Genomic DNA, 288,358 nt, shown 5'->3' on the forward strand with positions numbered 1-288,358 from the left:
TATGACCAGACAGCATGCCAGCCCCTGCAGCACGCTAGGATTAAAAATTGTCAACTTTAATTATTAAAACTATTGGATAGGTAATGAAAATAGGAGTGCCCCTCTAGTCTTCTTCTTGCATTCCTGACAAAACCTTTTTACTTGGGGCGTGGACACCTGGCCAGAAGAAACTACGGAGTATGGACTGTGATGTTTTTTCAACTCCACAATGCCCTGCAAGAAGGTGTGCATGCACAAACAGAACCTGGTCCCTGAAAGCCGTGGGGACCAGCAATTGTGGTTCGTCGCCTTCCTTACCCACCTGATACAGAAACCCCTTTTTCTCAACAAAACAAGGGTACACCCTATTTGGCAGCAGAAGGGCTTCCTTGGCGCTTTTCAAGGCGTTGCTGAGTCTACTGTCATTAAGCTGGGCTGTCCTAAAATGGGCATCTATAGCACAGGGTTCGGAGGTCAGGAGACTGTTCTGGGGAGGTGCAAAGCCTGAACTGCGTCTCAGTGTCCCATACATCAAATCAGGAAACCAGGGGTTGTCTATACCTATGATTAGTGGTTCAGGGAGCTGGGGCAAGACCCAGACATCAGCGGTGACATCTAGGCCCTGTTGGTGCTGGAGTCTAATGCGGACTAGGGGCTAGTCCTTAACGTCTCCTTGTACACATCTAATGCAAACGTGTTTCCCTGGCAGGAAAGAAGAGGGGGGGCACAAACTCACGTCGTATTACTGAGTGTTTACAGCCAGAGTCTAAGAGGGCGGTTATGGGATGGTTGTTCACAACAACACTCACGTAATACACCAGACCGGTTTCCTGTGCGTAGAGGATGGGCTGAGGTAGGTAGCTTACATCCATTGGCTCTTCTACCACTTTTCTTTTCGCCTCCTACAAAACCTAGCGATGTGGCCCCACTCCGCACACTCGGAACATTGAGGACCAGCAGAGGGAACAGTATCAGCACGTCCTGCGGCTCAAACAAGGTTTTGGCGGTTTTCTTTTCGATTTTTCCTACTTGGATAAACCTTGGGTTCTTCTCGGATTCTTTGAGAGTCCCTCTATTCTGGGCCCTAACGTAAGAGGTGCCCATTTCAACCGCATGCTCCAGTGTCAGGCCTGCATGCTGGTGTAGCCACCTTTGTGTCCCATATGGGAGTGCCTCCAGATATTGTTCGAGATAGATTTTCTCCACTATCTCCTCTCGAGTAGAGTCTAGAGGTTTAAGCCACCGGTCTGCAGTATCCTTGATTTTGTAGAAGAGAGTCTTTGGTGTATCCTCAGTCACTCCTCTCTCTTGCCTAAAGCGAAGGTGGTGTGCTTCATCATCGACCCCAAGACGGCAGAGTATGAATTGTTTTACAAGACCATAGGCAGCGGTGCCATCCTGATTTGCTATTTGATAAGCTGCCTGGGCTTCTCCAGTGAGGAGGGGTGCTAAGTAAAAGGGCCAACGGTCCCCTGGCCAGGCGCTAGCCCTGGCAGCCCGTTCACAATCTAAAAAAAGATATAGGATCATCACCAGGAACGTATTTCTGTAAGGGAATGACATTTCCCGGTAGGGCAGGTGCCCTTCCTTGTCCCAAGACCTGTAAAATCTGGGTTTGTCCTTCCGCCAGATTCGTGACGTTGTCTGCTTGGGTTTGAATGGCCGAGGTAAACCCAGCCCGGTCCACTCTCGGCCTGGCCGGCGTTCTTTTCCATGGCCCACTCCAGCTTATTCTGGGCCTCTCGCATCTGGGCGTTAACCTGCTCCATCTTTTGTCAGATGGGTTATGCCCGCATTCTCCACCACTTTTGTCATGCCTTAAGCGGGGGGGGGGGGCGGGCGTGGGGGGGTTGGGATCCTCAAGGAAACACAGGCACTCAAGTAGTTCGAGGAGGAAGGCTTTATTGCCAATGGTCCGTTCAAACAAAAGAAACAAAACACAATGTCAGTGTAAGGTCCAGTTGAAGAGTATTCCTCTTGTATTCACCAGTCCCAGAACAGTAAGTAGGAGGGCTCCAACGTCGAGGCTCTGGATGGAGTTCCTGGCTGGTTCCAAAAGACGAGGAAGTCCCCAAAACACAAAAGAAATAAAGGGTCAGTGGACGGTCTATGGAGAACCAAACTGAGGGGAGGGGAAGACAGAAGTGAGGGGAGCACCATTCCTGCTATACGGGTGGAAACCAGAGAGGCGAAGAAAGCAGCGGTGACCACCCACCTTACTACAGTTCCCTCCCGGTGCTTTAACGAGTCCCAGGACACGCTCATGTACCTGTTCCAGCCACCCTCCTCCTGGAGTGGCGGCTTGTGGCACGGTGTCGGACCCTGCCGAAGCTTCCTGTTGGTGTCTGGCGGCCTCCGGTGCACGTCTGGGCAGTCGTTTTCTAGCGGGCTGATGATCCGGTGATTCCTCCCTTCCCGCCACATCCCTCGGCACGTCCGCGGAACTCCAGGTTGTTCGGGAGTCCTCCCTCTTTAATGCGTCCTTGTTTCCAGATAGGGTCCACAGGGCTGGCATCATGCATCCGGACTCCTCCTCCTGACGGCTTTGTGGCATGTTAAAGGGACTGGCCTCGTCCCGCACCTGCATTGTCATGACATCATCGTAAACAAAGGGCTCCCAGTCCCGCTCCCCAGGCTCCTCCTGACACGATGTTTGATTCTCTAAGAGTATGGCAGAAAGAAGCAAAGCAGCGGCGTACGAGAGCGGAGAAAGAGGCCCGGAAGAGGCAGACGCAAACTATAACACAGAAAGCAGTAGCCTATGAAAGGGAAAATATAGAGAATGGCATAGAATGCGGAGATACAAAGTTTCGATTAGACAGATAAATGTCATGTTACTAGAGAGGAAGGTGATGATTTTGTTGAAGAGCTATTGGATTATCGCCCTCCTCCACCTTATGCCGCTGAACGGATATACCCAACAGTCACGACAGCTCAGTCCTCGGCCCCTAGTGTTCGTTTCTAGCCCCGGCCCCACTCGCTTCTCCTCTTATCATGCCAGCCACAGGGGCGGGTGTTGTTAGCTCCCCCACCCTGTCTATTGGCTCTGTATCGACCGCTACTCCGCCTTTCACCCCTACAACCCGGTCTCCCTACACGATGGTACCTGTCTCTGCATCTGCTCTTTCCCCTGTGAGTGGCACACCCCAAACACTGTTGAATGTCAAAACGCCTGCGCATGGGATACATGAAGCGAATTGGGCAGCAGCGCAAGACCGCATGGCGAAAGTGTTGGTGCGTTCTGCTGTGGGTGATGAGGAAAAGCAAATGGTGGCGAATCAAGCGGCTCATTTGGCTCGGAACTCGATCTATAGTGTGGAGGATGTGTGGAGTGTGATGAAAGATTATGAGCCGTTCATTCAGCAGAATGCTCTTAAGCACATGTCGGCCATGCTAATAGGACTGCGGGAACAGTGCTTTCAGGGTGTTGCACCGCAAATCTATGACATACGGGACAGGGTATATGCTGCCGGTATGGCTCGCAATGAGGTTTTTAGCAATGCAATGACACTGGTGGGTTACCGAGGCAGATTGCTCCAAAAGGTTCCGACGATAGGGACACAGCATCCCATGAGGGAGGTCCATCCCATTTACCATCCTGAAATACCAGAATTGCGCGACTCGACAGATACTGTAATTAGACCACAAGTTGACGCTCCGTTTCAGGAACAGTGGATCTATACTCCTTGGAAGAGGAGTGAAGTCCTATCCCTAAAGAGTCAGCTGCCAGACCCTCGGAAAAACCCTACTGGATATTCTAAAGAATTGACGGAGGCGGCCTCCGCCACAGTGATTACGTTAGCTACTATAGAGTTATTTTTCGGCCTGTTGGTACCGGTAGATATATAGAAGCAGGTTTATACACAGGATCATGCACTAGAGTTGGGTGGCACGTGGGATGAGATCAGGGCTTGGGATAAGGAGCATAAGCCCGGCGACAAGCTGAAAGCGGAGCTCCTAGCTCTGCTGGGGCGTATCTTAACTTGCATGCACTCACTTATCCCGCCAAAGAGAGTGGACTGGAATAAGTTGACTGCGTGTCGTCAGAAGAAGGATTAAAGTGTGTCGGATTTCTTTACTAGATTTGAAGGGGTGTTTTTAGATTTTAGTAGTCAGGACCTGTCACAGGAGGGTGGTGTTCATTTGTTGTTAACAAATTTGTCACTAACTTGCTTCGAGATTGCAACTAGGTTGGAGGCTTCCGAAAGCATTTGGATGACCTCATCCCAGTCAGTGATATGGAGTATGGCACAGTACTACGAACATAGAGAGAGTGAGGACAAAAAAACGGTAGAGATAAAGTCAAAGGATTTGAAGTCGAGGGTATTGATGCAGCAAGTTGCGAGGGGAAGTGGAAGAGGTTCGGCCCCAAGGCCAGCCCGGTCTAACAGGGGTGCTGCTTCAAGTGCGCCCCTCGGGCACAATTAATGTGCATACTGTAGGCAGGAGGGACATTGGCAGAACGAGTGTCCAGAGTTGTTGCAGAAAGGTGAGGCCCCAAGAAGTCGGGGTTTGAGGACGTGGATGAGGAGGGGGAGGCCGAGGGGGGACGCAGTCAGAGGATACATCGCACAATAGGCAGAGCGGGAACAATTTTGACAACCCCCAAAGCCAACAGTACTACCACGATGACTATGACATGGATGAGGTGACTGGGTTGTCTCACAGCTAGGACAGCCAGGGACAGGTCAAGGGACCAGTTCCGGTGCCTATAGATCAGCACGGACCCCAAGTCACTGCTGATTTACAGGGTACGACAGAATTTGTTTTAGTTGATACAGGGGCTATGAATAGCTCTGTTTCCTGTTCACCGGTCCTGGGTGCAGCTCTATTAAGAAAGGGGACCCCTGAAGACAATGAAAGGCAGGTAACGCAGGGGAGAGTAAGTCAAATGCACACTAAGAAAAAAGCACCTGCCTAAATTATAAAACAATTGGCCTAATACATAGGTCCCTTGATATTATATCACTGACTGGAGCTGAGCCAAATCGTTATTCAAGCCATATAACCACAACCTTGGTTAGCAAAAAAACATATTTCTTTTTATTAACCTAGAATTACAAAAAGTTTTGTGAACAAAGACAATACATAATTACAAAAGAGAGAACAGACAATATTTTTCAGTGTCCCACACATCACTACATTCATACAAGCATACATTCATTCCTACAACAACCACAATATCACACATCGGTCATGGAGGTAGGACTGCCCAATGATGTTAAGCTGAAGGTTCGTTCGTGCGTCATCCTGCTGGCAAATAGGAGTAACATGGGAGGAGGCACGCAGAGAGTTCAAACGCCGACGCGCGTTTCGGTGTCAGGACCAGAACAGGGCCCCACCTTCATCAGGGCGAAGACCGGTCGATAGCGGGGGGGGGGGGGACACAAAACACACCTAAAATTAATCAAGAAACATATATGACATGAATATAGATATGGATACAATTATATACATGAAATCATCTACGGTTTAGGCATTCAAAGGATCAGCTCCAGTAGTGAACAATAAGATATAGGTTAAAGGGATAAAAGGCAAATTTAATGCCAAATACGTGTGCAAACAAGAGGAACTCAGGAAGAATACTCATCGAAAGAATAGCCGCGCCCGTGTTTGAAAATAAAGAAAGTTATTTCTCTTTATATAGATGAAAGTTCAGTGATTGATAGCGCCCAAAACATATCGCCCGTGTTCTGGGCCTGACACTGAAACGCGCCTAGGCGTTTGAACTCTCTGCGTGCCTCCTCCCATGTTACTCCTATTTGCCAGCAGGATGACGCACGAACAAACCTTCAGCTTAACATCATTTGGCAGTCCTACCTCCATGACCGATGTGTGATATTGTGGTTGTTGTTGGAATGAATGTATGCTTGTATGAATGTAGTGATGTGTGGATCACTGAAAAATATTGTCTATGTCCTCTCTTTTGTAATTATGTATTGTCTTTGCTCGCAAAACTTTTTGTAATTCTATGTTAAGAAAAAGAAATATGTTTTTTTGCTAACCAAGGTTGTGGTTTTATGGCTTGAATATCGATTTGGCTCAGCTCCAGCCAGTGATATAATATCAAGGGACCTATGTGTTAGGCCAATTGTTCTATAATTTAGGCAGGTGCTTTTTTCTTAGTGTGCATTTGGCCCCGGGTGCAGCTCTTTCTGGCCAAAATAATGTTTTGGTGGGTTTCTCAGGTGTGCCAGTTGTTAGCCCTATTTATAAACCCCTTGCCCTCACTATTGGCCCCTTTACGGTTGACTCACCATTTTTACTAAAGTCAAATTGTGGCGAGAATTTGTTGGGATTGGATTTGTTAAAAAGATTGCATGTGGCAATTTTTTGTCCTCCGGACGGTGTTTACATGACTATCGGACCGCAAGTGGCCCGCGCCAAACAATGCCTTGCAAAAGATGCTTCCCTCCCCGCAGAGTTTCATGACATGCCACGTACTCTGTGGGCTACAGGAGACACGGATGTGGAGTTACTCCAGATCCCACCAGTCTCTAAACAGATTAAGGACAATGCTGTGTTGCCACGAATTCCCCAGTACAAGATATCCCAGGCAGGAGAAAAGGCCCTATTGCAAATAATACAGGATTTGATTAAGTCTGGTGTGGTTGAGGAGACATTGTATGTAATATTCCTATCCTCCCTATCCTTAAAAAGGCACCTCTGGATTCTTCTGATGCCCACCCTGATGTTTACCCCTTTGTAATTGACTTTAGAGCAGTGAACAAAATAGTGATTCCCCAATACCCTGTGGTTCCAGATATTACCGCGATTTTGACAGTGATTCCTTAGTCGGCAAAATTCTTTGCCGTGATCGATCTAAAGAACGCTTTCTTCAGCATTCCGATCCATACAGATAGTAGACATTTGTTTGGATTCTCAATAGCTGGCAGAAGCTTTAGATTCTGCCGTGCTCCACAAGGCTATACTGAAAGTCCTAGTATCTACAGCCAAGCTTTGAAAGCTCAATTGGACACTTTGACACTTCGTCCTCCTCCCCCCCCCCCCACCCCCCCGGTAATGTGCTCTTGCAGTACGTTGACAACCTCCTTGTGGCTTCTGACACTGAAGATGGTTGTAAAGAGGCCACAGTTAAATTATTGTAACATTTGGCACACCATGGCCACAAGGTGTCACTTTCAAAATTTCAATATTGTCGACAGGAGATCACCTATTTAGGTCCCCTACTGTCGAAGGAGGGTCGCAAACTAACACCTGAATGCATAGCTGCTAATATGCCTGTTCCCAAGACCCAACGCGAGGTATGCGCGTTTATTGAGATAACTTTGTATTTTCGGCACTGGATCCCCAATTACTCCTTACTAACAAAACCCCTTTACCTGACCACCAAGGATGTGCATGAAACCTTGCCTTGGACACCTGCATGCCAGCAAGCTTTTGAGCAATTAAAGGTTGCGCTTTGCTCCGCTCCTGTGCTTTGTACTCCAGATTACCAGAAGCCTTTTGTGAACTATGTACACGAGGCGGATGGTTGTGCGCTTTCTGTCCTAACACAGGGTCTTGGTGGTAAGCAGAGATCCTGCTCTTATTTCTCGGCTATTCTCGATATCTTAGCAAGAGCCCTACCGAGCTGCCGCGGCTGCGGCAGTTTCTATTTGACAATCGGCAGGACTCGTCCTTGATACTGATCTTACAGTAATGGTACCCCATGCTGTGCACAAGCTTTTGAACAAGACAGAGGCAGAACCTCACTAGTGCGCGTCTCACTGGATATGAGCTAAGTGTTTGCTCTGCACATTACCTTCAAACGATGTGCTACTCTGAACCCAGCCACGTTACTACCCCTCCCTTTGGAAGAAAAGGACAATGATGTCCATGATTGTTTATTTCAGACGGAGGAAGAAACTAAAGGACGGGTAGACCCGACTGATGTTTCCTTATCTGACCCCCAAGGGGAACTATATGTCGATGGCTCTTGTTTCAAACTACCAAATGGCACTACCACCGCATCTTATGCAATCACAACGACACACACTGTAGTTGAGACATCCCATATCAATCGGCCCAAGCTGCAGACCTGGTTGCCCTCCTTAGGGCTTGCAAGTTGAGTGAGGGACTGACTGTCAATGTCTACACCGACAGCCAGTACGCCGTTGGGGTGACCCATAACTTTGGGCGCCTCTGGGCAGAGCGCGGGTTCTTAACTTCACATGGACTGCAAATCCAGAACGACCCATAGATATTGATCACTGTCCGCATTGACACTCCCCGATAAGTTAGCTATAATAAAATGCAGCGCTCACAAAGCCATCACTGATATTGGGAGGGGAAAAGCGTTTGCAGACCAGACAGCTAAGGAGACGGTTAGATCAAAGATGAAAAAGATGTTTGTGGCAGGTCCCGCTAGGTGGGTCCCAGACAATGGAATGATCAAGGACACATTGGAAAATGTCAGGGAAATTGAGGGTAAGGCGACCCTAGATGAATTGGCAATGTGGGAGGAGAGGACAGGGTGTCTGGACGAGGATAGGTGTTGGACTGACATGTCGGTGAAACAGAGATGGTTGCTCCCAAATGCATACGTGCTCCCTGTTGTGACCATGGCCCACGGTCCCGCACATATTCGTGCCAAAGGAATAAGAAAGTTGTTCGGACCCAGTATGGCAGAACGATAATCTCTCCAAGGTAGCCACACACCTAGTAAAACACTGCATTGTTTGAAGCATAATCCTGGGAAAGGCACTCCTACACCTGCCGTTAACTTTGCGCCGCCTTCCTTCCCTTTTGAGGTTCTCCAGATGGATTTCATCGAAATGGAACGGGTGAATAACTTGAAGCATGTGCTGGTAGTGATTTGTGCATTCAGTAAATGGATTGAGGCTTACCCCAGTAAAGATAATACAGCTATGGCAACGGCGAAGGCAGTCTTAAAAGAGTACTTCCTACGCTATGGATTGCCACACGTGATTTGGAGCGACAACGGAAGTCACTTCAATTCAAAAGTCATTGAATTGGAGTGCAAGGGCTTGCATATTAAGCAGATGTTTCATGCAGCGAACCACCCCCAGTCAGTAGGCCTGGTTGAGAAGTACAATGGTACTCTCAAACTGAAAATATCAAAGATTCAAGAAAGCACAGGATTGCGATGGCCAGATGCGTTACCCTTGGCTTTATTATCTACCACAGCGAAAGCGCATTCTAGAACAGGGTTGTCCCCGTACAAAGTTGTCTTCGGCCGCCCCGCTAATGTCTGGGGCATTCCAAGACCCAAGTGCTTTTCCGAAATAGAGCATCCCCTGCGTGTAGATTATTTATATGAATTGTCTAAAGATCTTTGTTCTCTTCACCAACAGATTCACGCCATGCTGCAACCAGTTCCAGAGGGGCCCGGTCATCAAATACAGCACAGAGATTTTGTGCTTATCAAGAACTTTCAGCAGAGAAACTGCTTGGTGCCGAGGTGAAAGCGGCCCCTCCTCGTCCTTCTCGCCATTCGCACAGCCGTGAAGCTTGAAGGCAGAAAACATTGGGTTCATAGCTCGCATGTTAAACGGATACCTCTACTGCTTCCGTATGACTGTTGGGTCCTCGAAGGCATCGCTGATCAGGAAAGAGAGCGGGTGCCACGCTTTGTTCCCTTCTCTGACGCCCGATTGAGGTGGGCGCAGATGGACGAGGAAAGTGACGCAGCCTTGAGGCGATCCCACCAGAGATGAGGGCCGTCTCGGATAACCCAGTTTCCAATATACCAGGATCTGAGTCTCGATACCCACCTGACCCTGAGTTTCAGCCCCTTTTTGTTGATGAAAAAGTGCCTGGAATAACACGGTACAACCTGCGGCCCTGAAAGAAGGACGGAGCACCAGCCGAACAGTCCATGAGTTAGGGAAGTAGTTTAGCTTAGGGCGCAGGTGCTGTGTCTAAGGTGCCTGAATTAGACTAGAGTGAGCTACACTGGTGCACTGCCCTGGACACAGGACAGGATAGTTGAGGGTACTTGCCCAGGAGGGAGGGTGCCCTATCCTGCAGGAAGAGGATTTGTTTTTCTGCAAGGGCTGCGATCGCGCAGCTCCTTCGTGGCAGTGCTTCATAGCACTGTAGTGGAAGAACAATAGGAGCCTACCAGCGAGGCTCTAAACGGATGCTGGGTGATTTCCGCCCCCCTGGTACTGTTGTTGCAATGGTGGCTCCAAGTTGTGATTTTCTTTCCTTGTGATACATATAAGTGGCCCTTGAAGTTTTATAAATGTATCCCTATGGTCATCCTATCCATGATGAGGAGAAGCCCTTTGCGGCTCCGCGTCCCACTTCAGATGGGCCTGTTGGGTCCTCTTGGTCCACTAAGACTAAAATACTGTTTTTTGTAATAATTTAGCTTTGCCTGCTTTTCGTATTTGGGGTGCTGTTTTTCCTAGAAGACAAATATCCTGTGCATGCTTGGATAAGTACTATGCCAGCCCCTTCTGAACATATTGTTGGTACCTTAGCGCCTCAAAGAACACCGGAAGTCCTATAAGGACAATGTTTTTATTCAGACGTTGCACCAAACGCATGCTGCTTATAATACGATGAAGTTGTGTGGGGTTTGTTACCTTCTGTCACTCATTGAAGTGAGAACTTGTTGCCTATGCCCTTATCCTATGTTAGTAGCTGTGAGGGGTGGTTCACCTTACTTAGAATGATCCGCTCATTCTCTCAGGTTGACTCTTCGGAACAAAGGCATCAGTTCCCGTTCCTTGACAATAAATGTGTATTCCCAGCATAGGTCCCCACTGGTGTTTCCCCTGGAAATGGGCGGTTTGATAGAGTATTCTTGAGTTCTTGCCTCAGGGCGGCAGATCGAGGTAGAAAGGCAAACAGAACAGAGATAGGTTTTTGCAGTTCAATGTATCAGAATATTACCAATCCTTCCAAGCCCGCAATGTCACCGAACATAAGCCCGTACCCCTGGTGGTGGTAGACGTACTGGCTCCTTTGAGTTCAAGGGGCGGAAGACAGAGGTGGGGGACAGTAGATGCAACACCACTTCCATATTGAAGATGCCCAAAAGTTCGCCCTTGATCCCGCCACCTAATGTTCATTTTTTTTGTGGTGCTCGTGGTTATGTGTGGCTCCCTGAGGGATGGTCCGGGCAGTGCTACCTTTCCTACCTCCTTCCCCCGGTCTATATAGCCCCTTCCAACTACCACAAAACTCATCGCCTACAGCATAGGGGTATCCTAGCCTCACGATTTAAGAGGATGATTAGTACAGATGATATAGACCAGACTGACACGACCTTGCAACAGTTTACTAACGCAATGAAAGGCATTCTACCATTCTGGGGCTCTATGGCCAATAGCCTCAATATTAGACGACTCACCCGGGTGGTGGAGGTGGTTATCAATATGATGGCAGGAATACTGACCAACATTACAGTAGAGCTTCAGGCTACGAGACTCGTTGCTCTTCAAAACCGGATGGTTTTAGACGTCATTCTCGCAGATAGGGGTGGAGCTTGTTGCGTCATCGGTAGCAGTTGCTGCATGTACATTCCTTATCACGCCTCCAATGTATATTCTGCCATACAGAAGCTCCAGAAGCTTGCATCTGATATTCACCAAGATAACGGGTCATGGTCCTAGACAGGGTGGTTCTGGGGTCTGCTCACTTCCTGGGGTTGGGAGATACTACTGGTTTTAATAGCAACCACAGGGGTCATCTTCACGTTACCTATGTATTAATTGCCTTCCAGCCTGTTGTGCCTATTGTGTGAGCAAGCTCAACCCTGCCCCTAAATTGTCAGGATGTGCTCATAAGGTCTCCACTATGATGATGCAGGATATCCAGGACCTGATGCTCATCGACGAGGGCATATTCGAATACTAAGTGGATTTTGATGCTTGTGTGCTACTATATTCTTCCCTGTAACTTGAGCAACTATGCAATTTCCGCTCCCCAATTGTAAAGACCCTACCGGATAGCCCAATGAACCATTTAGCCACCCCTGCTAAAAGGAGGGTCTGTTAGGTTTAAAAATCCCATCCCTGTAATGCACTTGTTTCATGTTATATTAGGTTAGCCGTGTGTGGCTAAATATATGCCATTTGTATTCACGTTGTACAACTCACTGAGTTATGCCCGTAAAGTGCAAAGCTACAGTTAGCGAGTGTGACTCCATTTTGTATTTCGTAATCCTCATTAGACTGCTTCGGCTGTGCCCGAACTAGGCCTCATTATTCAGTATTGCTTGCCTCAGCAGAACACTGTACTTCGTTATTATTTTCTCTCTATGTTCAAGGCGGCTTCCTATCTCACTAATGAATAGGCCACTCTGCCCTCGCATACCTATCCGAGTGTTTAGTTTCTGCTCCCACATTGGGAGACGCTGATACCCAGCGCCGTAGCCTTGAATCGCAGATAACATGTACCCATCTGGCAGGTGGTAGCTCATCCTACTGTGCATCTTTTTTCATGTTCGGCCCAGGCTGGTAGTTTTCCATTGTGGGCGTGGTTGGAGGTTTCTCGGGAGGAATGATTACTCACTGCGGACTGTTGGGGGGTCAGTCCCTCGGCAGACATCTTAGGGTGCAGGTCATGATGGACTCCTCTGCAGAGTATTGCTAATAAAATGTAAGTTTGTACTCTCTACTGTCTGACCGACTCTTCATTCTTGAAAAAGGCATAGCAGGTGGTTGTGAGTAACCCAGGTGGCCCCTAAGGGCCACTTCCTTCAACCCGCAAACACAAACGTGAGGAATTAGCGATGAGCGGGGTGGATTGGAATATGAAATTAGGTGTCTAAAGTCTAGAGTAGACAGAAAGCCGCCTTTCTGCAAAAGAGGTAGAACTTGTTGAAATCTTATGTTTAAATTATTTGACTGTATGTAAAGATTGAGTCCTCTGATCTAATATTGGTCTGAGAGAACCATCTTTTTGGGGTATTAGGAAGTAAAAAGAGTACACACCCGACCCGTGATGTTGTGGTGGTACGGGCTCCATAGCCCCTTTTAGGAGAGACTGTACCTCTTGTTTGAGGAGGTATAGGTGATCTGGTGAAAGTTTGTGTGACTTTAGGGGAATGTTCAGAGGAGTGTTGTTGAACTCCAGGCAGTAACCAGAACGGATAATTCGTAGTACCCACTTGTCTGTTATTGACTGCCAGATTGGTAAGAAATCTGCAAGTCTTCCCACGACAGGTGTTGAGTGGTTGGAGGGAAGTGTAGGCCAGTCACTGTTTTGTATTGGAGGGGGCGGTGTGTGTGTGTTTGAACCTCTACCCCTGCCTTTGCCATTGTTGCCTCTGTAACCCCATCTGAAGTAACCCTTAGAGGCAGAGGGTTGGGTATTGCCCTTGGAGGTGGAGGTGGTCTCCGAGGAGGTATTTTTGGAGCGTCCGCGGTAGAAAAAGCACCGAAAGGAACCACAGGCTTGTGTTGACTGAAGGGCTCCCATGGATTTGGCTACTTCAGTGTCTTTCTTCATATTTTCCAGTGAAGAATCTACCACTGGGCCAAAGAGGTGTTCCTTGAACCCAGATATGCAGAGCCAGGCGTGTCTCCTTAAAAAGACGCTGGTGTTTACAGCTATAGCAGCAGTGTCTGCAGCATCTAGGGAGCACCTGAATGCATTGTTTGAATTAGGTTGTCCCTCAAACACCAGGTCTTGTGCTTTAGATCTATGTTCTTGTGGCAGAAATTGGATCAATTTCTCCATCTCGTCCCAGTGTGCACGGTTGTATTGTGCTTGCAACGCCAGTGTTAGATATGCGCCAGAAGTTTGCTGCCTGAGAGGCCACCCTTTTCCCTGAAGCATCAATAAGCTTGGATTCTTTATCTGGGGGTGGAGCATCTCCTGCAGTTTGGGAGTTGGCTCTTTTTCATGCGTTGGGCACAACCAGAGTCCAATGGTAATTGTCCACTTACATATACTGGGTCAGATGGTGCTGGCTTGTATTTCTGATCTACTCTAGGGTTAAGAATACGAGCCCTGACAGGGTCATTGAAGATGTCATCTAAATGCTTGATCATCCCTTTTAAGCATGGGTAGTGTGTGTGATGACTTGTGTGCTGCTAAGTGTTTCAAAGAGGAATTCTTTGTGCAGCTGCACCCCATGGCAGCTCTACCCAGTAATTCAATATAGCCTGCACTGTCGTCCGGTGGAGAGGGCTTGGCAAGGTACAAGTCGGATAATTGCCTGTGGGCGAATTAGTGTTGTAGTCCTTCCATGGGTCAGTATGTAGTGGCTGATAATCTTCATCCCTATCGCCATCATCCTGGTTGTCAGGTGTATGTGATGGTGAATGCTCTGCTGAAATTAGTTGAAAATGAGGGGAAGGAGGTGATGGAGGAGGGGGAAGGGTTAGCTCCAACATTTCTCTTCTTCAAAGGAATTTGATATTCCTCTTCAGTATCAACCTTTCTTTTTTAAGTCACTTTAGTGGTGATATGTTCAGTCTTTGGATGAACGTACAACACCTTCTGTTTCGGGTCCGGTTTGTCAATCGGATCGTTGAAAGTGTTTTGGCGATTTCGGCACATCTGACTGTTTCGGCGCAGAATCTTTCGGTGTTGGAGTCTTAGGCGTTGGTGTCTTCGAATCCGAAGTGTGTTTCGGTGCCGAATGGTGTGGGTCAGAGCCGGACTTTTGTTTCCAATCCGAAGGTTTCAACTCGGAGCTCGATTTGGAGAGAGGCTTTTTGGAGCCGGAAGGCTTTTTTGTAGATCTCGTTGGTGGGGCGTCAGAAGCGTGGTCTCGCTGCCGACCAGGGCTCGAGCGCACGGGTTGGACCGTAGCCTTCTTTTTGTGTTGATGTGGATCTTGGGACGGGAAGGGTCTGTACTCAGAGTACGTTGTCCATGCGGGATGTCTTCATCTTGGTCGGAGCTGTGCTCTGAGATGGAGATCGGCTCCTGCTCCTCCTCGGTTCCTATGTCCAGAATGGAGCTTGTGTGCTGGCTCTGCACGTCGCGACGTCGAGCCAGACGGTCGCAAAGGGTTTTCTTGGAGCAAAGCTTGGCACGCGTCGCAGTCCTGTTTTCTGTGTTCCGGAGACAAACACAGGTTGCACACTTTGTGTGAGTCGGTGCGCGGGTATTACGTGTGACACCGAGGGCATAACTTGAAGGAAGTTCATTCCATCGACTGCGGGTTGGACCAACGCGGGAAGGCCCAGCGGCCTTCCACAAGCTTGCCTGATCATACCTTCCCACCACAACTCCCCCACTCTATACCAAACATAGAAGTTACAACACCACTGCCCACCACAAAAAAGCGATACACATACCTCAAAGTGCACATTTCTCTAACCAAACGACCTCCCTTCAAACTCCACAAGCAAAATTAACCCCTGATCTAGCTGCATCAAAATTCCATATCCTCCTTGTTAGACCCGTCAGCCTTAGGGTGTCTTACCCCCCACTTTTTGCCTTCCTCCTCCATTTTTGCTGATCTCATTTGTGCTGGCCTTAGGACTCTGTGCACTTTATCATTGTTAACCAGTGCTAAAGTGCATTGGCTCACTCCTTAAAACATGGTTACACTGGCTTACCCTCAAATGGCATATTTAATATACTTTATAAGTCCACAGTTAAGTGTTATAACATGTACTGTTGGGTTTAAGCAAAATGCCTTCGCAAACCCACAGCTCATGCTGTTCTCTTCCAGATATTTTTGCAAAGGAGGAAGTGCCCGACATATTACCCACCAACAATGGAGTTCAGTTCACCTCACAAATCTTTTGTTACTTTATGGTTCAATCTAGGGTTGAACACTTCAGAGCACCATTATCTACAAGGCAAACCAATGGGATAGTTGGATGCTTCAACAAACTGCTGGTCGAGTGTCTGCGGGGGGCCTACCTGTCTGGAAAAGAGGTTTGTGATGCTGTGAGATGCATGTTGTGGCGTTATCACACAACAAATGTATCAGCATGGTTATCCCAATTGGATGGTGGATGCATGTACCTCACTCAGACAAATGTACTCTTAAACTCATTTCAGATTTGCGTCTAACCAAACTAGACAGGTTATGGAATTTTAAGTTTATTGGCCACCGTCACAATAAGTAAGATGATATGAAGTTCAGCTTCTGAAGCAGACCAGAGGCCTCTGATCTCAACCACTCAAGATGTCCTCCCAAACTCAGAGGCGATGCATTCATCTACATATTTGGTGGCGTAAGAAGCACGGTTTGCCAATGACACAATCACGGTGCAGCAGCCAACCCTGCAGATAGTTGTCGAGGCAGGGGAATACTGGTATCGACAACCCCTGAAGGTGTGCTGCGACCACAGCCATCACTTTCATAAACACCCGAGGGACACTAGTGAGGCCAAAAGGGACCACTTACACCTGAAAATGCTCCTGGACCACTGTGAACAGGACGCAGCATCTGTAGGCCTGCAGGACAAGTATACAGACATAAGCATTCTGCAGATCTAACTCTACCATTCAGTCTCCAGGATCTAGGCAGACAGGACCAGAGCTAACAATAGCATCATGAATTTGTTCTTCCACAGGAAGGCATTGAGAGCGCAAAGATCTAAAATAGGACAAAGGCTTCAGTAGTTCTTCAGCACAAGCAAATAGTGGGAGTAACAGCCGGATTCTACATCTGAGGTCAGAACCCACTCTAGGACTTCTACAGCCTGCTCCAAGACAGACATTTGATCCTCCGTCAACTGTCATTAAAGTGATGGAAGGTGCTTCCGGCAGAAACGGGAGGTCATAAGCCCTTTAGACAATTTGGAGAAATCACTTGTCTGATGCAATGGCTCCCAACCTTGGAGGAATTGCGGGATTCTGCCCCCAACAAGCTGGCTGTGTGCTAGGAAGTACAGAATACAGAGGTTTTGATGCTGAAGCAGCTGGAGGGGTGGAGACTGAGTCATGCGTTGCCCCCAATGCCCTTGATGATGGTTTTTAACCCATGGCCTCGGACAAAAAGGGCTGGAGAACTGTTGGTCTGGATATGGTTGACTGTATTGGAAACCCCTACCATAGTCTGGAAAGGGATGACATTGTTGGTAGAAGTCTCTGGGTGGTGCTGTTAGGCCTAGGGAAAGTGCTGTGGCTTGATTTCTTTGAAACGCTCAAAGGCGATGTCCACTTTCTCGCCAAAAGGCGTGAGTCATTAAATGGCATTTCTATCTTGGATGCTTGGACATCTCGGAAGAAGCAAATAGATCTCACCCAGGCGTGGTGCAGAAGTGCCACACTTGTGTTAGTCACCCAACCCGAGTAGTCAGTTGTGTCCAAGCCAGAGCGAATAACAAATTTAGCTGTTTTGCCACAACAATGGGTCGCTTGAGTCAGCAACGCCCAAGATAGGCCAAAACTGCTGGTATAACTTGGCCCACCATGTCCCATAGGGGATGGGAGTAGCTGTTAGGGCTCAAGCGTCCTGTGCTGTGCTTAAACTACCTGTCCCAGAATGCTCAGCAAGTGAGGTGGGTTGTGTGCTGTCCCATACTGCCCTAGGACTGTTCATGTGATTGGGAGGGTCTTAAGCCTTCCGCTACTGTGCCTCAGTGCTTGGCTTTACTTCAGTGAAACCTGCCCTGTGCCTTGGTTTTGGATTACTTCTGGTATGACCTTCCTTGCATTTTTGGATATCTGATCCGTTCTACCCTGCTGCCTTGGATAACTCCTAACGCCTTAATTTTGTGTCATACTTTTAGGCGCGAGTTCGCGCTGCGATTGTTGGCAGGGTTTTTTTTATTCTGCCGGCGGACTCCGCTGCTGCCTTTCAATCTTCAGCGCGAGGACGCGCTGCAACCTTAATCAAAGGCTTCATTTTTTTTGTGGCCCCAGACGAACAAACGTTAGGCTGTTACTCAACGCAAGGACGCGTTGAATTTCTTCCCGCTGCCGCCTCCCTATATTTTTATCCCGTTTCTTGACATGCTTTGACCAACGCGAGGACGTGTTGATTAACGGCTCGCTGCCGCCCCTCGTTTACCTGACGCCAGTAATCCATTTTGTTTGCAATGCGAGGACGCGTTGGTTTTCTGCCATTCTGCTGAGGTCAGTGTGGAATGCGACCTTCCCCCAAAACTACATAAGAGCTGGTTCTCGGAGACTTTAAGGAAACAAACTAGAGTTTATTTTTTCCTCTTGAAGAAACAAGCAGACGAATGCTCGATCGTTATACTTTTGGTTGATTAAGCTGGATTAAGCAACTTCTACCCCCACCAGTCTTTTTATTTATTTTACAACAGACTTGTTTCTGAAAACGTTCAGGGATCATCATCAGAGCCTGCCTCCAGTATTGAAACAAGTAAGTGTGGAATAGTACACCACCTAACTGGTATTCGCTTGAGTCTGGAGGGTGCTGTGTATGTTCTAGACATAGGTTATACAAGTGATTTGACCGGTTTGTTTCTGGTCCTTTTTATATAGAGATTCTGCGTCTAATTGAACTGGACCAACTCCTTTTGACAGCATTGGAACTTTTCTGATGATCCTCCTTGGTCTCTTCATTTTTTGAAGATATTTGCATTTCTCTAGTGTGTTCTGTTGTGACACTGGGGAGGCTGTATTTTTGAGAAAAGGAGAGGCTTCCTCTTCGCTCCTGGGGAACGGGTAATTCTGCCTGGGAAGCCAGTCTACGCCCAACAGTAGCGGTCTAAAAGTCAGATGCCATTTATTTATCAAAGGGGAAGGCTTGTGGAGAAAAAGATCTGCTTGCCAAACGACTCTAATTTCTTAGACACACTATCAGGTGGGGAAGGCGATGGGATTTTTCTTACTAGTGGATGCTTGCTGCACCAATAGTGCTGACAAAGATTGTGAAAACTGAGCTCTGTCGGCTGGTAAGGATGTGCTCCAGTGGGATTAGGGTGCGATCTCAGTCGAGGGGGATTCTGTTTGGCGTCTGAAAGCATAAGGGCCTACGAATCATCCTCCAGCATCTGCATCAATGTGAAGGGAATAGTGCAGTTGGTGGCACTGGAACACAAGTCAGCGCTGAACCTGAATGGTGTTCGAGGGGCATAGGCAGCAAGGGCGGACTCGCCGGCAGACGTCTAAATGGAGTCCCCTGTGGATCCCTGGGGACAAAATGCACGCCAGAGGGAACAAGTAAAGAGCATAAAATTTGTAGATGGTCTCCCTAAAGGACTCACTTTGCTGCATTGTCGTCTACAGACCTTGACATTCGGGGTATATAATGGGACTAGGCTCAGGATCAGTTCCAATGGTGATCAGGAGCAAAATTAGTTGGCAAGTTACACACTTGCGTCTTGTATGGAATTTGCAAGTGACAAGAAGGGGACCAATTATCGCTTGAATTTCTTATGATGCTTATTGGACTTACCCAAAGACTTTGGCTAGAATGACGATCTGCTGTGGGAACAACTTTGAGAGTGAGATCGTTCTTTCCACTTTGACCAATCATAGCGTGGAGTCTTCTTATATTTTAGGACACAGTTTTGTCTTGTGGTCCTGTATGGCCTTCGGATTCATCTGAGAGTAGTCTTCACAGGCCCTGAGATGCTGCATCAACTACCAGGCACCACAGACCTACTTTGTGAGGGTCTGTCACAGACATCTGTTTGTGACCCCCCCCTATACGACTTGAACCCTATCATCTTGGTAGGTGATATTTTTCCTTGCACACTGGAAAATGTTAGTAAAAAACGTTTTGAAGAGACTTTAAAGGAGTAGCTCTGGATCAGCCTCTGAAGACGTAGAAAGACAGGAAAAGACGTCAGGGCACATACGTGGGACTTCTATGCAGATCTGCTTGTCACTTCCGGGTCTGAACAACATTAGTTGGGAGCCACCCAATGACATCTACTAGTGCACAGGAGTACTGCTTTGAAGTTTCTGGATCCGGTCTGACACCAGGGAAATATGTACAAAGTATGGAATTTACGATTAGAAGTATCCATCCGAAGAGTTGCTAAAATTAAGCGCAAAGTTCCAGCATTTAACATGCATCAGACACAGTAAAGCAGTAATAAAAAAACTTTGAAATGTAAATAACAAAAGGAAGGAAACTTACTGTAGTGCACCTATAATTTGAAGTACTGACAGGTGTGCAGAACACCATGGGGATCTTAATAATCTAGTAAATATTTTCAGAATACAACCTTACTGATCAATGTGCAGGAGCGCAAACAGCTAAAAGACATCTCATGTACTAGAAGACTACAATTAATTACATAGAACAAGTTGGAACAAAATGTCACTTGTGTGCCTCCTTCACATGCACACCATTCTGCAGAAAAATGAAGGTCTGCGCATCCCCACTTCTCTGCTTTACATGAACAAGAAATCGACTGAAATCACTTGGAGGTTTAGTTTCCTTGCTGAAGTTGGTGTAAAGAAAAACATACCCAAAAAAAGGCACTACCCCATCTGGCTATAGGTGTTTCACTTCCCTCTGCTTGTGGGGGTTTCATTGGGTGACAAACCTCCCTCTGCTTGGCTTTGTCATAAGACACCACTGTAAGAGTGTTTTTTTTTTAAGTTTGAGTTTAAGGAAACGGAAAAGAAGAAACAGCAATATGATAAAATGGCAAAAAACATTAAGCAATAAAGAATAAAAGTAGAAGGATAATAATGAAACATTGCATGTATATTACATTGGAGAAGAAAAACGAAAATGCATTATAAATAGAAGAGGGGAAGGAAGCATAAGGGAATAATAAGTGGTATGGAAAAAGAGCAAAATGAGATAACAGCAAGTTATATAATACTAAGTAACATTGTAAGCATAACAATGAAAAAAGAAATGGGAAAAACATAACAGAATATTTAATAGTGAATAACAATAAAACCATGTAAATTGGGAAGGCAAAGGGAGAAATGAGGGTGGTTTCGGCACATCATCTGATCCTGTGTTGGAAGCAGCATTCAAAGAGGCAGTTAGGGATAGGGGAGTTGTTAAAGGAAGCCATAAAAGGTCTCGTTTGATAGCCAGGGAAATGGGAGAAACAAAATTGGTATCCAGGCGGTGATGGAAACAAACAGCGTTCCACCAAGAAAGGAAAGTAACCTTATCAGCTTGTTTCCAATTAGAGGTTATTAAGTGAAATGCAATAGCTAACAATAAATCTAGAAGTTTAAAACGTAATGAAGTTTGAGGCCAAAGGGGAGAGAGAGTACCCAAGAAAATGTGAGGGAAAGAGAAGGGAATGTGAACATTGAAAGATTTCTGAACTTAAAACCAAACTAGTTTCCAAAATTGAGAAATGTGAGGACAGTCAAATAACATATGTTTAAGGTCAGCAGTAGGGCAGGGACAGGACCAACATGTAGAGGGTGTGTCTGGGGAAAAAGCCGTTAAAAGCATCAGGGAAAATAAAGTACGGTGATAGAGAAAGAAAAGAGTTTGAGTGGTGTTAGCTGCTCTAGAAGTCTTATGAATCTTTGACCATAATTTGCCCAAGAAAGGAATTGACCAAACTTGTGAAAAATCTTTTTCCCATGCCAATTCAACCTTGGTCTTGAGCCTGGTCATGGAAAATTGAAAAGATTTATATAAAATAGAGGCCGTTGGAGAAGCATCCGATCTAGAGGATACATTTTTGTAGAGGATAGGAAAATCACTGGTAGAAGGCAAAGATTGAAGAAATTGTGTGAGAGAAGGTAGAAGATTATATTGAGATCGAGAGGAAGAAGGTAAAGAAAATTAAGATTGAAGGGCAGAAAAGGGAAGAGGTCGATTATCTGTTACAAGTTGGGCAATCCAACTTAGACCACGCGAATGCCAGGATTTCCAATAAATGGAACGATTGCGGATCTGAAGAAATTTGTTTGCTATATTAGAAGTAAAAGTCAGCACCTCCCGAAAATTAAAGGGAGCAATAAAAGTATTTTCCATTTGTAACCAAAGAGGAGGATGAAGGGGAAGGTCAGAAGAGATCCAGCAAGCAGCTTGCTTTAAAGAAAAGGCCCGATGAGAAGTTTTGAAATCAGGGAAACGAAGGCACCCATGAGGTTTATCTTTTTTCAAAGAAGACAGAGCTATGCAAGAACGTTTGCCTTTCCATAAGAATTTAATAAGAATAGAATCAATTCTTTTGAAGCGATACTCAGGAATGCGAATGGGAATCATGGAAACGGTAAATAATATAAGAGGTGAGAGCATCATTTTGATAGAGTCTAAACGACCCCACCAGGAGAGAAAACGGGGGTGCCAGCGTGTAATAGTATCATTCAGCTTTTTAAAAATATAGTCAAAGTTTAATTTGAGGGTATCTGAGAGTAAAGGAGCGAACCATAAACCCAGATATTTCATTTTAAGAGGTTGCCAAGAGAAACCAGAATGAGTAAAAAAGTGTTGTTGACATAAAGGATTTAAAGGCAAGATTTCACATTTCACATTTGCATTAAGGCGATATCCAGAAACTTTGGAAAAGGGGGAGACATGTTGTAGAAAGGGATGGAGGGAGGATTGGGGGTTAGAACAGTATAAAAGAATGTCATCAGCATAAACCGACAGTTTAACCTGATGGGATCCAAAATTAAAGCCAGTGATGTTATTGTCTTGCCGAATTTTGGTTACAAAGGGTTTTAGGGCGAGAACAAATAGTAAAGGGGATAGGGGGCAACCTTGTCGGACACCTCTGTGTAATGAAAAATAATCAGAGGTCCTACCATTAACAAAAATAGAAGCACGAGGATTAGAATATAAGAGAAATGAGATGAATACATTTGGGGGGAAAACCAGCCCAATATAATGCATGAAACAAAGTCCCAACTAATTCTATCAAAAGCTTTTTCAGTGTCTAAAGAAATTGCAGCCAAGGGGAAATCTAAAGAGGAAGCTTTACTTAAAACATTAAAAAAGACACAGGAATTATCTGAAGAAAACCGATCTTTAATAAAACCGGATAGTTCCGGACCAGTAAGATCAGGTAAAAGTGGGTCCAAACGGAGAGCCAGAATTTTTGCAAAAATGTTATAGTCAGTTCTGACCAAAGAAATTGGCAGATGGTTCTTGCAAAGTAGGGGATCTTTATCTTCTTTAGGAATAAGACAAATCAAAGCTTCCTGAAAGGTGCCTCGCGAAGAGCCATCATCCAAAAAAGATCGAAATAAAAGTAAAAGATATGGAACAAGAAGAGATGCGAAGTTTTGATAGAATTCAATGGTAAAACCATCCGGACCAGGCGCTTTCCCCCAGTGTAAAGTTGCAACCGCGTGAGAAATTTCTGCTAGGGAAATGTCAGATTCCAAAGGGCAAAAGTCAAGAGGAGCGGAAGAAGGAGGAGGGAGAGATTGAAAATAAGAAGAAAGATCAGATGAATCAAGGAGGGTGTCGGGGGTATAGAGGAATTTATAAAAAGTAACACATTCATTTAAAATATCTTAGTCCTTGAATAGAGAGAAACCAGTAGAGCTTTGCAGAGAATCTATTTTAGTGCGTTCTTTCCGGACTTCAGCTCTGAATGAATGCCACACCATAACAAAGGAGGAATCAGGGAGATGATTAATAGTAAAAAATTCAGTAGCAAAACAAGTGAATTGTTGACAAAAAGTGGGGTCAAGGAAAAGGGAGTTATTAAATCGCCATCTGCCTGGGTGAGGAGAAAAAGGGATAAGGTCAATATCAACAAGGACAGGAGCATGATCAGAGATTAGGATGGAACCAATTTCGGAATGAATGGCATGTTGAGCAAGGGATTTAATGAGGAAAAGATTATGAATGCGGGACTGTGAAGGATGAGTGGATGAATAAAAATGATACTCTTGGAGGTCAGGGTGACAGTCTCCAAATGTCAACTAAAGCGGTATGACGAATAGTGGCGGTGAATTGTTATCATAGGAGATTAACTTTTCAGTAATAGAGAGCCAAAAAACCTCATCAATTGCCGTAGGAGCATAAACATTAAAAATAACTAATGGAATCTTTTCAATAGAAAGTTTAACAATTGACCAGCGACCTTCTGCATCACATTCTGTATGAACAATGGAAACATTCAACTTTTTATGGCATAAAACAAGAACAGTTTTTGTTACCCATAGCAGGAGAGTAAAAAACATGTCCCACCCAAGAGCGCTTCAATTTTTGAGCTTCAGTTTCAGAAATATGAGACTCTTGAATTAAGGCAATATCTGTTTTTAATTGGGCCAGGTGAGAGAGTACCTGTTGCCTTTTGATAGGATTGTTTAATCCTTTAACGTTACAGGTAGTAACCCGAAATGTGAAGAGATGAAATAACAAAATGAACAAGTAAGATGTTTACAAGGAGAAAAGGGAATAGAATACAAGAATATAGAAAAGAGAGGAAAAGAGGTAAGGGAATTAAGTTAGAAAAAGGAATGAGACAAGGAAAGGTTCCAAATAGGAACCCGAAATGTGAAAAGACAAAATAACAGTATGAACAAATAAGATACTTATAAGAAGAAAAGTGAATATTGGTAAAAGAAGATAGAGAAGAAGGAAGGAAAAACAGTAAGAAAGCTAAGTTAGGAAATGGATCGGAGAAAAGAAAGAAAAAAGAAGAAAAAGGATGTTGAGAATTGTGGAGGCGGGTAAGTCCAAGTGTTTAGGCAAAAAGGATTGAAAAAAAGTTGTTGGGTTAGATCCATCAATAAGTTCAGGAAGACCATAAAGTCTGAGGTTGTTTCTGCGATTTTCCAAATCCTGTTTGTCTCTTAAGAAAAAATATATCTGACTCTAGGGAGGAGATGCGAGAACAAGAAGCCTGGAGGGAATCAGTTGTTTGTTCTACGATGAGTACCCTCGAGTCTAGGGAAGACCATTTTAAATGAAGAAATTGTAGAGTTTTGGTAATTTCCTCCATAAAAGGTGTAAGGGCTCTGATTTCTTCTAGAATTAAGTCCATAGAAACAGAAGAAGAGGAAGCCCCTGGAGAAGGGGGGTTCTTTTTCGGACGTTTGGTAGAGGTTGTTGGTAATTTACTTGAGGGGTGCATTTTAGGAATGGTACCAGAGGAGGAATCAAGTTTCTGAGATGAAGATTCTTCCATGTCGATAAAGTTAGAGTCTGAATATGCAGCAGGTTTAGTATAGGTGGATAATTTAAGGTTCCGCACTCTCCCCATAAAAAGAAATGCGATGAAGTTCGATAGAAGGAAACCAAACTCGTGAGGAGAGAAAAAGATATAGTGGAGACGAGATACAGAACTATTAAGAAAAAATAAATGCCAGAGTTGTGAGAGACATAAAAAACCTCCTTCAAAATAAGGTAAAAAGGAGCGTAAGAGGTGAGAAAGCGCAGTATCCAAAACACCATTGGCAGCAAAAACAGGTGTGCAACAGTTATGAATCCAAGAACAGGAATGCTGTGGAAAAACACAAAATGGTGGCTGCTATGGAAGAGTCAGTGGTAGAGAGAAATAGCAGCATCAATAAGGCAAAATTGGTGCTGGAAAAACGGTTCTCTCATAATGCAGAGAGAGATATAACAACAACCACCATAGGGGCTCAGGAGGCAACAACAAGCTGAAGTGAAAGCAGTGTGAGGCACGGAGACGCGCCGTCAGGAAAAACAAAATGGCAGCAGTTTCTTGAAGTGCCGGGTCGCTACCAGTTTAGTGCCGAAAACGCATGAAAATGAAGCGGAAATGCTGTCCGCAAGCTCACCACATCCTGAGCAGGTGAAATCTGTTCCCCAAGGTTCGGAGACAAGCTGGGTCCTCCGGAATGCGAAAATGCCGGGAGTTTGTGTGGAGGAGCTCCGCAGCTACGCGGCCATACTGAATAGGCGCGCAATCCACGCCCCTAGGAGTGTTTTTAACAATTAGAAATTAATGAGTAATTTAGATGCATTTAAATTACCATAATTAGGTCGCAGTTAACAAGGCAAGGCATCAGCCAGTTTGCATTGACACCCATTCATATTTTCAGACAGAAATGTGCACCTTTATTTTATGTGAAGGAGCCTTGCCATGTGCATCTCTGTGTGATTTTTCATTTCAGAAAAATAAGTGAAAAAAAGCTCTCTCCACAATGTCGGTCTGTTGATAAAATACAATTGTATAATTTGCCTCCCCCCAAATAAACCATGCTCTGAACGGGTTTGTTACGTTACATAAATGCGCTTACATTTCATTTGCAATTAAACCATATTATTATGCAGAAAAAAAGGTGTTGCTAGATGCAACTTATTTTATGTATCTTGTGTCTTCGAAGTCCTTGATTAAATCAGATGCATCTTTGTTAATCTAGCCATGTTATGTCATTTCACATCATGAAGAGTGCATGGCATTTCTGCCTAAAACCATATATAAAAGATGGTGGTATTAGGATATGTGCCAGACATTCTCTGAGCAGACCCTATCTTAGTCTATTGATCTATTCGGAGACGCTCTTTGCCTTTAAAACTGTGCAGACTCTGCACTGGTCTGTCGGTTGAGCTATACTTAGTGCGTTTTGTGCATTTCTTGGAGGCAGACTATGCCAGTCAACTTACTGACCTATACTTTAGTTCTGGTTGTTTGCTAACTTTGAAGAGAGACTTTATGTTGATTGTCTTGAATTATCCGGTTTTGATTTGTTCTAAATGCTGATTTCCCATTGATTTGACTAACACATTTTTGCTTTCTTTAATGATCCATATTTTGAATAAACCTCTATGGTATTGACTTGAATTCTTATCTTGTGATGGTTTTATTAATTGGCGCAGGGACTTAGTCTTATGAAGACATAGTCCCGATCCAACGCATCAACCATTTATTGGTTTTAAATGGAGAGTCAATACCACTTTGACAGCATGTTGGGCACACGCTGTCAACTCCTCAGATCGGCTAGCATTTAAGAGGAAGAACAGCAAAAATCACAGAGTAAGGCTACAAGAAGCACTGGGCAGTCACAGAAACCTAGTGCCAAAAAAAAAGTGGCTGCAACTCGGGCAATAGCAGGCCTGGCCACCTACTGAATAGTACACAGAGTAGAACGCAAACAGGGGAGCATGCAACAACAGGTTCTTCACTGTGCACGTCAGCGCTTGTCACCAATGTTGGGGAGGGACACAGGAGGCAGTCCTAAAATGAAGCGTTTTTTTCCAGCCCACGGAGACAGGAGAAGGTGTTACTAACTTCTTCCTCAGTACAAAACTATCAAATGAAAAAGATAACATTCAGCATAAACCCATGCAACACTGCAATTGGAACCCTGTTGGAGACAAAGGCTCGCAAGAGACAGCAGTCAACACTTTTTAGCTGTAGTTCACAAAATACATACAATACTATTTTATATTCATAAACATGGCAGTTGTTTCTATTTAACTGCAATTATTAATAAAGCTTGGAAGTGGACCATAAGTCTTACCAAATCCCCAAGACCCCATCACAAAGGCAACAAGTAACGACTCATAATGGGTACAGGTTTGACGACTGGGGAGAGAGCTAAATAGGTTGAATATCATCCACATAATCCGCATTATGGAACCGATAGGGAGAGAAATGTGATCAGTGTAAATAGTGAATACAAAGTGAAATCAGGTATGGGAAGTTCATTAATAGACTAGTGTAGATATAGGCATAGTGCTGCAGGAGGTCTGGCAGACAATGGAATGGATACATGTGCCAGGGTGCTTTAATTTTTGCAGTTAAATACCCTGTTCTTCCTTTTGTGAGCGATCTACTATGGCTAGGCAGCTCCAGCTTGGTACCCACCCCATCAGCCTCAGTAATACTGCTGTGCAGCAGTTGCTGTTCAGCATGGGTCTACATCAAAGAATGCTAGGGGGCATCTAGTCTGTTGTAGGCAACAGTCACTGATCTACCATTACTGTTACATGAAAATAAATGCTTCTATTTGTTACACCAAGTCGCGTAAAGTCAGTAGCAGGTTCTGCTGCAAGCATTGCTCATCTCATAATAACAGACAAAGCTGCCAAGGTGGCATTTTTTTTTTAATAGATAAAATTACAAAAAGTGGTCAATAAAGGAAAATTACTTTAATAGATCTGTTTTAGACATGTAACATAATAATGCACATCCATCTTAAATACTATCACAAAGTAGGGTGAAGATAGGAATTTAGGCTTCATAATTGGAGAACTCAGAATGCCTGCCAAACAATCTATACCGTTTAAAAATAAATACGGTCCATGCCAAACCTAGGGAATAAAATTGGCAGTTGTGAAAAAAATAAAATAAAAAATAAAAACGGCCATTTCCGCTCACTACAGTCACTCTAAAAGTTGTATACTGTTATTGTTCTGAGGTCATCAACTTGAACTCATGGATTATTGGGCTGGTCAGCTTTGGCACTGTTTCAAGACAAAAGGAATTTAGATTAATACACACATTTTCACAAACGCAGATATGGTCACTAAATGGCTAATAAATACATATATCTGTATAAATAGCTTTTTGATCATATAAAAAAAAACTTATAAACTAAACAGATTAGTAACATGACTCTAGATCAAAAGGACAAAGTGGCATGTCACAAAATTCAACATCATTTGCAATCTTTGAAAGATACATCAAAGTTAAATTTTTAACAGAAACTACGAGTATGTTTACCAAGGTCCAGAACATATCCTGAAAAACTTCCACATTAGTTAATAAAAAATTGATATCAATACTTGTGTTGATCTTTAGCAAAAACTATAACCTCTTCATTTGGAAGGGGACTCCAAGTCGGAGGACGCCTGGTTTCCCACGCCAGGAAGCGCCAGCAACCAACAGCATAAGGAGGCATCACCTCCAGCTCTTATAGTGCATTGCACACTCCTGCAGCATAGGACGCGTGCAGGCAAAGCAGGAGCCAAGGGCTGGCCTGTCCTGCACCTGTTGGCCCCAGGAAGAGGCAGGCCATGGTCATTCCCCTTGACCCTGTGCCGAAGTGCTCCTTGGGCCTTTTGGCTGCCTTTCATTCCACCCAGGTAGTTTTTATGCATCCCATCCCCACATGAATACCTACTAGAGCTCAGCTGGGGTGGTGTCTGCATCTATGCAGTTAAGGTCTCGGATTCTGGACTGGAGGGGCAATTGTGGAGTCCCCCACCTTTTGTTAATGGACTTCTATATGTTTAATCTGTCCTTTGCAGAGGGCGGTAGCTCATTTGTTTATGTCTCTGCCTACCTCTGCTTTATTCGCAACTAGGGGGGCAGCGGTGAGGGTCTACTAGCCCTCTCCCAAGACTTGTTGTAGTTGATGTCAGTTGGTTCCTCGGCCTAAACACTCCAAAGAGACATTAAAAGGAGACATGTTTTCTTGGCTGGCCTTTTACAGCTTTGCTTCTCTGTTTATCATTGCTCTTCTCCATTCAATATTGGTGAATTGAGGCGTTTTCCCTAATTAGAGCTGTGGTTACCACTTGTCTCCTGCTGTTACTTCGTATTGTCCCCCACCATGGTGAAAAGGAAGGCGCCTGGCGCTTTACTTGCCCCTGCTCCCCCATTAATGTGTACTTCGATAGATTGGATGTTGGAAAGGGCATTGCGGGTCATAAGCACGAAAACTGTACATGAAGAGATTGTCTCTAAATTCTGGTAATAGCTCTGTGCATGTGGATGATGTACCCCTGGATACGGTGTCTAGCCCTCTTGGGCCCTTGCACGAATGATGAACTGGGGCACATAGGAAAGGCTGTCAACTCCCAAACTGAAGGGAACAAGGCAATCATCAAGTGTAAAAAACCCAAGAGGGATCAGCGTTGTGGTATATCTGATGTAGCCACCCAGACAGGTCTTCTGTTGGCTGATGCATCAGTGCTGGCTCAATGGGATTCTGTATCTCATTCAGCTGAGTCTTTAGTGAAGCCTTTATTTGATTCTGGGTGGAAAGAATTATCCTCTTTTGTTTATCTCACCAAAATTAAGGCACTGTTACAGACTGAGCTCTTCTATATTTGCACATGGTCGCTGCTCCCTGGCCAGCCCGACGCAGCAGCCTCCCAAGAAGAGGACCCTACGCTCCTGAAGGTCAGAGCTGTCTCCCCACCAAGTGAGAGGACACCAGGATTAACCAGAGCTGCACAGGACCAATACTAAGGGTACCGGACCTCTTGCAGCAAATAGAGCAAGTGAAAGTCCAATTCAGGCTCCTACCATACTGAGCAGCCATCAAGGGACGTCAGTACCGCAGAGACCCATTTCCAGAGACTCCCAGCTTTCCTGATTTTGAACCCTCAACTGGTTAAGACCAACAACCGTAAGGCCCTAGAACACACGGAGCCCAGCCGACCTTTCCACTCTGCACCGGAGCACCCCAGCCGTGTACCAACGAACTGCCTGTGTCCTCATGTCCCCAGGACCCTTGTGACCCGAGCCCCCTCAGACCCCCAGAAACTGATTGCAAATAGCTATATGCAACATATACCTTTTCTCCCTTAGGGTAGCATTGCTGCGCGGAGATGCATTTAAGTGAACTATTTACTAACCTTTAAAAATTCATATTGAAAAAAGTACGCACTTGATAAAGTTCTTCGTATCAAAATGTATATAAAAATACGAGTTAATTTTCTAAATTAGTCTTGGATTTATTCTCAAGTGTGTGTCTCGATGATTGCCTCTGTAAGTACAACAAATGCTTAGCACTACCCTAGCCTAAACTGCTCGCCCACACTACCACAAAAGAGAGCATTTAGTGTTATAATTATTTCCTCTAAACCAATAAGGGTTGACTCTTTACACAGTGCATCTTGTTTTGGTCCACTATATAAAGAGCCAGCTTCCTACATGCAGGACATGGAAAAACTGCCAACACTAATTACCTCCGGGTCTCTGCAAGTGGTGAAGTATAATGCAGATTGCAAACTTTTCCAAATCAAGACCCTAACCACATGGCAGTTGTCTAGCAACAGATTCAGCCAGCTCCATCTTCTTCATATAGAGTGCTCCCGACTTCCAAACCTAACAGGCCAGTGAACATTTAGATCTCATAGACATCTACTTAGTCGTTCAGTCATGCGAGTGGTGAAAGTCACCTTAGCTTCCAGTGTTAGAGGTAATTTAAGGGGCGAGAACCAAGACACCTCAAGTGAGGCATCATTCTAGCGCCAGTGAGAACATGTGGTGCAGTGATCAAGCCCAAAGGAAGCACCTTTACTTCTAATGCACCAATCCTACCATGAAATGAAAGCCAGTTGCATGTGACTGTAGGTTTGTAATTTAATTTTTAATGAATGTATACAAAGTTTTCCTAAAGGGCTGTACATATTTGCTAAAGTCAGTGCATCAGAAAATAATTACACAAAAGTAGGTTGGTCAATATCAATGGTTGGACCCAAGAGAGAGCAACAAGATGAAAGAAAATCAAATATTTAGGAACAGAGAAAAGGGGGAAAACATTATCTATAAGAACACAGCAAATGGATCTCAGCAATCAAACAGGTATACCTTTCCTCATATAGCAGTTAGAAGTGAGAAAGACCAGAGACAAGATTTAGCACAGTTATGGAGAGAAACTGAGATCGGAAACTGGATTGCATATTTAAAGGAATGAGAAGAAAGAGGGACAGTTATAGTAGCAATAGAAATAAGAAGCAAGTCATGAGCATACTTAAAAATAGCAGAAATTAACTGAAAGAGGAGCCAGACACAGAATGTTAGCTAGCACAGAAATTAAAGAAATGAAAACTGAAAGAGGTTGGTAGAGGCCTATGATGGAACAAACAGCCATATTGGAAAAAGACTCCAAACACGACTAAAGGTGGCGGCGAAGTTGTCATACTGACATAAGGCAAGTGAAATAAGATCTTTCTTTGAGGCTTGAAAGAGGGCAGTTTTTGTGAATAAAGCAAACAAAAAATAAAAAATTACACCAAGATTACAAACAGAAGAGGATAATAAAGAGTATGAGAAAATAAAACGAATTCAAGGGAAGGTAATCACTGAGGGAGGGAGCAGGAAATAGAAGAGTTTAAATCATGTTGGAATTAAAATGAAGACAATGAGAAGCTGAGTAGCTGTAGCACAGATACACAGTCCTGGATAGAATTGTATAACTGTTCCGAGTAGTTAGGACCTGGTGATGCTCCCATGCTTTGATGGGTCTCCATCAATCACCTGCCACCACCTACGTCTCGAAGTGTTCACAACCTAGTTGTTCTATTTCACGCTAATCTGCCAATAAATACACAAGTGCACAACAATAAGCGTTTATAAATCCTCTAAAGAATCCTGTGCTTATTGCTTTCTCCATATCGCCAGAGCTTGCAAGAGAAAATCTATGCTGCCTACCTCATCCTTAAAACGAGCATGCTAAACAATTCCCCTACACCAATATTTATTTGCTGGCTCCCGACCAAAAGTTTTTATCGACTTAGAGCCTCCTACCTTAACAACCAGACGCCTAGAGTCAACTATGATAATGGACTCTTAGTTCATCATTTTTAAACATTTTGCAGGCACAGCACTCTATGTTCAAGGCTTCTTCCCATCGAAGACAAGTCCTTTATGTCACACTGTAGACAACTTTCTAAAATACAGCAAGTCCCTGAAGCTGCTAATGTTCTGAAATGATTATGAACTGCAACACATCTGGCATTATTGATTCCCTTCATTCAGTGACCAGCCTATTGCCAAATTGCATTGCAAACTAGCCAACCTCTGGACTTTACTAGTACTATACAAAAACAATAAACACAATCTGTAAAAGATCACAAGAAAACTGCAGCAAAGTGCCCTTTTTTGTATGGTCACCCCACCCCCCCCACACACACACACACACACAAACTTCTTGCCCCAATGCTGATGGTTAGGACTCTGAAAGTGCATTGGAACCGGCTGCCCAGACCCCAGTGTCAGTGCTCTCGCCCTAAAACTGATGTGTGAATTGGTAACCCCAATTGGCAAAGGACTTTAAGCCCCCCTATAAGTCCCTAGTCCATAGTATATGGAACCAGTGGTACCCAGGACAGGGGTGTTCAAGCGCTCACCAGGGCCTGAAGCACTCTTAGTGCCACCCTGAATGACCCAAGTAAACTACTGACAGCAGGCCTGCCATTGCAGATTGCAGGAGCAGAATACATTGCTCGAACTCTTTGTCCTCACCATGTCAGGCAAAGTCAATGAACTATTTGAATTATATGCCAATCAACCGTAAGGAAGGCCTCCAGAGCCCAGTGGATGCAGGGTGCATTATATTAAAGATGTGCACATGTAAGAGCAAGCTTATATGCCCCTATTGTAGCCTTTATCATTAAAAGGACACTATGAGATATAAACGGTCCATAGGATAACATGGGCTGGCACCCGGGCAAACTGGAGGTTGGCAGCTCCATTATTGCACCGTCTAAATACGCTGTGGTTGGTATCCAACATCGTGCCTCATCACCCCGACACGAATCTTGTGTCGCGGACTATGTGTCATGCACCCAGGTGGCTAACTTAGAGGTTGACCAACTGGGTGCCTCAGCCTTTCCTGTGCTCTGGCTGCCAGTTACACACTTGCTGATGCCAAGACAGGAATCTGTCCCCCCTACCAGGAGGTGTGAACTCTCAGAGGAGTCGGACACAATACCCTGGATGGGGAGGTGATCAGACCTCCCTCCCTGACAGGATAGCTAGTGAAGTGGCACACCAAGGTGGTGAGCTTCAAAGGCTCTACCACCCATTATATGCAACCAGGCTGCCTGCCAAAGGAGGAAGCAGCCCTCCCCCTGGGGTGGCGCGGCGAGCAACAAAACAACAGATTAAACCCAGATTGGTTACTGGTGGGTGAATGTTTGATTTGTTCAGCATTCCGTCCATAATCGGTTCTTTTTGCATCCGCCGCCCTAAGTGGGAAAGGCATGCCCAGATGTGGGTCCTGTGCTCACTGTGCCACTGGATTAAAGCTAGCCTGGCTGATATGGGGTGATAACCCGAAACCGGTCCTAGGATGCTTTTTGCTGGTCCAGGGAGGATCTGGCTTGGAAGTTCAGGCTCGAATGTTCCCATGGGGAGCACGGTCAAGACTGATTTGCATATGGCTGTGTCAAAACTGGGGTTGCGTTGAGAACAAAAAAACGATGGATTAAACCCAGATCTGTGACTGGGGTGAATTATTGTTTGTTCAGCATTACGTCCATCATCTGTTCTATTTGCTTTTCTCACCCTGCCCCTAGGCACACTTGCACCCGGACAGGTTGGAAAATTAGTGATTCAGGAGGTGTACACCCCTAGGATAGTCATGACCTCTAGGATGGGCTACCTAGTCTGTACAGCCAAGGAAGACTGCCATTTTTAAAAGTGGTAGAATAGTAGGTTCAGAGTAGAAAAAGTAACCTAAATGTGGCTACCTTAGGGGTGGATTAGCCGCTGTGGCTAGTAGCCCATTGACCACTTGCACCCACACCCCTAACACTGCTAAAACTAAGATTTAAGGGCTACCCCAGACACCAGAACCTCGGTTCTGAACCAATTTGCATCAAAGAGGACAAAGAAAAGACCCAGACATTTGTTTCATTACTGAAACCTGGCTACATGAGCATTCTGAACCTGATTTACATGTGGCCCTTCCCCCTGAATATAAAAGTCTTCGAGTCGATAGAAAGGAAAAAAGAGGGGGTGGCCTACTTATCATTTACAAGGGAGCGTTTACCATAAGCATCCTGGATTCGGTATCTTGTAGCACCATTGAAATCTGCTCCTTTAAAATTGTTGGTCTTTCTAATGGCTCCTGGAGAGGAGCTCTGGTCTACCGCCCCCCTGGCTTAAAGAGCAATTTTTCTGACCAGCTAGTCGAAATTATTGCCCCTCATGTTCTAGCCTCTGATAAATTCCTGCTTATTGGGGATTTTAACTATCATGCGGAATTACTGGCCAATCCAGATACTGATAAACTACTTTCAGATCTGAGCACTCTTGGACTAGGCCAGCGGGTAAATGGGCCCACTCACTGTGCGGGTCATACGCTCGATCTTTTGTTCACGAATGTATTGGACCTGAAGGTGGAAATTCCAATACCACTAATATGGACGGATCACCACCTTTTAAAATTTGCCATTCCCTCCGCACCGAAAAAGAAATTTCATCAGGGTAATGAGTCTATTCTTCGTAGACCTTGGCATAAAGTCACTGCTCCATTATTCAAAGATAACTTTAGTTATCATCCTCTAAACTACGATTCAAGTGTTGACGACGATGTATTGCAATTAAACAATGCTATCGGAACCACTATAGACTTAATCGCCCCGCTTCAGAACATTAGGCCTAAGACTAGAAACTCTCCTTGGTTCACTGATTCACTTAAGGCCACTAAACATTTGTGCCGTATTGCAGAAAAATTGTGGAGGAAAACTAGAAATCTCGCTAATCGCGATAACTATAAAAAGATGCATAATAGTTATATGCTCGATATCAAGCTAGCCAAGAAATCCTATTTGGTTACTAGAATAAATATGGCAGAGAACTCCTCTAAGGAGCTATACCATATTCTCAAAGAATTTACAACTCCTACAAATGCATCGGCAGTACCCGTCTCTCAAACATGGACGGACTCCCTCGCTGACTTTTTTGAGGCCAAAATCATGAATATCCATAGTACTTTTCCCTCGGTCTCTGCACACATAGACACAGACCCGGTAGTACTCTCACAGTCCCCTCTGATTCCAGACGACTATCTACAGAATTTTAAGGAATGTGACCTCAAGTCGGTCACTGATGCCATCACAAAGATTAAATCTGGCTCCCCTGATGACCCTTTCCCTCCTAAAATATTCCCTTCGCTAGCCCCTACAATTCTAACCAGGCTAGTTGAAATCTTCAATAAGTCGCTAGCAAAAGCCGATTTTCCACGGTGTTGGAAAAAAGCCAGAATCAGGCCTATTCTAAAAAAAACTTCAGCGGACCCAGATATATTCCTGAATTATCGGCCAATCTCCCGGCTACCATATTTTGGAAAAATTTTGGAGTCTTTAGTAAATAAGCAGCTCGTAAATCATCTCGAGAGCCATGAGCTTCTAGATTCCTCTCAATCCGGTTTCCGTGCGGCACACAGCACAGAGACAGCACTGATTGAGATCTCGGATAATATTAGATTAGCCTTGGATAAGCAGCAGTCAGCTATCCTTATTCTGCTTGACTTGTCGGCGGCCTTCGATACCGTCTCCCATCACATACTTGAACGCCGTCTCTGGGAGATGGGAGTCAGGGAGTCGGCCCTAAACTGGTTCAGCTGCTATCTGAGAGATCGTAAAACCGTGGTTCAGGTGGGCAACATCACAGCTAGTGAACGAACAGTAAAGATGGGTGTTCCTCAGGGCTCCATATTAAGCCCCACCCTTTTTAACCTCTATATGACTCCATTGGCCGCTGTGATTAGACAATATGGCTTCGATGTCATATCTTACGCAGATGATACTCAGATTCTAATCACCCTGGGCCCCGACCCAGATGAAACCAAGCAGCGTTTTAAAGACTGTCTGATCCAGGTGGACGAATGGATGTCATCAAACCATCTCCAATTAAATGGAACCAAAACAGAGATCATGCTGTTCGGTAATGCAGCTGACCATTGGACGCATGAGTGGTGGCCACCCAAGCTCGGTCCTTGCCCTGCATATAAGAACATGGTCCGAAACTTAGGCTTTCATATTGACAATAATTTGTCTATGAGTGGCCACGTAAAGCATGTGATTAGCACATGCTATGGTGTTATGCGGAGCCTGCGTAAAGTGTTTAGGTGGCTTCCTTTAGAGGCCCGCAGACCTCTAATACAAGGTCTCATCATGAACAGAGTTGATTATGGCAATTCGCTTCTGCATGCCATTAATTCAGATCTTTTGGCTAAACTCCAAGTCCTTCAAAATACGGCCGCCAGGCTAGTCCTGGACTGCCCATACAGGACTGCGGCCCGCCTCTGCTTAAACTCCCTTCATTGGCTCCCAATAAAGAAACAAACCCTGTTTAAAATACTATGCTCAACTCATAAGCAAATGTATGGAAATGGCCCCACGTATTGGCAGCCAAAGCTCAGTTGGTATAAACCTTCCAGGGCCCTGCGATCCAGTGATGCTGCCCTGCTTATCCCCCGAAGGATTCATACAGCTAGGCAGGGAGGCCGTGCTTTCTCCTATCTGGCCCCCTTTTCATGGAACAAAATGCCTTACCATCTCCGTATCATGCCCAATCACGGTGATTTCCGTAAAAAGCTAAAGACCTGGTTTTTGCCAATTAATCTGTGGCCCTCTGTTTCTTTTCGGAGTGTCTGCAAGCGCCATGAGACTCTCTGAGTGATATGTGCGCGATATAAGTATCTCTGACTTGACTTGACTTGACGTGTCTGCAACAACAGGACTTGCACAAACCAAATGAGGGATACTCTGCACCTGTGTCAACACTCATGGAACAGCCTGACCGCGACTCATCCTAGGTCAAAGCTTGGTTCTCCCAAACAGGGGGACCCCTGTGAGAACCAGAAGGAACCTAAGATTCCCCTTGACTAGTGGCACTAGTCCCCTCAAACTGCCGGTAAAGACAACGTACCAGAACCGAAGAATTGCTGGCTATCTGGCTCTCCAAAGGATCGCTCAGAAGTATATGGTCTAGTACATTAAGGGAAAGGTAGTACTTACCTCAACAAAGTTTCAGGTGACTACTGTGTTCCCCAGGACCCTCGGACATCAAATGAACTTTGTGCTGTGCTTACCGCTGCCAAGGCTTGTTGGCTGCCAGCCCGGCAACCACTACTTTTACTCTACGCTGCACCTCGAGGGAAATATCAAACTGTCAGCAGTGGCTTTGTTGTCAACTGTTTCCCTACCAGCACCGTGTAAGTAGTAAAACCTACTCTCCCGCAGCTCTCGCATCAGCTCTAATGACCGGCAGAACAACAATGCACCTGGGCTTATCGAGCCAAGGAAAAACTGAACGGGCTGTCGTAGCTTAGTCCAGGGACCCACCTCACCATTTCCCCCTCTTGGGTTCCAGGCAACTATCTGCAAGGGAACGATTGTCATTGCCACTTTTTCCCCATTTACCGCAATGTACAAGTTATGCGGTAGTGAATTGCTGTGATTTACGCCGGTTATATGAAACTGATCACGTTCATTTTGTTGTCTAAATTAATTAAAAAATATGCTTTATTTTTATAAATTGGTGTATGATTGCTATCAAGTTGTGTCAATTACATATCATATACATTAGCTCTCTGAAATGCTTAACATATGTTCCTCTATTAAAGTGTGACTGTTCTTAGCCACTCTACCAGGCTCAGTTAAGTATTTAATACTGTAAATCCAAGGTCCATCTTTGGGGTATTGGAAGAGCATTGCATGGTGAAGCCTAACCAGCATCACCACATAATACTCCACTTTCATAAAGAAACACATCTTCTAAACAAATGCATACATGGAACAAAACTTCAAAACGAGAGCTAACTGAAGCAAGAACCTGTGAGAGGTAGGGAAGAACGTAAGTTGGATGAAAGTAAGCAAGCGGGAGGGGGTCGAGCATGAAATTATTCAGACTAAGTAGAAAAGCGGCCAGTTAACATAAGTCAATGAAAATACCCATACAATTCATGAGAAAAACTAAGCAAAGAGGCAGAAGGAGCAGGCTATGGGATGTATGTTAAGAAAGAAGAGGGTTAGTTGGATGAGCTGTGGCAATAGCCCACATAAGAAAAAGAAGCTCCAGTTTCGAGAAAGCAGAAGAGATAAAAAATGCGGAGGCAAAGAATAGTGGTTTAAAGATGAAATACGGAAAAGTGAATTTTGACAACTTTTTAATAAAAGAAAAATACCAAAGTCAAAGACAGAAGATTAGGTAAGAAATAAGGATTAAAATATAAGTCCTTGTAAAATTGCATGAGAGAATTAATTTCAGGTATGGATTTAGAATTTTCTGGAGGCTGCGATGGACAAGGGAGCACAATATAACTACCGGGTTCCCAACAGAGTTAGTGAGGGTCACTGCAGACTGTCAACTCAATCGGCTGGCGACTGTGTGCTGCAAAAAGTGTACTTTTAATATGTTTCGTCTTGGCATGATAGAGTAGCTTTATTTCTCAGGAATCCACAGGACCATAAATCGCTGCCTAAAATACATCACTGTGTGAAATCATTTATTCACATGAACAATTTTGCTAGAACTCATTTTGTGCCTTAGAGTCAATTGTCTCATATGCTCTAGAATTATGCTTTCATCCCGAAGAAAACTCTCCGATCGTCTCAACTTGGTCAAAACGTTGACTCTCAAGAGGTGATCTTGATAATACGGTGGACTTATGGTAATTGATGGATCATGTCCCTGGGCTGTAATTACTGTTGTCACTTATAAATAAAGTTTTTGCCATACTGGATGTCAAGATTGCTTTAAAAGCTTTACTTGTTTTTCTACATTGGTTTTGTAGCACTATCACTGCATCATTTTGCACCCCTTTTAACAATTTTAGCACCAGAAATATCAAATATATAGTATTATGTTTGCAATGATTGTCATGTGTATTACATGGTGACTGATTGTTCAGTGTCGGGCTCATTCTTCTATATATTTACGAAGGTTCATATGATGTGCTGTTTTATGTAAACTCTAAATCAGGCCCTAAATCTAAAAGTTAGCAATTATATTGATTAGGGATTTGGAGACAGAGAAAGGAATCACAACTTGAGCAGAAGTGAAGTATTAAGATCAATATAGTTCAAAGACTTCGGACCTGATTCGGAGTCTGGCAGGCCGATGGAACAGTATTACGATTTGGGCAGTTGGACTGCCATGGGGCCGCTGATACTGCCGGGAACCACCATTTCCAGACGGTCTTGCAGTGGTCAGAGGCTCTAATATGCTTGCGCAACATATTTGGAGTTTCCTCACCGCCCTGTTTTTCAGTCTGCTATGAACAGTGTGGCGGTGAAATATTTAAGGGGGGCCTATAAAACCCCTTGTTGCCTCTGGGCCTGGGTATGCATGCAGGGGAGACCATGGTGTGCCCCCCCCCCGTACGCATGCAGCCTCAGTTCCTGCACTGCATGGCCTTCACAGTCCATGTCGTGATGGAATGAGCTACGACGCTCGCACAGCTGTGCCTTTCTAAGGCTCTCCTATGAGCCTTAGAAAGGCACTGCCATGAGACTGCCACTGCAGGACCCCTCAACCTGTATACCAGTCAGAATAAGACGTGCGGTAGAACTACGTGTTTGGTGGTGTGGCAGCAGGAGTCTGGCGTGGCGGCCTGTTGCCACACCACCAAACTCGTAATCAGGCCCTTATTAAAGAGTCCTTGACATCACTTAGAGATTGTCCAGTAGTGCAAGACAATCAAGACAGTGAGTGAGATTTAGTAAAGGAATTAAAGCTAAATATAAAAGCGAAGAGGGGGATACCAGTGGGAAGAGTGGCAAAGAGCAGACTTTGAGGCACTGAATATGGTCCAAATGTTGTTGAAAGACGTTATCCAATGGAACTCTACACTGAACCCTTAGAAAACAAAATTACGAGGGCAAGATTAGTTAAGAAGTGCAGGGTATGTGTGTATCAGAGGGTAAGGGTTACAGAGGAAAGGGGTGAACAGTATTGAATATGCTACTTACCAGTATGCATCTGTTCTTGGCATGTAGGGCTGCTGACATTCATATATGTGCATAGATCGCCGCCTAGTGTTGGGTCCGGATGTTTGCACGTTGTTGTCCTGGAAGAGTCTTCGAAGTATCCTGAGATAGGTGACTCCTCCCCTGGACCATAGTGCGCATGGGCATCCTCTCCATCCTCAGATTGTTTTTCGCCATTGTGGCAGTGATGGAGTAGATACAGAAAGTGATGACCATGCTTACAGTAATTCTGAGAGCTGCAGCTGCTACAGGCGCCGGGGAGGAGGGCGGGCGATATGAATGTCAGCAGCCCTACATGCCAAGAACAGATGCATACTGGTAAGTAGCATATTCAGTTCGAGGCATGTGGGCTGCTGAATTCATATCTGTGCATAGAATACATATCAGTACCCTCTATTAGCGGCGGCCACCAGTGCCAGCTGCAGCGGTCTGAAAAAGAGTTTTGAGAACAGCCTGTCCTACAGCTGCCTGCTGTTTTGATTGCACATCTACACAATAGTGTTTGGTAAATGTATGTGTAGTGGACCAGGTGGCTGCTCGACATATATCATGCAAAGGAATGTTTCCCAGGAAAGCCATGGAGGCCCCTAACTTACGTGTTGAGTGGGCTCGTGGGGGAATCGTTAATGTGCGTTTAGCCTTTTGATAGCAAATTTGAATACATTTAACGATCCATCTGGCTATACCTGCTTTGGAGATGGCGTTACCTTTGTGGTGTGGGGCAAAGGCAACGAAAAGTTGTTTTGTTTTCCTGAAGACTTTAGTCCTGTCTAAATAGTACATGAGGGCTCTCTTTACATCCAGTGTATGGAGTGCTCTTTCTGCGACAGTTTGTGGGTTTTGAAAGAAAACAGGTAGTTCAATAGTTTGGGTCATGTGGAACTGCGAGATCACTTTGGGCATGAATTTTGGGTTGGTACGTAGTACAACCCGGTTTGCGTGAACCTGTATGAATGGCTCTTGAATGGTTAGTGCCTGGAGTTCACTAACTCTCCTCAAAGAAGTGATCGCTACTAGGAAAGCTACTTTCCAGGTGAGGAACTGAATCTCGCATGAGTGTAGAGGTTCGAAGGGTGGACCCATCAGGCGTGTGAGGACCAAGTTGAGGTTCCACATTGGAGCTGGTGGGTGGCTTGGAGGAATTACTCGTTTGAGTCCTTCCAAGAATGCTTTGATGGCAGGCACTCTGAATAGAGATAGGTGCTGCCTGGTCTGGAGATAGGCTGATATGGCGGTCAAATGGACACGTATTGAGGTGTATGCCAGATTGCATCGGTACAGGTGTAAGAGGTAACAAATTATGTTTTGGATGGATGCATCTAGCGGGTTAATGTCATTGTTATTGCAATAAATTACGAACCTTTTCCATTTGGCTGCATTGCAAGCTCTGGTAGTGGGTCTTCTAGCTTCCTTAATGATGTCCATACAGTCAGGTGGCAGACTGAGGTAGCCAAACTCTAGGACTTCAGGAGCCAGATTGCCAGGTTCAGCTGTTGCGGATCTGGGTGCTGAATCTCTCCATGGTTCTGCGTCAAATGCGCGGGTTTGATCCGCAGCCTTTGATGCGGCACCACGGAAAGCTCGAGAAAGGTGGTGTACCATGGTTGGCGTGCCCACGTTGGAGCAACCAGGACGAGTGTCAGTGAGTGTTGTCTGAGTTTGCGCGCCACCAGCGGTATCAATGGTGCTGGGGGAAAAGCGTACGCAAATCTGTCGGACCAGTTCATCCATATCGCATTGCCCTGCGACTGCGGATGTGGGAATCTGGCTGCAAAGCTTTGGCATTTTGCGTTTTCGCTTGTGGCGAATAGGTCTATGTCTGGATGACCCCACTGCTGGAAGTACGGTTGGAGTACTGATGGGTGTAACTCCCACTCGTGCATCTGGTGGCTGTGTCTGCTGAGCAGATCCGCCATCTGGTTGTCCTTGCCGGGGAGGTGTTCCGCCATGAGGAACATGTTCCTCTGAATGGCCCACTTCCACATGCTCTGAGCCAGATGAGACAACTGTGGAGAGTGTGTTCCTCCCTGCTTTTGTATGTAGTACATGGCGGTCATGTTGTCCGTCCGGATCAACACGACCTTGTTGCACAGATGTACTTTGAATGCCTTCATGGCTAGGAAGATTGCCATCAGTTCCAGAAGGTTGATGTGCATCTTCTTTTGTTGTGTTGTCCATAGTCCCTGCACTGTGTAATTGAGTACATGAGCTCCCCATCCCTTGAGAGACGCGTCCGTTGTCAGTATTATTTGTGGAACAGGCTCTTGGAACGGTCGGCCCTTGCAAAGGTTTTGTGGGTTCCACCAATGCAGAGAGTTGTATGCCCGACCGCTCACCAACACTAGGTCTTTCAGTTGCCCGTGAGCCTGATTCCATTGACGTGCTAAGCACTCCTGAAGCGGGGGCATATGTAATCTCGCGTGTGGGACTATGAAGATGCAGGAGGCCATCATGCCTATCAACTGCATGAACACTCGCGCAGGAAGGGAGTGTTGTGGTTTGAACTTGGAAATCAGCATTTGTATGCTGTTGATCCTCACTAAATTTGGCTGAGCTGTGGCTGCCAGAGTGTCTATGGTCGCACCTAGGTACTGTTGTACGTGTGCGGGTTGGAGATGTGATTTTGGGTAATTTAGTGAGAACCCCAGACTGTGAAGAAGGTGAATGGTGTGGGACATGTGGCTGGCACATTGCTGGGCTGACTTTGCCTGAACAAGCCAGTCGTCCAGGTAAGGGTAGACGTGAATGTGTTGCCTCCGTAGATGTGCAGCCACAGTAGCTAGGCACTTTGTGAAAACTCTGGGTGCTGTTGTCACACCGAAGGGGAGAACCTTGAATTGGTAGTGCTGCCCTTGAATAGTGAACCTGAGATATTTTCTGTGTGAGGGGTGAATGGGTATGTGGAAATATGCGTCTTTGAGATCGAGCATGGCTAGGAAGTCTCCCTGTTTGAGCAGCGGGAGGACTTGTTGAAGGGTGAGCATGTGGAAATGCTCTGACAGAATGTAGCGGTTGAGGGGTCTCAGGTCTAGTATAGGTCTGAGTGACCCGTCCTTTTTTGGTATTAAGAAGTACAGGGAGTATATCCCCATGCCTCGCTCGTGGACGGGTACGACCTCTATTGCGCCTTTTTCCAGCATACTTAGCACTTCCTGCTGTAAGAGCGCTAAGTGCTCTGAGGACATAGGACGGTGTTTTGGCGGTATTGTGGGTGGAGTGGAGGTTAATTCTAGGCAGAAACCGTGTTTGATAATATCTTTGACCCACCTGTCCGTGGTGATGGAGTTCCACGTGGACAGGAACCTTTGTAGCCTTCCCCCGACAGGTGTTATGTGGTCGGGAGGAAGGGAGAGGGCGTCACTGTTTGGTCTTGGGGGAGGACCTGGTATTGCCGTATCCGCGTCCTCTGCCCTTTGTGCTGGAGCCACGATACCCACCCCGGGTGTTTTTATCGTAGGTACTTTGTGTTTTGCCCTTGTTGTAGGTTTGCTGTGACCCCTGTCCTCTGCCTGCTCCTCTATTCCCGGGGCAACGAAAGGAGCCACTCCGAAAGGTCTGTGTTTGGAGACCCCCATGGACTTTGCAGTGTCTGTGTCCTTTTTTATTTTCTCTAGGGTGGCGTCAACTTCCTGCCCGAATAAGTAGTCGGGGTTGACCGGCTGATTGAGAATGTTATTTTGAACCTCAGGTTTGAATCCGGAGATTCGTAACCAGGCGTGTCGTCGTAGCAGGACGCTGGTGTTTATTGCTCTGGCAGCTGTATCTGCGACATCCAGTGCACACTTAATGGATGCGTTTGTGAGGAGTTGTCCCTCCCTGATGAGGATCTCTGCTCCCTCTTTGTATTGGTCAGGGAGATGTTGGAGTAGGGTTTCTAATGTGTCATAGTGTGCGCGATCGTAGCGAGCTAGGAGCGCCTGTGTATTGTCAATACGCCATATGTTAGCTGCCTGGGCTGCAACTCGTTTGCCAGAGGTCTCCAGCACCTTGGATTCTTTATCCGGGGGAGGAGCATCCCCAGTTGTTTGAGAGTGCGCCCGTTTGCGAGCATTTGCGACTACGATGGAATCTAGAGGCAACTGGCCTCTAATGTACGTAGGGTCCCCAGGCGCTGACCTATATTTTTTGTCGATCCTGGGGTTTATCACTCTTGCCCTGGTGGGTTCTTTGAAAATGTCCTTTGCTGGTTTGAGGACACCTTTTAGCATGGGTAGAGTTTTGATATTCCTTTCTGAGGATGCGAAAGTATCCATTAGAAAATCGTCCTCGATTGTGTCAGAGTGGAGTTGCACACCATGATTTTCCGCAGCACGTTCAATTAGGGCGTTGAATGCGGCAGTGTCCTCTGTGGGAGACGTTTTTGCGCCATAGAGCTGCGTGTCCTGTGTATCCATAGGTGCACCTGTGTCTACAGGGTCATCCCAAGCCTGGTCAGGGTCCTGTTGGCCCTCAGGGTCCATCTCTCTTGGGTAGGGGACGTCGTCACCCATATAGTCCTCCAAAACGTCTGTTTCGGAGTGTGTCGGGGAGAAGGACTGTGGATTTGGGTAGGAGGTATGGAGACGTTCGTAAAGAACTGGCTCCGAATCTGCTGGCAGCTTTTTCTTCAGCAGGATCCGGTAGGAGTCCAAAGCGTGTTCGGAAGATATTCTCCGCTTGCGGAGCATAATTCTGCCGGTGTCGGCATCGATGATGTGAGATGGTGACGTCTCCGTAGGAGAGCGTTCGGCAGGTGTGATCCTAGTTTGGGTGACACGAGTTCTTATTTCAAACATTTTTGGCGCCGTGGATGGCGGCAGGCCAAAAGTGATATGAGGTGTTGCTGGAGAAGCTTTTTGAGCTTTTTTCGGCTCTGGGCCCGACGTGTCCTGGAGGGCTGCCTTTTCTTTGATGCGTTGCAAGGACTCTGCAACTTGTCACACCTGGAGCAACGACGAATGTTTGGCGACGAGCGGTTCAGTAGAGGCAGGCGTGGGCTTCTTCGGGGCCACAGGGTCATCGAGTCGAGGAGAGGCGGTAGTCGTGGACGGCGTCGATGATTGGGCCTTAGGTGCTGCTTTCGAAGTGGTGTGCGACGCAGCGGCCATTTTGACCTTCGTGGCCGTAGCCGATTGTTTCGGTGCCTGGTGCCGAGGCGGTTTGTCGGTGCTGATGGCCTTTTTCCGTGTGTCGGCGCAGACGTCTGCTGCTGCGAGTTCGGCACCGAAGTCCCGTTTGGTGCTGTCGGTGCCGACGGGTTTTGCTGGCGTCGAAGGTGTAGTGGGCTTCGATCCGACCAGTACCACTTTCAGTTTCGGTTTCTGTGGAACCGACACGACTTTTGGTTTCAGTTTCGAGGAAGGGAAACCAGCCGGTTTGGGTCCCAATGGCTGTCGCTGAATGTCCGAGGCCGGGCCAGAGGGCGGGGCCGAAGAACTGCGAGATAGGTCTTGGGTAAGGCCCGAAGGCGATCCCTCGACCGGAGCCATAGATTGACGCACTGGGACATCCTCCGTCTGTACGGGTAGGCCTTGCTCGTCACCGGAGCCACTTTCTTCGCCCCCTAAGGCCTCATCGTAGTCTCCTACCTCGGTGTCTTCTTCATCTCTGTGAAAGAGTTGTTCTTCGATGTCTTCCGATCCGGAATCGTGTTCGGAAGCGGGGCTGGAGGGTAGGTTCTCCATGCCTTCCACATCTTCGTCCTCGGCGCTGAAGATGTTGGTTGGGGCCGGTGCCGCTTGCTGCGCTTCAAGTCTCGCCGCTCGTCGATTCCGAAGGGTCTTTTTGGATCGGAATCGGGCACAGGCCATACATGTTGATTCGTCGTGATCCGGTGAAAGGCATTTGTTGCACACCGGGTGGACGTCGATATGGGGATATTTCGCATTGCAAACAGGACACCGCTTGAATGGTGTCCTCGATTCCATCGTCGATGGTGTCGATGGTCGATGCGAAAAAGTTGTTTTAGAAGTTAATAAACTAACAAGTAACTGTCGATACCGATCGGGAACAGTACCGACGCGAACTAAAGGCCTTTTGGCCTGAAAAAAGTTTTTCCTAACTTGAGTCAAGATAAGCACATCCGAACCCAATGGCGGAAAAAAACAATCTGAGGATGGAGAGGATGCCCATGCGCACTATGGTCCAGGGGAGGAGTCACCTATCTCAGGATACTTCGAAGACTCTTCCAGGACAACAACGTGCAAACATCCGGACCCAACACTAGGCGGCGATCTATGCACAGATATGAATTCAGCAGCCCACGCCTCGAACAGAAGAATTTTCCAGGCATGCATGTGTAGTCGGACACCAATGAACAGACTGAGCATGCTCTACACACACACCAATCTCCAAACAAGTTCCTTCAACAAGGAAGGAGGGCGGGCTATATTAAATTTTTCTTTCCCACAATATTTTCTGTTTACAGCTATCTGTCATAGCCTGTCAACTAGCTTCAGGCTGAGGAATCATTAAACACTGCACCTTCTCCAAAGTCTATGCTAGCGCTTAGAATATTGCACCCAAAAACAGCACACCACTGTACAGGTGGATTGTTGCAGACCTTTTGCCGGATGTAAGACAAGGACTTGCTATGAAACTTTTTGGGTGGTGTCCTGTCAAAGCTTTACAATGCTCTCAAAGACCTGCTCCTGTGATGGGACGACCAGTTTTTGGGAAATATTTAAAGAATGTACGTTAGTACACCTATTTCAAGGGTGTTGAATTAAGGACTGATGTGTCTGGAATCATTCACAAAAGCCAACTGGATCTCATTGTGGGCACCATCTTTGCTTTATGATTCGCATTCTATGTACAGAGGTTGGACAATCAGAGAGAGCTTGGTCTGCGGTAAGATGTCACATACTTAAAGGTAGAGGAAGGAGCTTTGCAGAGGTAGAAGACTGAGCCAACAAAGTTAAAGAGAAAACTGTGGAGCTGCTAATTCTGGTGCAGTGTGAAGGATAATCACCTTAAAGAACTCTGCAATAAAAAGCAAGTCAGAAATGTCCACAGTAAGTACTGCAGTACTAGGTGTAAACCACAAAGGAGAAAGGGATAGGAAGTAGCTCTTCCTTCTCCCTCTCACTAATTGAGGCACTTAAAAGGAAAGAATAGAACACATGTTCCCTTTAATGCTCTGCAGAAAATGCTCTGGTACCTCTTAGAGGCGGAATGCATAGCAGTTTAAAATAATGCAGAGAAATGTTATTGAATGATATGACCCAATGGGCAACATTGACATTCTCAAAGATGCCATGTGATGGTAAAAGAGCTCAGTCCACTGCTGTTGCATGCGGAGAAGGCATGTTATGTTATGTTAATTTTATCTTATTAGGCGCTCAGCTACCCAAGGGCTCCCAGGCATTTTTTTACGCACAATTAAAAAATACAGTGTTCTGATTTTTTTCAAGTTGACAGTCATGGGGAAAACAGATGAAGTTTAGGATGGCTCTTACCCTTTGGTGTCTGTTTTTTCAACACTGCTGTCTTTCATTTTCTCTTCCTCTTTCACTTCTAGAAGACATTTAAATAGGTTTTTAAAGGTTCTCCAAATCAACCATAACTATTTGAATAAAAAGCATACAAAACGTTTAACAAAACCAAGCACATTTACAACCGTTTATTGGGATGAGACAATGCAAGTGTGTTTTAATATCATTTTACTGCCATTTGTTGAAATGTAAACAATCACATATCAGTAGCCAGTCAAATAAGAATAGAGAAAAGGCAATGTTGCTTATCTACCGCAGTGGTTGTTTCAGGTATACAATCTTCAATCTGGTTAGCGAATAACTCTAGATTCCGCAGTAATGCCCAAAAATATTTTATATTGCAATCTATCACTGAGGCCCAGCTGTTAATAAATATATATAAGAGTCATGTAAAGTGCAAACAAGCACCATGATATTTGCTTCACAAGCGCCCTAAAGCAAATATGTTTTACAGCAGTCTCTGATGGATGGAGTAGGTGGTCACATTTCTTACACATAAATAAGCATAGGTCAGGTGATGAGGTGTAGTGGATGTGGATGCAGCATAATTATGGTGTACTGGGTGTGCGTGTGCAAGAAATTCCTAGCAGAAAGGGTCTAGTTGGGGAGACTATGAAACAGGAAGAACACAAGGCTAAATTTGTGACCGGAGGGAGCAATCCAGATAGTTCAATAGATATTCTCGAGTCATGATTCTTATTTTTCCTTTAAGTTTGGTTTCTTTGGCACTTCCTTAACATGAACATAATAGCATGGCCAGAGATCAACTTCCTGCTATAAGTGTATAGGGGTGTCAGTCTTCAAAGTCATTCCAGCCCCCACCCTTTAAGGTTTTCTGTATTATACATTAGGCCTTCAGTTGTAGACTCTGCTCCACTGGAAGCCAATAGGCTTCTTACAAAGCAATGGTTAAGTGCTTGAGATTTAGGTAAGTTCTTGCTGCCTTGTTTACTAACATGAGCAACTTCTGGATTTGGACTCCTGAAAAGTCAATGCAAGTAGTACTGAAGTAATCCAGCCCTGTAAGAATCAGATATTGCGGACGTTCTACTAAGTGGTTACCATTTAGAAGATGAAGTACCTTGATAGCTTACGTTGTTCACCACACCAGTGACCTAGTGTATCAAGATAATATCAGAGCTAATCGAAGCACCCAAGTTCTTGGCCTTGGACACCGGGAAGGGGACATTATCTGAGATGTGACCAGGAGAACGGAAGTACATTGATATCCCTGCAACAGTACCTGAGCGTTTGTAGTGTTAGAAAAGTACCTGTAAGTTTTAAAACACATATGGAAGCAGTACTGCTCCACAACATCGCAAGCCCATTGACATCTTTTTACTGTGTGAGCTTAATAACAGACTCTAAAATCCGTCCCAATTAATCTAGCAAAGTTCAAGGTACGCATTCTTCAAGCCACCATCTGGGGTACAAAAAATCATTATATACAGCAACATACAGCTGAGATGTCCATGTAACATCTGAATAGGCAGTATGCCTTTTTCGTTAACGAATGGCATTGACTTTTAAAATTCTTTTAACACATAAGCAACAGCTCATTTATGTTAGTCTTCAGCAGTCAAAGTTTTATTGTTACCACTCACATTTTTGTTACACTCATCGTATACATCAAGGAGTTCTCAGTTCCATTTTAACTCCTTGGTAACACAGGGCTTCATCATTTACAAACAGAACAAACACAAAGAATAACAGCTAGGGAAAAGAATGAACACAGCATCGAGGACAGAGTTCCACATGACCTACTTGAACTGTACAGAATAAAGGCAGCCTCCCCCAAAAAAATGTTTCCTCATATGCTCATACTGGCCAAACCATCATTGGCGAAATCCAAAGTCAAGAACTTCCCTGGCTGAATAGAGCTAACTGTTCAAGAAAAGTAAAAAGCTGGTAAAGGTTTCCTTTGCAGTCACTTATGGTCATGTCTCTCAGGATGCATAAGTGGCTTCATTCAACCTATTGACACGGATGAGACCAATTTGCATTGCCTCTGGCTTACATTATGGCAGAAAACATAGTTAAAGGCACTTACATGATTAACCCCTTCCATGCTCATGACGGAACGGTTCCGTCATGAGCATCGGTTGAGCTGTGCTCATGACGGAACCGTTCCGTCATGGCCCCGCCCGCGCTCGAACCCTTCAGCACCGCGGAGGAATCCGCGCAGCGCTGAAGGGGTTAAAGTCGCATGCAATTTACTTAAGCAGCCAGCCATAGCTAGAGTAGGTACTCTATGAAGGGCTAGACCTAAGCCCCCTAGTAGGTGAAAACTCTTCATACTCTATGGGTTTAAACTCATTATACAACAAATATCCCATAAGCATAGTCCAAGGCATCACCAACAGGTCACCTTCAGCAGCGCTAGGGCTGTCGGGTGCAGAGGTGCAATACAGCATTGGGTGCCCCGTTAAAGTCAATGGGGACTCGTCCAGTCAAAAAGAGAGCGCAGGCTGGGACTGGGAGGCCAGTCCGATTGAATCAACAGGTGGTCTCAGATCTCGCGATGCTCAGGGATGTGGGGACATCTTTGGTTCTCTTCTCCTTGGGCCAGGGCGGCCGGGTGCAGAGGTGTCCTGAGGTATCGGGTTTCTCTCACCAGAGACAATCACAGTATAGGGGGCCTGCACATAGAGACTGCTGGCGACGCTGTGAAGTCCACAGTTTCAACACCCAAGACGGGCTTCGGATCTGGAGGGTTGGGAGACCATGCTGGCACCGTATACCAACTTCAACTTGGGTTAGGGGCACAGGTGCAGTGGTGCTTTCCAGAATTGGGTTGAGCAGCTCTGCTAGTCCACAATAGTTCCTGGGTCTTGGATGAAGGCTGGAAGTCCTCCCAGGCTTTTGGAGGCACAGGCAGCTGAAGGACGAGTCGTCTGTGGCGCAACTGTCACAGACAGCAGACAAATCGGCAGGGTTGGTGCCAAGTCAGTTGCTGGTTTTCTGTTCTTACTTTTGCAACTCTTCAGCATTCGACGCCTTATTTCAGGTCAGCAGGATCTGATTTCCTGGTGCTGGGGGCTCCCCTAAATACAAAATTTAGGGACATTAGGTGAGTGTAGGGTAGCTTACCCCTGGGGTCACTATGCACCCTGTATGACCACTTCCTAATTTTGCCCATCACAAAGATGGCAGGTTTTTAAGTTTCAGGTACACATCAAGTAGCCCACCTTAGGGGTAGAACTAGCCTGAGGGTGAACACACCTCTATGACTACAAATGTTCCCACCAGTCAAGGGGGGTGGCATCACTTCTGAGGGAAGACAGATTCGCATACCAAAAGCGGCCGGCCTCTCTGAAGTTCCCTGCCTTGGAATGCTAATTTACAGGTCATCCTGCCATAGAGAGTGTAAACCACCCTCTACCGGTGGAATCTTTGATCCTGACTTCCTGAGAGCATGGGCTCCACCCATGGGAGTCAGAATCACATCTGTGGTGGCAGACCCGTCAAGACCAGTCAGCCAGCACACTAGCAGTTGGTAGGTTTTCTGGAGGAACCTCTAAGGTGCCCTCTGGGTGCCTGTATTAATAAATTCAAAACTGGAATCAGTGTGGGTTTATTAATACACGATGTTTGATATCAAACATCTTTGGATTCATGAAGCCATCATGTAGCTGGGGAACTAATTTTACACCAGTGTCCAGCACATGCATTAAAAATGGCGTCCGTGGGGAGGAGCCTAGCGCGCAACCAAGATGGCCGCGTAGGTGCGAGGCTCCCGAGGACCTCCGCGACCTCCTGCATAAATCCTGACAGAATCCTGTCCCAGATGAGGGGACTGTATTTGTGAGCCCGAGCAGAGGTGACGCCCGTTTTCCGTTTTTAAATCGGACCTCGGACACCGGCAGGAGCATCGATTGAGGTTTGCGGCCTTCTCCACGCCGGCCCCCCGTATTGGAGTTGTGGGGCGATCCGGACACAAAGTGAACAACAGCGGCGGGCGAGGCTGGGTGGCTCGCGTGCCCCGCACTTTCACTTTCGCTTTTGCGCCCTCCTCGCTGCCAGGCGAGGTTGGGTTGCGGGGCGGTGTGCGGTGCTGTGGCCTCGTTGGGCTGCCCTGCCGGCCCGCCGGCTGCGAACCGTCCTGAGGGGCGGTGGTCGCCCCCCCCCCCCCGGAGCCCTTGAACGGGATTGTCTGCCCCCTTTCTGAGGAGATTGGCTCGATTTGGGGATTGCGACCATGGCCACAAAACAAGATGGCGACCGGGCCAAGGTGAAGTCGACCCGTCGTGGCACGGCCCAACAATCCAATAACATGGACCGCTACACCCTCCAGAAGGGATCTCCAGAGGTGCTGCGTAGGTCCCCCACGGGCCCGACTGATGCTCCTGTTCCGCCCACGGACCTGACCCTCCGGGACGTCATGGGCGCCATCGCCGAGATGAAGGCCTCGGTGGACCAGCGCTTTGACACTCTGGCGCAGAAGATCGACTCGGTCCTCGTGGACGTGGGCCTCGTGAGAGCCGATCTGTCTAAAACGAATGACCGGGTCGATTCTTTGGCCCACTCTACCTCGGGCCTCACAACTGACGTGGCGGCCCTCCAACAGGAGGTGCGCAGGCTTGGCCAGGCGAGCGCCCTGATGAATCGTCGACTGGAGGATTCCGAGGGTCGGGCCCGGAGAAACAACGTCCGTATTATCGGGGTGCCGGAGGGACGAGAGGCGGAGGCAGCGGATCTGTTCGTGGAGGACCTGGTCCTCACCCACCTACAGCCTCGGGGGCTGAGCAAATTCTTTGCAGTGGAGCGGGCCCATAGGGTCCCCGGGGGTAGGCCTAAGATCGGCGCCCCTCCGAGGCCTCTCGTCGCCCGGATCTTCAATTTTAGGGACAGAGACGCTATCCTGCAGACTTCTAGGCTCCAAGGGCCAGTCAGACTTGACAACATGGATATTAATTTCTATCCTGACTTTACCCCGGCGGTCCAAAAGCAGAGACTAAGCTTTCTGGGTGTCAAACGTCGCCTACGAGACCTGAATCTCAAATATTCGATGCTTTTTCCAGCTAAGCTGAGGGTGGAGGTAGATGGCCGCACGCACTTTTTTGATCGTCCCGAGGCGGCCGGGGACTGGCTGGACACTTTGCCCGGAGATCGGGGCCGGGGGGGCGGGGGGGGTGCGGTTGGTGGGGAGGGCCCGCCGGGTCAGGCCTAAGGGACTAATGGTAGGCCTTGCTCCGGGCTGTGTTATTGTCACCATTGTCACCATTGACTGTTAGGGTAAGTTCCCCTCCTGTGGAGGTCGTGCGGGGTCTCTTGGGGGATCTCCCTCCTCCTCTGGGGGACTAGTTAGTTTTCTTTCTATGGGGCGACAGGCACACTGCACTTTGGGGGGGCTGTTTGGGCTCATGCAGGGGTGCAGGGTGGGGGGAGTTCTGTTGGGATGGGTGGGTTGGGGTGGGGTGTGGTTCGTTTCTACCGCAAGGCAAACCCTTTATTGTACTGGTGTTTTTGAGTTGCTCTCGGGGGGACAAATGATGGCTTCTGTATGTGATGGGGGGTAGGGACCTGACTTTGTTGTCCTGGAACGTTAACGGGCTGGGGGATAGGATTAAGCGGGGTGTGGTCCTGCAATATCTGAAACGGATTTCGCCTGATGTGGTCTTTCTGCAGGAGACACACCTTATTGGTAACTCCTTTTGTGCCATGAATCGACGTGGTTATCGTTTGGTGGCCCACTCGGGCTTTACGTCAGGCTCACGAGGGGTGGGCATTATGGTCAAGACCTCGCTCCCGCTAGAAATAGACGAGGTGCGCCATGATGAGAGGGGACGCTACACTGTTTTGGTGGGGAGAATGGAGGGCAAAGTAGTCGTCTTTGTCTCAGTGTACGTCCCACCGGGGTTACAGTCCACCACCTTTGCGGACCTGGGACGCCTCCTTCTTGACCTTCCGGGCGGGCTTCTGGTGGTTGGGGGGGACTTCAACGCGGTGGTTTCTGGGACTATGGATCGTTATCCCCCTAGGGACCTCCCCCGGGCACAGGCGTGGCTGTCGGGCCTTTTGGACACACTGGGATTGGTGGACTGCTGGCGTTTAAAGCATCCCACTCAGCTGCAGTACACCTTCCATTCGGGTGCCCATGGTAGCCTTTCGCGGCTTGATCATATCCTTGTCCCTGCGGCCTGTGCCGGGAGGGTGGGGGAGGTGCGCCATTTGGCGAGGGGCATTTCAGATCACTCCCCGCTCCTGTTGCACTTTGGTGTCTTCCCGAGGGGGGAGGGCAGGGTAGCTCCAATCAACGCTTGGTACCTGCGCGACCCCACTATTCGCGCTGACTTGATTAAATCCTTGCAACGGTATTTTGAGGAGAATGTGGGGTCAGTCCTGTCGGCTATCTCCCTGTGGGAGGCTTTCAAGACAGTGCTGAGAGGGGAGGCCCTCTCCTTTATTTCCCATGCCCGGAGGCGCGCACAGGAGGAGGTGACCCGGATGGAGGCCGAAATTACTGAATTGGAGGGTGATTTGGGGAGTGGGGTGACTGACGCTGCGCTCCACGTTCTGCACCTTAAGCAGGCGGCCTATAGGGCCCTCGTCACGGAGGCGGCCAGGGGCCTCAGCAGAGAGCAACAGGGGCGATTGTATGATGTGGGTGATAAGGCGGGCAAGTTGATTGCGTGGCTGGATAAGAAGGAGAGAGCGAGTCGTGTGGTCCCGCTGATTGAGAGGACGGATGGTGTGCGTGTCATTGAGCCGGAAGGCATTGTTTCTTGCTTCGCGGATTATTTCCGCGAGGTATACTCCCCGGTTTCTCCCTGCTCGGAGGAGGATTCCCATGCCCTGCTGCGTGACATCGCGCTCCCCTCCCTTTCTGTGGAGGACAGGGAGTTGCTGGATGCCGCCCCCACCTCGGACGAAATCGCCCTCGCCATCCGCTCGGTCGCTTCTGGCAAGGCCATGGGCCCGAACGGCATTCCCATCGAGTTATACAAGCTGCGACCGGATGTACTGGCACCCCACCTCCGCGCAATGTTCCTTGCGGCCCACTCGCGGGGCTCCCTCCCGCCGGACCAGCGTCTGGCTACCATCGTGGTCATCCACAAGGAGGGGAGACCTCGAGATCGGGTCACATCCTATCGGCCTATCTCGCTCTTGAACGCGGAACCTAAAATCCTCGCCAAGGTGCTCGCCAACCGGCTGGTCGGCGTGGTGGGCGACCTGGTCCACCAAGACCAGTCCGGCTTTATCCCCCACCGCAATACGGCTCTTAATCTGCGACGCCTGCACGGCGTGCTAGCGCGTGTTCCGTTCGTGCGGGAGCCGGCCATCTTGGCGTCTTTGGACGCCACTATGGCGTTCGACACACTCGAGTGGCCGTACATCTGGGCGATGCTGGCGAAATTTGGCTTTGGGCCGGGTTTCATCAGCTGGGTCAAATTGTTGTACTCGGACCCACTTGCACAGGTGGTGGTGAATGGTCGAGTCTCGGCCCCATTCGGGCTGGGACGGGGCACGCGACAGGGTTGCCCCCTGTCGCCGCTCCTGTTCGCACTGGCCTTGGAACCCCTGGCAGAGTGGCTGCGGTGGCACCCTTCTATCCGAGGTCTCCGTTGGACCCCTGAGTATGAGGACCGAGTGTCTCTCTATGCAGACGACATCCTTTTGTACTTAGCCTCCCCGCGCAAATCACTGATTGTCCTGGTTGATGTTCTGCACTCTTTTGGCCGCAATTCAGGCCTTGTCATCAACTGGGCCAAATCCTGTGTCTATGTGCTTTCCGGGGAGGCTCCTGTCCTCCCGCGGGGCTGTCCGATCCAGATTGCCTCGGAGGGATTTCGATACTTGGGTGTCTACATTACGCTGGACCCGGTGGCCCGCTACGAGCGAAATTTGCTTCCCCCCCTCCAGCGCTTGAAGGAGGATGTCGCGCGCTGGAGGCGCTTGCCACTTTCGCCGCTCGGCCGGGCGGCGTTGTTCAAGATGATGTCACTGCCGCGCTTCCTGTACGCTCTCCAGAACACTATGGACTTGGTCCCAGCGCGCTACTTCCGTGAAGTGGAAGGTTTACAGCGCTGCCTGTTCTGGGATGGGAGGCCGCGTATAGCCTTGGCAAAGTTGACGCTCCCGTGGTACGACGGAGGGATTGCCCTCCCGGATATTAAACGGTATTACTGGGCCTCCCAGTTAGCTGCAATTAATCAGGGCCTCTATGGGCCCGCCCTAAACCCGGCATTTGAAATGGACAAGATGCTCCTACCCGGTGGCGACTACAATCGAGCGCTCTACGCTAGTGTGCCCGATTCCCGCTTGACGGGACCCACGCGTGTCATGGTGCGAGTATGGCACGCGGCTAATGCAGCTATGGGCTGGAAGGACCGTTTGACCCGGGCGTCACCGCTGTATGCGTCTGAGAGGTTGGGCTCTCTGTGGACCTCGAAGGGCTTTGAGCAGTGGGACACTATAGGCATCAGTACAGTGGGGGATCTCTGGACGAGGGGAGGATTTAAAACATTCGAGACGTTGCAGGCGGAGTTTCAGCTGCGGGCCAGTGAATACTTTCGGTACCTGCAGGTCCGTCACGCGCTGGGCTCCGTCTTCCCAGACGTGGCCTCCATCCCGGAGTCCTCCCCCCTGGAGGATCGAGTGCTAGATGGCCATGTTCCGGACAGCACGATCTCCCTCATTTACAAGAAATTGATAAATGATCGTTTGGGCTTACTGACTGGCCTCCGCGAGGCCTGGGTTGCCGATGGGCTGGAGTTGGACGACGAGGACTGGATTTCCGCGGTGGCCTCTCCGAAGGAGGTGGCCATCCCGGCTCGCCTTCGTTTCGTCCAGCTTAAGATACTCCACCGGGTGTACATGACGGGGCCAACGCTTCTGCGTATGGGCTATGCCGAGGACGGATTGTGTAAGCGTGGGTGTGGTGCTTCAGCGACCTTTTTGCACATTTTGTGGGAATGCCCGAGGGTGGAGCGATTCTGGCGTGGTGTGCATGAGGTCCTGCGAGCGGTTACGCATGTCGCGCTGTTGCCTGAAGCGAGGAGATGTTTGCTGAATGTGTGGGAACCGACCGATTACTCGGTTCCGCAGACGCGATGGGTGACTCTGGGCTATATGGTGGCTAAACGGGACGTTGCACAGCTGTGGGGATCCCAGAGGTCCCCGGCGGTGTCGGCCTGGAAAGAACACATGGATTGGTGCATGTTCCGAGAAAAGGTGGTGTATGTGGCGCGGGGTAAGCCTGGGGCATGGGTGAAGATATGGGGCCCCTGGAACGCCTACCGCGGGGATATCTGCGAGCCGCCGTTGTTGCCTCCCCCTTCACCAGCTCCATCCCCCTAGTTTGCTCCCTCCCTCAGTTCCGAGCACAGTATTCTCCCGGTCCCAGACCTGTTTCCCTTCCCCTCTCGGGGGTTTTCAGTGGATGGTTTGGGGTCCCCCATTTGAGGAGCACGTGCTGCCACTTTCGATCGTGGGTTGCCTTGCGGGTGTGTGTTTATTTATGTTGTTGTGTTGTATAAAATGAAACCGTATTGTGGGCTCAGAGCCATATGGCCCGCGTTGTGGATACCTCCTGCCTTAGTGTCTATGTAAAGCTAAGTGCCTCATTGTATGTATGTCATTTGTTATCGTCACTTTAGCGGCCGGCCAGAAGGTTGTAGGCCCCTACCTGTATATATTTGAGATTGCAATAAAGGGTTTCAAAAAAAAAAAAAAAAAAAAAAAAAAAAAAAGGCGTCCGTGGCCACTTGCACTGCCAGTAATTGAACTGCCCAGCACAGGGGCATGTCTGCTATATGTCAACACAAGTAGTATAGTGCACGCAGCCTTAGGGCTGTAAGGCCTGCTGTAGGGGTGGCTTATCTATATTGCATGTAGTGTCTGCAGGCATGGCACACAGGGATGTGTGCCTTGTCGTGTTCTCATTTTTGTCTGCACCAAGAAACGCAGCCTGCAATGGCAGTGTGCATGAGTAGTTGAGGGGTCCTTTAGGGTGGCATAATATATGCTGCAGCCCGTAGGGGCCCTATTTGGCACTAATACCCTAGGTACCTGGGGTACCCTTTACTAGGGGCTTACAGGTGTGCCAAAGAAATTGTCAATTTGGGGAACAATTGTACAGTTTTAAGGAAACTGATCTGGCATTGGGAACCTGGTTAGCAGAAACCCTGTGCACTTCTATCAAAATTGCATCGGATACCAGGCAAAAAGTGGGGGCAACCATGTCATAAAAGGGCACTTTCCTACAAGGACCCATCTGCTCTCCTGAAGCACTACTTCCATTTTAAAAGGCAGTCTGTCCATGTAAACATTACTGCTAATAATATGCATAAACACAAAGACGTTCATTACAAGCAGCCCGGAGCAGTGTATCCAGCATTAAATTACTTCAAGGATCTGTTTGATAAGCAAGATCAGACACTTGGCTCAAGATCTCCTTGACTGTTGCCAAGGTTCTAGGGATTTGCAGTCTTTTGAAACTCTATAAAACTCTGGCAAGAGGGACTGACTGGACAGATTTCGCTCTTTTCAATAGTCTCAGAAACATTTGAGAGAGAAATGAAAAGGTGAATTGGCCCGTGGGAACCGACCTGCAACTTTGAAAGTTTAATGTCAATATTCAGAATGATAACAGAGTTCAGGAAAGGAGAGCTGAAAGAGAGAAAAATCAGAATGGCAGTAAGTCATTTTCTCGATCCCAATTTCCAAGTCTTTCTTCTGCCCAGATGACCAAAAGTTCTGAAGAATCTGTAAGCAGAGTCTTCTTGTTCGGAGTTGGAAACTCCTTGGCCTTGGAGTCCCTTTCCTTTACACTCTTTTGAACACCTTGTTTTGAGGGGGGTTCAGAAGGTTGGCTGCCATCAGTCCCCTTGTGTTTGGACCCATGTGGCTGCTTTAGTTTTTGCTGTCCTTTGACTGTTGAGTGTTTTGATGTTGAGGAAGTCTTCGAGGACTTTAGTTCCAGATTTTCGGCCTTTTAGCTACCTTCTGCAGTTTCTCTGGTCTGATTCGTTCAGTTTTTCAACGTCGATCCGGTCTCTCTCATCATCCAACTATTCCTCCCCCTCTTGCCAATTTGGAGTCTTCAACTTTCCCATCTTCCTCGCCACCACTTCTATAAGGTGTAGATCATGGCGTAGTGTGCCCAGTATTATCTCTCTGTCACCTTTAGTGTCTTGGATGAAACTCTGCAGAGGCCACTTGGTTCTCAAGTGCTATGGTCTTTTGGGCAACACATCTGCAAAATTTGTGAGTGCCTTTCTGCACAAATTTGAGGTGACACTCTGGGCATAATTTGAAAAGTGTATTCTCCATCTACCATTGCTGCCTCACCTTCCTGCATTTTCCAGCCATGTGTTTCAGGTCTGACGAATCTTCCATTGATTCGGATATAGGCCTCTTTTGGCTTCCGCTCATTGCAAGTGGCCTCCGGTCGTATGCGGTTAGTATAAAAACCCTTTTAATCTGTGTTTTCCTTGACAATCTGTCGGATATTCATGACTCTCTCGGAGCTCTTCCATCTTGCTTTTGGACCCAACGGTGAAATAAAGAATCAGAAAATGGCAAATATGTGCAGGAACTTCAGGGGCGTACATCTCACATCACAGAGGGGATGGTTATACCAGCAACTGGTGGTCGACAATGACACTCACGAACAAAACAAAAAAAGTTTAAAAACGAAAAAGAAACTGACACAACCACTAGATGGCTCAATAATGAACAGCATGTGAATCTAGAAAAGATTCACAGAGGCAAGAATTTAATTTATTTTAGTTAGAAGCGCTTGCATCAAATGTATAATAACCTAAACTACAATAACTATCATTCTTCAAGCCAATCTTCATTAAAAGAACAGGAAATTCAAATATTCGTGGACTATAGACTTCTGAGTCTTATGTGGATATTGAATGGGCACAAGAACACAAGATCTCCTTATGAAATAAATACCAGCCACATAGTCCAAGTAGTTGACGTTGCCCAGTTTATTCCAGCCTACTCAAATTCATGTGGTGTTCTCCCTATGTCTTTCCTATGCTCAGGGTTATCATAATTAGCACAGCAGAAGACACCATCACAGGCCAATATTGGCTTCCACTTCTTTCGAGTCAATTTTGAGGGTTTTACACTGTTCTAATTAGGCACAACTTTCGAACTCCAATACTGGGGACCCTTTGAATAGCAATTTGGAGATTTAAGTTATTTGTATACTTATAATTTTTTGAGTAAGTTTTCTTTAGTTCACTATTTTGGTAATATATACCCATTGAGAATGATGACCCCATTCACGTTCCTCAAGTTCGTTTTTTGTTAAAGATAGGTCGTTTACTACTTCAATATGGCGCCACTCTCTCAATATTTAGTACTTCTTCTTTCTCAGTATATTTATACTTCTCCAACATGGTGCGGCCTCAGAACGCTAATAAGGTCCTCGCGGCATGATGAAGGAATACTCTCTGATCCGGTAAGTCCTTTTGAGTCCGATGTGGGCTTGCTGACAAGTGTAATTTTGTCAAGACTTTCTCTAATGTTTATACACGAGTGGATGTCTTGTATATAGTTCTTTCTCAGTCCTTTTGGTTTCTGACATTTATCGTTTTACTTGCACGAGTATTGTATTGTGCTACAAGAGATTTTGACAAGTGACCCGGACGTCATTATATGACTAACAATATAGGATATGTGCGGATTAAATCTTTCACCTTACAATAGTCGGTTAAGCGGTTTTTATTTGATTTCTTGTATTAACACATGGTAAATCTATGTACTGTGAGATCATTTTAAATCATGTTGGAATGTTATTAAAGGATTTTATAAATACTTTTCAGAATCCACATACTTAAGTGCAGCACACGTAGGAATACTTTGGGCAATCTGACCTACATTAGGTGAGCCCTCTGACCACTAATTTACTTTGTTGATCACTTCGGTCCTGTGGAGGGTCTATTTCTTTTCTATTCTGACTTCTCATTTCAACGTTTTTGATGGGTGTTATTTTGCTGTAGGTGCATCACCATTTGTTTGGTGTTTTATTTGTTGTACATTGAGAATGGTGTATATAATGGTTTCAATTGGTTATTCATGTCACATTTGGATTACTTATTTGGCTGCTATAACCTTTTGGAATCTAAGCTTTATTTCGCTTTCACTATATATCATTTTTAAAATAATTTTACACTTTGCATGGTGGTTTTATGGTATACTCACTATGGTGGTGGTTCAATATGCATCACATGTATTTAATATTGAACCATGTATTACTTATTGTACTAGAAATCTGCTCAACTGTAGTTCTGATAAAGTCTTTTGGTGTAATAACCCCCAGAGACAAAACACACGTTGGATAGTGTGTGGTGGAAATGACATTTATTGATTGCTGTTTATAATAACACAAGAAGACTGAATATAAAAGAATTAAATATTGATTGGTATTTGGAGTGCTTTAGATTGCTCTAAATTAAAAAAAACTACACACACACACACACATATATATATATATATATATATATATATATATATATATTTTTTTTTTTTTTATTCGATTCAAACAGGGTTATTCAAATAGGAAAATGGAAAAAGCAGGGGTGAAGGTTCAGCCTACTGAGGCAAATGAACTAGTGAACAAAATAAACAAGTTGCTTAACTTTAATACTTCCTTTTCTGATTACCTATACAGCACCAGATTGCTCTCCTTCGAATGTTCCCCAGGGGTCAGAATGGATACGGTAAAGCTTGAGCACAACATCTGTGTGCTGGTAGGTGGCACCTTTCGGCTCCGAGTCGGTGTCGCCCACATCGGAAGTGACATCGCGGTGCCCACATAGGTGCCACTCCGAGCGCTGACAAAAGTTTGTGCCAAAAATGCAGAGCTACATAAAAACAATGTTTCTGCTTTAACCAATGTGACTGGATCTTTTGGGATTAGAGCCCAGATCACGGGGGATGGCTGGATCAGTGAAGAATCTACAGTTAAAGTCTCTACCAAAAAAGGCATTGCAGAAGGTAAGTAACTTCTTTTTCTGATACAGACTTCTAATCGCAGATTCCTCACTTTAGAATAGATACTGCAGCAATATTCTCCTCCCCCCCAAGAGAAGAGTCTGAGAACTGACTTAGACCACAATGTCCTGGAGGACCAGTGATTTCTGTGTTTTTCTTCAACTGTAATTTTACTACTTTTTTTGGCTGTGTGGGGTGCTTTTTCTTCCATCTATTCTGCTGCTTTCAAAACCTACTTTTTTTTGGTGGCATGCGACGCTTTTCTTTTGACCTAGTTTTTAATGCTTTGACCCACTAGCTTTTTTGTTTTTTTTCCAATTTGAACAAACTCATTCTGCTACCAACAATAATTCCCTTTCCATTGTATTATTTGTGCTAGATATTCCTCTTCTTCTCCACTCAGTGGTTCGACAATAAAAACAGTTTTATATTGGTACTTCCAAACAAATGCAAATTGTCCCATACAAAATGTAAACCAGTACACAACTTTGTAGCCGATTAGATTATTTTCAACATTTACATCAGACAAGGATTACTCGACACTGCATGCAACATTGTCCTCTGTCAAAGTTCCTGGCACCAAAATCATTGTTGAATTAATTTCGGAGGACAATCTGAGGACACCATAAAGCTTCTTGGTTGAGAAACATTACTAGAATTCAATGTTTCACCAAGAATTTACACACATACATTGCACCCGTTTTCTTTTTTTTATTAAAGGACAAATACCTTTAATAAAGTTCTCAGATTCTACTGGCGGCATGAAAGCGACAGCCTTATATAAACCAAATATTATGGACTCCAGCCTTACCTGTTTTTTTGTCCTCTGGTTCCTTCTTTTCTTCTTCAAGTCTGGCTTTCTTGGCTCCCTTTTTATGATCTGCTACGTTTCTTCGTCCTCCTTCTCCTTCATCTTCTGAGTCTGAAAACTCTTCATCACAAGCTATCCGTTTATCGTAGGCTCGAACTAAAAACAGAAAGTAAGTTGTAGTATTATGTGATTGATCACTACTAGATACCATAAAATATAAGTTCTTCTATGGGGGGGGATGTGCGAGCTTATATCAACATTTACTGAGAACGCATTGCTCTGTGCCAAAACATCAAGAACTAAACATAGCCATGTTTCTGTGGTAGCTAGAATACCCACGGTCTTTCTACCAATTGTGCTATATATATAGATCTACACTATCAAAATAGATTTAAGTCGTGACACCTCAGGAATTAACGCCTTCATCATCAACTACCCACCTAACCTTTCAAAAAACGCTGCCAAAAATCACAAGCATCACTTACTAAGGTCTAGGCCCGAAACCTTAAAGTCGGACGTCTATTATTATGCAAACAATGGCAGAAGAGTTAATGACCTTATTTTCTACACCAGTAAAAGAGCATGTTGGCGAAAAGTCCTCAACTCCATGCTTTGAATATCATGTACCAGAAAAACACCTCATGGTCTCAAACGGACTACAGCGCCCTCACCCACGCTCAACGCCAATGCCTCCATCACCCTCTATAACAACGGGATAATCCTTATACAAGCTTCCAATGCCAATCTGAATAAGATAGCTATTATCTTCCAGTCACTCAAGCTCGCGGTTTTGGCGAAGCCCATAGACACCCACCCTTATCCTTCCAGCAATCTGGTCAGCACCAGTCCTCCCCCCACCGGAGACCCTCGCTCCATCTGAATCATTACTCGTTGCTTGATGATCACAGAGAGGTTCAGTCCCAGGTGGAGGTGCGCGACCCTTCTAGTCCCTCGACCCAGCAGGTGATAAACATCTCGGATCATCTAGGCGCTCAACCCGCTAGTCCGGTTCTTTCTGTTCCTCGCGGGGAGAGCCCATCCTGTTCTCACTGCCCCAGCAATTGAGGGACATCTCGAGTCCCCTCGGCGCTCAGCCAGCTAGTTCGACTCCTTCTGTTCCGCAGGTGGAGAGATCCCCATTCGACCTTGTATCTTTGTTCTCAACAATTGAACATTCTACCCTCATCCCTCTTACCTCGCCACACACCACGCTGGTGATTGGACAAATGCCTTACTCCGAACAGGATTTGTCATACCCACAGTCGCAATTGCTCCTGACCCTCAGAGATATGGTCATTCCACCCTCGTTAACGCTACATCTTTGATACCCAAGACTCATTGTACCTCGCTAGTTACACACGAGCAACTCCCTCCCCAGGAACAACTATTCTCCACCTTATCGCACACAGGCTTACATGGAGACCCCCCCTCCGCTTACTCACTCAACACATCCTATACCTCTTTCAGACTTAGGTGCGCGCCTTGATGATATACATCTCCAGCTGCACCTTCTCCCTGCCAACTACATGACCTGAAAGTCCTCTCAAAGGACTTTTTCCCCGTGATCAGTTCCATTCTCACCTCTGCGAATCTGCCTAGACCTTTCCCTAGCGATAGTGGACGATTGGGCCAGTTGTTAGCCCCTGCCGTCTCTCAAACCATTCCCTTAGCTAACGCGCCCTCCCAGCCCAGAAGATCTGAGACCTTGGTGCCCAATGATCTTAATGACCTTCACAACTCTTACTCGACAAGGTCCAACTCGACCCTGCCGAAGCAAATACAAACCATCCATCCTAACTTGCACAGAACCTCCTCATAATCTTAGATTCATCAATAAAGACAACCTCATGAGAGTGAAAGTCACCCAGACTCCTTCCTCCACAAGTCCACCTAATCTGAAATGTGTACTACTCAACAGCAGGTCAGCCAACGAACACGCCTCCGACATCTTTGACCTAATTCAACACAATGATCTAGACATTTTCATTCTTATTGAATCCTGGCTAAATCCAGCCTCCAGTCCTATTTTAGACCTCCTTGTTCCTCCTACTCAAAACATAATTAGGCTAGACAGAGCCAGGAAGCTTGGAGGTGGCCTAGCCTGCATTCATAGGAACACACTCTCGATTTCCCACATGGAGTCATCTTCGCCATCTTCCTGTGAATATCTCTGTCTCATCATCTCAAGTAACCACCGGCCGGTCTGCAAACTTCACACCTTTTATCACCCTCCGGGGAACAACCTACCCTTCATTGAACAACTAATGGGGATCATCTCGAGTAATGTCGACTCAGCCACGTCCCAAATCTTTCTTGGAGATTTCAATCTCCATTGGTCCAACCCTAATGACCAAGCGGTAACTTGCCTAAAAGACTTTCTGAATGATCATGAACTGACGCAGCATTGTGACCAACCTACTAACAACAAAGGTGAAACTTTAGACCTCATTATCTCGAAAGGGCAGTCCATCACACTGGAATCCATTACCCCTTGTGATTGGTCAGACCACCATTGCATTCTCTTCTATATTAACATGGAGGTATCGATGAGTAAGGCTCATCCAATGAAAGCTAAGATCTGGAAAAGGGATTTCAGCTGAATAAACCTAGATGAATTAGCTGCTCATTGTAAAACTGCCCTCTCCTCTCAAGCTGAATAGAGCGAGGTTATCCCACTCAACAATGCCTACAACTCGGCCATCTCTAACATCTTGGACGACATTGCACCACTTCAACTAAAAAACACTTCAACAAAAAAATCCAAACCATGGTACGACGACAATTTAAACATGGAACAACGCAACCTTAGGACAGCTGAATGAGCCTGGAGGTCAAATCCCTCCCTGAAACGACTAAAATTCCTTAGAGAGGCCAGGAGTATTTACAACAAGAAAATCAAGAGTGCTAAGGCAGATTACTTCAGACATCAATTGATCAAGCCGCGAATCGCCCCAAGAAACTCTTTGAATTGGTCAAACAACAATCAATTGTTTGTTCAAATAATTGTCTCCGATATCAGCCCACTGTCTGGCGATGAATTTTCAGCTTTGTTCATTGAGAAATCAAGACTCTTCTCCAGTGAACTTGCCTCCAAGAAGGCTCTACTGCCAGTTTCAGGGTCTGCACCACCTCTTGTCCTCTTAGAAAACCCCAATCACACAAGCCTGCTCATTAAGAACAATGCCTCATGGAGCACCTTTACTCCCTTCAGTGAAAAAGACATCAACAAGATTCTTTTGAACATCAATCCTTCCAACCACTTCAGTGACCCACTGCCCCCGACCCATCTTCAGAGAGATCAAGAACGTTCTCATTCCTACCTGGACAAGGATTGTAAACGCTTCTCTATCACAAGGCACGATTCCTGACTGTCTAAAGGCAGCGCAGGTATCACCCATGCTAAAAAAAAAAAACACTGCAGATAAATCTGACCTAAATAAGTTCCGTCCCATATCTAACATCCCCACTCTAGCCAAACTACTAGAAAAATGCATACAATCTCAACTTTGTGCTCACATGGAGAATTTCCAACTCCTTAACCAGTATCAATCAGGCTTTCGGAAGGGGCACAGCACAGAATCGGCACTCACGCACGTTTTGGACGATATCCTAAAAATGCTTGATCAAAATGACTCCTGCCTCCTGATCCTTCTTGATCTTTCCTCCGCATTCGACACGGTTAATCACGACAACCTCGGTTCGGCTCCACCACAGAACACAAAGAGTTAAGGTAAACCACTCCCTCTCCCAGTCCTCTCCTGTACTCATGGGTGTCCCCCAAGGGTCCGCCCTCTCCCCTATCCTCTTCAACCGGTTTTTGGAACCTCTTGCCAATTCTCTAAATGACATGAACATTCCCTTCCATATGTACGCGGACGACACACAACTTTACTTGAAAATCTCATCCCTGGGTAACATCATCTCACTCAACTCTACCCTAACGTCAACTCAAAATTGGTTAACTGAGAACCACCTCCTGCTCAACACCTCCAAAACTGAATTCCTCCTCTTCTCTCCTCCGAACCAGCCCCTCAAGCTTGACCTTTGGTTGACTCACCTCACTGCTTTCAATTGCATCCCTCTCATCATAGACTCCGCAAAATCTCTCATAATCACCTTGGACAAGCACCTGAATATGAAAAGTCTTATCAGCAACGTATGTAAGGGAGCTAATCATTTGATGAGGACTCTTAGAAATATCAAGCCCTTCCTTCCTCAAAATGGCTTCAAACATGCGGTCCAAGCACTGATCCTGCCAAGGCTAGATTATGGCAGCGCTACCCTTTGTTGCCTTCCCAAATACACCCTGGCTCCACTAAGGTCGGCACTGAACGTTGCGGCCAGACTAGTTACTGGTACCAAACGTAATGAGCACATTTCCCCAGTCCTAAAATCTCTTAAATGGTTGCCCTACGAAGCTCGAATTCAGTTAAAGATTGTCATCCTAGTGCACAAAGCACTGCACGCCAACACCCCAAGGTACCTAGCGCAAAAGCTTGAATTATCCTGTGGCGAGAGAGCCTCAAGAAGCGCTAACAATTTCCTCCTGAAACCACGTATCATGAACAAAAAGAGAACTGGTCGTCGAGCCTTCTCAGGGGCTGCCCCAAAGATCTGGAACTCTCTTTCTCCTGATTTGCGCAAAATCTCCTCAATAACTGCTTTCAAACTTGAAGCCAAAAGATTCCTAATGAGCAAATTCTTACCTTAATTTGGGTTAGGTGCATTTGCTCGTAACCACTGATCCCTCAAGTAGTTCACCAACATGAGTTGCATTGACCTTACCACCTTTTTTTTTTCTTTCCAACTTGTGTTTTCGGTTGTATGTTTTGCCACAGTAGCATTTTGTTATTTACCTGTTAGTTCTATTACTCGTTGTGTACCATTTGTTTGTGATTTTTGGGCCTACAACTGTTTAGGACTGTCGTTACTGGTTTATTATTTCCCCCTTTCATCCTTGTGTAAAGCACTCGGATACCTCTCAGGATCTTGTTTGCGCTATATAAAACTTTATAAAATACAAGTAAAATAAAATAATATATAGGCCTCCAGCAGCACTAATCAATACTGAAGATAGTGCGCAAGAAATAAGAAAGAAGACTGAACAGAGAAGCCCATGCAACACACGACCTGTCCACAAATAGCTTACTGCACACATTGTTTTGAACTCCCTATTCTGAACATTATCTGTGGGGATGATGTTGGGGGAGCGGACAAAAGGTGGTTTGTTTGGTTTTGTAGGCAGAATTACAAAGAGCACCACAGTAACTAAGGCATTTAGCTTGTACTGTTCTGCTGGCCAATTGGCTTAAAGTGCTTCTATGTGAAAGATTGTTAATATGCAGTAGTGGGGTAACAATCCATGTAATGTCATCAAAGCAGTACAGAGCCATATATCATAGAACATATGAACCCTCATTACAAGTAGCACATTCATTCTGATAGGCCCAGGAGCAGAGTGGAGAATTCCTAGACTTCAAGACCACGCATGCGTTAGATCAGTACTGTCCCATCTGATAAGAAGTTATTCCACCAGTTTAGTACCACCAGTTTAGAGTGGGCACACTTCCTGTGAAGGCACTCACTGCAGAGTGGAAGAGCTCAGCTGGTGAGGACTGCCTTTTCTATGAAGGTCAAGAAGAGATTATCCCGCATATTTTCTTCGTATGCCCTGCTTACGCCAGGTTTCGCTCCCTCTTGATTGCACCAGTGTGTAGGCAGTTGGGTATCCTAAACCATCAAGTAGCATTAAGAATATTCAGATCAGACCCACTTCCCCTGTAGGCTTGCGCAGTTGCAAAATATTGAGGCCTGATGTGGGCAAACAGGAGGGCTGCTATTGCAGTAAAGTGATTTTAAGGTTTTAAAATCTATTTAAATTATATATAGTAAACACTTTTTAACATGAATATCAATCGTACTTCTTGTATCATGAATTTATTTAATGTCAATATGGTGTTGTTTGTATGAGTTTATGTTATTAATTGATCACTTTTATGGCTTATGCCAAAATAAAGTTATTTTGATTAACTGATTGACTTGCAGTAGTACACTTCCATATCATGCAATAGAGAAGAAAGTTATCTTTCATAATTCTTTTAAATGCTAAGACTTGTGCCTCTGGTATCACCACTAAAGAAAAAGGCGTACCCCAATAATATGTCTGACATGAGAGTAAAATCCTGTTGCAACTGTAGAGTTAAAAGACAATTCAACTGAGTAAGCAGACGTTCACTTGGCAAAAATGCACAAATTAGCACATTTTCACTAGTGTTAATGCTGGAAAATTATGATGCAATATCTTTGATTTTTATTTTCTTATTGCAGTTTGAACAGCCTGAATCTATCCTTCAATATGCACAGTTCTGCCATATACATCTTTCTCAAGCCACCCTTGGAACAGCTCGCTCAGACATGGCTAAGTGATGATGCTGCCTTTAGCTCTATTCTACCCAGTTTGTGGAAATGGTTTAACAAACCCAAGCACATCAGTGAGTTTTCACCTGGTGCATGAAAGTCATCCACCTCAGCTTCTGTTGGGATGTGGGCTTCGGAAGCAGGGTGAGGGGTAACAAGTCCGCAAGAACATTGGCAAATGGGCAGTACAACACACTTAGATGACTACCTCCACCATTCAATAGGTTCAATAGATTTGAATAGGTGTATTTGTCCGAGGGGAAAGGTTCTTTAAGGTAAAAGGCAAGGCTGCTACTCCCCCAGATACATTTATGTGAGGTAGAAATCGAATCCAGTTTCTATCCTCAACAACCAGGCTACTTCAACATAAGCCTCCATAAGCGGACCGTGGAGTTGCAATGCCCCCAATGTCACTGTAGTGTCTCTATTTAAATGTTTAGCCATCTCTTACTGCTAGCGTTGTGCAATATTACACTGAGTCAAATGGCTCACACAAGCAAGCATGATTTGCACAATGTTGAAAGTATAAGCAGATATGGCAATTCCAATAGAAGTTACACATTATAATATGTTAGGGTTTTGTTACTTGTAAAGTGGGCTAACATCTTTTGGATTGCATCAAGGCATGGTAAGGGAAGTAGTCAAACACGTCTAATGGCACAACAGGCTAGTTCTTGTGGGAAATGGCAAGCCTTAGTTATGATATGAAGAGACTAAGTTGAAATATGAATTCAAATCCAGAGACATATTGCTACGCCAGAAAAAGATATTTCTGCCGGCAAATGTATTAAGAAGGACCTTACTGTAATGGCATCAGAAAGTGAGAGAGTTTTATCAAAGCATACTGGGTTTGGAGTCATCAGGGATTCAGAACTTTGCGGTCAGTAATCCTAGAGGGTGAAAGGGGGGGTGTTATGCAGAGTCTTAGTAAAGTCATCCTGCAGAGATCTCAAAATCTTCAAGATGAGATCCTTTTGATTAAAACACAGTATATAATGTGTTGTATCATTATGAAGATACTGGCGATCTGATCAGCAGCATGGAGGATTTGTTTACTGGCGATACTAAGATGAGAGAACAAGATTGATTATCAGACACTCACTGAATTAGGGTCAGGTACAGAACATTCAGTCTTAATGTTGTTAGCTGGAAGAATCCAGCCTTCACCACTGCCAGCATTTGCAGGAGTAGGGCAAGACTATATGATACTTTACAATATTTCCCAATACTGACTAGAGGAAATTTACTCAGAGAAACATCCTTATCTCAGAGGTTTACTGTGCCGGATTGACACCTATGAATAAGACTTTCAATGTACTCAAAGAAAGAATACACTTGCATTATTACAATTTTCTCCAGATGTTTCTTCTAATGTGACATTACCCAATCAGGGCTCGGAGACGTTAGCAGCATACCATAGATATCTTCAAGTTTGTAGTATCAACTTAAGAAATGTATTAAAACTTCCAAATGACAGCTGAGACAGGGGCTTAATCTTTTAACATTGTTGGTGCCAAACTTTAGGTATAGAGCATGAGATTGTACCTAATTTAACCAGTGAGTAAAATTGCAAGAAGGTCAACAAGGTGATAATGGGGCAAAAATGCATATAAGAATTGGAGATGCTTGGGTTTCTCAGGTCATAGGGAGACAGAGATTCTCTTGGACATTTGAGACCAAAGTTCTGGAATTTTAAGGTTTTATAAGAATTACAAGATTATTGTGCAAGTCTTGCAGTGGTGCCATGGTAGCACTTCTAGCAGTCTGATCTCTGTAAGTCATCTCTCATCCCAGAATTTCTTTGTGGTAGTGCAGCAGTGGTTTAGAAATTCTTTGGTTGCTTTTTTGTTTCGTTTCAAAAGAATTTATTCTTTCGTATGTACGCTGCTTTTGCTATTTGTTTATAGATGGTCTATTCTTTATGCACAAATAGTCACTTTGATGGGTTGTAGTCTGCTTATTGAGGCATACTACATTCAGCAAGCATTTTATTACTGAATGCTTAGTACTCTTCCATGATTCCATTAAGTTCGAAGGAACACTTGCCTATAAACATCTAAACACCTGATCTGACATTATGGTAAACTGACAGGATCCCTAAAGAGTGCAATAAATTTAATTTACTTTGTCAAAGTTTTGATCTTACTAGAAATTCGTTTCTCTGGATCTGCCGCCTCTTCGTCGCCACTGTCTTCTTGAATGGCATCCTCTGGAATCGCTTGCATCTGAACACCAGGAGCATGTGGTAGCATGCGCAAGTTCTCAAATAAACGCTGTCTACAAAAAAAAAAAAAAAAGGAATAGAACTCCCATCAGATGCAAAATATCGTCCACAGATCGTACAGAGTAATACATTCAATTGCAAGCTTTTTTAGACTTGAGCAGCTTATGGGAATAATAATTCTGCAAGTTAGCTGGCTCACACTGAAGAACTGGAGAGGATTATTTGTAGCAATGGCTTTCCAGAATTGGTCCCTTCCATGGATGAAACAATTCTGAAAACAATGTTACCATACTGTATTGTATTGCCATAAAAAGCGTATAAAGTAAAAATACTCAGCAACTTTAGGAAAATGAGAAGTCTTATTTCATTTTGTAGAAGAATAAAACTGTCTGGCATTCAATTTATTGGGAGTGATGCATAGGTTTCCACCAAACCACACCAACTTCCCCAGTAAGACGTGACAATTCAAAATTCCTAACCCCTGAAAATTAAAGCCAAAACAGGAGGTATATAGTAATTACATGAGCCTATGGGAAGGAGCCTGTCCTAGTACCCTCTCATTGGCAGCTCTTGCTACCAACCATATGCAGAATCCATAGGCAGAGCTTGCTACTAACCATATGCAGTGAGCTCACAGTAGTGTCCGATTGCTGAGTTTCCAAGGACAGCAGCAGTACCTTTCACAAGGATTGCTTAACTCACCCTAAGTCACACAGGACATAGACAAATGTCCTGGTATCTTTCAAAGAACATTAGAGTAGGATAATTTCTACTCCCTATGTCAGGTGTATGATGTGGACGGAGACTGGACATGCAGATAGCAAACGACCTAAGGGAGTTACTTGGAGTTTGGGGGACAGGGTACCCCACCATAAACATAATGGAGGATCTTGTGCGCCAAAGTGACCTTTCGTCCACTCTGAATGGTCATTGTCCCTGGTTGGAGGAGCCTCCACTGCCAGCAGTAAGCATACATTGCCGACCATTTGGTTGTTTGTGTATGTCCAAACCCATTATGGGAGTATGTGCTTGAAAAGCAAAAAGCTAGCGGAGTGGCTTCAAATGCTCACAAATCTCATCTCAGAAAGTAGACAGAAGTCTCTTGCTTCTACTTTCAGGACAAGATTTGTTTTGTTGCGGATATATGAATGGGATATGATGAGAGCAAAATATTTGTCCATGAAGTCATTCATAGTTACAGTAGAAATGGAGCACACACTTTTTGCTCTCATCATGTCGTATTGATATAGCCGCAACAAAACAACAAAAATCTAGTCTCAGAAAGTTAAAGGAAGAGCCTTCTATCTACTTTCTGAGACCAGATTTGGGAGCATTGTGCTTCTTTCTACTGTCACTATGGATGACTTTGTGGCCAATGTATTGAGCGGACATGTCCTATTTACATATTTGTAACAAAACAAATTAGATTAACTACATAATGACTATTAAAAGTCCTTGAGTATATAAATCTTTTGTGTGGTCGACATCAATATCAGAGATTGCTGGTAACATATTTTCAAAAGTCTAAAACCAGTAGGCCTTAAGAATTTCCGTGTGGGATGAAGCGCGTCAGCTGGAGATTGGCTTTAATGAATGTTTTACCTAGGTTTCCTTTGGATTGAAAACAACAATGAGAAATACAAATCAGACTATTTGGCAGACGTCTGGAAAGGAAAACGCTACTTACCAGTATGTATTTATTCTTGGCATGTAGAGCTGCAGAGTTGTATACTTTGCATAGATCGCCATCTGGTGTTGGGCTCGGATGTTTGCATGTTTTTGTCTTCGAAGAAGTCTTGTATTCACAAGGTTGGTGACTCCTCCTTCGGTCGACAGTGCGCATGGGCATCGGCTCCATCGTTAGATTGTTTTTGCCATGTAGGGTTAGATGGAGTAGTGAGAAATAGAAAGATGTCCATGCATTATGTATCTAAGTAAGATAATACTGAAACAGATAGAGGTATCTGGGGAGGCGGGTGGGCATGTACAACTCTGCAGCTCTACATACCAAGAACAGATGCATACTGGTAAGTAGCTTTTTCCGTTCGAGGCATATGAGCTGCAGATTGTACACTTTGCATAGACTATACAGCAGTTACCTCTTATCGGTGGCTACCTGTATCTGTTGCAGTAGTTTGAAATAGTGTTCTTAATACAGCCTGGCCCACAATAGCTTGTTGTTTTGCCTGCACATCTACACAATAATTTAAATGAAGGTGTGTGGTGTAGCCCAAGTTGCTGCTTTGCATATGTAATCTAGGGAAATGTTCCCTAAGAATGCCATAGAAGCCCCTAGTTTGCGTGTAGAGTGAGCTCTAGGGGGAATGGTTAAGGTGCGTTTGACTTTGATGTAGCATATTAGTATGCATTTTACAATCCACATTGCAATTCCTGTCTTGGATATAGGATTACCTTTATGAGGTGGGGAAAAAGCCACAAAAAGTGGTTTGGTCTTTCTAAAGGATTTTGTTCTTTCAAAGTAGTAAAGTATTGCTCTTTTAACATCTAAGGTGTGTAGAGCTCGTTCTGCCACCGAGTCTGGTTGAGGAAAAACATTGGGAGTTCAACAGACTGGTTGAGAAGGAAGGCAGATACTACTTCGGGTAAAAGTTTTGGGTTAGTCCCAAGAACCACTTTATTATGATGGTTTTGTAAAAATGGTTCTTGTATAGTTAATGCCTGGAGTACACTGACTTTTCTGAGAGATGTGATAGTAATTAGAAAAGCTACTTTCCAAGTGAGGAACTGTAGCTCACATTTGGGGAGAGGTTGGTAAGGACTACACTAAGGTTCCACACCAGAGAGGGCAGAGCTCTTGGTGGAATTATTCTTTTAAGGCCTTCCATAAAAGCTTTGATAGCTCTAAACAAGGACACGTGTTGTCTGTTTTGTAAGTAGGAGGCTATGCCGGCTAGATGTAACCTAATAGATGTATATGCTAGGTTACATTGTTGTAGATGCAAGAGGTAACAGATGATGTTCTGAATGGAAGCATCTAGTGGGTTGATCTTGTTGTGCGTGTAATAAATGACGAATCGCTTCCATTTTGCCGCATAGCATGCCCTTGTTGTAGGGCGTCTAGCTTCTTTGATAATATTCATACATTCTGGTGGGAGAATGAGATAGCCAAACTCTTAAGATTTCAGGTGCCAGATCGCCAGGTTGAGTTGATTGGGATCTGGGTGTCTTATCTCGCCATGGTTCTGATTAAAGCAGTTTGGACGAGAGGTGTAGTTTTTGATGTGGTACTACTGATCGTTCCAATAGAGTTGTGAACCAAGCTTGCCTTGCCCATGTTGGAGCAACTAGGATCATTGTGAGAGAATGTTGTTTGATTTTCCGAATCACTAACCGAATGAGTGGGAAAGGCGGAAAAGCGTAGGCAAATTTGCCTTACCAATTCATCCATATCGCATTGCCTTTGGACAATGGGTGTGGGTACCTGGATGCGAAGTATGGGCATTTTGCGTTTTGATGTGTGGCGAACTGATCTATTTCTGGGTGTCCCCACATGCGAAAGAATGGAAGAACTTCTTGAGGATTAAGTTCCCATTCGTGGATCTGCTGTGCTTGACGGCTGAGCAGATCTGCAATCGGATTTTGTACGACTGGGAGATGTTCTGCAATGAGGTATATCTTTTTTCGGAATGGCCCATATCCATATGCTCGGAGTTAGGTGTGAGAGCTGAAGGGAGTGTGTTCCTCCTTGCTTTTGTATGTCATGTTGTCCGTACGAATGAGGACAGTTTTGCCCAGAAGGTGTAGTTAAAAAGATTTCAACGACAGAAAGATTGTTAACAATTCCAGGTAGTTGAAGTTGTTTTTGTTGGGGGGGGGGGTTCAAATACCCTGAATGGTATGGGTTTGGAGAGGAGTTCCCCAGCCAGTGAGCGATGCGTCGGTTGTCAGCACTGTCTGCGGAACTGGCTCGAGGAATGACCACCCTTTGGAAAGGTTCTGTGTGCTCCACCATTGTAGGGAGCGATGTGTGCGGTCGTCCACCAACACCAGATCTGTTATCTGCCCTTGCGCCTGGTTCCACTGACGTGCCAAACACTCTTGTAATCGACACATTTGTAGTCTTGCATGAGGAACGAGAAAAATGCAAGAGGCCATCATCCCTATTAATTGCATGAACACTCATGCTGGTAGTGAGTGTTGTGGCTGAATTCTTTGGACTAGCGCTTGTATAGCACTTATCCTGACTGGGTTGGGGTATGCTAGGGCTGTGGAAATGTTTATTGTAGCTCCTAGGTATTGTTGTATTCTGGACGGTTGGAAGTGAGATTTGCCCAGATTTATGGTGAATACCAGACTGTGAAGCAGTTGTATTGCGCTGAGCGTGTGTTGAACACAGCTGTTGTGGGATTTTGCTTTTATGAGCCAGTCGTCCAAATAGGGGAAGACATGAATGTGTTGTCTTCTTAAATGGGCTGCAACCACTGCGAGGCACTTGGTGAAAACTCTGGGTGCCGTGGTGACCCCAAATGGTAGAACTTTGAATTGATAGTGTTGACCATCTACCACAAACCTGAGATATTTCCTGTGAGCTGAATGAATGGGAATGTGGAAGTAGGAGTCCTTTAGATCTAGAGTGGAGAGAAAGTCGCCTTGCTAAAGTAGTGGAAGCACTTGTTGTAAAGTGACCATGTGGAAGTGGTCCGATTGGATGTAGAAGTTGAATGGTCTGAGGTCCAGTATTGGCCTGAGAGAGCAGTCCTTTTTTGGAATTAGAAAATAAAGGGAATAGATCCCTGTGCCTTAATGAGGCACGGGAACTGGCTCTATTGCATGTTTTTGTAATAGTGCAAGAACCTCTTGTTTGAGAAGCGTCGGGTGTTCTGATGACATTGGACGCTGTTTGGGAGGAATGTTAGAGGGGTGGTAGAAGGGAGTTCCAGGCAATAACCATATTGGATAATTTGCCTTACCCACTTGTCTGTTGTGATGGAATTCTAGACGGGCAGGAACTGTGAGAGGCGTCCCCCAACAGGAGTGGGATGATCAGGGGGAAGGGCTGGGAAGTCACTGTTTGGTGTTAGGGGAGCTGCGGGTGTTATTACCCCTGCCTCTGCACTTGTTGTTACCCCTATAACCTACTCTAGAGTAACCTCTGGAAAAAGAGCCCTGGTTGGCACTTTTGTAGGATGAGGACGGGTGTTCTGGTGCATTTGTTTTAGAGCCTGCTCTATACAATGAGCGTCGAAAGGAGCCTCTATTAGAGGTTGACTGCAGGGCTCCCATTGACTTGGCAGTCTCTGTCCCCTTCTTTATTTTTCTAAAGATGTGTCCACTGCAGGGCCAAAGAGGTGCTCATGGTCAAAAGGCCGATTAAGGCACTTGTTTAAAGCCAGATATCCCGAGCCAGGCATGTCTGCGTAGTAAAACACTGGTATTTACTGCGCGGGACGCGGTGTCTGCTGCGTTGTGCGTGCATTTGATGGATGTGTTAGTGATCAGTTTGCCTTCCTGTATAAGGTCATTGGCTTTATCCTTATATTGTTGAGGTAAGTGTTGAATGAGCTTTTCTAGCTCATCATAGTGAGCCCTGTCAGGTCTTGCCAAGAGGGCTGGAGTGTTGGCTATTTTCCAGTAGTTGGGGTCTTTGAACACCTCAGGAGCATGTCTAAGAAGACCTTTTAGCATTGGCAAGACATGGGATGATTTTTGTGATTGGTCATAGGTTTCTAGAAGGAAATCCTCTTCTACAGGGTCTGGGTGTAGTTTGACACCATGGTATGTTGCGGCCCTATTTATTAATTGGGCGAAGCCCACATTGTCATCCGGTGGAGATTGTTTTGAGGGGTAAAAATTCGGATTATTATGTAAATCTGGATCGGTATTAAAAATCATGCCATGGGTCTGGATCCTGTGGGGACTCATCAGGCTCCTCAGTGTGTAATGGTATTATATTATCATCTTCTTGCCCATCCCCATGTGCATCGTCACTATCCTCCAGTTGTGGAGAATGTGCTGGAGAAATTAGCAGGTTAGGGTTAATTGGTGGAGGGTTGAAGGTGGTGGCGAAGTATTAGTGGCCATGTGTATTTTCTTTAGAGGAATCGGTGCATGTGATAAATGTTCTGGTTTCCTCTTTGTAGGTAGCAAAGTAACTATATGACCAGTCTTTGGATGAATTAAGATGGTGATTTGCTTCGGATCCGGGAGAAAAAGTTCCTTGGAATCAATAGTTTTCTGCGAGTGGAAGATTTGTCTTTGTAAACTGGTCTTGGCTGTTTAGCAACAGTGTTCGATATAGAAGCTTTACCTGGCTCCGAGACCTTTGGTGCGGAAGGTTTCGGCTCCGGAGGTTTTTGTTTGGGAGGCTTAGTTATGGAAGCCTTCTCTTTAGATGGTTTCGGCTCCAAGGTCTTCGGTGCCGAGGTCTTATCCAGCTGCTTCGGAGCCTAGGGTTTTTTCGGCAGTTTCAGTGCCGAATGTTTTTCCGGGGCCGGTGGAGGGGGGGCACGGTATCTCGGAAGACTTACCCTTTGGTGCTGAAGATGGTTTTTCGGCAACGGGTGGCTGGCTCGAGTCGGAGCCGGAAGGCTTTTGTTTTTCCCCTCGGAGCCGGGGAGCTCGAAGTCTTTGTTCGGTGTGGATCTGAGCCCAGAGGCGAAGGTGTCACCGGAGCCTTTGGTATGGGCTTGGGTGGGGAAGGGGTCTCGGTACTCACGTCCCTTTGAGTCGGGGTGACATCATCTTCGGTGTCGGAGTCATCTGCTTCGGAGTCCGGGACCTGTTCTTCCTGTTCTGGTTCCGGAAGGCTATCAGGACCTGGATAGAAGATATCCGGAACGGAACCTGTGCCTCGGGACATCTCGTGGCGTCGAGTTAGACGATATCGAATGGTCTTCTTGGACTTGAAGGATAGACAAGCCTCACAGTCGTCCTCTTGATGTTCTGGAGAGAGGCACAGATTACAATCGGGATGGAGGTCTGAGTGTGGGAATTTAGCACCACACTGGGGACATTTTTTAAAGGGAGTCCGTTACGTCGACGTCCGTCGTTATCGGCACGGGTAGGCCCAGCGGCCCGCATCTAAGTTCGCAGGCGTCAAAGTTTTATGAAAGCCGTCGTTGAGGATCCGCGTCGAAAGATACGCGATCGAGACAATACCCTTGGTTAGCTGTGATTGCGCGTCTAAAGGGGGTTTGATAACGACACCGGCCCGGAGCGCAGCAAGTCACATCCGAACCAAATGGCGGAAAAAAACGATGCCCATGTGCACTGCTGACCGAAGGAGGAGTCACCAACCTCGTGACTACGACACTTCTTCGAAAACAAAAACAACATGCAAACATTCGAGCCCAACACCAGATGGCGATCTATGCAAAGTGTACAATCTGCAGCTCAAATTCCTCGAACATATTATTCGTTTGATGGAGTTACGTTGGCTTAACAAGCACTGAAAGTGTACGAGTTTTGCTGAATGCACAAAACTGGGATAATGGCCCACTTCTAGAATGTGATAATGGATCATTTAACAAGTCTTGAGTGGGGCTTGGTAGACATCTCTCAGTACCAGAAAAGAACTTCTAAGGAAGTACTCCGGCATAGCCAAGAGTGATATCGCTATGTACAGCTGTATAAGTCACCGGTTATTTCTATAACATAAGTGTTGGAGCCGGCCTCGTGGCGTGGTCCTGTTCCCTCTCGCTCAGCCGCACGAGGTCCCTTGCACCTTGGGGCTCCTCCATCTTGGATTGCACGTCACTTCACGTGACCACCTCCGTGACCCTGCTCTACCTGGCCTCGGTCCCAGCGAGGCCCGACATCGAGGCGCCCACCCCTGGCCCGGGGGATACCACGTGAGCCCTTCCCACTCCCGGCGGAGGGCAGTATCGATGGGACCCCCAACCGTCCTTCCACACCTAGGTGCGACCGCCCCACAGCTCTCTGGGGCCTGGCGCCTCTCCTGCTGGGCGTCTGGCCGCACCCTACCCGGCCTCTCCGCCCTCCTGGGCGCAAGGGTCCGGACATCAAAGGGCTCAAGACCTATATCTGGGGCGAACCGACAACAAGAAGTCAGTTGTATCCTGGAGTCAAGAGCCCTGCTGATCGGATCGCGGCTGACCCTACGGAGAAAGACTCTTCCTGAAACTACCTGCTGAGCCCTGCTAACGACGTCGCGGCTCCATCGTGCTTACAAGACCTTCACGAACCTTTGGGGCCCTGCTGACGCCGTCGCGGCCCGACCTTGTTGCAACAGACCATCAGAGCCCAGCTGACCTCGTCGCGGCTCGACCGAAGCGGACCTACCACCGGAGCCCTGCTGACCGTGTCGCGGCTCGACCCAAGCGGAACTACCACCCGAGCCCTGCTGACGCCGTCGCGGCTCTCCACGTCCGAGCCGCTCTGAGTCCAGCATCCAAGGTCTGGTGCAGAGCCTCCCGTACCTGGTTGGTACTAAGACTGTCCCGCTACCCGCTCCCTTCCAAGACATTGAGACTCTTACTGGATCTTTCGATCCCACTGTACATATTGAACGTGCTCCTTTTTTTATATAAAGAACCAAGATAAGCAACTGATCCGGAGTCCTGTGTGGTGGTGTTACTGGGCCTAGTACGATTATAGGAGAAGGACCTCTCCTCGGAGGCTTCTCAGCGGCGCTCGGCTATAACTTGGCGGTAGGAAGGTGCCCGGAGTAGTCCCTCCGACTCCCCGGTGGTCCTCCCTCCAACATTTGGTGGCCAGCGACGGGATCCGAGCCAGACGCAATCGTACAAGCAAGTAACGCACCCACTACCTAACCAGACGGAAAAAGAAAAGGGAACCATGGACGGCCAAGAAGCAACTGTGGCCGCAACCTTCCAGCTGGAAAAGCTGAAAGAATACACCCACAAAGAACTAAAACAATTCTGCAAAGACAAAGGGATCCCAACCACAGGATTGGGCACCAAGGAAGAAATGCAGAAAGCCCTGAAAGCCTGGGCCGAAGCCGAGGCCACTCCACCCAACACCGAAGGGACCTCGGCCCGGGACGAAAACCTGCCGACCACAACCCCGACAGATGGGGGGCGAGGCATCCCCGAAGCCCGCCTATCCCAATAAGAAATGCGAGAACGGGAGAGGGTCCGGGCACACGAAATGGACCTCGCACGACTCCGGCTGGACGGCGAGCTCCAGCTGGCGGAGAAGAAAATAGCCCTGGAGCAACTACGGCTGCAAGAGGAAATCGAGGAAAAGAAACGGCATCGGGAACTCGAAGAGAGACGGCTAACCCTCGAGCACGAGAGGGGCCTCAAAGAACTCGAACTGAAATCCAAAACAGGGGAGACCAGCACCCCCGGGGCCCGGGACGCTCTGCCACTGACCGAGCCAAAGGTTCATATCCCCAAGGATGTCGTCAAAGAGTACTACAAGAACGACGACATCCAGCAGTGGTTCCGAGCCTACGAGGTAGCCATGACCTCCCATCGGGTACCCCGGAAGGATTGGGGTGCCGGCCTATGGGGGAGGTTCCTCAGCGAGGGCCGGGATACCCTGCTGCAACTCCCCGACGCAGTGATGACCTCCTACGATCACATGAAGGAAGCCCTACTCACCCGCTACGGACTATCAGCCGAGATGTACCGGCAGCGCTTCCGGGACTGCAAGAAGCTCCCCGGTACCACCTGGGTCGAGTACGTGGACTTCAGCCGGGCTTTTGAAGGGTGGATAAAAGGGAGCAAGGTCACCTCGTACAATGAACTGTTCGACCTCATTGTCTGGGAGCACCTCGCCAACAACTGCTTTGTAGAACTAAGGCAACACCTCCTGGACAGCAAGTTGACCGAGCCCCGGAAGCTCGCCGCCGAAGCAGACCGATGGGTCAACACAAGGGTTCCCTCGGAACCCTGTGGATGACTACCAACGGAGTACCACGGGACCTCCTCGCCAGCGGGGCGGAGGAGGGGGGTCCCACCGCAGCCGAGAATTCCTGGCCGAACCGCCCAGAAGCCCGCCACGAGGCCAAGCCGCCAACCACACGTCCCCGACCCTGGGCCGAAGGGGGACCCCCATCGCCTGACCGGGACCCCGACCACCAGTGACCTGCTTCGGCTGCCAGCAGACCGGCCACTATGCGAGCGACCCGGCCTGCCCCGTGAACCGACGAAACGGGACCACTGGGCCACCTCCCCGACAAATAGCCGCCGCTGCCCTGGGGGAAGGAGAAGAGGAGGAGGACAACCGCGAGGACGGGTCCCCCGAGTGGGAACCAGCTGCCATGTCGCTCGTCTGCCTGGGCTCCCGAGAAATGGTGCCCCGAGCGGCCATCCCAAGCAACACCCAGAAGTACCAGCAGTGGGTCACCATCAACGGACGACGGGCCGAAGCCCTCCGGGACACTGGGGCTAGCGTGACCGCTGTACGCTGCCACCTAGTGACCCCCGAACAAATCCTGCCACATGTCCTATGCCCTGTCCGGACCGCGGACAACACCGAAAGCATGTGCCGGATGGCCAGGATCCCCTTCGAGTGGGGAGGAGTGTCCGGCACCCTAAAAGTGACTGTCCGCGACGACGCCCCCGTGGACTGCCTCCTGGGGAATGACCTAGAGAGCTCCCCCTGGGCCCAGGTGGAACGCCAAGAGCATCTGGGGATGCTAGGGCTGCCTGAGTGGGCCTGCGCCACCACCCGGTCCATGACCGCCCAACCCGCCGCGGCCACCGACCAGCCTACGGGCCCAGAGCTATCACCCTCCTCCGGCACGGAGGAACCCGACGATGAGGCCGGGCCGTCTGAACTGTCTCCCGACGAGGCCGCCTCCCTCAGCGAGATCCCCGAGCTGGCCCAGTGGCGCCACGATGGGGGCCCCACCCGCGAACAATTCCAGCAGGAGCAGAAGGTCTGCCCATCCCTCGAGGGGGCCCGACAGCAAGCGGCCGCCCAGGCCTCGGGGGACCCCACGGGAACCCACTGGGTCTATTGGGACAATGACTTACTATACAGCGAGCAGAAAATCGCCGAGCTGGGAGCCGGCCGGGTGTTGGTGGTTCCCCTCCGGTTCCGGGAGTTCCTCCTGAACCTGGCGCATGACGTGCCCCTCGCCGGACACCTCGGGCGGGACAAGACTTACAGCCGTCTAGTGACCCATTTCTATTGGCCCCGAATGCGAAGAGACGTGGACCACCACTGCCGATCCTGCCAGACCTGCCAGGCTAGCGGGAAAACTGGGGGTCGAGTTAAAGCCCCCCTCCAACCATTTCCAGCCGTCCACACCCCGTTCGAACGAGTGGGGATCGACATCGTGGGGCCCCTCGACCCCCGAACCGCCCAAGGACACCGCTTCATCCTGGTACTGGTCGACCACGCCACCCGATACCCATCCCACTCCGCACTGTGACAGCTCCAGTGGTGGGCCGGGCCCTGATGGGCATCTTCTCCAGGGTGGGGTTCCCCCGAGAAGTGGTGAGCGACAGGGGTACGAACTTTATTTCAAAGTACATGAAATCCCTCTGGCAACAATGTGGGGTCACCTACAGATTCACTACCCCTTACCAACCCCAGGGGAACGGACTGGTCGAGCGGTTCAACAGGACCCTAAAAGGGATGATCCAGGGTCTGGAAGAGCCCCTGCGGAGGAGGTGGGATGTCCTGCTGCCCTGCCTCCTGTTCGCCTATCGAGAGGTACCGCAGAAATCCCTGGGCTTCAGCCCCTTCGAACTATTGTATGGGCACCCCGTCCAAGGGCCCCTCAGCCTGGTCAAGGAGGGCTGGGAGGCGCAAGTCCAAGATGCCCCTCCCGACGTCTACCGGTACCTCCTGACCCTGCGGAACCAGACTCGGAAGTTCCGGGCCCTGGCAGAAGCCAACCTTGAAGCCAGCCAAGAAGACATGAAGCGCACGCCTCGACCATCGAGTTCGAGCCAGGCCAGCAAGTCTGGGTCATGTCACCCGTGGACCCCTGCGCCCTGCAGGACAAGTGGACCGGGCCCTTCAAGGTGGTTGAGAGGAAGAGCCCCGTCACCTACCTAGTCGACATGGAGTCCCCGAGGAACCCCCTCCGGGTCCTGCACGCCAACCGGCTCAAGCCCCACTTTGCCCGAACTGAACTAAGCCTGCTGCTGGCTACTGATGATGGGGGCGAAAGCGACTCCGAGCCCCTGCCCGACCTCCTGGGGTCCTCGGGCCAAGACGGTTCCTTAGAGGGAGTCCACCTCTCCGACACGCTGACCCCAGAACAGCACCATGACTGCCGGAGGCTGCTGCAACCCTTCGCTGCCCTCTTCTCTCTCACGCCCGGGGTGACCCCCTGGTGCGTACACGACTTGGATACCGGGGACAGCCCCCCTGTGCGACATCGCGCCTACAGAGTACCTGACCGAGTCCGGGCCTGCATACAGACCGAGGTCGCCAAGATGCTCGCTCTCGGAGTCATTGAGCCCTCCGACAGCCCGTGGGCCAGCCCAGTGGTCTTGGTGCCGAAGGCCGCCGCCCCCGGTACTTCTCCGGAACTCCGATTTTGTGTAGACTACCGGGGCCTGAACGCAGTCACCAAGACCGACGCCCACCCCCTGCCCCGGGCAGACGAGCTGATCGATCGCTTAGGGGCCGCCCGCTACCTAAGCACCTTTGATCTCACCGCTGGGTACTGGCAGATCAAGCTCACTCCCGGCGCCCAGGAACGATCCGCCTTTTCCACCCCCGATGGGCACTACCACTTTCGGGTGATGCCCTTCGGTATGAAGAACGCCCCAGCGACCTTTCAGAGGCTGGTAAACAAGGTCCTGGCCGGGCTAGAAACCTTCAGCGCGGCCTACCTCGACGACATTGCAGTCTTCAGCGACCGTTGGGCCGCGCACTTGGGACACCTCGGCAAAGTCCTGGCCGTTCTCCAAAGGGCCGGGCTCACAATTAAGGCCAGTAAGTGCCAGATCGGTCAAGGATCTGTGACCTATCTGGGCCACCAGGTGGGGAGTGGCCAGGTAGCGCCCCTCCAGTTGAAGGTCGATGCCATCCAGGCGTGGGAGCCCCCCGCAACCCAGACCGCTGTCCGGGCCTTCTTAGGCCTCACAGGCTACTACCGGCGATTCATTAAGGATTATGGCAGCATTGTGGGCCCCCTTACAGAGCTCACTTCCAAGAAACAGCCCAAGGTGGTGCACTGGACGCCCCGCTGCCAGACCGCTTTTGAAGCCCTCAAGGCGGCCATGTGTGCTGCCCCGGTGCTACAGGCCCCTGACTACAGCAAGGAATTTGTGGTGCAGACCGACGCATCAGAGTACGGGGTCGGGGCGGTCCTCTCCCAGATGGACGCCGAGGGCCTCGACCGACCTGTAGCCTTTATCAGCCCCCGACTGCTGCCACGAGAACAGAGGTGGAGCACCATCGAGCGGGAGGCCTTCGCGGTGGTATGGGATCTCAAGAAGCTCCGGCCCTACCTTTTCGGCACCCACTTCAGGGTCCAGACTGACCACCGGCCCTTGCGGTGGCTCATGCAAATGCGGGGCGAGAACCCCAAACTGTTGCGATGGTCCATCTCGCTGCAAGGGATGGACTTCACCGTGGAACACCGGCCCGGCAACGACCACGCCAATGCTGACGGCCTGTCCCGATTCTTCCGCCTCGTCGAGGAGAATCCCCAAGGAGATGGGTGACTCTCCCTGCCTTCAGCTGGGGGGGGACGCGTGTTGGAGCCGGCCTCGTGGCGTGGTCCTGTTCCCTCTCGCTCAGCCGCACGAGGTCCCATGCACCACGGGGCTCCTCCATCTTGGATTGCACGTCACTTCACGTGACCACCTCCGTGACCCTGCTCTACCCGGCCTCGGTCCCAGCGAGGCCCAACATCGAGGCGCCCACCCCTGGCCCGGGGGATACCACGTGAGCCCTTCCCACTCCCGGCGGAGGGCAGTATCGATGGGACCCCCAACCGTCCTTCCACACCTAGGTGCGACCGCCCCACAGCTCTCTGGGGCCTGGCGCCTCTCCTGCTGGGCGTCTGGCCGCGCCCTACCCGGCCTCTCCGCCCTCCTGGGCGCAAGGGTCCGGACATTAAAGGGCTCAAGACCTATATCTGGGGCGAACCGACAACAAGAAGTCAGTTGTATCCTGGAGTCAAGAGCCCTGCTGATCGGATCGCGGCTGACCCTACGGAGAAAGACTCTTCCTGAAACTACCTGCTGAGCCCTGCTAACGACGTCGCGGCTCCATCGTGCTTACAAGACCTTCACGAACCTTTGGGGCCCTGCTGACGCCGTCGCGGCCCGACCTTGTTGCAACAGACCATCAGAGCCCAGCTGACCTCGTCGCGGCTCGACCGAAGCGGACCTACCACCGGAGCCCTGCTGACTGTGTCGCGGCTCGACCCAAGCGGAACTACCACCCGAGCCCTGCTGACGCCGTCGCGGCTCTCCACGTCCGAGCCGCTCTGAGTCCAGCATCCAAGGTCTGGTGCAGAGCCTCCCGTACCTGGTTGGTACTAAGACTGTCCCGCTACCCGCTCCCTTCCAAGACATTGAGACTCTTACTGGATCTTTCGATCCCACTGTACATATTGAACGTCCTCCTTTTTTTATATAAAGAACCAAGATAAGCAACTGATCCGGAGTCCTGTGTGGTGGTGTTACTGGGCCTAGTACGATTATAGGAGAAGGACCTCTCCTCGGAGGCTTCTCAGCGGCGCTCGGCTATAACTTGGCGGTAGGAAGGTGCCCGGAGTAGTCCCTCCGACTCCCCGGTGGTCCTCCCTCCAACAATAAGTATCTGCGATTCTCCTCAGTGCAGAAAACTTCAAAATTATGGTTGAAAAGAAGAGACTGCTCAGCATCAAAGGCATGGGTGTGTGAGTTTTGGCTACAGACTATTTGTAATTTCTGGGTTCGAACGTAACAAAGACTTAGTGTCACAGCAGCGCTTACAAAGTTTTAAAGGCAAAAGTGTTTTAGGACAAACATTTGTAAGCAACCCTGTATGTCTGAAAGATTCCCAAAAGGGGTATACTCGATCTGCAAGCATTAAGAGAATAAGTGAGAATATGCCGAGACAACACACCAGACATTTCTAGTTAGGTCAGCCTTAGGAAATATAATTTCCCACAAAGTGTCATAGCTGAGACAGAAGCTACATCTTTTAACATAGTTGGTGGCCAAAAATGAGCCTGTAGTCCTTGAATTAGGCTGTTAGTTGAAATTAATAAAGCAACTATACTGAAAACAAAATACATGTAGTATAAAACAATGGACAAGACAAAGCTAACACCCTAATCTCACGGTAATACACATCAGTCCTGCAGGAAGCACCAGGAGGTAGTGGGGGAAAAAATACGAGGCAAGATATAGCCCGATCAAAAAGGAAGCTGGCCTTCTATGCAACTTTAATTAAAACTGCAGATTCTCAGCTTTCACTTCTGCCAGCTTGTTGAACTACTCTCCAAGCCAGTGGAGTTGTTAGAAGAGTGGTAATGCACGAGGATGCAGAAACACACTTATACAGCTTCCTGATTACCAGCTCAGGTAACAAAAAAAAACTGACAATACATCAAAATACGTCTCGATCCTCCTGGCTTGGTAAGAGAAAAATATTGGACATAATTAACAGCCAAACATATGCACAAACTAAAAAGAAACATACTTTATCTTCTCCATGTATTCTGGCGTGTTCTGATTTGTCATATTCGAAGGGCTGATGTGGAGTTTAAAGTCTGGTCCAAAATATTCAAAGTAGTCATTATATGGCAATTCTAATTGACAAAAACAAGGGTGAATGAGAATCAATAATGAATTTGCATAATCTGCAGAACTTAGTAAACAGATGTTACTTTAAATGCTGGTTAAAATTTCACAACAATTCTAAACATTTGCCTTTTTTTGCAAATCACATTTTATGATTAATGTTCGAAGTAAATCAGACTGCACTTTAGGCAATAATGACACAAGAAGAAAAAAGATCTAAATAATAAAGAATGTATCTTTCATGCATGCATTAAAAACTGAGAATTTCAGTATGCATCACATCCATACACCGAAAGAAATTCAAAAATTGCAAAATAACCTGTGCTCAATTCTAAAGTAAGGACTTGATAAGTTATAGAGGGTTGGTAAATCACAGGTTTGGAGACTGCAATAACGCAAGTCACAATGTACTAAGGTACTAGAAAGACAGAATGACTGAGCTTGATGACTCATTCAGAATCACAAAAGGATGAAATGGTTGTCTACCCTTATCATTATGCTTTGGGTCTGCAGTTGAAGTCGCACACAATTGACAGGTTTTTAACACCTGGCCTTAAATGGTAACCAATTTGCTAATTGGACGCTGACTAAGAGGGTACACTACATGCTCCCAACTAGGTTATTTACTGAATGGCAACTTTTTTCTTTCTCCAAGCAACCGCTCACTCTTGAATGCTTAGAAAGCAGGGGAGTGTCATAAAAAGTCTCTTGCTTCATATACATTATTGAGGTGGGAGATTGTGACCTCCTGAGAATGTTTCTTTTGTGATAGGACAGATTAGTAAATAAGGCACCAATGTAAAATAAAGGGCCGATGCAAATCATTTTTGTGCAAAAACACCAATTAGTTTACGAAATGCCTTTCTTGCATTGGGCCTTACCAACAATATTTATCCACTTAAAGCAGTTCCCATCTACTTTATTTCATTGATCCTTATGATTGATACTGCTGTTTTAACAGCTCAACTCTATACTTCTGTATGCACAGTTCTGTCTGATCCGGGTTTCCCAATCCATGTTTGGACTATTTCCTTGTTGAAAGGTCTATCTCAGTGGTTCTTAACCTTTGACTTCTGTGAACCCACACATAATCATTACTGGGACCTGGGGAACCCAACTAAATCATTAGTAGAATCGACCGAGTCATTACTGGAAGCCATGGACCCTGGCCTAAGCAGCTTCGATGATTTGAAAGTCAAAACAATGCACACAGAATACAGAAACAAGTATTCATCAAACATATACAGAAATTATTAAATATTTGATTTAATTCACAAATATAAAAAAAAACATTTTAAATAGTAATGGGAAGGTTGGAGCTTTTCTAAATTCCACTCATCATCCATACTATATTCCATATGGTGCTCTTGCACTCTTGCCACAAACCAATCTGATACTAACTTAGCAGCTAGATCTAAGGTTTATACAAGTTAGAACAAGGAGAGTTTGCTGCAAGATAACTCAAGAGACTGAACTGTTTCAAGACGGGTTATAGCACATTTTTAAATTAATAAAATTTTGTGACGTACACATAAAAAATAGGTTAGTTGCAGGGAAAAATATACCAAACAAAATACACAGGGGATGAGGATTTGGAGGAAATGATATGGGTAAGCAGCTCAAACAAATGATATAACATTACTTCCAAAATGTAAAAATGAACCAGATAACATTTAAATGAGTTCAAGAGCTCCTAGCTACCCCAGTGCTTAGAAAAGCTTTTGTATATCTGTAACAAGTAATCATTCAACCTTGATTTTTAGGTCTCGCCTGACCCAGTGCATGCGCTGGTCTGGCGAGACATTTTGTGAGGGCTCCAAAAAGTGCTACCAGGCCAGCCTAGAGCTACAGTGCATGTGCGCGGGCGCGCGCGTCGCGCTTTACCGCGATTACATTACTTTCACTTTCGCGGCCGCTTTGATGTTTGATCGCGATCAATTTCGCGGCCGCAGGGCCGCTTTGATGTTCTCCGTGAGGCTTCAATAGATTGCAACAGTTAAAACAAGCATTGGCATAGCCAATAGGTCTCGCTTTTGGGACCTAATAAGTGTTTAGTTATGCAACTGTTTCATGGCTAAACACTTATAAGGTCCCAAAGGCGAGACCTATTGGCTATGCCAATGCTTGTTTCCTTTGCTTTCAGGTAGTTTAGGTTTTCTTGTACAAGCAGGTCTAGAAATGCTACCCTGTCAAGAGAAAACCTGGACTGAATGAGCTGCTTCCAAACAGACATATTGTATTTTGGGAGATTTTGCGAGCTCTGGATCATGCATCCTGTGGACAGGATGCGTAAATGTACAACATTTGAATTTGGGGTGAAGATCAACCAAACCCCAAATATAGCCAACGTAATGTAAAAGCTGGAAACAAATTCAACCCTCACCATTCGGAATTTCACAATCCAGCGCAACAGCAGTTTCATACGTCCAACATCGGGCCACGTTACGGATCGTATATCCACCACCTCCCAGCATAAGCATAGGCAAATTAAAAGTCTTCACAACTTCAACACATTTTGCATGACCTAGGGATGAAAAATAAACGAAGACCAGTTCAATAAGCTATCATCTAATAAACAGGTTAATAAAAATGTTACAACTGTGGAACGTTGTACAGGAATTTTCCTTGAATACTCTTATAAACACATTCACAATAAAAATATTAACGAGTAGCATGAACCAAAGAGTCACTCACCTGACATAGGTAATAATTAGTGATAATAATGGGGAGGTAGCCGGGGCCATAGTTGTATTCTATGTTTAACCAAGTATGAAGCCAGGGAAATAACGTGTTAATATTTTATTACATGAAAAAGACGAAATCATGATATCTATCTAGAAACCTCAGTCTTGATATCCATAGTGCAACAGCATTTCAATGGATTGACACTTATCATGGAAACCTAAAGTGTGGAGAGATGCCAGCAGCATGCTCTAAGCTAGTGCTATGCAAATATACCATCAGCATTTTCAGTTCTGTATAAACTGGCAAGAGTCAACTCTGGTCCACCACTGCTAAATGGAAAATGCCAAAAAGTTCTGTGCAGGTCTCATGCATCCTAAAAACAACAGGTCTGGATTGCACTTCGAAAAACTGCTACAGCGAAAACAAAAACGTCTGATTTCCGTACACTGTGCTTCTATGAGATAAATACTTTAATGTGTGATGACGAAGAAGACATTTGGTATGTAAAATAAATCGCTCTTGCATTGCAATTCAAGAACACCATCAGAAGCAAAATGATACTCCAAAAAGTCAACATCATAAGGTGAGAGAGAAGTACAACTCTAGGAAGAGACAAAGCCTGCTCTCTGTAGATTGTGTAAAGAATTTAACAGTAGGTCAAGCAGACTGCGCACAGTCCTGATGGGCAAAGGCAAGGCCAACAGGCCTAGCTTATTATAGCTATGTGTCCTTCGTTGTAATGGCGGCATGTTATTTTTAAAAGCTCTCAACGTGATGTATTTTATGATATAAAATACAAAATATACATCGAAAATAAATAATTTTGATAATTCATCATAAACTGATATTGCGATCATTATTGTATTTGCCTTGGAACTGTCTTGCCTGCACAAGTTACTAATCACCTAGCCCAGGTGCGTCTTTTCATGTTGTTGTTTCTTACCCGCCAGGGTCAGTGTATCCAGTTTACGGGGGGGCCCCAGCCCTTTTCCAGATATTTTTAAACGTTCTGACAGAAAAAAGCGCATCCAGGCAACAATGCAGAACATCCAAATGCATACTTGCACGCGCACACAAATTCAAACACATACAGGCATATGGAGACACGGAGAAGAGCGCAAGAGTGCTGAAGTGCCTGAGGTGGTCCCGCCTGCCAGAAGGCCGCATGATGGATAAAACACTCTGGCCACAACCCAAGCTGATGAGGAGAGCACACTAGGAACCATGCTGACCTATAGCTGGCTGCCCCAATCTAGCACAGAAGGGTGAAATTGTATAGATAATGCCGCCCCGCGTGACCTGTCGGGGATACTCTGACGCCCAGCGAGTGATAAGGGGGTCAAGAATGGCTTGGTGAGCTCAGCAGGGGCCTAATTCTCATAGGCTGCTACAGTGTGTGTGAATGCCAGTGATGGATTACTGACTGGAGGAGAGATCTGCTAATAAAGCCGGGTGGCACATGTGGCAATAGGTTTTTGAGAGCCATCTGTAGGGCTGCCCTCCTTCTAACGACCACAGTCCCAGAAGACCGAGCAGTGCCCCTGAAATTATTTTCACACTTAAACCACTGGGACCCCCATGCACCGGAACAGCCAGCAACAATGTAAGATGGGGTTCTACATTCCCCCAAATCGAAAACCACACACAGAGGTAGCCTGCTCGCATACTTCGACATCCCACAGAACAGGCCTCTACCTGCGGAAAACAATATGTTGCTGACCAAATCAAAGCTAATGGACAGTCTCCGAACCTTTAAACGTCCGTTCCACCTCTGTATGAAACATAAAGAGAGTCTAGTAGGTCTGGGTTCAGACATTTATAAAATTCTCCAGGAAATTCACCATATCTGGGGCTTATTGAAAGAGGTTAGAGATCACGTCTTTGGAGATTTCCCCTTCCAGCAGAGCCCTGCCATTGGCATGGAGGCATGACAATCTGAGAGTGGCAAAGAAGAGATCTGCCCCCTCAGGTGCTCTGCCAGTCTCTGAGCTGTACAGGGCCTCCAAAGCTATTTCTTGGAACTTGCCAAGCAGATCACCCGCTCCACTACGGATGGCCAGGATGAGTTTAAATTGAGAGGTTAGGAATCTGCCAGCTTTTTCCCTTTGTTCATAATGCTGCACATGCAGTTTATAGAGCACATATTCCACCTTGGATGTGTACAGGTTGTTGAATTCCACCCTTGCAGCTTCTAACAGCTGCCTGAGGATTGGTGTGGAACAGCTCATGTGAGCTTGTGATTTGGATGTAATATCCGTCTCTAAAAGGGCCTGTCATTTCCTCTGCCGTTTGTTATCAAGAGCTGTGTCGCACATAATCTAGCAACAAATAGTGGCCTTAGCCACCGCCCACAGAGTTTGTGCGGAGGTCACGGATTCCCAGTTCTCCTCGTAGTATGTGATTACATGGGATTTCAGGAGGTGTTTTTCATTGGGCAGTTTGTAATATGACGTGTAAAGGCACCAAGGTTTACGATCGGCTTTATCATGCCCCAGACTATAGCAAGACCAACCGGTGCATGGCCAGAGAGGGATTCCTCCAATATCGTGCAACACCCACTAAAGACGCTAACTGTTGAGAGGATACCAAATAGTTCAGCCTTGACTGTCACATGGACCGGGGACATGTGTGAGAATTTCTTGTCAGACGGGTGAAGCACACACCAGAAGTCAAGCAGTACCTGGTCATCCATGACATCTGGGAGAATTGCACTGTACTGTTTTCAGGACACGTCACCAAGGCTGGTGTGGTATGTATGGCGTATGGCACTAGGTTCCAGTTATCTCCTAGAATGATCCGTTTGGAGCCATTTCAGAACAGAGTTGGTTTAGTGTAAGAAAAACTAGGTATCAATCCAGTAGGGGCATAGTTTGAGCCAACGTCCAGGACCCTATCTCCTATACGTATTTATAGAGCGTATATCAGTCCAAGTCTGAAGCACCGTGCAAGGCAGTGTCTTTAGGAGTAGTGCCAGCTCACATTTTCTCAGCTGGCAGGGTTCCAATAGAATCCAGGATAGGTGATCTGCAACTGTGGATAACTGTGCCCATCCAATCTCGCTCAGTTTGCCAGCCTCAGGGGCAGAGAGGAGTATCTCCTGCAATAGGGCTATATCAGTGTGTTTGTAGGCCAAATAAGAGAGTATCTTCATCCCTTTCACATAGTTAACATTCAGGTATGTGATCCGAAGGGTGGCAATCGCCATTTTGAGGAGGGTCACAGTGCACCACAGGGCAAAAATAAATAAATCGCCAATCTATGTCCCCTAAGTAGTGGTAGCAAGTGGTCGGATAAGGGTGTCCAATATTAAACAGGTTTGGGGTGAGGGGAGAAGGTAGTCTGTATGTCTGTAACAGAAGAGAGTCCAAGACACTAAAGCGGGACCAGCAAGCAGGCGCTCGTGGCAGGTATTGAGACAAGTGGGAAGGACAGTAGGGAAGGGAGAGGAGACGGGGAGGGAACCCGGTAGGGATGGAAGGGTAAGGTGGGGGGGGGGGGGGGGGGGTGGAAGGGGAGAAGTGAAATCAATGGATTATATTGACAAAAACAAGTGCGGCGCAGGAGCACAGTATGTGTACTCGCAATCGGGTGGTGGGTACCCAAGCTTTTGTTGGGGTGGGGTGGAGGGGAACACGATACCTCCGTCACTTACACCACAATCAGTAGTTGGGCAAAGGACAACAGGATGCCAAAATAAACAGGAGTGGTGGGGTATGGGCAAGGAGGAGGCCCCATGCATATAAATAGTAATGCATTGGCACCTCACTGGTGTTCACTGTTAGTATTGTTTTAAGTAGTATCATTATTAGAACTATTGGGCCCTGGGGGTGGGATTAGTGGGGGAGTGCAGCAGAGAATGTGTCCCCCGGTCTGTGGGAGGAGGGTGAGGGTAGGGGACCCCGCAGAACAGTTGGCAAGATACATAACAAAATTCAATAAGCAACATTGGGCAGCAGAGCTACGATGCGACGACAAAAAACTGTTAACCATGGTAGAATATAGTATAAATACACACAGAACACTACAAAAGTCTTTTGATATCTTCTATTAGAGCAGGCCTGATTTTATTGCTGAAGACTCAATGATCCAGCATTGCTTGCACTTGCATGTTTTTTACATTGGAAGACAGCCGACGTGTTTAGTCTTAGACGACTTTTTCAAGGCTGCAAGTTCAATACGTACATAAATCAGTATACTGTTCAATGGTAGAGGTACCATCACTCTCTTCGGTCTACGCAGACCACTGGCTTATAATGGCCATTTACTACTAATTTGAGTTCTGGCAACGCATTTCAGCGATCCAGGTATGTGGCTCATAACAATGCCCCTTAACCTAAATATCACAAACATCATCACAGTTTTTACGTTACACTGTGTCCTGGTGGTATTATATGCATCGGGACACGCACTTGATGTCTGTTCTATCGAGTCTCCCGTCTTGACTATTTGTTTGACTGCCTCACTATATACTTTTCTCCACGTGATTTTTTTAGGAATAGTTTTCGTAATATGTGACTAGTTTTTATATTCCCTTCCGCAGTACTCCGTGTTGCAATTACTGGCTTACCTTGGTCCATTAAGTATTAGATGTTTTTGGGGTTCTGGCAATAACCTGTCAGTAGTTCAGATATGTGGCCTTTAACATATGTTGTCGAATTTACATTACCAATACGTGGCCAGACATTTACTATTTAGCGCACTCCCTATATTAATGCCAGTTTTTGTTTTCTTCCAAGGTTCCTTTTCACTGTGCCAGGCCCTCGTGGTCCCCTTTGACTGTACAGTTATTTTTCACTTTACTACGGTATTACACGGACATTGGTTGTTCATGTCTTGAATGAGACAATCTTAACCCCATTGGAAAAGGAAATTGAGAGGGCTCTGGCGCTATCATGCAACCAGTCTATTATTCTATGGGCGGGAGATTTTAACATTAGTCCATGTCCTTTTGCAATGAGCGATTTGTGTGGGATTAGAAGGAAAAGCGGAAATATGGAAGATGTTGACTACCTACACTTCACACATTGCGCCTATGGCACAGCGCTAAATAATATGATAGCAAAGTTTGATTTGGATATGCTAAGTTGCGCGAAAAAGAGAGAAAATTTTAACCGCCCAACTTTTACAGGGAGAAATGCTAATACTTACATTGATCACATTCTGCTTTCTAAGAACACCGCTTACTCTAACCTATGGGTTAATGAGCAAGCATTAAGTGATCACAATAGCATTTCTATAATATTACAGTGCTGGGGTAATAAACAAATAAACGGAAACAACTGTATTAACAATGTCAAAGCCGTAAGACCAAATGGTACGCGGATTAGATGGTCGAGGATTGTCCCACATAAAATACACGAGGAGGTGTTAAGAAAATGTAGCAAAGAGATAGACTACTGCCTTGGTGAGGAAGTTAATTCCAACATCATACTCAATAGCTTTCTAAGGATAAATGAAACAATAGAAATCCTGCTCACCAAGAAACCTAACGGGAAAAAAGAAATCAATTTAGGGTAGTTTGATAAAAGTTGTACCCGCGCCCTGCATGATTTAAAACAAGCTCTGAGTACCAAACCACGTAATTCCACTAGTATTAAAAACTGCCGTGTTATTTATAAAGTATCCCTTGCTAAGAGGAAAAGAGACCTTCAAGAAAAGGCCTGGAACAACCTTAATCTAGCGGCAGATATAAATAATAGTAAACTCTACTGGGAGACCATAAATAGCCCCTTCCTGAAGAATGACAGAGTGCCCGAAATAACCTCACATGTAGACTGCAACTCATGGACCGAACACTTTTTAAACATTATTAATCCTGGTAGGATAGTTTTAGATTCTTTAATGGATAATGACTGCACATGGCCAAGGTTACCTCTAGAAATAAGTCTTGACGAGGTATATGAGGGATTAACTAATAGTAAAGGAGGTAAAGCCCCCGGACCGGATGGGGTCCCGCTTGACTTGTATAAAACCGAATTACATCTGTGGGCCCCTATTCTGACTAGGCTTTTCAAAGCAACTGCGGAGGGACAGTTACCTATTTCATGGGGCCAGTCCTTAATTATCCCCCTCTTTAAAAAAGGCTCCAAATCTGAGGCAAGTAATTACCGCCTCATCTCCCTTTTGGACTCCTCAATCAAAATAATGAGTAGAATAATGTTAAAAAGATTAGAAACCTGGGCCATGGATAACACAATCTTATCAAAGGCACAATATGGTTTTAGAAAAGGTCTGGGGACATTGGAGCAGTGCGTAAACCTTGACCTCCTTATCAACAAATACACAATCGCTAAGGAGGGCAATCTGTTCCTCTGTTTCGCAGACCTGAGCAGCGCTTTCGATCTTGTAGATCATAAAATTCTATGGGAAATTGTTAGAACTTGGTGCCCCAAAGGAATGCGTATATTTTTTAGCACGGCTCTACTCAAGACTGTCATGTAAAGTTCGCTATGGACCATCGGGGGAATGTACACCGTTTTTCAAAGTTGCAAGAGGAATCCGACAGGGTTGTGTTTTAGCGCCTTTTTTATTTTCACTATTTATTAATCAAATTGATTCTATTTTAAGTCAGCTACCATCGGATGCCCTATTATAGACAGGAGTGCTACCCCAATCTTATTATATGCGGATGACTCTGTTCTTTTATCGCAAACACAGGTTGGATTACAACGCCTCATTGATAGATTTGTGTTATTCATCGAAAACAGAAAATTGTTAGTTAACAAAACCAAGACTTACGCGATGATCTGCGGCAAGAAAGTAAAACCGGTTAGCACATTCTATATTGATAAAGCCAAGATGCAAACGGTCAAACGGAGATGGAAATGGACAAATGAGGACGAGACTGTGAGAATGAAGATGAGTAGAAACACCAATAGTATATTTAGATTCTCCGCCAAATTGGGGCAAAGAAGGATAAAAGAAATGATGGCCATTTATAACGCCAGGTGTGTCTCATCGGCACTGTATGGGGCGGGAGTGTGGGGCCACCATTGCGTGAATCCATTACAGAGCGATGAAAATAAGTTTCTAAAAAAATTATTATGTGCCCCCCCCCCTCAGCATCAACTATGTTAATTCACGAGGAAGTTGGAATAGAATATGTTATGGATTTAGCTGCATTACGCCCATTATTACTCTGGCGCTCTATTTGGTCTAAAACTGAAACAATATTTACACAAACAATCATCAAAGACTGTCTGAGGCTTGACCATTCATCACGCATACCCTGGTTGAGCTATATTTATTATTGGTTTAATCTTTTATATGATTGTAATATCCGCTTGAATCCAGAAGCTGCAGCGTTGATATCAAAGAAAGACCTAAAACTGAGGTTTCTATCATATAAGAGAGCAGCCACAGAGAGGCAGTCTAGAAATCTAATAACTACAGTATTCTATTATGATTAAAACTTGATCAAAGGCTTTCGGACATATCTTACCATCGTAACACGTAATTCCCATCGATATGTTTTAACTCGTTTAAGGTTGGGGATTGTTCACCATCTAGTGTCATTTCCGCATATGAGAATTAGATCTAACTCCATGTGCCCGTGCGATAATATTTCAAAGCAAAGCTGCTGTCACTTTACTGTTTTGTAAATTTTATTACCATTTTAGGAAATTTTATCTTAAACCTATCTTTTTAAAATATAATGTTCGGTCCACCAAAACAGCAATGAAGTTAATATCATCTCTAGAAAGCCCAGTTATTTGTTTTTCCACTGCATCTTATGTGTTAAAATGTGTAACTATAAGGAAGTCAATAATTTGCCCTGTGTAGCTTTTATTAATTTGCGTATTTTGCACATTATCATGCACTGATAGTAACTTTTTTGTACTCCTAAACTGGAGTAGACTGTGGATGCATACTGCACTTTAATAATACCTTTTTGCACTTTGCATTCTTTGCACAGCCACTATACATTTGTCACTTTATGCGGAAATTGCACTTTGCCAAATAGTTCTAATGGAATATTTGTTTGGTATGGAAAGTGGTTGAATTTGCACATAATAATGTATTTTGCCCATTGCATAAGGCACTTTTTTTGCTATATAATCTAACCTTTTTGTTTTACTGTTTGTTCTGCTTATATGGTTGTATCTTACAAACCGAATAAAGCTTTTTGACTTGACTTGAGACACTGACTGGGAGCAGTATGCGGTTAAGAAGAGACACACAAGTAAGTTTCTTGTCTTTTATTTCTTTCAATGCTGAACCACCATCTCCTGCTGCCAGCCTGTCAGCTCTCCAGGTTACAACTGTACAAATGAGACACTATCATGGAGATAGAACTTGTCACAGGAAGTACACTGGTAACACTCTAACTACGTTTTCCACCTGGCCATCCATTTTTGGCCACCAATACTTTTCACGGAGACGTGACTTGGTGAGGTTTCTTCCTAGCTGCCCTTCGTGAGCCAGGTTTATGAGCTTTGACTTAAGGGCATCAGGTGGAACCACTCTTTCACCACGCATTAGTTGGCCCTGACAAAGGGTAAGCTCATGCCTGATGGACCAAAAGGGTAATAAGTCAGAGCCCATCTTCTTGTTGTCAGGCCAACCTTCAATGTTAAAACGTGTAACAGGAAGCAACAAGTCTTCCAACAAAGCATGTTTCCACTCACACTCTTGAATGGCAGGTTCCTTGACTCAACAAACATTAACAGTATCAGCGTCTGGTGTATCTGCACAACATTCAAAAGGTAGTCTTGATAGGCAATCTGCCACCTCGTTGGCAGAACCAGTGAGATATTCTACATGAAAATTGTACTCTTCTAACCCTTCGCTCCATCGTTTGAGTCTCGGAGTAAGTAGCTCACTTTCTGCACAAGAGAACACTTGAATCAAAGGATGGTGGTCCGACCTTACTAAGAAAGGAATGCCCCACAAGTAAAACTGAAAATGCTTTACCGGGGAGGAGCCAAGATGGCGATCGGGACGGCAGCGTAGGCTCCCGGCTCCGTGAACCTCCACATCCCGCACAGATATCCTGCATGAGATCCTTAGCCTGCGCTATATGCCCGTGTTGGTGGCTGAGAGCGGCAACCGATCGTGTGATTCTGAAGTTTCTGGCGGCGGTACCGCCGGAGAAATGTCCATTTGAAGTTTGCGGCCTGTGCAACCCTGGAACCGGGACCTCGGGTGGACAACAAGGCCGGGCGGCAGTTCAACAACAGCGGCCATTGGTGACTGGGTGGAGTCGGAGTACCGGAGCGGTGCGAATATTGGCCTGAATTTCGCTGTGGTCATTCCTACCACTGAGCGTAGCGGAACGAGTGCATGCCCGGGGTGGCAATTCCAGGATTCTCCGGTAATTGCCTGAGCCTTCGCCGGTGAGCTGCCCGGACGCTGTCCGTAACGCGTCCCTATTTCCGCGGGCTGCTCCCGGATTCTCGCGGGCGCTGGTCCGTGGTGGGGATGACTGTTACCTGTGGCCACACACTGTGTATATATTTTTGTCTGCCCCCGGAACCCTGTTTCCAGTGACATGGAACTTGATGCGCCTGTGCCTGAGTCCCGGTCCCAATCTGGGATGAACCTACCCGGCGGCCATCTTGCTAGGATGGAGTCTATCATCCTGTGCACTGGGTCTCCGCAAGATTGGGAGTGTGTGCCTAAGAGGAGCGTAGCGGAGCGGGCGCCGGGAGCTGGGCTGGGGTACGGTGACCTTCTCGAAGCTCTCGGTGCCCTTCATTCCACCCTGGTTCACGGCGCCTCGGTATTGGGGAGAAAGCTTGATAGTGTTGCTTCAGCGTCGGAACAGTTGCGGTCTGCCTGTCCCCAGACACACAGGGACTTGCCACACTCCACACAGGAGGACAGTGTCGTGGCCGCCCCTGTGAATAGGGGAAAGCTGGAAACTTCGGACAATGTGCCAACGTGTGATCGGCTGGCTGTGGGTCCGGTCTGTTCCGGAGGTTTTGGATTTGAGCGGGGGGTGGTGGCTTTGTCCCACGCGCAACCTCCGGTGACCCAGGCAACATTCCAGCAACAGTCGCCTGCCCTGGCTGATTCCGCCTTCCTGGACCTTGTGTGCAGTACAGATCCTGGGGCAGTACTGGGAAAGATGGTCCTCCATAACGTTGACTGTGTTGGTGTCCAGAGACGTTCATCCTACAGGTGTGTGTCGCTTCCTGGTCTTTTTTGGACGCTCCTCTTCCTCGTAACATTGGACATGGCACTGGGTCGATGGGTATGCATGGGTGGATTCGCAAAGAGTGGCCAAGGATAAGGCTGATCCTTCAGAGGTTGTCATCTAACAGGCGGGCGGGCACAGGGGTTGCGTGCTCTCACGACATAACTAATAGTGTAGTAGGTGCATAATGCTCCCCCTTTTTTCTTTGACATGATCGATTTTGTGTTTGTTTACTGTTTGCTTTGGGGAGGAACATATTGTGCGGGAGGGAGAAGCCGGGGGCATGTTTTGAAGGCCCTCCTCCAGTTTATTAATACTCTCTTTACTCCCCCGTCTGGTGGGGTTTCCTTTCTTACTCCATTTTCTCTGTTTCTTCTATATTTCGGGTCTGGTTCCGGGGCGACAGGCACACTGCTGGGGGGGGAGGCCGTACTCATCTGCAGAGGTGCAGGGTGGGGGGGGGGGGGGGAGGGGATTCTTTAGTTTTTTACTCTGTTTCTATGGCCTCCTTTTTCTTCTCTTATTCTTCTTTGTCTTCTTTTCTGGGGTCAGCACGGTAGATCTCCTTTGCTGCCAATCACTGCTTTTTATGTGTGCCTCAATTTCCGTGGTGATTTCTGGGTCTTCGGGCAGGGGACTGCAGGCGCAAATGGCCGTGATATTCCTCCACATCCTGAACCTCCGGTTTTAGCGCCATTGCCTGGATAGATTGCTGTTTATTGTTGGCGTTTACTATTCTGCCTGCCATTTTTTGCTGTTGGGAAATTGTTTGGCACCTGATCCTTCTATCCCTTATTATAAAATGAAAACCTTTTGTATCCTGGTCCCTATTTGGGCTGTTTAGTGGCCAAGAGTATGCTAGCATGGAGAATCTGCTCCCCGAGGTGCTGCCTGTGATTAAAATGTGCTTCTGTTACTCTGACTGCTTAGCGGCCGGCCCCGGGGGTTGTAGGCCCATACTTGTCTTTTGTTTGAAATGTCAATAAAGGTTTTTACAAAAAAAAAAAAAAAAAAAAAAGAAAATGCTTTACCGCCAACACAATGGCCAGCGCTTCCCTCTCAATGCATGAGTACTGTTGCTCAGGCTTCAACGCTCTAGAGGCGAACGCAACAACTCTTTCTTCACCACCATCAATCTGAGAGAGTACAGCCCCAAGACCACACAAGCTAGCATCTGTTAGGAAAGTTTTCTTCTTGGAGTCAAAGTGGCCAAAGGTTGGCATCTTCCCTATAGCTTGCTTAATAGCATTAAAGGCTGCAGCACACTCAGGTGACCAGACAAAATGTGTTCCTTTCCTAAGAAGAACTCTGATAGGTTCAACAGTGGAGGCAAAACCATGAATAAATTTGGAATAGAACTCAGCGAGGCCGAATAATGACCTCACTTGCTCTTTGTCAGTTGGAGCATCAACAATACTTTTCGCTAGGTCCAGTTTTGGTCGGATGCCCTCCCCAGATCTAATCTGTCCCAAATAAGTAGCAGAAGACACACTAATACTACACTTTAAACGATCCACAGTTAAACCTTTCTCAGCTAGTCTGTGTAGTGTGAGTCTCAAAACACCGTCATGTTCGGAATCATCCTTGCCATAGACTAAAATATCGTCCTGGAATAACATGATACTGGAGATATCTCCCAGGATCACTTTCATAATGTGCTGAAAACAGGCAGCTGCAGAGGCTAGCCCAAATGGCATTCTGATTAAACGGAAAGCCCCCAGTGGTGTCACAAAAGATGTAAGGTGTTTGGAGTCTGGATGAAGGGGGACCTGACGATAGGCCGAAGATGAGTCTAATACGCTGAAGACCTTCGCACCACCAAGCATATTAATCGACTCAGAAATATTAGGAAGTGGTTGGCGATCGACCCATATCCACCTGTTTAGACTTCTCAAGTCCACACACATCCTAATATTCTTTCCTCCATCCTTAGGGGCCAAAACCACTGGGTATAATTGAGGAAATTGAATTCTCCGAATGGTTGGCCCCAGAGTCACTAGCCTCTTAAGTTCACACCTCAGGGGTTCTAACATCATGTAAGGAACTTTTCTAACTTTGTGCACCACCGGTACAGCTTTTTGTTCAAGTACAATGCAATGTTCAATATCTATAAGCAGCACCAGGTTATCGGAAAAAACTTGAGGAAATTCCTAAAAAAACTTGTTAGAGGTAGTATTGTGATCAACAAACGATGTGCTCAGAAGGATAACAAGCATAAGGGTTGAGAATGATCCCCAAGTCTCTCTGATGTCTCCAACCAAGAAGGTTGTCACCAAGCTTGGCAAACATAGATCTTTCCAATCGTCTCCCTTCCTTTGAAGAGGATCCTCATGATGGCATATCCCATTACATCGATGTGTAAGCCACCATAACTGACTGGGTTGATATCTGGCGCAAAAAAGTTGCATCTCAGGGAAAGTCTTGTCCCAAAGTTCATTGCCCAGCATGGTAAATGGAGAACCAGAGTCTGCTAGAATCACAAACAACTTACGTTCAATCACCACTTCGCATTCCGGCATACTGATGAGGTCTGCATCCACCATGCCGTAACCCCTCACACTCAACATGGTGGTTCTAGGGGAGACATTTGTCTCAACATTCTCGCACACATTCTCCACTGTGTGTACCCTGCCACTAGACTTGTATGCCCTAGCATAGTGGCCCTTGATTCCACAGTCCAAATAATGCAGTTAATGGCCTCACTCCCAGCAATTTTCCTTGGCAAGTTTCAGACGGTCAACTCTGGCAAAATTTTCTGATGGATTAAATTCTGGAATTTGGTGACTAACACACTGATTCTAGATGAAATTCCAAAATTTGCAAAGGAAAACTTGTAATAAGAGATATTGACTGGAACCGGATGCAGTAAATACCTAACCCTTTAATCCCAACTCTTATTCCTTAAACTACATTTCAAATTAAAACATTGGATGACCACTTTGTATCGATGAAAGTTAGCATAATTGTCGAAAGGAGTGCAGATCCACTTTGTTAACCATCACGTCTATTCAGGATTTCCAACAGTGACATTAACAGCTACTTTCTGCAGTTTGTTGTCCATAAACGCTGCAGATGTGCAGCAAAATGAGAAACAGAGCAAATGAGAGTAAATGTTCCAGATATGATCTTGTACTTCATAGCAATAATCCTGCATATGTTGGGGATAAATATATTTCACTGCTGTACATAAGAAGCTATTTAATACAAATTATCTAATAAAAATGCATGAAACTATTAAATCAATCATTTTTTACACTGCTGAAATATGGCACATTTTATTTATGTGACTTTACCTTTAACAGTAAGATTAAAACATCCTAGACGGTCCCCAGACAGCGAGTCTGCTCCACACTGCAAAACCACAGCGCTGGGCTGGTACATCTCCATCACTTTGGAAATAATCTTTAATAAAAAATGATCATGCGTTAATATTTTTTTAAAAAGCAAATACGAAAATATTTCGGTGGAGATGCATTACTCACTGGCTTGAAAATCTGCCCATAAGACTCATCATCAATGCCATCCCTCATGGGAAAATTCACTGCATAATATTTGCCCTTTCCAGCACCAATGTCCTGTAAAGACAAAATAGAAGCATCAGAAAAAGAAAATTACAATTCATATCAAAGAAACTCACCATCTCTGTCAAATACACAAAAAAGAAACTCAAAACCACTATGAAATACACAAAATATACATATTTTACAAGAGATAGTTTGTGCCACATATCAGTGCAAGTATTTGAGCACAACTTGCTACAAAGACTTCTACTATGCAAGAAAGAAAGAAATCAGAAATGGCTTTCAAATTCGATTGCTACCTAAAAAGGCAGGTTGCATGCAAATCTGGATATCATCATCACTGCCCCTAGAGATTCAATTGTCACCTCTCAGATAATGATCAATAATCTCTTGTTACAAATTATACAGTGCAGCATGGTTCTGGTCAGGCAATTTGGGCCAGATTACTTTTAGACCAGAGGCACAAAACCTTATATTCCTTTACTTATGCTGGCACAGCTGACCTGAAAAAATTGAAGTAATGCCCTGAGATATCTCCAGTGATGCACAAGCCTAAGATAACTCTCCCATCACATACTTAGAACTATAGCTAATGTTTTCTTTAAAGAGCACCATCTCATTTGTTTTAAATGGCGATTGGAAGAATGGTAATTACTAAAATGACCAATATGGACGGTACTTCGATAACTGATCATCAATATAAACGTTTCCACCAGAATAATAGGAAGATACAAGTAAGTAAAGGACAATGTGATCTCAGCTGGTGGAATAAACAGTTGTCACCGAGCAGGATCCAAATCTGAGTAAATTAGATTTTCTTCCTGTACGTGCACTGCACCATTCATTTTTATAGCAGAAATTGCCAAAATGTATTTCCTACTGACGAGGCATGAACTCCATACCCTATACTATATAATAACTATGCACAAGCTTAGTTCGCACACTATTGGCATCACTCAATCCCGGTTATGCAACATATGGTGGTGGCGGTGGACAAATAGCGGACCCAATACCCTTAAAGACATTCCTTAACCAGATAACATCCAGAAACCCCAAGGACATCAACCCAGTTCCTTGCACAATAAACACTTGGGAATTCCTAGCCAAATACACTGGAGCGCCCTAATTATATTGCCCTTGCAGGTCACTGGGAAACAATCCAGCATTTCCTCGCACTATGGTGACAAGTAGAAACAAATTTGAGGCCTTCCCGCTAGAACCCACAGAGCTCTTACAACTGCCATACCTTATTGTTGCCACTAGTCCTGAGCAACTAGTAGCCAAAACAAAGAATATCGTTTAACAAGAAACCAGGTTTGGTGGATAGGAGAATCAAAATACACTGCTATCATACGAATTGTGGCAGTTCTGTTGTGCACAGATGAGACCAGTTTTCATAAATGGTCGACATCATGCTATACATTTTAAATTTCTTCATTGAGTGTATTACACCCTGTATAGTTTAAAACAACTGAAGCAGACTGTAGTCGCTGTGCTTGCTCGGATGCTTACTTATACACCTGCTGTGGAGCTGTCCACCGGTGGCAGTCTTTTGGGCATTGTTATTCTCTAATCTATCACTTATGATTGAGAAAGGGACCGTCACAGAACCTCTCCTGGTGCTTTTAGGTTAGGTCTAAAATGTCTTCAAGGCAGACAGCAGCTACAAGGCTATGGCCTTGTTATTGGCAAAGAGGCATGTTGCCATACATTGGGGCAGGTGGCCACTGACAAAAGTTATGCATTTGCTTAGAAACTTAATATATAATAGTGAGTTGAAAGGACTTTATGCCCAAATCCATCCCCCAGATCGCGCCTATATGATTAGTGGCATCCTCTGTAAAGTTCTCAATGACAAGGGGCAAGACATGCCCATAAACCTGCTTGACTATAGGGAACCGACTACTACAGCCGGGCTGTATACTTGAATAACTACAAAGCAGATGTATACTAACAGGAACCACTGAGACGATAATATGGCGTTCAGCGCCAGATGGCGGGCTGCTGTGGAGGACTTAATGAAAAAGAGGGAGCAACAAGTTCGGATTTGCATGTACGGTGTTACTGTACAATCCTAAACTGTGTATTTGTGCAACTGTGTTGTAGTATCTATCGCTGTCAACAAGCATCATATGTAATGCAGTTTTGTTCTGTAAAAGGTAAAAAAATAAAGAGTTAAAAAAAATCATTAGTAAGTAAAGTTTTATTAAGGTGATCCTTTGGTGTTAATTGCAACAATCGACAAAAACAGTTTAAGTTACATTTCACATTAAGCATAGCCGAAAACTTGGCTCAATGAATCGGATTAGCTTTTATGAAAGCAAAGGGGAAACTGTAGAACACGGGTACTCCTAGTACGGCCCGCGGGCCGGCGGCGGCCCAGCGTGGAGCTTCTGGGGCCCGGGCGATTTCTTTTAAAGACCATTAACTTGTAAATGAGGCTTTGTTGAATTTCACCTCTTCTTAGCGCCCCTGATGCAGGGGCGCTAAGAAGAGGTGAAATACAATAAAGCCTCATTAACAAGTGAATGGTTTTTAAAACACCTGTTAAGTACTTGGGTGCGGCGGGGGCTGTGTGTGTTCTCGGAAGCTGTCTCAGCGCGGGTGAGGTGTCAAAGGGTGAGGAGGGCAGCAGGGAGTGAGAGCAGCAGGTGAGGAAGACAGAGTGCGCAGGGAGGATAGATAGATAGATAGATAGATAGATAGATAGATAGATAGATAGATAGATAGATAGATAGATAGATAGATAGATAGATAGAATGCCGGGTCTGGTGGCTCAGTGGACGAAGGCGTCCGCTGCAGGGGCCTGTGTTCAACCTCATGGTCATAGGTTTTTTTTTGCTCTAGCACCGCCTCCTCCCCCACTGCCCCCGCCCCCACCGGTGCGGCCCTCAGCCACAAACCACACTGTAAATTTGGCCCCCGAGAGAAAGTTCGTGAGTACCCATGCTGTAGAAGGTCTTCACACTTGCACATTTTCAAAAAATGTCTGTTCAAGATTACAGTCAACTCTTCAATAAGAAGTAGAAGCACTTTCAATTTCTTAATGGGTTTATATGCACAAGAAACATCTGGTTACACACCACTCAATACAAACAGGAAAAAACTGAAAATAATTCCAAGATAATCAAGGAATACAATCTCACCCGCAAATCTCCAGTTCCTGGAAAGTATTCACCATATTTGTGGAATGATACAGTCATAACGCGATCTGTTGTATAAAAGGCTTCTTCGACACCATCCCCATGATGGATATCTATGTCTATGTACAGTACTCGCTGGTGATACCTGAAATTGCAAAGTGGTATGCAAGTCTGTTATTTTTACACAAAATTGGTTTATATAACCTAAAAGCTTTAAGATGCAAAACTGGAGAAACAGATTTAAGGCTTGAATCACAAAGCTCAGTAGGATAGCTCCTCCTCTAGGGTTCTTCAAAGGCTGGAGTAGATATAGGACATTTACTCACAATGAATCTGAGGAATGTTCCTGACACTCGATGATAGTCCTACATTTTCAGTAGCACTCAGGTTTGCAAAAAATGTAATCAGCCAGATTTGCACCAGGTGGAAAGTTCGACAGTAAGTAAATGATGGAGAAATATGCAAGAGAACACATCATTTATTTTTCTCCAGAGGACAGATTTTTGTACGAGGACTGACCTCTTCCCCTATGCCGATTCCCATTTCCAGCCCTGGCATGTGAACCGTGTGCAGGAGTAGTTGTGCTGGTTTCCCAGGAGTGACACCTATCTATACACTGCTTATGAACACTCACACATGTATATTGTGGGTATTTACTCTTTGTAGAGACACTAAACCCCTAAAAGGGCCAGATTTTTTGCTATTTCCACTAGCAAATCAAGAATTTTGTCCATACTGGTAAGCTTTATATATTCGTAAGAGAAAAGTAAAATACTAAAATTCTACCATTCTTGATTGTATGAATAAGACTACAGAATTCACTCGTTAATTGTTTTTTTGTGTGGACACCATACACAATTGTTACTCAAATCCTTAGCCTTCAAGAAGCTCATTAAGTTTAAACAAGCATTTGCAATGCAATAGGTCTCACATTTACGCAGGTTTGAGCTATTGACATTGCAAATAACAATGCTTTTTATTTTTGTTTTCAAACATAAATTAAAGGCATTGTCATTTACAATGCAAATAGCTTATTTACAATGCAAATAGCTTATAGCGTAAATGCGAGACCTATTGCATTGCAATGAGAATGAAATGCCAGCTTCCGGAGCCAAAGATCACCGCAAATCTGTGAGCAGCAATCCTATTGTGGTTCTACTCTTTCTTATCCATTATAACGCATGGTTTGTGGCACTCATTTCTGTATAGCAGGTGAATATTGTTTTGCAAAACCACGTGTAATTTTCATGTTACATTTTTAAATGCTAGCTTCAACTATTGCAATCGGCGTTAATACAGTTTTAGCTTTCTGGCGTGCAAATATTCTTTTCAAGCACTGAAGACGAGGGAAGCATAAACAAATATTAGCAATGACACCCATCAGCGAGGACCAAGTAGTTGTTTTCAAACAAGTCCGACCGGCACCATAGTGGCTCACCACAGGACACAAAATGGAATTAGTGCGCCTGAAAAACGCTGATAACTAAGTAGCACAGTGAGCAGACACTGCTGTGTGGCAGTTCACAATAAATGTGATCATGAACGTGCGGCGCGCTAATAAGTCAAAAAATATATTTTTATGAGGCAGCATTATAAACTTTCAAAATACACCTCACTGTAGGCTAGGCAGCGAGAGCAGCAATTCCGTGGCCAGCGTCTGACTTGGACTTCCGGCCCGACTTTGTAACTGGTGTACAGTTTCAGGCGCAAGTTAAAAAAAAAAAAAAAAAAAACCCACGTGATTCACTCAGGGGGGTGGGCATCATCATTACTGTGGTGCAAGAAGCAGCGAGCTGTGCAAGATTGCACCGCTCAGTGAGCACAGAGTTAGTAAATACATAAAAGGAAGTGTACTCCTAAGACTAAATTTAACCAGAGCCGTGCTCCGAGGCTCCCGATCCTCACATGCAGGAATTGACAAAGGACAAATTAAATGTGTGCGGCCTCAATACTTGGATGAGGCTGCGGCGGCCAGCGCAATTATTATTAATAAAATGTTACCTACGACGCGGACCTCCTGAAGCGGCCACCGTGGGTAAAGTTGAATTAACACGCCACGCTGATGAAGGGAAGCGCACAAATGTGCGCAAAAAGCTGTTCAAAACAAGGACAGAAAAAGAAGTGCCACACCGTGATCGAAGAAAACAGATGGCCAATATTACACCTAATTGAAGGAGACCGCATAACGCCGCAAGTAAACGATCTAGTCCGGATGGGCGGTCCCAAAAGGAAACAGGGCGGTAACAAGGAGGGACTAAGGAGCCTCATTTTCAATCGGAAGCCAGCGTTTACCATAAACGATGATGCCAGCCAATGAAAAATAGGGGCGGGGCTTCCATCCCATTTCTAAAACATACCCTACTACAATATGCCTCGCAGAGTGAGCAGCGCATGCGCGCTGCAACGCTAGGTCTGAGAGACCTAAAAAGATGGTATGCCCGCGAACGTTTCAATGTGTACCTTAGCCATGATAACATGTTAACGGGTGGGTGATCTCACTTTGGCAGAATTTTATATTTTGGTATGTGTGCTGCCAAACAGGATTATCATCCTGTACGGAAAGTAAACATCTCACTGGGCATTTGGAACTAAACCAAATGAGAATGCACTAGAAAAGAAAGTGTTACACCCATATACTGTGGAGTGTGGAGAGAGGGTGTGGATTAACAGCTCGAGCAGCCAACTTTGAAACTGGGGAACCAGGTTGCAGTCTGGCGGGAGCCTCAAACATCTTGTGATTCTGGGCAAATCACTTAATCTCCCAGCGACTAAAAATTAATGCGTCAGTCTGTAATGCAAATGGTGCTCATGTAAAGCACTACGATACCTTGAGGTCGTCCTATATAAAACAAAAACCAAAAAAGTTATGTAGACCCGGACCTTCTTAATTGGCTATCCTTAAGGACACAAGATGTACCACTCTGAATTTGAACCAATAAACCTTCTTCCGAGTTGGTTTAATGCCCAGCTGGTACCCACTGGAATGGAAACCCGATTGCATGACAGTCTTGAATTACTACAGTGACTTAAGTCTGCAAACTTCATAAACAATGTCAGAAATGGGGATCTCTAGTTGGCAGAGGTAGGTACCTTTGTCCAAATAAGGACCTTTGCTTCTAGTCATGGAAAGGGGGATACACACTTTAGATAACCACTGCTCACCCCCTTGGTAGCTTGGCACGAGCAGACAGGCTTATTCCAAAGGCAATATGTAAAGTATTTGTACCATCACTCACAGTAGCACAGTGAAAACATCACAAAGAGACACCACACCAGTTTAGAAAATAAAGTATCTTTATCTAAACTTAACATACAAGTATTAAGAAAACTATGGATATGTTATTTCTTGTAAAGTACCTGTCATTGCAACAAAATTCACCAAGCCAAACAGCCGCAGCGCTGGGAAGCGTTGAAAAACAAAGATGCGTTGTTTCCTGAGACCTTTGTGGATGCGATGCAACAGTTACTCTGGAGAGCGGTGCGTCGGGTCCGGTCTGTAGAGGGAAGCGATGCGTCGATTCTGAGACAACTCCGATCCGCGGGTGATGCGTCGGTGTAAACTTGCCACACAAGGACGATGCGTGAAAATCCGGGATGCATCAGCAAACAATGCTGCAGCATCGAGCAGCGCTGCGTCGGTTTCTTCAGCCGCGATCCCTCAATGCGTCGATTCTTGCTACTGCGACAGTTTTCAGCAGCGGCTCAGCGGTACGATTCTTCTCGCACCACGATGTTGCCTCGGAAAACTGTCGCAAGAAGAGCGATTGCATTGATTTCTTTGTTGTTGCGTTGCTTTCCAGCTTCCAGTAGCAGAAACAACCTCCAGAGGCCCCACACAGTCACAGGCACTTCTTGGCAGGTCAGAACTCCCAGCAAGGAAGTTCAGGGGAGCTGGGGGTGAAGTCTGTGTGTTCCTGAGACTTCAAAACAGGAGGCAAGCTCTACTCAACCCCTTGGAGACTTTCCTCAAGCAGGGGGCATATCACCCAGCAAAGTCCTTCTCCTTTCCTTGGCAGAAACAGCAACTGCAGGCCACCCCAAAAACACAGCAAGTGAAGTACTTCTCCTCAGTTTCTCTAGCTCTTTTCCTTAGCAAAGGTTCCTCTTGATTCCAGAAGTAGTCTAAAGTTCTGGGGTCTGAACCCCTCTTCTTATACAGTAAATGTGTTTGGTCTCTGAAGGCAGTGTGTGTTTGTGCCAAGCCAAAACCAGTTCTGTCCTCTCTGGTGCAGCTGCCTAGCAGGAGGTAAAGACATTGTGGAAGCCAGACCATGCCCATTCAGGTGAAAGGAAATCTTCTCTCCCTACTCTAAATGCAGCTCAGGTCTGTTCCGCCCAGCCCTGACTCATCAGGCTCTCTGGAGCCACTGCTCCTCTCTAGCCCCCCAACACTCCAAACCCAGACAGTCAAACCACATCCTAGCAGAAGCACACTGGAAGGCTAAGCAAGAAAACACCTACTTTCTAAAAGTGAAATTTTCAAACACAGAATGTAAAAATCATCCTCACTAAAAGATGCATCTTAACATTCTGAGTTAACACATATCTAACTTGATTTCCCCATCTTTTGTTTATGAAGATGTTAGAAGCAAACTCCCCATTCTATCCTATGGGAACAGATAGGCTGTCAATAGTGAAAAACGAAATTGGCAGTAGTTCACTATCCGGACATGCCACACACAGCAGGGCATGTCCTGCCTTTCACATACACGGCACCCTGCCCACAGAGGTACCTTGGGCGCCTACCTCAGGGGTGACTAACATGTAAGAAAAGGGAAAGTTAGGGCCTGGCAAGTGGGTGCACTTGCCAAGTCGACATGGCAGTTAACTGCGCACAAACACTGCGGTGGCAGGTCAGTTACCTTTTCAGAGCTACTCATGTGGGTGGCACAATCAGTGCAGCAGGCCTAGTAGCAGCATTTGATTTACCAGCCTTGGCATACTTTGTGCACTTTACTAGGGACCTAGTAGTGAATCAAATGTCAATCAGGAAGGACCAATCATAATAACAATTTACACAGGGAGCACTTGCACTTGGACTCTGATCAGCAGTAGCAAAGTGTCCAAAGCATCTAAGCCAGCAAAAACAAAATCCAGCACAGCATCAAAAATACAGGAGATGGAGGCATAAAGTCAGGGAAAACCATGCCAAGTCTAACAAACGCTCACCAATAAAAAGAATTCAGGCACATTGTCCTTTGGTAGTTAACATGGAGAACACTTGTGACCCTCCTGTGTAGCTCCATGTATCAAACAGTCAAAGTCAGTTCATCAGAGCTAGCAAGAAAAACAATCCAAACAATTGTATAAAGAGGTCTAATCTAATCCACTTAAGGGCATAATTTGAGGCGCAGAGTAGGGTGGCGCAGTGTAGAGTGCAGAGTAGATTAGAGTGGCGTACAGTGGATTGGCGTAGAGTGCACAGGTATAAAATTGAATGTTAAAGAGTAAAGTACACTGGCAGAGTGTACTGGAATAGAGTGAAGTGACAGAGTGCAGTGTTGCAGAGTATAGTGGCATAAAGTGGAGCTGAGCAGAGTACATTGGAATGGCCTAGTCTGGAGTGGAGTGGCGAAGAGTGCACTGGCATAGAGGAGAGTGGTATAGAGTAGAGGCTTAGCATGACATGGCATGCAATGCAGTGGCGCGGCGCAGAGTGCAGTGGTGTGGTATGGTATGGTGCAGGTTAGAGTGGAGTGGCGTAAAGCGGATTATGCATGGTATAGTAGTGCACTGCCATTACAGACAACATATTTCCAATTGAAATGTGTGGGAATTGCATCACCTAGTGTAATGATTTGTTTTGATCATATTAAAGTATTTGTTTCCAACACAATTCAGAAATAACAAAATATGTGCTTCATTTGTGTTCCCAATTTGGATGTAATCTGAAATACTTACACAGTTCGTTTAAGTGTTGTTGTGTGCTAGAAAAAAACTTTCTTACCCCCACTATCCAGCAAGATTGTCACATAAATCCTCTCACTTTGAAGTCAAAGAAAGAAAAGTAAACAAGCACTCTCAGAAGAAGGGACCTGACATTTGACCTCAGTGTTTGAAAGCACAGCAAACGGGACAAGATAAGAAAAAGAAATAAAGGCCTGTTTACAGAAAGGGAGTTCGTGGAAGAATACAGTAAACATGCTTAAGGCAACAGAAAAGACAAACTGAACCTGGAGAGCCTAAAGCAAACAAAGCCAGCAAATAGAAAGTCAGAAAATTTGAGTAACAAACCACAAAGCCAATGGTGATCAATGGACAGAATGTCTTCCTAGGTCAACTTTCTGAAAGTCCCAAAGATGTATTTAGCAAACCAGACAGTAAAGGGTAGGCTGCCACCTAAAAAGAAGGTCTGGGAAGTTGTGAAGTATGGGTTAATGTTCAGCTTTAGGTTAGCAGGGCAAGAAAAGCCACTGTAGGGCTCGGGAAAATCTGTGCACCCGCTCGCAATGGCAAGCCATATTTAATCAGGACGAGCTATTTTTAATGTCTACTCGCCCACCAACAGGTATTCTGCCTGCTCACAAAGTGAAAGTTTAAATTTTGTTATCTTGTCACATTTGCTTGGCTTTCAGAGACAGAAGTCAAAAGTCATTTTGTCTTCCTACATTTACTTTCCTTTCTGTGACTGAAGTTAGAGAATTTTGTAAAGTGAACTGTGTGACAATAGCGCTGTGCAAAGCATGTGAAATAAAAGGCTGTAAGATTTCAGGCTTTTTTTTCCTAACACTGAAATACCGAATAAGTGAACTGTTCAAATATTTCAAATATGTCACTAGTTATGAAGACACATTTTTGTAATTCTGTGGTGAAAACAGCAAAAGATTTTTATAGGATCAAAACAAATCACAGCACTGTACTTGGTGATGTGCACATTTTAAATATTTTTGCTGAAACCCAATTTCCAAACATTGTTTATGAGCTATAGTTTTATAAGTAAAACTGCATGTAAGTGGGAACATTTATGGGCCATTTCAATGCAAAATGTGCATTCTGTAAATAACAGTGTACTACCACATCATGCTTTATTAAAATATTTATGAAAAGTGAGTTTTTATACATGAACTGGGAAATATTCCAGTCCAGATGACAATACTATTAGTAACCTAAGAGGCAAGCTAGGGATCGTGTGTACCCAATATGTGGGAACGGTTTTTATTATACAAGGAGCAAATGTTTACTAAATTAAGAGTCTTTTTGTGCAGCAGAAATAGTGAACTTGCATAGATGAAGGTACTCTCTTATGTGATAATGATGAAAAAGGCGGCTCCAAAAGACAAAAGATTTGTCTAGGATCACACAATTTCAGACCAGTTCCGGGGTCAAGTACATTACAGTTAGATCGAGTAAATTACTCAAGTTACTAGGCCTGCAAGTCTAGCAACATTCTTATTATTTTCTGAGCCCTGCACTGTGCTTCTCCCTTAGAATTTTTGAATTGTGCATATGCTATTTTGCTGACTCCAGAGCTGTTGGTTCTTGGGCTTGATACCGTTTAAGCATTGCTGGGAGCACCTGCAGGAGAAGTTATCCAGTCATGTGCAACGTTCACATGAGCAACCATTTGATCTTCTCCACTAGTAACATGTTTTTTGAAACTGTAATACCTGCTTTACTGCTTGTGAAATGTGCATCAATAACAGCTGAAGAAACTCCCTGCCATTCCATCCTCTGATGCAGAATATTACCCATAACTATGATGCTTTGGAAACTAACCTCAATGGAGAATTCCCCAAACTGGCAAATAGGACTATGTTTACGGACTGACTAAACAGACCTATGAAGAGAGTTTATACTGCTAGATTTGTGCAACCAAAATAAAATATATCAAGAAATACATGAAATCTCAGTAATATCTTGTCTCATGACCATCTAGTCTACAGCTCAAAATGTGATAAAGCCAAGGGTCCTATTGACAGAATCCAGGGCCTTCCAGGGAGCATAGTTCAGCTCAGAGGTTGTGTTGTGCACAAACACTCTGTAAAAGAAGACTAATTAAAAAAAAAAAAAATAAATAAAAACGAACATTGCCAAGATTCAGGGAACTGGTATAAAAACCAGTTAAAGTGCCATTTCATAACCTCATTAGAAAGGGGGCGCAAATAGTCATGTGTTTTATAAGCCCAATGTCAGACAGATAACATTTAGACAAATAGATAGGAATATAACCCTATTACAGATACCGGGAGAGAAGGCAATCTGTCTTCTACAGTGAAATAATTTCTAAATTTTTAGGTAGGTAGCACCATTCTTTAAAACATAACAGCTTGCACACAGCCATTATTTTTTACCATGTTCATAAAAGCTGAGGAAGGGCCTGCTTAAAGGATGAGAGGCTGATGAATGAAAGAAATTAATTTTTTTCTAGGGATATGTGTTCACCAATTGTGTTTTAGTAACAAAGTCTCAGGTGTGCTTGATAAGAGTGTCTATGGGGCTGCCTGCAACAAAGGAGAAACACATGAGCTTTGGTACTTAATTTTGACACGCAAGTTGAAAGTGGTGCAGGAGTAATTTGTGGCTTAATGTTTGCCTATCACAGTTAGCTGGTAAGTAGGAGCTTCTTTGTCTCCTTGAAGATAACCCTCTCTCAGCACGATCAGCAGTAATTCCCTAAGTTCAGTATCTGAAGTTGGTTTCTCTTTATAACCTGTCCAGTGGAACAATAGGTATTCAGGGTTACCTTGCAAAGAAACAAAGTGGTTTCCAGGGTTTCCCATTGCGAGGAAAGATGGGGTGAGAGTTGAGGAGGAAGTTGGTGCAAAAATCTGTCTCACTAAGGGGTAGAACAGAGAGAAAACATCCACATTCTTCATTATCAAACCATCAATTTTGGGGACAACCTAGCTTGTGGTGCATCTTAAAGCTTTGCAAGAGTAGCAAGGTTCCATACATTTTAGTGGATCCTTCAATTGTGTCTGTTCAATCCAGTGGTTTCAATGGAATGTAGTCAACCAAAGAGCAGTATAAGAATTGGAGATGTGATGCATCCTCCTTTCTAGGATGGATAGTCTCAGCAGACGTTACCATCATTTTCAAAAGGAGGTAGAAAGGATCAGTGGAAGCCACTACAGGTAGTAAGTCAATTAAAAGGACCCACCCACACATACAAATACAAGATGTAATAGTCACTCTACTCCTACAAGCACGTAAGGAAACACCTCTTGCACCCAAATCACTTGTGCACCCCAAATCAGAGCATAGGCAGATTTAATTTTGCCTCTTGCCAAAGACTTTGAAAAGCATTTGCATTGCAGATTAAAACGTGCAATGCCTATTGAATCTTCACATTGATTCTATTTTACTATTTGTATTAGCTTCCTCTATCTGGTAAAAGAGGGCCTTCCTTCCAACATTTGTACTTTTAAAGAAACACACAATTTATAAATGCTTTCACCACTACAAAGTGAGCCCACTGCTTTTTTATTAACAATAGGAGTCTTGCACTCAGCCAGAGCTATAACCCATTTTATTTTTGGGAAGGGTGTGTACATGTTGAAGTTTCCATCTCTCAAAGTTTTTGTGTTTCGAAGAGAAAGGAAAACCCCTGCCAGTGTAGGCATACAAGTCTACTAAACAAGTCAGGAGTAATCCTTTTCAACAACCAAGAGCAGACTACCAGGCAGTGGCCCTTGCATTGCTGCATAGTGCAATTTCTTGTGGCAGCATGTGTGTAAACCAAACACACTGGAACTACGTTCTTTAAGCCAATCGCACAGTAGCTCTAGAATACTGTTCTTCTTCTGTAACAGGAGTTCTGTGTGCTGAAGACACTGGACGATGAACTAAGTGCGAATTATGAGTTCATGAAATGGAACTGCCATATACAGCCCAAAAGACCAAACATTTTGATTGTGCTTAGGGTACTCAAACAGTTTTTAAAACGTTATCAATTAATTAAATGTTACTTTTTTTGGCTAAAAGCATGAATCAACTCACAAAGCTTTAAAAAGCATAAAGTTCATACTACATAAATGAAAATATTAAAACATGGATAACAAGTCATACAATACAAAAGTAAAATATCTAATCACTCTTTATCAGAGCACAACAGACAATTAAAACAAAACAAAACATCCAACAAACATGCGGAAGTACCTCCAATAGCCAATCTAGCTCAGATCATTTCTCAAAGAGCTTTCTCACACACTGTTAGGGTAGAGGCTAACAATGCCTGCCAACAAACGTTTGGGAATGCCTGGCCCCTCAAGGTTTCCAGAAAGGTTGTGTTGAACCAATGTTGAATGCTGTGGTTGTAGAGGGTGAAAAAGACAAGCTAACTTAATTATGAACTGCTTCTGAAGTCTCAGTTAAAGAGTCAGGCACTGACCGAACGCTTCACAATTCCTATGTAAAGCCATATTTTCATTCGCAAAAAATAGGTCTATAAAATCATAGGCTCTAACAATCCAGGTTTAGATATGGCTTGACAGAGCAGCTGCCAATGAAACGTATATGATCAACAGAAAAATATCTTTCTGAAGTACTACTGAGAAGGGTTTAGGTTCTACCCACAGGCTGGTTCCTTTGATTTCAGTGTTTGATTGGGAAGACGGTGTGCGCTCTCACTGAAAAAAAAGAGTGCTTCTATTGGACTTTTTGTATTGTGGAACCACTTATGCTCCGTACAACAGAACTGAGCTAGTTATGGTGGCAAGCCAGATATCATGGCTATAAGTCTCATCTGCTTATTACGAAATTAAACAAAAGGCAGGAGTGGCATATCCATTTTGAAAAGCAAGTGTTAATAGGCATTTAAAGGTTGTTTGTTCTCATTCTCTATTAAAATCTGTGGTGGGGTGTTTTGTTACATGGAATGTCACCGATTCCAATAGTAGGCAGTGATTTTTGTGTTTTTTGGCTCTTCTAAACCATGTTAACCATGTTGAAAGATGTGCACTGTGATAATCCTTTTTAGGCCTTCTTAAAAGAGAGAGAGCATTTTGTTTTGCAAACTGTAAATTTGTAATCATTTGTAATTTTATGACTGTGGTCTAGATGTACGAGGCATTTTACCAGTTGCAAACACACCATAGGGCGGTTTGCGGTTGGTAAAATGCATTTTCAAAATGCCACCCCAATTTTGCGAGTCAGTAACCTATTACCGACTCGCATAATAGGGTTTGCAAGTCACTATTAGGAAGGGGCGAGCCAAGGGCGTTCCTTCCTAATAGCGAGTCTCACTGGTATGTAGGAATGTTTCGTGGCCATAAAGGCAGTTGTAAAACATTCAAAGTTTGCAACCAATTTCAAATTGGTGGTAAGCCATTTGCAAACGGGAAGGTTTCCCATTTGTGAATGGGTGCGCCAACATTTTTTCAGCGCAGGCAGTTATCCCACGAACCGCTGCCCACTGTGGAAAAAATTAAAAGAAAACTTTATTTTTGTAAAAGCATCCTATTTTCCTTTAAGGAAAACACGCTACATTTTTTCTGAAACAAAAAACTGCTTTATTTAAAAAGTAGCCACAGAAATTGTGATTTGCTGACCCCAGCAGGCCACCATACATGTGAGTGCCGGGCATTCTCAATGGGTTGCAAATGGCAACCTGCCTCATGAATATTACCAAGGCAGGTCCCTTGCGACCCATTTAGGAATTGCAACCAGTCTCTCAGATTGGTACATTAGGTTTTGAGACGCGCAGCTTTCGAGGTGCAAAAAATAGCAATTTGCAAGTCGCAAACCCTGATGGTTGGGCATCCGGCCCTTAATGCTAGATGGTGGCTTCATGGGAAAACTTATGCTCAATACAACCACAATATGTGCCCCAAACCCCCACCACAACTTTTGGCCGTACGTGCCATGGGTTTGGGGGCAGTGCCTGGTCTCTGGCCAGGGCCGGCACCCAATAATCCCCCGGTCTCTGAGCATAGGGTTCAGGTCCGAACCTTCCACCCACAATGACATAATAAATTCAGCTGGTGGTTATATTCTAACTCGCAGTGAAAAAGTTTAGGCATTTATCCTCCACACAGCTACGAAAAATTTAACTAGTTTGACCCTCAACCACAAGTCTCCAGGTAAATTCTTTGTACAATTAAGAAATCAGAGCCTAATGGAAGCACTGCATCAGCCGTCATATCTGCGAGCAGCAAACATCGAGAACTACAACACCAATACTCTATTTCGAGGAGCGGCTCATTTTATAAACATTTCCCATAAAGAAAATGAACAGTAATGGTATTCATGGCTAGTGATTAGGAAGAAGGAATAGTCCCTCTGCTTTATGGGTGTGATATCAGAAATGTCTTCTATTGGAACTAGATGAAAATCATAAATGCACTTCAGAAAACTGAGCAGTTAAGAGTTTTTGTTCATTCATGCACATCTTCAGTGAAATTCTACTGAACACATTTCAAATGGGTTTTTATCAGGTACCCAACTACATACATTTTAAGGCTATTTCACCTAAAACACATGCATGTAATTTGGTAATCTATTCCTTTTTTTGTGGATTCATGCTGCTATTTTGTTGGAAAACTTTGGAGACGTTAAGAAATACGCAACATTTTTACCCGCAGAATTTGGTAACATTTGCACAAATTTACACACCACTGCCTGCACCTCATTAGATCAACTACAACCAAACAATGCAGCACTGGGAGGCAAGTTCACATACAGACTTAACTTTAGTACGCACTGATGATATGTCACCGGGACTAGAGGTCTGAGTGTTAAGATTCACTTAATTGTGGTTCCACTGGAAAATAAAATCTTAAACACTCAACTGGAAAAATAGAGTCTGAAAATGTCTGCACAACAGTGCAACTGATTCTTCAATGAACTAGCTGAAAACAATCACAGATCTTTCAAGTGTGAATGTGGGGTTACGAGCCAAAGCACAGAAGGCATCATTTCAGATGTATAGCATTCTGAAATTTTAAGATGCAGGGCAGGCATTCTTTAAAACAGGAAACAAACAAAATCATTGAGGCAGAACAAATACCTTTTATGAAAGTTACACAAAATGAATTCTGAACTGCAGAGGAGTTGCCTTCCACACACATCTTCCACTTGAGTGTATAAAAAGGATAAAAAAAGAGACCCTGTAGTCGCATGTGAGGGGCAATCCAACTCATGTTTTCAAAACACTTTAGGCTGTGCAAAATATTGTCAGGTGCCTTCCTCAACTGGAAGAAGAGCCAATCAATCTCCATGAAGGAGGACTGAAATGTAAAAGTGCCCTTATTTGATTGCTTATGTCATTCTGTCGATCTCGTTTACGATTAAGCAAGTCTACCCTAAATGAATGGGTCAGCGGTTAGTTAGCGGATTGCTAAAATAATGGTATTCCTACTGGTAATGTGTTAATCAAATCATTCATTGCTTGCTCTTAAGTTTGTGTTTAAGGACAAAATGAATTTTCTGGGCAAGACTACACAAGTGTGACTTAATCCCCACAAACTGATGCTAGGATAGTCCTTGCTATTTAGTTACTTGCTAAAAACTTACAAATAAAACTTGTTTGAAAGCGGATTGCAAGACTGGGCTTGCAGAGGATTTAAGATTATGCCAAGCACAGATAGTAATATAATAAAGAGTTTTAATGTGACCTCATATATGAACTTACTTTAGTAATTCAAGAATAGCTAGAACGATATCATTTACATAACAGAAACCAGATGCCTCAGACTTTTTGGCATGATGAAGTCCTCCTGCCCAATTAACAGCCATGTCCGTCTGCTGTCGGTTTAATTTTACTGCTCCAGCTAAAAGAAAGTGGGAACAACATTTTATTAGAAGTTATATATCTAGATCATCCTTTCCACCACTGCCAAAAATCAGTTGTGAAACACAACCAGGGATGTTTCTGGTAAAATAGGGTCAAGAGATAGTGGTCAAAATGTAAGAGATCTGTTTCCACCATTGAATTTTGTACACTGTAGAATTCAAAGTGAAACATGCAACCTTACTGTATTTATTACACAGATTCATGATGGCAAAAATAATGTTCAACAATAATGGTAATCATGTTCACGTATTATATCAGCAAAAACTGCTTAATGTAAGTTTTTAAGACACTAGAATCACTGGTCTAACTGTGCTGGTGCAAGAGGTTAGTCCACCTTAAGACTGTTCATCATCTTTCTTCCGTTTTCCATGATAAAGTGGTCACTGGTCATAGATGATCTCAGAGTGGAATTAGATGGGGGCCGTGATCTAGTAATGTACCGGTTAATCTGTCTTCTATCCATTTATAGGACGTCCTTTGACACATTCCAAACCAAACACTCAAGATGTAGCGCTAAAGTGGATTAATTATTTCCTATCAGGCAACCTTTAGATAATACCGTAAGCCACTCTGCAAGGGAGAATGATGCAGCTGGAGGAAAGACGTTTATCTCCATCTCACCCCTTTTATTCAACCTATATTTCCATCTTATGCGCAGCTATAACTTTTCTTTTTACATGCTTCCAGATGAGACCCAAATCAATATAAAGGAACACTCAATTCATTCCAACGGGGGAAGGTGGGTGGGAAGGCAGGGATTTTTCACCCCCAACCGACAAGGAGGTCAGATGCCGAGCAAGGGGGCTTTTCCTCTCGGCGACTGGAGCCCATGATAATGCTTGAGTGCGATTGGCAGTCGATGGCACGGACATAAACGACCAAGTACAGCACTGAGACAGAAATCCCCCCCCCCCCCCTCCCTGGGTCCACATATGCATACTTTCGCAACCATCCAACAACCCAAAATAAAAAAATTAAAAAAAAACCTTGCAGCTGACTGGAGACATTATGGTTACCTCTGCCTCTACACGCCCCTTAGACTTACCAACGCTGTAATAGTGCTACTCTGGGATCAACAGCGTCACTCACAAGGACTAAACAAACCTGATAATTCCTGGTTAGCTGCCTCCTGTACCCCCAAAGCCACCCTCCTTTTTTGTGCTGCTCAATTGTGCATAGTGCATATTCAACACTGCTGTCCAGACAAACCTACAGTTTTCTTGTACACATGGCACACCTTGAGATGCCGCGCTGCTGGGGGAGGTGCCCCCTGCCCTATACCATGAAGCTGTACACCATGGGGAGACCACACAGATCGCGGGTCCTGGAGCAGGAGGATCAAACAACTCCCTTTGGTGAACAGACCTCGAGAACCACTGAGAATGTGGAATCTACACTTCACAAACATACCAGCAAATCTGAGGCCGGTTTACAAGCTATTTTGAATGTTAAAACTACAGCTGACCACAAAATTGACACTATACTATGGATCTAGACCCGGGTTTGGGTTTGCTCCGAGCAGATCACAGGAAACTGACTGACAGGGTGGAAACCACAGAGTCCACACTTGCAGTAATGCACCCTATGGTGAAAGGCATGGAAGCACAACTGAAGGAACTGCATGAAGTCAACCTGTTGAAATTGAAAGCCAATGATGCAGAAGGTAGGTCACGGAGGAACAATATTCAGATTACTGGGCTGGTGGAATGAGTAGAGGGCCCCAGTAAGGAGTTGCAACTTTGAAATATACCTCATGACAGTACTGGCTGGCAAGCAATCCACATTTTTCCTCGGCGGAGAGAGCACCCAGAAATTCTGCCACCTGGAGCTCCTCCTAGACAGCAGTGGGGTGTCTGTTTAATTAAAAGGATAGAGACTACATCCTACAAACTTCTAGGAGTGAATGCCCATGGATTGTAGAGAATTGCATAGTGATCATACTTCCATATTATACCGCGGAGGTGCAGAAGCAAAGAACTTAGTTCCTTGCAATTAAACACCTCTTACAAAAAATACAGCTCCGATACTCCTTTTTGCAACGTAGGAACTTGAACAGGACTTCAAGAACCAGCATGCATTGGTGGTGTGACCAGAAAGGAACAAGCCTTTATGGTTTGTAAATGTCAACAACGTTATATGAAAAAATTGTATGTGAAACGCATGCTGCTTTTCTAAGTCTTGTTCACGTTCCTATGTATAACATAGGCCGGTTTTTATCGGATGATATTACTGTTGCATGCTGAGTCTTGTGTGACTAACAGTTTTGTTGATTCTATATACATTAACTACAGTTCTCTGTCTTCTGGTGTCTATATGCTGATAGTAGGTTGTACCTTGAAATGTCCATTCTCTGTTTGTAAAAACAGACCGTTCTTTTTATTTTTAGTTACTCTGCTGAAGGGTAGCATACCCGAAATGGATTGGGTTCTATGCATGGCTACGGTGGACACCCAATGTTAAGAAAAAAAACATATGCTCTTTCAACAACTGTTACAAGTGTGCTGTTAACATTTGTGATTCATTTTGATTTCTACAATCAACTGTATTTAAACATTGCTTGTTTGGAGAACCAACTGTTTATTGGAGTTTTGGACTTTGATTTATGATGGATTACTTTGGAGGACTTGGAAGCCTTGGGGCAATGCAGTGCATGCTGGTCCTAGGACATTCGTTCTAGTTTCCTTATAATTTGCATCAGGGCTAGGGTAGAGCCTCTTTACAGTGTTGCATGCAACATTTTATTGAATGCGTTAAAGATTTTGTGTATATTGCATGTACTATTGTGTAACTGAGTGCATTACAACCTCATTCTTTGCACTAACATTTTGCACAGATTTTGTTTTTCGGCTTGAATGAGCTTTGGGTGATACTACATAGACAATGAGGGCATCAGCATACTGCTACATTTTTGTATTGGGGAGAGAGGAGAAAAAGACTGCTGACACTAGCGACAAGGGATCTCATGCAAGCTTGCACTTGCATGTGCACTTTTCTACGGGTTCCCCCACATACCAAAATAGACAATATGTATGGCGAACGTTCATGGTACCAGATTGCTAGAAAGGTAGTTTTGGAAATCTTGACTTGAGATGGGGAGTTGGGTGTTCAACGGTTACTAGACTGAGTACACTTGCTGCTACACTGAAGTGCGCTAGCTGCCTATGCACATTGTACAAATGGGACGGATGGTACACTGACAGTGCCTCCTATCATTACTTGACTGATGGCTGAACAAGTCAGAGAGCCTTCTCTCAAATACATTATTCTTACCTGGAACATGTGTGGTCTGGCCTCACTCACAAAATGATACAGAAAACACACATACCATCGACATGTGCATTTTGCATGACTGCTGGAACTACACATTGTCTTCAGAATTGTTTAAACTACGTAAGAAATGGCATGACATAGTTGCTGTCACTACACAATAAAGCTACGCCAGAGGCGCACGCATTTGGGCTACACTGGGGGTTCCCTTCACACTCACTCACACCACGATTGATCACGAGGGTAGCTATGTAGAGCTGGATAGCCTCCTGGATGGAAAACTGCTCTCCATAGTTGCAGTATATGCCCCAAAAGTAAACTTGGCCGATTTGTTAACCACCCATGTTAAGTCTCTGTTTCTAACCCTGAATGGCCGTGTATACAGGTGCCTACTTATTTTTTTTCAAATTGTTTTTATTGCCATTTTGAAAAAGCAACATCAACAAGACGAGGGCCTCAGGAAAAGATGGCGGGGGGGGTCAGAGTATAGACAAGACAACAGTTTATATATTTTCTTGGTGAAAAGAGGAGCAAGCAAAAAAAAAAAACACATCAGAGAATGTCCAAATCAATCAGGCATGTTTCCCACATCCCACATACGTCTCAGGACTCGTAAATCTTGTTGGCATAGGGAATAAATGTTCAAGCACACAGGTTGCCTCAGTAGTAAAAGGGTCCGCTCCTGTAGCCAGGAGGTAACGGTGAGAAAGTGGCTCTGTATATACTGTTCCCAAATAGGTACAGGGTGTACAGAGTCCACAGTCCCCAGAGGTGTGGCAGAGGCTAAAGTTAGATATAACCTTACTCTCTAAAGTGGTAACTTGGTCGACCAGCAAGGCAGTATCAGAGGACAGTGAAAAGCATTTGTTGCACACACAGTCAGCAAATGGTCTCACACACCCGATAACTGAACTCTAGGCCAAGGGTTTACATATAAAAAATATATGCTGGTTTTATTTTAGAACCAACAATAGGTATTAAAATATACTTTCTTAGAATGAGATGCTTTATATAAATACTTTTGCAATATGCAATTGACTTTAGTAGAAAGTTACAAGTGGTTGCAATAGGCAACACAATTTTAAACACAATAATGCATTGAGTTCTATGGAAGTTTCAAGTTATTTGCAACAGATTACTTTTAGGATTACTTTTGGAATTCCAGGACTGGATCCTAGATTCAGTCCTGGGTCAGTACTTGGAATCAAGTGATAAAAGTCGACTTAATTACTGTGATGATTTTTAGACAATTTTCTGCTATTTTAAAAGTTGACACTTAGAAAATATTTCATAGAAAACAGTCAATGATTCCCTATGGCAGAAAATTCAAGTTACAGGTATATTATGTTCACGTTACTTTTGTAATCCAGTACTGGGTGCCTAGACTCAGTACTGGGACCTTTATCCAAAACAGGTAAGTAATTAAGTTTTCAGAAAGTATATGATTTTTAAAGAATATTTAAACTTTGCAGAAATTGACAGAAGAAATTTCACAGAAAAACAGTCAATTATTTCCTATGGGAGAAAATTGGATTACTGGTAAGTACAGTTGTAAGTATTTTTCAGGGTCAGTGCTAGGCACCAAGATCCAGCACTGGGAGCTCACCTAATAGCAGGTGAATATTTTTGTTTTCGTTACTCAGCTGATTTTTGGTGAATATTTAAATTTTTGAAAAGTCCACACTTGGAAGAAATTTCAGGAAAAGCCAGTCAATGTTACCCTATGGAGAAAATTGAGTTATCGGTTTAAAGGCAAGTACTCGACTGCCAGAGTGAAGGTTCTGGGCATATACTCAGGGGTCTCTCAGGGTCAGGTAGGTACAGTTGGTTCACCGTCAGCGGCACAAGGGTGGCCGGGTGCAGAGAGAGTTAGGCCCAATGTTATCCTATGAGAGGTAGGGGGCCTTGGTTGGTGGCTGCTGACTAGCAGGCCACGCGGCTGTGGGAGCTGGGCTCCTGGTCACTTACTCAGGGCAAGTGGGGGGAAGTAGATAGGTGTAGAGGTTGCACTGCCAGGGCCACTCGGGCGGCTGAGTGCAGGGTGCTTTTTAGCCTTCGGGCGCTCAATTGGTTTCAATGGGAAAGCTCCGGATTAGAAAAAGACTGCATGCTCAGGGACGAAGATTCTTCAGGTGCCACCACCACTTCGAGAGGTAAGTTGGGTAGTTGGAGGTTAGGTAGGTCCCCCGGGATTGGGCACAGGGGGCCGCAGGGCGCCGGGTGCAGGGGTGCCTTTTGGTGTTGGGAAATCTTACCCTCTGTTGATCGCGGTTGAGGGGGAACCTGGTTCTGAGGCTGCAGGCTTCTTCAGGAGCCTCGAGGGAAGTCCTTGGGTGCCGGACTCGGGGTCACAGTTGCCGTGGGGTCGCCTCGTGGTCTTTGTTCACTCCGGCACAGGCCAGGCTTTGCGGGTGCAGAGTGTGAAGGGTTCGCGGTTCCGGGCTGATGCCAGGGATTAGCAGTAGATTTTGAGTAGAGCCTCTACTCATGGGAGTCCCAGGGGTTTAGAGTCAAATGGTAGCCAGGTCCTCCGGGGTTTGTAAGGTTGCTGGCCACAAGAGATCCCGGGTTGGAGCAGGAGCAGGTTCGAGGGTTAACAGACCGGTAGGGCTGGGGCCAAAGCAGTTGTCTTCCTCTTCTTAGCAGCTGCAGGGCAGGTCTTCTTTCTTCTAGCTCTTCTTCGGATTTCGGAATCTGGAATCTGGGGAAGGAAGGTTCAGGGTTCCCCTAACTACTAGATTTAGGGGCGTTACAGGTAGGTGAAGGGCAGGGACCAATGGGTCCCTGTCCTGGGGAGGGTACACCGCCAATCCTGCATCTCTCCTGTGGGAGGGGGGCAGTTGCCTAATCCTGATTGGGTAGGGCTTCCCATCTTCAAGATGGCGAGAGCCCTGAGATGTGCTTCACCTCGCCTCCCCACCTGAGGGGTGGGTTGGCAGGCTGGCACATCCCCTGTCCTTATTTGGGGTTTCCGCCCAAGCTTCCCACCAGTGTGGGGGTTTGCAGTGGTCTGGGGAAGCTCACAGAGGCCGCATGCCTTTGAAGCTTCCCCCTGCCCATCCTGGGGGGAGGAGATTTAGCACCTCGCCCAGGATGTGCATTGTTGCAGACCCAGGAGAGCAGGGGCTCACCTACCCAGGGGTCCAGCAACATGTCTGCTGTGTGGCAGCCTAGGCAGCCTCAGAACAGACGTGGATTGTAGGTTAGGTTTCAGGGGGCCTCTCTAAGATGCCCTCTGTGGTGCTTGGAACATTAAATCCCACACTGGCATCAGTGTGGGTTTAATGCACTGAGCAGTTTGATACCAAACTTCCCAGTCTTCAGTGCTGCCATTATGGTGCTGTGGAGTTAGTGTTTGACAAGCTCCCAGCACCATGTACTCTTAAATGGCAGCACTGCACTTACAGGGCTCAGGAATGGACCTGGGTACTGTAGGGGCACAGGGCTCATGCATCTGTGCCCACACCACTGTCATAGGGCACCCAGCTAGAGGGGTGGCTGATGTATGCCAGGGCAGTGTAGGTGGTGGGCATGGCACACAGGGATGTGTGCCATGTCGACTCTTTGTTTTGTCCTGTACCCAGACACTCAGCCTGCAAGGGCAGGGTGTGTGTGTTAGGGTACAGGGCCTCTAAGGGTAGCACAATGAGTGCTGCAGCCCTTAGAGGCCTTCCCTGGTCACAAGGCCCTGGGTACCTAGAGTACCATTTACCAGGGGTGACATGTGGCCAGGGTTTGCCAATTTGGGTCTTAGGTTTTTAGGGAAGGAACATAGGTCCTGGGCACCTGATTGGCAGGAGTCCAGGGCACACTCAGTCAAAGTACATTCAGCAAAAAGTGGGGGCATACCATGCAAGAAAGATGGCAGAATCTCAGCGGCATAAACTCCCAGTAGTTGGAGAGCTGCTCCTGGCAGTGAACTGCATCCTGTAACCAGGTCGCAACCTTAGGTGTAGGTCGTCTGCCCAAATTTATGGATACATGTCTTTTGGCTAGAAGCAATAGCATTGGAGCGAGATAAAGAACTCAAGGGGGAACATATTTGACGTATCCCAGGAGTCTATCCGAGGGGTCTGCAGAGTCAGACTAGGCCAGGTCTCTCTAAGCAGCAGTTCAGGAGATAGCTACGTGTGAGCACTCCCATGCGAGATGGACAAATGTCTGTGGGATGGTGCACCTCCTCAGCCAGTCTCGTACGATGTAATTGCACTGGAGTGCGGTATAGTCTGTGAAGGAACTTAAAATGGATAAGCTAAAGTCTATAATTACATGAGAGGGCCGCAGCAATATGCTGATTGTGCTTCGGTGAACATGCTGTCAAGTTCCCACACCGTGCGAGCCACAGGGGCACTCCACGGTGCCTTTTCCTGCATCTGTGCATAAAATCAGGGGGAGGGGTTATTAACAGATGTTCCAAAGCTTACAGTGTGGGAGGCGGTGCAGGAACCATGTCATGCAGCATGGGACATGTAGCATGGACCTGGTGATAGACGAGGACATCTAGTGCAGAAGGGCGAGGGCACTTGTCAGCTTTAAGTGGGGGCAGATATTGACCGTCAGGGTAGAGTTCCCCAAATGAATAGAGTACTCGCCAGTGGGCTGGCCCTTTAGCTCCCTCGTCCTGCAGTGGTGGGAGCAAGGGATTGCAGACAAGTTGGATGGAGGTAGCGTATATGCAGGGCAGCGAGGCGCAGCACCGCAAGCCAACCCACGCCCAGTGAACGCATGTGTCAATCTTTGCACGTGGTGTCCCATAAGGTTGGTTAAGCGCAGTGGCAAGGGGGCAAGGAGCCGTCGGATACACGTCTGCCTTGTGAGGATAGAACCGCGTGAGATAGTCAGAAATTGATGTATTGGGCTTGTGCGCAGTACATGTATGGGGCCATGTCAGTGGCATTCAGGCCTCCCTGCTGGAAGAGCAGGGTGAGCGTCTCCCACGTGATCTTCGGCTGTTTACCCGCCCAGACTAGGGAAATCAGATTGGAGTGTAGTCATTCAAGAAGTGTGTGGGAAGTGGGAGGTGGATGAAAAGGCAAAGGAATTTGCGCAAAACCACCATTTTCGCAATAGCAATCCTTCCCGCCATAGAGAGGCAGCCGGATCCAGGTCAAGATCCGCTCCTCCAGCCATGGCATAGCCCTTCCATAGTTTGCCCTCCAAAGCTCATCCGTGTCCTCACTGAGCCAGATACCCAGGTAGCGAACAAGTCCATGACCAACTGCAGCGGGTACTCCGATTCAAACGGTTCAGTTCTGGAGGTATGAGGGAGAGGAGATTTAGTCCAGTCCAGTTCATAATAATACCAGAGTAACCACTTAATCGGATTACCTTGCGTATAATCGGGGCCAGGTTCATTTGGGGTTGTCATGTGTAGTGTGATGTCGTCAGCATACATGAACATTAAAATCCCGAGCCGTGAAACTGAGGCCAACGTGGGAAGATGCTGTCCTAACTGAGCAGCTAATGCCTCCATCGCTACAACAAATAAGACCAGGGACAAGATGCATCCCTGCCTGGTTCCATGAGAGATGAAGAACGGAGCATTGAGGCGGAGGCAACTGTTGGACTTCGCCCTTTTTGCAGGGTCATCCCTTAACTTTTTGCCTTCCTTCAAGCCTTTTTTTCCTGACATGGTGTTGGTGGTTTTAGGGACTCTGGCCACTTTAGCACTGCTGTCCAGAGTAAAGGGAGTGTGCTCTCTGTGGTAAACATGGTAAGATTGGTCTACACCTGTTTGGCATATTTAATTTACTGGTCAGTCCCCAGCAATGTGGTATCTCATACCCGGGGCAAGTAAATTAAATGCTACTGGTGGGCTTGTAGCGCTGATTGCGCCACCCACCAAAGTAGCCTTTCAAACCTGTCTCAGGCCTCTGCCATTGCAGGGCCTGTACGTGCAGTGTTACTGCCGCTGCGACATGGCACCTAAAGTGTGTGCCACGTCTGTGACCCCCCCCCCCCCCCTTTTTACTGCATGTCGATCACCCCTAAGGTAGGCCCTAGCAAGCCCTATGGGCAGGGTGCCTTGTAGGTAAGAGGTAGGACATGTACCTTAAGTGAGTGACATGTCCTGGTAGTGAACAGCCCTTTTGGTTTCTCACTGCTGTGAGGCTGCCCACTCATAAGAATGCATTGGGGATTCCCTGATAAGGGTTTCAGTGGTAATTCCTGAAATGAGAGGAGCAGCGTGGTCTAGTCTGATATGTTTGGAATAGTAATAATAAATGCTGCACAATAGTGTGCACAGATTTATTATCACTATTTTAGAACTGCCACTTTTAGGCGTTGGTATTTCGGTGTGCTATGTGTCTGCCTGCCTGATGTGGATTCCATGTCTGGCTCTAGAGTGACAGGGGCTGGGGAGGTGTGTATGGCTCCAGGGACGGCAGGGTGAGTCAGCGCTAGGCTGAATAGGGGATATGCATTTGGAGTAGTGGGAGGAGTAGTCCCCTGACCCTGAATAGGTCTGTACCCGTCTGGGTGAATGCTGGCTCCGCTCCCCTGTGGTGGTCTGATGACCGAGCCCCCATCTGACAAAGGTAAAGAGGAGCCCTGTAAACAGAGTGCTGCAATACCCCCCAGAATCAGTTGAGACTGGTTCCCCCGAGCCCTGTGCCAGGGCAGAACAAAGAAGAAATATGGTAGAAGTACTGGGGCTGTGACCCCATGTGTTATGCTTCCTTGAGCTCACTTGGACCTGCGTCCGGCAGGCTGCCAGCCTGTCAGGAGGAACCGCTGCTGGGGATTGCCGTGCTGCCCTGCCTGGCAGAAGAGGCGTCTGCTGACCAAGGAGCCCCAGCGTGCTGGCCTATCTGCCGTTAGTTTGTCCAGCCTTGTGCCCCTAGAACTTGTGAGCGCTATACATCTCTCCCAGGACTGTTAGAGTGCTGGTGCCCTGCAGCACGATGCTGCAACCTGCCTGAGAGGGGACCCCGGCGTGGGGATTCCCCCGTGGACCAGGAGGGAGGGGAAGCCCACCCCGCATTGGTGTGGATTCAAAGGCAGGAGCATAACCCGCACTTCTGCCTGCAGGAGAAGCGGGAGCCCACCCCACTGTTGTGTGCCCAGCGGTAGAGCTGCGCCCAGAGGGAACCGCGGCGTAGGAATGCGAGGTGAAGCGGGAGCCTAACCCGCATTGGTACCTTCAAAGGCGGGAGCCTACCCCACACGATTGAGCAGGGCACCGAAAACGGAAGTCAGGCTCCCATGCCTGACCGAGAGCGGGGTCTGCAGCAACTACGGAGCCCCGGGGCTCCACTTCTGCCTCGAGGAGGCAGCCCGGCAGTTGCGGGCGGGAAAAGGGGCGGGAGCCTGCCCCGCAATAGTGAGCCTCCCGGAAGGAGACTGGTGCATCGCGGACTGCGGGCCTAAGTCATAGGAGGAGGCCACAGAGAAGGAGAGCCGTCAAGGAAGGTCCTGGTGAGTGAGGACCTACCAAGGCACATTGTCAGTGCCTGGAGTAGGCGCCGGTCTGCCCCAGTGAGTGGGGCTTGTGTCGTAGACCGATATTGGTGTCGAGGGACTGCACCTGACAGAGCCCAGTGAATGGGGCTCTCAGGGCACAGATAGTGCCCGCCCCAATCTCGTCATGGCCACTTTACTGGTGCCGATCGGAGGCACTAGGAGAAGCCCCGGTGAGGGGGGGGCAAGCAGGGCACACGGTTGGTGCCGTTTTCACACAGCTGACCCACCTGTTGGAGGGCAGCTGCAACGTTGGGGCTATTTTGTTTTAGAAGTCCCGGAGAGGGGCTTCAGTGGCACAGTTAGTGCCAGGGTTCAATATTGTTCTCTGCTGCATCGCAGGAGCGCAGGCAGCCGCAACACGGGGCAATTTTGTCTTGAGAGTCCCAGAGTGGAGCTCTCCAGGCACAGTGGTGCCAAAGCCACTTTCCACAGCTGAACCGAATTTCTTCTAAGGCTAAGAAGGGGGTGAGTTGCACCTCCCCCAGAGTATTGTGCAGTGGTTTTCGCTGCATTGGCAGCCCAGGGGCCAGTGGAGGGCCCCAGTTATGCCCTGACATTCTGGTCAAAGGGCATTTGAGCCTGCGGTTATTTTGGTGATATGGGTAGGGCGCAAGGCTCTGCAAGGATTGCGTAATATGTTTATGCTTAGTCTGATTGTTGCTAAATGTGATTTATGCACCATGATTATTGCCTAATGTGTTTATGCTGGTGATGCCTATTGCATAATGTGTTTATGCCTATAGAAGTTGCATAATAGGTTTATGCTTATGTGATTTATGCGAAATGTGTTTTATGCCTAAAGTGATGCAGACATAATGTGTTTATGTTGCAGGTGATAATGCTGAGGTTATTATGGTACCAGTAGTTACTAGTTGTGTTTTATAATTGCTACTTGTGCTCTGTGATGGTTCTGACAGTGGTCCGATTTGCCCTGTCTATATAATCCCCTGTAAATAATGACCTGGTGACAGTTGGCACAGTGTATATGTGTGATTATGATTCTAATGTGTTTTGGATAATACAACCGCTATTTTTATATAACCTTGCGTGGAATCTCTTCTATAGAGTGCCTAGTGTGTTGCTGCTGTGTGTGTTGCACAAACGCTTTACACACTGCCTTTCGGATAAGCCTGACTGCTCGTGCCAAGCTACCAAGGGGGTGAGCAGGGGTTATCTTCAGCGTGCAACTCCCTTGCCCTGACTAGAGTGGTGGTTTCTACCTGGCTTAGGCGCAAGCCCTAGCGAACCAGAATTCCCAATTCTAACAGCAACGCTATCAGGAAAGCATTTAGGAGGCAATCAGGCGCACGCTCGGGGGGGGCTGAGCCCAAGTAGCTGAAGTAGATGCAACACGTAAGGTCACTCCAGGGAATCAAATGCCTTAACGGTGCCAATAGGGCAACAATGGCTGCCTGTTGTGGGTCTATAACATGAATGAGGACAAACATTGGGCGGAGATTATGGGCCATGGAGCAGCCAGGTATAAATCCTGACTGATCAGGACGGACAATATCTGGCAGTAATGGGAGCAACCGATTAGCAAGGAGTTTAGAAAATACTTTGTTGTCAACGTTTATCATTGAAAGCGGTCGGTACGAGTTGCAGATGTAAACAGGCTTGTCAGGTTTCAGTATTTAGGTGATGACCGCTTCTTGTAGGGACAGCGGCAGCACATTGGATGTTAGGGAGTCCTTCCACTGGTCGTTCAACCCAGGGACATTCCAGGTTAGGCACTGTATGGGGGGAGCAATGCGTGGCTTAGTGGAAGCAGGAGTAGCACATCGTACCTGCTCAAGGGAGTAGTGCCTTGGTGTGTTTTGCCAAATGTGTGTCATGCAGGGAACACACCGGAATAAACAAACAGCCCAACATAGCCATCCCACCTCAACTCACCAAATTGGTTTAGAAACCTATTCCCACCCCTTCCCCAAATCATACACAAACAACAAAATAAGCAGTGGAAATCATCTCATGTGGTGCTAGAGAGCCAGGCAAACTGCCCAGTCAGGGACGAACTGGGTGGCCTACAGGGTGTAGAAGGGCTCCGGTTGGGGTCAGCGTGGGCTCAATGACAAAGAGTTTAGAGTCTGAAACAGAGCAGATAGTAGGTAGTAACCCACATCGATAGCTAAGTGCCAGAATCAGAGGTGCTAGTGTTCAAGGCTCAAAGATCCGGGGAATGCCCCTCATCCGGCAGCCCTGTCGTTGCAAAGGTCCCCAAGGGTGTCTTTTTCAGAATTGCTGAGGCGGTGTAGTGGAGACAGGGTTTTATGTGCACACATTTCTATGTTAGCATAAGCGCTTTAGAAGTAAAACGCCATCTTGCCACTTTGCTGCTTTTGCACACAACACTACAGGTAGCGGTTATTACAAGTAAAACTGCTTGCTTGCTTTTTCTTCACATGAGAATGGTCTGTTGTTCACATTCCTAGATGTGCACCGCGACCTTAGTCTGAACACTGTGTGCAGAAGCCGTCAAGGTCAAATAACAATGTATGCTGTTGAATTCAGGTTGATCGGCCGACGCTCGAGACACAACACGCACAGCTGCAAATATCTGAATCTCGGGTGCCTTTAATATTGCATTTGCATGCATGATTCCAGACACTTGGAGAAAACCTTTCCAGAAGCAGAGCTGATCCTGTGATCTGATTCACCTAAGCTGATCTTTGAGGTATGGGGTTCCCCATTCAAACCTAGAGACCTTCTATTAGTTTGTAAAACTAGTTCATTAGCCAAGGGAGGGTGGTTCATAAAGTATTATAGGACTTGTTTTCCACTATCATTTTTAATATGATTTCTCTCTTCATTTTTTATGGTATTGTAACAATGCTGATGGTTCTGTTTTTAATCATTAGCCTGCTTATATTAGCCAAAGTACTGCACCTTAGAGCACGTAGTTAAAAAAAAAAAAAAAAATTTTAAACTTTTCCGTGTCTCTGATTACTCTTGTTGTGGACTGATATGAGAATAATAACGAAAAGGTGTTTCTGATTCCCAACATTCCTGAGAGTACTCCAAGTCGCTTGTTCTGGGTTGTCTAATCATTGGTAGCTTCGAGATGATACGGCGAACGAATGAGACACCGATGCTAGTCGGATAGAGGTTCTGGGTACTGGGGTGAGTTTTATGGTACACCACAATTCACTGAGGTCCTGGTTTCCTGTGCATAGTTCTGTGTATGAGCAGAATCCCGCAACAGCGGCCGTCATCTTGCTGTGTTGAGCCCGCACGGGGATTGTCCTTAGGGTTCAGGAGGAATTCACAGAGGGCAGTTTGTACAGCAAGTTTGAAATCTGGGTAGAAGGAGACATCTGTTCCCTGGTATTGGATGGTGCGGTGCTCTTGAGCAAGCCGTCGGACCATGTCTCTATAGTTGAAAAATCTGGCAACTATGGGTCTTGCTGGTGAGTCTGGGGAAAGGCGCAGTCCCAGCGTACAGTGAGCCCACTCCATGATGAAGACATGATGGGCATCCTCAAATAGCGCGCGTAGGATACGTTTGACATAGTCTTTCATTCTGTCAATGGCAGTGGATTCAGGTATTCCAACGATGCAAAGATTATTGCGCCTGGAGCGCGCTTCCAGGTCTCAGTTCTTCTGCTTGATGACTTCCAGGATTTTATCCATACAGAGAAGATTTTACCCAGCGGCAGTCTGCATGTTTTCTACATCAGAAGCACGGTTCTCAAGGTGATCCAAGCTGTCTTCGCGTTTGTTCACTTTTGTTTTTAATGCGGCTGATGCACTTCATTAGGACATCAATTTTGGGGTCAGTAGTATGAAGGATGCTTTTAACATAAACCAGCATCTCCTTGATGTCTAGCTCTTGCAAGCTGGCACTTTGGGACTACGCAGAAGGGGGTTCTGCGCCTCTATCGTGGTCTGTGTGGTGCATTTCTCGCTTTCCCAAAAACACCAGTTTCCATCTTCATGTCGCGCAGGTCCAAGGGGGAAGAGGCACGCGCTGGTTTCCGCCACACCCTGACCCCGATCCCCCAGGGATAAGGGGTCACAAGCAGATGCAGCTGTCAGGAACCTCCCCAGGCCGCCAATGTGTCAGTCTGTAGTTGTGTTGAGTGCCAGGGAGCTCTGCAAATGTCCAATGTCCTCCCCCAGGGCCCCACATGACCCTAGAGCCAGCAGGCTTGGATGGTGGCACTCGCAGGGAGGAGGACCTGGATGTTGTACATAAGACCTAGGTCATAAAAGGGGCCCCGCAATTGGACTCAAGTGTATCCCCAGCCTCTTAAAGCTCTCTCCCTCCTGCTCAATCCTACGGTGGCACTCAAGTCCAAGGCCAAGGGCATTTCTGTTCCTCTTGAGCACCCCTCTGCGCACGCCCCCGAAGCCAGCCACCCCAGGGAGCAGTGAGCCAGTAGATGTTAGGGGCCCAGCAGTAAGGGCCACAGCTCTCCTGCACAGCCCCTGCCTCAGACTTACTCCTTGGTCTTTAAGTGTGTTAAGCCCCTGATGGTAGTGTTGAGGACTGCGAGCCAACCTCATCATCTTGCTCAGCGGTCTCAGCTTCCTCCGCTCTTGTGCCGCAGCCAGAGATCATCAGGAATCACTCCCTACAGAGATAACAGCACAGGGATCCAGGGTCTCCACAAGGTCCCTCAGTCAGCACTTGTGTATTGACTGAAATGCCCGGAGCCCTGCTAATTGAACCCTTAAAAAAAAGTTGTACATTTAATTGGCTTACTCCCAACTAGTATAATTTGATTTACTTGTAAGTCTCTAGTATATGGTACCAGGGGTACCTAGGGCATATAAGTTAGTGTCTCTTAGACTGCAGCACTTGTAGTTGCACAACAAATGTGACAAGGCAAAAGCATGACTCACTGCCTGCCACTGCTGGTTGGCTCGTTTTAATCTGCTAACTCGACTTTCCCATTTCAAACAATGCCCAGGCCTTCCTTTTTATTAATTGTAAGTCACCCCTAAATCAGGCCTACTGAGCCCTAAAGGCAGAGTGCATTATATTAAAGGGTTGGACTTGTAGTTTTATGTTTTCAAAGTACTAATGGTAAAAACCACCAATGTAATTTATACTGTTAAAACGCAAGTAGCTACACTGGCAAGTGCAGAGTTACAGGCTGACCTCTCAGCCCTGCTAACATCAGACTGACTACCAAAGTGGTCACTTCGATCTATCAAATTAATTGATGCATTTAATCTGATTTAATGGTTCAATCGAATTTAATGTCACTGGTTGGCAAAGTGCAACTTTAGTAAGTTGCCGCTGGGTTGACGAGGTTTCCAGTACCAGATTACAGTTGCACACAAAGATCTGTCCTCAAGACAGCCATCTGGCCTCTGGGGGAAAAGTGGAAAAAAGTCCCAGGAAAGCCTAGAAAGGATCTGCCGAAGGAAGAAATGTTATCACCCTGGCAGGAAAAGCCACACAGGGTGTGAGCCCAAAAGGCAAGCTCCAATGGGGAAGCAGGCACACACAAGAGGGGCTGCTCCTTTTCTTGGTAGACGGAAGGGCGACAGGGAAGGGAAAGTACTAGTCGGACCAGTTTCCCATGGTTGAGTAGATCAGAGGTAGCTACACTTCTAAAGTGGGCTACTAAGCTAACTGCACCGATAAATCGTAGGCTGGGCAGAATAGAGTACTCTGGGATAGTTAGAAATCATATTTCACAAAACGTTGTCAGCGGGCAGGAGGAATCCCGGTAGTCTAATGGCTAGAGACCACAACCTCTCCTAAGGGCACTTTGAGGGATTTAAGAGGCACCCTTAGCCCCCATCACCCGGATTGGAGAAGAGGACCAAAGAAGAACTCCCCTGCTGACCTGCGACTTGGCATAGAAGAGGCTGCAACAAAGTTGCACTGCACTTCCTGCTCCTTGGGCTAGGAAAGATAGGACTGTGCCTGTGCTAACCTGCTCGTGGACAAGCCATTCCCAGAGCCCAGCCATAAGCAGAGACTCCAAAAGTCGGTTAGCTGTCTTCCTGTTCGCAGTGCAGAGCCACAAATGCTGAGGAAGCCTGCTTCACCAAGTTGGTGGCCCAGATCATCAGATCTCAGCTCCTCGCCACAGTGCAGCCGGGGAGACAGAGTCCTGGCACTCAAATGATGCACCAGAGTTTGCTGGACCCAGGAGAGTCGTCGAAGTGTAATTTGATTACCCAGAAGGATAGCTATTACAATCAGAAGGGAAGCACTGGTTTCGTTGTGTCCGGAAACCAGAAGTCCAGAGACAACTGGATGTTTGCTGGACCAAAGTGGATTTTGCGGGCCATCGAACCCTGTGACAAAAGTCTCCCCACCAGGACCGTGGACCAAGGAGTAGTTCCAAGAGTCCCCCATTGACCGCAGAGCATTATGTATTCCTTGCGTTAGGACAACTGCATAGAACTCACTGGCAAGTTGCCATTAATACTGGAACTGGAGACCACTTCTTGTAGGTAACGGTTCTTTGGGACTTTGTTAGGACACTTGACCTGCTCCCTGCTGGAGTTGGTCGCCATGGAAGTGACGGCATTCAACTTGTACAAAAAATTTCTTGAAAACGTTTCTAAGTATCGCATTCATTGAATTTGCCAAAGCTTGCTCACAATTACTTGAAAAGTTGTGATTTATTGTTTCTTTCAGTAATTTTAACCCTGGAACACTCCGGTTGATCTTTTTCGTTTTGGTGTCTGAAATTCATAAAAATATAGACCATTTTTTAAAATTGGTGTTGGATTTCTTGAGTCATGTTTTTCTTATACAATAAGTTTGGGTCTATTTAAATGCTTTACACATTTTCCTGTGTTGAAGTCTGACTGCTCAGAGCCAGAGCTACCATGGGTTGAGCTAAGGTTTGAGAAAAGCACCGACTAGTCCTGAGAAGGGGTGGAAGTGTATTACACGGTGAGGTCTCACCAAATAATATACCCCATTTCCCGATTAATACATACAAATCATTGTGTGAAACCGACATTGAGACGTGATTGGGTACTCTGGAGGGGCACATAAGAACACTAGATTGAGTCGGTCAAGCAAAAACAAGTGCCACAAATCCCTAGCTCACACTAGAATGGAACACAGGGCACTACTGGAGCACCTAGTTACGTTGGAATATTAAGTTGGAATATAAAGAATACCAAGCAACACATTGAAGGAGATAAGGCAGTCCATTGCTAACTTGGCTTCTTAAATCGAAAACTCCAGAACTCAGACAGGAGGCATTTGAGATGGACAAGGACTGATTGTCAACACACAAAGTGGGATCAACAAAGTGTTTTATAGATACCACACCGTGCTGTATAATTTGCCCTGAAATATGCTAGCAGATGGCAATAAGCAAGCAGCGATTCAGATCATTTTTGGAACAAACTCAAGGCACTCATGTTTCCCATAGAGCAGAAATTATAATCCATCTATCGCTCTCTCCGAAAAATATTTAGAAAAATATCCTCTGACCCTGCTTAGGACCACAAAAACCAGTTAACGTTGAGGACCAGATGAGTATGGGTCCCTACAACTTAACCAATCAGATATTTATGTACTGTATTGTAAGAATTCCCTAATTTGTTTAAAGTACTCAATTTGTGTATGTATGATACGTTATAAAATGTTGTGTAACAATTTTGAAAAAGTGTACAAAAATTCTACACGTTTTATGTAAAGGACATGTGTTTGTCAAAATGAAGAAGAGTTTTCTCTGTCCAAAGTAAGTGTAAAAAGTAAAAATTGAATTGAAACTCGCAGTCAATAAATAGGATTGCTGAGAAAAGAAAAAGTGCGATTAATGGTGTCAGAGGCATACTTGCGTTTATAAAGCAGATGAGATACAGCGTTACTTAGACTAAATTCCACTTCCTGTGGTGAAGGCCACACAGTGCGTAGGACTAGAAGAACCAATTCAACTCCAAGAAATACGATTGGCCATTTCTCAAATGGCTAGAGCTAAACCACTAGGTCCGGATGAGATCCCAGTAGAACTCTATGCTACATACAACACAGGGCAGGCACCCTGGCAGTTGCAGGTTTACAAAGAATCTAGCCAGTTAGGATGCTTATTTTCTTGTTTGCAAGTGACACTGATAACCTTATTTACCTAAACCTGGCAGAGAACCCCTGCATGTGATCTCAAACAGACCACTGTTATTGATAAACTTAGATTATAACATTTTAAGTAAAATATTGGTTGAAAGATGAATCAACTTAGCGTAGAGTCTGCTAAATAGTGAACAGAAAGGCTTTGTCCCAGGTAGCAACCCTTTCCTGAACCTACATAGACGTTTTATGATAGTGAACCAGTCCAAGCAACATGGAGAAGATCATGAGTTGCGTCACAAGACATTGCAAAGCCATTCGACAGGCCGAGCTGGACATTCTCACTGGGGGTACTGCATTAAATGGGATTGTGTAATGAATTCCTGCGCTTGATTAAACTTGTGTGTGTGGATCCGAAAACCAGAGTACGTAATGGGAGGGGAAATTTCAGAACATATAATAATGAGAGGAATCGCACAAGTCTGCCCTCTATCACCCATCATTTTTGCACTGGCCATAGAACCACTGGTGTATGCACTTCGAATGAGGGGCCCAGACAGGAGGATGAGGATTTGAATAGACTCCAAACTCTAGCTAAATAATCAAATATTTGCTACCCTGAAAGCCATTTTTACCATCTGGAAGCACTTTGCAGAGTCTATCCTTTTGTAACCTCCCCTCACAAACACTTTTGTTCAATTTAAAATATAATTTGGCAACCCAGTCTACGCATGCCTTTCTAAGAAATCCTTTGCTCCTCTGCAATGGATTAAAAATGCCTCTTTAGGATTCCTCACAGGCTTAAAAAAGTTTGTCACAGCATCATCAGCAACTGCATGGGTCTTGGTGCATAATAGCATCCTTCTTCTAACATCCTGCATCAGCATTACATCATTTATGGACAGAGCCCTAAAATCCTGACTTCTACATCTGCCAAACACGTTCAAAGGAATAACTTAAGATTAGCCTTTCTGTTCTTAAATTTAAGCACACAAAGTGGGCGGAGCAGCTTTCAGATTCCAAGGTGATGTAAAGGTCAGGACATTTATTCCTTTTGACTTTGTGTGAACAAAGTCAACGGAAATTTCGAAAAGATTCAACATTTGACTGCTTCAGCAGTAATCAGTCTGCAGTGAGAGGGATAAAAAAGGAAGGTCTTTGATTTGCCATGAAGCATATTAGGCTGAGATATGGTGTAGAGGATGGAACCCACTGCATAAGGGAGGGTCCATTAATGAGAGGCATTTGCTAATGATTTAGGATGATGCCTTGGGAAAAAGTGAGAGGGTGTTTACCTGCCAGAATGTGACTTTGTTCTCAAAGTAGGCAGGTGCAGAGTCTTTAATGCTTTTGTAGGTGAGGCCTAGTATTTTTAAACAAATTCTTACACGCATAGGCATTCGCTGTTGCTTTTAGGAGGTAGGGCTGAAGCAGCCCCAGAATGAGGTGTACATCTGCATTTTAAGCATATTCTAGTCAGTTTAATTTGGTATGTGGGGAGGCCAAATCTAATGATTAAGCATTCTGGGACGCCTACAACCTGTATGCATTAATTCTGAAGATCTTCATTTGGTGGAAGGTGGACAGGACTACTCTCCCCATCTTTGAATTGAATTTAATGTGCACTTCCCAAATCCCACCCATGTTTCTGGTGTTGGGCTTGATGGGATCCATTTCCCCAGAGAACATGGAGGTGGGCTCAATGTGCTAATCTGTTTGAGAAGGCAGGGTTGGCCTATATTAAGTATTTCAATTTCTGGCCCACTGAGTTTTGTGCAGTTTCAATTACTTTTAGGTTATTAGTGGCATGTACTATTCTCTTTTTCCCCCCTAACTCACAAGTGGATTTTCATGTAGGTGTGGCGTGGACTCTGAGGAGGTCCACAAGATGCTTCACATAGCTACTCAACAGGAGAAGAGATAATGGAGACTCATGTGAGGTGCCAGACTGGGCTATGGATTTGGGTTATTACCATTAGCCAGGATTCTGGAGTTTCAAGGGAGTTTTACATTAGTTATTACTCTTTTTGGGGTGGGGGGCAGTGGGCTAGATGTGGATTTTTAGAGTGAAGATGTGTGCAAAGGCCCCATTCCCTGTTTGTAGGGAGCTATTAACACATTCTGGTATCAGAGCTGCTGATTCCTCTGCAAAAGCGGCAGCAATCGAAGTAAGCCAAGGATCCGCAGAATATAATAACATTTATTTCAGTTTTTGACAAACCATAAATACAGGCCACCAAAAAATTTTCAGCATCAGATATATAATTGGGTGCAAATGTCTACAGTTCTGAAGAGGACTGTTGTGAGTGAGATGAGATGGGGATGGAAGATGTGTAACACGTTGATCGGTTAATGGTATTGCATCTCTTTCTGGATAAAGAATTTTAGTGATTACTTTCTCTTGATTCCGAGAAGCATGGGTGTGTCTGGAGAGGCTCACTGAATTTATCTTACAGAGTGTAATGTTAAAGTAAATGGCTTTGTAGTTCATAGAGCCTTTGATAAGCTGGCTATTTTTTTATTCAGTGTTGGAGGATAATATTGAGGTAATAGTTTTTTTTATATGCAGAGGCTTTTGAATAGGGCTTCTAGTTTGACATTGTTGCAAAAATTCTCATGTTGAAGCAATGAAACTGATCTATAGTATGAAGCGGAAGTTACAATACTTTTAGAATGTGATAGGATACAAAGAATAGTTTGCGTGAAAACAAATTGAAGTCTTCAATGAGTGTATTAGTAGGTCCAGATGGGTAGTAGCATAAAAAGATTTTGGGAAAGACATGTACTAAGTATTGCATTTACGATGTGGTAATGGAACACAGGGTTTGTGCAGTGGAATTGTGAATAATGGCTATTCCCTTTCCCCTTCCCGCGGTTGTAAGAACCATAGAACACTGCATCTAACAATCAGTTAACAATGGCACAAAAGCAGCTAGAAAAAATACAAATCTTACCGACAGAGCCTCCAGTTGACAACTGACAGAATTCAAAGAGTCCATCAAACACTGGGCAGTCTTCCCCAACATTGACTGTAAATGAAAACAATGTAAGTATTTGAAATTTGCCCTACAGCATCGATAATACCATTAATAACATGATAAACAATAGTCAAATGTCTAAATACCAGGGGCTCAATCAAACCGTGTGAGGTAAAATAAGAGCTTAAATGCATAACAAAGTGGATTGGTTGTTGTGGAGATGGAAGCTAGAGTAGGATAGCTTGCAAGCATGGCTCTAGATTCACTCTCACTCTCCCACTCTCCCACTCCTACAGATTCTTCATCTTGATAGACAAGCTCCTTGACCACTCCCCAAAGCATGCTCTAGATTCATGCACCCAAATGTGCCCTTTCTTTCCACTCTGGCTCATAATGTGTTTCCTCAGTCAAATCCTTCGCTGTTCCACTGTGGTGCCTGCTCTGTCCTTTGCCACCCAAATTGTCCCTGATTACTTGCCCATGCAACCTCTGCAATCTGCATTTCAAATCTGTCCCCTAATCCACCAAGTTTCTAAAATCTCCATCTCTTTTTATGTGCCACTAGTGAGGCTTGATTGCAGCAGTGCGTTGGTGCAGTGTCTGTGATGAGACCTTGCCATTTCTTTGCAATGTGCTATATGTATTCATTTGGCAAAGTCCTGGGTTTGTGGAATCATTGCTTTCATGCCTCATCAATATTCATGAGAGAAGATTACTTCTCCAACTTCTTGTAACCAGCGGCAAATGCAGAGATGGAGTCCTGTAATGGACAGCATACGTCAGTGTCTGCATTCGCAAAGTCCAAGTACTATTATTTAGTACATATACATCATAAAATTAGTCATTAGTATTCTAGCCCGTCCCTTATAAGGAATAAGGGATACAATTCCAAAAACTTGTGTCACATTATCATATTGAATTTTGAGTCAGGATACAGCAACCAAGTAGCCTGTCGTCTGTTCCTTGGATAGGTACAACTAGTTACTCATAGTAAAAGCTGCCTCTCAGACAGATTCCACTTTTTCCAATGGTTACTATTTGACCACAGTAGTTGGTAACCTTTCAATACTTTGCTACAATCCAAGTACGGAGTGATCGCCAACGATTTATACATTCCCTTGCCTAAAACTCTTTGGCGGACCCCATTTCCTTGCAATTCAGGAGGAACTGCAGAATTGGTGCTATGAGACAAAAATATTTATAACCCGAGATGTCACTTTGGTACATTGCAGGTTTGGTTTTTTGCCCCTCTCAAAGGCTATCATTACACTTATTGCAGGTTTTTTGGAAGGAGAACCTCTTTTGTGTCTTTGTCTCCATACCACTAAAGCCTTTTTTGTCATATTGGTAATGTACAGGAAAAAGAAATCAGGTGACAAGATGATATCTTTTGAGTCAATCCCATTCTTCCACCTACCAGAGATCACAGTGGGATTTGGAAATGTGGTTGCAAAAGAATGGCCTAAGAGGAGGAATCACTCACTGCAGCTCAAATACTCCTGATCCGACCCCCACGCTTCCCCAATGAGATCTCCTACTGCCTTCTGGCAGTGGCCTATGCAGTCCCCTCAAATCCGCCAACAAAACTGAATACACTGCTGACTTGGGGAGAAAAAACTAGAAGGACCTATAGATGATTTGATTTTAAATTTGCAAAGCGCTCAATTGCCTTAAGGGGTCTTGGCGCTGCTTCTGTCAGAGGACTGGGTGGCTAGTGAATAAAGAGCCAGTTTTTTTAATGGTTTCCTGAAAGAGAGGTGGTTGAGGCTCTCCTCCAGTTCCAGAAGAAGGGAGTTACACTGTTCGTCAGTGCCAGTTATGAAGCTTCTCCCTCCCCAAGAGGCACGCTTAAACTTTGGAACAACCATAAATTTTGCTATGGAGGAGTGAAGTGTTCTAGAAGGAGTGTACCAAACAAATTTATGTCTCAGATAGTCAGGGCCAGAGTTATGTAAAGCCTTAAAGGCAGTGTACTGAGCTTTGAATTATATCCACTTTTTTACAGTCAGCCAGTGAAGCTTGACTAATGTCGGAGATGCAGATTGGTGTTTAGGGATCATCAGTAGGAGGGGAGATGATATGTTCTGTAGTATCTGTAGTTTACAGAGGAATTTGTGTTGTGCATTTAGAAAAAGAGCATTGCAAAAGTCCAACTTGGATACAGCAAGTGTGGTTACTTTAGTTTCTGAAGATCCCCGGGCTATAAAAGGACAAACTTCCTTGATAATCTTCAGAGTGAAGTAGACTGAGGAAGTTAAGGTGTTGACCTAATCTCCAAATGCCAACTTGTTGTCAAATAGTATCCCCAGATATTTGACTTTGACTTGAGTCAGCAGTGTGCCCAGTCGTTGTGGCCATCAGCTGGGTGTCCAGAAGAAGATATTGTTGCACAGGAGAAAAATCCCCACTTTCCCAGAATTTTATCTGAGACAACTGATTTTCATCCAATTGCCTATTCGCCTCATGCAGCTGTTAATATAAATGAGGCGTTATCTGGATTGCGGGATACTGAGACCATAATTTGTATTTTGTCAGCATAGTAGAGGACTGAAAAACTGAATGATTTGATGAGCCTGGCTAGTGGGGTGACATATAGATGAAAAAGAATGGAACCTTGGCGCACCCCACATGGCAGACAGAACTCTTCTGGAGCAAATGTGCTCATGGCAACAAATTGTTCCCTCTCAGAAAGGAAATATTTCAACAGAGTAAGAGCAGATCCCTTGATGCCTACTCTGAAAATACAATCAATAGGTCACAACTGAATATATCGCGTGCCACTGAAAGATTCAATGTGATCAGAACAGATTTGCCTCCTTTGTCAAAAGTGGCCCTTAGTTTTTCCGAGGCAACAATTAGTGCTGATTCAGTGCTATGCGCACCTCTGAATTCAAATTGTGTGAAGTCCAAAAGATTATTAGCATCTATGAAAAAGAGGTTAATTCAAGATTTGTTGCCTTTTCCAAAATTGTAGCTGGAAAAGGTATACTGGGGATTGGTTTATAAGTGCTAGGATCTAGTGGATTTAGGCTGGGTTTCTGTAAAAGTGGAAGCACTCCTACAGGAATGTAGCCTGTATTAATTATCTCACTGAAGACTCCAACAAGATGAGCATTTATAATCTCAGGGGCAAGACCTATAATCTTTGGTGGGCATGGGTCCAGAGGAGATCTTGACTTGATGGACTTGATTAGGCTTAATACTTGCTCAGTACTAAGCGTGGAGAAAGTGTTTAGGATTTCAGAGTTTGGGGGGGGGGGGGGGGGTTGGGGGGGGAGGGGTGGAACCCTTCTCATCCTGGCTCAGTCCGGGGTTAGATGTTCATTTGAAGCAAAAAGTACTAAAAACTTCCTTCACTTTCGCCTGGAAGAATGCAGCCAGATATTGCAGTACTAAACTCTGGAAGGATGCACTTCTTAATCAGTCCTGTAAATATAGAGATGTATCCCCTAGTGAGGCAGACTCACAAACACATAGCTGAATGATCATCTCAGACATGGAAAAAAGTAAAGAATTGAAAACAACGGCATACACTGTCTAAAGACCCTTCATGTGACACTTAGGAGACATGTAATCACTTTTACTGAAATAGGTATGCTTTAGTTTACACAATACAATTAGTGATCAATTTGGAGCTTAAAGGGAGGACATTTGATAGTACTATGTACCACAAGAACTCGCACAGCGCACAATCCAATGCCTTTTCTGTGTCCACAAAGATGAAGTGCAAGGTCTGAAGCCCAACAGCCAATGTGCGAGGTTTCTTTGTGGCCTACCACCAACAAAGAAATTATGGGTTCCATGAATTGAGGCCAGCAGGGATTTATTCAACAGCTACCACTTCTGAACAGATGTTGTACATCGGCTGTGAGAGGAAGATATGAGCAAAAATAACGGGAATGTTTTATCAGGTTTAATACTCTCTGAAATGAATGATTCTCAATAATACCAGGCTGCTCTTATCCCATTAGCTACATTATTGAATTGCAAAGAAGTGGCCATCACATTTTGCAGTCTTGGTGCTTAGTCTAATAATCACTGATGGAGTGGGGGTCCTACATTTTGGCTATGGTGTTCCACATAGTGTAGTATTTTTTTTTTTGTGTTTTTAAATCAAGCCAACATTCAGCCACATCTTCTCCTCACATTGATAGAGATCATGTGGCAAGCTTCTGACCGTACCAAGTTTGCCCTTATATCAAGACTGAAATGGATCACTTTACAGTTCCTAATCTTGCCATGAATTCTATCTAAGGGGATCAATCATTCAATCAATTCCAGTTCTCCTGATTGCATCTTGTGTCTATTTCCATTCTCATCTCTTCCTTCTCCAGTCCGCTTCATTACAAAAGTTATGCTTCGAGGCAAAAGTATTGTACACATCGTGAACTATATTTGCCTCTGCTGGTCCAACAAATAACTCCTCTCCTGTTTTTTTTCATTTTTTTTTTCTCAGCCACCTATTATCACACCCTTGACGTTTACCTGTTTCCTATCCAGGTGAGCAAGATAAACCCTTGAGACCACTTACCAAGAGCAGCAGCATGTTCAGATTTCTAGATGTATGCTCAAGTGAAAACAAAATCACATACAAACTGAATGTACAAAGCAGTAATCATTGTCGCATGTGATTGATACTTATGAGATAATAAGACATTTTAGGGAGGGCTCTGAATGGGGCTGTCTAACAGACACAATGTGCCATTAGCATTGGGTCGTGCAGAAATGGTAGAAAAGGACAAAGAGCTGAATTTGCCATATTTGCATTCCGGTAGATAGTACTGGTCTCTGGAAACAGGACCTTAATACCAATATTGGGGTACGTCAATTTACAGCAATGGTCGTACCTTCCAAAGAAGGGAAGTCAAATTTCCAGAGTTGAGGCACCCCGCTGAACGTTTCATTAAAGACGCAGGCAAACACCACTTAAAACTGCCCTGGAAATCAAGTGTGCTCTTCCCCGACTTACTACAGTGCCACGCAGCTCTTCTTGTAATTTCTGTCATTTTTAAGGGCAAAATGTGCCCAAAATAGCATTTACCCTAAAAGTCAACACAAGTATCATCTACAGATACTGTGCATGTCCACAGGATGAAGCAAGGCTGGGAAGAGGGGATAAAGGGAGGTCCACATGAGACACCATATTAAAAAATAAACCCAGAACATGCCAAGATGCATTTTAATGTGTACAACAAATCTTGAAAAAGTACTGTAAATATGTGAACAATCTAAAATGTTCACAAGCTTGAAAAATAACCACCTCATAGCTATCAATTTGATCAGGTTTTCGTTTTTATGAGAAGAATCAGCCTTCTGTAAACAAATATGTAACAAGAAAGAGGGGTCACACAAATAAACTGAATATTGATATGTTTACTAAAAAAATGACAAGAGTGGTCTTATTATGGAAGATATGCCAAACATGCCTTGGACAGAAGTGTGGCAGAAGATCTACACTACCATGGGTGACACCATAGTCTAAAATAGCATGAACAACTTAAAAGTACATTGAAAGATTTTTTTATTTTTTTTGCATAGCTTTGACATTATGAATAAGAGAACCTTCATTGTACAGCACAAGAATGACACAAATTGCCTCAGGGAGCTAAGGAGAAGCTGTAATACAAATACAGCATGAAGGCAGGGCAGAGGCTGCTGAAAGGTAAAATAAAGTTGCTGAGCACCCAATTATTTAAGAACATAAGAGCAGATCTCACAATAAAACTAGTGGGTATTCTCCTAGATTTTCTGCAGTACCAAATATTTGCATTGCTCTGAACAGAGCTAAAGTCTACCACTGTACATTGTTTGCAAGCAACTAAAACAGTTTTTGGGTAGAAAACAGCGGTGGTATCAATAGAGTTCCGATTCTTCTCATCTACTGTTTTATCACTGAGAGGACACATGGACTTACATCTCTGCATCTGCTTGCTATATTCAGACATGTTGTCTGGTCTAATTGATCGTAGAAATTTGATATATTCGTCACTGTGATATTTGGTCATTTCTTCAGCAGTAGCCTTATGAGGTCGCTGCAAAACAGAAAGGACAAACAACCAGTCATAATTAGCAATGTGCACATTCAATTTCATTTGAATAAAAGGAAAGGCAATACATTAAAACTCAAGAGCACACTTACATATATTTCCATTTTTCTGTATAATCCATAGTTCAGCAGCAAGTTATGAGTCATACGTATCCGGTGTGGTTTCATGGGGTGCCCTTGTCCATAATAATAATTTCCAATATCACCTAGAATACAATTAAATCATTATTTGAATATCTTCACATAAAAAAAGTAAATAAAAAAAAACAGTAAACAAGTAGCTCATGAATTAACCAGCTGGGATTAAAATATCATTTTCATGCCCAAAATTTATTTAACAAAATGACTGCTCTTCTCTTAGGTCACATATTTAAAAACTCTTCCCAAGTGAAGTTTTAGGGAACGTCCAAAAACCTTACACAGCACTACTTTTGCTGAACTGTACCAGTCTAGCTACAACAGCACCGCAAATAAACAGGAACCTCGAGAAACTAGCAATGCTTTTGTACTTTTAGCTACACGCATGGGGAAGCCCGAATTCATTAAGAAGTACTATAACTTTAAGAAAAGAGGTCATGTGCCTTCCTAACCATTACTCAGGTCGCACCTCCCACTCAACCTCCTCCACACCACTTCCTTTTTATGCATAAATGAGCTGAATTTTAACACCCAGCACCGCAATGGCATAGATGTCATTGACAAAGCGTGAATCCCAAATCAGTCTGCTAACTATAACCCTAAATATGGTGTTCAGGACAACCCTCCTGCAAGGCAGAAAAAGAAGACTGGTGTACAGTAGCAGGCCTTGAGTGGATGACACACTGAAGCCAGGAACATCCCTTAAATGCTAAAACTGCAGGCATTGCACAGCCTAACTGCATTGAATGCATGTGTATTTACTAAAGGAATGAACACCATAGGCTTGTGTGTGGTAGACGGCATGATATTAGCACGATGTAAACGTCTAGCACTTGAACTGGCTGGTTGAGACTTAATTAGTTCACTTTTGCTCTCACAAGATCAAATTCAGAATTGCCACACAAACAGAAAGAGCAAAAGCTAGAAGAGTAACCAAGTCCTCAACGTTTGTACCTCATTGTAAGCAAATTAAAAACTCGCTTTATAAAGATCTAACTGGATATAATTCAAATATGAAAAAGTCTCACAAAAGTTATATGTTACCTTTCCAATTAAAACCTCGCCGTCACAGCCAGGGCTGGCCGACTGCCCTTGCATTACCTAACCTACTTTCTAATTTGATTTTACTTCTTCCAGTGAGACAACAGAGGAAGCGTTCTACTCTCTTAGAACATATTTGTTTGGGCACTTTGGCAAACAAGCATTGGCAAAGCCAATCAATCTCGTCTATGCCAGAGCTTTTGGCTTTGCCAATGTGTTTTTAGCCATGCTGTACCTCAGCATAGCTAAATGTTAGTGGAGTGTGGTGGAGTGGAGTATTGTCGCGGCGTAGAGTAGAGCGGAGTGGCGCAGAGTCTTTGCTCCACTGCAAGAAAAAGAAATTACGCATGACCAACAGTGCCCAATGAGAAGGCTGCAAAGAAGAATGACAATGAAGCCAACTAATAGTAATCTATAGGCGGATTCAAAGCCCCTTACTGAACACAAGAGTCTTGCAAGCGAGAGTGCATGATCTTGCAGACTCAAACTAAAAATGCAATGGGTAATTCAGTCCGTATAGAAACCTATAAGAAGTTTCTTGTAATTCCTATTTTTTTTGGGAGGTATTTGTTCTTGAGCCCGGTTCTGATAGATTCTTTACTGGCTCTCTGTCTACATGAAGGCTAGACAACTCGAAGGTAGGGAATGAGTCGGATGGTTCAAGGGGAGATGGAGGTGTTGTGTAATCTCATTGCTAAAAACAAGACATCAGAAAAGCAAATACTACTAGGTCTAATAGGAGCCATTAAGACCATTGTACAGTGAAACCTTTGTTAAAATATGGGTATTATTTTGGCTACTAATGCAGAATAATGAAGGAAGCTAACGGACATTGGAAATCAAAAGGATTCCTTCAAAAGGGCTGCCTTTTGCCTATCAAAAATTCAAACTATAGGGCACTTAAGATGATGACTCCAAATTAAAGAACGAAGGGACCAACGCAACTGCCGAAACGTTTATCATGTAGAAGGAAGTAAGCTCTGCATCCCGTGGTGTTGGAACCTTCTGCTTGATTTACCCCCCCCCCCCCCCCCCCATTACTGTTGTGCACTCTTTTCTGATGGAAAGGAGATCAGCAGTTCACTATAACCTTTTGCTTTGAGTTGCAAAAGGCTAAACAGAAAAATCTTGTTTTTTTTTTTTTAGATAAGGACTGTTTACTTCCAGGGATGTGGAATTCCTATAGCCCGACGCCCGGGACATTTTGTTTGGGGTCACGGGCAACAAGTTTTAATGTCTATTTTGTCCTTGGGACAAGTAGGCCCAACCCCCTACAGCACAAACCCTTTAGCTGCCAGTTTACAATACCACATTATGGATCAAGGAAGGGCATTGTCTACAGTTAAGGTAATATGTGTGTCCATGTGTTAACACTTTTCAAACTTGTATTTATGGTTCATTAATGCAAAGCCTTTATTATTAGGGTGAGCACTAAAAGTAAATGTTGTCAGCTCTACCTGCACTACTGACGGTGGTTCCAGTATAAACATGTATACACGTTTTCAAAGTTTAGTAATATGAGGCTATGTATAATGCTCCTAGAATGCTCTATGATTATATGCAAATATTTGCAGAAGCTTGAAAGCAACAGTGATGATTATTTGCTTTCAAAATAAAATGTTCACAAAAAAATGCAAGTAGGAAAAAAATATTTTGCTAAACTACTGTAAGATTTTAGGTACCATATATTTGTAGCATCATTTAGTAACATGTTGATGTATGCTTGTATTTCCCAAAAATATTCATAATGGAAAATCAGTGTAACCAGTTAAATTGTGGGAAACAAAAATAAACAAGCATTGGCAAAGCCAGCAGGTCTGAAATTGGTGGTCAGGCTCTTGGTTTTGTCAATGCGTGACTTGTTTAGGCATGGTTTTTGTAAAACCTTATCTGTGTGGGAGCTGCAGGGCCCTCACCATTTTAACAAGCATTGGCAAAAGCAAAAAACTGTTTTGGTCTCAAAAAGCACACATTGCCACAGCAGTTCCAGGCACTGAACAAAACTACTGTGTGCGCCAATATGCTCCTTGTAATAGAGGAGGAGAAGGAGAAGAAGGATAATTTTACTAAAACACAAAAGGTCATGGTTAACCTCAGGCCTAATTAGAGGCCCAATTATTAAAGAAAGTCTCAAAAGTGCATCCATGGTATATATCCATGCATTACGTGCTTATATACAGTCTCCGTGAATTCACAAGAATTTACAGAAATAGGCCAATAAATAGTACTCCTAGAAAATATTTGTGAACTGCATTTTAGCATGAGCAAATGTGCTTATGTACATTTGCTCATGTGAAAATCTGAATGTTTCAAGTTTAACTTTTCCTCCAACCACTTTTTTCCCAACCCTGAAGAAGTTTTACGTCTGCCACTGCCAGGAGTAAATTTCCAACCTTTTTCAGTATGGGAAAAGATTAGAAAAGAGTTGGTGAAAACCCTTAAAACGTGCAAGTTAGTAAGTTTGCACAGACACAAAAGGGCATTCAAAACCTTGAACTATTGCTTACCACTACCTTCAGCCCCAGTATGTAGACCTGCAAAAACGTAGCAACATAAGGGAATTGCTAGTATTCAAACCCTACTATGGTACAAGCCCTGGCATAATTAGAGAGGCTTTATCAGAACTCTTGCTTAATGAGATTGCTGCCGTAATTTGTCACCACATTACGTGGCACAAAAGGGACAAGTGGATTTTGTTACAGGACAAGTAGATATATGAAGCAACCTGCCCCATGGACAAGTAGATATTTTATTAAATTCCACACCCCTGACTTCCAATTGCACCTCTGCGGTCATATTATGGTGAAATATCGATCACCAGCATTTTCTTTCCTGTTATGCACTTGACAGAGTCATTCGCTTATCAAGGATTTCTCAGTCTGAGTTCTTAGCTTCTCGGTCAGCTCAATTTGGGGATGTTTTGTATAAAATGTTTGCTTTGGCTGGGACCACACAGTTAGTTCTCCAGACACAGATAGTCAAGAGCACTGAAATCTTACTACCATGCAGTTTTTTATCAAAGGATTCTACGACTCTTGCACATTTGGTAAAACAAGTATGATTAGTCACAGAGTGAAGTTTGCCACAACATAACCAAAGCACATTGGTGGCCCCGCACATAATAAACAAGACTCCCAATGTAGGAAATCCTTTACTTGCGCACCATACAAAAATACCAAACAATGCACAATGTTAAATAAGAAGCCTGCCTGTGGCACCAGGAAGTCTAGGTACAGCACCGGGTGCATAGCAGCAGGATCAGATGAAACCTCTAGCCTTCAAGGACTACACTCAACACACTTCTAATTTAGGCCACCTTTCACCCGTGAACCTTTTAACCTTGCATGCAAAATCTGACCGCAACAACCCACCACCTCCCTTCATCATATAGCACTTTCTCATACTCCATAATATCATGCACAACACCTCATTCTCCCACTGGCACTTAAAGAAGTCATCAATGCCAAGGGCTAGTTATGTAAGCGGAATGCCATGCAATTCAACATTAACAATACACAACTTGTATTACTGAAGAGCCAACATAAATTAAAGTACTACTTCACACAGGGGTGTGGTTTTCCTACAGCCCGACTCCCAGGACATATGTGTCCCTGGGACAAGTCAGCCCAACCCCCTGCAGCACAAACCCGTAGGTTGACAGTTTACAGCACCACATTAAGGATCAGGGGAGGGCGTTGTCTGCAGTTAAAGTAATATTTTTATCTGTTAGAACCGGGATTCCCTAGTTGGCTGAGGTAGGTACCTTAGGCCAAGTAGGGACCCTCGCTTCTACGTCAGGGAAAGGAAGGACACCTTCTCAGATAGCCCCTGCTCACCCCCTCGGTAGCTTGGCACCAGCAGCGAGGCTTATCTTCAAGGCAAATGTGTAAAGTATTTACAACCACGCTCTCAGTGACCCAATGATGACACCACACGAGTTTCATAGAAAAACAAGTAGATATTAACATAAAAAGATATACATTGAGACCCCTCGATAAAATTCCAACATATGCGTATTTGTAATATTCCTCCTGGCCGGTTATTAGGACAGCCAGCGCTTTTAGGTTCTGGCAATATTAATTAGCAATTCTAGATGATCCAATGCAGTCCTAATGCAATGCTATGCAGTTCGTAATGCAAGAATCAGGCACTGCGCAATGTAAAACTAATGCAATTCGTTATGCAACAATCAAGCAGTTCGTTATGCAGAAATAATGCAATGCGTAATGCAACAATCAGGCAGTTCGTAATGCAGAAATCATGCAATGCGTAATTCAACAATCAGGCAGTTCGTAATGCAGAAATAATGCAATGCGTAATACAACAATCAGGCAGTTCGTAATGCAGAAATGATGCAAAGCGTAATATACTCCAGCACCGATCACGGTGCTTTAGACGGTCTCTCCGTCACTCGTACTGACTCGCGGTCAGCTTCCACCGACATATGCCCCCAACACGGGTATGGTGTAAACCAAAGTGCAGCTCCGCACTCCGGCCCCGGTACTGCCACTCCACGAGCTGAAGCAGATGCTCACGCTGCAAGAATGGGAGAAGCAGAGAGCGTCTCTCTCCGAACTCGCACCCCGCCCCAGGCAGCGACACACATTACCTGGGGGGTGTGACCTGCCAGTGACACCTTCTTCCTTGGATAGTGGGGGTCTGGATCCCCAATCACTCAGCAGGAGATGGAGCCATTGTTTTATTCGGCAGCCCAGGCCTCTTCACCTTCAGGGGCTACTCCTCCCACCTACACTCAAAATGCAGGTCAGCCTGTTGCTGTCTCACCTCCTCCCCTGGGTCAAGACATTCCCCAGATCCTATCACTGTCAGATCCAGACAGTCAATCCACAAACGTTAAGAGCACAAAAACCCAGCCACTTCTTAAAGAGTGATTTCTAAACACACAATGCAAAAACCACCTTCACAAAAAGATGTGTTATTGAATTGTGAGTTTAGGCACATTAAACTTCACCTCTCTATCTTAAGCCTTTGGGAAGATAGGCTGGAAACATATTACATGGCCTTCTCATTCTAGCCTATGGGCAAGATGGCCTTTCAACAGTGAAAAACGAAATGGAGAGTATTTCACTGTCAGGACATGGTACACACCTCAGTACATGTTCTACCTTTCATATACTATGCACCCTGCCCAGGGGGTACCTTGGACCTACCATAGGGGGGTCTGATGTGCATAGAAAGGAAAGGGTAAGGCCTGGCAAGTGGGTGCACTTGTCAGGACAACATGGCAGTTTAACAAACTGTGCGCATGCACTGCAGTGGTAGGCCCGAGTTCTCTCTTTAAGGCTACTTGTGTGGGTGGCACAATTAGTGCTGCAGACCCACTAGTAGCATTTGCATTACCATCCCTGGCACACATAGTGCACTTTACTAGGGTCTTTACTAGTAAGGCAAACATACCAATCATGGACAACCAATTACCATTACACTTTACACTGGGAGCACTTGCACTTTGACACTGATCAGCAGTGGCAAAGTGCCCAAAGCATCTAATTTGGCAACACCATGTCAGAAAAAATGTCTAAGGGGGAAAGTAAAAAGTTTAAGGAACTTTAGCCAAAAAGGGCCAAGTCCAACAGTATCCATATGTTAATGCTGTTTGAACTTGTATTTATGGTTAGTTAATAAAAGCCTTTCTTATTAGGGTGGGCGTTCTTAGGAAATATAAGCTTGGACTATATAACTGCCAGTGGTTCCAGTGTAAAAATGTGTACACGCATTTGCAAAGTTTAATATGAGGCTACATACAGTGTTCCCACAATTCTCTCTAATTAAATGCAAATATATGTAGAAGCTTGAAAGCAAGATTGATCCTTTGCTTTCAAAATGAAATGTTAAAAAAAAAATGCAACTAGGAAAAAAAACGCTTTGCTAAATAGCTGTGAAATTGTAGGTAACATTTCTTTGAAGCATCATTTACTAAAATGTGTTGATGCACGCTAGAATTTCCAAAAAATATTCATAATGAAAAATCCGTGAAACCAGTTTCATCAAGAGAATGGGAAACATGAAACAAACACGTACTGGCAAAGCCAATAGGTCTGATATTGGTGGTTAACCTTTTGTTTTTGTCAATGCGCGCCTTGTTTTTATATTGTTTTAGTAAAACTTTGAGGGAGCTGCCAGACCCTCACCATTATAACAAACATTGATAAGCATTAATTTTTTAGTCTTAAAAAGCACACATTGCCACAGTAGTACCTAGCACTGAACAGAACTATTTTGTGTGCTGATATGCTACTTGTGAAATGGCAGCAGCCAGTTGTTGGATAGTTAGAAAAATAGAATTGTAATAAAAACAAAAGGTCTTGGTTAACTCCAGACCTAATTAAGGCCCCAATTCTTAAAGACAAAATTGCACCCATGGTATGTCCTTGCATTAGTGCAGATTTACGGCTTTCGTGAATTCACTAGAATTTACACAAGTAAGACAGGAAATCGTACTCCTAGAAAATATTTGTGAACTGCTTTTTAGCATGAGCAAATAACACAAGTGTAAATATAAACATGCGGAAATTTGTTGAGCTTTTACAAGTTCACTTTCCATCCAACCACTTCTTCCCAACCCTGGAAGAAGTTTTACTTCTGCCTTTGCCAGGAGTACATTTGCAACCTTCCTCAGTAAGGGAAAAAAAATTAGATAAGAGCTGGTGAAAACCCTAAAACATGCAATTTAGTAGGTTTGCACAGACTCAAAAGGCATTCCAAACCTGGAATTTCTGCTTAACGCTGCGTGCTAACTGTTTGCACGCCACTAGCCCTACGCCTCCTAGTCTAATCGTTTGCACATTTTATGGGTAGTCGTGACTTTTTAACAGATTTTACTAAATAGTTTATGAAATGGTGTGCAGTCCATTGTGCTTGTGACTGTCAAGCATTTCAGTGGGATCTAATCGCCTTTTAAGCACTCTCACTTTCATTCTCGAGGATTACGTTTAGCGCATCAGGTTCCTGGACCCCAAATATATAGCACAGTGTAGGTAGAAGTTATCATGGCCAGTTGGATCACGACTCAGTCTCCCTTCGCCACTGGGAGGTCCATTGATTAAACTATATACCTCCCACCGTGTCCCAGTAGCTTCATATGGGGCAGAAATCTGGGGCATATGTAAGTGTGCGGCTATCCAAATAGAGGGCAGCACTTTTGTAGATAGTGTGCCCCCGTCCTACTTCGCACTCTATCTGCTATAACGAAATGGGCTTAAAATATCTGATTGATAGATTTCATACCAGCCCAACCCTTGGTTTGGTTGTCTGTGTGGAAAACTGAGGAAGCTACCTTCACAAGGGATATAATTAGCGATTGCCTAGCACGCGATAAAGGTTTTTCCATACCCTGGCTGGCTTATTTGAAGAACCCATTTGAGGAAATCTGCTTAAACCATGCCTTTTCTAATACCACACCTTACCTGGGAAAAACCAAGTCCAAGCCCTCCTATTAGCACAGGCACAAGGTCACAGGCTGGATTTTACAATCCCTCAAACCTTGCTATTTGCGAATATGTCCAGAAAAGCCCCTTATAAGTTACTTGTGGAATGTTGGAGGAAGATGGGATTGAGCATTATTATTCCTGTTTAGGTCCGACACTGTTAAATACTTGCTGTTCTTCTCTTTAGATTATCAGCAAAATCTTGATTCTCAACGTGCCCTTGTAATAATCACTCCGGCCAATCAATGCTGCATTTTATTGTTATATAATTATTTATCAAACAGGTGGTTCACCCTTATTGAAGGTCAGAAATCAGAAACTGCAGGCTAGCGTATCAATATCTAAAAGTGATCAGATGCTGAAACGTACTTTTGTTTCAGTTCAATATTGCGTGCTGTGTTTTGCTCGAGAAGCACTATGCTTTCTGACTAACCATGATCTTTCTAAAAAAGTTTTATAGCACTGTTATTGACCTGGCTGAACATGTTTTTTCTGATCAATAGCAGTTTAATACATGACACAGTAGAGAAATAAGGTCAGGCCCAGGTTACGCATTGCACTTTATAGGACTTAGCGAGTTTGCATTTAGGTGACCGGAGAGGTTGATTTTGCATGCCCATTGCCAATGTGATTTTATGCACTTTGAGGTTTTTATTTGACGTGATTTGATGGTGAATTGAATATGCACTGATTGATTGGGTTAAAATTTTATTTTATTGTATGCTTGTACTTTCATGGCCTTTAATTGGTAGCCAAATAAATTTAATGAATTGAAATGAATATTGCTTAATGCTACCGCCACTCAGTATGTAGCTCTGCAAAACTGCTAGAATTCAAACCCTACTAATGTATGAGCCCTGGCATAAGCAAAAAGGCTAATATCAGAGCTTTTATATGATGAGATTACTGCCATAATTTGTTGCTGCACTGCGTGCCAATAAAGGGAGAAGTGGATCTTTTTACAGGACAAGTAGATTTATAAAGCAACCTGTCCCGTGGATAAATAGATATTTTATTATAATTCCACATTCCTGTTCAGACCACACCACAGACATCACATCCCTGTTTCCAAGCCTCCTTTAGCACATCATGCTCCCATGACATGAACATAAAAACTGAAAATACTTTGCATGACAACAGAAGACGCAATATTTCAGCCTCTCACAATGCCAACATAACCTCAAGCAACGGACCACGGACCCCTGACAAGAGCATACATATCTCCACACTACACCTTGCTTAAACATGTCACTGACCAGAAGGATCACAATCTCATGATACATCATACATATGACCACACAGCGGAGGCATCACTCCACAGAAACTACCTAAATCTCTGACAAACACAAACGACAATACCCCCACCATATATAAACACTTCACCAGCAAAATGGCACTCCGCATTACAGAAAACACACCTTCACAACTTCAAATAACACCATATCTCATCATGCAAAGATCATGGTACAAGGCATCACAATAAATAATGCACATCACAAAAAGCACAGCACCTAAAACCCTGCACAGATCAACAATGACCCAACATACCACATAAATCCGACCCCAACCTGAACCTCACAACTCACCATTCCACATCTCATCGACCCTTTAAACATCTATCACACCACTTTCTATGCACCCCACCACAACCAGCAGGCTCATTAAGGATTTTACAAACAGAACGTCTGACTTAGAAAGTCAATAGGAGAGAGTGCAAGAGACAGAAATAAAACTAAAATAGATTAGCCTACCTCAATAGGGATCTAAGAATGGTCCAAAAGACTTCAAATGATGGACAACACCTCAACAGCAAATATGGGCTAGGCGAGTGTAATTAAATCTACCAACACCAATACAATGCAAATAGTATGCTTAACAAGTTGCCACATCACCCAAAGACTCAAAGCATTGCAATATTAGGGGATGTTTCTACCAAGTTCATTGGTTTACATTTCAATGATCTTGCAAGAATTAAAGGCAGAACTGGAGCAGACTTCAAAGACAATGTTTTTCTAAATTGCCTCCATGGCAGCAGAGCTAACCAATAGTCAGAACAGGAGAATCCCCCTGGGATATATAAGACTAAGGGGAGTGTTGCCTGATTAAGATACAAAGTTTGCAATGCTTTAAACAGCATGTCACCGTCTTCTGTGATGAAGACACCACAGTGGTTAAAATGCATCTGAAACATCAGAAGAGAAAGTCTTGAGGAACTTTTAACGAAGACGCAACAATAAAACGGCCTGCAAGTCAGGGTCCAAAATGACTAGACTTGTGTAGCAAATAGGCTTTGTTGAGAAAATGTCAAATTGGGCGGAAGAAGTGGGACTGTGCCAAATACTAGCTGACTGTGCCAATTAAAAGCTGACTGTGACTGTACAGTCTGACCCCTTCACACATTACATCCCAAAGTCGTCCTCGCTGCCCCCAGGCCTGGAAACATTGCTTATTACTAAGTCTCTGCTGCTTTTACCCTATTAGGAAGCAAAATGCTGGCCAGGAGCAAAAGCACTGTACACTCAGCAGCTAGTCAAGAAACCTACTGTCAAGATATTACCACCAGCATTGCTACAGAACAGAAACTGCAGCTTCAGCAGCAGGAGGGCTTGTACAAAGACATTCTGGTGGGGAGCTGAAGAATACTGGAACAAACAGTGGTGACCTCTCTTTCTACCATTGTCCCCTTTCACAATGATCAGAGTATGAAATCTAAAGATGTCAACTATGATTTGAACATGGTAGAGAAAATCATTCACCGCAACCAACTAGGTTTTCATAACGCAGCCATGATATGAATCTGCAGTGAGCTGTCAGTTTACTTTACCGGAGGTCATAGGAATATGCTAAATATCAGAACTTGCAATATTTTAAAAAAATAAAGCCAATATATCTGTCTTTAAAGTCCTAATTCATGCAGAATCAAGAATGCACAAATGTGCTCTTGAACATGCCTGTGCCTGGATGCATATTAATGCCAGCATATTAGGATTGCCAATGCTAGTTTGTTTTTCTCTTTGCACCACTGTGTGAGGACTTGAAAGGTGTTCAAGTGCTACTAAACTACTATTGCCTTCAAAAACGATATCATGCTACCAATGCTGTATGTAAAACTTGCGGAAAGAATAAATAAACATTGTAAAATACATCATGATACAAACAAAAAAATACATCAAAGGAACTACTTTTCCCAATCACTGCTTCAGACTCCGACTACTGAACAATATTAAACAATGGCAAAATGCCATGCAAAAACCAATGGCTTAAGAGGATTGTCCAAAACGTCCTTTTCTGCATATTGTATTTTATGTAGTCTATATTATGTGTTCTTGTGTGCAACAGTGACACCAGGGCTTTGCCACACTACTAAAGATGCCTGTAGACAGACCATAAAAACTGAAAAAGTATATTTCATCAGGAGGCTCAACTGGTAATTTTTTGCCTTGTGTGTTTACAACTCTTGCCTAGAAAATGATCAGTACTTCTTTTGGATATGTAGATGTAGTTCTTCTATAACAAACTCCTATCCTTTCATTGAGTAAAGAACCGCTTGGATGTTTGAGGATTAACTGTTTTCCAGTGTTCGATTTTGTTGAGTGCTTATGAGGCCGAGGACTCTAGTGGTCATCGGCAGACTCCTTACAAGCATTACGTAATCAATTGGGAGGTATCTGGGTGTGGACTATAATGTTAATGACGCAGTATGTTCGGTTAACGGGTGCATGCAGATGAATAAATATGTGAAAACCAGAGCTCCATGTGTGGTGTGGTCCTTTACATGCTCCCTGGCTAGGGAGTACGCTACAGATTTATCATAGTTATGTGCTTAAAATACTCCACATCTTTTGGCCTAGAATCCTCAGTAAATATAATGAATGGTAGGGACGGCTTATGGTCAGTTTATTACATTGACAACACAGTACTTAGAGCACCATATCTACCTTGCGTGCAGCGAGTGAAGACCATCCAAAACTTGTGAAAATACCTTCTACAAGGTCCCCGAACATAGACAAGAGTAAGTACCTCTGGCAAACGGCAACCAAACTTACAGATCTTGTGCTTTTTGGTGCCTCAGACGTTGGTTTTATTGTTGGAGGTGTACTCCGATTAGGAATTATATTTATGGCAGTTGTTTAGGTGGTCCGCATATAAATTGGCAGAACTTGTAGCTCGACAGGACCCTATTTTAAGTGACCCGAGTTACTCACTACATGAAACGACTCTGCTGTACATTTCAGGTTTATGTTCTTCCTTGCTAAGCACAGTTCCTTCATCTATCCCTTAACCACCATTTCCTTCTAGCTTCCTCGTTTGCATCACTGTGACACAGGTGTCCACACTAGGCCTAAAAGTTACACAACCAAGGAAATTCTTCTTACCCACTCAAAGGATCGGTTTAAGTGACACTCAATGCCTTTTTCCTCTCTCCCTCCAGGGCGTCCAGCCCAGACATCTAGGTGAAGAGGGGAATGTTAAGGGCAACGTCATCTAAGACTTTCCTGCAGGATCTGGAAAGAGCCTTGGCCAGAACTCATGCCCTTTTGCCCAGACTCCTGTCGCTACCGCTCCAATTCCTTTCCTCATCTCCAAGCTACATTTTTACTGGAGGCATTCCCAGACCTCAGCCAACTAGGGTGTCTACCTTAATTAAATACACGTTAGGTAATACCTTGACAAATCCTTGCGGTAAACAGAGCCATTACTGTAGTGTGCATCTCGCTGCCTGTACACTATTGGCTAAACTCTGCCTACTGGGTGGATTCCAGCCAAAACCTGCACTGATGGGAGCTCTTTACTGGTCTAGACATACAAGCACTGAAAAACGTTCTCAAAGAGAACACGGATCAGCAAAAGCCACAAGAATCAGAAAAGCAATAAAGCCTTGCTGCATCTAAAATAGGATTTCAACTGCTTCCCTACTGGCCTCACAGGTTTGATCATGCTGTCTTCATAACTATCCCTCAAACTCCCTTTGCCGCCAACTCCATGCTTAAGATGTTGTTACATGCCGCCTCATCAAGTCTGGAGCACACGGTCTGTGCCACACACATACAAAATAGCAAAACTTCACAGATTACACCTATGAATTACTTAATTAATTACAAAAGTGAATTAAGGGCCTGGTCAAGAGGTAGAACGTGTTATGAATTATGCCAATATAGGCCTCATTTGTTTATTCATAGGACTTGTTTTACAAAACAAAACCGCATGGTACGCTAGTGTTGAAATAATCAACATAATATACATAACAGGCAGAAAGATCATATAAGACGAAGCCATCAAAGCAGGAGTATAGAAGTTAAAGATGATATTATAACATGCTTGCTATGAAGAGGCGCGTCTTTAGTGGCTTGAAGAAATACATCAGTAATTGTTGTAGTCTAATGTCTTCTGACAGGGCATACTATAATTTCATATCATGGCTTGGCCAGATATCCTATCTGTTTTTGATAGCTCCAGAAGGAGAAATGCTTTGCTTCTCATCAGACATGAACCACCTGTAAAGGGTTTAGTGTGCTAGCATACCTGCTGCCAAAACAATACATCTTTTTTTTAGCAAAGAACTTTGAATGCTACTATCACTACGAGAAACAGGAAGATAGGACAAAGGGGAGAGGTGGGAAGAGGCACTGCCAAACTTCTTTGTTTATTTGGTGATCTGGTTTAAGAACTCTTTTGAAAAAAATATGAACAAGGTTTTGGAGGGTAAGAAAGGATCATACCCCCTTCATTCAAACGTTATAGGACTAAAAGTCTATAACTAACAATCGGTCTGGTATCTTCAGGTGGGATAAAACCCAGTGAGCTGGTGCACTGAGTTTTATTCATTTTACTGATGAGGGTTGGCACATACAAGTTAGTATTAACAGGGTAAGTTAAGGGATTTAGCAGATAAGATAATGGTAGGCAAGATTCCAAGCAGATGCACTCCTTGAAACACAAGTGATGACCTTGACTTACAAGTGCCCATTTGTAGTAGAAGGAACTCAGGTTTCCGGGTGCTAAGATTCAGGGAAAACACTGCAAACCATGTTCAAGCTTGGTGGGTGTTTTTTCAGACTACTGGTGTTGTCCACCGAGACCCCCTGAGGAAGAACTATGTGTTATCCCATTCAGATTCCTTTGCTTTTCTGCAATATGTAGAACCAGTTCCATAGTGATCCACCATTGTAAACACATGCAAGAAGTGTAAATAAAGTAGGTTCTCAGACTTGTTAGTACTGAAGAAGGACCAAAGAGGCAGGGGTCTCTATTATCTAGAAGGTGTATTGTGTCAACCAGAAGACGCACAATAGCCATTTCTGTGCGACAATCTGGGTGAAAACCAGTCTAGCATTTGCATTTACCACACCGAATTTCATGTGAAATCCTCACCATCTCGTTCTTACAATGTATACTGCATATTAAATCTGCTTTATTGTACAGTTTACTGTACACCTGATAAGAGTGAAAAAATACTGGTCCCACTGGAAACACTGTCTTTACTTCAAAGGACATAAGTGGTGCAAATGAAAGCAGATTTACCAGCTTTATATGTGAATATAAACACAGATTTTATAGGGTTTTACGGGAGCTATAGGCTTGCTTTAAATATTCCCATATACAAAACTTCTCTAAAACTTATTCTTTTCTACTAGAAAAGTCATTAAAACACTCAAACAAGAGACCTTAGCCTCAAATAAATTAGATATTTTTAAAACATCTGAAGAAAAAAAAAAAAAACACTGTGGTAGGAGGGTCACCGCTCTTCTGAACACCGTGCTTGGAGAGAAGGTCTACAAAATTAGCTATTTTCATTTTATGAGCACCAGGATGAAGTTTATTTATCCACAAAGAGCATTTGCAGGGAGAATGAAACTGACTAAGTGGGGACGTTACACTGCTTATGCGTCTATGATAAGCATAACCCTGACAAATGGGGAGGATACAATTGGACTAGAATAGGGGCGACTTCCTGGAGACCAATAACAGTTAGCAAACGGGCAGACTATAGATCTGGAAGCCCTCTTCTTTATGTCTCCCGCTAACCAAGACATTTGGATTTTACTAATATATTTATAATATACTTACATATAAGGAATTTCAGCCACCTTTCGTCGTCCATTGGTCAGTTGTGTCATTCACATTTTGCGTTCGCCCACTACAGCATATAGCAAAGGGCAGTAAATCAGCCTACTTAACCACTGCTGGACTTCACTTTCAGTACCTGCTTTTTGCTCTCCCACGAAGCATGTGCACACACAAGCTAGTTTATTTCAGTACCAGTGTTTTGGATTTTACTTTAGAGTAGAGTCTTGTGTGATAGCAGGACGCTTCTGATGCACATACCATCTTTATTATAACCCATCTCTTACCAGTGCGGTTTTAAATTTCATTTCAAGTGTTTTGCTCTTAAGACATCAGCTATATCACAGCATATCAGATTGTGCCCATTTGAAACTGTTCCCTATTAAGTAATCCTCAATTTACTTTTTTTTTTTTCTTTGATAATTTCTTTCCTTCTTTCTGTGAGGATTCTGGTGTACTTTATAGTATGGTTGTGCAATCTCACCATGTAAAACATTCTCGAAACCATCCTGGGTCCAGTCAGGCTAGTTTGTAAAACCTCTTGCTCAACCCTGGGTAGCTGTGGTTTCGAGAAGCAAGGCTTTAACAAAGGAACTCGTGTAAAATATTTAGAAGCATCAAACAGATTAACAAAGTCACAAAACTCGAAAGACATTCACCACCAATTTGTACACAAAGTTGACATTTTTGTGAATTTTTAGACACCAAGATTAGCAAAATCCACCGGAAGGTTGGGGAGATAGAGATTGTTTTTTTTTTTTTAAAGTAAATCTTAGCCTTTTAGCCCTAAGAACAAACAACTATTGGTAACCTTAAAGTTTGAAAACTTGTGAGAAGTTTGGAAGAGTGGTGTTTGTGTTCTCCGTACCAGACTGGGCGACCAATTTCAGGCAGGGAGATGGTCAGGAAGGCAAATAAGGAATATTTAGACAATTACCTGGTTCCCCAAAGCAGTCTTAAGTCCAGTTCCATGCTTTACATCGATACAGGCATAAACTTTAACGGAGTGGTTTTGATGTTGAGGATGCGGACCAATGCTCAGAATGCTGTTTGGTCTTCCTGCAGTTATTCCCGGTCCACGGGTAAGGTAGGCAACTTTGGCCCTCGGGGTCGCTGTCCCTCGAAGTCCTCTTTGGCTCAGTGAAAGTCCAACTGCGGGTCCAGCGGATTCTTTTAGTGAGGGAGACTGTCTTTGGTGACCAATCAGCACTCTGACGACTCTGTCGGGTCCAGCAGACACAAGTGCAACTTTTGAGTCCTCTGAGTACAGGTCTTCTTGGCTGCACATAAGCAGCTATTCCTTGCGGGTGGCTACTGATGGGCTACTTCAGCTTTAATGGCCATGGTGCTGGAACAGGAGTCAGCCGACTGATCCTTGGGGTCACTATTTCGGTCTGGGGCTCCGGAGCAACTTGTGGCAGGCCTCTATTTTTCTGAGCCTGGGAATTGTTCACACAACTCCCCAGGAGTACAGAAGGCTGTCTAGTGGCCAGCAGCTGGGTAATGCGACCGGAAAAAATGGGCAAAGATGCCTTTCCTTAAAAGTGACATTAAATTTTACTTGGGCATCATGTCGGATTTTATGTCACGATCGATTTGATACCTTGAAGTACCCATTTTAATAGTCCCATTCAGAAGTCAGCAGGTGTGAGAAGTCAGCCTGTAACTCCATACTTGCCAATGGGGCTACTAGCTTTTCCACAGTAAAAATGAAAAATTTGGACATTTTACTTTTGGGCACATTAAAATGCAGGTTCCACTTAATAATATTCTGCTCCCTGCCTTAGGGCTCGATAGGTCTTCCTTAGGGGAGCCATATATATTGATATGTGAAGTGGGGGCTATGCCATTGGCTTACATGGCAAAGTATAACTGCCTTCCAGGCTGGGAGTCATTTTGTACTTGGTCACAAGCAGGGTGACACAATAAGTGCTGCAGTCCTGGGTGGACACCAACTTACATGCCCTGTGTATCATATAACAGGGACTTAAAAGTAAGACAGCTTATGTCAACTGGGAAAGAGTAGCATATTTAACATACATTTTGCAAGAGGTTGGAACACTGGCATTGAAGTCTGGTTAGCAGCCCTCAGTGCACTCTTAGAGTAAAAGAATGCAGCAAAAACAGTCCAAACCTTTGGGGGTGATCATTTAAACTCCTTATTGGAGTTTCAGACAGACGTACCCATTAGTCTGATTGGTGCCATTCACATTTTTCTTCCACCCAGTCCAGCCTTCATTAAGGGGCAATGTATCAGCCCACCTCAGCAATTGGCTGCCTTCACTACGAGTTTTAAACACCACAACAAGACATTTTGTTAGTTAAAACTAATATAGAGGCCTAGTTTGGGTGTGGTTCTTGGGCCCAACCCCTCTTCGGTTAAAACATTTTCAAGAAAACGGCAAAGCTGATGATCCTTAGATAGTATCAGCGGTTTCGTTTCTGCTTTCGTTATGGGTCTGCAACCATAGCCAAGTAATCCTATAATAGAGAGTCAATTTTGCTGGCAGACAAAAAGAGAGATGAAATCCTGATGCTGGTGAAGGACAGTAGCCGTTACTTTGATGCAAAACAGAAACAGATCAAATAAAAGTTGATGATTGCTCAGACAATGCAGTCAGAGAGGATTCCAGAACCAAACAGGTTCAACTATGAACTATGCTCAGCCTGGAATGAATGGGATGAATCAAATGCAAAGTACACAAATGGGAGCAACGCAAAAGGAAAGTGGTGGGAGAACAATGATGAATGATGATGGGATTAATGTGACTGCTGAAATGATGAAAAGAAACAATGCTTTAAACTTCTGTGGGATGATCGGGAGCTGGAAGAGCGAGTGTCACCAGAATCCAAATAGAATTTAATGCAAACCTGTTCTCCAGATGCAGAAAAATATGATGGTCCTAACTGGGCTTCATTCTGAGCAGGGTGTACAGAATCAGAAATCATTTTGAATGTCAATGCTTTCAGCACCAGTGATGTAGTAAAATATGAGAAATAAAATGCCAAATGGTGCAGGGTACCAAAAGAATCCATTGATTCTCAATGATGACTTAGCAGGGAGCAATTCACAATGACAGTGCATAAGGGGGTGGAAGACTGAAGTAGATCAATGTACCCCATATGTTAATAAAGAAAACCATGGCCACCCCGTTCAATTTTGATTGATAGGGGGACTACCCATTCTACAGTTTGTTCTGTGGAATTCCCAAGCCTACCCGTTTCAGGAAGAGAAGTCCAGGTTGTAGCAATACACAAATTGTTACTCAAGCTATAGCAGATACCCCAGTTAAAATTGTTCAGATGGAAAATAACCACCAGTTTATTTTGTGAGTTCAAGATCCTATAAATCTATTTGGTTAAAAAAAACTTCCTTTGCAAGATGAATTGTGCGCTCTATTGCACAGCAGATGGTGTTGTGATTATAACAAAAGATGGGGACTCCTGTGTTCAAAATAAAATCACAAGAGACTAGGGTTAAGTTGTCCCTGGCCTTAACAAAAGGAGACCTGCCTCCGATTTAAGGCATACTGTCAAGGATGGAGAATGGGATTTTCATAGAAAGGAAATTGGATTGACAACTAGTGCTGAACCAGATAAAATTAAAGCGAGACCAGGTGCGCTTTTCTGTAGAACTAAGTAGTATAGACTTTCAAAGTCCTTTGTTAGTCCTTGCAATTCTATGACGGGGATAAAGACACCAAGTGCAAAGTAGGGGAATTGTTCAGGACCTGAGAAAGAAATGGAATTGTCACGCTCGGTTGTCCTGTGGTACCGAATTCAGCAACAATTGTGTTCCAAATTCCTTCAGATGCAGAATGGTATACAGTCATTAACTTTTGCCAAGTGTTCTTCTCGATCCCTTGCATGAGAAAACTCCTTTCAACTTTGTTTTTCAATTTCCAAATAAAGTTCTTGTGTGGTGTAGAATTCCACAAGGGTATGCAGAAAGTCCTTAAGTTTTTAGTCAAATCTTGATGAAAGATCCAGACATTCTGAGGTGTCGTAACTCGGTCTTCGTGCAGTATATAGAGGATTTGTTAGTTGCATGCATCTAAACTAAAGATCTGTAAACTTGATATTATTGCCCTATTAAATCACCTAGCTGGCATAAGGTCTCCCTAAAAAATGCAATACCATAAAAGAGAAGTAATCTATCTTGGGCATCATACTGAAAAGGTGTGAGGAAAGTCTCAAAATAACGTTTTTCTGCAATTCACTAAATGAGCCTACCAACCACCCAGAAAGAGGTTCAGAGGTTTCTTGGAGTTGTTGGCTACTGTAGTCGGTGGATACTTATCTTTTCCTTGATTAGTACGGCTCACCCACAGTAAAATATAAGATCTGGTACCATTTGATAAGGAATGCTCTGAAACAGAGAAAGAACTGGAGAAAGTCTTTGTTGTGCACCAGCACTAGCGATGCCAGACTAAATTTAGCTTTTTTCTGTTCTGTCATGAGAAAGGAGAATGTGAATTATTAATCCTTGCACTAAAGCATGGTGGGTTGATGCGGCAAGTGGTATATGTTTCAGCCGTATGAAATCGGTTGCAAAGGTTTGAGTTGCAAATAAAGAAAGAAATACTAACGAAACATCAAGTCAGTAAAATCTCTGATGAAACTGAAAAGCCTTAAGATTAGTTTCAAAACAAGGATCAGAGTGAAGCGATGTTACTGTGCAAGAATCAAAAGCATCAGTGGCAGCAAGAAGTAGACTGATACAATCAATGACAAATTGCAGTTGAACATTGGAGTTGCTCAAAACATCAGAAGAAAGCAGCTTGCAGTAAATCTTGCAGATAAAGCTGATCAAGGCTCAAGTTCAAGTGTAAGTTCTTCAGAGAGTAAAGAGACTGTTGTTGAATAAAGTAAAATTGAGAGATTCCACGGAGAAGAGCTTGCAAAAGAAAGCATTGTAAACCAGAAAAGCTTGAGTAACAATTAGACTCTGAAAACAGTGGGGGTGATTCAACTGTTGCTAAAAGGTCAAAGAAAACGAAAGCTCCAAATAGAAAATATGCTTCACCTGAATGAGTATATCTAGCCACGCTATCGGAGGAAGAAGAAGAACCGAAGTTAGAAAGCTAGAATCTAGTGAATTACTGTCAGTACAAATTTTAGAGTGAACCACGTTGTATCAAGCAACAGTTGAACAAGATAAAAGACTTAAATCATAGACTGAAAAGACCTGGACTTTTGAAAAAAATATTTAAAATGTTTTGTTTTATTGTTTCAAAGAAATAAGACCATAAGAAATCTATTATAGTTTTAAAGAACATTTTTGTTGCCTTAGAATTTTTTGAGCATCACAATAATATTTTTGTTTCAAATGGAAGATGGAGAACAGCAAATGTATAAAACTATAGGGATAAAGACAATGTTAAAAATATTATTAGTCTTAGTCGGGAAGTTGTTCTGTTTACTGACTCCAGTGGGACATGCCTCTATGAAGAGATGAATTAACTAATGATAGGAATTAATTCAAAACATGATATACTACAGCATATGAGTTCTTATTGAGTGGATTTCAGGATAATACGAATCTAAAATGATTCAGGAATATATACATATTATGAAAATTAAAGGGAGTTTCATTTGTGCTTTTCTTCCTACTTCTCCTTGTGAAGGATCAATGAATGTTCAACTACTAATTTCCTATGCGTTGTCTTGTAATGTCTATGCTGATATATTTAATAATGATGAATTTCTTTCTCCTGATCTAACAGATTTCAATGTGTCTTTAGAGGATTTACCTATAAAAGAACATAATAGAGCTGTTAAATAGGATAAAATATCTTGGGTAATTGCACAAATCAAGCAACAATAGAACAGATAAAAGAAGGAGAAATTCAGATGGTCAAATTTGCATTCTAGATTGAGGATGGAGCAAAAACGTAAGGTAATTAATTGTGCATGGTGCAGCATAGTCTTTTAGAAGGGGGGGAATGCTGATTATGAGGAGAAATTGTGTGTGAAAGAAGTTATGAAGGGGGTGGGAAATACTTGCTGGGTGTGGAGCCAATCCTGAGAGGAATCTATTATGTTGGTGGGAAAACTGCCTATTTCATTTTGCTGCTTAGTTGGGTTGGATCTTGTTATCTGGCTTTAGTGTTTCATAGAGTTTACAAAATGAGTGAAATGGGTGGTGAAATTGGCATTAAAAGAGTGAAACAGGGCTTTAGATACATTAGGTGCTATAACGCTTTCTGTGGGTGTGGCAATGAATTGTGTGAAAATTAGAGATCTATCTACTTTAGTATATAAGCTTGCAGTAGATTCAGCAGGAAGTGAAACAGGTAAATAAAGAGATGGTAGCTATGCAGAATCGATTAGCATTAGATATTCTCCTGGCAAAGGAAGGAAAGTGTTTTAGTATGGTTCAGGGATGTGGAATTCCTATTGCCTGACGCCCAGGACATATTGTTTGGGGTCAAGGGCAACAAGTTTTAATGAGTATTTTGTCCTCGGGAGAACTAGTCCCAACCCCTTACAGCACAAACTCTTTGGCTCCCAGCTTACAATAACACATTATGGATCAGGGAAGAGCACTGTCTGCAGTTAAGGTAATATTTGTGTCCATGTGTTAATGCTGGTCAAACTTGTATTTAAATTCATTAATGCAAAGCCTTTATTATTAGGGTGAGTGCTCTAAGTAAATGTAGTAAGCTCGAACTGCACTACCGACAGTGGTTCCAGTATAAAAATGTGTACACACGTTTTCAAAGTTTAGCCACATGAGGCTATGCATAGTGCTCCCAGAATGCTCTGATTAGATGCAAATATTTGCAGAAGCTTGAAAGCAAGCTTGAGGAGTTTTTGCTTTCAAAATGAAATGTTCACTAAAAATGCAAGTAGGGAAAAAAAAACATTTGGCTAAAGTACTGCAAAATTTTAAGTACCATTTGCATGCAGAATCATTTAGTAAAATGTGTTGATGTATGCTAGCATTTCCCAAAGATATTCATAATGGAAAAATCAGTGTACCAGTTTCAATAAGATTGTGAAAAACATAGAAATAAACAAGCATTGGCAAAACCAGCAGGTCTGAAATTGATGGTCAGTGTTTTGGTTTTGTCAATATGTGACTTGTTTTGGAGTGGTGTTTGAAAAACCATATTTGTGTGGGAGCTGCCGGGCCCTCTCCATTATAACAAACATTGGCAAAAGCAAAAATTGCTGCTGGCCTCCAAAAGCACACATTGCCACAGCAGGTCCTGGCACTGACCAAAACTACTGTGTGCGCCGATATGCTCCTTGTGAAAGAGCAGAATGCTGAGGAAGGGAAGGGAAGGGAAGGGAAAGAGAGAGCAGAATGCTGAGGAAGGGAAGGGAGGGGAAAGAGAAAGAACAGAATGCTGAGGAAGGGAAGGGAAGGGAAAGAGAAAGAGCAGAATGCTGAGGAAGGGAAGGGAAGGGAAAGAGAAAGAGCAGAATGCTGAGGAAGGGAAGGGAAAGAGAAAGAGCAGAATGCTGAGGAAGGGAAGGGAAAGAGAAAGAGCAGAATGCTGAGGAAGGGAAGGGAAAGAGAAAGAGCAGAATGCTGAGGAAGGGAAGGGAAAGAGAAAGAGCAGAATGCTGAGGAAGGGAAAGAGAAAGAGCAGAATGCTGAGGAAGGGAAGGGAAAGAGAAAGAGCAGAATGCTGAGGAAGGGAAGGGAAAGAGAAAGAGCAGAATGCTGAGGAAGGGAAGGGAAGGGAAAGAGCAGAATGCTGAGGAAGGGAAGGGAAGGGAAAGAGCAGAATGCTGAGGAAGGGAAGGGAAAGGAAAGAGCAGAATGCTGAGGAAGGGAAGGGAAGGGAAAGAGAAAGAGAAATTTAATAAACACAAAAGGTCATGTTTAACGCCAGAACTAATTAGGGGCCCAATTACTGAAGAAAGTCTCAAAAGTGCACACATGGTATATGCTTTGCATTAAGTGGAGATATACAACTTTCATGAATTCACAAAAAGTTATAGAAGTAGGCCAAGAAATAGCACTCCTAGGAAATATCTGTGAAATGTATTTTAGCATGAGCAAATTTGCATGTGTAGATTTGCTCATGCGAAAATCTGAGTGTCTGCAAGTTTACTTTCCCTCAAACCACTTTTTCCCCAACCCTGGAAGAAGTTTCACATCTGCCATTGTCAGGTGTAAAGTTCCAACCTTTCTCAGTATGGGAAAAGATTATAGAGGAATCGGTGAAAATCCTTAAAACATGCAAGTTAGTAGATTTGCACAGACTCAAAAGGGCATTCCAGCCCTGGAACTATTGCTTACCACTACCTTCAGTCAGTATGTAGATCTGCGGAAACATGGCAACATAAGGGAATGGCTAGTATTCAAACCCTACTATGGTATGAGCCATAATCAGAGACGCTATATCAGAGCTCTTATCTAATGAGATTGCTGTCATTATTTGTCGCTACATCACATGGCACAAAAGTGACAACTGGGTTTAGATATAGGACAAGTAAATTTTTTAAGCAACCAGCCCCATGGACAAGTAGATATTTGATTAAATTCCACAACCCTGATGGTTGGTGAATGGTTAGATAATTTGGGTGGGGTACATTAAGACTAATCCCAACACATAGAATAGTTATGATTTGTGAAATTGTCCTACTTCGGTTTCTAAACATTTCTGGGTGCATGTTTAAAAAAAGTGTGGAAACAGAAGTAATAAGAGGAATCTAAAGAGGAAAGGATCAGAGGAGGATGAGATGGTGTATATCCCAGCTTGTGTCTACAACCAGCTAAACATAGCCGAGGAAAATTCCAGTAAGAAGAAGAAAGTGATACAGACTTAACGATTTCCTGACAAACAGTTATTAATGGGTATTCGTGATTATAAAATAATTTGATGGGGGAACTGTGGAAGCGTTTTTCCAAGCTTATACTTTTGTGCAATAAATAATAACGTATAGAAATAATTTTTATGTTGAATCCAATAAGTAAATGATGAGCTAACATGATTCCAGCTGACCCGAGTTTAATATGAGGTATTGAAATTAGTTTATTAACCTAATTTAGTTGTGCCACATGTATGTGAAAACCCATCTTGGATAATATGGATGCTGTTTCTGTCATTCACTCCTGCGTGCAGCCCCTCACATCTTTTGCCCCTGCGTAACTTCTCTCCTCACAAGCTCCGCAGAGTGAAGTCATCTGATGTAATTATTTATTCATATAGTTATGAATACAAAGCTTTCAATGACTTTTCTAGTGTTCCTAATGTGTTGCACCATTCAAGGTTTTTCCGCTGTAGTTTCGCTGTGTAGACCGGTCCTATTCATTTGTGTGAAAGGATGCTGTTGAAATATCTAATTTGTTTGGTGGCAGTGGCACAGAAGATGCTGGATGCTTTCTTAAAATGGGATAGTGCCTCTGTGTTAAGGTAATGGCATTCATGTTTCTGATTTGTTAAAGAATTGTTACTTACGATCACTCCATGATGTTTCTGCTATTTTAACTAATTTTTTATGCAATAATTGTGTATAAGAACCCTGGATTTAGGGGTAAGCCAGAACATCTTAGAAGACGTTCTGTTCTAATAGGGATGAAATCCGTCTCTCTTCTGATTTTGCTGCTCATCAGGAACTTTGGATGACTTCTGATTTTTGGCTATTCTGTACAACTCTGAAATTTATATTTTATTGCATTCATTGTGTATCGCTTCAAAAGTCATTTTTTTAATTGTTTTAGTTCATTAAAACTACAACAATGTTACTTACACTCAGGTCTAATTTACTGACTATTCAAATAAGTGCATTAATGCTGAATGAGTCGCTGAATGGTCTCACTTGATAGAGTTGTTTACCGACAGTGGCATTAAACAAATCAGGTCATCCTAATAAAATAGAACACCTTAGATATAACTAGGACAACAGATTGTATACTAATATGAAGGGCCACAGTACTAACCAAATACCATTGAGAATAATACCTCAGCAGCACACAACAGTTCATATTAATATGAAAAAAGAAAAAATGGTCAGGCTTTATGTAATCTAATTTTGTCGCAGACCATTGACAGGATAGCCAAGATTAAGCCAATTGTATTCTCAGACAGCAGCCTGCGAGGCACAATCAATGTTTCATGTGCACAAACATCCTGCAGTAAGTCCGGTTTTACCAGGATAGTTTAGATAAGTGGCAGATAGGATTTTAAGTACACTTGCTGGCACTTACTGTACTTATATTCAAGGTTTAAGCAACATGGTCTTTTTATGCAATGACCCAAATTTCATTAGCTTGCAAGTCAACTGTGGGTCTGGATTAAGACTTTCTATTATTGCTTCTTTGCATGTATGAATGCCTCTGTTTTAACAGTGGCGCATGGTTGGTGTAAAACGGGCATGTACAAACCAGGTGCATGAAGTCCCCTTGTTCAGCACCAAAAAATCTACATGTTGTTGGACCATTATATTGCCAAGTCGGTTGACACGCCAGTGATGGTATTTGGCCAAATCACATGCCCAGTCTTTGCTTAAATTGTGCCAGAAACGTGATACTTAGTTTTGGAGCTGGGTTCGGGCTGTCATTGAACTTAAGCACAATCCAATCATGGGATCAACGATTTAAATCATTTTTTAGCTTCCAATATGTATGTATATATTTGCAGCTTTATTCACCACTTGCTTAAAAGTCGAAAAGGGCAATTTCTTATTCCAGAGTTCTAGTAAGTGAGTATATTTCAGGGAGATATACAAGTATTTATGATAAGTGGACGGAGGATCTTTTTCTACGGCTGTCCAGAAGGGCATATTTAGTAAGCTTTCTTGGTCTGACCGTATCTTATACAAGCACTTTGAGTCGTACATTCTCCACAATGCTTGACGTGTAAGCCCAAACTCTAGTCGAATTTGTAGCAGGGGAAGACAGAGCACCCACTTGTAGGCGCTGATCTGCAGTCTCTCCAAGAGAGCTGTATCCTGGCCTCGCATGGCAACACTAGCATATGCCACGGTCGGTAACAATTTGGCCGCTCTTACTGTGAGAAGTGGCTCAAAGGAGGGCCATCCAACTTCTTTGCAAGAGTGTGAAGAGGCAACAATTAACACATTCCCTTTCTTTTACATGTACTGTTTTTGCTCCGAGAAGTTTCCACTAATATTTATATATACAGACAAGCATTTATAGCAATTGACCTCCTCCAGGGTTATGTCGTCCAGGAGAATCTTGAATAAGCCGATGCCCACATGCGCAACACTCCCAAGGTGCACACCATGAGAAATGTATGTATGAATATCATAAACCGTTTTTAATTCAATTATGTCCACTTATTCTTCTTGTTCTTCATCTTATTTCAATCTTCTTCAAATTTTACATTAAGACATGATGCTTTTATTATACATATGCTTGCAAATTGTCAATCTAGGCCTATCAGAGTAGCAAGTTGAAACACACGCAAACTTCAAGTAGTTACAGTGTTGTTTATCCAATGCATTTCGGGATTGTACCCTCTCTCAATGGTCACTGTAGTATAAAGTAAGCATGACAGATGTTACGGCTCATGCATTTTATCAAATAGAACTTAATTTTTTAATCATGTTGGTAACCTGATTAAACTAAACCACAACCTTTGACTCCAGGAGAATCTGAACTGCGGGCCCAGGTTGATTGATGACGGTCACTGTTTTAGTTTTTGTTGTAATGATCTCAAGTTTATTAAATACCAATGTAACTTTTCAATGTGGTGACTAGCCTTTGTAATCCAACTTTTGCTAAGCTAAACAGTAAGACGTCATACGCATAGGACAGATGGGATAAGCGTAGCAAGCCCAGGCGTGGCGGGTGGGAATTTACCCAATCTAGCTTCGATGTCAAGTCTGCCATGAACAGGTTTAAAAGGTGAGGCCAACATGCACCCTTGCTTTAAGCCTTGTTGAATAGCAATCTTCCTCGTGGGTCTTGTGCCGCAATCCATTTTGACTTGGATCCAGGTATTCGAGTACAACTGTTTGATGGCTCAGAGCAGCTTATGTAGGATGTTCCATTCGGCTTTTCTAAAAGATCCCACGGTCTACGCAGTTGAAAGCTGCTTTAAATTCTATAAAGCAAAGGTGTCGTTTCTTTTGCATTCACTTGCATTTTTTCTGCAATTAAGGAAGTTGGTAAGATGTTCGTTATTGTGCAGAGTCCTCTCCTTAATCCGGTCTGATTTACTGGGACAGTGATATTCTTGTTAGACCACTCAAAGAGATCTGCCAGTATTAAGGACTAATAATACTTAGACTCCAAGTCTATAAGCGCCATGAGTCTGTAGTTGGCTGGATTAGATCTCCCCCTCTACTTGAAGACTGGGTTTATTATTGAACCACACCAGTTCTCCGGAATGGAGCCCGTTACCTTGTCGTATAAATGTAGATAACGTGTTTACCCAAAACTGAGGGTCTGGCTTAAAGTTGGCATGTGGTTTACCGTTTGGCCTTTTTCTGTACTACTTGATTTGGGCGTTCTTGTAATAAACCCTTTTAACTTTTCCCTGATCAAGAACTCAATTATTGAGTGGTCTAGTTACTTGCTTTTAATACTGTTCTAAAATTGATGTAGGGGATGGTGCCCTTTAGAACAATTATTTCCAGTAGGAGAACTGTTTGAGGTACAATTTTGGGGTTCCTGAATTTTGGGAAATATTACATATAAAGCTAGTTCTTGCTCTCACACTAATATTCAATGAATTAGCCAAGGCAAATCCAAGACAATGAATTATTCAGGAATCTTCTACCACAAACAAGGTGTTTCTAACCCCCACTTGTGTGCAAAAACCCATCAGACACCTTGGCATCGCATTTTCACCATTTCTATTGCACAGAGTACTTCTCCAGCTCACACCATGTACAAACTGAGAACCTCGTTCCACTTCTCACAACCACCATTAGGTGTTTCGTAATTTTCTCTTGGAGTATCTCCAGTTGAACATCCGGAACAGAGCACATCTTATTCCATGCCACATCTCTAGGATTTACCGAGGATCTCTAGGATTTACCGAGGAACGTCTTCGCTCTGTCTTTAATGTCGAACTCCACACACGGATCTTTCCCAGGTCTTATTGGCATGGGGGTCACTGCCTGGCTACTGGGCAGGGATTATTGATCTACTTTATTAATAGGCTATAGGGCGCTGATGGAATAATCCCTGGAAGAACTGGTTCTGGGCCTTTTCTCTCATCCAGACTCGCAACTAAATTCTTTGATCAGACCCTACTGTTAGCGAAATGCCACATCATGATACTTTGGAAGGAGTCTACTCCACCGACGGCAGAGTCTTGGGGCAAGACTTCAATTCCCTGGCTGTCTTCTGAGAGCATACAGCTTCATAGGGAAGAGACTGCAGGCTTACGTAAGCACCCCCTTGCCCAGGACTGGGATTACCTTATCGAAGCATTCATGTGAGGCATTAAGGATGAGACAAATCTCCCCCAAATATTCCACTGGATGTTGCATAATATCATTGGGCACCTACCTGCTTTGCTAGTTTCTATCAGACATGGATACCATCACGGTTTAAATTTTAGACATTTAAGCCAACAGTTACTTTCTTAGGCAAGTTTGGGATGCTGGCAATTTACTGTCCTGCAATGCTACTTCCCCCCCCCCCCCAACCCCCCCCCCCCCGGGGAGGGGTGTATCCAGTTGGGGTAGGAGGATGGGCCAACCTTGGGTCTTTTGTAATACAAGGAGGGCTAAGAACAGAAATAAGAAAACATTTCATGCATGAAACTCAGTCTTCTGTTGTACTAATTGTCTTATTTGTCCATTACCTTGTTAATATTGTACGCTATATTGTTTGAAAGCCGCCAATAAAAAGAGAATTACATTTAAATAAAAATACTTTTCATAACCCCATCCAGAAATTGTGCAAATAGCTCCTGCCCCAGCCTCCAACACAAACATTTAGTATCAGTGTTCAGGTGCATGGTCCCAAGTATAATGGTAGTCTAATCCTTGTGTGACTATAATAACAGCTAAAAGTGTATGCAGGGACTCTCGTGGTTGGGATTATTGGGCAAAAAGAGGCTTAGTCTCAAAAAACCAAAACACACTTCTTTTCACACCAACTCATTCTTATCAAGCAGAACCTTATCTCATTGACAAGAGAACAAAGGAAACCAGATCTAGAACTGAATCTCCTATACAAGACCACATTCACACCCCATCTCTCGGCCTGAATTAAATCAAAAGGATTCATTAGCTGGAACCCTCAAAACCAACATCACCAAAAATTCTCAAAAAGCATAGTACTGTTATGTACGCCAATCTAGGCCTAAGTAGCTAAACGACATGGCACCAAACGATGGGGACGTTTTCAATAAGCATTTATTGAACCAGCGTCATTCTAGTATAAAAAATGTTTGAGACAATTATTAGACAGAAGCAAATGTAGAAGATTACAAGCACCAACAGAGTAAATAAAAAGTAGAAATCTATCATGATGCTAAAACAGTGAATATATGCAGGCACATATACAAGACAGTAATCAAGCGTACTTCTACGATGCAAACATACCCATGTGTACCTAGCATGTATGTGCGTGTAAAGCCAAGTGTTGCGACTACCCAGCTCCACAGAACCGCCCCTTGCCGAAAGCCCCAGGGTTATGGACAGTTCAAGCGGTTCCGAGGAACTACATGACCCATAACTCCCTGGGACAACGGAGGAAGTCTAGGCGGTTGCCCTTTTCTATTGGCCTATAAAGCACCTCCTCCCGGAAGGGGCGGCGCTTGACAATCTTGCCCGTAATTGCGTATCCAGGTTTTCAGGCGGATGGTATTCCCCGCCGGAGTACGTGTTCCCGTTGCCCAGAGCCGCTAAAGGTATCCAGCGCTAGGACCCTACAACGGAAGACGCCAAGAACCGGCACTTGTGCTACGTCGGAATCCCCACCAGCTTCGCGGGAGAATCAGGTATTTAGGCCCCCGTTGAAGTGACTTGCGAGGGAGTGAGACGCCGGACCTGCGTCCTCCTTCGCCTCCAGCCATCCTGGGAGTGTCCCGCTTCCCGGATCTCCCCCTTGTTTTTCGTTCCTCACCTCCTGCGCTACGCTAGCTGTGGAAAGAACAGCACAGCCTGGTGTTCTGAGTGCTACTGCAAGCAGCAAGCTTACTTGCCTCCCACGCTGTGACATTGAACAGCGTCTGCTGGAATTACTGGTTGCTAACTCCCCCAGGGAATGTGGATGGACGCCAGACTTTCCTCATATCCTGCATTTCTAGGATTAATCAGCCTCACGTTATGTTAGTCTTTCCCCACGGCGAGTGGAGAAGACCTAGTGTTCCTCTGTTCATCTAGCCAGGTGAGACTGCGTTTCCTTATCTACTTGCCCTACCCTGACTGCTGTCCTACTAGGGAGTGGGTGTTCATCCTGGGGTGGGGGTCTGTGTTAACTGCCCTTTGTTTCCTTGTTCTAAAACTCCTTTGTTTTCTCGTTTGCACAGTGTCCCCCTGGGAGGATATTGCCGAGCTACCGAACCCCCTGCTAGAACTTGGGTGACGGGAAGCGGTCTGATCGGCAGCCTTCTTATTTTCTCCACTCCCTTTTTCTCCCTGGGGTGCTCCCTTACTCGGGAGTGTTCAGGTCCTCCGTGGGAGGGTGCGTCCAGGGGAGGAAGGGGACTATTCATCTGTCATCGTCCCCGCTGGTCCGTCCTCCAGGTTAGTGGCATCCTTATCTCTCGTGCTACTAACAGGGCTGCGACACCAAGAATCCCCTAGGAAAGAGCCAACCCCATTACCTGATGGGAGAGAATGAAGGACCCCGTCTTGGTCTTGAGTTGGACACCCCGCAGGGGATGTCAGACCACTGCGTGTTGTAGCTTCTGCGGGCCAGGACCTCAGCATCTTGTGTCGGTGCGGAAGCTTCTCCTCTGTCCATCTAGTGTTGGTATGGTTCTTTTATACTATAAAGATAGCCTCGGGGTTCCTTACACAACCGATATGTTGCGAGTAGGATTATATAAATGATTCTTAAATCAATACATGCATTATGCAAAGTAGTCCTTTCGCCCTAGGATGAAGATGACCTTGATTTTTATACAGAGTAAGCTAATCCTGTTATGCCCGTCATGTGCAGGAACTTTTCTAAGAATCCTCATGCATAATAAATGAGGCTAGTTTCAAGGAAACTGATCGACATTTATTCAGCACACAACTGGGTAAAAGGTCAGTGCTAGAACCGGTATGCAGAGCAAAGTAGGACAAATGTAGGTAAAAGTTTGTGTAGCTACCTAGGCCCAATGTACCCCAATCTAGTCCTAGGTAGCTATATGGCATGGCGCTGCCAACATTGGTTTGGTTCTTATTAAACGGTCAAATCTGAGTAGTTCAGCCGTGCTTTCTCAGAGACCCTTACTCACATTTAACCAGAGACGTCTTGAGTGGGAAGGGAAAATCCGCCACAGCTGAGTAGGTATACTCTATGTATTGGCTGTAGGCTTGTTCTAGCTTGAAGGATTATAGTTCCCCACATTGTGCAGATCTCTTTTCATTACAAACTTCCTTCCGCAATGTCCGTCCAAGACGACGCTGCAAGCACAGGGGAAGAGGAGTTTGATGGTGCTCTAAATATTACGGAAAATTGCAGACCTTTGTGATTGAGGCACACGAAGCACAGTACAGAGGTATTCTATTCTTGGATCAAATTCCCACCTGCAAATGCACGCACAAACTTAATTCATACATACATTCCAGATGAGACTCCTGAAGAATACTCTCCATACGAGGACATAGAGGTCCTGTTAACTTATCAAGAACATATTAATTGGTTTAAAGGCAATCCTCCCCCACACCACAGAAAATGTGAGACTCTGTCCACTCAGCAGAGAAGGAGCAACCTGCCTGGTCCTAGTAATACACCGCATCCAGAGATTGATACATTGCCAGCAGCAGACTTGCGTACACTTTACAAAGAGATAGTAAAACTGTACAGAAATCTTACACAGTTTGTGATGTGAACACTTATAATTCAACCTACAAGGGACACTCAAGCTGGTCAACCGCAAGGGACTTCAACAAAAATAAGCCCACAAATGCTGAAAGCGGTTATGGGACAGATGCTCACTAAGCGTGAGCAGATGCCTTTCTGGATAGCACAGAAAATAGCACAGCTTGAAGCCGTGTTTCCCAATACCGGCCTGCAGGAAAAACACAGATTATTAAAATATTTGCTTGCCAATGGGAATAGCTCCCTCGATAGAGGATTGTACCACTTGGGGAACAGTTTTCGCTGCCATTTGTACCAGTACTCATGGTGCCCCCTCAGTAGCAGTCATACCAGAAGTATTGAAACAAATACAGAATAAGTTCTAACCAAAAGAAGTGGCAGGGTTACTTGCGCAAATGTATTACTTATTCCCTCATGTACATAAAAGAACAATTTCCAAATGAGGTTCTCCAGGGAAGTGGGCTGCCACTATTGCCCACAGATATGAACGGGTAACAACCAGTTCTGAAACAGTCCCCGAGCACCAAAGTGTGAAGAAAAGATGTATCCATTTTCTCTTATATCCAAATCGATTTATTTCTTCAATTTTCATATATTCTCATCTTCAGGTATAGCCTTCAGATTTAGCCAACATGTGTTTCATCAGAAAACGATGTTCTTACATCTCTAACTTCATCAGGGATTCACAAATAAATATTAAACCATAATTCCTCAAGTAGTCATCTGTCTCCTTTAGTAGGGATACCGGTCGGACCAAAATTTATACGACAAATTCAGACGGAGAGTAAACCATGTTCGGTTCTGAGTGGCGTGGTTATCGATTTGGATATAAGAGAAATTGGATACGTCTTTTCTTCACACTTTGGTGCTCAGGAAACTGTGTTGAAATACAGAATGAGTATGGGGCAGAACCTGCCCTGGACTTGGGGATGAAATTGATAGGCACCTGATTCTTCTAAAAAGAAATGGGAGAACAAACAATCAAACTATAATAAGCAGAATGCATCAAGATCACGGGGTGGGTCTCCTCAACAGGCCTCCGATAGAAAATACAACCTTAGAAACCGTGCTAATATTAAAAAACCTGACAGGTAGGTTCCTCTTGTTCCTTTCAGGGTTCATCAAAAAACTCAGAGAGGGAAGGACGATCAGAACACAGGTCAGAAGAGCGAACAGAACCAAGAGACACACATCGCATTTCAGACTACATCATCAAACAAGAAGATAAACCCAAAAGTACACCTCAATTTAAAAAGAAGGTAGCTGGACTTAAAATAAGAAATACCCAGATTAATGAGGCCTCTACTACTGAACAGGGAATGGGCTCCGACGATGCTAGACAGCGCAGCAGAAGTAACAACAGCTCACCAGAACCTGATGCAATTTCTGGTGACCGAAACTTTGAATGAACATATCACGGAGGAAACACTGGATGTGAGGGTAAGTGTCGCACATCGTTTTCACGAAATTAAAGTGAACAGTCTCTTTTGGGAGATCCAGACATATAGATACGATATCCTTTTGGCTGAAAAAGATTGGCTGCCCGAGTTCGTCATAGAGTGCGCAAAGGGGGAAGATGTAATTTTACCAGCTTCCTCCAACCTTGTTCCAGAGTCACTAAAACATTCATATGCGCAGAAGGGCTTTAGCACTAGCTTCCGCACATTACTGCGATCATGTAGGGTGGGACGCTGAGTCACGTCACAATGAAATCCCATTAAAAACTAACCCTACTCCACAGAGGCAGCGCCCAATAAAACAGGATGCAAAGAAACAGGTCAGGGAGATCTTAGATCAACTTGAATACCAAGGTGTGATTGAGAATTGCACCTCCTCCATGAATAATCCTTTGTTTCCCGTAATAAAACCCGACAATTCATACCGTCTAGATTTAGAATACAGGCATTTGAACACATGCACACAAACATTTGCAGTACAAAATGCACAGAGGCGCATTCATAAATAACATTGTGCGGAAAAAATACAAAACACTAGATATCAATTCAATTTCGCCTTTATTTCGATTACTCAATCACAAAAGACAGGATAATTCAATATTAAAAATATATATAAATATATTTCATCTAATAGCATATTTCCAATATACAATAAGACCGACAATGATCAGAGATCTTTGTAAACAATAAATCAATATATATCCATTAATAAAACACATGATTGTACGTGATCAATAATAAAAGTAGTTTTTAAAATGCGATGTGACATTCAACAATTATCATATCACAAAGATTATAACCAACTGGATATCTCAAATGGATTCTTCTGCCAAAATATAGCGCCTGGAAGCAGATATCTGATAGCATTCCTGGCTCTGGACGTCAATTCTGAAGACTGCCTAAAGGGTATAAGAACAGCCCTTGGTTGTTCTCAGCAAGAGTAACAGTTACTTCAAAAAAATAATCATGAGGAGGTATTGTCCCATGTAGTTTCTATTTATCTGACAGGCAATGAGTTATTGGATCACTTGCACAGGGTGCACATCATCATTTTGGGGTATGCCACTGTGGGCTATAAATGTAACTTTAAAAAAATAAAAATAAAAAATAAAAATTGCCCACCTTAATTGTTGGGATACGAGTTATCAAGTGAAGGAAAAAGCCTGGCTGCTAATTTTCAAAATTTTGGATTACGATGAAATGGTAAAACCTTTCTACGACCTAATCAGACCTGATTTTTCAACCCAACATTGGACATAGGAACACACAGAAATTCTCCATTCAGTACAAGCTGATAAGATAGCTTCCAAACACTTACACACGCGTGAACACCACTAATAAGGTGATCAGTGTAGTCGTGGGCCAATAAGGGTACACCTATCCCACCTTTAACGAACCTTTGGAGAAGTGTGGCTCACTGGTTAGAGGAGGCAGACCTGGAAGCAGAGGTCAGCCCGTGACCAGGGTTCAATTCCCGGCTCGGCTGGGTCTTGAGTCCATAAAATGTCCATGGACTCGATAATTCTCGCTCCAGTGCATACTCAATTCATGGGTTCACACTCTGCGACTCTGGGCAATAGCTTGCTTAATCTCCACAATGGGCCCCTCGCGGCGGGATGCCTGGCTTTCACCTTGCGGATGCCCTGCCGGGTTATCTCACAGGGGAATACCAGGACGGGTTCCCTAAGCAAGCGCTTAGAGACCGCTTGGTGATTTGCGCTATATAAATTCCTGCACATTCACATTTACATTTACTTTAACGAAGGCGAAACAGTACCAATTGCATACAAATCAAATTTGTACACAAACGCTGAAATGCGTTTTGCATCCACAGAAGAACAGACAGCACTACAAATTGCTGTAGTGAGAGAAAGAGAACTAACTCACGAGAAACACATAATTGTCGTGACTCCAGTACCAACCTTAGAGGCTGGTACCAAAGCAAGCGTTCTAAACGCAAAAGCACTACATCCAAGATGGATACAAATGTCCAATTCTCTCACTGCAACAGATGTATACTCAGTCTACATTAAAAACACAAGCATCTCTGCAGTACGAACAAGAATATCCGCTCCCGAATGAAATAATGCCTCTAGATCAGTATGAATACATCATTTACACTGACGGATCTGCCCAGCCTGCCGAAGGAAGTAAACAGCAATACAGCACAGCACGTGCAATTGTGAAGGGAAGTATGCGGGCTGCCAGTTCTGTCCTAGCAATACACAGACGCAGTCTCTAGGAGATTGCGCAGCTGGCAGAACTAAAAGTCCTGATACTGGCGCTAAAAAATATGGATCGATACTTCTCCACACTCATTGTGTGCTTTTCGTTTTATTGTGTCCAGTCATACAATGAATATCTTCGCTACTGGGGCCAGAATGTGTTTCGAGATTCGAAAGGTTCTGCCACCCTTACTCTCCGACCCCACGAGAATCACCTGTCCCACAGGGGTCTTCGCTGGGCCCGACCCTCTTTAACATCTACATGGCCCTCCTCGCCACTATCGTCCGACAACACGGCCTCAACATCGAATTCTACGCTGACAACACCCAGCTCATCCTCTCCCTCACAAAAGACCCCTACCCCGTCAGACTAAACTTCCAGAAAGGAATGCAGGACGTCGCAGTCTGGATGACCAACAGCTGCCTAAAGCTCAACGCCGAGAAGACAGAAGTCCTCGTCCTTGGAACCACCCCTTCAGCATGGGATAACGCCTGATGGCCGACCGCCCTTGGAATCCCACCGACCCTCTGAGACCACTCCAAAAACCTCAGCATCGTACTAGACTCCTCCCTCACCATGAACCGACAGGTCAACGCCGTCACCTGCTTTAACACCCTACGCAACAACACCCAACGCAACACTTTCAAGTGGACCCCCCCCCCCCAAAGTCAAGGAAGACAGTCACCCACGCACTCATCACCAGCAGACTGAACTACGGAAACACACTCTACTCTGGCATAAACAAGGCACTACTCTGCAAACTCCAGACGATACAGAACACCACCGCCAGACTGCGTGGAGGAAAGAGTCACCTTCAAAATCCTCACCCACGCCTACAAATGCCTACACTACACTGGACCCAAATACCTCAACAACAGAATCAACTTCCACTTACCCAAAAGAAACCTCCGATCTTCCAACCTCGTACTGGCCGATAACCCGCGCATCCACAGAGCAAGAGCTGGCGGAAGATCCTTCTCTCACATTGCGGCCAGGGCCTGAAACGAGCTCCCTGCAGACGTCCCTGAACACCTTCAGGAAGACTCTCAAGGCCTGGCTCTTCAGCTAAGCAGATCTGATGACCCCCCTCACCCCCTCAGTGCTTTGAGACCCTCATGGGTGAGTAGCGCGCTTACAATTCCCTGATTGATTGAAAGGTTTGCACAATAAAGCACAATATGTTTTGGGAACAGGTGGCAGAGCTGAAAAAGTGCTTGCCATAGGCTCATGTAATTCACACATGGAGTCATCAGGGTATTGGCGTGCATGTTGAAGGAAATTCACTGGCTGATGAAGCCGCCAGTGCGTACTGCTGCTGTTGCTGTAATCACTCATTCTAGCAAGAGAAGAGAAGGACAGATTATGATAGCTATGAAAGCTACGCGCAACAACAGCTCAGCCTTGCCAAAAGGTTTTCCACTCAAGTACTCCTACAAGTTAGATGTGCAAAACATTCTGAATGCTCAAATTTCAGGAGTTGGGGATAGAGTAATACCAAACATGGATCGCACGTCAGGATTAATGGTAGCTGCACACAAGGGTCTGGGTTCAGTACACGCAGGTATCACTGCAACTATTTAGCTACTAAAGCAGCGTTATTGGTGACCAGGTCTCACTACACAGACCAAAGTTTATGTCCTCATGTGCGACATCAGTCAGCAGATGAAACGTTCCACTGTAGCACATCCACCACAAACACCATTATTGATATCAGACAGACCTCTTGCATGTGTCTATTTGAACAACTGCGGCCCCTTACAATCTGACGGGCTTACATGTACATCCTGGTGGCAGTGGATTCATGCTCTAGATTCCTGTGGGTTTAGCCTTAGCGCTCAGCTGACGCCCAAACTGTTATAAAGGATTTGCAAGTCTTCATATGAACATACGCAATTGGCACATTACATTCCGATCGTGGCCCTGCATTTTGCCAACAGGCTTACAAAGAAGCCCTGGGAAGTATGGGTGTAGCATTGCAGCACTCCTCTCCGTATCGTCCTGAGGGAAATTTGATTGTGGAGAGGAAGAACTGGGACTTAAAGCAATCCTTAACAGCTAGGGTATTCGGCTCGGGGAGGGGGGGGTGGGGGGGGGGGGGGTTGGGTCAAACACCTATATGGGGTCCAGAGGACACTAAATAACATGCCAAGAGGTTCCCTGGGGGCCGTACTCCATACGAAGTCCTGTTCGGGATTAGAATGTAGGTACCTGACCTAGACTGTGGCAGCGAGTGGCAAATGAAAAACCATTTGACATCAATGATCGTTTGGCTGTTTTACAGGAACTCAATGAATACCTGGCATTATAAAGCAATGTCAAAGTAAAATGCAACGTCAAAGTAAAACGCACCCCACTGGAGAAGTAAAAGCTGTTCCGGCAAGACCTGCCTGGGGCCCGAAGATTGGGGACCGGGTCAGGGAAAAGATGGTGGACAAAATAGAATTTGGGCCATCTTACAGAGCGCCTGTACCGATCCTGGCTGTGGAAGGAACAAGAACAGTACTTCTGCCCCTTGCCGGCAAGAAAGAAAAGAGATTAGTCTCAATTGATCTGATCAAACCACACTATGTGGCCGATACTCAATAGTAGGCTGCGTGGGCTTCTGGATAGCACCAGATCTCCTCTCGCTACTATATAGGAAGTTCAGATGGAAAGATTAATTGCGTTTGAAGATTTTACTCCACGAAGTGAAGGCGTTATCAATAGCAGAATGCAACTTGTACCTGTTGAACTTGAACAACATCAAACTACAAATGAAACACAGATCTCAATTCTGCCTGACATCGACATCTATGTGAATGTGTCTCAAACTTAGGCATCTGCCAGTTCCATTAAACCTGCTGAGCTACCAAAGATAGATTGAACCGCGTCTGTCTTCTTCATCGATTTTGATACTTTTTCATTGGATCCAAGTGAACCCGAGTTACCGCCACTGCCGGTTTCCCCACAAACAACGAATTTGTGATTTCTACCTTTGGCTGAAAACGACTTACTTTGTTTTTCCCTGGCTACAGCTCTGGATTGCTATTGGTCTACTGTTCCTAGTTCTTTGGATTGGTATATTGACTGTCTTTTTCTTGCTCCTGAATGGACATTACCTCCTAGAACGCTCTCAGTACAACATGTGAACTTGGTCCTGAAATCGCATGCCTCATCCCACCGTGAACAGAGAGATCTGTCCTTAGTGATCATTACAGCACTTCCCGTACCTGAAGGAATAGTTTGGGACAGAGTTTCCTATGATGTATTTGAACTTTTAAAAATACCACGCTTGGTTAAAACTTCTATTAGTGATATCATCACCTCTAGTACTTTCCATGATGATTGGGACTTTGAAACTGTAAATACTATACTGTCTGCTTTACAACAATCTGCTGCATTTTCAAATGATGAATTGTATGATGGTACATCTGACTTTGACACCATGTTTTGTTACCAACACTGTGGTCACCATTTTTTGCACAAAGCAAGTATCCCAAGTCATGTTTTCACGCATCATCAATTGGAACATTGCCCAACACTACCAAAAGGTAGTTCAACCTCATTTGCACAAACGTTTGCTTATTTTTCTGGGTTTAACACTTCAGACCCGACCTCTTATTATAAGCTTGCACCTACACCTGCAAAGAAAAATATGCTCACTAACACAAAACAGATATACTCTGCTTTCTTTATTGCCCAGCTGTCTGTACATGGTTTCGACCTTTGGAAAGACACTATAGACAAAATCTATCTTGGTGGACTAAAGAATGTTAAGTTCAGGGAACTGAAGCCTTACTTAGAGCGTGCCTCATACCACATCAGATGATCTTCCTGAACGATACAGTGCAACAGACTTCCTGTCTTGGGCTAGCCAAGACTAAGGACTTTAACTTACCTCGGACTCCATCACTTACACACTTTGAAGGATAGAAAAATTACACACAACACATTGAGGATACAATAGATGCCATTCTACAGTGGTACACACAATTCTTCTGACCCTAATTGGAAGGGATGGTTGGTTTGGCCAATCGACACAAATAGGTATTAGTCACGATTCAGGCGTACCACCGAATCGTCCTTAGGCCTGACCAAAGCTATGTACACTCAGAACACTCGGGTGGTGACATGATACAGTGTTGGGAAGTTATACCTAGAATGGCTAAAGACCTCGACACTGTCCCAAGTGAAACAACACTTATCTCTTCTCTCAGAAGACATGGATCTTAGGGATTTTTGTTAGGTCCCTAGAAGCCACGTCGCAAGCGCTTTTTGTATGCTATTTACAACGAGCTATAGAAAATCTCTCAACTAGATGCTGCTGAGAGACTACGTGAGATTGCTAGGGGTAACCTAAAAAATGCTTTGGCGGTGGTCGACAACAGAATGACCACACTATCATCTAGAGTTTATTCACTGGGCAACATTGTGTATTCTTCTATAGATATAATGGAACAGGATTTGTCTATTCTTCAACACGGACAATCGCAATTGCAATCCATTCTATTATTAAGCTGGACGCTACAATCATTGCGTTCTGGCCACGTACCCATGAGTTACATCAACAGCACAACTCTGTTCTCTGTATACAATCTTACAGATAGACAGATGGTTACGGCAAGCACAGATGCAAAATATACAATGTTGCACATTGGAAAATTGGTCCAATTACCTGGTTGAGTCACCTTCCACAGAATGGTTAATACATGGCTACATTACACTGCCAGTCACGACATTCTAATTTCAATACTGTCTACAGTATCACCAGGTAGGCAGATATGAAGCGCTGGGAGACAGATACATACATGAATACTGGGAATTAGCGTACACCTTTAGATGCAGGAATGGGGACACTGAAGTTTTTCTCTGCGTTTCAAACTGTGAAAGTGCCTGAAGTGGTTCCTTAGTTTGCAAAGACATTTCGCTTCAAGGAGCCTGTAATGCTTTGGTTGCTAACTTGGTACGTCTCTTGAAGGGTTCCCAGCTGCCGTGATTCATCCAGTGTTCGAATCGCTTTCAAATAGGAGCTAGTTGATGCGGACTAATCAAGACTATTGCGGGATGGTACCAGGCTTCACGTATCTAGTTACATTAAGTTCCAGGGTTACTTGTTGTATAGCCTTCATTGAATGTTTCCTTTGTAAGGTTTCATTCTCTGAGCAGACTGAAAGCCATGCTTTTGCAGAAAGAGGGGACCTTAACATCAGACCAAGAGACTTTTGATCTCCAGGTTGCAAGGTCTTCATCTGAGACACAGGCGCTAGTCCATACGAACATCCAGCTCTATTTCATGGAAATGATTCATCGTATCTTTAACATGTCTGATACGAGGGGTCGTGCACCTATTTAAAAGCATAGTTTCTGAACTATTAAGCACCCTTCAGGCAATCTTTGAAGTTATTCCAGCATCTATACTCTCCGTATTGGGAAGCGTTTTTGGAAGGCTTCCGCTGGTCCTACTACTTGTAGTGAGTATCCTGCTTTTAATTTTCCTGCTACGCAACGGACGACCCAGTTCCTCAAGAGATGGAAAAGGCACTCCTGGTGCAAAGTTGCTGTGAATGCATGGTACTCCATCTAGGCAAACATCGGCTTAAGGAGCTAAGCGAGCATTGGTTCCTATCATTCAGACCAGTTTGGGTTGACTGCATCTTGCCTGTGCTCCACTGCCTATTCTTCTGATACGAATGCGTGTTGGAAAGATGTCTGACTCTTTCATCGGTTGCGCCACCGGACATAGACCACTTAAAGGCTCACGTGTTACAGTGTCCCAAGCGTATTCCCATGTTGATGAGATCATTCTTAGAGCCCCCACGGGATGCTTTAGCTCCTGTCGGTTTGGACAAAGGCTCTACAACAGATTCACAGGTATCAAGTGTTCCTTCAGTGGCTGCTGTGGGAACTAAAGATGATCACCTTTGTTCCACTGACCTGATACAGGAGGTGTTACAAGGACCGTGGACTGCGAGCGACAGTGATGTTGCGTCTCCCACACAGGTTCATAAACATTTGGCTCTTGTGTGATGGGAACAATTAACCCTTTTTCCAAAAAAAGCAAGCCAAATTGGAATGCGAAAACATTATTGTATTTTTTCTGCTTTCGCTGAGCACCATGTCTTTTGATGTGCTCAGTTGGTCTAACAGTAGGTTGACTATTTAGCGGACATAGAGCTTTTTTTTTAATTTTTATAGCATCTTTTTTTTACATATACCATTTTTTTTTTTTAGATGTTTTGAGACACTGGTTTTATGACAATGTTTTTAAACAGGCCTAGTTGACCTTCGGATGAGGAGTGGGTGTTATGCATGCCAGTGTAACCCAATCTAGGCCTAAGTAGCTACACAACAGTACTATCTATCCCTTAAGCGCATGATAAAACTGATTTTGCACATCAGACTTGAGAAACAATGGCCATGTCTTGGTCCTTTTCCCACATGGATGGTGGCACACCCTTCTCAACGGCAACCATAATTATTTCCTGGCCCTTAAGCAATGGAAATCACCTCATTCACCTCACATATTAGCCTGGTGCAGATCTTTACATAACTGGGCTAGTGCGGAGGGAGAGGCGCTGCGCAGGGAAGACATGCTTGGTATCCAAATGTTCCCCCTGGCGTCTCAATGGGACACTATGGTTTCGAAGTTACAGAAAATGGTCCTTAACGCTGGGGAACCCTGGGATGATATTCAGGACTGACACACACAACCCATTCCCACCATTAGTAGAGGCGATGTGTAGACCCGACCTCCAGAACTATATGGCCCCCTTTTTCAGAATCCTGTTGTCATTGGGCCCATATAGAGCTGGCTTCCCCGGTTATACTATGTACGGCAGTAGGTCTCTTGCGACTCCCTCATCCCTCCTTGCTTAAGTTGTCCTCTTTTAGTTGTACCCTATGTCCACAGTTTGACCTAAGATGCACCGTGTCTGAAATGTCCACAAGCCGTCCAGAGGTAAGAATCTTAGGCGCCGCTACGCCTTCTATGCAGGTGCTGTCATGAGACTCCTTTTAGACTGTTGCACAACTCATCTGCCTCCTTTCTTTACAGATGGGTACTGGATAATGTAACACTTGCAAATAACTACCCACGGTGTTAGGCATGGTTATTGTTCTATGCTGTAAAATGTGAAAAAGGTTAATAAAAAGACTTAAACAAAAAAGTACTTCCTGGCTCTTTACTGAAACGGCCACAGGAGTACAACCAAATCACTCACACCATTAGGAGCCTCAACAGGATGCCCATTGATGCACCCCTTATCTTGAAGAGCTGGTGCTCCACCTAAATCAGATGTCTCCAACCAGTCAATCGCGAGCTACTGGTTGCTCCCAGACACCTTCAGAGTAGCTCGGAGCCTTGAGTTCATTTTTAAATAAGCACAGTGTCACATTTTCCTTTTAAAGTTAAGGGAAGGCTGGGTTTATTTTACCTTATTATCGCCAGGCTGTAGATAGCAGGGCTTGATAATGAGCAGAGCTCAGTTAGATTTACGCCCCTGTCTGGGGTAGGGGATCGGCCACATAGTGGAAGAACTGAAGCACTGAGGTACTTAACTCTTAAATAAAAGTGCTTGTCAACTCAATATTGGAGCCTGAGAACAAAATAACGTTTCTAAATGCTTTTAAATGGGAGAAAACTAAAATGAAATGTTACAATAATGATTAATTTAACTCTTCATTTTAATTTTCTGCCATGTCAAAGTGTTGCATTAAAATCAGCAGACCTCTTTCTTCTAATGGCCAGTAAACACTGAGCCATATGTAGACTTGAAAAGTACAGTAATTTTTTTAAACGGGAGAAATTTGAAGTGCAGAAAAATGTTCCATATTTTGAACATTTTTGCAGAAAAGTTTTCTGCACTTTAAATTTCCCCAATTTAATAAAAATGGCTATATGTTTATGTTGTATATGTAACTGTGCTGCATACGGTCAAATGTATGTCCTGTCCCACAAGTACAAAAAACACAGGCTCTCATGCACATATATCTCATTCATACACACGTTTGTACGTCCCCTATGGACTACACTCTCACTGGCACACATGGCAGCCCTGTCATAGTGCCCCTATTCAAAGATTTTTTTTCAAACCATAGTATCTGGCTCTATAGATATTAGCCTTAAAGTCAATGAAGCTCGGCCTGGGGGTGTCTGGTAACAATTTGTGAGTTGTTTAGCCTTCAGTAGCTCACAATGATTTTCACAGATCAGAAGTAGCTCTCACTACAAAAAAGGTTGGAGACCCCTGACCTAAAGTATAGAAAAACAGTACCCTGCCTAGCATAAACTCACTGTCTCAAGCCAAGACAGCATACACGAACACAACACAGCACAACCCAAAAGCAAGATATGCAAGATAAAAATGCCACGCAACAAGTCATCTCAAAATATGCACCCTGTATCTGGAATAACGTCCAATAACATAGGACTTGTTCCTCACTCCTCCACTTATGAAAGGAGCTAAAACCTAAACTTTTCAGAGACCACTTCATTTCCAGCCAATAACAAAACTCCCAGAGATTTTTTCCACAGTGGCCACATCATGAACGGAACTTCCTTGTTCCTTAAACTCCCCAGTCTCACTTTTGTATAGGATTGTAAAACGTCCCCATCAGTCTTTCATATGTAAAGTGTATGTTGCTCCTTAGCTAAGCTTCAACACGTGCATATGCATATATGACCTTATCTCGTCACTCGGAAACTCAAGCAAACTAAGTTTGTACCTCAAGGGCTCATGCTATTTAATGAGCCCACAGACAAAATGGACACATGAAGGCATGTCTCCTATTTATTGGGATTCCATGAGCTCGCAGCCATATTGCGATACATAAAAAGAATTTGGCTTTAATATAGTTTGGCTACATCCTAGGTGGAATCATAAAAGGTCTGAAGTGTAACACTTAGCATTTTAAGGCTCAGGAAAGACTCAGATTTCAATACTGTAAAATGGCTTCAACAATTAAAAAAAATATGTGTGCTTAGAAACAAACCGGTTTATAGAGTGGATTCGGTAGTTCAAAGTGCACGTTATATGTTAAATAAGTTCTAACTGCAGCCATTTAATATATTTAAAACTACATCTGACCTAAAATCGAAAGAAAAAAAAAGTCGTTTAGAAAAACCCCACAAACAGAACATGCTTCTCATCTCCAGAAAGTTTCAGCTTGTTGGGTCCAATGACCAACAAGCAAATACGCCCACTTCAATTTAGTGTTCCACCGCACCAAGGGGCGTTGGGACTAATAGGGTGACCACCACTCATTGCACTCAACGGTGCCGCAGGGACTAATTCTTTTATTTAACATTCTTCTGTCAGTCCAGTTGCATACCAAGAGACCCGGACAGCGAGAAAGCGGCTTTGAATGGCTTTTCTCTGACTGAGGACATTTTAGGCACACCAGGGCCTATTCCATTCCGCCCAAACTACCCTTCTTCCTTTTGCGAAGCCTGTCAGTGTGAGGCACGGTGGTACTTCAATAGCGGGGTATGTTTGTAATCATTCGGTGCTTGGGGAAAGTCTGCATGGGTATCATGCATTGCAACCCTACTACACCCGTGCTCTAGAACCACCACGCAGTGTAAAAAAAAAAGCATGGACTGCCCCATATGCACTACGTTGTAGCAGAGAATAAATTCTGGTCCGTCCAATGATCTAGGCTGTGCCACATGTCGAGCACCCTGAAACATGTAGCACATCGTGCATAACTTACCATGGCCAGAAAAAAGGGTGCAACACAGCCTACATTAAACTACAGCATGTCATGCACACCAAGTTGTGCCCAGCATTGTGACACATCATGCCGTGCACACCATACAGTGCACCGTGTCCTGCATCCTGGACCGTGCCACACGGTCTTCCATGCACGGAGAGCAGGTCCCCAGGTTTCCACAGTTTAGTTCCCTAAAGTATATAGGAAATCAACACGGTTTCTAACAAAGCCTTGGCAGAGATAGGGTCGCGGCCTGCAGGCAGCTGGGCAGACAGGGGTGCACGGCGGGTGGGCAGGGATGAGGACACGCCGCGCAGAGGGCTGCAGGCCACCGCCTCACCTCACACCGAGGAGGTAGACTGCTGCTACCGGATTCTACGGCGGGCACACTTTTTGTACACTGTAAACATTACACAGAAGCAGCGGCAAACAAGGGGGGTGGGAATCCCCCCCCCCCCTCAACAATCAGCCAACACCTGATCTACTCCCCTAAGCAGCGCCATCCACTGTTACAACTCACCATCATAGTAGTAGCAGACCTTCTTCTTGGTGCCCCCTTGACTGTACGCCATGAAGCCCCGTGCTGCTGTTGCTGCTGCTGTGAGCTGGTACCGGCGGCCGAAGGGGAGGGGTAAAATCCCACTACTGCCGCCAGAAACTGATCAGCCGCCAAGCACTACTCGACGTCAAAACAAAACCAAAACAGGCCTTTCCTAGCAAAACGACGACAACTGCGTAAAAAAAAAACAAGGTAACCCGTAAAAAAAAACAAGGTAAACGCATGCTTTAACCATCAAATTCATGAAAATGAACCTGGCGTCTACTCAAATCACAATTCGTCCAATTAATTGTGGCCTCTACGAATTTCCTTGTACTTAAGCACTTTACTGAGGGTTAAAAAGTCTCTCCAGCGGAAATCTAATTTCTAAAACCCTGTCTAAAGAAAAGTCAGAACTTTTATGTTTTTCATACACGCCCACTGTGCCGATTTGAGCTTATGTATCAATGAAGCGTATATAGCACTTTTATTAATGCTATATATTAATTAATTTACAGCCCTAGAACTTAGCTATGTTTCAAAATGCTTGAAGCAATGTTAGGAGAAACAGGTGTTTTCTAACACAAACAGAAAAGAGGCAACAAGAAAACAGGTTGTCACTCAAGCCAATGTTAAACTGAACAAGCCTGCTTTAATTAAGCAAGTATGCGACAATTAAATATTGTCCTTGGCATACACCTTACAGCCGAATGTTGGCCTGAGGGCCTCCCTAATGCAATGATTTTTGAACCTGGTATTCCTGACCTAAATCGACTGCAAACCGCCTGCATACATGCCAACCATCCCTATTCAGGCAAAACCTGATTCCTTTGGATTCCTACATTGGTACATGTTCTACAATTTAGGATACTTATTTCCATTTTGTAATAATTAATCTTCGCTTAATGTAGCCCTTTTGTTTGTTTTATTATTTATATTATGCTTATACTGTTATACAATGTTGGTACTGCAATTGCACTTTCTCTTATATATTGTAGTATGTTTTCTATACTCCATAGTTCGGTATTATTTTTTGTATTGTGTTTCATATATGTGAAACATTTCTTCAATAAAATATTTTGAACAGAAAAAAAAAAAAACCTGATTCCTCGGCGGGCTTCTAGTGAGACTCGTAATATTCACTGCCAGTAATCTGCTTCTGCACAGCATTTTTGTCACGCACTTTCTCCGTGCTCCTGACAGGTAAGGCAAAAATACATGTATCTGCATTTCTGATAGCCGGTCCAGCAGCAGAGCACTTTCAAGTCCCATACATGACAACAGACCCAATTCAGGCCTAGACATAGTCAATGGGAATATATTCTCCTGATGCGGGACAGCAGCGTGGGCCATAAAGCAGTAACTTAAAAAGAAACATAGCAACCGGAATTCATTTTCTTTTGACAAGTGATCTCGCTTCGCAAAGCAGGAGCTCGCTCGCTCATAACAAGTTCATAAGGTTACCACGCACTCCATACATTACTGCAATGTCTTATGATACACCCTCCCCTTTTTGAAAAAAACAAACCTAAATAATTTGTATGAAAGATATATAAAATAGAAATATCTAAAATCTGCATAATATCACGTTATTTACACCTATCTCTACATCTATTACTTATTTTGTAAGACATATAGTAATCCTTAAATTTAGAAGGCATAGTAGTATTGCGTACAGCTTTTGTGTTATGTGACGTAATGCAATCATTAGATTGTTCAGGAACAATGTCTGTCCACCTGGTTGTCTTTGTGTAAGTAACAAATCATTTGCATTATCAATCTGAGATGACCTTTGACTGTCAGTTTAATGCTCTTGAGTTGTTTGCCACCACGTGCTTTCAAGAGAGAATTGTTGCCATCATAGCCTTGCACAGCTGGAATTTTGGCAGCCTGTGCTGGAGCAGGGTTTTCTATTGAAAATTTATTGAGATTTAGACTCCAGTTTATGTTATATGTCATGATTAAAATTATTAATTTATAATCATTAATTATTAACTTTGTTAGAAGTCTTGATTAACCAACATTACTAATGAGAGAAAATTACACGCGGGAATGCATATATGTTGCTTTATTAATACGTGAACTAAATTGGTGAGCAAATTAATAAAATATGTGTCGCAGAAGTGTTATTTGTTTCGTGTTTGCGCTTTAAAATAACGTGCTCTAATGCTTCTTTGTATTGCAGATGGCTAGATAATTACATACACATAAGGGTATTAGTGAGGATTAACACTGTATAATCATTACGATGTGGTAACGTTGTTTTGTGTTTCTTTTAATTAAGATGGTCCGTTTTGGCCTAAACCAAGATGGCTGCTATTTACAGCCTGCGCTCGAGTGATTGAATTTTGACGAGAGGCCTTGCTGAACATGGTTGGAAGTCACCTGACCACAGCCTCTGTCTGATTTAAAAGTTTCCGTGAGGACAGCAGCTCCGGGCATGCTTCCAATTGCCCTTGGAAAAGAATAAAGCCACAATGAACTAAGATAACTTGCGGTGGCTTCGCTATGGTACCAAGGAAGAGCATTCATGAATGTATCGCTTCCCAACTTTAGTTTCCTTCTTCCGTGTTTTTATTTTTGTGATTTTTCTGAGCGGAGGTTTTCTAAATGTTACCAGACAACACCCTTTCCTGCTCGCTCTGCTCAGCGGCTCAACGGACGTTCAGAGTTTGTTTGTTACTTTATTTTTGCAAGTTTTATTATAAATAATGTTAGACTAGGGAGGGTCTAAGGCCACTTTTTCCTGAACCTATGCTCGTGAGGATCGATGCTGATCGTGAGGACGGCGACTCGGGAGACTTTACTGAGAGACCTGTCCTGACCCATTTAGCTAGAATAGGTAACTATGAGAATAATGATTTTGCTATTGATTGACTTTCATTTGAACTAATTTAGATAAAAGTTGACATTTGTTTGAATTCCAGTGTCGGGTGGTTATTTCTTTGTCATTTTATTGAGTTTCAAATGTATTTTCTATGTTTTAAATCATGACTCAGGACAATTTCTTTATGGTCGCATTGACCTCGTCCTAGATGCAGATTGGTTTAGGTTTCTCTCCTATATTCAGTGTGGATAGAGTAATAGAATGAATTTCAGTGTGATGGGCCCTAGCGTATGATGAGTGTATGTGCGTGTGACTGTGGATTTACTCTGTCCGTGGAAGTAGGAAGAATTTAAATGCGCCGATCTGCAGCACCTGCACCTGGATAATTTTGACCAAATCGCTCCTACTCCACCAGCCTTTGTCCTTTATAAGTAATGAGCTTTTGGACACTCTTTCAACACAACCTGGGTTTTAAATTTTGATAAGGTCTTTTTGATCTTAGTGCAATTTCTGATCAAAACCCAATCCCTTGCTTTCAATGTTAATTCTTTGACATTGTGTATTTTGCCAAAACGTTCTTTAACCTGACTTTGCATTGCTTAAAATCTGGATGCAATAGTCTGCAAGTCAGGTGAGCTCTTTCTGCTTACCTCTCACACCGTCAGGACAAACTGAAGCCCTTGGAAATCTTTTGCATAACATCATACATGCCTGTTGTACTGTGTGGAGTTACGAGATATGGCTAAACTTTCTCACTGAGAAATGTTCTGACCTCAAGACCCATGGTCAATACTTTTTGCACACTCACTTTTAAGAACTTATTCATGCGTTCCACCAAACCATTGGCAGACGGTGAGTAAAGGGTAACCCTGAGATGAGCAATGTGAAAACCCTCAATGAAGACCTTCATGTGCGCTTTATGTGAAGTGGGTGCCGTTGTTTATAAAAATTTTATTGGATGCCCCTTCTACTTCAAAAATAATTTTTACAAAGTTGATTATAGCATCAGTGTTAGGAACTGAAAAAAAAAACAACATACACCCATTTTGAAAAATAGTCAATCAAAACCATCATGTATCTTTTATTAATAGGAAATTACTCAAATGGACTCGCAAAATCAAGTGCAGTTTTTGCCACGCTTCCTCATGTAGGACCATATGAATAGGTGACTCATGTACCTTCCCATGGTTATCAGATACAGCAGGTGGTGCAATTATGTCTCACACACACAAACCACAGAGCTGTACTCGACACGATAAACGCTGTCAGAACGGCATTTTTTGACCTGTGTTTTAGACTACATTTCCCATGGGGCAAATCGGAAGTGACAGCGTACGCCAGGGAAAAGACGTCGTCATCCGGAAGGACTTTACATTTACTAAAGTCCTCAGATCCTGCAGAAGGCTGCCTGTTATTCCATTGAAGCAGCAAATCCAGGTGTTTGTTTTCTCACTGGTAGGAGCGGTAAGGGTGCCCTCGCACCGTAACTCAATTCCTTAATTTCCATGCTTTTTGACATTCCACGGCTTGTTCTGTCTTGAAGCGAAGGCGGCTGGCACGAACTTCCTAGTGCTGTAGCCTGTCGGTTGTGAGACTTCTCTTTGTGGGAGGTACTTCCTCTGCACGTGCTTTGAGCGACAGAGTCCGAGCTAACAGGGCCTTATGGTTCGTGTTATCAGCGTTTGATCTGCGCTGAAGTAACTGGGTTATCCTTGTGATTTACTTTTATTATTTAATTTCTAAACACTTGTGGATTTGTGCATGATTGACGCTATGAGACTGCAAATCGCTCAAGACACTATACTTGTTCGAGAAATGTAATAAGGCTAAATACTCAGTAGTCTTACCTTTGGTGTTTTTGATTACCTCTTGTTAGCAGCGGGATCAAGCGGCAACTGTCTGCTCTTCCCCTATGATGTGAGCTACTGGCGCATTATTGGTGAATTATTGGTGGGAATAGAAGTATCCCTTCTGAGAGTAGGTTTCGTCTCTTTTATAAAAACAGGAAAAACGTAAACCTTACAAAGCCATGTTTAATGAGAATTGTGTTTCTGCCATTACAGGGTTTACATAATCTGAAGAATTAGGCACTGATTAAGACATGGTGTTCATGCCTTCCAATTCATAGGATTGTGGAGTTATTATTTTCTTTTACATGTACAATAATTAGCATCTGCTACTTAAGGTGGTATAGGGTAGTTGGGAGCCTGTTCTTGTATGTGTTATTTTTATTGCAGGTCTCCCGCCCAGCTGATTCCTACCCTTTTCTTCCCCTGCTTGATCATCCTAAACTCCTGAGCTATCATAGCTATTCAAGGTTGGGGCTATGAAGAGATGGGCCCATTTTGAGCCTCAAACCATTCCAGAGGAAAGACCAAGCTGCCAAATTATCAATAAACCTAGAAATTTGAGCTTCCAATGCAGGCCACCAGTAACAGTGTTGTAGATATTTGCATGTGCTACTGACCCCTAAATGGCCCTTGTGTGTCTCCTTAATAATATCCTCTCTGATAGTCACAGGAGGCACACACACATCATTACGTACTAGAACTCCTTTAACAACTGGTTGATCCTCTGAAATTGGTAGAAAAGATCTCAAAGAAGCCTCAACCTTTCTTTCCTTGGGCCGAGCTTCTTTTATGAATTCGAAAACAGACTGTAAAGTGGCATCCTGTTTGGAAGCTTCCAACCACTGTTTATGTGTGATCATCCTTTGTTCTGCAGTATGTTCTCCACAACAACATCAAGATCGCCCCGAATCAAGTTGCCCTTATTATAAAACAAATGCGTCCATGAGGGGCCCCAGGCCCCAATGGGTTACCAACAAAGATATATAAAGCTTCGACTCACAAGTGGGCAGCAATCTTGGGCCACCTATTTGAGGCATGCAAAATGGGCGGACCCATTCCTGACCTTTGGCGAGGTTCTCTCCTCGTCCCAATCTACAAAAAAGGTCAGTCTAATCCAGAGGGAAATTTATATTCTATATTCTATATCTCTGGTATACTTTCTCAAATATAAGAAATACAGTGTACCTATAAAGAACTCTTATACCGGATTATTGCACTCCTTGATGTTGACAAGAAAGCTTCTGGAAGCGTCTTTGCACTACTATACAAAAAGCACATAGCACAGTGCAAAACTGTGCTACAACAGGTAGTGTAGCCACAATATCAACAATACCCACAAATGCTTTGATAAAGCAATTTTACATGCTAAAAAGCACATAACCAATTCACAAAAGTGTACTGTAACTATAAATTTTAGGCAATGAGAGAGGTGATGTTTTGGGGTCCCCCCCTAACCTAGGGGGAGGACCAAGCAGATGCCTTGAACACAAAGAGCATATCATGCTGGTGAACGATTCAGTGGTGGTCCCTTCCTCCTAGGACCACCCCAAGCACAATTATGGGCAAAAATACAATCCCAACCAAAGGCCCTGCAAAGCATTATGGGACGAGATTAGCAGTGGGCAGTGAATATTATAGCTTCCAATATCAAAATAATTCTACAAAGAGCTGCAGTTCAACTAGTCGTTACTAGATGTCCCTCACGAGTCAAATGCAAAAGCATTGAAATGATTATTACATCAAGCTGCAGTTCCACTAGTCGTTACTAGATGTCCCTCACGAGTCAAATGCAAAAACATTGAAACCCTTTCATGAAGCTGCTTGATTATTAAAAAATCTGCCTGTCAATGCTTTTCGCACACCTTTTCAATGCCTTAAGTGGGTAGCTGGATGAGTATAATACATCGCATTTAAGATCGGCGGCGGACGATGCACGGAAATAAGAACGTATAGTTGAATAAAGGGCGAGTGGATGCATGGCCAGATGCATCAATGGATAGATACATAGATCAATGTATCAATGTATGGATGGATGGAAGGATGAATGAATGCAAAGACCAGTACTTCCGATAGACGGGTGGGCTGATAAATTCTTAGGATTGATTCTGGGACAGATATATCTATGCATATATAGGCGTATCGCTGCATGAATGGCACAGTGCTTACTATAGGCGAGTGCGCTCAGAGATGCTTAAGATAAGTGAACGAACAGATTTATGTATATATATGAGTAGGAATATATCTATTAATTAAAAGATGGTTGAATGGCACAGTGCTTAGGATGCATGGATACTGCGCTTTAATTGGGCCGTGTCTGGGGACCGGCACTTATTTTCAGGCAGCCTCCAAATGACTCTCTACCAGGCTCTATTTTCAGCCCTCTCAAAGATAGTCAATTTTATTTTATTGCACTGCAGTGACAGCATGCAAATCGATGTACGCATGTTTATTTTGCTCACTACTGAGAACTGGAGACATCACGCTAGGTTACCCACGATGTAGAAGAAAGGGAAATCCTTTAAACAATGTTTTTTTCCGAACCTACGATAATTGGAGAGGATTTTCTAAAGCACACCATGATACTTATCTTGATTTAGACCACGCCCCGACTTGCATAGCCCACACCCTTTTAAGAGCTTTGCCCCCCTTTTAGAGCACCCCCACTTATTTTTCTCCCACTTAGAACCCTAACTACACCATAGTAACAAACAAACAGTGTAACCTTCCATTAAAATCTACAATGGCACCAAGGGGCATATCAGCAAGGGCCGGCGATAATTATCGCTCAGCGCTCTTAGCGTGAGGATAATTATCGCCGTCCAACTCTGAATTTTATCGCAGAGATAGCGTGCTATTAGCAATGCTTATCTCCAAAATGATAAAATTCAGAGCGCAAGCTGCCAATTGGGAGATTATCGCTGGAAATACAGCGATAATCCCCCAAGGTTTGGCGATAGCTTGCTGATAGGGATAGACATACTTAGCCATGATATTCACCTTACATAGGATATCATGGCTAAATCAGAAAATACCAGACGTAAAAAAGCAGCATTAACCGCGGTTAGCGCTGCTTTTTTATCGCTAACAGGATTAACGATATCCTTGATAATAGGAAAAATGTCGCTCAGCGACATTTCTCCTATTATTTTACTCTGGATCGCCCCCTTTGCATCTCATTACAGATGCAAGGGGAAGCGTAGAGTAAAAGGGTGCTAACATGCGAATTTGCGTGTTAGCACCCTGTTGCTGATAGGGCGCTAGTTTTATCTCTGCTTTTTTGGCTTTTAAAGCCAAAAAAGCAGAGATAAAGCTCTTGTTGATATGCCCCCAAGTTTCATAATTTTCCATCAACGCTATCAGCCTTCTACCACAGTACAAGAGTGTCTATCAGCACGAAGATGTCTTATTCACAGAAATGTTGTGTAATTTCTGTACCTGTCTGCTGGAACACTCATCACCAAAACGAATTAACACATGGGAATTTGCCAGAAAAACAAATACCATACCATAACACGATTCATAAATGGGCACACTGCCACTGCACCACCCTCTTCCCCATCCTTCCTTAACTTTACAAAATTAAAGAAAGAGCCACACCAAACCTAGTAAACCCACTATACCAATACAAGAACTTAATTTCAACAACCGTCTACTGGAACGCTCACCTTGAGTTAGCTTGGCACAGAGCAGTCAGGCTAAACTAAAGTGGCAATATGTAAAGCATGTGTGCACACACGCACACTTACACACAGACAGTAACAGTGAAAACACCGCAAAAAGTCAGTAGAGGCTGCTACCGAACGGGGGTGGCCAGCTGCAGCAGGAAGCACACAGGCTCCCAGAATCCTCTGAGTGTCATGGTTCGGCACTCAAACAGGGGCTGGGAGGTTGAACATGTTCTCCACCCAGGCTGTGCAATACAGCCTGGACGAGAACATGCTAAGTGTGCGTGACTGTTTGACCGGCCCAAGAAGGCCACCAAACTGTCCTGCGCACTTAGAAAGTGCCTACCACTCTTCCCCCAGCTCTGAACCGCCTAGCCCCACCCACCCCCCAACTGCTGAGCAGGTATGGTAAAATACAATGATAATAACATTTTTCCATTTTGAACTGCTCAATAAGCAGTGGGGTGACACTCCTCTGCTAAATCAGTTTAGAAAAATAGCCAATATTTATCTGAGTTAAACAAGACTCAAACAATAAATATCCAAAACACACAAATCAAGATATGAACTTTGCAAGATTAATTAAAAATGCAGTGTTTAGAAATCAATAGCTTCAACCTGGGCTATTTGGTCGTGCTTGATCGGGGCAATCCAAAGTTCAGTTCAACCGCGATGGAGCGTGGGCTGGATACAGGAGTCAAGCAGACCTGCTGAAAGTACCTTGTATGCATCGAAGGTTGTAGACAATGGGTTGAGCAAAGGAGGGGATGCCCGGTGATGGGCCATCAGGATGTGAGTGACACACCTAAGGTCGCTTGATGTGTGAGACTGTCTAGCGGGAATGCACAAAGCCAAGCTGTCACCCAACCCAGATGTGTACTGCAGAAACAGGCAGAAGCACAGAATGGTTAAAGGAGGAAATTATAACTTTCTAAATGCAGCATTTTCAGACCTGCAATTTGAAAACCAACTTCACTAAAATATGTGTTTTTAGATTGTGAGTTCAGAGACACCAAACTTACTCTTTCTATCTTTTCCCAATTGGACGTCACACTTGTAAAATGCTACAAGGCAGCTCCCATGTTAACCTATGAGAGAATTTGGCCTTGCAGTAGTGAAATACGAATTTAGGAGTATTTAACTACCAGGACATGTAAAACTGAAAAGTATATATCCTACTTTTTAAGTACACTGCCCAGCTGTCCATTGCCTACTCTAGAGTTGACCCACGTGTAATAAAAAGGAAGGTTTAGGCCTGACAAGTCGGTTAAACTGCACACACAGGCTCCGCAGTGGCAGGCCGGAACATGTTTGAAGGGCTACTCATGTGGGAGGCCCAATCAGTGCTGCAGGCCCACTAGTAGCATTTGATTTACTGGCCCTGGGGACATGGAGAAACCAAATGCCATTACATTTTAGACACAGACCACATGCAATTTAGCACTATTCAGCCATGAATAAGTGAACAGAGCCCTAAAGCCAGCAACAACAAGAGGACGGTGGCACAAAGTCTGGGTTACCACTGCAAAATAAGCCATTTCCAACAAAGAGCATAATTCTTTTATTGAAAGACCTGTGTCTCAGCCACATATCTGTCATGCACATGACTGGAGCAGTAATGGCAGGTGGTTCTGATATGCTGTCCTGAATGAGATTCCAGCTAAAGACATCTAACTGCAAGTCAAAATTCATGGATTTAAGTAAAAATATACTGTGCTGTTGCTGCTTGGAGACCACATGCTGAGGAATCTTTGCTAGATAATTTAGAAACGGCACTTTGACTATCCTGGGAAAACCTTTCCTGTGAGTCTTGTACACAAGGGGCCATATTACACAGAGTGCCTCAGAGGTGCAACGGGCATGTGAGCCTGCTTTGTGTGCTCCCGGGCTCTTTGGAATTATATAAGGGGTCGCAGATGCTTGAGCGGCCCCCTTCTCTAATACAGGTAGTGCTGGTGCACATGTACGCCAGCGCTATCAATAGAGGGCATTCCCTCATTTGCATGGAGGTGTAACCTCATGCAAATGAGGGATTCACTTTCTCTCTGCTCCCGCGCACTATTATGGATGCAGAGGCAAACATGCCTTTAGGGGGTGCCCTGAAAGGGCACCACTAAAAGGTGGCAAATTTCAGTGCAACTTTTGAAGGCAGCCCTCTGTGGGGCAGAAAGAAGGTCCCATGTACCCCCAGACATCCCCTTGCTGGCGGGTGAAGTCACTCACTGCACCCGCCTGCAAGAGAATCTCTAAACCCCCTTAAAGGTGCACAATGAAACATGGAGCAGCTTTTAAGCAGCTGCACCGTATTTCACTTGAATGTGCCGCCCCAGGGCAGTGCGAGTTTGCAGTAGCCCTGGGGGCAGCACATTTGTTCTAATATGGAGCACTTTCCTTGTTTGTACCCAGTGCACCTATTGAAAGGTACGCCATGGCACAAACAAGGAAAGTGTGCTGTACTCTGTAATACGACCCCAGGAAGACAATTTCTCTGCCACAAGATATGGGTGGAAATCCCATCTCTTCCCTATATTGATATTATCTGTATGGTAGGACACAGGGCCTAATTTATATGTTGGCAGAGAGTTCCCTCTCACTCAATTTAGATGCGGGCGCACCTTAAGTTTGACTACGGCAGGAAGTACTCCAACACCGCCATAGCCAAACTTCTCCAACGGCCCTTTCTCTGTCAGGCGGTCAAACAATTGGCTATATGTCCATTTAGCCAATTAGGAGGGGCAGACAAAGCCATGCTTTTTTACTGTCTCTCCCCGCCAGACAAACCCTGGCAGTGCAGGATAGTAAAAAAGAAATAATGCCCCCTTGCCATGGGGAGTGGGCATTTTCTTTTTTATTTTCAAAAATAAAATTCAGTTTCGAGATTTCTATTTGAAAATTAAAAAAGAAACTCTTTGGTGCATGGCTCCGTCATGTTGACAGAGCCCTGCAACAAACAGCGAAATGCACTGACAGGAAAAGCCGTCACAGCAGTTCCTGGCAATGCTTTATAAATGACCACAGTGTTACAGCAAACAAATGATGGACGGAAAGCTGACAATGCAAACATTCTCCCCTAGACAAAAGATATGGGTTAAATCCATCGTTCTTTTGCCCACCACGCCACCCCAGTTTGGACCCAGCCATATGCAAATCAGTCTTGACCCTGTGTACCATGGGAAAAGTCCAGACCGAAATGCCAGGTCAGGTCCTCCCTGGACCGGAAATAAGCATCCTGGGACCGGTTTCATGGTATGTCACCCTTCTTCAGCCAAGCTAGCTTGAATCCAGTGGCACAGTGAGCAAGGGACCCACGTCTGGGCATACCCATCCCACTTAGGGCGAAAAGTGTTACAGCAAACAAATGTATTTGTCACCCTGAGTGGGACGGGTATGCCCAAATGTGGGTCCTGCTATTGGAGTCAAGCTATCCTGGCTAATGAGGGTTGAAACCGTCCTAGGATGCTTGTTTCCAGTCCAGGGAAGACCTGGCCTGGCAGTTCGAGCTGAACTGTTCCCATTGGGGCGCAGGGTCAAGACTGATTTGCTTATGGCTGGGTCCAAACTGCAATGGCATGGTGAGCAAAAAAACAATGGATTTATGCCCAGATCTCTGTACTGAGGTGAATGTATGACATTGTTCTGCATTATGTCCATCAATTGTTCTTTTTGCATTTGTCACCCCGAGTGGGACGGGTATGCTCAAACGTGTGTCCCGTGCTCTCCATACCACTGGAGTAAAACTATCCTGGCTGATGAGGGCTGAAAGCCTGAAACTGGTCCTAGGATGCTTGTTTCCATTCCAGGGAGGACCTGGCCTGGCAGTTTGGGCTGGACTGTTCCCATTGGGACGCAGGGTCAAGACTGATTTTCATATGGCTCGTTCCAAACTGGAATGGCTTGGTGAGCAAAAAACGATGGATTTAGGCCCAGATCTCTGTACTGGGGTGAATGTATGACATTGTTCTGCATTATGTCCATCAATTGCATTTTTTATAAATGACCACCAGCATGGTGGTCGGGAACTCCCCTATAAGTGAAGAGTATTCAAACACTGTCCTCTAGTTCTTCTAGTGAAGTGTTTTTAGAGATGTTATCTTCAGTGTCAAATTTCAGTGGTCACTGAAAATCTTTGGACATTCACACCTGTGTAGCAGACTGGCACTCAGGGCACTTCCAAGGCTTCAGAGATTGGTATCTCCGTCACTCAGTCTTTCAGTCCCTCAAGGTGATATGCTATCTGTGTCACATAGACCTCTTTGCATCACAATTAAACACTAGTTCCCTTGCTTCTTCACTTTGAAGCAAGCATCAGAAGCCCTAGCTTCAGATGTTTTTCTTCAAGACAGGACTCACAGTATAAGCTGTGCTTTTCCTCCTTTTGTGGTCATTTCAAAATGATTAGCTCATCTACGGAGGCAATTACCTACAGTTGATCATATTAACGCCATTCTTGAAATCTGAGGCTTGGTTTCTTTCTCTCCTACAACTACATCATTTTACTTCCTTTCTTTCTGTTCCTACTCTTGAACCCATCAGTGGAACTCGAAAATCTAGCTCTGTCCCACAACCTAGAGTTTATGGATTGGAATGTTTCGGGTCACTCTACGTCTAAGCTATAAATCAGAATGAGAAGATTGGTTTAATGGGTGTTTAGAATGGTTGTCAATCACATGTCAGCAAATGTCTCACTCATTCTCATCTTCCTAGGCCACTTGGCATCAAAAGTTTTTCTTATAGGCAGTGGCAGATGGTGACGTTTGTAGATGGTGAGGCTGGGTTTGGTTGGGATGGGGGCAGGTAGGGGGTTGCGCATTAGAGGTGGGGTATTGGGAATTAACTGCCTCCCTGAAGACTTCATTCATCCTCAGTCCCTCTAAAATAAATGACTCTTAGTCATAAGTGCCTGAGGCAAGCTTCTGACATGTCCCTCCATCCGCCTGGTAAATACAATCAACCTGTGCACAGAGACAGATAGTAGCAGTCCTTACAGTCCATGTTATGTATAACTAAGGTAATTCTACAGTTATCCAAGCATCACTTGGCCATTTGTATCACACTGTCAGTGAGCATGCACAGATGTCATCAACTCTCTAAACAGTATCACTGATTTACCTGGCATTGGCACAAGAGTCACCAGAACACTCACTGTGTTGGGAGTGACCTCTTTTTATAAGGCACTAGAAGTGTTTTCACAGTTAAGCTTTTAACATTTCAAGAAATGTCTAAGACATGTTTCAGTAGCACATCTGGTCAGTCACTCCCATCTCTGCCAACCTCCATCTCTCCTTTTCCAATTCACCCAGTGTGCACCCGCCTTGGCTTCTAAATTTTTCCGGGTGGAAGAGGAAGGGAGAGGTGTGATGCAATAGCCGGATTTGCCGACGTTGAAGCTGGGGAACCTGGTAAGAGTCGCTTAATTTCTCCATGCCAACATGTCCATCTGTAATGCAACTAAAGCGCTCCAATACCTTGGGTCAAGGTCGCGCTATATAAAACTGCAAAGAAAAGAGAATTGTGTGCTGATTGTGAGGGTGGGAATGGGGCCTTACTGGGTTTACCACTCCGTGCGCAACTCGCCTTCACTCCAAAAAGATCTATATCTATATCTTTCATCAGTTACCCATCTTAGGCACTTCAGGATGCTGTTGGTGACTCGTACATCTCAAAAATGGGGGATGCAGGATGAGATGCCAGAGACGTAAAGGCTGCGAGGGACGCTGTAACTATTGAAGCTCCCAAATACAGGATTCGCCCCATCGGGACGTGAATCGACCCACTACGTGCTTTCAACAGTGCCCCAGATTGAAAAGTTGTCCAACATTGTACGAGTCACCAACAGCCTTCCTACTCCTGAAGTGCCTGAAAACTGAAAACAGATAGTCGGTCGAAATAGTACGCATCACAAACAAATCCACTCCTTCAGAGGTGTCCGAAACCTAAAGACGACTGGTCTCCGCTGCCAAATAAATTACACACACCAGACGGCGTCTCTATCAGTCGCACATGAGAAACTTCCATTAAACAAAGTGGTCTTAAGTACCATTAATTGGTCACAATCACCGTGCTCACCTTACACTTTGGAATGTGCTCGAACTAGTTCTGGTCCTGAGGAGAACCCTAAAGAAAAGAAGGGTTCCGAAACGCGTCGACCCGACCCAGCAAGTCACAATCCCCACTTGAGCCGCAGAGTAACACAGTGTGCAAACAGGGCAATCTGCCTGTTGTAATCTTATTATATATGACTAGCTGTTGTTGGCAGGTTGCAGTTTTGAGATTTGTAAATAACCTGTGCCGCCATTGTTTCTTGTATAATTGAAGGACCGGTCATTTTTTTGTATTTTCATGTGTTGTCATTTAATTGGTTTTGTAATTGTCTAATGGCAAATGTGCTGTTGCCATTCATGTTGTGTTCAATTTCTTTATTGATTGTTCTTCTTGGTTTTGACATTATATAAATGTTGAATGTGTATGCTAAAGAGTAATTGAATCATGTAGGTGTAATAAAAACACCAAACCACTTGAGTTGTCAAAGTGGTTTTTGCTTAAATGTTACTAATCTGAGTCACACACCCAAACATCTTGTTGTACAAAACTATTGTTGAGGTCTAGTTTGGGTGTGGTATTAGGCCCAACCCCCTTTTTGTTTAAAAAAAATGATCAGATTAGGTGGCATTGCTTGCATCTTTTGATCAATTCTCAACCTAATACACACTAAAACTGATCCGATGTCTACTTGTGAGCACCTAGGCACCGAAATTTGGAACAACAACAATTTAGTTTGTATACTCCACATGATCTATCACCTCCCTGGTGATAATCTTCTCTTCATAGAACAAATAATGGAGACCATATTCTCCAACTCTGACGAACATCCTAATCATATCTTCCTTGATGATTTCCACCTACACTGGAACGATGCAAATGATCCCCTTTTGTGCACTTTCAAGGCCTCCCTCTCCGACCTAAACTTCACCCAACACTGCAATGAACCTACCCACATCAAGGGATCCACCCTCAATTTGATCATGGCTAAAGATAATGTTATTCAACTGGATGCCATATCACCCCACTGGTCGGATCATTTTGCATCTTAGAAAGGGTGAAGAATAGACAAGGACAACCTCGTAAAGCCAAACAATGGTCATGAGATTTGAGAAATATCAATTTAAATGATCTAGCAAGCATCAGTAACAACCTACTTCCTCCGCCTTCTAACCTGACAAACCTGGACGACCTCACCGAACATTACATCCACTCCATGATTAATATATTCAACTCAATTGCTCCAAAACAACTCAAAAGACTTCCCAGCATATCATCCAAATCCTGGTTCAACTACTCCCTTAATGAGGAAAGACACAAACAAAGGCTGGCAGAGAGGTCATGGAGAAACTCTCCATCCATAACAAACCTCAAGCAACTGAGGCCGGCAAGAAGCACCTATAACAAAGATATCCACAGGGACAAAACTGTTCACTTTAGGTCACAGTTCAACCACACCAGAAACAGACCAAAGAAACTGATCGAAATCATCAAACAGCAAGATAACCATTTAATTAGTCAACACTCTACATCCAATGACTCCACAACTAACAGTGATGAGTTTTCTGCGCACTTCATTGAAAAGACAAGAAAGATTAAACTAGAATTACTACGCATCTCACAAAATATGCACTGTCTGTCCCAATCCGATGCCTCTCTGATACCCTTTATGAGTTCCCCTCTTTCTGGATCTATGTATTACTCCCAAAAAAACATGCATCATGGAACACCTTTATACTCCCAGACGATGTTAAGCTACTCAAAACTATAACTCAAATCATTTCAATGATACTCTTCCCGCCAATCTTTTCAAAGAACTTAGAGGTATATTTTCAAGAACGTGTGATAACTACCACAAGAGTAGCGTAACGCAACTCTCAACATCGCAGCCTATCGCGGGAAAATTACGCTGCGTCAACCAAGTATTCACAATGCGGTGGTACCATGCGATAGTCACCAGATAACGTGTCAAATGGCTGCGCAAAAATCAACGCCACGCTGCAAAAATGCGAAACACGAATGACAAAAAAGCTGCGATAAGGCCAATCGCGATACAAAAAGCCGCGAAAGGCCAGCAAATCCCACGCGTCTGGCGGGAAAATGCACTATAAAAGCAAAAAAAACAACACACCAGAAAGAATCCAAAGTGCGTAGCAACGTGGATGCACCCTGACCCAGCGCAGAGGCCAACGCGAAACCCACAAGCCCCACAGACCACCAGCAAGGAACAACGGGGGAAGGCCAAGGAGAACAGGGAGAGGAAGACGGGGTGCAGACCGCAGGAAAACAAGACCAGCGTCAAAGAAGTGACAGTACACTACCAGCAACTGACCCACAATCAGACTATCCAGGCGGAGTGTCGAGGAGGCCAATGGAGGAGGCCAAGAGGCGCTGGCATGACGTGGAAACCTAAACCAGGCACAAAGCCGCTGCCAACAGAAAGGCAGCAACGGTGACAGGAGGTTGGAGTCGTGTGCCACAGGAGGAGCTGAAGGAAATGGAGGCCAGTCATCAGTGTTAAGACGGTGCATGGAGGTGGGAGTCCGAACACAGCTTGATAGGACCCGACACAACAACAACAGGGTGAGGATCTAAAAGGGACTGGGGGGACGGGGGAGATGGGTACAATGGCACACATGTGCAACGATGTATAGCACACTGCACAACCACAAATACCCAGGGACATGTCCCCCATCCCCATGGCACACTGCAGCACACACACGTAGCAATCACAGCACATCCCATGACAATGTGGCACAAAGTGCAACACCGACACTGCAAAACAGGGGACACAACTGGGTCTGCCCATGTGCAGAAACAGGCCAATCACATTGGACAGAGCAGGGAACCGTGAGATGCATATGTACGGGTACAACCACACATCAGTCATGTAGTCCAAATGTCCACTGTCCCAACTCAAATTGCCAGCACCGCCAAAACAGTCATGATGTACATTGTCACACAGGCTGCATGCCTACAAGAACAAAGCGCAAACATAAATGTCAACACAATGTCAACATGCATCTCCCCTTCACATTGCAGAGGGACAAACAACACCTCCAGCAGGTCACACCAGACAACCCATCAGTGATGCCGGAGACGACCACCACACCTTCGACAGCGACGCCCTACAACAGCCCATGGACATCCCACGCAACCCACCACCCGGACCAGGGCAGACAAGCTACTTAGAGGAGAACCCAGCCCCTGCAACCACACAGCATGAAGAACCCGCAAGCACGGCTGGCACACAACACTTCACCAACCCACACAAGGCACACCAATGCTAGGTGTCAGAACGCCAAAAGGAGGTGGCCCAACAGGTGCGGGCGCGGCCGGAACCCATTGAAGGCCAACTAGAACACATACGTGGGTGTTCATTACCCTTCAGGGACCACCTACACCCCACAAAGTAGACCCACACTGCCATGGAGACACATGCAGATGCACATTCCCTGTACAGAACCACGCCCAGGGACACGCACATATCAGTCACACACACATGCTGGCTCTGCGTACGATGGCCCAGTCCACTTCCCTTACGAATTGAGTAGGTGACGACAAAGCTACATGTCCAAGCTCTAACCCGCTGCCTGCGGTGACATGTCTGCGTCCGCTGTACACAGCACAATGTAATGTAGTAGGGCCCAGGGCCCTCATGCATATAACAAGACCACAGGGACACACGTAGATATTATGTCGACTGGCTACGGGCACGTTCGCCCAGGCTCCTTAATTGGCAGGGCCACATGTACAGTGACGCCTGTGCTGGATGTGTGTGGGGTGATTGCAAGCCAGCCCTCAGGGAGTTGTTGATGCTGGCAACAAATAAAACAGTGAACACAATGAATACGGAAACAGACAACACCAGCATTACAGGGACAACCGCGGAGCATCATGGAGGTAGCCTGAGCAAGTCCAGAGGGCACACAATGAGCAAACAGAAGTGTCCATGAGTTGCAGTGCAGTGAGTCTGGGGCACCAAAGCTGAGCGCGCTCATGTGAGGAGAATGTGTAGGATTCTGTCCCTTCGGGACCCACATGATGCAGCTGCAGTGGGGGGGTGTTGCACCTGCATCATCTTCCTCATCGTCGTCCCAGGTCTCCCAGACCGCCTGAGGTGACATTGCTGCGTGAACTCACCACAGTACATAACCAATACAGCAGTGGACTATGATTCGTGGTGCACCGAGTCAGTGGCACCTGGAGTGCTGAGCAGGGTATCAGGCCGATGATGGCATCCACGACAGGTGTGAGCAACTCCATAAGTCTGTCAGGACCACCGTTTCGACTCTGGCAGATAGAGGTTGGAGTTGGTCCTTGCGGTAGTGGCGTGTGCCTTCTGCGGTGATGCGAAGTACGGGCCGGTCAGGACTCAATTCTATGTGCGGGCCCTGGTGGGCCGCAGTTGAGGCCAGAGACTGCGGACAGCGCAGGGCCACAGACACATGACGTTGATGATCCCAAGACCATCGCTTCAGAGGCCATCCAATACATCAGAAGAAGGGGTCCCGGACCTGACCAGCACAGAGTTGGTGGCCCCAGATGCACTGCGGCCGGCACAGGCACCCAGGGTACGGCAGGCGCACAGGATCGCAGGCAACTCCGCTCAGGAGGACGGCGCCTGCCTTGTGGCAGCGTGAGAGGTGCCACCCTGGCAGAGACGTTGGGCTTTCTGGAAGAGGACCATGCCCAGGGCTACGTGCTTTTTATTAACACCCCTATGCTGGCCTGGCATACGCCGGGCCAACCCACTCCACTCACGCTTACGGGGGGACGTAACAGGCAACATTTCCACGAACTCCCCCACTGGCTGGGGTAACATGGTTGCATCCACTGTCCACTTCACTCCATACACCAGAGGTGTATGTCGCCATGGATATGGGTTTGTTCTGCATACTGCGGTCTGTCCAGCACATCTCCGCCACTCTTGGCATTATGTACTTTCCCAATCATGGTTCTCCTGCATGCCTGGTTGCCACCTCTCCCCACATCGGCTATTGTGTGGCTGAGGTGCCATGTCGTTGATGGCTCATGTTCACGGCTTGCCCAGGTTACCATTGTGAGTTGTTCTGTCGTGTCTGGTGAGGGGGCAAGTTGTTTTGCATGTTGGTTGTGATTTTGTGACGTGTGCATTGCCAGAGTTGTGAGTTGCATGGTTGTGGAGTTGAGGTGAGTGGGGTGATCATTTGGAACTTCCCAAGGGGCTGTGCATTTCACTTGGTGCCATCCTGGAAACGCTGGTTGATGATGGACTGTCGGAAGATGAAGGACTCATGCACACTGGCTGGGTATTTGGAGGCAATATTGGTGGAGGTTCCACTGTGTTCGGATGTTGCCTGCACATTGATGTGAGATGTGTGCTTTCTTTTGCGGAGATTGTGTGCTTTGTCACCAGGGGGCACAGGTAGGACATGTGTGCTGTGGATTGCCCCCAACACGTGCGTGCATCCAGCTATGGCATATGGTCCTTGCTTGGTCTCCAGCGGAACCTGCGCATTGTGTTGGACGTATAGGGACTGGGGTACCAGGCTGATGGTGATGTCCAGGACAGGTGTGAGGGACTTGGATGTGGCTGGCTGTGAGACTCCTCTGACTCTGGCGGGTGTTGGTTGGGGGTACCAGGGGCCAACAGGTGCAGCACAGCCAGCAGCTTTGTATGGGGTGGGATGTTGGTTGTCCGCTGTGTTGGTGCCGTCGGCCTGTTGGGTGATGATGGTCAGGATGCGTAGGATGGTTGTCCTTTTGAGCATGTAGTGGACAATGACATTGTCAGGTGTTGGGTCTGTGAGGCTGGTGCGTTTCCTGGGGGTCGGCTGTCTTTGTCTGCGCTGCCTCTGTGGTGACCGGGGGGGGGTCCAGGTGGGGGTTGAGGTCCTGGGGTGGTGGCGGTGGGTGTTGTGGCTCTTTGGGTGTCCCAGCTGCATGATCAGTGGCTTCATGGCATCTGTTGCCCTTCCGATGTAGCTCTGGGTTGGGCTCCCTTTTGTGGTGCAGGCTGTCATCCGACTTTGCACCAGGTCTGAGCAGGTGTTAGTTTCCGGGTGCTAACGCGCCTTATCACCTGTTTTGTATTCTTATCGCCAATCTGGCTGGTCATTGAGAATGTTGAGGTGAGGTGTTGTCATGGTTTTTCGCACGGTAATGCCTACTCTGCATCTCATTAGCAATAGTTGTGGGGGTCGTCTGTGGTGATGCTTTTTGCGGCTGCTATCGCGGGTAAACTGGTGCTGTGGGCTGTTAACACCAGCTTGTGATTGGGGTGATGAATGTATCGCAACTTTGGCTAGGATAAAGTGCCGTTAACTCGGCGATGCCCCATATTCCCTCTGTCCTCCCACTCTCGTCTAAAATTGTCCATGAATCTCTCCTGCAAGGATTGATTCCTGATTGCCTCAGGATTGTCAAGTCACCCCCATTCCAAAAAAAAAAAATGCAGACCTAACAAATCCTAACAACTTCAGACCTATTTCCAATATCACAACTTTAGCCAAAATACTTGAGAAATGTGTACACGCACAGCTATGTAATCAAATTGAACAATTTCAACTCCTCCATCAATTTCAATCAGGCTTCAGATCAGTACACAGTAGTGAATCTGCTCTGACACACATCATCGATATGACTGGACCAGAATAAAAGTTGCCTACTTATACTTCTTGATCTTTCCTCAGCGTTTGACATGATCAAACATGACAACTTGATTAATCTTCTTGAAAAAAGGATGGGGCAATCAAGCCAAGTCTTAAATTGGTTTGCCTCATTCCTACATATAAGAATGCAGAATTAAAGTCCGCCATTCCCTGTTTAATAGTAGCCTGGTCTCTATTGCAGTGCCTCAAGGGTCAGCCCTATCTCCCACGCTCTTCAACTTATTCATGGAACCTCTAACCAAACTTCTGAGCCATTCAAACATACACTACCACATGTACGCAGACGATACTCAACTGTACTTGAAATTTTCCATACCGGATGACATTAAAATTCGTAACTCTGCACTTGTGAAAACTAAAGATGGGTTAACTCACAATCACCTTATGCTAAATACCATGAAAAACAAATTCCTCCTGATTTGCCACACAAGCATTCTACACCCATTCTGGACTGGCTCCAACAATTAACGGATCTCAATTGCACTGCACATGTTATGGATTCCTCTCGATCATTAGGCATAACCCTGGACAAACACCTGAATATGCAGGACCTCATCAGAGCAACAGCTAGAAGAGCAAATCACCAACTCAACACGTCAAGGAAATCAAACCCTTCCTCCCTCTTGACGACATGAATCTTGCAGTCCAATTACTAGTTATCTCCCGTTTAGAATACAGAATTGTGACCCTGGCTGGACTTCCCAAAACTAGGCTGGCCCCCTTAAGGGCTACTCTGAACTCTGCTGCCCGACTCATCACCGTTCAAAAAAACTTGAGCACATCACTTAATTCAACTCAAGTGCCTTCCCATCGAAGCAAGGATTCGGGTCAAGATAGCCTGCTTGACGCACAAAGCTCTTCACTACAACATCCCAAGTTACCTGGCAAAAAAATTTAACCATCCGGTTTGAATCGGACTCTAAGAAGCTCTAATAAATACTGGTGAAATCACAAAAATTCAATAAGAAGCGAACCTATAACCGAGCCTTCTCTGGTATTGCTCCGAGGGTTTGAAACGCTCTTCCATCTAAAATCAGAATCTACCCCTTGATTGCCACATTAAAAAAATAACTCAAAGAGTTGGTCCTGAATAACTACTTGCAAAGATAGACCTGAAGACACCAAACAAACTCTTACTCCTTTGATACTGCTTCGTATCTAATGTGTATTTTTGCAGTTGTAATGCTTAATACCTTGTTTCTCCTGTTTTGTTCCTTCTTGCATTACTACTTACCTGATTAACTACATATTGAATACTGAATGTGCCATATTTTCCTATTCATCTTGCATGCTTTATGTACAGCGATCTGATACCCTGACGGGTCATGTTTGTGCTTTATAAAACCTTTCAAATAAATCAACACTAGATGTACTGACACGTACACAATACCTAAAATTGTAATTTTCCATCTCCATGCAAATTACGTGAAGCTCTCAGTTTTAAAGAATACAAACTTTGAAAAACTGCACTCCGGCTATCCTCTTCTTTGCTTCCACTCATATTCTTTCATAGCCTATACAAACCAGTGTCCACTCTTTGTCTAAATAGGTTGAATGGATTATGCGATTGGCTGGCACTGATGTCCAGTTTAGCGGCTCGTTCCTCCAGAATCTGTATGGAATATGGAATCTAAAGCACTCTTTGTTGAGACCAAGGATATTCCAAAGGCAGCAAATCAGTTTTGAGAATTCTCGTTCCGTACATTTTTTTGTATTGCAAACCAGTGGATCACCATTCCACTTCTGTAGAGTATGTGCTTGAAGCAAACATTTTAACCCATAAACTTTGGATTTTCCTCAATAAATGGTGTCAGGAAAGTCATGATTTTTTTACAAACTTTTGTAAGAAATTAGGTTATTAGTTGTGAAGGATGTGAGTCCTGTGCATGTAATAAGTCTGCATCAGTTTACTGGAAACCAAGTACCCCACTGTAGCACTATCAGGTTAGCGCAGTAGAGCAGTCTAAGGCCTACTCAGGGAGTTGGTGTGAGATGCTAATCTCAATTCGCAGGCAAATAACAACACTTTATTTATTGTCGAGTCAGTTTTGCAAATATATACATCGGCTAGATGTAAGTATCTTTGATGTGACCCTTATTCACAGTGGGTGCCGAACCTCATGTTCAGAAAGCCCCCAACCTATACCATATGTAAAATCACACTATAATGGCTGTCATTATTTATAAAGCAGGCCTTCTGACTTTGTGAGGGTGCCACATTAATGTATACATGACAAGTCTATTGACTTTGTTAAGGGGCCACCACAGTATTAACAATAACCACACTTTACATTTTAGCAAGATACCACCATTGAGAACAATACTTTCACTCCGCTGGCTGCGTGGAGCCGACTGGGGCTGCAGGATCCTCGGGGCTACCCCTTTGATCCCCATCAAGGATGCAGTGGGTGTCCTTTGTGGGCTCCAGGGCACCCACCCTTTCTTGGCTGGGCCCCTGGGATCAGGTCACCGGCTCAGAAATTGTCTCGGGGAGGGGGGCATGTTCCCATAATTGGCCAGGCCGGAGGGGGAAATTGGCCCAGGGAGCGGTCCTGAATGCCCCTCCCCCTTTAAAAAGGTGGAGGGCCCCAGGAGATTCTGTCCCTGGGGCAAAATTGCCCCCCTTCCTATTTGCAAAATTGGCACTGGGAGATTGGGGGCCCCTGCCAAAATTGGGCTGAGGAGGGTGGCTGCATGCCCTCCTCCCCCATAAATCAAGTTGTGGGTCCCGTTGGATGGGGACCCGGGGAATGAGGTCTTCACGGCCAAACATGGCAAGGGGAAGGGGGCTACGTACACCCTCCCCTAATAAAAATGCACCAGGCCCCGGGGAGTAGGGTCCCGGGACCAAAATCAACCCACGGGGCGGCACACGTGCCTCCCTTCCCTAAAAAATGTGCCAGGCCCTAGAGGATGGGATTCCCAATGTTGAAATCGGCCCAGGGACGGGGGCTGCGTGCCCTGCTCCCAAGTTGGCTGCCATGGGAGGTGGGGGTTGGCCAAAGGTCCTAGCTCCAGGCCTGGCCTTGTGGCCAAATCCCCAAAACGCACGGCCAAAAGCCGTATGCAGCATGGGGTTGGCTACATGTGGAGGTTTGACTGTATGCATGGGGTTGGTCGTAGGGCCAGGTCACAGGCCAGGCCTTGCGGACAGCCCTCTGCCGGTCACGTCCAAAAGGCTGTGCGCAGCAGCAGTTGGATTAACACATGGTAATTATATATTACTTTATGTTAAAACAAATTTAGAAATTCACAGAAAAAAACAAAGGTTACAGGGACGTTAATGTTAGGTTCAGATTCTATGTACTACAAAACAACGTTCACAAGGAACTGATTTGAAAATAATCATCTGTTACATACAACCTCAATGATTGCTTTTGAATTAATCTCACACATATAAGTCAAGAACAATAAAGAATAAAGATTAAACAAAACCAAATCAATGATAAACACAGTAAGTCTACACACGACCCTTTTGGATTATTGAAATCTACCAAGCCTCAGCCGAGGTCTTTATTTAATATACACTTTTTTATATCACATATAAAAACATTTTATATATACACAATACCTCTCTTTCTTACATTCACAGTGCATAGTGAGCCCCAGTGAAAAGAACCATAACCTTTTATAATGTGACAAAACAAGAAAAACAGGAATGTGGAAGGTTATTGGAAAAATTATAAGGACAGTTTATATACAATATACAATAATTCAGTCAAGGCTGTCTCTTATTTTGTTGTCGACGGCGTTTCGACCCACTTTTAAATACCGGGTCTCATCAGGACTGTAATTCTGGGGACAGTGTAAAACATACAGTCGTCCGTATAGGATCCAGTATGCTTAAAGATGTGGCGGATGAAAAATTACATCCAAACTTGGGCTTTTTATTCCTCCAAGGATAAGGGTCAAATAGTACACCCGATATTTAGGAAGATTTGGACTAGCCTAGCGAGATTGATTCCGCTACGGACATCACACGGAGTAACACGTATTGACCTAGGGGCCACGAACGGGTGAGCGCCGCTGCTCTAGTATACAGCAGTATCATCATTGATAGAAGGAGACTTGTTCCTCTCTTCTGAAATTAAAATATAAGTGTTGAAACAGCACTCCTTGAAACATATCTATATAAATGGTTTCATACGGATACTCAGGGGCATCTGTGAAGCTGTAATTCTGTTCCACGTTGATAATATGTTATGAAACACTATTGTGATATTCATGGCCTTTATTGCACCGCAGCACTACAGCAGCAGAAATTGGAATACCTATTTGTCAATGTTATATCATGTGTTTTACTTTGCATGTTCCCTGATGCTCTGGTCCTTGCTGATCAGCCAGTATGAATGTGCTGTGTGGAATGTGGGAGCGCATGGCCATGCAATGGAATGTTTGGGTGCCTGTGAGGTTGAGAGGGTCAGTTGGAGTATGGGCTGAGCAGCAGGTGGGCCAGCCGCGGCCCGTGGAGGGAGGGGCGGTAAGGCGGGGCGGGGGAGGGGCAGGGTGGGGGGTTCTAAAAACCGGAATATGGATAATTGCAGGTAAGTTAACAATTAAATAAATAAAACTAATTTTGCGATGCAGCGCGCGCTACAAAATTCGTTTTATTTATTTAATTGTTTACTTACCTGCAATTATCCATATTCCGGTTTTTAGAACCCCCCACCCTGCCCCTCCCCCGCCCCGCCTTACAGCCCCACAGAACTCCCTCCACGGGCCGCGGCTGAGGTAGGCTGCTCCCGGTGTGGCTATCTTAAGGACCTAGCTATGATTATACTTATATACTTATCTACAACTAAGACTTCATCTTCCATCTATAACTTACACCTCGGCTATCGGACCTTTCATTACTACAGTCAACAAACACAAATTCAATCTGACACAACTTCTGATATGATTTGTTCCGTAATTGAATATAATATTCACATTGGTGATAATTCTCCTTTGTAATACATATTAGGTGCCTCCGAATGCTTGTTTTGACCTTGGTTACATTCTTAGCATGGATTTGGAGTCTGCGCCACAACCCAGCTAAATGTGAATGCTCTCTCAACCCAACCACCATGGTTACAATCAGTGCTGTGGGACTCTGGATACTGCTTCACAATTAGTATTTATGAAGAGGTGCTGCTGGTTCCAAGACTAGGTGCAGATTTTTAGGTAGTGAAATGCATTGCATTACTCTGCCCCAGAGACGTGTTCCATGGGTGGAGTGTGGGTATTACCACGCACCCACCCATAGTTTTTGGCACAATCCCAGATTTATCATTACTGGTAAACCTGGGAATGAGGCGTAACAAGGAGAAATATCTTTATTTCTCCTTGTTTTTCCTCATTCTGCAGTGCACATAGAAAGATGATAATGCCTCAGAGGATTGTTTTTGTACAAGAAGGTGTCCCTTCGTGCACAAAAACAATCCTATCTACAAAGCAGGCACCTTTGCACCATGGTGCAAAATGCCTGCATTGGCGCTAGGCAGTCAAAAGGGTGTTGGCGCAAGGAAAAGACAGGAATGCGTCATATTATGTTAAATATGGACTATACTTGCCCTTTCCCTTTCACACAGAACAATGCATCACGGTTGCTTGCTGCACTGCATGAAAGTTTAATAGATCTGCGCCTATCTGATGCTAATAAACTGTGAGTAAAGTATACCTGTTTGCGCTGCAATTCTCACAGTAGATATGGAATTACCACAATCACTGACCCTGTGACCCACTCATTGTCACACTATTGAGACAGATGGGTGACAGTTCAGGCAGAGCCTAAGGCAAGTGGGTAATGCAAAGCTGGAGGCTTTGTAGGCCCTCCTTGAACCCAATGAGAATGAACAAAGCTGGATTTTGTTAGGATCCGACAGGGAATACGTATTGTGTATCTGATACTTCTCACATACATGAGGGGTGTTGGGACAGGAAAGTCCCTTGTTTGGTGATAGATGTGTACTCTGCCCTGATTGCCCCAGCTTCAATGATGACTGGATCCCTGGTGCTGATTTTTATTGTTATGAGTGGATATAGTTCCTGCATGTGCGCCATGACATAGACTGTCTCACAGATTGCAGTCTTGGTACACCAGGAGGGGTGCCCAACCCCCTACCCTTTTAGTGGTGAAAGGCTACTGCTTTTGCCAGGAGTTAAGCAGCATGAGTGCAGTGGTGTCCGCATACAGTGTAGTGATAAGCAGAAGTGAACAGACCTTTTTACCTGTGTCACTGGAGTGAGGCTTACATGGACACTCATGTAAAGTTCTGTTACCTTGTGCTTACTTAGCCTACATCAAGTTATTATTCAGTGCTGTTCAGTGTGTGTGTGTTGTATGCGTGGGCTGAGTGTATGTGTGCCATGAATGGTACAATACATGGAAGATTCTGGGATCCATTTTGGGAGACTTGGGTTGAATGGAGGAGCATGAGGAGGTAACGGAATCCTTGCTCTCCAGTACACTTCAGAGTGTGCTCTTTGATTCAGAGAAAGGGGTCTAGGTACATCTCAGGAACAAGATAGGACTGTTAAGAGAATCATAAAGAGTAAGGGTGGGGCCCTGGGGTAACCTTTTGAAACATATATCACTGTGGCTGACATCTTGGTGTGAACCTCTAGTCACTCCCATGGCCTGTGGTGAGGGGCTATTAGGTTTGCAGTCGCATCTGCAGTGACAGAATGCTCTCTGGAGGAAGGGAAGGACAGAAAAGTGGGCACTTCATGTGAAACCAGACCCCAACACAAACTTCAAAGACTCAGACTCTAAATCACATTTGGTATCTGGAAATGGTCTTTAAGAAGGAGAGCGCAAAGCTCCCAAAATTGTTCACTGTGAAGAAGCCTGCTAGGCTGTGCGAGGAGGAGAAGTGCTGCAAAATGTCTGCTTGTGTGCAGGGCTGGCGGCTAAGGTCTGCCAGTCACCCAGCTGGCTAAGGGGACATCACCAAGGGACATCCAAGACCAACTGTTGCTGGAGCCTGGAGCACCAGTGCCTACCTCCTTACAAAGACCAGTGACCCCTTTGAGGAAGAGGAGAATACAGGTGGGGGCAAGATCCAGTGGGGGATCCTGAAAAGTGCATCCCTGTAGCGAGGTGTGAGTGATGGCTGCTGCACTGATTAGGTTGGTGCTCTTGTGCAGGTTCAAGTCAGCAACCTCTTATGTCAGAGGAAGCTGTGGTCAGCATTACTGCTGGGCTGATTGCCCTGTTGCCCCATGTACAGTGTGTAAATTGGTGACCACGTGTGCCAGAGGGGGCAGCAGTTAATTTAACCATGCCAATCAGGCCATCGCCTGTGTGCAAGTCGTCAACCCTGTATGTCGGAGGGGGCATCATGAAGTTAGCTATGATCAACATCAATGCCATACCAATCGCGCCTTCACCTGTGTGCGGTCTGTAACTCAGCAACCCAGTATGCCAAAGAGGGTGGCAGTGAAGTTGAAATGATTATTGGGCCGTCGCCTGTGTGCAGTGTGTAAGATGGTGATCCCATATGCCAGAGGAAACTGCTGTTATATTAACCAAGCTGATTGGCTGTCGCCCATGTGTACTGTGTAAGACAATGACCCTGTATGCCAGGGGGGAGCGGTGAAGTTAACCATGCTGATCAGGCTGTTGCTTGTATGCTGTGTGCAAGTCGGTAACCCTGTATGCCAGAGGGGGCTTCCTCCAAGAGGAACCTGTTGCTATGCCAATCTGGCAGGCACCCAAGTGTGGAGCAGGTGTGGTGCCCCTGTATGCCAGAAGGGGACCCTGAAAAAGATGATGATTGTAGGCTGGTTGATGCCATTGTCACGAGGAGAGGACGCCATGGCGACCAATGTGGACCATAGCCCCAACTGAGGATTGGAACCAGAACTTCCCCCTACCTCCCCACCTGAGGGGAAGACCAAAGGAAACTGACTGTCGCATAGGAGAAGTGCCAAGGACACCAAGCCAAGGCCCCCTGAAGAGCTGAGTGTCTGAGACTCACCGGAGGCAGCCACTGCAGCAGCTGTGCCCGCGAGAGAGATGCTCTCGGAGCAGATAAGACTGATTGAAGGGCTGGAAGGCCCTCGGGCAACTTGTCTGGCAGATAGCACTTTGGCGCTAGAACACTTGACTTTTCTAACAGAGTTGGAGTTGGACTCCTGAGACTCGGACGGCTAGTGGGGCCTAATCTGAATATCACTTAAAGTGCATGAGGAATAACCACTACCGAAAGTGGGAGGGGAGTGGGACTCAGGGACCTGCCTATTGAACACTAGAGCCCTGAGCTTAGGGGGCCACGTGTATTGATTGTGTATGCCGTATTTCACTTTTTGGTTGTACATAAATACTACTTTTGTCATACAAGACAGTATTTGACAGGACAATCATTTATTGCTGCTATTGAACATATTTTGAGTTGTGAGCCTGTGTTCACCCCTTATATCTTCCTCCCCTCTCAGAAGCCTTAGACAGCTCAACGTGTATTACTACTGAGAGTCAAATGATGAAGGGGTACTTGGCCCAGTTGGTCAGGATCCATGTTAGGTTTGGCTCTGGGAAATCAGGAGTAAAAGGCCTCAATGCCCATGGTTGGGCCCAGTAGCTCCTGCTTGCCCTGTCGCCTTCTGAAAGGGGTTCTGACAAGGGGATTCAGATAGAGGAATACCAAGGCAGCAGTGGGGAACACATAGTGTAAGAGCCAATTTCAATTGCTGGAGCACTGTGTCCCAAGTGTGCAAGCACTACACATATGACCTGAGAGGGTCATGAAGCTCCTACGTAGTGTGTTAACCGGATCACTGTGTTTATCATAGCAGGAAGCCAGTTCTTTAAGTGGGATGAAAACGTGAGGAATCTAAAAAAGAGGCAATGGCAAAAAAGTGTAGCTAGGAAGTCCTAAGCTTTCTAGACTGGATGGGGGTAGATATCTCCTCACTTAAATGAGGAGGATGTAAACTAAGCTACATTTAAAATGTTCTTGAAGACTTAGTTAGCAAGGAGCTGCCAAATAATTCTTCTGCAGTTTCTGTTGTTGTAGGTGTGAAGGTTTCTGGGTCAGGCCTGCCCCAAGAACGTCAATCAACCAAAAGGCCAGTGGTAGCACAAGTGACACCACAAGCCATTTGATGTTTATTTTCACTCACACACACATGCTCACACATATACACACACAATCCCACATACACACTCTCTCTCACATAAACACACTCACCTGCAGCATACACAGAACACACATTTAAAAACATTTTTTACTTACCTCTGCTGCCAGAGAGGGTCATATTCCAGCTAATTGTACTCCAGTTTCTAAATTACACTAATAGTGAATAATATAGAATTATTCACTAATAGTGTAATAAAAAAAATTGTCCATAAGGATGAGCTGCTACTGTGTTCCTGGCACTGATTTTACTACCTCTGAGGCCAGGGGATGCAAATGCAGGCAGCGACCCCTGGAAACACCTAAGTGACATCCATGGCCCGTCCTTTTACCTATCCCTGATAACTGCTTCAGAGAGGCGGATGACAGTCAGGTGCAGAAATCGCATACTTCATTGTGACCTAGGTGCGAGTGCTTGAGTTTTGTGACAGCCCCAGTGCAACCTGCTGTTAGAAGCATCACTTTACACATATTTTGTCTTGAGAGGAGCCCAAGAAGGACACTTGAAAAGGAACCACCCAAAAATGAATCTGAAGTTTAAGACAGTGGCTCCACATCCTCAATCTAGAAAATGCATATAATAAAAGTGGGACCTAAAAAACACGCTTTGTTTCAGTTCCAGGTGCTTCATGACCAAGAAAGAGAGTGCTCCGCAGAGTATTCCAAGAATATCTGTATGACCAGGGCTGGTGTTTGTTGGACAGTCAGTCTGGGGAGGGGGGGGGGGGTGGGGGTGCGGGGTCATCATCATCTGAAGTCTGATCTTTCTGCTGGAGTTGTTGAGGGTCTGACTGGTACTGAGAAGACTGCCTGCCTGAGAGAAGTAGTCTGCCTAGCCCTGCATGAGGAGAGACTGTCCAGGAAGAGACGTCCAGTCTGTTTCTGGTCAGAGGAACACCCAGAGTTAGTTGACTGTTTGGGAGCAAAGCCAGGAGTCACCCGTGCTGCAGGTCTTCTGGTCTCTTGTGTTGTTTCCTGGAGAGAACAAATAAAAGTCTCCATGCTTGCACACATCAGCCTCATCAAACTGGAACTGCCTTGAGTTTGCATCGGCACAGTCTGGGAAAAACTGCTATGGTGTTCACATCAGCCTGGTTGGGGCTGCATTTGTTGTGGCGTACCCATCAGCCAAGATGCTTAACTAGCACCAGTGTGGTGGTGCCGAGGCCAGGGACCGACACTGGATTCATTTGTGAAGCTGCCTACAGACAGATGTAGGCTGTGCCTGACCCCTTGGCGGTGACTGAACCAGTCACAGCAGGTCTCCGTCCGCTGTGGCATCAGTGTTACTTGAGTGTGAAGGTCCAAGAGACTGAATTTTTTTTTACCCATCACACCACCAGGGGTAAAAGCTTGAGCATACAAGTGAACTGTTTGTCAGGTTAATCTAGAGTACTAGATTGAATTAGTACTGAGCATTTCTGTGAAATTAAAAAGCATTTTCATTTTTTAAAAGACGAACACCGAGTTATAATTGGCCCAATTTGCACAGCCGTAGTACGACAGTCTACAGGACACCGGTGAGATATGACCTCAACCCCCATGGTAGAGGCCCAGGAGCCCCTGTCTGCCTTTTGGCCACTGATTGTGTCTGACAGCCATCACAAACAGCTGGGAGACCTATCATAGATAGGCTTATTTAGATATGAAGGATAGGCCAGGCTGGGCAGTTGGTTCTAGGAAGGATGTAGGTGAGTTACGTAGCAGTAAGTTAAACCTTGAGTTGGTTAGTTATAAAAAAAATGCTGCCCGCCTACAAAGGTAGTGGGGCTTTGAGTATTTTGCAGGAAGCAGGAAGGATGGTTTAATCAAACCAAAGGTGTTGGCGCGGGCATAAGTTGGCCTTAGAAAGCCTAGAAGGGATTCAATTAAGTGGGTGGCTGCAGTAGTGGTTGCTTCCTCACAACAGTGCATTGAGAGATGCAGAGGAAAAGGAGTTCAGTGCATTTGAATTAAGTGGATAGCTGGGCAGGGGCTGTTCCTTACCTGGTCTGGTGATGGTGGAGTCATATCTTTGCTGGCTTTATTTATTTTATTATTTATTTATTTATTTTTAAAGTTTTATAGAGCGCGAACCAGACCCAGGTAAGGGTATCAGAGCGCTTTACAGAAGGCATACGGTGAACACTTTCAAAGGAGAACATAGCATATAAAAAGACATACTCCGAAAGAAACAAGGAGTAACAACAATGAAATTAATAGTTCAAGTAGTAAGACATTCAGCATTCGTGTCAGTTTACACTTTACGTGTCAGCATTGGGAAGCAATGCTCTGAGCCTTACGATATAGTTCAAGCTCGTGTAGGTCATAGTTCCTGGCAGGGAACCCACAGTAGAGGTAGTTAGTGGTTGAGGATCTGGGGTCGGGATTGTGCAGAATTAAAGTAGGAATTTGCTAATCAGGTATGCTTTTGCTTCCTTTTTGAAGAGAGGTATAGCGGAGATTTTTCTGATGAATGGTGGAAGAGTTCCATATCCTTGGCGCAGCCCTGGAGAAAGCTCTGTTGGAAGTTTTAGACTTTTTGAAACGTGAGGGTTTCAGAAGTAGATTGTTTGAACTCCTTGAATGCCTGTTTCCTCCAGATACGGTGATTTTTTGGGCTAGGTACTGGGTGGTGTTGTGGTATAACGCCTTGTGTGTGATGCAAGCTATTTTTAGCTGGATTCGGGCTTCGTAGGGTAACCAATTGAGAGCTTTCAGATGTGGTGATATGTGGTCAAATTTCCTAGGCCCTGTTATGAGTCTTGCTGCTGCATTGAGACAGGCTTTTAGCGGTGCGGTAGAGATTTTGGGAAGTCCAGCGAGGGTGGTGCAGCCGTATTCAAGCCTTGAGATAACTAAGGACTGGACTGCGGATTTGAGGTCGGAAATCTCGAGAAAAGGTTTCATTTTTCTGAGATAACTGAGGTGAAAGCGGGCGATTTTAGTCAGTGATTTGATGTGATGTTGCATGTTGAGGTTCTTATCTGGCATGATACCTAGTGATAAGGAGGAGTCTACTACAGTTGGCGTGCATTTCAACGCAGTGATAATTTTGATCCATTCGTTTGTCTCCGTGGAGTTCTTGGGGGGGGGAGATTAGGAGAAACTCTGTTTTTTTAGAGTTAAGCTTGAGGAAGTTAGTTGACAGCCATTGGACAGTCTTTTCGAGAGCTAGGTTCATTAACTTTATTTCTTCGATCGAGGAGATCTTGATGTACAGTTGGGTGTCATCCGCGTACATATGGAAGGAGATGTTCTCCTGCTGTAGAAACTCGGCGAGAGGTTCAACGTATAGGTTGGATAACATGGGAGATAGTGTGGAGCCCTGAGGAACTCCCAGCAAGTTCAGGGAGGAAACGGAGAGATTGTCGTTGATCATGTATGATTGCGTTCTGTTTTCCAGGAAGGAGTTGAACCACTGAAGGACTTTACCCAAAAAACCCATCCTATGTTCTAGTCTTCTTAGTAGTTTGTCATGATTAACCGTATCGAAGGCCGATGAGAGGTCAAGTAGGACTAACAGGCATGTTTTGTTGTGGTCAAGAGCTTGAAGGGCATCATCCACAATGTGTAGTATGGCTGTTTCTGTGCTATGTCCAGGTCTGAAGCCCGATTGGTGAGTGTTCAGAAGATTGAAGTGCGAGATGTGTTGGTTTAGTTGTTGCTGCACACATTTTTCCAGGACAGGGGTGACTTGGCCTGTTTTTAGGCAGTCTGGGATGTGGCCTTGTGAAAGAGAGGCATCGGTGATTTTGGTCCAGAGTGGTGCGATGATATGGAAGAGGTGTGGTAAACAATTAGAGGGTATAGGGTTGTTAAAGTGGTTGTTGAGTTTGGTCGTTGCTAGGATATTGGTGATGTCATTGAGATCATAGAGTCTAAACGCGTCCCAGTGAGAGTTGTTTTTATGTAGCGGAAGTTCTTGCATTGCCGGAGTTATGGCTAGACTGCTCTTTGTCGAGGCCGAGTTGACTGCTGCCTCACTGAGTTCGAGTTGCAGGGAATTCGTTTTAGCTGTGAAAAATAACGAAAATTCTACACTACTCAACTGAGATTTCGATGTTAGGATTGAGGATTTGGCTAATATGTTGGATTGTTGTCTCAGAATTTCGATACGTTTCTTTGGTCTATTTTTGGCCTTGTCTAGTTCTGATCTGAAAAAGTCTTTTTTTGATTGTAGAATACTTTTATTATAGGAATGCATTGATTTACGGAGAAGTTTGAGATGATTGGGGGAAGATTGTGTCTCTCTTCATTTAAGGCTTCGTTGAACCATGGGTTTTTGTCTTTAGCTAAAATTCTTTTGAGTTTTAGACGCGCGGCTTGATCAAAGATTTCGGACATTGAGGAGTTATAGTGAGCAGTCAGGTCATTGACGTCTGCCACGTTCGAGGGGAGAGTGAGAACCTTCTTACAACGGGAAGCCAGGTTGTTCCACTCGATGTTTTTTGTGTCTCTTATTCAGTGTTTTTGCTTTCTTTGTTGCGAGAAAGTTTTCTTGTAACTTGAAGGAATTTGGAAGGTGATAATGTGATGGTCTGACCAGTTACAGGGACTGACCGAGAGAGATTCAATTGTATCGTGTTTAGAAATGATCCAGTCAAGAGTGGCACCTTTTAAGTGAGTTGGCAGTGAGATAAATTGGGTCATGGAAAGGTCTGCTAGGAAGGTTTTGAGGGCGTTAACCTGCTTGTCTAGGGGGTTGTCCCAATGGAGATTGAAATCACCCAGGTATATGTCTTTAGAGTGAGGGGAAGAGTTTAAGGTAATGATTTCCATAAGCTGTTCTGTGAATTCAACGTTCGAACCTGGAGGATGGTAGAGTATATGTAGTTTGTGCGAGAGGATATTTGAAGTTTTAACGGCAATCCCCAGATATTCACAGGAGCCTAAGGGTTCCGAGTGAAATTTCGAGATGGAGATGCCGGAACGATGTAAGCAGGCTATACCCAAGCCTGACTTGTGTGTTCTGTCTAATCTAATGATGTTGTAGTCTGGGGGGACTAGAAGGTCAAGGCATGGGGAGGAAGATTCATTCAGCCATGTTTCAGTGAGAATGATTATATCCACTTTCCTGTTGAGAGCAAGGTCGGCGATGTCGGAGGCGTGTTTGGATGCTGAGCGGCAATTTAGTAAAAGGCAGGAAAGCGCATTTGCGGATTTCTTTACAGTTGGCACCGGGTTCTCGGTGTGAGCGGTTAGTGATTGAAGGTTTTTCAGATTAATTCCTCTAAGTCTAGGATGTTGGGTTCTGCTTGGGTCACTGGGGATTGGGAGTATAGCATATTCACTGTTGTTAGTGGTAGGGCCTGCCGTAGTTTCAGATAGCTCTAGTAGAGTTAGGATTTCACGGTACGATATATTGTTGGGACGTCTGTATGTGCGCAAGAATCGCTCATTCAGAGGTAAGGGGATAGTTTGTATCCCTTTCTCAAATGATGTTAGGGACTTTTCAAGGTGTTTGAGTGTAGAGAGGGAGTTTTCAGCAAGCTGAAGGACCTGTCTGATTTCATTGGTAACGTTTTGTAGCTTAGGGACAGTGGTGAAGGGATGTGTGTTGGGAGGATCTTGGTAGGGTGGGGGAACTACAGGTGTGTGTGGAAGTGGAAGGGGAGAGGTTGTTGTTATAGATCTTGCTAAAACTAGGTGCGGGAATCACTGCGATGTGTGAAACAGGGGGAGTTTTGTTGACACTTCTTGAAGCGAATCTAGGGTGAGGCATAGGTCATAGATCTTCCTGAGGTGCTGATGTGATGGCAGAAGACGTGGGGTCAATTGGAACCCTGGGGCAGTTGATGGACTGGCTTTTTGCGATAAGGAGCTGATGGGAGTAGTTAATGCTACTATCGCCAGTTCTAGGAGGGGTAGGGGGACCTTGCTCCTCAGGAAGCACTGCTGGGGAGGAGGGAGAGGTTACGCCCTGAGGTACCACGTGTAGGTTGAAAGAATGGCTTTTTAACGCACTTGGCTGTAGATAATTGTTAATGATACTTTCAGCCATTCTAGGAGGGGTAGGGGGTTGTTGAACAACAGGAGATGAAGCGGTGGGAGGCGTGGTAAGGTCCTGTGAGATGCTACAAGTGGTGATGGTGTGTGTTTTGAGGGTGACAAAGTATCTGTCGAATTGTTCTAGGTCCTTGTTAGCTGCTTGAATGAGCACGGTGCCATTTTTGTAGGATGTTATGTTCAGTGTAGCTCTGAGGTTATGCGAAGGCGACGTACTAATCCTAGCTCCATAGGGGATGTTTTTGTGTTCCTGGATATTTAATAACTTGGAGAAGGTCAATCGCCATTTAGCTATTTTTCTTGTGAAGAATATGAGGTTATTTAGTATAGTGCCTTTTTTAGCATTAAAGGAGGGATCTAGGAACAGGGAATCTGGGTTTTTTTCTGAGCACCTGGTGCTTGAAAGTTTTAGAGGCATTTTTCGAGAGGTTAGGGGGGTATTGAATAGAGTACACGCTGTTTATCTGCTGTATCATGTTGGATTCCGCCATGCTATGAATTTCTCTGAGGAGTGAAAATAAGCTTGGATGTTATAATGTTAATACACAGTAGGTTGCGATACGAAAATAAATGAGAGGGATGGTTGCCGTTGCGCAGGGGCTAAAGCTAATGACTATGCATTAGGTGTAGATTGTACAAGCAAATAGCCGTTACAAGATGGCTGCCATTTTGGTCATCCACTTAAAGCTGATTTGGTGTAGTGAGTATAGGTGATTACAACAATAAAGTATGGCTGTCGCTTTGGCAGGAGAACCTTCCAGAATGGCTGCTGTAGTGATAGAACGTAATGCAAGCTGTCAATCAGGTATAGGAGTCTTTAGTATACGGTCAGTATCATCAGTAAGTAGACGTTGAAGTGGCAGGGAATACCGTTCCAAGATGGCTGCCATGTTAGCCATTTAAATGCTGGTTGGGAGAGTAGCCTCCAGAATGAGGAAGATACCAAACTGCCTGAGAGATTCTTGTGGGCAAAGCTTCTCTCTACAGATATAACTGAAGAAAGGCCAAAATGTTCAGATTCAGGCATCAAACAAGAGGTGAAAGAGGAGAACCAGGTAAAGCAGCAAGATGTGCAATGCTCATAGCCATGCGTGCACCAAAATCGTCTCTGCTGGCACTGAGTTATATATCCTGGGGATCGACGTCACGATCGTCCGAGAACCGAAGTTTCAGGTCCTGAGACCTATCAGCGCAGTGCTACAGGCAAACCATATGATCCGGGCAGAGGAGTTAGATCGGGGTTGCCGATCGGCGAACTCCGCCTGCGAGCCTGCTGCGGTCTGCTGTGACCCACCTCCCACGGCGGCGATAACCCTCCGGCAGCGTTCGCTTCAATCCTCCGGCAAAATGGACCACCAACGATGTCTCCGGTGCTCCGAGGAGCGATGCCTGTCCGTGTCCGTGTTCGCGATGGCTCCGTTACCCCGAGGAGCGCGGATTGCAGAAAGCGCTGCGAACTGTATCACGAAGGGGAGGATCGTCCCGTTCTTCGGTATAACTCCCACAAAAGGTAGAGCGCTCTACTTGTTTAGTTATTTCGTCGGTAGTTTCCATGTTTCACGATGGCTGGTTTAGCAGGGATATATAGCCAGATGCTATCCCTTACCTCCGGAGCTCAAGGAAGCACCTCTGCTCCGTCGGCCATCTTACAGCTTTAGATCCTCAATGGTGCAGCTTGGTCTCTGTGTCTTTAGTACAGGCATCTGGGGATTCAGCAGGCTTAATGGAGGTCGGGAGTGTGTTGAATTAGGTGCGTGGCTGCATGGATGTCATTTAGGGGTTGTCAGGGGTAGCAGCAGTGACCCCTGTCTTGACTATTGTGACCCCGGCACTGCCTTTGCGAACCCTTGCCGCAGACTTGTGAAAATCAGTGCCAAGAACACAGAGGCTGCTCCGCCCTCCTTATTTTTGGCCCACGTTTTATTGCACTAACAGTGAATAATTATTCACAATGACCATAATAAAATATGGAGCATCAGGGGCTGGAATGGGACCTTCGCTGACAGCTGAGATAAGTAAAACAAAATTTAAGGGTATGTTGTGTATTGTGATATGGGTTAGCCACTCCCTATTTACAACACTAAGTTAGCATAACCGAGCCAACTGTTAGAAAGCCAGCTTGCCGTTTCTGCTGCTTTGCACGCAACACTGTTGTTATATGTTATTCATTTTAGAAATGCTTACTCGACTTTGCCTTACAGGAAAACAGTTTGTTGTTTAACATTCTTAACAGTGTGCTGCGACCTTCGTCTGTACATCATGTAAAGAACAAGTCTAGGACACTAGACGGTGAAGAGTGTTGTGTTCAGATTGATCGTACCACTTTTTAGACATATCATACATGCAGCTGCCAATATCTGAAGGACAAGTGCCTTTAATAATGCAGGACAGAATGTTTTAGATTCATTTGAACAGAAGAGCTGATGCATGAGAGAGCCTAGCTGATCCTGTGATGTGATTCTACTAAGCTGATCTATACGGTATGGGGTTCCCCCTGTTAGCCTAAGAGACCTTCTATTAGTATAATAAACTTATTAGTTACTAGAGAAAGGAGTGTGGCTGTTTACCACTGTCATTATTATTATGATTGCTCCTTTCATTGTGAATGGTATTGTAACAATGCTGATGGTTTTGATCTTAACCATTTGTCTACTAGTGTTAGCCAAAGTACTGCATCTTAGGTCACGAGGTTTATAAAATAAACTCTTTAAACTTTACCGTGTCTGTATTATTTTGTTGTGGACTGCTAAATAAGCACAAACAGGTATTTCGGATTCCCACCACTCCTGATCTAGGCTAACGAATGGGACACTAAGCTAGTCGGATATGGGGTTCTTGGTTCTGAGGGGAGTTTCTGGTACACCACAATTCTCTGAGGTCCTGGTTTCCTGCGCATAGTTCTGTGCATACGCAGAATCCCTGCAACATGGCGCCCAACGTGGTTATGTTCTGATACGCCTTATTAGTACTTTTAGTAGTCCACAACGCCCTCACTCTGGTTTCCGGATAACGGGAGTGACGGCCTAATCTACCTAGGTTTCGACTAAAGGTTCGTTCAAGCTTGATAATTAAAAAGATTAGTTTTTACTGAACCCAAGTGCTACTGTAGAACTTGTCGTTATTCTTTAGTGTGTCCTAATGGCGGTCGATATTGCCGCGCATAGTCGGGTTTCTCTACGTCAGCATTTGAGGACGTACGGAGTGCCTGATGACGGGCTGGCTGTGGTCTTTGTGGTTGCTGCTGATGCAGCACACCCTTATGAGTTGTTCTACTCTTGGGTGACTTTTCCAGAGGTGAATGCGGACGATGATACGTTCCACACCTACACTGCCACACAAGTACCTGCAGCTTATGCTCCGTATAGGACACTAGAAATACCTATTTCTGCCTGGCAGCATACCATTTGGTTTAATGGCGCCCTTCCCCATACGGTGGCACCGCCAAGACTAGGTCCTTTGTCAATTGCAGGGGCTGATTGGCCGGTGCTGGCCGGTTTTACACCCCATCCCAACTACTTGACGGTTGGGGTGGCAGACTTACGGGTACTACACACTGCCCTGATTACGGTCCATAGTGCTTTAGTGCAGTACGTGTCTCGCAACGTGCAGGTGGGGGCACCTGTGGTTGCGGGTCACACGAATGAACACCGAGCCGTGGTCATTAGTCCTGTGATGGTTAATGCGGTTGTAGGCAAGCGCCCCCAAAGTAAGGATGAATTTCCTTACTGGCTTGCTGAAAAGTTTGATCAACTGGAAGCCGTGTTTCCAAACACATCTCCTGTGGATAAACACAGGATACTCACCATTACTGTGCCGAAAGATCTGGTACCTGATATTGTCGATTGTAACAATTGGGGCAAGGTCTTTGCTCCGACCTATTTGAAGTGCTATGGCACTCCGTCTATGTCTGTACTACCCTCTGTTATCAAGAAAGTTCAGGAAAATCATGGTGCAGAGGCGGCCATTGAATTGGGAATGAGGCTTGTCGACAGCTTCGATGTGGTTAGTTCCATGGTGATGGGGAACCTAAAAGGAGATGCCATGCAGTTCCAAGTAGGCAATATGCTGGAACTTGTGGATCCTGCCGACCGGCCCAGGGAATTTGCAAAAATAATTGCAAAAGCCTACAGGATGGTGGGACGTAGCGCCCTAGGCGTGAAACCCACCGTCAAGATTCCTGATGTAGTACAGCAAACTAAGGTGAGTTCGTCTACAAAAGACGAGAAGCCCAAGTTTCCGAAGGAAAGTTGGCGAACCAAAAAACTGGGGAAACAGCAACAGAAGCGTAGGTTGCGTTCTGCTTCGCCAGTTCAGTTGTCTACTGAACGTAAATATGATTTGCGCGATCGTTCTAATATTAAGTCACCTGATAGATTTCAGGTTTCTGAACGCTCTCCTCATTCTTCACAGGAAACATCGGCTTCACAATCCGGTGGCGGAGACCGTGGAAGAGGAAGGGGTGCTCAAGGTCGTGAGCAACCCCGACAGACTGACGTAAAAGGCAAGCAGTACGACGCTGCGCGTCAAAGACCTCTGTTTCAGAAAAAGAAGGTTGCTGCCCTGACCGCGAGATATGCCTCAGATGGTACGGACACTGCTTCAGAACCGGACATGGGCTCTAACGGTGTTAGACAGCGTGGCGGAAGTTACAGTAGTGCGGCAAGCACTGCGTCCGTATCTGGAGGTGACAGCAACTGATACATATGTGAGTTTTGAAACTGCTGATACTCGCGTAGCTCCCCCTGAACTGATGTTTGACATAATCCTTAAAATAGAGGGTGACATACATCGTAGAATTAGAGTAGTCTTTTGGGATAATTTGTCCTCCACTTATGACATTCTGTTAGCGGAGGAAGATTGGCCTCTGACTTTCATTTTAGATGCTCCTAGAGGGGAGGTGGTGATCCTTCCCGCCTTTGGGCACACAGTGCCTATGGAACACACTAACAGGTTGGCCGGAGAGTGGGCGCAGGCGCAAGCGCCTGCGTTGTATCGCAATCAAGTGGGCTGGGATAAAATTTCTCCCGACCATACGATTCCGTTGCGGTCCGATTCCCAGCCTCAACCCCAATATCCCATGCGTCGCGAGGCTAGATCTCACGTCGCGACTATCCTTGAACAATTGGAATATCAGGGAGTAATTGAAACTTGTGTGTCACCTATGAATAACCCTTTATTCACTGTGACGAAGCCTGACGGGTCGTACCGCCTAGTTTTGGATTACCGGCACTTAAATTCTCACTGCCGGATGTGCGCGGTACAGAATACTCACGGGTCGGCTCTCGTCGATAGTCTTGTGAGAAAACGGTTTAAAACCACACTTGACATTTCCAATGGCTTTTACAGCCATAACCTGTCCCCTCAGAGTAGTGAGTGGACGGCTTTTACCTCAGGTGGTAAACAAAGAAAGTTTAAGAGGCTTCCGATGGGCTATAAGAACAGCCCTGGGGTCTTTGCTGCTCGAGTGGTCTCGCTCCTAGAGTATATGGACCCGGATGCATACTCGTATGTTGATGACATCTATCTAACAGACGACGAGTTGCTTCCACACCTTGCTCGCGTGGATAACATAATTACTATGTTTGCAGACTTCGGTTACAAATTCAATTTTGCGAAGTGCCACATTGCCGAGCTCACAGTGTTGTTCTTGGGGTATGAACTCAACAGTGAGGGTCGCGGCTTGGCTCCGCATTTCCTTCAGAAGTGCGCACGCCTTTGTACTCCTACAACGCTGAAACAAATTGCAATCGTTGCTGGGTTTTCTGAATTTCGGTCGTACCTACATTCCTGATTATGCCCAGCGTATCAAGACTCTTTATGCCTTGGTACAACCTACTTTTACCAAATCATACTGGCTGCCAGAGCATACAGCTGCATTGCAAACTTTGCAGTCTGATCTTCTTGCTTCAAAATACTTACAAACTCGTGATGACCACACTAACCTGGTCATTAGAATTGTGCCAGGCGCAGTGGGTTTCACGTACCTAACGTTCAATGAGGGCGACACCGTTCCCATTGCTTACAAATCTCATCTGTACACTTCAGCTGAGCTGCGCTTTTCTGCTGTCGAAAAAGTACTGACAGCAGTTCAGATGGCGATCCTGAAAGAACGAGCGCTATCACAAGAAAAGCACATGCTGGTGGTTACACCGTACCCTGCCCTAGAGGCAGTCACTAAAGCTAGTGTACCAAATTCTAAGGCTTTGCATCCAAGGTGGATACAATGGGCAACTTCCTTGGCTTCGCAAGACGTCACATATATCTTTGACGCGGCGTTGCAGTCTCAGGAGTTCTTGGATTATGAATTCGTTCATCCGACTCCTTCGACGTTGCGCCCACTTGAGGAGTACCGTTGTGTCATTTACACTGATGGGTCTGCGCAACCCGCTACTGGATCGAAGCACGCCTATTCAGCTGCCTGCGCAATTGTTGTGGGTACTTTCGTGAATGGAGAGTTCCAATCTGAAGCTGTGCATACACAGACATTGGGTGATTGTACCGCGCAGTTGACTGAAGTTCGTGCTCTAGTGCTTGCACTGGAGTATGCTGATCTTAGAGTCCCCACTCTCGTGGTGTGTGACTCGTTCTATTGTGTTCAATCTTACAATGACAAACTACATTTTTGGATTCAGATTCAGAATGATTTTCATGATTCCAAAGGTAGCACAATAAAGCATAAAACGCTTTGGGTTCGAGTGGCAGCACTTAAAGAACTGCTGCCACTCGTGAATGTAATTCACACTCTTGGTCACCAACGAGTTGGCGTCCATGCTGTCGGTAACAGTTTGGCTGACGAGGCAGCAAAAACAGCAGTGGCGACATATGTAGTAGCAGTAGTTACAAGATCAAAAAGTAAGATCGATGATGAAATCTTGGCAGCTATTGCTGCTTCCGAGACCGGTAAAAACTTTCCGAAGGGTTTCCCTTCTCGCTACCATTATCGCTTAAGTCCTGATAACGTCCCGTTAGTGAGGATTAACGACGTTGGTGACAGATTGATTCCTAACGCGGACTGCAGACCATCTTTGATATCAGCTGCCCACGAGGGTGTTGCGTCTGCGCATGCCGGAGTGTCGGCAACTATATCTCTTTTGCAACAACGTTACTGGTGGTGCGGTTTGTACAAACAAGCGCGGGCATACGTTCTTAATTGTGACATTTGCCAACAGATTAAACCTTCTTCTGCAGCGCGTCCACCACAAACACAGTTGCATATATCTAATCAACCACTTGCGTGCGTTTATTTAGATCACTGCGGTCCTATTACCTCTGATACTGCGTACAAATATATCTTGGTTGCAGTTGATTCGTGCACACGTTTCCTGTGGGTATGGCCACAAAGAAGTGCTGATGCCAGAACTGTCATCAAGGATTTGCGTGTCTTTATAGGGAGTTTTGCATGTGGTACCCTTCATTCTGATCAGGGTCCTGCGTTCGCCTCAAGGGCGTACAAGGAGGCCATGAGAAAACTGGGGGTCCAAGTCAAATTTTCGTCTCCATACCGGCCTGAGGGCAATAGTGTTGTGGAGCGGATGAACCGTGACCTAAAGCAATCTTTGACAGCAAGGGTATTAGGTACAGGCCGGAACTGGCTCTCCCACTTGTATGACGTACAACGTGCACTTAATAATCTCCCTAGAAGGTCTCTGGGTGGGAGGACCCCGTACATGATGCTCTTTGGAGTAAGAATGTTTGTCCCGGACCTTGATGGTCTAGACATGGCGGCAGCAGCCGCCCCTTTTGACCTAGATGACCACTGTGCTGTATTGCAGACTCTACAAGAAGCCAGAGACACTCTAGCGAAAGGACACGTACCCTCTACATCCGAAGCTGCGCTCCAGATTCCGGTAGTCGGCTGGCTACCTCGAGTTGGTGACCTGGTCCGTGAAAAGGTGGAGAACAAGGAGTTCGGCCCCACTTATCGTGCACCGGTCCCGGTGCTTGGAGTTCTGGGTACGCGTACAGTTGTTTTACCTCCACTTCCTGGTCGCAAGGATAACAGGTACATCTCGATTTACAATGTCAAGCTACAGCGGGTGGCCGATTCTCCATAGTATGACACCTTCAGTTTCTTGCCCTTCAATGCTGAGAAACTCTGTTGTGGTGCCACCCTCTAACATCTTGCCTGAAGTTTCCATTGAGATGCTTGCAGTTACTGGTCCTTCTATGTCATCTAATGCTGGTGGTTTACCTGATGATCCTGAGTATGCTTATCCAACAGAAGTACCTTTGCCTCTATTACATTCAACAACAATTGCCCAGTCACATTCTTCCTTTGAAACTGAATCATTGACTTCCACTGCCCCTTCCAAAATTTCTAAATTTTTTGCCTGGTTCAAGAGACATTTTTTGGTTGCACCTTGGACTTACATCTGGCTGGTGCTAATAAGTATTTTTTTGTTCATGACCATTGGCTTTGTGGTAGTGTTTTTTAAATTGATCAATGGACACTACCTGAATGAACGATCTACAATTCGATTAATTGATGGAACTTTAGCCCCCCATTCCTCATCACACATCATGAAAAGGGACCAGACTTTTGTGAACATCACCGCCTGGCCTGTACGTGATGGAATTGCTTGGGATGCTGTGAACTTTCAAATTCATGGTCCCACCGAAGTGATTAATGTACCAACTGTTTTTCGTGTTTCTATGGGTGATGTAGTTAAACAGAACATCCGATCAGATGATTGGGATGTGCACGCAATAGAAGCACTGTTTTCTGATTTGAAATATTATGCTGCATTTGATGCTGAAGATTTGTATTTAAATAATGCAGATTATGATGAACAATTTTGCTATCAACATTATGGCACACATTTCCTACACAGGGCAAATACCTTTCGGAATTTTGTTAATTTCACTCAGTGGGAACATTGTCCTGTCCCTATGCCTGGCAGTTCTGCCACTTTAGTGAAGAAATTCACATACTTTTCGGATTTTAGTGTGTCTCACCCTGCCTCTTTTTATTTTAAGGTGGCGGTAGAACCAGCTTCTAAGGTTAGACTGACACACACCAAATTATTATATTCCAAATCCTTTATGGATGAATTGGCTATTGGGGGTTATGACCTCTGGAAAGCTACTGTCGATCTTAAATCGGTTTGGGGAACTAAACCGTGGCAGGTACAAGGAACAGAAGCTTTGCATCGTGCCTGTCTTATCCCAAATCATATGTTATTTTTAAATTCAACTATTTTTCAGACCACCTGTTTTGGATTGGCTATATCTAAAAAATTGAATTCCCCCACAATCCCGGATCTGGGTGATTATCCTAATTGGGCGAATCACACAGATCTGTCCCTTACTATGTTGCAGTCCCTCTTCTCCAACACCACCTTCAATATTTCAGCAATAGATCCCGAAGGATGGTTGGTATGGCAGACGGGTTCAGATTCCTGTCAACGTCGGTTTCTGGATTTGACACCAGGGTATACACAACTTAGAGTAGACCCTCGTTTTCCATCGTCACACACGGTAACTACCTACTCGGTAGGTAAGTTATGCCAGTCATGGTTGCAACATTCCACATTAGCTTCAGTTAAGCTTCATTTATCATGGTTAAATGACCAAATAGATTTAAATGATTTTATTAAGGGTCCTGCGACTGGCAGGTCCAAGAGATGGGTTTATGCTATTTACAATGAAGTTTGGAAGTTATCGCAAATTGAGGCTGCTTCCAGGCTACGTGCTATTGACCAGGCCAATATGGAGAAAGTATTGGCTGTTATAGATTATAGTATTAACACCTTGTCTTCTAGAATTTATACATTAGATAATATTGTTTCAGGGCCGGCTTTAGAGATTGTGGCGCCCTGTGCGACAATCTTTGTTGGCGCCCCCCCAAGCAAACATTTTTTGTGTTGAGTTGTATGGTTTTTAACCGCATATTAAATATATACAGCCAAGGGTATTCTCTGTGGCTCTGGGGTCTGCAGGAAGGAATACCACAGCACTGTCAGTGGGTCAACCCTAGGAGTGGCTGTAGCGAAACTGCAAGCCTGGCACTGGGCCAACCCTGGGTCTGAAGACGGGGACAGCGCAAGAGTAACACATTATTCTTTGTTAAAATCTGCAAAGCATGCAGCTGACGTTAGATTATGTGGCAAATGCGGCACATCCATTACTTTGAAAAACAAACACCATCTCTATCAGTCCATATCCGAATGCGCCGCAGAAGAATATTCATTCTAGGTTAAGCAAAGCGAATGAACATACATGGCTATAGCCCGATATGTGCAAACCGAGACCTCGATGCTCATAGATTAGACATTCAGGATTCTAGGCGCAATGTTTTTTCCCGGTTACTTTCACTTTAAATCCCCGATTTATTTTTTGGATAATTAATTGAAATTACACAATACTAGCGATATTCCAATGTCAACCAATACCAGCAGCTGTCGACTATTAGATAAACATTACATTCAAAATCCCCATTCTTGCAGATTAGCGTACTTTTAAAATGGCTATTTAAAGACAAAAAACGTTGGCACAAAATAATGAGCACATACCGACAGGGATAAGTCACTAGTTTCCATTCAATGTTACTGCAGGCAACATTCTACCAAATACTTTACTGCACTGTTCAATATAATCTTTTCAACAACTTTATCCAGCTAAATACGTTTTAATTGATTGATGAGGTTGGTATGGGGGCGTGGCTATGGGTTAGCGTGTGCCCCGTGTACTTCACATGCGCGCAGCATTTCCGACTTGCTCAATAAATGGGGCTGCTCGAGGCAGCGCCGTCTGCGCCACTTGAGCGGAGTTTTTTGGGATCCGATCTAGCGCCTCGTTTTCCATTAGAAACACTTTTCTGTTGGGCGCAGGAGGAGCAGTCCCTGCTTTGTTCTGACAGCACCAATACTTTTCGAATACTTTCACGGAGCTGTAAAGTGCTGGCAGCTTTGTTGCTTATTAAAGCGCAAAGCACACGGTTAATTATAGCGCCCAAAGATAGCTTCAGGGCACAGGGTTCAAAGTGTTAACCCACACAAAAGTTTGGAGTTTTATCAAACTTGGAAGGGCGACATTCTGCATAGGGCCCTTCAGGCTTTCTTACTATCTGTGACCTGCTGCTTGACCTCCCGGGAGCAGGTGCGGGAGCACACAGAGCTATTCCCAGCTAAATACAAATTGCAAGTTTTTGAAAAAGCTACACAAGGGCAGGTGAAGCTGTGATGCCTGCGATAGGCGTTATATTTGATGTAGTGTGTTTTTCAGGAGTATATTATCTGTAAAGAAAAGTTTGAGATGAAAGAGACTCCTGCTCACAAAACAAAAGACGAGCGTGAGCACTCTCACGGTGACGCATTCCGCAACCAGAGCAGTGTTTGAAGTATACCGCCACAGTGGGGGGGGGGGGGCAGAAGGTGGGGAGGTCATCACCCTATTTGTTCATTTAATTTAACACTAATTTTTGATTAACAAAAAAAGTTGACCGTCACATATAACTCACTTTATGCTGCAGAGTGCCCACTGCCAAAATCCCTGCCGTGGACTGGAGTTGGAGAGACCGCGCCACCAATTTAGCCGTCGGAAGTATCTGTCAGGGCCCGCCCGCGTGCGTCACGCGATGTAGGTTTAAGTTACAGGCAGGCCGGCAGCTAATCAAAACGCAACGCATGGGCGGGCAAAAGCGTGCGTGCCTCCTGATTTGTTAACACGGTTTTCCTCTCTTCCATTTCTACGAAGAATAACATCGTAGAAAAGAAAGAGGGAAAACTGTTTTAACAGGAGTGACTGCCGATTTAAGAGACGCAGGTATGGTGGCGCCCGGCGCCCCCCTGACCTCGGCACCCGGTGCGGTCGCACCGCTCGCACCGCCCAAAAGCCGGCCCTGTATTGTTTCATCTGTCGTAGACATTGTGCAAGATGATGTGTCTGGGTTATATCATGGTCAAAATCAGTTGCGTTCAATTATGCAGTTTGCATGGACCTTGCAAACGTTAAAAGCAGGGAAAGTCCCTTGGGATTACATGAATACGTCTTCGTTATTCCTTCCTTTTAATTTGACCGATAAACAGCAGTTCATGTCCATGAAAGACGCAACTTACGCATTACTGCACATTGAAAAACTAGAACCTTTACCTTTTTCTATTGCTGAGTTGAATTCGGCTGTGTGGCTTGTACACGGATTGATCACGTTGCCTTTTTCTCGGTTTAAGTTCAGTTCGTGCATGAAGCATTATGCCATAGGCAGATATGAACAGCTTGGTAATGCCTTCCTGCACGAAGTTTGGTCACTTCCTTTCACATATAGATGCGTGAGGGATGGCAAGGAAGTTTACTTAAAAGGTGAAGAGTGCACTTCCGCTCCTGATCATTCTGTGGTTTGTAGACATATAGAATTACATGGCACTTGCAATATACACGCTCCTAATTTAGCTTGTGTCCTAAAAGGTATTCCAATGCCAGTTATAAAGTCTTCATTTAAGCTGCTTGCCAACGGTAGTTATTTGCTTTTAAATAAGGAAGCTTGCTGTGGGATGCTAGTGGGTATTCCTTACATAGTCACAGTTTCACAAAGGGTGGTTTGCTGTATTAACGTCCTTTTCCCACCCCCACACGGCAGGCTCGATATATCCATCTGGCCGGCGATTCCAACCTTGAACGCAGAGTTCAACAGGATGAGTAGAATAAGAGCTCTTTTGTCTCAGAAAGAAGTTCCTTTGACTTCGTCCTGTGAAACATATCTTCTTCACATAGCAAACACACGTACTGAAGTACAAGCTCTTTTAAATACTGACCTCCCCCTACATTTTGGAACGTTGATACAGACTATCTTTAATGCTTCGTCTACGACTGGCCTTGTTCATTTTTTTAAAATTGTCGGCTCAGGCCCCGTGACATCTTTCCAAACTATTTTTGGTGTGATCCCCGCGTTTTTACATTCTATTTTTTCGAGTGTTTTCGGAGGGTTTCCCTTGCTCCTCGCTCTTGGGGCCGGGATCCTCTTGTTGATCTGCGCATTTCGTTATGGCTGCACGCCTGGGGTTACAAGACAGAATGCTCCGCCTGCTCCTTCTTCGTAGCCGGATGCTAGATTACTACGGCACTTTACCTCTGGAGACCTTAAGCGTCAAGTATGGATTGTCATTCCGGTTTGCTTATTTTACCTGTGTGCAGCCTGTCTTTCATTGCCTAGATTGTCCCTTTCAATGGGCTCTGGACTTGTGTCTGTCAAACTTGGTGTCACCTGACCCGGATTTTGATGAACTAATGTGTCCATTACTGGATCATGAGTTCGCTTGTTCTGGAATTGGGTTTATGGCTTTGGGTGCTACACAAGGAGTCCTTGGTAACTGGGATATCGGAGAGGCCGCTATTGAATTCCTTGAACGAAGTTATCTCGAGGATGCTGACAGTTGTCCTGTTATGGTGCTGGATGCTCCGATAATTGAAGAACACGTGTGTTCCTTTCCCTTGCTAAATTGGATGGCAGATACTTTTGCGGAACGCTCCAATGATTTCCTCTTAGAAGCTGTTGCAACTTATGGCGCATATACCTTGATGGATTGACTGTTTCACATAGTCAAGACTGGATGCATCCATTGATGTCAATTTTTTTATCAAAACATTTTTTTTAATCGTTTTTTTCTCTGGGACATCGTTTTTATTTTTTACACGAATTTTTTTTTTTCTTCTTTTTTCTTCTTTTTTTATCGAACTTTACACTTACCTTATATGGACTTATAGTTCATGCCCTTAGTTCTGTTCTATTTCACTTGAACTCTGCGTTCTTGATAAGTGCGCCCCTAGTGGTTAGTAGTCCGATCAAGGGGGGGTGTGATATGGGTTAGCCACTCCCTATTTGCAACACTAAGTTAGCATAACCGAGCCAACTGTTAGAAAGCCAGCTTGCCGTTTCTGCTGCTTTGCACGCGACACTGTTGTTATATGTTATTCATTTTAGAAATGCTTACTCGACTTTGCCTTACAGGATAACAGTTTGTTGTTTAACATTCTTAACAGTGTGCTGCGACCTTCGTCTGTACATCATGTAAAGAACAAGTCTAGGACACTAGACGGTGCAGAGTGTTGTGTTCAGATTGATCGTACCACTTTTTAGACATATCATACATGCAGCTGCCAATATCTGAAGGGCAAGTGCCTTTAATAATGCAGGACAGAATGTTTTAGATTCATTCGAACAGAAGAGCTGGTGCATGAGAGAGCCTAGCTGATCCTGTGATGTGATTCTACTAAGCTGATCTATACGGTATGGGGTTCCCCCTGTTAGCCTAAGAGACCTTCTATTAGTATAATAAACTTATTAGTTACTAGAGAAAGGAGTGTGGCTGTTTACCACTGTCATTATTATTATGATTGCTCCTTTCATTGTGTATGGTATTGTAACAATGCTGATGGTTCTGATCTTAACCATTTGTCTACTAGTGTTAGCCAAAGTACTGCATCTTAGGACACGAGGTTTATAAAATAAACTCTTTAAACTTTACCGTGTCTGTATTATTTTGTTGTGGACTGCTAAATAAGTACAAACAGGTATTTCGGATTCCCACAACTCCTGAGAAATATCTAAGTCGCATGTTCTGGGTTGTCTATACATTGGGACCGCCTAGCTAGATCTAGGCTAACAAATGGGACACTAAGCTAGTCGGATATGGGGTTCTTGGTTCTGAGGGGAGTTTCTGGTACACCACAATTCTCTGAGGTCCTGGTTTCCTGCGCATAGTTCTGTGCATACGCAGAATCCCTGCAACAGTATGTGCTTACAGGTGAGAGTGTATTTGTCTGAGAGAGTGAGTGTTTATGTGTAAGCGTGTATATTTGTATGTGAGCATGTGTGTGAGAGTGAAATTGACAGACTGTGACAGGTACTAAGTGAGAATAAATTAGATTGAATGTCATTAAATGAGTATGAGTGAATCAGAGTGAATGAGAATGAGGGAAAGGGAATGAGAGTAAAAGTGAGGGCAAGTCGGTCTGAGGGAGTAGGCATGAGGGAATCAGAGTAGGGTTGAATGAGAGTGAGTGTGAATAAGTGAGAACGAGTGAGTAAGAGCAAGACTAAATGCAAGGGAGTGAGAATGACTGAGTGGGAGTGACTAGGTGTGATGACCATGAGTGACTGAATGTCAGTGAGTGAGAATGTGGTGTTATGGTTGTGAGTCTACCTTTGCCCATGGAAAACCAAAGAGAATTTTTGGCTTATGGAGGCACCAAAGGCTAAATACTGGCACTGGCATACTGGAGCCAATTCTTTACATGACAGGGACCTGTAACAAAATACTGGCATCGATATACTAAAGGAAATATTTCACATATGAGCCATCAATATTAAAAGGTTGGTGTTGACACACTGGATGTAATTCTTGGTATGGGGCACCCATGGGAAAATGATGGAGCTGACACACTAGAGGTAAATTTAGTAGTCACACAATTAGTAGGGTCACACAAGATATATGACTACCATTAAGAACAACATTCTTGGACAGGCCTATTGTATGTATTTGTCCTATAAGCGAGACCCATGGAATATGGGGTCACCCATGACAAAATACTCGGCTCTAGCACAATGGAGGTTATGTTGGTGTAAAGGGGTACCCCTAGCATATTTTGAAAAAAGTGGCTCAACTGACTACTGAGGAGCATTAGATTTCATTGGCTTACCATATTATGAAAGGACTTCTATATTTAACAGGTGGCATTTCAAAGTCTATGTCTTTTTGGCAAATTTTTGTGCAAAGTTTTCTTTACAATGCAGTATTTTACCTAATTTTTCCAAATGTTCTCAGGGAGCAGAGAACCTTAACAAACTCTCCTAGAAGACATCTGGCTCATTTACTTTGTTCACTATAGTTTAGGGCAAGTATAGTATTGTACCCCACCACTTTTAAAGATCATTTCAGCACCCTAATATCAAAAAAGACCTTTGTGTTGTATTTTTATATTAATCACAGAATGTTTATGGAACTTAAGCAATGTCAATTTTTTTTATATCATCTGACTTCAAGGTCAAGCGAAACCACTCACTAAGAAGATTCAGGGTCAAAGGGCATATGATGTCACTTACCTTGAGTTCCAATAACTGTGGCCATTTGGCCAATCGAAGTCCATGCATGGCTGCTGAACGAAAGGCCATATGACATGTCTGCTACTGGTGCGGGGGGCTGGCAGGCAGGAAAGGGCCCATATGCCTTCAACGGCTGTGCACCAGAGGAGTGCTCATGACTTCAAGCCAATAGAGCCAGCCACAATGGCATCACCCTTGCCTGAGGAGGGCTTTGTCATAATAATTAGTGTATCTGGGAATGAAAGTGTGGGATGGGGGAGAAAAGGGTAGAGATGGAGACAGATTTATCAGGGGGTATAAAGAGGGCCAGTAGTAATAATGAAGAAGAACATGAATAAAAAAACAGCAAAGAAAAGAGATCATAGAGTTAACTGGCAGGAGACTTTAGGGGTGGGAAGTGAAATAGCTCTGTAGGGGAAAAAAGAAAAAGTAACTTTTGAAGGGGAAAAGGATGTAGAGGACAACCTAGAGAAGATAAAAGAGAAGATGCAAAGGAGTAAAAGAAATGCAGGAAATAAAAGTGGATCTGAGTGGAAGAGGAGGGGGAAGGAATAAAACAAATAGAGGTAAGGCTTAATTCAGCTGGTGGGTCTCCAAGTGCGCTAACTGTCCCACATTGAGTGGTGTGGGATGGCAAGCCTTATCATTTGAGGACAGTGAAGTTTTATTGTTGACGGCCATGTTCGGAATAATTTGTGAATGTCAGTTCGAAGAGAGTGGGAGGTTCAATGTGGTGTCCCTGACAGCAGAGGTCTTGAAGAGGATCTGAAAGTCACACTATGGGGGCATTGGGGGTCGGGAATTTCCATGCACAAGTTTGGGTGCGAGAAGTGTTAGTCCTGTAAGGGGAAGCGTGGGAAATATGTGTGAACAGGAGAATCAAGAAGCGTTGGATTATGATGATGAAGAAGAGGATTTGAAGGATGACAAGATTGTGGGGAAATATCTCTGTCATAAACCGGATGGTTCAGACATAGCTTGGTTGGAATTACTCAATAATTTGGTCAAATATAAATTATATAGGCAGGCGACACATCACCCTCTTTTATACTGGTTTGCATAAACTAGTAGACATAATAAAAAACACACATAAAAAGTATCTCATTTATTTTGCAGAAAGTTTAATCTTGAAATTAGGTCTAAAAAGATAAATGCTAAATTTAATCCAATCCTAGCACACAACATATATTTTAGAGTTACTTAGAAACAGTAATTGGTGAAGTCCCTTCAGACATTGTGAATTCTACTGAATATCTGAAAAAGTAAATGAGACACTTCTTCTGTGTTAGAGACTTGTAAGGTGGGTTGGGTGATTGCAGTGGGTGTGGGGTGTGGGTTGAAGAGAAGGGTAACAAGAAAACACTAAGTAAGAAGGTTAGGTAGAAGGACAAGGACGAGCACAACCAGGGGCATATCTTGGGGGCGGGGGGGGGGTGCATGGGGTGGAGCACCCCCCTAATAATTTTTCAGAGTCCGGTTACCACAATTTCATCACTGGTGGTGTGTGTAAGGCCCAGGCTGGAGCCAAATGAGGCCAGCCTGGAGTTTGTTTTAAAAATGAGTTCCAAAGCTGCACTCACTTAAAACGCTCTAGCAGGATGCCTCTAGTGACCTCTTCTGACATTCAGGGGAAGACTTCAGAGCTTCCCACCCTACGTCAGACTCATGGCAGACATTGTTCTCTCCAGGCAGCCAGTGGAAGTCATGTCTTAAACTGACTTTGTGCTTCCTGTTGATGCCCTGGCTCTCTTCGGTCAGTGGATGTCGTAGCAGCACTGCCATTGATCTTGCCTAAGGGAATCTAGCGGCTCAACAGCAAGGAAGACAGGAATTTCACAAATTAAAGATCCCAGTAGCCATCTTGTGTATTGTGTGGTATGTTCAAATCAAGCATGTCACAGCACTCCTCTAGGACTGTGCTCAGGGCCGGCTTGAGCATTGGGGGCACCTGGTGCGACAAACTCTGTTGGCATCCCACCATCCCCAGTGATCTGCTTCTTCGCGGATTCCCTCCCTGCCACCCTCCAATGGTGCCCTTCATCTCTCCACAGACCCTCTTTCAAATGCATTTTATTCATTTTATAGCACTACTCATAACAGTGTAGGGTGTCACGGCACCTTTCATCACACACACATTATATAGACACAGTGAATCCTCTGTGTGTAAATCAGTCTATAGGAAGTGTTACCGAAGAAAATGAGGGTTACAACGTGTAAGAGTCACATGCCATCCATACGGCTAGGCATTATATTTTAAGAGTGCACGGTCTGTAGAAGCACAAGCTCAGGATTGAAAAGTAACACACTGGTTGACTTTACTAATAAGAATGCATTCATACCCAACAAATCCTTTTACAACTTTAGGATAATTAGAGACGGGGGGAAATTATAACGTTTGAACCTGTACCTTGCAGTTTGCTTGCAACACTTTCATTCCAGTTGATAGCACACTGGGCAGTAGCGGCCCGTCCCCTGCCAAAGTTGCGAGGCGGGCTGGAGGAGGGAGGGAAGTGGAGAAAATTTGCCTGATCGCCGCCGTCACCAATGCCACCGCCTACCGCCGCATTACGCGCTACCTGCTTCTGGTAGAGCACTGCGGCCAATCTGACGCTGCATGAAAGAAGCGTCGGGATTGGCCTAAGCGCTGGCAACACGCTCTCCCAGGGAGACTCGGAGTCTGTTCCTGCTCTCTACAACCTCAGCAATGCAGTTGGGACTGGAGAGAGCTTCACTGTGCATAAGGGTTTGGACAGCCTGAGACGGCTGGCTGAACCCTCATGAGCAGTAAAGGGAGTTCAAAATTTGCGAACATACGTGACAAGAATTTTCAATTCTATTAAGGACACGGAGACGAGGATTATGCTTCTCAATTTTGTTTACTGAAAATTCTCAGCAGCCAATCATGTAAAGTCAAACAAATAAATACACTACAATACCCATAAACACCAGTGGGTATCACGTGATAACCATAGAGAGGACCCCTATATAAGGCATACCAGAGAATACCATATCCTCTTTCTTTGTAGGAAAAAAATAAATAGTTAAGTCCAAGAACAATCAAAACACATGTAGAAGTCCGGAAACAGTTGAAAAGGCAGAACCAAATATGGAAAGAAATCCAGCAGCCAACGGGCAGGAACAAGACTTGAAGGCAGCTTCAATGGGACAGCTTCCTCTGAAGAGGCGCAAAACAAATCCAATAGCGAGGACGAAAAGCAACTCATTTGAGATCAGAACCTGAAAGGAAAAAATAAGCCGTAATACCACACTCCCAGTAAGAGGGACATTTAATAACAAAGGGAAGGGTATCAAGAACAATAGGAGCATAGAATGCAATATATACAGCAAAAAAGGCAGAAATGTAATATAATACAGTACAGAGTCAAGGGTGGGATAATCCTCGCCTCCGTGTCCTTAATAGAATTGAAAATTCTTGTCACGTATGTTCGCAAATTTTGAATTCTATGTCAGGACCGGAGGCTCCGATTATGCTTGTTCAAAGCTGATCCACCACAACAGAAGCAATATTTACAATTGGTTTATAATAAAAGGTCTTAAATGTAGAATCAGATGACCAATCTGCTGCCTTCATAATGTCTAACAAACTGACACCTACAGAAAAAGCTTTAGATGCCATAGCACCACGAGCCGAATGAGCCCCAAATTTGGAAACATCAATACCAGCTTCACCCATGAGCCAACGCACCCATCTTGCTAGGGTAGCGGGGGTCACTGGGTGAAAAGGTTTCTGTAAAGCTATCAACAATTGACCCCCCACATCAGGACGAAAACCTGCAGTACTTACTTCATAATCCCGGATACATTGTACCACACAAAGTTTAGGATTAGCAGAAAAACTGGGATAAGTGACAGAGGAGGTGTTACATTTAGTGCGTCTGGTGATGGAGAAAGTGACACCCTCCGGAGAAAAACTACAACCCGCAAGGTCAAGAGCGCGGATATCGGACACTCGCTTACAGGACACTAGACAAAGTAACATTGTTAACTTAGCGGAAAGTTGTTTACGAGAGAGAAACTGATTATCTGGCCAGGGGTCCAAAAAACGTAAGACAGTGGAAACATCCCAAAGCTCCGAATATTTAGAGGAAGGAGGTTTAACCAATCGAATACCCTTGAGTAATTTACCCAACAAAGGGTGTTCACCAATCGGTTTGCCATCAATTGGTATATGGCCCGCATAAATGGCCGACCGGAAATTATTGACCATGCGATAGGCGATGCCGGAAGCAGCAAGGGATGCAAGAAAATTCACCACGAGGGAGACATCCGCGACAGCGGGATCCATCTCCCGTTGAGAGCACCAATCACACCATAGTTTCCAGGCTGAGGCATAACGCTTGTGTGTGTTGGGTGACCAAGCTTCATTGATAAATCGGGCAGCGTCTCGCGAAAGGCCTGGGACTTTCCAGCGATCCCCGAAATCCGCCATGCGACCAGCAAGAATTGGCCGGATGTTATCAGAGGGTGAGGGGACTGAAGGGGGTCCAACAACAGATTCCACCGAAGGGGAAGAAGAAGGGGAACCGCACACAACATTTCCAGAAGTACCGGGAACCACGGCTGAGCCCGCCAAAGGGGAGTGACTAAAATCAACTCCGACTGATAACACTTGGTTCGGGCCAGAACCCTGGGAATCATGACAAACGGAGGAAACGCATAACATAGAGACTGAGGCCACACCTGAAGAAAAGCATCCGTCGCCAGAGCTTCCGGGTTGGGCCGCCAACTGAAGAATGCTGGAAGTTGCGTGTTGAGTCGGGAGGCAAAAAGATCGATCGGACAAGGACCCCATGTGCGTATCAACAACCGGAAGACACGAGGATGAAGCCTCCAATCGCTGAAATCCCTCAGATGTCGGGAATTCCAATCGGCAACTTGGTTGCTGCACCCGGGAAGATACTCCGCCACCACAAACAGTTTGTGTTGAAGGCAAAAGTGCCAAAAATCCTTGGCAATCTCCGCCAGAAGGCGGGACCGAGTCCCGCCCAACTTGTTCACATAACGAACCGCTGACACATTGTCCATGCGGAGAAGAATGCAACAATTCGTCTGGTGAGGGGAAAGGCAGCGAATTGCAAAGGAACCCGCCAGGAGTTCCAGACAATTGATGTGGAGACTTAATTCTTCCGGAGACCACCGACCGCCCGTGGACACCGGGCCGCAACGGGCTCCCCAACCCCACCGACTGGCGTCGGATTCGATCACCACTTCCGGAGTTGTGCCGAATAGGACTCAACCGTTCCAAGACTCCATGTGCTCTAGCCACCAAACCATCTCCCACCTCGCCTCCTCTGTGAGAGGAATCTGATCGGAATACTTGAGGCCTTTCTGGAGATGACGGATCTTGAGTCGTTGAAGCGCTCGGTAATGAAGGGGACCCGGGAAGATCGCTTGGATGGAGGAAGCTAACAAGCTGACGATCCGGGCTATCGATCTCAAGGACACAATCTGCTTGTGCAAAATCAACCTCAATTCTCTCTTGATTGATCTGATCTTCTGATTGGGCAAGAGGAGTTGACAAGTAAGGGAGTCTACAAGAAAGCCCAGGAACTCGACAGACTGAGACGGAATCAACACCGATTTCTGAGGATTGACCAAGAAGCCCAGATTCTGCAATAAATCTATCGTCCAAGCAAGATGTTCCATGACTAGGGGAGGAGTCCGCCCCAGGATGAGAATATCGTCCAAATAAATGATGAGGCAAACCCCCCGGGCTCGAAGAAACTCGACTACAGGCCTCAGAAGTTTCGTGAAGCACCAGGGTGCTGACGAGAGGCCGAAAGGAAGGACCTTATCCTCGTGCCAAGTTCCCTGCCAATGGAATTGGAGAAATCGACGATGAGGACTGCAAATGGGCACTGACAGATAGGCATCTTTCAGATCCAAGCGGACCATCCAGTCCCCTTCTTGAAGAAGATCGCGGAGAAGATGGATTCCCTCCATCTTGAAGTGACGATATACAACTCCTCCATTGAAATCCTTGAGATTTAAAACAAGCCTGGATCCAAACCCCTTCTTCTGAACGAGGAAGACGGTGCTGACAAACCCGAGAGGATGGCGGGCCGTCCGCTCTATGGCCCCTTTGTGAAGAAGAGACTCGATTTCGCTGGAAATGAAATCTTGATCTTGAAGGGAAAAAATCAGCGGGCGAGGAGGGAGGGACTGAGAGGGGGGGATGAAAGAACTCTATCTTGTAACCCTGCACTGATTCCAGGATCCACGCATCCTGCGAGATTTTTTTTACCAATTGTGGAGAAAAAATTGAATCCTGCCCCCCAATTGAACATCGGAAAAAGGAATTAAGCTCACCTGAGGTGGGGGCGACACGTTGACCTCCTTGGTTGCCTCCATAGCGACCTTTCCTGTTGTTATTGCGGGAACCACGCGTGGGATAGAAATTGGTGGAGTCTTGAAGTTTGCCACGGGCGTTATTATACCCCCGCTGGGCGCCATGTTGATAACCGCGGCCGAACGACCGCCCCCGATGTCGTCCGGCCCGGCCAAAAACCAGGCGAAAAGCCCGCTTTAGTGAACCCTGTGCCTTATCAAGGCCACTAAATGTAGCAACGAACTTTGTTAGTTCTTTCAAAAAAGGTTGTCCAAAAAGGAGACCTTGAGCTAAAGGACCAGCCTCAGATGTAGACAATTCTGCCAACTTTGGGTCAAGTTTCAATAGAATAGAGCGGCGACGCTCACAGGACATGGCACAATTAGCATTGCCCAACTGACAAACGGCTCGTTGAGCCCAGCCGATCAGGTCGTCAGGATCAATAATTTGCCCAGATGCCGTAGATTTAAATCCTAAATCTAAAATTTTAGTAAGGGTACCAGTTAAATCGAGTAGTTTGTCTTGACAGGAACGCCAAGCCCGATCGATTCCCTTTTTGGGATCCTTGGTATACTTCTTCAAATAGGTGAGCATAGAGGGGTCCACTTCCGGAGTGTCCGCGACCTTGTCCACTAAATCAGGTCTGGGGCATTCGGAACGCAAGGGTGCACGGACATCCTGTGGAAAAGCTTGACGCAGATGGGACTGCACATACTCAGCAACCTCCGTAGTGGGAAGCCAAGACGAGGAGTTCGGATGGACAATAGCAGTGGGCTCAAAGGTAAGTAACTGCGGATGGGTGGGAGCATCCACAAAATGCTCTTTGCGTTTTTTTTAGCTGGAGGAGGAGAAGCCTCCGGCTCAGAGGGAATATCAGGGGAGGAATTGCCATCATCTCTGAGGGGCGAACTAGAAGAAGCGTCCTTTGAAGAACATCCATAGGAATGGTCACTGGAAAGGTTTTTAGCCAATTTGGCAAAGTCTGAAGAATGTGGATTCTTTAAAGTTTTGCTTGCAGAACGGGACGAAGAACCAGGAAGCCATCCTTGTTTTAGGGCATAATTACACAAATGGCGTTTTAAAGGCTCAGCTGCCCTGACCATAGCCTTATTGACAGAGTGCTGGACTCCCGCATCAAGAGCCTCTACGAGCTCATGCTCCAATGACCCCGAAGGGTCGTCCTCATAATATTCCTCTTCATAATAATAATCAGACATTGTCACTGGAGTAGCGACAGATATACCCACCGGAGGACAATTATGGAGCCAATAATCACTGTCTTGCGCAAAAAACAGAGGGCCTGAAAGAACTAGGCGCAGTCAGTGAATAAATAAGGGGGAGTGGTGAACCCCAGGCAAGCCACAACAGTACAAAAATGTGTGAAAACACTGTGTACAGTAACAAATTGAATGTGGAGGGAGGGCTTGCCTGATAACCCACTCTAGGCAGAGCCTATGCACAAGTATACAGCCCAAGGCACAACACTCTAAGCCTTAGCGTCAGTGGAGGTCTGGCAACATTCGGTGGGTAAAGGGCAATAACAGCGCTGCCCCTGCGCTCTGAATGAATCCAAAAAGCCTGTGTGAAAAAACGGCTAAAATCGCTGTTATTGGATCCAAAATGGCCTCCGCGCATGCGCGGAACGGCCCGAGAAGTGTACCAGAAAGAGGACTACGCGTCCGTAGGACGCGCGTCCCCACCTCCGTCTCCCGCTCCACAAAAATAGAACTCGGGCACCCAGCGCCCGGTCCGGGAGGCGACACGCGCTCCCAAGAAGGCAAGCAGCAGAGGTAAGAGCGCGTCAGGAAGGCACACAAAGCGTGTAAAATATTGTCAAAACCTGAAAATGAAGGAGCGCGTGTGGCGCGTATGCAATGTCAATCAAAGCGGAACACTTAGCACTGTAAGAGCAAGCGCATGCAAACACAGAGCAAGATAGCGCAAATAACGCAAATAAGGAAGTAATGCACTTAACTGGCTGCGGAGCAGCAAAGAAAGAGGATATGATATTCTCTGGTATGCCTTATATAGGGGTCCTCTCTATGGTTATCACGTGATACCCACTGGTGTTTATGGGTATTGTAGTGTATTTATTTGTTTTACTTTACATGATTGGCTGCTGAGAATTTTCAGTAAAGAAAATTGAGAAGCATAATCGGAGCCTCCGGTCCTGACATAGAATTCACTACCACTCCCCCACCAGCAGTGTCATATCCCCTGGATCCTGGGTCCTTGTGGCAGGTCCAGGGGATTAAAATAAAACTATATTTATTATCGTTTTATTTGAGCATGGTGGCGGGGGGTGGCGCGCCTCCGCCCTAATGGAACTTGCGAACTGTAAGTAACAAAAGGATCTCCGTGACAAAAGCAGTAATGTATGGAGCTATTTTTTTAAAACACAATTCTGTGAACTGCATGGTGCACGTTCTTTAAAGCAGGCGCATTAACCCTCTGAGCTACTGTATTTAGATTCAAAACTGCCACTAGACAAAACTTCGATATCTCTCAACTGGAACAGTAATCACCAGTGTTGTCTTGACATTTTAATTGTTGCCTGAAAACTTCTTCTCAGACAAGAAACTCAGCAGCAGGGTCTTTTAAACCTATAATTTATTTCTAAACGCAACGCCCCTTAGGTCAGTGCCAGGTGCAGCTGCACAATTTGCACCACCCTAGAGCTGGCCTTGACTGTGCACCTACAGTACTGTGTATTGCAAGATGCACCTATGGTTACAAGACCTTGAGGAAATAAAATACTGAAGCAATGCCAAGGGTATTTAAAGTGGCATCAAATACAATGAAAATGGGGTACAACTAGCCTGAATCATAATATGAAATATCGAATTTATGTTCAGTTTTTAATAGTGACCTTTGTACAAAGGTGCAACTGAGATGAGGATCTATTGTCAAAACATGGGAGCACAGTCTCTCTTCTCAGTGTGTCACATGTCTATTTGTGAATTTAGCAATCATAGCGCAAGAGTCTTGGTTCATTATTTGGCAGCTGACATGGCAGACCTCAAACTATTTTGGTGATAAGAACACAGAGCAGCTGTAAATAAGATTTGTGGTAGTATTCACATCCGGAGCATAATACTTCCCCTCTAGGTCTGCGAAATGCAGCACCTTCCAGTTTTTCCTCTCAGTGTCTGCCATGATATCTGACGTCACCCACCTATGCATGCACCATGTGACTGTAGTGCCAGGGCTATGGAAATCTCTGTGCAACAATGGTATTGCCACTGTGAGAATGGTATTCTTTCATTCTGAAGCTGAGATGTAAATGATTCTTTTTCGGATCACTGACAGAGTATCATGTGGACATAATACCATGTCAAAAATATCGAGAACCAAAACAGTGAGTGCGAATAGGCAAGTATAGATTTACTATTCTCAACTCCACATTTACCTACCTTGACTATATGTATATCGTCAAGGTACGTATGTGTGGAGTCATCTATAGTATAACTATGCTTACTTATAGAAACTTACCATTACAATATTTGTGTGCTCGATATTGTTGACACAATATTTTGGTCCACGACATCCGATATTCTGTCTACATACCTTCTTCTTCACAGTAGGCCTGCACGCCACTGTATCATTGTAAAATACTGCAATGGATAGATATTCTTGGTCATTGGTAACTTGGATTCTTAATACACTTACTGGAGTCACAGTTCTGTCTCTGATCTACTGAACACAAGCTTGATTCTCATAAAATGCTTAGAAGGTTAATGTACCTCCTCCAGAATATTCTAGGTAATGTTAGGTGGCAGATGTGTGGTTTAAGTGAGACTGGATACTATGTTAATAATTTGTTGCATATATCCTGTAGGCCTTAAACTACTTGTGTCAAAATGGCTCAATGAGTTGTGCATCCACTGCAAATAGCTACATGTAAGATGTGAGGCATAAGTCTGAATTCTTGCATTTGTTCTCTCACACAGTCTTTCATTCGTTTATGGCTTATATAAAACAGTAAAGTTATGTAGTTTTAAGCTTAACGAGGAAAAACGGCCGGTTTGTTTTGTGGTATATAAATTGCTATCTTTAGTGTGATAACAAAGACATTTATACTAGTGCCACCAGCTCAGGTTCTATGCCTGGGCTGCCTCTGTCATTTGAGCGCTTTCCCTGTGATTGGACGGGTCTCCGCAGGGAGGGTGGCAGGGTGTCCACTCAGACAGCCACAGATTTGAGGGCATGCCAGTCCGACCCTTGTTTCAGGTTCAGGCAGCAGGGAGAGTTTCTTGACCCTCTTTGAATCCATGATGTTGTCTTGTTGGAGATGGAGTGGGGCTTTCCTACCATGTGCAGACGATGGCAGTGGAGCCCGGTTGTATTTCTGTCCCTGTCCTCAAAATGCCCTCTCCTTCTGCGTCTACTTAAGAGCCCCTATGTGTAGCAGAAGGGTGGTTAAGTTATTCAAGACTTGGACTCGGCATCTCTCCCACCTCAGCACTGACGCATCTACATCCTATCATTAGCTCCCTTCAAGCTCCCTTCTTACAATTGAGGCCATTCCATTGCTCGAAGGTCGGGAGATGAGGGATATTAAATTCTGAATGCAAGGCACAATTCCTGGTGCTATCCTATACATGGTATGCTCCAAGCAATCCACAGGCAAACGATTTGCTACTTCTTTCAATTCAGCAGCACCAAGCAAAGTTGAAAGCGAGGCATTATGATGTTAGGAGATTACCTCAGGGAAAACTGAACAACACTCATTTGTTTACATTAAGGGAGAGTACCTCACGGAAAATTGATCAGTATTTTACTGGTAAATGAAGATTAAAAATCAAAATGAAAACTACAAGGGCTACACATCCCAAGGTGCAATAGGGGCCTTACTATTTGCAACGAAACAGAAGGCACACGCCTGAGAAATCTTTTTTGCTGCTTTGTATCAGTACTACCACAATCAGTTCCGTGGATCCTTTGGAAATGTAATCCTGTACGTATTTTAAATAAATCAAAAGAATGCTACCAACACCTATATAAACTGATGTAGAATGATAGACTAATTCAAAAGTGAATAATAACTCTTTGTGCACAAAGATTTGATAGTTCTAGGCGTGTGCAAAATAATAAACTTAATGGTTTCAAGTTGTCATTTGAAAACTATTGGCATCCATTTAGCACATGCTAATAATGTTTTCAGTAAAAGTGTACTGCATTTTGAAAGTAAATAATAGACAATCTAGTGGAATACTTAACTAACTTGTGTTGTGGCTTATATATAATGCATTAATTTGTGAACACTACTGTGAGGGTCCTTACTTTTCCAAGCTGTAACAAAGTAATGCCCCAAACCCTGCCCATCACATCCTCTGCCCCATTCCCCAACCACCCACCAAATCCACTGAGCTGGGCACGCCACCATGCTTGTTGGGAAATACCAGACTCACACCCCCCTGACCCTTTTGATTAAGTCATGCCCCAAATACCCATCTATACAAGGAAAAATCTTATTTCTCGATTGTTTAAAGTTTTTTAAGGACTTATATTTAAGAGGTGGGATCTTTACCAGTACTAAAATGAAAGGGGTGGCAGCCTGAGATATATTAAGAGTATTCAGCACTGTAAATGTTCTAGAAATGTCCACAGACCCCCGTCCAATTATATCAGCTTCCTCATGGGAATTATGATGAACCGAGTGTGGCTCTAGAGGCCCAATAAAAGCGCTGTGCAATTAGAATGCCACGACCTATATCTGGAAGTCTGGCATTTTCATAAACATCATGTAAGACATGCACACTGTTTATGTCACCCAAAGAGCCACCATGACCAGTGAGACAATTTGGAAGCCTGGAGTGGAGGAGAGAGGTGGCAGCATTTGGAAACCAAACTTAATGTGTCGTTTCTTACCGGTAATCTTCATCACCCTGATAAAGGTCCTCCTCATCCCAGTCCTTACATTAGTGAGGTGATCCCGCCTCCCGACAGGCTTTTACAACGCTCGTCTTTATCCCACCCACCCTCTGCAATTCCTGTTTGTAACAAGACCAGACACAGCAACAGCGGGAGGGAGCATGACTGGGATGAGGAGGACCTTAATCGGGGTAATGAAGATTGCCGGTAAGTAACAATACATTACCCTCTCATAGGACCTCCTCATTCCAGTCCTACATTAGTTAGGATCTCACAAGCAAAAACACAAAAAGAAAGCATTTCACCAAAGCTACATGATGAATGCAAATTTTAATCAAAACAAGATTCAAGACAGAGCTGTATTCAAAATACCAGCAGCAAAATTGTCCACAGAAGCATGTAACACATCAATATGACAATGCTTGATAAAAGCATGATGTGACTGCCAGGTAGCTGCCCTACAAATCTCCGGGAGAGAGACACCAGCCGTCTCAGCCCAGGAAGTGGACACAGACCGCGTGGAGCATCCCTGAACATGAGTAGGAGGAGTCAGCCCCACAGACTTTTACAACTGGCAAACCAACAAGTGCACCCACCTACTGATGGTGGATGTAGACGTCTTTTCCTTAGCAATGCCCCCACAGGACACAAACAGAGCAGGGGGAAGACAAAAGCCCTGAGTACGCTGCAAATAAATCTGTAGGGCCCTCCTAAAATCTAAAACAGAAAGAACCATAGGACCCTCCTCCCCTAGAATATCAGGAATAACAACCTCTTGCTGTAAATGGAACTTAGAGGAGACCTTAGGGAGAAAAGCCGGATCCAACCACAACACCACCCTGCCAGGCAGGAGCTGTAAATAGTGAAAAGAAATAAGCAAGGCTCCTAATCCACCCAACTTCTGAGGTGAAGCAATGGCCAACACGAAGGCCGACCTTTCAGACAACCACAGTAAATCGGCCTCAAACAAAAGCTCAAAAGGGGACGATTAAAGACCCTGCAGGACAGTCGGTAGAGTCCAAGAGGGTACAATCACTGAAGTGACCAGACGATAAAATCTAAAACTCCGAAGAAGCCGAAACACCAAGGGGGCAACACCCTCCAGTGCAACCCCAGGACCCCTACTGGCATGAATAGCTGCTCACTGAGCAGTCAAAGTAGAGGGGGAAAGATTTTTTTTTTTTAAATCCCCGAGGAACTTAAGAATAGAAGTCGGCACCCCAGACACAGAATCCACACCATGAGAAGCACATTATCAGACAAAAGAGCCCCAATGCTTATTTTAACACTTAAGGGTGGAAGCCCTGGGGGACTGTTGAATATCCCTTGCCATCAAAGAAGAACAACCCAAAGACTCTAACGACAAATGTTCAAGAGCCAGGCCGTCAGTTTCAATTGATGGAGACAAGGTAATGAAAGAAGGGAGAATTGAAGAGGGGGCGGGATTACCAGAAGCCGGACAAACCTGCCCCTGGACAACCTTGTCAACAGCGGGAAGCAAAGGCAGCAAGGCCAAAAGGGGGCAATCAGGACAGACACCTGCTGCACCTGAATCTTCTGCAGCACTCTCGCGAGAAGGGTAATCGGAGGGAAGGCATACAGAAGGCTTGAGGACCATGGGATCGACATGGCATCCACCGCCCATGCCTGAGGACAAACCACTTCGGAATAAAACCAGGGAAGGAGGGAATTGTGAGTAGAGGCAAAGAGGTCCACCCGTAGCTCCCGATCCAGTGGCACATGTCCCTGAACAGGGGTACTGACAGATGATACAGGACTGAAGATGGCAGGTTGTGGCTTAGGCTGTCCTCATGAAAGTTCAGGTGACCCTGAATGTACACAGCCATCAAGGCCCTGAGTTGTGACTCTGTCCAGGAACAAATCAGGAAATCCAGATAAGTCAGAGAAGCACACCCCGTTCCCCTCTAGTTGTCGTAGCGAACCAACAGATTTGTCCTGCAGCTGAACCTTAAAGAACTGCATCACCTGTCAAATGGCTGACAACTCCCTCCAATTGGAAGGTAGGGTGTTGTCCTCCTGAGCCCACTCACTATTGGACTCCAAGGACCCGAACGTGGTACCCCAACCCCACAGACCGGCATCAGTTGTTAACAGAGGATGTGGAAGCTGGAAACTGACCCCTTCTCCAGATTGGGAGTGTGGAGCCACCAACCCAAGTCCTGTGCCAGAACAGGAGCGAGAGGAACCAGAAAATTGTAATTTTCACTGGAGGGGTCACAGTGAGGCAACAGATGGATCACCAGAGGTCTGGGTGTAGACAAGCCATGGGAACCACAACCATGGTAGCTGCCATCAACCTCTGGACCCTCAACCAACCGACTGCTGGGTCAGGAGATCCACTAGAAGATGCTTCAGAGTGACACTGCCCCATTTGAGTGTCGAAAAGACCGCAGATAAACTGCAATTTCTGCGCAGGGATCAGTTGAGATTTTGCTAGATTCAACTTGAAGTCCAAGTGTTGGAGCATGTTCATGGTAGCTTCCACTGCCAGCAGTGCCTTAGGAAGAGAGGAAGTAGAAATAAAACATTCATCAATATAGGGAAACACAGAGAAACCCTGAAGCTGCAAATCTCCCACAACCGGATCCAGTACTTTGGTAAAAGTCCAGGGATCTGTGGAGAGTCCGAAGAGCAGAGCCTGAAACTGGTAATGCGCGCCATCCACCACAAACCGCAGGAATTCTGGCTTTCTTGATGGACAGGCAGATGAAAATAAGTGTCATCCAGGTCCAGAAATGCCAAAAAGATGCCTTTATTGAATGAGAGGAATGACAGGTTCTAATGTGTTCATCCGAAATCATTCCAGATTCACATCTCGGTTCAAAGTTTTCAAATTCAGAATCCGGTGGTAAGATCCATCTGGTTTGGGGACCAAGAAGATAGTCAAGTAGAAACCCAAGTCCCTTTCCACCATTGGCACTCTGACAGTAGCGCCCTTTGATAGCAAATTGTCCACCCCAGATAGAATAGCATTTCTCTTCACAGGGTTTCTTGACAATGGGGTATACCAAAAGTGAGTCTGAGGAGGAGGACCCCGGAATGGATACCCCTGATTGATGACTGACAGAACCCACTGGCCAGAAATCAAGCTGGACCATCGATCCTGAAAAAAACTGAGTCGTGCTCCCACGCCGAGAAAGTCACTTCTGACCAGCCGCCTGGGACTGCTGATTCTGGGGTCAGGACTTGTTGGCGAATGCATCCCCGACCCTGGCCCTGTCCAAGAAAGGGCTGAGAAGAGGAGAGAACCCCCTGAAAGTTCTGTTTATGGAAAAAAGGTTTTTCTTTCTGCACAGACTCGAAATGCGTCAGCAGTTTCTTCTCCTCTGCAGAACGCTGCACCATCATGTTCAACTCGTCCCCAAAAACGTTGGGACCCTCAAAGGGCAGTTTATAAATTAAGGCCTTCTGTGCTGCTCCCATACACTATAGTTTAGTCAATAAAGACCAACTACCAGCCACCGCAGCCCCAGCTGAGGATGAGAAAACCAATAGGGTATTGAATGCAACATTGGAGAAAAATTGAGCAAACACCTCCATCTGTGCCGAGACAGGAGTGGGATCCCCTTAATCCTGAAGACAATCCAATAACTTCTCAAAATCCTTAATAAGGACTTATAAGGCATACGCTGAATAAGTGCTTTCCTTGATCCCAAAATTAGAGGAGGGGTATGATCTCTTCGAAACAGCCGCAACCTTACTCTCATCAGGATGAGAGAGGGAAGCCTCCGCCAAATACAAAGAAGAGGAAGTGGCCATAGATGACAAAATTGAATTGACTTAAGGCACTTGTAGAAATTGTTCATCAAACTGTGCCAGTTAATACCTCTTGACCAGAAAGCGCAGGATCCCTGCTTATCGAAGTCGTGCCATTCGTTAGCCAGAATATCCTTGATGAAATCATGCATGGGCAAATCATCCACCACTGAGGGACTATACTGGGAATAGAAGCAATCACTCACTTAAAGACTTAGGGTCAAACACAAGTACCTCTCGAATATGGGCAAAATGTCAGAAAAAACTTTACCCTGGGCATATTTGCCTTTTGGGGAATTGTCCAGCTCCTCATCCCCTTTATGTCATTTTGCAGAAGGTTCACTCAAAGCAGTGTGAACTGCAGAAATAATTAAGTCCTGTAAGTCTGCCCTGGAGATTTGCAAAACGTCACCATCCTGTAGCTCCTGAACATGGTTCCGCTTACACACAGACTTGACAGACACAGGCACTGACTCTTCATCTACCATGATAGCAAAGAGTCAAGCAGGAAGTGAACTCGTACAACTTTTATTCATCACTTTGTCGTAGCAACCAAGTCACAAACTCCACAAGACTTTGACAGCTGAAAGATAGCCTTGCCGCCTTCCTTGCAGCCACATACAACAAAGACACAGCCAAGGGGCCAGGGATGCTAGAAGCTCTCAGCACCCGAACGGCCTGCCCACGACTGCCCAGAATGCTCCCCACCACAGCCAAGCACATGTGTCGCAAGTAGAGCAAGGACACGACCTACCGAAAAGCACTGTAAGGTCAGCACGAACCGGCCACCAGCGGTACCAAATATCATACAAATGCGAAAAGATAGTAAATGTACAATATAAAACTAAAATCCATACTCACAGTAATTTCACCGCATGACACGTTGCGACAGCTTGTCTTGGGACAGGAAAAAAAAATCAGGAATGGCGGAGGGTGGGTGGGGTTAAAATACTAATGATAAAAAAGACTAGCATTGTCTAAGCCTGTCGCGAGGCGGGTTCACCTCACTAATGGTACGAGGAGGTCCTATGAGGGGCAAATATGACCAGGCCTGTCAAAATAATTAGATGCAGGCGGCATAACAGGAGCATCTAAATTGACGGGAGCTTTGATAAGCTCAGATAGATTCGAAATACCATTTTCAATCATAGTCAATCTTTGTTTACTTGAGTCAAAAGTATAAGTGTTTCAGTTCTCTTGAAAATGTTATTGGATAAACTATCCAAACACATATCCACGTGCACGGACCCCGCCCCCCCTCCCTTTTGAAGACTTAGCCACCCTTGTTTTCCAGTATTATTGGACTTCCTTTTCTTCCTCACCAGTGGAGGAGTACCAGCCGAGTCATCTTTGTGGGATTGATTAACTACTCCCTTAATCACATGTGTATTACAAGCCGGCCTCAAATACGCGTTAAGTATAGTCTTTAAGACATCTGAGTTTTGCAACATGGTGTTAGCTGGAGTGGAATCTGTAACATACCCTGTGCCACAATCATGAGGACCAGTCCCTAGTTCCTCCTGCACTGTGGTAATTTCTTCTGTAAATGCCTCAACACCAGAAGTGAGAAAATAAATGATTGTCGAGCCATTGCAAGGGCATTTCAAGTAGCTGTGAGTAGTGGTAGACTTATGCTTACCCATTACAGTGCAGGCCAGATAACACAACCAAGAGGGATGGCCTGGTCTCAATAAGGCGCAGACAGTTGCAGACGGGCCCACTCTTGGTCGGTCTTAGATCGGGCTGCCCCGTTATGCGCCCTGCATGCATCCTGCACAGCAGGGCAAACAACCACACTATGTAGAGCTTACCTTCTCCTTTCACCAAGCAGGATGATCGTCTTTGTTGGGCGCCTGAACACTGGGAAAGAGAGTCCAAAGTGCACGTCCCACATGGTGGAGCGAACAACTGCACTATGTAGCACTTAGCCTCTCCTCTCATGAAGCAGAATGATGGTCTTTGTGGTGGCACTCTTCAAAATGCGCATCCTGCACTTTGGGGGTAAACAACCACGTGCTCTCACCAAGTAGGATGATGGTCCCTGTAGTGTAGCACATTGTCTTCTCTGGTTGGGCACGAGCAGCATGTAGTGGGGCCTGTTAATTCCATGCCTGGTGAAATATTTCCAGGAGAGGGTCTGCCCTGGCCTACTTGCTGCACTTGAAGCAAAACAACCTTTCCAGTTATCAGGGTTGGGGATACGGAAGGACATGAAACAAGATCTTAGACGGCTGAGAAATGATGGTCTAGATTTACATTATATGAATGGAGCTGGTACTAATAAGGTGTGGTGGTGAGGGGATAGGAAGTCCAGCGCGATTGAGAAACAAAGATGCAAAGTGAATAGGGAGATTAATGAAGGGTTTTGCACAGAGCAGAGCATAGGTCTGATGAAGCATGCTAAGGTTGTGCAGGACAACCATACATAATTTTGGCAGGACTCAGTAAATTTTTTATTTTTAGGTAATGAGTCCTATCTGATGGAAATGAGACTAACAACAGGGAAAGCTCTTTAGGAATGACATAGGGGTTGGTTTGACTGATAGAATTTGTGATAGAGATTTTTTCATAATTGAATGATTTGCTCCAATATTGATATTACCATGTAACTTGAAACTGTACTGAATGTGTATCTTTCACGTTTAATTTGACCATAGCAAACGTATGCTGCATTTTAAAATGGTTAACGTCTGGTTTCCATTTTTTCCATGTTGTATATCTTTCTTTATTTTAGGGGAATACTGAACCAGTTAACTTAAATTATGTATCATTTGTTTTGTACTCATGTGAACATGTTTTCTTTGTGTAATCTTATTGAAACCTGCAAGGTGATGCCTGAACCAAATGTATCATTTTGTTGCAGACGACTGTTTGTTCGAAGAACATTTAAAGAGGCCTCATTGAGCAGAAGCTTAAAAAAACTGTTGAACTTAGTTATCCCTTGTGTTTTAGCCACATTGTTTCTTTGTCTGAGAATCATATGTATGTGCAGCGAAATGTAAGAAATGTGTGATTTACACAAATGCAATCTAAAGTCAGATTCAGATGCTCCTTTCTATTTGGTCACAGGCGCGTGTTTTTCCTCACTTAGAATAACCCTTTTCTCTGACTGTGCAGGGTGCTCTTCTTATGGAAGCATACATGCCAATAGACCCGATTCAGGTGGAAGACTCCAGACTTTTTAGGCCAAAAATGGCTTTACTTTGCTGTTTCCTGCATGAAATTGTTTCTCCGTAAATAGAAGTCAATGCAAGAAATACATGCTCCCAATTATGTTTTTAAATCTCCCACTTTCCTTTTCTTAAATGTTTGTTAAATGTTGACATGTATGTGGAAGAACTGATCTAGCTTGACTTTGTAAAGTTGCTAATTGTCCCTTTGAAGTGAGGACAAGACAAGTGCATGCGTTACTCTTGCTTTATTCGGCATTAGGGAGAGCCGTCTACAATTCTATTACAGGACCGGAGGCTTCTGATTATGCTATCTCCTTCTTTACTGCGTAAATCACAGCAGCCAATAAACATACAATTTAGTATAAACAAACTACATTGTCCATGTTACTTTGCGTCAGCCACACCTCCTTAGCCCTCAATAAAAGCCCTAGTCACTGTCCCAGCCTCCTCTTTCTTTGCTGCTCACAGCAAGAGATAAGTACCCCTCAGACTAATTTCAAATGTTAACTTATTGGGTTGCCCAGATTAGATGTAGCGCGCTGCGCTTGGCTGTATAGGTTGATTTATAGATATAATTATATGCAGGTATTTACTTACAATTATTGAGAAGCAGCGATTGACTCGGCGCTTCGCGCCGCAGGCGGGAGCTCTGCTCCGATTTCAGGTCGCTAGATTGTTTCGTTGTAGCGCGCCCCTCGGCGCGATGTAACACACCGCTGCGCGGTGAGAAAGGACCGTTTTCAGTCTCAGCGCTTCAAGCGCCAGTGCCAGGGATTCCCTTATCGCCCGTAAGCACCGCAAGAGCCGGGTGGTTTCCGGCCGACGTGTGCAGCTCACGCAATGCCCATTGGGCTACATTTGGGCTTCTTTTAGGCTCGCGTTGGGCTGCACACGCCTGCATCGGCTCCTTTATCGTTTTTTAGCGCGTTTTCGCTCCGAGGTACATTACTAGAAGGACGCCTGACTCCCTTGCTCACTTTGCCACTGGATTCAAGCAAGCCTGGCTGAAGACGGCTGAAATGCCAGAAACCGGTCCTAGGAAGCTTTTTTCCGGTCCAGGGAAGGCATGGTTTGGCAGTTTGGGCTGGATTGTTCCCATGAGGCACAGGGTCAGACTGATTTGCATATGGCCATGACTGAACTGGGGTGGCAGAGTGGGCTACAGAACGGTGATGGATCAAATCCAGATCTGTTGACTGGGTGTGAGTGTTTGATTGGTTCTGATGCTCCGTCCATTACCACCCCCTTTTGTACCGCTTTGTTCGCATAAGTTGGCAGGGTATGCTCAGACGTTGAGTCCCTTGCTCACTTTGCCACTGGATTCAAGCAAGCCTGGCTGAAGACGGCTGAAATGCCAGAAACCGGTCCTAGGAAGCTTGTTTCCGGTCCAGGGAAGGCATGGTTTGGCAGTTTGGGCTGGACTGTTCCCATGAGGCACAGGGTCAGACTGATTTGCATATGGCCATGACTGAACTGGGGTGGCAGAGTGGGCTAAAGAACGGTGATGGATCAAATCCAGATCTGTTGACTGGGTGTGAGTGTTTGATTGGTTCTGATGCTCCATCAATCACCACCCCCTTTTGTACCGCTTTGTTCGCCATAAGTTGGCAGGGTATGCTCAGACGTTTAGTCCCTTGCTCACTTTGCCACTGGATTCAAGCAAGCCTGGCTGAAGACGGCTGAAATGCCAGAAACCGGTCCTAGGAAGCTTGTTTCTGGTCCAGGGAAGGCATGGTTTGGCAGTTTGGGCTGGACTGTTCCCATGAGGCACAGGGTCTGACTGATTTGCATATGGCCATGACTGAACTGGGGTGGCAGAGTGGGCTAAAGAACGGTGATGGATCAAATCCAGATCTGTTGACTGGGTGTGAGTGTTTGATTGGTTCTGATGCTCCGTTCATCACCACCCCCTTTTGTACCGCTTTGTTCGCCATAAGTTGGCAGGGTATGCTCAGACTTTGAGTCCCTTGCTCACTTTGCCACTGGATTCAAGCAAGCCTGGCTGAAGACGGCTGAAATGCCAGAAACCGGTCCTAGGAAGCTTGTTTCCGGTCCAGGGAAGGCATGGTTTGGCAGTTTGGGCTGCACTGTTCCCATGAGGCACAGGGTCAGACTGATTTGCATATGGCCATGACTGAACTGGGGTGGCAGAGTGGGCTAAAGAACGGTGATGGATCAAATCCAGATCTGTTGACTGGGTGTGAGTGTTTGATTGGTTCTGATGCTCCGTCCATCACCACCCCCTTTTGTACCGCTTTGTTCGCCATAAGTTGGCAGGGTATGCTCAGACGTTGAGTCCCTTGCTCACTTTGCCACTGGATTCAAACAAGCCTGTCTGAAGACGGCTGAAATGCCAGAAACCGGTCCTAGGAAGCTTGTTTCCGGTCCAGGGAAGGCATGGTTTGGCAGTTTGGGCTGGACTGTTCCCATGAGGCACAGGGTCAGACTGATTTGCATATGGCCATGACTGAACTGGGGTGGCAGAGTGGGCTAAAGAACGGTGATGGATCATATCCAGATCTGTTGACTGGGTGTGAGTGTTTGATTGGTTCTGATGCTCCGTCCATCACCACCCCCTTTGGTACCGCTTTGTTCGCCATAAGTTGGCAGGGTATGCTCAGACGTTGAGTCCCTTGCTCACTTTGCCACTGGATTCTAGCAAGCCTGGCTGAAGACGGCTGAAATGCCAGAAACCGGTCCTAGAAAGCTTGTTTCCGGTCCAGGGAAGGCATGGTTTGGCAGTTTGGGATGGACTGTTCCCATGAGGCACAGGGTCAGACTGATTTGCATATGGCCATGACTGAACTGTGGTGGCAGAGTGGGCTAAAGAACGGTGATGGATCAAATCCAGATCTGTTGACTGGGTGTGATTGTTTGATTGGTTCTGATGCTCCGTCCATCCCCACCCCCTTTTGTACCGCTTTGTTCGCCATATGTTGGCAGGGTATGGTCAGACGTTGAGTCCCTTGCTCACTTTGCCACTGGATTCAAACAAGCCTGTCTGAAGACGGCTGAAATGCCAGAAACCGGTCCTAGGAAGCTTGTTTCCGGTCCAGGGAAGGCATGGTTTGGCAGTTTGGGCTGGACTGTTCCCATGAGGCACAGGGTCAGACTGATTTGCATATGGCCATGACTGAATTGGGGTGGCAGAGTGGGCTAAAGAACGGTGATGGATCATATCCAGATCTGTTGACTGGGTGTGAGTGTTTGATTGGTTCTGATGCTCCGTCCATCACCACCCCCTTTGGTACCGCTTTGTTCGCCATAAGTTGGCAGGGTATGCTCAGACGTTGAGTCCCTTGCTCACTTTGCCACTGGATTCTAGCAAGCCTGGCTGAAGACGGCTGAAATGCCAGAAACCGGTCCTAGAAAGCTTGTTTCCGGTCCAGGGAAGGCATGGTTTGGCAGTTTGGGATGGACTGTTCTCATGAGGCACAGGGTCAGACTGATTTGCATATGGCCATGACTGAACTGTGGTGGCAGAGTGGGCTAAAGAACGGTGATGGATCAAATCCAGATCTGTTGACTGGGTGTGATTGTTTGATTGGTTCTGATGCTCCGTCCATCCCCACCCCCTTTTGTACCGCTTTGTTCGCCATATGTTGGCAGGGTATGGTCAGACGTTGAGTCCCTTGCTCACTTTGCCACTGGATTCAAGCAAGCCTGGCTGAAGACGGCTGAAATGCCAGAAACCGGTCCTAGGAAGCTTGTTTCCGGTCCAGGGAAGGCATGGTTTGGCAGTTTGGGCTGGACTGTTCCCATGAGGCACAGGGTCAGACTGATTTGCATATGGCCATGACTGAACTGGGGTGGCAGAGTGGGCTAAAGAACGGTGATGGATCAAATCCAGATCTGTTGACTGGGTGTGAGTGTTTGATTGGTTCTGATGCTCCGTCCATCACCACCCCCTTTTGTACCGCTTTGTTCGCCATAAGTTGGCAGGGTATGCTCAGACGTTGAGTCCCTTGCTCACTTTGCCACTGGATTCAAGCAATCCTGGCTGAAGACGGCGGAAATGCCAGAAACCGGTCCTAGGAAGCTTGTTTCCGGTCCATGGAAGGCATGGTTTGGCAGTTTGGGCTGGACTGTTCCCATGAGGCACAGGGTCAGACTGATTTGCATATGGCCATGACTGAACTGGGGTGGCAGAGTGGGCTAAAGAACGGTGATGGATCAAATCCAGATCTGTTGACTGGGTGTGAGTGTTTGATTGGTTCTGATGCTCCGTCCATCACCACCCCCTTTTGTACCGCTCTGACTGGCTGTGATAGTAGTCGCCCTCAGGAGTGTGCACACGCTCCTAGTACATCTTTCTTTCGGCTCTGACGCCTTATTAGGCTGCAATAATCACTGACTACAGCTTTGCTGAGGGGGCTTGGTACAGAATTTAACTTGTGTGCTTGTGGGCTGGCCCCACCCTTACTCCTCCATTATACATATATATATATCTTCTAGCAGTTGGTGTGACTTGATTCAATTGCTCCACCATTGTAATCATGGATGAGTGGGTGCGCTATGAAGATGAGGAGGATGTCTATTATGAGGGACGTCAGGAGACTGTCCTTGAAGATAATATAGTAGAGGCTCTGGACGCCTCGGTCCAATCCTCTGTGAAGAGGGCCCTGGAGAATACAGTACCCTCTACTGTACAACAAGCATTGGCAGTTGCACTGAAACCAATTACCAAGCAGCTAGAGAGTTTTGCCAAGCACCACGGTTTCACTAAGGACAAGCGTAATGTGCGTCCGGATACTTAGGTAGTCAAACTGTGCCGCTGGCCGCATGCCACAACCCTGGACTCACTTCCCCCACCATCGGGTGGCGACCACGAGTACTCCACTGGGGGCAAGGCGAAGAGCAAGCAAAAAGTCTATGTGGACACCGACACCACTAATACCGATACCGACACTAACACAACGGACGAGGAGAACCCTCCCAAGAAGAAGGCCAAGAAAGTGGCTTCTTCACCTTCGGAGACTCCATCTAATACCCCTTTCACCTTCAATGCTCGTGAAATGGTACACCCTAGATCTACTGACTGGGCTCCGGCACCCGAAGTCATTGAATATTTGCATGAGAATATTCGCAAAGGGTTTGATAAAGAAGTCCGAAATCGGCTCAGGTCGGATAGCCCTCGGCCAGATCTACCTGATAAGGTTGAGGAAACTCCCGAGATAGACGTAAGTTTGCTTACGTTTTTGAAGAAATTCGCCAGAGATCCCAAAAAAGGGATAGGCCGAGCCTGGAGAGGGTGTCAAGATAAGCTCCTTGACGTTGTGGGTCCCCTCGCAAAGATACTGGAAATGGCCTTAGTGGCCAAAGAATCAGCGACTCCAGTGGATCCGGACATCCTCGCCGGGTGGACACAGAGGGCCATTTGACAGCTCGGCAATGCCAACTGTGCCATATCGACGGAAAGACGTAAGTCCCTGCTTATGCGTATGGACACTAATCCTACCGATCTGGCAGCTGCTGAACCCGGACCTCTTGCAGAGGGTAACTTATTTGGAGACCGGTTCGTGATGGATGTGTCAAAGTACGTGGGGACTTTCACATCCCTTGATAAAGCTCAATCAGGAATAAAAAGGGTGTTTACGCAAGGCCTTTTCAACAGGGTCGGACGAGGTAGGGAACGCTCGTCAGGCCGTTTCTCCAATCAAGGTCCTCCCAGAGGTGATTTCGGTCGCGGAAGAGGTGAATGGGACTCTACTGGAGGGGGAACCTTCTATCCCACCCATCGCCGCTTCAACAAGCGCAGATTCCACGGAGGTGGCAACAGAGCAGGCTTCCAAGCACAGAGTTCAGCAGGTGAGTGTGCCAGATTAGTCTCTTTTACCATTGGGGGATCGCACTTAATATTTCCTACACAATTGGCGCACCCTTACTCAGGATGCGTGGGTGATTCAGACGGTTCAAGGATTCCAACTGGAATTTTACGAACCACCCTGTCAGGAAACGTTCCCGAGACCTCTCCATTTTTCCCAACAAGAATGCAACTTTATAGACAAAGAAATAAAAGAATTGCTGCAAAAACACACAATAGCTTTATGCAACAACAAGCCTCACGTTTTTTGCAGCAATATTTTTCTGGTCCAGAAGAAGGGTGGTGGCCACAGACTGGTCCTGGATTTGAGGGAATTCAACCATTATCTCGTGTACAAGCATTTCAAAATGGAAGGGATCCACCTTTTGGCGGATCTGTTGAAACCAGGGGATCGGCTAGTCAGACTGGATCGCAAGGATGCCTACCTGTCCATTCCCATTTTTTCCTCCACACCGCCGCTTCTTGCAATTTCAATGGAAAGGTCGGCGGTTCGAGTATTTGGCCCTTCCTTTCGGGCTTTCCTCTGCCCCTTGTTGCTTCACCAAGGTGATGAAGCCGGTGGTCGCGCATTTACGGGAGCAAGGGGTGTGCATAATTATCTACCTGGACGATATTCTAATCATGGCCCACAGTCCAGCGCTAGTATCGCAGGTTTGTAATCAATCAGGTCAAATCGGCTCTGATACCGTCACGGACGACCGAGTTTCTGGGTTTTGTGATAGACTCCCAGAAGGCTCAATTGCATCTTCCCAAAGCTAAACTCAGGGATTTGAAGAAAGAGATAGTGGCGATGTTAGCCAAACAGATGGTTTCGCTCAGGGTCATCGCCAGAGTAGTGGGGTTATTGGCATCGTCCATTCAGGCGATTTTCCCGGGACCACTGCATTACAGAGCTCTACAGAGACTCAAAATTCAGCACCTACAGAAGGGTCTGGCTTACACGGACCTGGTCCCACTCTCGCAGGAGGTAAGGGAGGAGATGCAATGGTGGCTGGGCCACGTAGAAGCGTGGAACGGAAGAGCCATTTTCGGCTCCCTGCCCGAGGTTGTTATCGAGTCCGACGCCAGTCGTTGGGGTTGGGGAGCGCGTTGCGGCGATATTTCCACAGGCGGAAGGTGGTCTCCCCAAGAGTTATCACTACACATAAATTGTCTGGAACTCCTAGCGGGTTCCTTTGCGATTCGAACTCTGTCCCCCAAGCAGACCTCCTGCTGCATCCTTCTAAGGATGGACAATGTGTCGGCAGTGAGGTACATAAACAAGTTGGGAGGAACGAGATCATCCCTGTTGGTGGAGATTGCCAAAGACTTCTGGCATTACTGCCTGAGCTACCAGATAATGGTGATAGCGGAATATATTCCAGGACAATCCAACCTCATAGCGGACTGGAATTCCAGACATCTCAGGGATTACAGCGATTGGAGATTACTGTCGAGCATATTCCAATGGCTGCAGGAACTTTGGGGCCCGTGTCAGACGGACCTATTTGCTTCCAGGCTGAACCGGCAACTTCCCAACTTCTTCAGTTGGAGGCCGGATCCAGTAGCGAACGCAACGGATGCCTTCCTTCAGGATTGGTCGGAGCCAGCAATGATGTTAAATAGCGATATAGCCCTCTGGATAGGATCTGTTGTTTCTTTTCCTGGGATAAACCCATGCTGTCAGGGTGAAACCAGAAGTCCTATAATCCTCCCTATCCGAGTGGCCAATATCTTCGAGTAGATTTTAGTATCCGAGTTAATTATGGATATCGACCTATATGAGGCTGGATTATCTGTCAGTTTTCCTTTCTTTGGAAAGATAATGATGTCCGTTTCTTTCCAAGATTCTGGAGGCCACCTGCTATATTGTGTACCCTTAAAAAGGTCAAGTAGAAGAGGGGCTATCTGGGTTTGCATTATCCTATATACTTTCAGGGGGATCTTAACTTGGCCAGCAGCCTTCCCTGATGCCAATTCTTGCTGTGCTCCCAGGATCTTCTTCAGTTAGATGTCCTTTTCTAGATCGTCCTTAGCTAAGCTATTCAGCACCTCAGGAATGTCTGCATTGGTTAATATTCGGGATATATCCTGTAGTGTTCCAGCTGTACCCATGTCATCCTGGTACAGCTGTTAATAATAATTCTGAAACACCCTTATTATATCATCTATGTCGGTATACGTCTGGCCATCCTTCATAATTGAGGATATTAAATTCCGAGCTGTTTTCTGGCGGGTTCGTAGGGCTAGTCTCCTCCTCACTAGTTCCCCATTTTCGTAAGAATTATTTAGCTGGGACTGAAACTCTTCTGCTGATTTCTGCGTAAGCCAGCTATTTATTTCCGCCTTAAGGGCGATTATTTGATGTTGAGTTTGAGCCACCTCCTGACCCTCCGCTATTAATAAAACATGTTCTTCTTCTGCTTCCGCTAGATTTCACATCAATTGTTCGTTCTTTGCCTCCCGCTGTTTCCTTACCCTGGCAACGAAGCTAATCGTTGTGCCCCTAAGACCAGCCTTAAAAGAATCCCACACAACTCTCCTGCCAGCGCTATATATATTTATATAAAAAAGTCTTGGGACCATTCCTTGATGTATTCAATATAGACTTCATTTACAAGCAGCTTTCTATCAAAGGTCCATTTATTTCGAGTTCTTTTGAATCTTTTGACTTCGATTTCCAAAATTAATGAGATCACCTTAGGGAATTTCTTAATGCCTATTCCATTAAGTAGATTCCTTGTGCCTAGGAAGTAATCAATCCTGACATATTTCCTATGGGGGCAAGAATAATACATATACCCATAGTGGGGTTCTTAATAGCCCAGATATCGACCAAGCCATGGCTGCTTATAAGAGATGATAGAGCCCTATATACTTTTGGCTTATGGCCTTGGTACACCCCTTGATTTAGGGAGATATTACAATTTCCACACATAATTAATGGACACGGCCATGCCGCAAGCTCCAGCTCAAGATCTTCAAAGTTTTTTGGATAATCTTGGTTTGAACCATATACCACACACACTGTAAGCCCTACCTCTAGCTCTACCATTGCCCACCTTCCCAGTGCATCTGCGGCCTTACGTTTAGCCTGTCCTAAGACAATCTTTGCTAAGATTGCCACCCCTCGAATATTTGAACTCTGAAACGTACAGGCCAGCATATTAGATACCCCAATGCCCAGCAAAACCTTCTTCTCCCATGGGATGTGGGTCTTCTGCAGACACATTATATCAAAGGCATTAGTCCTCACAAACTCTGCCAACCTTGACCTTTTCCCTCTATTATTCAGTCCACCCACATTCAATTAGCAGATAGTTAACCTCCCCATCTGATCTTACTACCGTGCTCGCCTGGAATACCTCTGCTCATTTCTTTTCCCCTCCATACATGAAGTTATCCTTCTATAAACACATTTCTTTCTCGTCTCTGGGTATGTTTTTTTCTTTAGTTTTCCACCCCCTTCCTCCCCTGCCAAACACCCTTCCCCCACACCCCCTCCTCCCGTCCTCCCGTCCTCCAGCCCCCCACTACCCACTGCCACCCTTTAGAGGCACTCAGACTGTGGTCTGCGCGCGATGGATACGACGCGCAGAAGCGAGAGCCCTATGATCCTCAACCTTGTGTTCCAGACAGAACCCTAATACATGCTTCCTTAAGAGGAGAAAAAAAAAACTCTAATTCACCCCACTCCTATCCAACTTTTAATTTTATACCCTTATAAACACTCCCGTGCTCAATTCCTTTCTTCTGATTAGTTTGTACTAGTCAACTGTACCCTGTAAGACCGTCCTTTGATTGGCCAAAATCCGGTCGAACGAAAATACGAGACTCCACTCCTGGTCCTCCTTGCTTTGGGCCTGGCTTATTCGAAGATAGCTTGACGCAGTAGAAAGTTCCCGAAGCATACTAGAATGTCTCGTGGCATTGCTCCTTCCCTTTCTGGCTGCTTTTGTACGAAGGGGACCCGATAGGCGCGTTGCACTCTTGGGCCCAATTCCAGTCCGTTAACTCCGGGAACGCATCTCTTAGCAATCCCACAATGTACGAGCAGACAAAACAGGCATTGTTGTTGCGCCTCTGGCGGTTTTCGTGCTCCTTCAGCTTCCATTGTATGTTGATTAGCTGGGACTCATTGGATTTAGCTAGTGCTTGGGTAGTTGTAAGGTCGGACTCTGTGGTAACAATCCTTGACTCAAGATCAGCTCCCGATGATGCTGCAAGTTTTGGTCAACTTCCTGACCCCCTCCTGCACCTTTCTCATAGCTGATTGGGCCTTGCGGCCATCCTGGCGCGTCTCATCACGATGCATTGATGTAGCCTGAAAGATGGCTTCCAACATTGGAGGGGTTGGTACATTTAAATCAGAGACTGGTTGCCCACTAGACGAGGGTCTGGCAAGTTGATTTGTAGTAGTATAATCCCAGGTAAGGTTTCTATCTCCCGGTTTTCTTCTTCTCTTCTGCACAGTTTTGGCCATGGCCCTATCAGTCCCATCTATATTGCTATTGCTAATATCGGTAGCGGTACCGGAGCCACCCTCTGACCATTCACCCCCATCTGACACAGAGAAGAAATAATCACTTGGCTCCTTATCCAAATCCTTATCCAAGTCTGACCTGTCGGCCATGTCAAGCCCCTGAGGTCCCCCTGCCTGTAATCTGGCAATGTTTGAGGTGGGGTAGCTAAAGCGGCCTGGGGAAAAACACCATCATCCCCTCCCAAATTTGCCCCCAGCAGACTTGCTTCCCCGTTGTCTGGGCCTGGTAAGACCGTGCTGCCTTGCCCCCCTCCCCCGTTAGATGTCAGTGAGGGAGGGGGGTTATCCCCTCCTGGCCTACCTTTCTTTGCTGAATTAACGTCCTGACGGCCTCTGCCCATCGCTGGAGAGCCGTCTGCCTCTCAAGCTGTTTCCACTCCTTAGATTATGTTGCACCAGACTTTATCAACCGTCAGTCTGAGTCTTCTTTGCTGCTGGGCCTCTCAGAAACTCAACCACCAAAGGGCCGGCTGGACGCTTGTTCTCCGCGGCCTGCCTATTCCTCGCTTCTCCAGGTCTTGCTCCAGGGCTTGCTCTCATTGCTCTGCCGGTTGACCTCGGCGCTCCTGCCGAGGCGTCTGCACGGGTGATGCAGCCGTGGCATCAACGCTCCTCTCTCTCACCTCCGGCTGGTCCTTGAGCATGGGGCAAGTAGTCCTCGACTTGACCACTCCACCTGTTGGCTTTGACCCCATACCGTCTGCTGGCACAGGCAAAGGTAAGAGTCGCCAGGAAGCCGCTCTGGCACCACTCTAATCAGCCTGTCAATGTGTTGCAAGACCGCCAGTCCAATTACTTTCCCAATTAGGTGCACGTAGCTCCCTAAAGCTCTCGGGGGGCCATATGTCGCTTCCCTTTGTAAATCGAGGGTCATCTCCACACATTCTTCACTTTTGCATGTAGATATTGTTAGGGCTCTTTAGCGGTCTGTGCGCTGCTACGGTCTCAGTCTCATACTTGCACATTCCACTGAACAGAAAACACAATCTAAAGGTTTGTGGTCAACAAAACACACTACCAATTCAAAGTGTTAGCATCTGGCCTAAAATCAGCATGAAGAGTTCTGACAAAATGCCTAGCGGCAGAAACCGCTCATCCAAGAAGGCAGGGGATTCATGTATACCCGTACCTAGACGACTAGTTGATAAGAGAAAGCTCATACAGTCTCTGCAAACAGCATATACAACAAGTGATAGAGACACTGGTTCAACTACGATTTTCAATTCACTGGGACAACTTGTCACCCGAGCCAGAACAACAGAAGGTGTTCTTAGGAGCAGAGATCAACACTACAGTAGGGAAGGTGTTCCGAAGAGAGAAAAGAGCATTGGCACTGCTGCAACAGACACAGCTGTACCACAAGGGGCAAGCTCTGACAGTGAGGGCAATTCTAGGAATGATGGCTTCATGCATTCATTTAGTCCCCAACATTTGCTTACACATGAGACCGTTCCAGGAATGGCTTCAAGAACAATGGTCACAAGCAACAGGGAGTTGGGAGGATCTAGTGGTTGTCATGCAAACAGTTCATCAGGAGATGGCATGGTGGACCAAAACGAACATAGCACAGGGAAGACTTTTCACACAACCAACTCCAACAGTGACCATTACAACAGATGGTTCCCAAATATGATGGGGGGGCACATATGAACAGCCTAAAGGTAAGAGGATTGCGGACACAGGAGGAGCGATAAAACACATCAATTTCCTGGAGCTAAAGACCCTAGCCTTAAAAGCCTTTCAGAAAGAGCTTTACGGAAGGAAAGTGTTAATACAAACAGACAACACAACCACCATGTTTTACATAAACAAGCAAGGAGGAACACAATCTTTAGCACTCTCAACGCTAGCTCAAAAACTATGGTAATGGGTAATCCCAAGGAGCATAGACATAATTGCAGTACACTTGCCAGGGAAGGACAATGTAGAGGCAGACAGATTGAGCAGGCATTAGTCAGCATCCCACGAATGGGAACTAAATCAGTCAGAACTACCCAAAATATTCAGGAAATGGGGGACTCAGCAAATCGACTTAAATGCAACTCACCACAATGAAAAATGCCTACACTTCGCATCCAGGCAACCTTGCAAGCAGTCCTTAGGGAATGCGCTATGGATAGACTGGTCAGGGATATTTGCTTACGCTTTTCCCCCGATAACACTTCTCCACAAAGTGATCAACAAATGCAAGATCAGCCACATCACAATGATTCTCATTGCACCACAGTGGGCCAGACAAACATGGTTCTCAGAGATAATGGAGATAACACAGGGAACAGTGCACAAGCTTCCAAAAAGAAAGGACCTATTAACACGGAAGGGTACTTCACCCAGAACCCAAGAGCCTAAGGCTAACTTCATGGCTCCTGAAGACTTAGAATTTGCACACCTCAAACTACCAGAAAGCACAATGACATTAAAAAAGCAAGAAAACCTACAACAAGAAAATGTTACACCGCAAAATGAAAAAGATACTCCCAATGGTGCCTAAAAGAAAACCTCTCGAAAAAGATCACAAGGGAGAAGACGGTTCTAAAATACCCGACACATTTACTACAAAGTAATCTAAGCTACACTTCATTATAGGTACACTTAGCTGCAAGTGTAGCCTATACAAGAGGAGAAACGGAGAAAAGTTTTTTCACGTCCCACCTAGCTAAAAGGTTCCTAGAAGGAGCAAAAAGGATAGCACCACCAAAAAGGGTACCAGCACCCATATGGAACTAAAATATAGTACTGGCTCAGCTGATGAAGGCACCTTTCGAACCACTGTACAAAGCAACACCACAAATACTCACGCTAAAGACAGCATTTCTAGTTGCAATTACATCTGTACGTCGAGTTACTGAATTACAAGCACTAACACAACAGGAACCTTATTTCCAAATACATAATGATAGGATTGTCATGAGAACAGATCCACAATTTATGCCAAAGGTGGTATCAAAATTCCACATAAACCAAACTGTACAGATTCCAAGTTTCTTCCACAATCCAAAAACATAAGCTGAGAAATATTTACACACTCTTGACGCTAGAAGAGCAATCATGTATTACATTGAAAGGACAAGAGAATACAGGAAGACAAAGCAATTCTTTGTATCTTTTGCTAACAGCTTCCTAGGACGACCTGTTACCAAGAACACCATTGCAAGATAGATTGCTCAAGTCATACAGTTATGCCACAAACAAGCAAGACAGACTTTACAAGGAGCACCAGGGGTTCACTCAACAAGGAAGAAAGGAGCAACAGTCACATTTCTAGCAACTACTTCAATTCAAGACATTTGCTTGGCTGTAACATGGTCTTCAGTGCACACGTTCACAAAACATTATTGTACAGACATTCAGATGAATAAAGAAGCACAAATAGGACAAAAGGTCTTACAACATATATTTACAAATCAGCGCTCATCTTCCACCCAGCAACCACAAGATTAGCAAACCGCTACAACATCTATGCACAGCATGTGAATCCCGAAAAGATTCACGCTGCAAAACATATAGTTTCTTACCTGTCGGTGTAGTTTTGCAGCTTGAAGAATTTTCTGGATTCACTTGCGAACCCACCCTCCTCCACCAGAAAGATGAGACAAGAGGAGGAAAGAATAAAAAAAATAATCCGAAGATGGCGACCAAAGGTGGGAGGTTCCGGAGGAAGCACGTCGACATCACAGGAGGACACCGAATGGCTGTTAGCCAACGCCCACCAACAACAAAACAAAAGAGAAGAGAAGAAACACAACAATTCCGGACTCAACCACTAGATGGCGGAATAACGCACAGCATGTGAATCCAGAAAATTCTTCAAGCGGCAAAACTACACCGACAGGTAAGAAACTATACGATACCAGTGGTAAGTGACTTATTCTCTGTTTTCTGAATTTCCTGAGGGTTTTCTCTCCATGGAAACCTATTGATTGCCTTGTCTTTTTAAACGTACTCCAGTCTATGCGTTCAGTATAGCTTTACTATTTGTTACCACCTCAGTTGATAGAGTGAGGGACACACTAAACTTTTATCTCCTTTAGTCAGGATAAGGTATTGGTAAGCCAAGTATTATTTTGTATTTTCTTTTTTAACTAAAAGGGAGCTCTTAATTAAATTTGTCTCTATGATAATGTTTGTTTGCTGACATTTGTTTTTCCACTTACTTTTAAACCTTAGGAATCCTCATGATAAATCACCTTTAATAGTTCTACCTTGGACAATAATGGGTCTTACTTCTCTATTTTGTTGGGCAGCAAAAAGAGACTACAGATAGAAACAGAAAATACCTAATGTGTTATGGTAGATTATCCTTTAAAAAGTATCCACTTCAAATTGGCACAATTATATATTTATTTTAAAGGGTAGCTAATTAAACCTTGAATGTAAAGGAAGTTGCAGTTTTTAAAACCTTTGTAACCCTGCTTTTTTTTTTAGTTCAAATCATACTGTTGATCGTTTCCTTCAAACCTAGGTACAGTTACAACTGAAATCTCATTTTAACATCCTTTCTCCCCTTCCACCTTTTTGTGGCCATTATCTTACCTAAACAAGCAAGTCATTCCAAATTGTTCATCCCTTCATGAGAAAAAGTACAGTGCTCTTCATCACTTGTGTTATATGCTTTGAGCCAATGCAGCTACACTAATTTAGTCGCACTTCCTGTATATATTTTTAGCTATGCAGCAATAAAGTAACCAAGTACATGAACAAATTAATTTAATTGAGACTTGTTGGACATAGCAAATCCCTGTTTTCAGGGGTCAAGGTTTTCAACACATCGATCCCTGTACTACTCTGGATTGTTTCACTCACTTTAATAGCTGAAAAATAGAGTTCAGGCACCTGTATTTGCTATACATTGGTTTACCACATCACAGTAGTCTGCAAATTCTCTTGGTCCAACATTGTTACTATTGAGAAATGAGCCAACAGCAGCCATATAACCGTAATCATCTGACCAGTCCTTGGACACCTTCTATGAGTTCAGTAAATTTCGACCACAGCTATAGATTTTCCAACACGGTCTTCTACTAACTGACATCCCCGGCAATCTGTTCTAGTTTGACCACATTCCCTCCAGTGTGCATCACTTCTGTTCTTATCATTTGGTGTTAACTGAGTGTGAGCTGGGTACAGCACAAAAATAGTTTTTCTGATATTGTTGTTGTAGGGTAATTGCTTATTGATTGTTTCAGTCTCATGATCCTTTTCACAGCTTTTCTCTGCACTGGGTGGCTAGTCTGCTACCTGTGGCTGGGCTGAGATAGTTAGATTACATGGCTTATATTAGTCCCTTAGTGAACCTAACTGACTGAAGAGTGTTCTCAAATCGTGTTGGTTGTCTAATTGCTGCATATAATTTTCTTAGCTGTTGGTGTCTACATTGTAAATACTTCATAATATGTTCCTCACAGAAGCCAAACCTTCCCCTGCAACTAGCAGAGAAACAGATGGATATCATAACTATTACAGGTCAACTGTTCACACACACCCTTCTACCCCTCCTTCCCTCAAAAGCCTAGAAGCTCACTTTAGCATTCCTACGGAAATAACTAGATTACCCATACACTTAAGTCCTAGGGAAAGGAAAAGATGTTAGTTTCATTCTCCACACTTGCATGTCCTATGTCTTCAACGTGGATTCTGTTTCAAGATTGATGTACTCTCTGTTTAGACTGCCAAATGACACTCTATTGAAATCTGGTAGCTGCCCCCTATCCATGTGCCACCAACTGTTTTGATGTGTTCCTCATGCATCATTCCCTTCGAATTCAGACCTGGGTTACTTTAAAATACAGAGCAGTTTTAGTAAACCATCTCTCCTTTTTGATCTGGTGGATAAACAGTCTTTCTCCTCCCGCCCCCCTCAGTGTCTGATTAATCTCTTACAAACAGAATGTTCCTATTTTGGAGATCCTGTATGTCTCTTTTATGGATGCATGGATGAATTTCAAAAGGGCCTGTAAAGAACATGGGTGAATGTAGGAAAATATCTGAAAGAAACACGTTAGTTAGATTCCTCACCTTAGAATATCCCCAGGCGTCAGGCTGGATCCGGAAAGATTTTATCAGCAATACCCTTGCGCGTCGCTAGGCGTCATCTGCGGCTCCGCGTCCATCGTCGGCGTCGTGATCGCCAGGGTGACATCGTCGGAGTACTTAGACGCCGCCCTCTCGCGCTGACATCAGTTCTTCTTTTTTCCGTGCCAGTAAGCGCCGATCCGGGAAGAGCATACCCTTTTAGTCACTTTTTGACTAAACTTTTTGAACTCTTTTGGTTCCATTTCCCGTCGACCTCGACTCTGGTGCCGGTAGGGATGCCTGGATTCAAACCGTGCGACGCCTGTCACCGCCTGATGTCGGTCACGGATCACTACCGCCGGTGTCTCTACTGCCTTGGGGCCGACCATGATGCCGAGTCATGCCTCGACTGCCGAGCCTTGACCTCGAAGGCTAGGTGGAAGCAGTCCCGCAAGCTGCTCAAGATCCGGCAGTCGGCGCCACGCTGCTCACGGTCCCGGTCGAGGAGGAGGTCGAGGGACCGTGAGCGGAGCCGCAGCCATCACCGCTCGTCGGGGTCGAAGTCCTCGCATTCCAGTAAGTAGAGGCACAGTAAGAAGAAGTCGAAGAGGCGACATCGCTCTTCTGACTCCCCTCGCGCAACTCGGCTGAGAGTTCGAGTGGCACCACCCGCGCTGTTCTGTCAGAGCTGCAGGAGTCGCGTCCGACCCCATACCCTTAGGTCCCTGGGTCTAACGCGACTCCGGCAGAGATCAGAGACTTACTCGTGGCCATGAGGAGTCTGGCTCCGCCTTCGACAACTGCCGGCGCGCCTTCGGGCCCCGCAGGCTCGACTGGGAGGTCTAGCGAGCCGGCGGCTCCGGCCCCGGTGCCGTCGTCGACTTCGGTCTCAACGCCCTAGGCCCCCGCGGGATCCAGGCCTGGATCCCAGTCAATGCCGGTCTGGTGCCGCCCCTGGCGCTGTCTTCAGATGACGTCATCCCCAGGTTTAGTCCCGGTCCAGGCCCGGAGTCGGAGCGGCGGCGCCCGGCGCCGTATCCGGCACCGATGGATCACAGGTTCATCTTCCGCCCGGCTCCGACCCTTCCATCTGTCTACCAGGAGTCGGATGATGGGGACGACTGGGAGGGGTCTGAGGACCCTCTGGCACAGCAATGCCAGTTATCCCAGGACTGGGCAGAAAAGCTGGGGGATACCAGTGGTCTTGACACCTCCCCTGACACTGGCTTCATCTCTCCTCCCTCCGTGGCTACGGAGGAGGGTGCTACATATTCTGTGGTGCTGCGCAAGGCGGCCGAAGCCCTCGGGCTGGAGCTCCCTGCTGTGGCCGTGAGGACTAATCTCCTCACTGAAGTGCTTCAACCGCCAGTAAGCTCCTCGGAGCCTCTGCTGCAGTTCAATGAAGCACTGACCGACATTCTGATGGGCACCTGGTCCAAGCCCTCCACAGTCCCTCCTGTGCACCGGAACGTGGCCCGGCGCCACCTCCCCGCACCGGGCGACCCCAGCTTTCTGTTGGTGCAACCCACGCCCGAGAGCCTAGTTATCTAGGCCTCTACCTCCCAGACCGCCTTCCTGCCCGCTCCCCCGGATTGGGAATCCAAAAGGTTGGAACAGTTTGGGAAGAAACTGTTCTTCTCCCTTAGTTTGGGATTGCGGTCTATCAACACCATGTGCCTTTTGGACCGTTACACCCACTCCTTGTGGGATACGGTGGCGGACGTGCTGCCCCAGTGTCCGAAGGAGGCCCGGACACGGCTCGCCCAGGCTCTTGCCTAGGGGCGGGATGCGGCACGGTATTCAATCCGATGAGGACTGGACCCAACGGACTCGCTAGGCAGGGCAATTGCGACCACGGTGGCGATTCGTCGCCACGCCTGGCTGAGATCCACGACTTTCTCCGGGGATGTCCAAAGCACCCTCATGGACATGCCCTTCGATGGCCGTTGTCTTTTTGGCGACAAAACGGATAGTGCGCTGGAGCGCTTTAAGGACTCCAGGGCTACGGCCAAGTCCTTGGGCCTCTCGGCCCGCGCCCGCAAACTTCCGCTTTTCGCCCCTTTCATGGCCAAGGAAGGGGCGCCCCCTCAGGTCCGTCTAGCCACAGGCCGCAGAAGCAGCCTCAACGCGGTCGTGGATGTGGATTCCGCCGAGGTGGAGCAGGGGGACAAAGAGCCGGTCCATCCACATCTGCCCCAGCAGCATCCGCCTCAAAGCCCTCCTAGTCTGAGCTTTCAGGCCCATTCCATGCCAGTGGGAGGCAGAGTTCGCCATCACCTGCTCCACTGGCGTACCATCACATCGGACAGGTGGGTGCTGCAAATCGTCTGAAGGGGCTACTCCCTCCCCTTCGAGGCGACCCCTCCAGCCATGCCAACGCAGTACCAACGCATGTCGGGGGATCACTTGCAAATTCTGCAGGAGGAAGTTACGGCCCTCTTGGCCAAGGGGGCCATCGAGCGCGTTCCTGGCCCAGAAGTAGGTCGGGGTTGTTACTCCCACTACTTTCTGGTTCCCAAGAAGGGCAAAGGGGGCTTACGCCCTATCTTGGACCTCAGGAGCGTCAACGCCTTCCTCCGGAAGGAGAAGTTCAAGATGCTCACCTTAGCTCAGGTTCTGGCTGCCCTAGACCCTGGATGGTAGCGTTGGACTTGCAGGACGCTTATTTCCACATCCCCGTCCTGCCGGCCCACCGGCGTTACCTGCGGTTCACGGTAGGCCACGAGCACTTTCAGTTTACCGTGCTCCCCTTCGGCCTCACCAGTGGCCCTCGGGTGTTCACAAAAGTGATAGCGGTGGTCGCAGCTCATCTGCGCAGATTAGGGGTTCCAGTCTTCCTCTATCTTGACGACTGGTTGTTGAAGACGGGCTCGCACCAGGCAGTCGTCTCCCACCTCCAGACTACGGCCGACCTCCTGCATTTGCTGGGGTTTTCCATCAATGTGCCGAAGTCGCATCTGAGTCCCTCCCAGAAGCTCCTCTTCATCGGAGCGGCTCTGGACTCGGCGCAGTTCCGGGTCTATCCTCCAGAACAGCGGGTTCGGGATATTCTGATTCCGATCTTTCGTCCTTTATCCCGGGTTTCGGTCAGGTTGGTGCTGCGGCTTCTGGGTCTGATGGCCTCCTGCATCCTGCTGGTACATCACGCCAGGTGGCGGATGCGGGATCTGCAGTGGGACCTGAAGTTTCAGTGGGCCCAGCATCAGGGCAACCTGTCCGACCATGTCTTGATCTCAGAGGGCACTGCAAGACAGTTGCAGTGGTGGCTCACGGACCGCGATTGGGTCAGTGGCAGATCCCTCTCCCTACCCCAACCGGAGCACGTAGTGGTGATGGATGCGTCCCTCCTGAGGCAGAGATCAGAGGCCTCTGGTCTCCGGCGGAGTCCCGGCTCCATATCAACCTATTGGAGCTGCGGGCGATCCGTCTTGCACTGAAGGCATTCCTTCCCTCTGTTCGGGGGAGTGTAGTGCAGGTGTTCACGGACAACACCACCGCCATTTGGTATTGCAACAAACAGGGCGGGGTGGGGTTGTGGACCCTTTGTCAGGAGGCTCTGCGCCTCTGGACATGGCTGGAACATCAGGGCATCACCCTGGTGGTTCAACACCTGGCGGGCTCTCTGAACGCCAGAGCGGACGAACTCAGCCGCTGGTGCATGATGGATCACGACTGGTGTCTGCAATCGGACGTGGCGCAAGGACTCTTTCGGCAGTGGGGAGAGCCTTGGTAGATCTATTCGCCACCAAAGAGAATGCGCAATGTCATCAGGCGGCACTCGCTCTGAGACGCTTTTCATCGCGAGTGGAGTTGGGGTCTGTTGTATGCCTTTCCGCCTATACCACTTCTGCCCAGAGTGCTGAAGATCAGGCGCAACCGGGCCCAAGTCATCCTTGTGGCTCCGGATTGGGCACGAAGATACTGGTATCCCGAGCTACTCAGTCTATCGATCGATCCCCCGATTCGACTGCCTCTTCAGGAGGACCTTCTGTCGCAGCAGCAGGGAACGGTCCTCCACCCGAACCTGTCCAGCCTCCACCTCCATGCGTGGAGATTGAGTGACAGCAGTTGATGCCATTTGACTTGCCTCCTGAAGTCTGTAATGTCATTCTGGCAGCCAGGCGTCCCTCCACAAAATCGGTATACGCCTGCAGGTGGAACAAATTTGTGGCATGGTGCACAACAAAGGCTGTGGGTCCCCTTTCTGCCCCTCTTTCTGAGGTTCTCCTCTTTCTTCTTTTCCCTGGCCCAGCAGGGCTCTGCTCTGGGCACCCTGAAGGGATACCTTTCGGCTATTTCTGCTTTCTTACGTCTTCCTGATCAGCCTTCTCTTTTTAAATTCCCTGTTGTTTCTCGATTCTTTAAGGGCATTACTCACATGTTTCCTCCTGTCCCTTTCGTAATGCCTCAGTGGGATTTGAACCTAGTGTTGACCTATCTGATGTGCGCTCCCTTTGAGCCACTTCATCATTGTCCCCTTCGCATCGTCTTCTGACTCTTAAGACTGCTTTCCTGGTTGCCATCACCTCTGCTAGAAGGGTGAGTGAGCTCCAGGCTCTGTCTTCTAAGCCTCCTTTCCTTTCTGTCCATCCGGACTAGGTTGTTCTCAGGACTCGTCCTTCCTTTCTTCCTAAGGTGGTAACTGCCTTTCACATCGGCCAGTCTGTTACACTGCCCATCTTCTTTCCGCCTCCGCATCCCTCGAAGGAGGAAGAGAGGCTCCACTGTCTGGACCCAAAACGGGCACTGTCCTTCTATCTGGACCCGCACGAAACAGTTCCGGGTGGACGATCAACTCTTTGTTGGCTACGTGGGCGCTAAGAAGGGGCGGGCGGTGCACAAGCGAACCATCTCTCGGTGGGTCGTTTTGTGTATCAAGGCCTGCTATTCCTTAGCTAAAAAGGAACCTCCTGTGGGGCTGAGGGCCCATTCCACTCGGGCCACAACGGCGACCACTGCCCTGGGACAGGGAGTACCCTTGCAGGACATTTGTCAGGCAGCAACGTGGGCCTCGCTGCACACATTTGCCAAAGATTATTGCCTGGACAGCCAAGCCCGGAGTGACGGCTTCTTTGGCCGTTCCGTTCTCCAGAACTTGCTGGTGTGATCTTGGTTCGGAGACCCACCACCGGGGTTGGTATTGCTGGGGTATCTATTCTAAGGTGAGGAATCTAACTAACGTGTTTCTTTCAGATGAACAAGTTACTTATCTTCGGTAATGATATATCTGTAAGAAACATTAGTTAGTTAGATTCCTCACCGCCCCACCCATCCGTCCCGTTCTGCGAACCGATATCTAGGGTTAAGGTCATCCCTTTCAGGGCCCTAGATTCTTGGCACCAGTGTCGGTCTCTTGCATGGCTCTGCGTTCCTGGCGCGGAAAGCTATGTACAAGAACTGACGTCAGCGCGCAAGGGCGGCGTCTAAGTACTCTGACAACGTCATCCCGACGATCACGACGCCGACGACTGACGCGGAGCCGCAGACGACGCCTAGCGACGCACAAGGGTATTGCTGCCGAAAAATCTTTCCGGATCCAGCCTGACGCCTGGGGATATTCTAAGGTGAGGAATCTAACTAAATAATGTTTCTTACAGATATATAGTTACCGAAGGTAAGTAACTTGTTCATTAATCTTAAAAACATTGATTCTTTACATACCTGATACTGTCAACATAGTCTATAGGTTCTCTCCTAAAATTATAGCTGAATTGAGGAAAATTGTTTATAGCTTGCCCAGATCATTAGGATTTCTAACCTCAGTTACTTTTTGTAGTAAGTTTTCCACCTAAAGATACTCTTCTCCACACAATGAAAACCTTTTGACTTACTAAAGTTTATTTTGAACCCTGAGACTTAGGAGAAGGCCTGCAATTCTTCAGATGGTTCCTGAAGCAGTGACAGGGCTGGTCTCCAACAAGTAGCTCGGGAGCTACTGGTAGCTCTCCAGTACCTTCAAAGTAGCTCTCTAAGGTGAAGTCAAGCCCAGTATCAATTTCAGAGAGTAGGTGCCTATTAAAGAAGGCAGCACTGATCATCTCAAGACCCTAAGAGTGACAGCCATGCCAAACTTATCACAGTAACTAATACTAACACTCAAACACACACTGTGCTGGCTGATAGGACCTGCTACATACCAGTCTGTATCCAATCTCAATATAATTAAGTCACAAGGAGATTGACCATGTTGTAGTCCCTCCTTTATCAGTCACAACATGTGTGTGAACAGTGCACAATCAAAAAAGTATGGCAGCAGTAGCCTGAACTGTAATCAGTGTTGACCCACCAAAGTGCAG

At 45.3% G+C, this 288,358-nt stretch overlaps 1 protein-coding gene across 1 annotated transcript; it reads right to left on the reverse strand.

The window, feature by feature from the left end:
* Positions 1-27,782: 27,782 nt before the first annotated feature.
* On the reverse strand, positions 27,783-194,523 carry LOC146817896 (histone deacetylase 2). Its single transcript, XM_085611383.1, has 14 exons — positions 194,340-194,523; positions 147,927-148,039; positions 147,702-147,819; positions 141,764-141,838; positions 119,924-120,062; positions 106,357-106,498; positions 103,172-103,264; positions 102,983-103,091; positions 89,250-89,390; positions 86,766-86,874; positions 71,133-71,263; positions 62,570-62,725; positions 47,767-47,824; positions 27,783-28,117 (listed from the first exon to the last, which is right to left on the reverse strand). The coding sequence occupies exons 1-14, from the start codon at positions 194,389-194,391 to the stop codon at positions 28,087-28,089; spliced, it is 1,467 nt and encodes a 488-aa protein (XP_085467509.1). The 5' UTR covers positions 194,392-194,523; the 3' UTR covers positions 27,783-28,086.
* Positions 194,524-288,358: the final 93,835 nt, after the last annotated feature.

Source organism: Triturus cristatus, chromosome 6 (genome assembly GCF_964204655.1).
Source record: "Triturus cristatus chromosome 6, aTriCri1.1, whole genome shotgun sequence".
Taxonomy (NCBI): domain Eukaryota; kingdom Metazoa; phylum Chordata; class Amphibia; order Caudata; family Salamandridae; genus Triturus; species Triturus cristatus.

Bases quoted from the DNA above. Each gene is read 5' to 3' on its own strand.
- LOC146817896 (XM_085611383.1), bottom strand. From the start codon at position 194,391: ATGGCGTACAGTCAAGGGGGCACCAAGAAGAAGGTCTGCTACTACTAT. The intron at 106,499-119,923 runs GTAAGTTCATAT...TTGCAATTTCAG, and splicing joins GCTATTCTTGAATTACTAAA to GTATCACCAGCGAGTACTGT. The intron at 89,391-102,982 runs GTAAAGTCACAT...TTTCATCCCTAG, and splicing joins TTTTAATCTTACTGTTAAAG to GTCATGCAAAATGTGTTGAA.